We start from the raw sequence: 286,421 nt of genomic DNA, 5'->3' as shown, positions 1-286,421 counted from the left end.
ATTTGCCTATCACTTCTAATTTGTGTGTGGAAGATTGTACTGAGCGTTTAAAATGGTTTTACAAAAACTGCACCATCAATTTTGGTAAGATAGGTGTTGGTAGAATTACAAAGAATAGCCATTTCTTTTACCCTATAGCTGTGTGGACACATTTGTCACTGATCGTCTCCAGAGCTCATTTTTTATGAGCTTTTAGTTTAATGTTTCTATTCAGTTGACATGGTTGATGACAAGAACTTATTGAATCCATCGTTTGTTTCTTACCGTGTCAATTTCAAATTCTTGGTCATTAAGATTCATGTGCAACTGTGTACTTGGCTTTGCCTATTTTTAGTAAAATTATTATTTACTGATTAAAAAAAAAGATTAATGTGCAATACAAAATAATATTTAAGAATAGATATTATCTCTCCCTTTCTCCTCTCAAACAAATTGAAAGGATGAAGTTTTGCTATTTGGAATTGTCTTAGGTCTAATTCCTATTGCTTTGGCTGGATTATTTGCAACAACATATTTACAATATAGAAGATGAAGTTACCATAAACGTCATAAAATTTTTCGATTAAAATTAAATGAAATTATGTGGCAAGTGAGAGGCTTGTGGCAAATGTGACGACAGCGAAGTGGCGTAAGTATGAAGGTGTGGATAATTCATTTCACTTATCATAATTGGGTATCCATAGGATCTCCTTCATAATGTCCTAATGCATAAACTTTTGAGGCCTGAACCAAGAATTGTAACCTCTTAACATCGACATGGAGAGGACATTTTTGAGTTAAGTATGTGCTGCTAGTGGCATAATTCCAGCTTCTTCTTCGTTTTTATTTTTTTTCAAAAAGAAGCTGAAAACATTAGTTGATGTTCTATTCGGTGTTTTCTGAAGTGATGGGATTAAAATCACAAGTATGCCTGGGAAAAGCATAAAATGAAAATGATATTTTCACTAGCATTTTAGTTATATAGATTATTTTATTGCACAATTTATTGTCATGACTTATCCTCTCTAATGTATCTCTGTACCAAACATTCATGTATTTCATGGTTTTTGCATGTCCACTTGTTTTTCTAATTTGAGTACTAATATTTGTTACTCAAAAGTTAATATCCCATTGGTTTTCAGTCATTTTGATTCAAATAATTAGGATCTTTATATTTGATCTTATTTTGTTAGATAGAGTTGAAAAATCCAATGTTAGCTGAAGCTCATTATCAGGTGCTAATTGTGATTAATTATATTATAACTTTTACATGCATTTAGCTTCCGTAGCATGTGTGTGCTGCTATGCTGTATTTTTTTTACAATTGTTTCGCACGTTTCAACTAGTTAGTTCATTTTATTGTCATGTTATTTCGTTATCTTTTACCTTGGTTGTCTGCTAGAAGTTCTGGTATCACTCGTTTTTATTTTTTATTTTTATTTTAGTAAGGCATGGAACCGATTCCCCATCCCATTAGAAAGTTCACTCCATGATTATTTTGTTGTTTTAATTTTATTTCGCGTTTCTTCTTGTTAGTTGTTTATTTGTTGGTTGTTTATTTATTATAGATGGCATAATTCAGCCTTCTTCTTCTTCTTCTTCTTCTTCTTTTTTTTTTCAAAAAGAAGCTGAAAACATTAGTTGATGTTTTATTCGGTGTTTTCTGAAGTGAAGAGATTAAAATCACAAGTATGCCTGGAAAAAGCATAAAATGAAAGTCATCTTTTCAGCATTTTAGTTTACATAGTATTTTTTTGCACAATTTATTGTCATGACTTATCTTCTCTAATATATCTCACTACCAAACATTCATGTATTTCATGGTTTTTGCATGTTCACTTGTTTTTCTAATATATGTACTAATATTTGTTACTCAAAAGTTAATATCCCATTGGTTTTCAGTCATTTTGGTTTAAACAATTAGGATCTTTATATTTGAATCTTATGTTATTAGATAGAGTTGAAAAACCCAATGTTAGGTGAATCTCATTTTCAGGTGCTAATTGTGATTAATGATCTTATTATTTGACCTAGATTATAATTTTTACATGCATTTAGCTGCTGTAACATGTGTGTGTGCTGCTATGCACTTGTAAAAAAAAAAGCATGTGTGTGCTGCTATGTTGTGGTTTTTTTAAATTGTATCGCTCGTTTCACCTAGTTAATTGATTTTATTGTCTTCTGATTTGTTTTCCTTTACCCTGGTTGTCTGCTAGAAGTTTTGGTATTACTTTTTTTTTTTATCCTTATTTTAGTAACGCTGGAACCAATTCGCCATCCCATTAGAAAGTTCACTACATGATTATTTTGTTTTAATTTTATATCGCGTTTTTTCTTGTTAGTTGGTTTATTTATAATAGATGTCTTTCATCCATGAGTTCATTTTTGAAGCTCTTGTACTTTTGCTTGTAGTAAGCTGGACCCGCATCGCATTAGAAAGTTCAGTATTTGATCAGTTGATGCATAACAACACTATGCCGAGGACTTTGTGTTCGGATTTTTTATGTGTTGCAACTTGAGCTCTTGTTATAAAGGTTTCTTGTTGTAATTGGCCTGGTTCCCATATTTCCTTTACTTTTTTTAAAGAGGATTCAATTTTTTTGTAAACATATTATATGCATACATATATTTGTTTATTAAAATTTCATACTCGTGTACTTGGGCTAAGCCTTTTCTTATTAGTATACTGGAATCGTTTTCCTATAATAAAAAAAATCATAGTTTGTTTTAGAAAATATTGAGTTACCGTTCACCGACTTCATTGCATTTTTCTATTTTGCTTGAAAGTTTTGCAATATATTTATTCTTTTTTGTCCTGTCTGTGAAGTTAAGAGACGCATGAGGTTTTATTACACGTTTTCTGTAGTGATGATAATTAAATAAAAAGCATGCCCCAAAAAACCAAAAAAAGGAAATTGTGTTTTGGGTATTATTTGAGTATATATTAATTTATTTTGCAATTAATTTTCATACAACTTATTATCTCTGATATACCCTCTTATTAAACATTTACTTATGTAGTGGTCTCTTTTCTATATTCTTGATCCAACAGGTTTCTTGGAGTGTCTGTGGGGGTCATAATAATGTGTCGACATAGACAGATGTGAGAGGGCGTTAGATATTTGGTGACCAAATGGCTCTAGGATTGATGTTCACGCTCAGCTTTGTCCCAATTAGAAGTCGGTAAATAGGGTGGTATTTAATATTTGTTTGTTCCAATTCTCTTGTTCTATATTCTTGATCCATCAAGTTTCTTGGAGTGTCTGTGGGGGTCATAATAATGTGTTGACATAGACAGATGTGAGAGGGCGTTAGATATTTGATTAGATGAGTTGATTTGCGAGGTTTTACTTGTCCGTTCTTGCAAGCGTGGGATCGTAATCACAATATTCTCTAATTTTGACTCTATGCTTGAATATCGCTTTTAATTTTTATAGGGAAGATTCCACTGCGTTTTTAAAATGGGTTTCGAAAAGTGTTTCACTATCCAGTTTGGTAAGATAAGCATGACTATTAGTTATAGAGAATAACGCTTTCTTTTACCCTATTTGTGTCGTCCCTACCAGATCTACCAAATCCTCTCCTTTAATGGATGTTACAGTATCCTTCACCCAATATGTCCGTTAAAGTAAAAACATTTAGTGGCAAAAGGAAGGTATGTGACAGATTTGGAGATATCATATGGGAGTTAAGAGGAGGGTACATCTCTGTTGCTAGTACAATTGTGGTCTTGCTGAAATGAAAGTGGAATTTTATGGAATCTATTTTTTTAAACTCCGTGGAACTTCCACTTACATTTTGCGAGGTGGTTGACAAGCAAATTTTTTTTAATATAACATCTATTTCTTATATATGAAATCTACTTATTCTCTCTAGTATAACATCTTATAATAATTTTACGTAAGAAATGGTTTTCTTACGAATATTTCTTATCGAATGTCAATATGCAGTCCATCCTCTTGGATATTTTAGTTTAAATAATCATTACTATTATTTTTTCTCTATCGTAATTCTGATGAAGAATGTGTGATTAGGTAGCCTAAATAAAATATTATGCTAGATGTCAGTCATTTGACCCAATGGCTCTAGGATTGATGTTCACGCTCAGCTTTGTCCCAATTAGAAGTCGGCAAATATTGTGGTATTTAATATTTGTTTGTTCCAATTCTCTTGTTCTATATTCTTGATCCATCAAGTTTCTTGGAGTATTTGTGGGGGTCATAATAATGTGTTGACATAGACAGATGTGAGAGGGCGTTAGATATTTGATTAGATGAGTTGATTTGCGAGGTTTTACTTGTCCGTTCTTGCAAGCGTGGGATCGTAATCACAATATTCTCTAATTTTGACTCTATGCTTTAATATCGCTTTTAATTTTTATGGGGAAGAGTCCACTGCGTTTTTAAAATGGGTTTCGAAAAGTGTTTCACTATCCAGTTTGGTAAGATAAGCATGACTATTAGTTATAGAGAATAACGCTTTCTTTTACCCTATTTGTGTCGTCCCTACCAGATCTAACAAATCCTCTCCTTTAATGGATGTTACAGTATCCTTCACCCAATATGTCCGTTAAAGTAAAAACATTTAGTGGCAAAAGGGAGGTATGTGACAGATTTGGAGACATCATGTGGGAGTTAAGAGGAGGGTACATCTCTGTTGCTAGTACAATTGTGGTCTTGCCGATATGAAAGTGGAATTTTATGGAATCTATTTTTTTAAACTCCGTGGAACTTCCACTTACATTTTGCGAGGTGGTTGACATGCAATTTTTTTTAATATAACATCTATTTCTTATATATGAAATGTACTTATTCTCTCTAATATAACATCTTATAAAATTTTTACGTAAGAATGGTTTTCTCAAGCTGCGCTTATTTTACATATCTATGTTTCAATATTTCTTATTGAATGTCAATATTTAGTCCATCCTCTTGGCTATTTTAGTTTAAATAATCATGCCTATTATTTTTTTTCTATCGTAAATCTGATGAAGAATGTGTGACTAGGTAGCGTAAATAAAATATTATGCTAGATGTCAGTCATGTGACCCAATGGCTCTAGGATTGATGTGCACGCCAGCTTTTTCCCTATTAGAAGTTGGCAAATTGGGTGGTATTTAATATTTGTTTGTTCCAATTCTCTTGTTATATATTCTTGATCCAGTAAGTTTCTTGGAGTGTCTGTGGGGGTCATAATATTGTGTTGACATAGACAGATGTGAGAGGGCGTTAGATATTTGGTTAGATGAGTTGATTTGCGAAGTTTTACTTGTCCGTTCTTGCAAGCGTGCGATCGTAATCACAATATTCTCTAATTTTGACTCTATGCTTGAATATCGCTTTTAATTTTTAAGGGGAAGATTCCACTGCGTTTCTAAAATGGGTTTCGAAAAGTGTTTCACTATCCAGTTTGGTAAGATAAACATGACTATAAGTTATTGAGAATAACGCTTTCTTTTACCCTATTTGTTTCGTCCCTACCAGATCTAACAAATCCTCTCCTTTAATGGATGTTACAGTATCCTTCACCCAATATGTCCGTTAAAGTAAAAACATTTAGTGGCAAAAGGGAGGTATGTGACAGATTTGGAGACATCATATGGGAGTTAAGAGGAGGGTACATCTCTGTTGCTAGTACAATTGTGGTCTTGCTGAAATGAAAGTGGAATTTTATGGAATCTATTTTTTTAAACTCCGTGGAACTTCCACTTACATTTTGCGAGGTGGTTGACATGCAAATTTTTTAAATATAACATCTATTTCTTATATATGAAGTCTACTTATTCTCTGTAATCTAACATCTTATAAAAATTTTACGTAAGAAATGGTCTTCTCAAGCTGCGCTTATTTTACATATCTATGTTTCAATATTTATTCTCGAATGTCAATATGCAGTGCATCCTCTTGGCTATTTTAGTTTAAATAATCATTACTATTATTTTTTCTCTATCGTAATTCTGATGAAGAATGTGTGATTAGGTAGCGTAAATAAAATGTTATTTTAGATGTCAGTCATTTGACCCAATGGCTCTAGGATTGATGTTCACGCTCAGCTTTGTCCCAATTAGAAGTTGGCAAATAGGGTGGTATTTAATATTTGTTTGTTCCAATTCTCTTGTTCTATATTCTTGATCCATCAAGTTTCTTGGAGTGTCTGTGGGGGTCATAATAATGTGTTGACATAGACAGATGTGAGAGGGCATTAGATATTTGATTAGATGAGTTGATTTGCGAGGTTTTACTTGTCCATTCTTGCAAGCGTGCGATCGTAATCACAATATTCTCTAATTTTGACTCTATGCTTGAATATGGCTTTTAATTTTCATGGGGAAGATTCCACTGCGTTTTTAAAATGGGTTTCGAAAAGTGTTTCACTATCCAGTTTGGTAAGATAAGCATGCTTATTAGTTATAGAGAATAACGCTTTCTTTTACCCTATTTGTGTCGTCCCTACCAGATCTAACAAATCCTCTCCTTTAATGGATGTTACAGTATCCTTCACCCAATATGTCCGTTAAAGTAAAAACATTTAGCGGCAAAAGGGAGGTATGTGACAGATTTGGAGACATCATATGGGAGTTAAGAGGAGGGTACATCTTTGTTGCTAGTACAATTGTGGTCTTGCCGATATGAAAGTGGAATTTTATGGAATCTATTTTTTTAAACTCCGTGGAACTTCCACTTATATTTTGCGAGGTGGTTGACATGCAAATTTTTTTTAATATAACATCTATTTCTTATGTATGAAATCTACTTATTCTCTCTAATATAACATCTTATAAAAATTTTATGTAAGAAATGGTTTTCTCAAGCTGCGCTTATTTTACATATCTATGTTTCAATATTTCTTATTGAATGTCAATATGCAGTCCATCCTCTTGGATATTTTAGTTTAAATAATCATTACTATTATTTTTTCTCTATCGTAATTCTGATGAAGAATGTGTGATTAGGTAGCGTAAATAAAATATTATGCTAGATGTCAGTCATTTGACCCAATGGCTCTAGGATTGATGTTCACGCTCAGCTTTGTCCCAATTAGAAGTCGGCAAATATTGTGGTATTTAATATTTGTTTGTTCCAATTCTCTTGTTCTATATTCTTGATCCATCAAGTTTCTTGGAGTATCTGTGGGGGTCATAATAATGTGTTGACATAGACAGATGTGAGAGGGCGTTAGATATTTGATTAGATGAGTTGATTTGCGAGGTTTTACTTGTCCGTTCTTGCAAGCGTGGGATCGTAATCACAATATTCTCTAATTTTGACTGTATGCTTGAATATCGCTTTTAATTTTTATGGGGAAGAGTCCACTGCGTTTTTAAAATGGGTTTCGAAAAGTGTTTCACTATCCAGTTTGGTAAGATAAGCATGACTATTAGTTATAGAGAATAACGCTTTCTTTTACCCTATTTTTGTCGTCCCTACCAGATCTAACAAATCCTCTCCTTTAATGGATGTTACAGTATCCTTCACCCAATATATCCGTTAAAGTAAAAACATTTAGTGGCAAAAGGGAGGTATGTGACAGATTTGGAGACATCATATGGGAGTTAAGAGGAGGTTACATCTCTGTTGCTAGTACAATTGTGGTCTTGCTGAAAGGAAAGTGGAATTTTATGGAATCTATTTTTTTAAACTCTGTGGAACTTCCACTTACATTTTGCGAGGTTGTTCACATGCAAATTTTTTTTAATATAACATCTATTTCTTGTATATGAAATCTACTTATTCTCTCTAATATAACATCTTATAAAAATTTTACGTATGAAATGATTTTCTCAAGCTGCGCTTATTTTACATATCTATGTTTCAATATTTCTTATTGAATGTCAATATGCAGTCCATCCTCTTGGCTATTTTAGTTTAAATAATCATGCCTATTATTTTTTCTCTATCGTAATGCTGATGAAGAATGTGTGATTAGGTAGCGTAAATAAAATATTATGCTAGATGTCAGTCATGTTACCCAATGGCTCTAGGATTGATGTTCACGCTCAGCTTTGTCCCAATTAGTAGTCGGCAAATTGGGTGGTATTTAATATTTTTTTGTTCCAATTCTCTTGTTCTATATTCTTGATCCATCTAGTTTCTTGGAGTGTCTGTGGGGGTCATAATAATGTGTTGACATAGACAGATGTGAGAGGGCGTTAGATATTTGATTAGATGAGATGATTTGCGAGTTTTTACTTGTCCGTTCTTGCAAGCGTGGGATCGTAATATCAATATTCTCTAATTTTGACTCTATGCTTTAATATCGGTTTTAACTTTTATGGGGAAGATTCCACTGTGTTTTTAAAATGGGTTTCGAAAAGTGTTTCACTATGCAGTTTGGTAAGATAAGCATGGCTATTAGCTATAGAGAATAGCGCTTTCTTTTACCCTATTTGTGTCGTCCCTACCAAATCTCACAAATCCTCTCCTTTAATGGATGTTACAGTAACCATCACCCAATATGTCTGTTAAAGTAAAAATTTAGTGGCAAAAGAGAGGTATTTGAAAGATTTCGGGACCTCATATGGGAGCTAAGAGGAGGGTACATCTCTGTTGCTATTACAATTGTGGTCTTGCTGAAATGACAGTGGAATTTTATGAAATCTATTTTTTTAAACACGGTGAAACTTCCACTTACATTTTGCAAGGTGGTTGACATGCAATTATTATTTTTAATATAACATCTATTTCTTATTTATGAAATCTACTTATTCTCTCTACTTATTTTTCTTATCTACGTTTTAATATTTTACTGAAAGTTAATATGCAGTCCATCTTCATGCTATTTTAGTTTAAACAGTAATGCTTGTTATTTCTTAGTTGTATTATTTCTGATGAAGCTTGTGTAAGTAGATGGTAATTCTTTTGAAAATCAATTTCCAAGTTGACAGCTCTTAAAATCCAGATTGGAGGAGAGGACATGTTTGAGTTATGTGTGCTGCTAGTGGCATAAATCCAGCATCTTTTTTTTCCTAAAAGAAACTTAAAACATTACGGGAAGTTTTATTGTGTGTTTTCTTAATTGACTGACAAGGATTTTTTTTACAATTGTTTCGCACGTTTCAACTGGTTAGTTTATTTTATTGTCATGTTATTTCATTATCTTTTACCTTGGTTGTCTGCTAGAAGTTCTGGTATCACTCGTTTTTATTTTTATTTTAGTAAGGCTGGAACCAATTCCCCATCCCATTAGAAAGTTCACTCCATGATTATTTTGTTGTTTTAATTTTATTTCACATTTCTTCTTGTTAGTTGCTTATTTATTATAGATGTCTTTCATCCTTGAGTTCATTTTTGAAGCTCTTGTACTTTTGCTTGTAGTAAGGTGGACCCGCATCGCATTAGAAAGTTCAGTATTTGATTAGTTAATGCATAAGGATACTAAGCCGAGGACTTTGGGGTCGGATTTTTTATGTGTTGTGACTTGAGCTCTTGTTATAAAGGTTTCTTCTTGTAATTGACCTGGTTTCCATATTGCCTTTACTTTTTTTAAAGAGGATTCAATTTTTTGTAAACATATTATATGCATATACAATATGTTTATGAAAATTTCATACCTGTGTACTTGGGCTAATCCTTTTATTATTAATATACTATAATCGTTTTCCTACAAAAAAAAATCATAGTTTGTTTTAGAAAACATTTAGTTAACGTTCACCAATTTCATTGCATAGTTTGATTTGCGAGGTTTTACTTGTCCCTTCTTGCAACTGTGGGATCGTAATCTCAATATTCTCTAATTTTGACTCTCTGCTCGAATATCACTTTTAATTTGTATGAGGAAGATTCTCTTGTGTTTTTTAAATGGGTTTAAAAAATGTTTCACTATGCAATTCGGTAAGGTAAGCATGACTTTTAGTTATAGACAATGGCCCTTTCTTTTACCCTATTTGTGTGGTCCCTCCCAAATCTCACAAATCCTCTCCTTTAATGGATGTTACAGTAACCTTCACCCAATATGTCCGTTAAAGTAAAAACATTTAGTGGCAAAAGAGAGGTATGTGACAGATTGGAGACATCATATGGGAGTTAAGAGGAGGGTACATCTCTGTTTCTATTACAATTGTTGCCTTGCTGAAATGACCGTGGAATTTTATTAAATCTATTTTTTTTAAACTCATGGAACTTCCACTTACATTTTGCGAGGTGTTAGACATGCAATTTTTTTTTAATATAACATCTATTTCTTATATATGAAATCTACTTGTTCTCTCTAATATAACATCTTATAAAAATTTTACGTATGAAATGGTTTTCTCAAGTTGCGCTTATTTTACATATCTGTGTTTCAATATTCGTTATTGAATGTTAATATGCAGTCCATCCTCATGGTTATTTTAGTTTAAATAATCATGCCTATTATGTCTTCTATATCGTAATTCTGATGAAGAATGTGTGATTAGGTAGCATAAATAGAATATTATGCTTGATGCTAGTCATGTGATCCAATGGCTCTAAGATTGATGTTCACGCCTAGCTTTGTCCCAATTAGAAGTCGGCAAATAGGGTGGTATTTAATATTTTTGACATAGACAGATGTGAGAGGGCGTTAGATATTTGATTAGATGAGATGATTTGCGAGGTTTTACTTGTCCGTTCTTGCAAGCGTGGGATCGTAATATCAATATTCTCTAATTTTGACTCTATGCTTGAATATCACTTTTAATTTTTATGGGGAAGACTGCACTGTGTTTTTAAAATGGGTTTCAAAAAATGTTTCACTATGCGTTTTGGTAAGATAAGCATGACTATTAGTTATAGAGAATAGCGCTTTCTTTTACCCTATTTGTGTCGTCCCTACCAAATCTCACAAATCCTCTCCTTTAATGGATGTTACAGTTACCTTCACCCAATATGTCCGTTAAAGTAAAAATATTTAATGACAAAAGAGAGGTATGTGAATAATTTGGAGACATTATGGGAGCTAAGAAGAGGGTACATCTCTGTTGCTATTACAATTGTTGTTTTGCTGAAATGACAGTGGAATTTTATGAAATCTATTTTTTTAAACTCCGTGGAACTTCCACTTACATTTTGCAAAGTGGTTGACATGCAATTTTTTTAATATAACTTCTATTTCTTATATATGAAATCTACTTATTCTCTCTAATATAACATCTTATAAAAATTTTACGTATGAAATGGTTTTCTCAAGCTGCGCTTATTTTACATATCTATGTTTCAATATTTGTTACTGAATGTTAATATGCAGTCCATCCTCATGGCTATTTTTGTTTAAATAATCATGCCTATTATGTCTTCTATATCGTAATTCTGATGAAGAATGTGTGATTAGGTAGCATAAATAGAATATTATGCTTGGTGTCAGCCATATGACCCAATGGCTCTAGGATTGATGTTCACACCCAACTTTGTCCCAATTAGAAGTCGGCAAATAGGGTGGTATTTAATATTTGTTTGTTCCAATTCTCTTGTTCTATATTCTTTATCCATCAAGTTTCTTGGAGTGTCTGTGGGGGTCATAATAATGTGTTGATATAGACAGATGTGAGAGGGCGTTAGATATTTGATTAGATGAGATGATTTGCGAGGTTTTACTTGTCCGTTCTTGCTAGCGTGGGATCGTAATCACAATATTCTCTAATTTTGACTCTATGCTTGAATATTGCTTTTAATTTTTTATGGGGAAGATTCCTCTGTGTTTTAAAATGGGTTTCGAAAAGTGTTTTACTATGCAGTTTGGTAAGATAAGCATGACTATTAATTATAGAGAATAGTACTTTCTTTTACCCTATTTGTGTCGTCCCTACCAAATCTGACAAATCCTCTGCTTTAATGGATGTTACAGTAACCTTCACCCAATATGTCCGTTAAAGTAAAAACATTTAGTGGCAAAAGGGAGGTATGTGACTGATTTGGAGACATCATATGGGAGTTAAGAGGATGGTACATCTTTGTTGCTATTACAATTGTGGTCTTTCTGAAATGAAAGTGGAATTTTATGGAATCTATTTTTTTAAACTCCGTGGAACTTCCACTTACATTTTGCGAGGTGGTTGACATGCAATTATTTTTTTAATATAACATCTATTTCTTATATATGAAATCTACTTATTCTCTCTAATATAACATCTGATAAAAATTTTACGTATGAAATGGTTTTCTCAAGCAGCGTTTATTTTACTTATCCATGTTTCAAAATTTGTTACTGAATTTTAATATGCAGTCCATCCTCATGGGTATTTTAGTTTAAATAATCATGCCTATTATTTTTTTTCTATCGTAATTCTGATGAAGAATGTGTGATTAGGTAGCGTAAATAAAATATTATGCTAGATGCCAGTCATTTGACCCAATGGCTCTAGGATTGATGTTCACACTCAGCTTTATCCCAATTAGAAGTCGGCAAATAGGGTGGTATTTAATATTTGTTTGTTCCAACTCTCACAAATCCTCTCCTTTAATGGATTTTACAGTAATCGTCACCCAATATGTCCGGTAAAGCAAAAACATTTAGTTGCAAACGAGAGGTATATGACAGATTTGGAGACATCATATGGGAGTTAGAGCAGGGTACATCTTTGTTGCTATTACAATTGTTGCATTGCTGAAATGACCGTGGAATTTTATGAAATCTATTTTTTTAAACTCCGTGAAACTTCCACTTACATTTTGCGAGGTGGTTGACATGCAATTATTTTTAAACCCTAATTTTGGACGTATAAACAAATATAAAGATAATATAATAATAAATAAAAATAAAAATAAACAAATATAAAGACAATAAAATAATAATAAATAAATAAATAAATAAAATACTAGTTTTAAACCCTAATTTTGGACGTATGTTACATATTATCTCTGATATACCCTCTTATTAAACATTTACATATGTAGTGGTTTCTTCAAAGTTCACATGTTTTATTAAATCTATGTTCTATTAGTATTTGCTGCTCGAAGTTAATATGCAGTCTTTCTTCATGCGCATTTTAGTTTAAACAAAAATGCTTATTAATTTTTCTCGTTGTAATTTTGATGAAGCTTGTCTCTTATTCGCCGATAAGAAAAAGAAAGTGGCTTCATCTATTATGTAAGCTAATTTTAATCTCCGAGCTGTCATCATCCGTGTGTCCACGTTATTTATGTTCACAATAATTGTTGGTTCAGTTTTTACTTGGCAAATGCCATGAACAATTGTTGTCCCTCTCTGTTGTCTGCTTCTGAGGTGAGAGCAATGCGAAAGTCGTTGAGGTAATTATGTCTACTTCTGGTATAGAATTTCTTCTATGTTACGTCTTAAGATACATTTTGTAGTTTTTGTGAGATTTATTTTCATGACTATTCTCTCTCATATAACATCTTAGATAACTTGTGAAATGGTTTTCTCAAGATTCCCTTGTTTTTCTTATTAATGTTTCGATGTTTGTTACTCAAAGTTAGCATGCTGTCCATCTTCATGGCTATCTTAGTTTAAAAAATCATGCCTATTATTTGTTCTCTGTCGTAATTCTAATGAAGAATGTGTGATTAGGTAGTGTAAAAAAAATATTATGCTAGATGTCAGTCATGTGACCCAATGGCTCTAGGATTGATGTTCACGCCCTTTGTCCCAATTAGAAGTCGGTCAATAGGGTGGTATTTAATATTTGTTTGATCCGATTCTCAAGTTCTATATTCTTGATCCAACAAGTTTCTTGGAGTGTCTGTGAGGGTCATAATAATGTGTCGACATAGACAGATGTGAGAAGGTGTTAGATATTTGGGTAGATGAGATGATTTGCGAGGTTTTGCTTGTCCATTCTTGCAACTGTGGGATCGTAATCTCAATATTCTCTAATTTTGACTCTATGCTTGAATATCACTTTTAATTTGTATGCGGAAGATTCTACTGTGTTTTTAAAATGGGTTTCAAAAAATGTTTCACTATGTGTTTTGTTAAGGTAAACATGACTATTAGTTATAGAGAATAACCCTTGCTTTTACCCTATTTGTGTGGTCTCCCAGAAGAGAAGCTTGTGACTGATTTGGGGACATCATATGGGAGTTAAGAGGTGGGTACATCTTTGTTGCTATTACAATTGTTGCCTCACTGAAATGACAGTGGAATTTTATGAAATATATGTTTTTAAACTCTGGATCTTCTACTTACATTTTGCCAGGTGGTTGAAATGAATTTATTTATTTATTTAATTTTTGGCACCGGGTGTCCAAGAACAGCATCTCGACTAATTTTGGATGTGCACAGGCTCTCGGTAAGGAGTTTTCCGTAAGTGTACATCAGGTAATTCAATGGAAAAATCTCTCAATCTGATGGCTCTTAAAGATTGTTTGCACCTAAGGAGATTTGAACCATTTATTTTTTTAAAGGTGGGACGTTAGAGGTTTTGACAGCCAAATTGTGAGAATTTTGGAAAGCAGCTTCATCTATCATGTTAGCTAATTTTAATCGCAGTGCTGTCATCATCCATGTGTCCACGTTATTTATGTTCACAGCAATTGTTGGTTGAGTTTTCACTTGGGAAGCGCCATGAACATTTTGTTGTCCCATTCTGTTGTTTGCTTATGAGCCAAAATCTTGTGAGAGCAATGCAAAAGTTGTCGAGGTAATTATGTTTACTTCTGGTATAGGATTTATTCTATGTTACATCTTAAGATACATTTAGTATTTATTGTGAGATATTCATGACTTATTCTCTTAAAATCTTATGAAAATTTTACATTTGAATTGGTTTTCTCAAGGTTCGCTTATTTTTCTTATTTATGCTTCAATATTTGTTATTGAAAGTTAATATGCAGTCCATCTTCGTGGCTATTTTAGTTTAAACAATAATGCTTATTTTTTCTTCCTTGTCGTAATTCTAATGAAGCTTGTGTAATTTGGTAGCGTAAAAAACTATTTTGCAAGATCTTAGTAATGTGACCCGAAGGCTCTAGGATCGTTCTCACCCAACTTTGTCCCAGTTAGGAGTCAACAAATGGTGTGGCACTCAAATTAGGAGTCAGCCAATAGGGTTACTTATATTTGTTTGTTCTGATTCGTAGGTTCTGTGTTCTCGATCGAAGAAGTTTCTTAGAGTGTCTGTGTGAATCATAATAATGTGTTGACTTCGGTGGATATGAGAAGGGTTAGATACTTTATCCGATGATATGATTTATGAGGTTTGACTTGTCCCTTGCAAGTATGGGATCGTAATCCCTATATTTCTTAATTTTGACTATATTTGCATCACTTAATTTGCATAATCTCTATATTTTTTACAGAAGTTTTGGTAAGATAAACATGACTGTATTACAGACTTTTCCTTTCTTTTTCCCTAGTTGTGTGGTCTCAAATTTCACAAATCCTCTCCCATGATGGGTGTTACAGTAACCTTCACCAAATCTGTCCATTAATATAAAAAAGAAATATTCTTATCATCAGCCACTATTCCCTTCCTACACCGCACACCTTAGAGCATTCACATTGGCTTCTTCAAATTACATTTCATCTCTAAATTTAAATAACTTTATCAATAATTGACCTACATTGAATTAGCTAAATACTTTCCATCTTAAATACCAGCTACAGTAAATTCATCTTTTTCTTCAAATATAAAAAGTACTATTTCACCTCCAAATACATTGTTTATTAATATCTGCTCTCTCCCGCGTCTCCTTTCTCTTTCTTCTTCCCTCTTCCTCTCCCGCGTTTCTTCTTCTCTTCTTCGTTCTTTTCTTCCCTAATTCTCTCTCGTCTCTTCCTTTGTTCTTTTCATCTATTTTCTTTTTCTCTTCTTCTCTTCTTCCCTCTCCCGTAGCTCTTCTTTCGTTCTCTTCTTCTCATTTTTTTTTCTCTTCTTCCCCATTTCTCCTCTTCCCCATTTCTCTTCTCCTGCAACCATTCTCTCCCGCGACGGCACTCACCAGCATGGCACAGCTGCAGCTTTGATCCTGCACGACAAGCACATGGTAAGAGCTTCAAAACCCTAGCCGAAATTTCACTCTTGATTTTTATTGTTTGGGTTTGATTCGAAACCGTAGCCTTGATTCTACTTTTGATTTTGTTGATGTTTGGGTTTGATTTTGTTGATGGATTTGAGTTCCCCAAACTATCGATTGAATTATTTGGAGCCTGGGCTGAGCTTCTTGAATTCCCTTGAAGTTTGAAACATGATCTCGGGTAGTTTGAAATATGTTTGTAATTATGGTCTCGGGTACTGGGAGTGATCTCGCTTGTCTCCATGTTTGTAAAGAATAGGATACCAAAATGTGAGGAGTGTGTTAAAAGAAGCAAGCAGGCATTCCATCCAGAATTTCCCTTCTCTCCATTATGTATTGTCGGAACATTTGCTGGTCCTTTCTTAGGGAAACAAGTTTCTCTCTCTATGGCAGACAGTTTTAAATGGTATCAATATTGGTCCTCTATGGCAGGCAGTTTTAAAACTATGATTTAAAACTCATCCCACCTCTCTGTATATACAGTCTATATATATATATGAACTAAAAGTGAGTTCAAGACACCATGATGAGGTATTAGGAAGAGATTGGCACCATGCAGACTAGACATCAAGTAAATGGTATCAATATTGGTCCTCTATGGCAGACAGTTTTAAAACTATGATTTAAAACTCATCCCACCTCACTGCAATTTTAAAACTCTTCTCTGAAATCTCATGCTCCCACCTCACTGCAGTTTTAAACCCATTACACTTGTTTCAACAGTTGTAACTATATTTTATTAGGCTTCTCCTTTTCTTACATTTTACATATTTATATGTTCTTCCCATCTATATAAGCATGTATACCATTCAATATATAAAACAAAGCACTGTATCAATATTGATCCTCTATGAAACGGTTAGTATACCTGTTTTTTTGAAATCAAGTATTGTCTTTAAGCAATGGTTTGATTAGACCTTTAGTTCAATAGTTGGCTGCTATTGTACTAAAGGGAGAGAATGTTCACGAGTTCTTATTTTCTTTTCAGCTTTCTAGAATGTGATTAGGAGTCCATTTTGTATACTTCCTATGTACATGGGCGTTGACTAGTTTCTTCCAATCAATAAATTTCTTACTTATAAAAAAAAATGGTTTGATTAGACTTGCTTGCATGAGATTATGTGTGAATACTTGAGATTGTGGTTGTTGTTCAGTAGCAGTGTTTATGAGTCTAGTCCTGATTTTTTACAATTATACTTGAATCAAGGATGGACACCACATTTGATGAAGATTTTTTCTTTACCACTCTATTGCAAAGTGGTGAACAAGGGAGATCCACAACCGTAATGACTAGTAGCCATGATAATGTTGGACTCCAAGCAACACTATTGGAAGGTGAAAAAAGGCCACCTAGTAAGAAAACACAAGGAGGTGTCTTTCACCGTAGAGGAGGACAATCTCCTCGTGTCGGCTTGACTCAATATTAGTATGGATGCTATACGAGGGACGGATAAAAAATATTCTCAAATGTGAGAGAAAATTAGCAATTATTACAATGAACATAAAAATACTAGCATGGCAAATCGTTCTGAGGGGTGACCATTGACCAATAGATGGTCGGTGATCCAAAAATGCACAAATAAATTTTGTGCTACTGTGGCTCAAGTAGAATCTTTGCATCCAAGTGGTGCGACAGAGCAGGATAAGGTATGAGTTTCTAACTAAATTTCATTTTAAATTTTCTTGTTAAAATTCTATTCTCACATTTTTGGTACATTCGCATATTTAGATTAAAAAAGCTAAAATCATGTACAGAGAGACTGAGAATGTCACATACAATATGGAACATTGTTGGTGTCTATTGAGACACCAACCAAAATGGCAGCAACACGTGTCCATGTTGTCAACTAAAAGGAAACCACATGGGAAACGCCCTGCTATGGCAGAGTCAACTCCACTAGGAGACGACACGATAGATGATAACGTAGAGGTCATTTTTTAAAGGCCTCCAGGCAAGAAGGCTGAGAAAGAAAGGGAGAGAAAAAGGAAGGCTGCAGAATCTTACGATGCAGAATTTGTTGAGGCCTTCACTTACATGACAAATTATAGAGTTGTTTTCATGTCTGAAAGAAGACAAGCGACTAGTAAATTGGATGTTGATAGGGCTCAATTACTAGTGGAGAAAAAAATGAGAAATGATACGGAGAATAGGAAGATTGATATGGAGATAATGAAGATGAATGTTGCTGGCATGAATGGAATGCAACGAGAGTATTTCTTGCATCTTCAAAAAGAGGTTTTTGAGAAATTAAGGAAGCGATTTTCATCTCCATATCAATCTTCATCTTTTGAAGATGTGTAACCTTTTGTTGGTGGGGAGTTTTGGATTGTAGCCTATGCTATTTTGTGGTTTTTTGTTATTTTGGATCACAAATATGGGTGTGATGTTCATTGTTTTATATATTGGTTATCACTCTATTCATTACTCTTATTTTGCATTAGTTGGTGATGATGTTTGTAAGAATTGACTTGGTTGCATTGAAGATCGATGCAATTATTTTGATAATATTGATATCGTGTGATTAAATTTTGTTTATTGGATTGTAAAAATGAAAATGAATATAATTGTTAGAGATTATATGAGGTTATGAAAATATAATTAATTAAAATATAAAAATTAATTATAAAAATATAAAAATAAAAAATAATAATATTTTATTATTATAGAGAGTGTGATAGCCAATCCAATGTAGACTTTATGTTTTGAATGGTTAGCTAAAAGTGAAAAAGTTACATATTCTTCAAAATTTGAAGAATAAAATAGCCAATCCAATGACAATGCTCTTACGTGGACTTTTTTTTTCTCTATCTCTTCTTCCTATTAACAAAAATGAGGGAGAACTTGACAAAAATTAGATAGGGGTTTGATGAGATGAGAGAGAATTTAAGGAGAGACCTTGATGAGAGAGAGGGGGTCCAATGAGATGAGAGAGAGAGATAGAGAGCTTGATGAGAGGGGTCCGATGAGATTGAGGAGAGAATGAAATGATGGGTTGTTTTGTATGAGATGTGGGATGTCTACAGTGACTGGTCTGTAGAATTACTCTTACGTAGGGGAATTTAAGTGGTGGGTAATTCATTGTTGGTATTAGTACTGTTGTCTAATTGTAATGATTAGGATTGTTCACCCGAATTTCGAATCGAGTAACCGGGTATACCAGGCCCAAAACTCAGGACTTATTGTTAAGTCTCACATTACTTAACTATCACTATTGTATTGTCTTGGCCTCCTATATAATGGTTGGCCTAAAATGTTAAGGCAATCCATTAATTTGAAGTTGAATTCATATTTTTAACAAATTGTATATATTTATATACAATATATTTATATAAATTACTTATATAAATTTATAAATTATAAATTTTTACATTAAAAAGGGGAGGAGTGCGGAGCGGGGGCAGGGCCCCGCTGGGGTCAATCTGCCCTCGCCCCCGCATGGGCGGTGCGGGGTGTTGTACCAAAACCACCCAAAATCACACCCAAATACGAGATAGAGACAATATGTAAGTGGTTCGGCAACTTGCCTACGTCCACTGTAGCAGAAACAATATATTTCAAAGTGTTTGTACAAAATTTACAAACTCTGAACAAAACTATCTCTATCTCTGCAAATGGCCTCTACTTTAGATTTCCCACACTACCATTTCGTTTACAACTGATCTCCTTTTAAAGGAGAAGGCTCAGGAGATAAAACCGACTAACAGCCACTTTCATTGACTATTGAGTGACTGTTGGTAAACAAGTCTGATATTTTGGAGACAGACTTAAATGCCTGGAGACAAGCTTGTTTCTGGAGTAGCTATACAAGATATTTTCACATTCATATTCATACTTTGGTTGATATTTAACAATCATCTCATCCACCCATGTGTGTCATATTTAACAGACTTTAATGCCATGAGATATTTCCGCTATCAAATGCGCCATAAGGCAACAACGCATCTGAAGGTGCTCAGTAGTGTGAGATATTGATCAATTTTAAATAGTGTTGGAATTTGATCCCTGTGACGACTTTCGTCAACATATCTGTTTGATTGTCTTCAGTGCCAATCTTCCGAAGTAGAATGTCTCATTCATCTAATATCTCACCTATGAATTGAAAATGAATATCTATATGCTTTGTTCGAGAATGATACACTTGATTCTTGGCCAGATGAATTGCACTCTGACTATCACAGTAAACGGTAAACTCTTGCTGTTTAAAACCCAAATTTGTTACCAATCCCTATAACCAAATGGTTTCTTTCACGGCTTGTCACAGCCATGTATTCAGCCTCTGTTGAGGATAGTACAATTGTAGACTGCAAAATAGATCGCCAATTAATTGGTCCTCCAGCCCTACTGAACACATATCCAGTTATCGATCGTCGTTTGTTAGGATCACCAGCATAGTCTGAGTCAACTTATCTAATTACTAGACTATCTTCACTCTTCTTGAATTTCAAACCAAGATCTACAGTCCTTAGAATGTACCGTAGAATCCATTTAGCCGCATGCCAATGTGTCTTTCCAGGATTATGCATATATCGGCTGACTAAGCTGACGGCCTGGGATATATCAGGTTGTGTACACACCATGTCATACATTAAGCTTCCCACAACACTTGCATACGAAACATTTTTCATATAGTCTCGCTCTTCATCACTTTTAGGAGATTACAATGCATTGAGCTTGAAATATGGTGCCATTGGAGTACTTACTGGCTTCGTTTTCAAATTCATGTTGAAGCGTTGTAATACTCTCTCCAGATACTGCTTCTGAGTGAGGTGAATTGTGTTTTTAATCCTATCTCTGTTAATCTCCATCCCCAATATTCTTCGTGCTTCTCCTAGATCTTTCATTTCAAACTCTTGACTCAATCGAGCTTTCAATTTATCTATCTCTACCTTGATTTTACTTGCAATCAACATGCCATCTACATATAAAAGCAAATATATGAAAGATCCATCTGCAAGTTGTTTGAAATACACACAATGATCGTATTGGCAACGAGTGTATTTCAAGTCAATCATGAAGCGGTCGAAACGTTTGTACCACTGCCGAGGTGATTGCTTCAAACCATAGAGAGATTTCTTCAAATTGCAAACCAATTTTTCTTTACCAGTTTCTATAAAAACCTTCCGGTTGAGACATATAAATTTCTTCATCCAAACCACCATGTAAGAAAGTCGTGTTCACGTCAAGTTGGGCTAACTAAAGATCATATTATGCAACCAAAGTAGCAATATCCGAATGGATGAGTGTTTCACAACAGAAGAGAATACCTCAATATAGTCAATTCCCTCTGTTTGAGCATAGCCATTGGCTATCAATCTAGTTTTGAATTGCACCCTACCTTTAGCAGCTTGATCATCTTTATGATTAAAAACCCACTTACAACCAATTGACTTCTTTCCATTTGGAAGCGGCACAAGCTCCCATGTCTGGTTCTTATGAAGAGGCTGCATCTCCTCGCTCATTTTACTTTTTCATTCAGTCTGTTCACTAGACTGTATGGCTTCTTTGTAAGTGGTTGAGATCTGATCTCCTTCAGGAGGTAGTGCATACGTCACAAAGTCTGCATAACGTGCCGGTAAACGTGTCTCTTCTCGGCCTGTTTGTTGCAATTGATTTAGGTTGGCTTGGAGATTTCGTGACTGGACCAGCAACTTCAAGTTGCCCATGCTCTCCATTAGCGACTCCTGATTCTTTTGGCGTAATAAACTTCACCTTCTGCGACTCACAATGTACTTTACTATCATGGCTACCTTCATGGGAGTCTTTATGCTTATGTGACTTGAGCATCTCAGACTCGTTGAATGTAACATCTCTACTGACTATTACATTTTTTGACTCTGCACCAGAATCTATACCCTTTTACACCAATACTAAAGCCTAAGAATTTTGCTTTCTTAGCTCTAGGATTAAGCTTACTTTCTTTAGCATGACAGTAAGCTGGACATCCAAAAATGTGTAAAGAGTCATAATCAATAGCATGTGTACCTTTCCATATTTCAATGGGTGTCTTTCCGCCATTGGCAGCTATGGGTAATCGGTTGATGAGGTGGCAGACATACATCACAGCTTCAACCCAAAATTGTTTACTGATTCCAGCATCAAGTAACATACACCATACTTTCTCTAGCAAAGTACGATTCATCATTTATGCTACACCGTTTTGTTACGGTGTTCCTCGTACAGTGAAGTGTCTAACAATCCCTTCTTTTCGGCATACTTCTATGAAGGGGTCTAGAGTGTACTCACCTTCATTATCTGATCTGAGTCGCTTGATCTTCATGCCAATTTGAGTCTCGATCATCTCCTTCCAATCAAGAAAGATCTTCAATACTTCATCTTTATGCTTCATCGTGAACACCCATACACGACGAGAATAATCATCAACAAATGTTACAAACCAATGTTTACCTCCCAAAGATGCATTCTTGGTAGGTCTCCAAACATCAGAGTACACATAGTCAAGTATCCCTTGTGTACTATGAACTGCGGTTCCAAACTTGATTCGCGTCTGCTTCCCTAATACACAGTTTTCACAGAAAGACAGTTTGCCAATCTTGGCACCTTTGAGTAAGCCTTGCTTTATAAGTGTTTGCAAAGCTTTTTCGCCGGCATGTCCCATATGTGTGCGCCAAAGCCTGGTGGTGTCAGCATCAATCTCATCTAGCTTATCACAAACTGTGGAAGCTCTTCCACTAACAGTACTTCCTTGCAAGAAGTCTAGATTTCCTCGCTTTAAGCCCTTCATAGTCACTTGAATTCTCATTACCACCTTGAGAATTCCATCTTCTATGGTGATTCTGAATCCTTTTGAATCTAGAGATCCAAGTGAGATAAGATTCTTCTGCAAGTCTGGAACGTACCGAACTTCTGTCAATGTCCTGACGGTTCCATCATGCAGCTTCAGCCAAATGCTACCTATTCCCTGAGTCTTACAGGCATTATTGTTGCCCATAAGTACTGCTTCATCACTCTTTGTGAAGTCAGTAAACTAGTCCCGATTGGGACACATGTGATAGGTACACTCGGAATCCATTATCCATTCATCAGAATGACAAATAAATGATAAACCTATTAAGGCAAGATTTGCATCTTCATCTCTATTGGCGACATTGGTTGTGGAGGGTTGGTTCTTCTGTTGCCCCTTTAGCTTGTGATAATCCTTTTTTCAATGTCCTTTGTTGTGACAAAATGCACATTCATCTTTGGCAAGTCTTCTGCCGACTGATAACCACGTGATGTGACCCGTGTTCTCGATTGAGAATCCTTCTTCTTTCCTAGATACCTTGACTTCAGTCTCCCTCTTGCTGTAAAGACTTCATTTGATGTATTTAGTTGTACTTCATTATCTTTTCTGCAATATTCATTATTTATCAAAACACTAGATATATCGTTAAAACTAATATTTTCCTTCTCATACAAAAGTATAATAATCAAATGCTCATACGTATCAAGCAAGGAATTTAATAAAAATAAAGCTTATCTTCATCTTGGATTTCTACATCCAAATTTTACAAATCAGCAAGTATCTGATTGAAACTATTGAAATGTTTGGACATAGACAGACCTTCTCGCAATTGGAATTTGAAGAGCTTCTTCTTCAAGTATAAGTGACTTTCAATACTTTTTGTCAAGTATTTTTCTTCCAATCTTCGCCAAAGTTCACTTGCTTTTGTCTCTCTCATGACAAAATACTTCTGATCTTTGGCAAGGCACAAACGGATTATACTACAAGCTTGTCGGTTAAGCTTGTCCCAATCCCTCTCCGTCATGTCTTCTGATTTCTCCTCCAGCGTAATATCCAACTCTTGTTGGATCAAAATGTCCATGACTTCACATTGTCACATACCAAAGTTATTAGTTCCATCAAACTTCTCAACTTCAAATTTGGCATTTGACACCATAAATCTACTCCTAAAACTACTAGCACCTGCAATTTCTCCTTCTAATTCCATCTAAAAATTACTTAATTCTGAAAAATAAATTTCAAAATTTCAACCGTACGGATGAGTCCGGAATGATCCAAATAGTTGGAGAGCACTATTGGATCATTGAAATCAGACTCCGAATGGCTTAGATCAAGCCCAAAACAGATCTGAAATTTTGAACAGTCCAGATCAAACAAGAACAGCAGGCGGAGCGCGTGGCGAGAGTGGGCGAGCGTGAGCGAGTGTATCTCACGCGTCGTCTTCCTACTGGAGCGCGTGGGGGCGCGTGAGCGCGTGTATCTCACGCGTCTTCAACCTCTGGTGCAAGTGGGGGCGCGTGGGCACGTGTTCTGCATTTGTCTTCAACCTCTGGACGATCGTTGGCACGTGAAATGCACATTCCGACCTTCTAGGAGCGCGTGTGAGCTCCTCCGACGTCCATTTTTCGAATCCGTTTGCAGCAACGTGTTCCTCTTGTCGAGACGAACCTTCTGGTGTGGACAAAAGTTGATTTGGATCAACTTAAATTTTTTGGGTAGCTTAAAACCGAAGCTCTGACACTAATTGTTGTACCAAAACCACCCAAAATCACATTCACATACGAGATAGAGACAATATATAAGTGGTTCGGCAACTTGCCTACGTCCACTGTAGCGGAAGCAATATATTTCAAAGTGTTTGTACAAAATTTACAAACTCCAAACAAAACTATCTCTATCTTTGCAAATGGCCTCTACTTTAGATTTCCCGCACTACCATTTCATTTACAATTGATCTCCTTTTATAGGAGGAGGCTCAGGAGACAAAACTAACTAACAGCCACTTTCATTAACAATTGAGGGACTGTTGGTAGACAAGTCTGATATTTTGGAGACAGACTTAAATGCCTGGAGACAAGCTTGTTTCTATAGCAATTATACAAGATATTTTCACATTCATATTCACACTTGGATTAATATTTAACACGGGATAGCCCACCCATCCATGCAGGAGCGAGATGAACGAAGACAAAGTAGCAGGGGCGGGGCCTTACTGCCCACCCCTAGTACTAATTCCGAAGCTTATGTAATTTGATAGTGTTGGAAACTCTTGTGTAGATGTTAGTCAGTACAACTCATTTGTTTCGATTTTCGTGTTCAATATTCGAGATCCAACAAGTTTGTGTCACCTGATAAAGTCAAAGTTACTGATCATTGCGGCCCATCACACAAATCTGTTAAGTCATTGGCTTTTACTCATGAGATGTGGCTTTTACTCATGAGATGGATCCCTATAAATTGTTTACACCCAAATGTTAAAACCTTAAACTGGAAGAAGCATACCTCCAAGATTAAAATGTAATCTTTTTGTAGTTAACATTAATTTTATTTCTTTTCCTCTGCCATATTTTCCACCAGTGCCACAAGGTATCTAAAATCTATCAAGATTGTTGGGAAAATAATCTTGATCATTGAAATCGAGCGGAAACGTTTAGTGGTAAATTGCACTAATGCTAAGCTCTTGTTTGTTTATTTCATTCCTATTACGGTCTGAATAGAATTTGGCTATATACTGTCTTTTTTAATATTGTTTTTAATACAATAAAATGATTACAGGAGTGGGTAGGGTTGTGCAAAAATCCGACTTTCTGACTCCGCACTGTCGAATTTGGAGGTAGAGTTTTTTTTCTTACCAACTCCGACCTCCAACTCCGAATTATTAATTTACTAAAATAAAATATATACTTTCTTGCAATTATTTTATATTTTGCTCATATAAATATATAGTATGGTCTTATTATTAGTCTATAACTTATATTCAATACTATTTGTGCACTTATAATTGTCATGGAGAATGCAGTATCTACTAATACATATCTATAGCATGTAGCACATGTATTGTTAATGACTATAACTTATGAGTAATGCTATGTTGCCCAAATCCTATGCCTCCCAAAGCCAAAGTGAATTAATGACAATGGTCTCTCGATTTGCTCCCTGCCTCTCAATTTCTTTAGGTTATTATTCTCGACACTTCCTTAAGTTTTTCTTGGCACTTCATTCTCAAATGTATCGGAGGAGCAATGGCCTGTTTCAAAGGAGTTTCAAGCTTGAGTTCAATGTAAACATTATATCATTATTTTGCTTATTTGGATATTGATTTTAAAACCTTACAATTTTCGAAATTCCAAATTGAAAATTTGCTTGGTTTTTTCATTACCACTCAAATCCGACATCTACTTCGTTTTCACGGAGTTGGAACGAAGCAAATTCACTGCATATTAGAGGCGGAGTTGGAAGGTAGATTCAACCTCCAATTAAGTAGGAGTCATAGTCGGATTTTGAGATTCCAATTCTGACAAAGTTGGTGCACACCCCTTGGAGTGGGGAATGTTGTTTAGTTAAAATTAACCGCGTTATAAGCATCTATGGTGCCCCTAAGTTGTTTAAGATTTTAACACAAGTCAGGGCAACAAATATTGATTGAGGTAGCAATGAGACCTATTGTAGTTATAACCACACAATTTAGTATTGAGAGGCTCGTGGCAAATTTAGTGACAATATTGAGGCATTAAGATGAAAGATTGGGCAAATTTAAATTGTTTTGCTGTTGCACTTATTGTACTATTTTATTGTCTATTGGTCACGTTATTTGTTGCACTTATTGTACCATTCTGTTTTCATTGTCATCTATGTTGGTCACATTTTTTTTTGTTGCACTTAGTGGTTTGTTGACTTTTGACTCAAGAAGCCTTGTGAACAATTATTGTACTCTTCTATTCATGTCTGTGCATTGGTCAAAATCTTGTGAGAGCAACCCTAAATTCGTTGAGGTTATTTTGTCAAACGTGTTATAGGATCTCCTCGGCCTCTTGAAGTGGATAGATTGGTGGATGATACTATGTTTCTCTCTAAGTGTTGTAGTGCTCCTCAAAAACGTGATAAACATTGAACTCGGATTCAAGATCATGTACGAGAAGTATGCTCTGCTCTAAATCTATCTAACTATTTTAATAGCAGAGTAGTTCAGGAAGGGCCATGCCGCAAGAAAATGTTAAAAAACATTATTAAAACCAGTCAAGTGTAAAAGAATAGAAAACTGCTCAAATCACATTGCCTAAAAATGACTATTATATTATCTTGACATCTTATATAAATGTTGATATAAGAGGTTAAAATAATACAAAATACAACTCTAATGAGTTTAAATTTTTTTCATATTTAAAAATCTTAATATAATTTAGATCTAAAAATTTTTAAAAAGTAATTTTTGAACCCAATACAAAGATTACAAAACCCCTACCACCATACGGGTATCACCACCCCTACTCATATGGTACCATATTTACCCTTTCGACTCGTTGGCATGTAGTTCTCGTCGTTAAAACAAACGACTTGTAGTTTATGTCAACCAAAGAACATGTCGTGGAAGCCTCTCATTTGATTCTTACGACGGGGAGAAAAAGAAACCCCTCGAATCCGATGAGGTCCAAAACCCCTATCTTTCAGAAAATGGCAACAGCAATGGCCTCATTCTCCACCCTACACCATCTCTCGTTCTCGCTCTTCTCCAATCCCTCTCTCTCCCTCAGACCCTTCCGTTCATTTCCTCGCATCATAAACTGTTCACGCTCCTCGCTCTCCTCTTCCTCTTCTTCTTCTTCCCCTTCCACATCTTCCCTACAATTCAACATCTCCTTCGCGCCCCCTAAACCCAAGCCCAAGCCCCCCATGTCTGACCAGCTTTTGGACCCCGACGACCTCTCCAGCGATCAGCTGATCATTCCGTGGATTGTCCGCGGCGAGGATGGAAACCTCAAGCTCCAGATGCACCCTCCTGCCCGTCTTCTCCACGCCATGGCCAATGCCGAGACCGAAAAGAAGAAGAATAAGAAGAAGGATAAGAGCCTTGATAAAGTTAGCCCGGAGCCGAAGTATTCCAAGGCCGCCAGAAGGTTCTTTAACGAGAATTTCAAAAAGCCTGAGCAGCGCCTCAGCAAGGTTCTCGCCGCTACGGGAGGTAATTTGTTCATTTGCCGACCACTATTTGATTGTCATCTCAAATGTATACTTTTGCACAAGTTAAAAAATTATCAACAGCTTATTTGTTGTTCTTTTTTGTACGTGATAATTTCATCAGTGGCGTCGAGGCGGAATAGCGAAGAGCTTATATTTGAAGGAAAGGTTACTGTTAATGGTTCTGTGTGCAAGGCTCCTCAGGTTAGAATAACTTCCTGTTTCATACAACTTCGTGTTTCTAATTGTTGTTGAAATTACTGCACCGAGGGTATTTAATAATCTGAATCAGCTGGAACCACGGTTCAGCAATGCAAAGAGGATTCTAGTTCTAATCTCTCCTTCCTCCTCCCCTTGGGACTAAAACTCGCTCGTACGAAAACAAAAAAGACAACATTTGTGGTTGCTGTTGTTGTTCGTTTCAAAATGAGTCATTCCTTTGTATTTTTATTATATTTTGTTGCTCCTGTTCATTTGCAGACGCGAGTTGATCCTGCAAGGGATGTAATTTATGTCAATGGGAACCGCCTTCCTAAGAAGCAGCCTCCAAAGGTGTATTTTGCCCTGAACAAACCAAAAGGGTTTGTAACTGTTGCTGATGCACTACTTGAATGTTTGAGATCATTTTATAGCCTGAGCTCTTTCTGTGATGCGTATATGTAAAACTAATTTTAGTAACATAATGACAGGTACATCTGCTCATCTGGTGATGTAGAGTCTAAATCCGTGTTGTGTCTATTCGACGAATATTTGAAGAGTTGGGTATGGGCTGGTGGCCACTTTATACATAATGTTTTCTGGTTGTTGATTTTGTTTTCAGAAGTATGAAATTAAAGTGAAAACAGAACTAATGTGGGCAAGCTAACGGAAGGCTTCATAGTTTGCATTAATATAATTTACAAAATTAATGAAAAAATAGTCCTCATTTGCAGGGTAAAAAGTATCCAGGACCACCCAAACCACGATTATTCACCGTAGGTCGCCTTGATGTTGCCACTACTGGGTTGATTATTGTGACCAATGATGGTACGTAAATTTCTATGCCTGCAACTGCCTTAAAAAGATGTTTTCTTGGGTTTCTCAAAATATATATGGGAAGGAAAATGATAGGCTTACTACTCTCCTACTACTTATTTACTACTTTTTTTGTATTTTTTTGTTTATTTTTACTCAATGGTTAAGGAAGTGAATTTTAGTAAAATTATATATTTTTTAATGGATGCATCTAAAACCATATCCAATGTTGCTTGTTTTCAGGAGATTGTGCTCAGAGACTTTCACATCCTTCATCTAACTTAACGAAGGAGTAAGTGTTCGTACATGCTAATGTCCTTTATTCATTTTCTGCCGTCTCAACACTTTACTGTTGGATGTGAATAATGTAACTTTCTTTCATGCATATTCTGATGACATATAACATGACATCTTGCAGATATATTGCAGCAATAGATGGCATTGTCACTAAGAGGCACTTATTTGCGATCAGTGAGGGGACAGTGATTGAGGGTATCCATTGCACTCCAGATTCAGTTGAGTTACTACCGCGACAAACAGATATATCAAGGCCTCGTCTTCGCATCGTGGTACCCGTTATCGATTCCAATTTTTTTAGAACTTTCTAATATCCATAATCCAAGACAAGTTGCTACTTTCTTTGTGTTACTCTTGGTCAGTTAGGTTTGCGGCTGTATTTCTTGTAGTAGCGAACTTTCATTTGTTCATCTTGGAACCCTACAGGTTCATGATGGGAGGAAACATGAAGTTCGAGAGCTCGTGAAAAGTGCCGGACTTGAGGTCAACTTTGGTTTATTTATGAGAACATTTTCCTGTTCCAAAATTGACTTTGGTCGTAATTTTAATGATAATATCAATCTAAATGATACACTTTAAGGTCGCCTCTTTTTGTTCTTTCAATTGTTTAGCCTAAGAGCATAATTCTGTTGGGTTTTTTAGATTATATACATCTTTATAGCATGGTACAGCGGAGTTGTTCTTTCCTCATATGCATAAAATAGGGGAAAATATTTTATTTTTTCTTTCTTCAAGATGATGGGGCATTTTTGGTGGTTTGTGTTTCTGTTATTTTACCTTCTCTGCTTATATTTCTTGTTACAGATCCATTCATTAAAGCGGGTAAGAATAGGTGGCTTCAGACTTCCATCAGATCTCGGGTAATTTCTCAAAATGATAACTTCAACTAAATTAGATATGACTTTTTAAATTCTCATATCTATCACACTTTTAACTTCCGGTGGTTACCAAGCTAAACATTGTCTTGGTGTTTTCAGGTTAGGGAAGCACATTGAACTAAAACAAAGCGATCTGAAGTTACTGGGTGGGATAAGTTAAGGAACCAGCTGATTAAGAAAGCTTCAGCTTCAAAGTGTTGCCAGGAAATTCACCAATACCTTGTTGTTATGGGTGGGGGAACCATTGGGTTGTGATTCCAATCCCATGGGAGGACATAATTTGGATAACAGGAGTTGAACTGCATCTTGTGTATGCCACCATTGGTAGCAATGCAAGTGATCTTTATTGCAGAATTTAAAGATCAAATCGTACTGCGAAAGAGAGGTGTGGTTAGATCATCCATATAGATGTGGAAAATGCAGGTTACAACTGCTATCTTTACGTGGACAGTGCAGATGATAAAGGATGGTTATACTAAAAGTGTGTTGGCTTTTAATTAAAGATCCGAAGCTGTAATGATTTTACCTCAGAAGTCGAAGCATATACAAAAAGCAATATGTTGTCGCCTCCATGTAAGGAATTATGTTGTGTTCTGCCCTTTAAACCAAAAATTAATTTGAAATGATTTTACGTAATCATCAACTGTCTGAAATGTTTTGTTATCAGGTATATTGTTGCACTTTCTTTTAATTAAAATGTTTGTGAATTCACTCCATCTTCAGTTTTGGCCTGCACTCTGGAAATATCGTAATTACCAGAGGGTTTGTTTAGGAGACCGAGCAGATTGCGAGGCATGTTCTCCCTGTACGCATCTCTACTTACCTTACAGGTAGGGGATTTTGCTCAATGGGGCTTTGTGACGGAGGATTCCCACTGTTTGGATGAAACGATAGTGACAACTAAGGAAACCTGACATTCTGTGCTGTTCCCGACTTGATACGTTCAAACAAACAATTATTGCACATGGCAGGCTTTGTTTTGACCAGTAGATTAGACGGGCGGATGGTCTGGTCATCGGGCTAGCACTCAACGAAGGGGAAAAACAAGAAAGAAATTGCAAAAGATGAAGGAAATATGGGCTTAACAAATATTGGTTTACCCAGGCATCCATGGCCTGCCGAGCTGTTTGGTATATGTCATGTTCCATTGTACAAATTACGGGATCAGAATGTGCGCTTTCCCGCAGTCCAGCTTGCATATGATATAAAACGAACGTACAAAAGTGCCGGCCTAATAAACACAACCAACTACAGGGAAGCACTATATTTAATGGTTTGAAAAAATTGCACAAATAATATTGAGAATATTATATCACTTGATCTCAAGACTGACAGTTTGACATAGTCCAACTCCTTTGCTTTCAGTCACTTTCCATATTTGGATCCCCGGACACCAGATCCATGAAACCCTTGATACTTATCAAGTAAATGTTTTCTGGAGTTGTAAAAGATGAGAAAGAAAAAAATTAAATTATAATATAATTTTTATTTTGTGATTTGAAAAAATTAAATAATTTTTTATTTAAAAATTTAAAAATTTGTAATGATTAATTTAAAAAAATTGTAATAATTAATTTAAAAATATTTATATTTAATTAATATTTAAGAAATAAATAAAATAAGATGAGATGAAAAGTACTTCTAAATATCTCGTCTCCCTCTCATCTTTGCACATAAACAATGACTAAATGAAGAGAAATACACGGTTATCCTTGTTTCAATATAATGTTTCCTTTCTTGAAATGATAAAGAGTAGTGTTGCAACTATAACTACACAAATATTACATAAAATTAATCTCACAAACTGACAATTTAACAAAATACATTAAGTCATATTAGTTAGTGAGATTACTTTTAGGGTAAAGCTACTATGCCGTCCAGGTTTTTTTTTTTCTATTTTTTTCATATTTTGTTAATATTTTTAAATATTAAAAAAAAAAAAAAAAGAAGAAGACCAACGGTCAATTAGAACGGTCAAACATAAAGGGTATAAAAGATTTTTATTTTTATTTTTATATAACCACTTTATGACTAGAATAATCGTAAAATATTTTCCTCTTCTATTTTTTTTTCCCTTTTCCGACATGTCTTAATTCCTAAATTGTATATCTATTAAGGTTTGCCCTTTCTTCTTTTTTTATTTTTCTCTCTTAGTGGGTGACTATTTCAAAAGAGAGAGATTCTCGTGCGTGCATTAAAGTGGTCGGCTTTTTTGACATAACAAAAGGGTCGTGCCGATGTTTCACAACGCGTGTTGGACGGCACAAATGACAAACAACAAAAATTAAGCTATAGCCTATATTTACACCTTCTCCAGCTTCATCTCCCCCGTTATTTGTATGCACGTATAAACTTATAAGTAGAGTTCCACCCATCTTCAGCTTTGTATATTTATTTATGTTTGTCGGGAATCAATCAATTGATGCAAACAATCGAATTAGTTAACCACTATTTACTACCATCTTGATGTGAATTATATAGCCAAAAGATAAATATTTGGTTTATAAATAAATCTTATAAAAATAAAGTTATATATTGATTTAATTATTGTTATGCATTAAATTGTAAAATTTTTTAATAGTTTTAAAATATAATAAATATAAATAGAAGTCATTGTTGAGAGTAATCATTTTGTATATATGATGTGACATCATATAGACTATACATCCTCAAAGTCTAAAAAAAAAGAAATAGAGAACTAGAAGCAGCTATATAGTGAGTGTAAAGTATGCACTGTTACAGTGACTGTTCTTTGATATTATTTTTTAAAATAAATTTATGTTTCTAAAAAGACTACAGGATCTCCGTACCTTTATTGAGTTGCTACTTGCTGGTGTTTGACAGCTTCGATTGGTTAAAAAAGACAAAAGTTGTCCGAAAACACATTCTGGTGATCGGATTGCAGAACACCCGACGGTTGCGGTTGAAAAGATGTTATCAGAAGAGGGCCTACAGGCAAACATGTGTTGTCACGGGCACCAAACCAACCAATTGACGTCATGCATGTTTCGGATGAAATATGTACAATAAAGGAAGATCATGAACAGTTGGGAGGTTCGTTCGTGCTGTTATTTTAATGAATGAACATTAATGGAGGTTCTTGTAATTACCAAAGAGCTTTCTTTTTAACTTTTAAGTAGATCCGATTCTAAACATAATGAAGTAAACAGGGTAACCACGACTTAGATATAAATAATTTGGATGTTGAGCTAATTTCAGTTGAGTTAAATTCTTTATGAATATATTAAATAGTAATGAATTGAATAATATAATGAATTATGTAAGATTTATTTAAACTGAGTTTAAAGTGTATTTAAATATTAGGATGAGTTTAATATTTTTTATAAAAAATCAAAAAAGGTTATGGGTGTATAAGAAGATTTTGAATTAAGATGAATTTAATAATTTAAAAATTAAGTGTTTGGATGTTAGACTCAGCGTAAAATTAAATTGAATTCAGCTGAGCTTGGGAACAAACGTAGTAAGAAAAATTATATTTACAATTGTAAAATATGTAAACGCTATGTAATTTTTTTTAAAAAAAAAAAATAAATACGAAATTTACATAAAAAGAATTAATTTTTTAATAATAATTAATTTTTTTAAATGATTCCATGAAGATTTCAAATTTAAGTGTACGTAACATTTTCTAATACTAATATTTAACTGGACATTCAAAATGAAATATATAAACGTTACCGACTTCTAATAATAATAATAATAATTGCCGGCTCAGCACTACTCGCTAGTACTCGCAAACGTTACCGACGCGAAGGAAAAAAACTATGAAACTCAAGTAACTACGCGGGAAGGGAGCCGGTTTCACGGTTTCTATTCAATTATTATTCCAATCGTCCCTCTCTCACTCCCTCTCTCAGCGTCCATGAATCCATCGTGCCGGCCTCAACTCAACTCCCTCTGATTGTTTCTTTTGGATGATTTGTTTATAAAATCAGTCAATAGTTGCTGCCCAATCTCTCTTAGACTACTCTCTCTTTGGAAATCTTTGCTGGGTTTCCTATTTTATTTGTCTCTGTGTTGAAACTAGACTGGATGAATGCTGTGATCACTCTTCTTTTTAGATAACATAGGAAATGGCTTCCAGGTCTTCCTCTAATAGGTCCGACAGACAACCGCATCATCATGTTCCTCTTTCCGGTCGGACCAAGCCCACCTCCGCTTCCAGACGCTCTGTCACGCCAACTTCCCGAGCTCACTCTTTTCAAGCCGACGAAGGTCTCTCTCTCTCTCTCTCTCCCCAGTCCCTCTCCCCCTACCCCTGCCTCGCTCTGAATGTACTTAATATGAATTTTGAATTTCAAGTCCTTTAATTTTTTCACCATTTATATTGTGTTGTTTACATTGCACGACTGGGTTAAGCTGGCTTTTGGTTTTTTGCCTTTTGGGATGCGAGTTTACAGATATTCGTTCAGGCCTTTTCTTTTTCCCTGTACCTATGCGGCTGCTTGAAGATTTGGGAGACGTGTATCATTTGAATGGATATAATGCTGAAAAGCGAGTGGGAACAATTGCCCTTTGCTAAATTTCGAGCATCAGAGATACATCTAAATACTCGATGTGCAAGCGACAGAAAAAAGTTTTGAATTAAACTTATCAGTCTCATATTGAATTAAAGCACACAAAACATTACTTCCCACATAATTCTATGACCATCTTAGAATATTTGGCTCAATAGAAATAAATGAAGCCTGTTGTGAAGAACAGCCGAGTTCCTTCGTTTTTTCCCTGGACCATGGTCAAAGATATAAGGCTATTCTTGAGAAAACGGAAAAATTTTGAGTCAGTAGCAAGTTGTTCGTGAGTTAATAGCAAGTATAACCGTCCTGATTTAAATCGTTTTTAACCATGTGGGCGGAATATTTGATTGCTGTGCAAACTGTTTTCTAATATTAAACGTAACTCGGTTATATGTTATAAACCAATCGATGGAATATACATAGAAATCAAGAAGAACTAGCTTGTCATCATGGTTCGTAAGCTATTGAATGTTCAAAATGAGCTTATAAGCAAGTTTCTTAGATTGATTATAAGGCCAAAACAGTGATAGTTGCCTCTTTGTGCATACTTTTGCTTCCCTGAACAAAGCAAAAACTATTTCCCTGCTACATTTATGTGATTACTGGTTCAAAGATAGGTTGATAGTTGTATTTATGAACTTCTTGAGTTTAATCTTTACCACAGATCCTGGAAGGGTCAGAGTTGCTGTCAGACTTCGACCAAAAAATGACGAAGATGTACTTTCAGATGATGATTTTTCTGATTGTGTTGAGTTACAACCTGAGGTGATATATATGTTCCGCCTAATGTTGAATATTTCTATATCGCCCCCATCTCCCCAAGTTTCATCTTCTTAACCAACTTAGCCACCAGAACGTTTGGACTCATCGAAACTGTTCCTTGTGTCGTTGTAGCTGAAGCGGTTAAAGTTGAGGAAGAATAACTGGAGTTCTGAGTCTTACAGATTTGATGAAGTTTTTACAGAAACTGCCTCTCAAAAGCGTGTTTATGAAGTGGTTGCAAAACCAGTAGTTGAGGTAAATGAAAATTGAAAAGGATATTTCAAGTTGCAGTTTTTAGAACTATTTACTAATCATGCAGCCTCACAGGGGAGTTCTTGCGCTGAAAATTAAATTGCAAATTAGACTAGCAATTTAGAATTTGAAGTTGACTTTGTGAAAAATTTGAAATGTTCTTTGTGCGTGACTTCATGGATGTTTAATGTGTATGAGTATATTTAGTCTAATTATACCCTCCCCATCCCGATTGAGTGTCAGTAATTTTGTCCATCTAAGAGTTGGTGTCAATTTGTAAAAAGTCAGAGCATTAAAATCCTAAAGTTGGTCGCCCTTACTTTATATAAACTTAAATTCCCTAAAAGAAAGCAGTTTAATTTAGAAAGGGGGATTTGGAGACCATTTGTAATTATATGCATCAATTGAGCGAGACTAGACTTTGTGAATCTCCAACATAAGACACAGTTGGGGATGGAGTAGTAATTTTAATTGGTCAATTTAACCCAACTTTCTCTTCCCTTTTTCATTGTAACACAAGTAATAAGTTTTGAAATAGCTTGAATGGAATGGTAGGTTAATATTTGAAGTCAATTTTGATATACTTTTGCAGAGTGTCTTGAATGGATATAATGGGACAATTATGGCTTACGGTCAAACAGGTACCGGTAAAACTTACACACTCGGAAAACTGGGCAAGGGTGATGCAGCTGGGCGAGGTATTATGCTTAGAGCCCTTGAAGACATTATTGGCAATATATCCACTTCTTCTGATACTATCGAGGTATCCTATTTTCAGGTATGAAGTGCTGCGCTGAGATTTGTGTCTGTGTATTGTACAGGATTTTTGAGATGATGCTTTCAAGAAGGTGCTTTCATATTCTGTACTAGGCACCTATGTTTTCAAGTACTTCTATATTCTTCAATTGGCTCGCTTCAATTTTCGAAGGTCATGGACAAACCTGGAACACATTAAACAGAACTTTAGAAATGTAATGTGATGAATTTTCAATTGGATGAGGGCCTTGGAGGGGTTTCACTGAATCACTTCACACCCTTTCTCAGTGATTTTGGATCTTTACAATCTTAGATTCTTGGTCTTTGTTTAGTTTGTACTGTTTTGTATCTATTGTGGACTTCTTCCTGGGTTCTAGTCTACACCCTTTCCTCTTGAAAGATTTTTATTGTGCAGAAAAAATGTGTTGAATTGAGAAAATAAGGGCCTGATACATTCACCTCTACTGTTGAATTTCCAATGTGGTATAGTGAAGATGGATTTCATGCGCATCAGATGTAGCCATTTTCATAGGCACTTTTCACCATTTCCTTGTGGACTCTGGTCCTTTTTATCAGACTGCATAAACAATTGTGCATGTTTATTGTTGTGATTTTCAATGACTGGCTATTTTTTATTGTCTCTCCAGCTGTATAAGGAATCTATACAAGATTTGCTTGCACCAGAAAAGACTAATATTCCTATTAATGAGGACCCGAAGACTGGTGAAGTGTCATTGCCTGGTGCCACGGTTGTTAAAATTCAAGATCTTGATAATTTTCTACAGCTACTGCAAGTCGGTGAGGGAAACCGTCATGCAGCTAATACAAAGATGAATACGGAATCTTCTCGTAGTCATGCAATTTTAATGGTGGGTATTTTCCAGGATTTCGGACTTTCTCAATTACTATTGTATAATGAACATCTCAAACCTTTCTTTTTGTAGGTTCATATTCGAAGAGCTGTCAATGAAAAAGTAAATTTTGGGATAAATTCTCAAGAGAAGGGGAGTATAAGTGATTTATTTGATGGCAAAGACATACCTATTGTCCGGAAAAGCAAGTTGCTGATTGTGGATCTCGCTGGATCTGAAAGGATTGACAAATCTGGTTGGTCTTTGATTTCATTTAAATGTTACCATTTTGGTTTCATATTACCTCTGAATTTCATTTCAACCTGTTTTTAGGAACAGCTCTCAACCTTAACATATTTCTGAGATGTTTCCACCTATTTTGCCTTGTTGGTTCCTATAATTTATGTATTGTTTTATTATTGATGTTGTTACTGGGATATGGGTGAATGTTATGTGTGTGATACTAGTCTTCTGTAATTATACTTTTTTAAATGACATGGTTTTTGTAGGTAGTAAACGTGAAAATTGCAACCTTTTCATGATACTTGTTATCCTCCAAGAATTTACATATTATTTTCTCATGTTGCAGGAAGTGAAGGCGTACTGCTTGAAGAGGCTAAGTTTATTAATCTTTCTCTTAGTTCTCTTGGAAAATGTATAAATGCATTGGCTGAAAACAGCCCACATATACCTACTAGGGATTCAAAACTGACAAGATTGCTTCGTGACTCATTTGGAGGTAGCCTCTTTTTATATATTTGTTTGGTGCTGCTCTTAATATTTAGTATCTGATGACACCGAGAATTTATAGTTACCCTAAGCCCTTTCTTGAAATAGGCACAGCAAGGACTTCACTTATAATAACAATTGGGCCATCTGCACGACACCATGCAGAGACAGCTAGCACAATAATGTTTGGACAGCGGGTGTGTTGGATAAATCCTGTAAATCTATATAGCTGTTTCATGTGATTGATCTCTACTGACCTCTATCTCTCTCCCACTCTCTATTATTGCAGTGAATCCAAAATTTTCCGATACATGATGTATTGATCTGATTACAAAAAAGTCAATGCTCCAATAATATTTCTCCTGTGCATCTTTTCTTGGACTTGATCAGCATTATAATGGATAAAAAAATAAAATAAAGACTAAAGTTTGTGTTGATTTTATTTTTTTGCCTAATCAAATGCAGCATTTATTTTCCTTGTAAGCTTTATGTGGCTTGTAGAAACTAATAATTGGAAAGACTATATTGATATTGGCATCTGATTTTAGTGAAGTATGCATTCTGCTGTGTCCTTGATGGCCTAGCTTCCATTGAAGAGCAAGTAATTTGTGCTTAAATTAGGGAAGAATTTAGTCATTGCTGTAGTATCTGTGACGGTGATGCTCGGAAGGCAGTTGAAAAATCCTCCTAGAGCTGTTGCAACATATGAAAACAAAAGCAATCAAAGTTTACTTTTTTCCCTAGAGTATGCTTCAATTTGCTAATTCTTGGAACCTACAAACTTCATGCACAGTAAACATCGGCCTAAAGGATTAGCATGGGTTTGTTAGCACTAAACTCCAGTGCAATGCTTAACTTTCCCATTTCAGATTAATCATTGTTGCTATTAGTTTCTCTTCCTGTTGAAACCAGGTTCTCATACACAGATGTAAAACCTGGGGGCACCTCCTGGTTGTCTGACAACTATGGGGGTGCACCTAATTTGGCCCCCAGGGGGCCATGGCCAGTGGAGGACCAGGGGGGCCATGGACCCCTGCTCATACATCATGGCAATTGGAAGATGAGGGAAATGATGGTTTTCTTGTTCAAACCCTCATTTTGACTTGATATGTCATTTCTAGGGCTCGGTTTGGTTTCATTTTTTGATGGTTTTACTCTAAATGTGGATTATCAAGCTCACTCAACAGTAGTTGCATATCATGCAAGCTAATAACTTATTTCTTTTGTAGGCAATGAGAATAGTAAACACTGTAAAGGTCAAAGAAGAATTTGATTATGAAAGTTTATGCCGGAAGCTTGAGAACCAAGTAGACAATCTAACTGCTGAAATCGAAAGGCAACAAAAGTTGAGAGACGATGACAAGTACGAATTGGAAAAACAGCTCAGAGAGTGTCGGGAAAATTTTGCTGAAGCAAATAAAATTATAGTCACAAAGTCTGAGGTAGGTTGTCTTTCCTGCTCATATATAGTTGCAATCTTTTTGGCTGGAATCTTTTGCACTATTGGTTAGTCAAATACCGGTCTTTGATGTCTAGCAATATGCTTACTTTTTCTCACATTTTAATCATCTAACTTGTCTGTCGTATATATAGTTATAAGTGCTGCACTGAAATGCTTTTGCAGTAAAATCTCATAATTATTATTTTCTTACTAATATCTTGTACATGCTTTGCAGTTTTTGGAAAAGGAAAATATTCATTTGGAATCGGAGATGAAACGCAACATAAATGAATTGAACTATCAGAAAGATCTTAACAATTTGATGCAAGAAAAAGTTGCACACCTAGAAATGAATTTAAGAAATAGCAAGGTATTTTCCTTTTTTTTTTGAGTTAGTGTTTGTTTGCCTATTGGGTTCTCTCTTCCCCTGACAATCGATGTACTAGGTTTTATTTTCAATTAATTGATGCCATGCAATTTAATTTTTCTATTGATCGACTGAAAATGAACTTGGTTGTATATTCAAGTGCTCCTCTTATGAGACAATCGTATGTATGGTTTCTCTTATCATTACTTTTAAGATGCTAATATATAGCATAATTTGCTGTTTTGTTCACCATAAGCTTCTTTTCGTATCATTTATTAATGTTATCTACACAAAAATCTTATCATATGGGCACGAGCATTTACACTGCTGTTTGATTGTTAGTAGCAACAACAACTTGAAAAGGCTACGTATCAGAAAGTACTGGCTGATACCACTCAGATGTATGAGAAGAAGATATCAGAGTTGATTAAACAGATAGAAGATGAACGTGCACAGTCTGAAAGTGTGGAGGAACAATTAGACTTGATGAAGAAGCTCCTGAGTGAGAGTCAAAAGTCAATTCAGGTTTGTAATGTTTAGATTGACCATGAAAAAGGATGGTTCTTATGTTTTTGCCCTAACTTTGCTTTTAGGCTTAACTATTTCTGGTTTGTCGTTGGTGGGATTTTTAATTTTTGGAATGCTTCAAATGTGGCTTATGCATGTGTTGCTTGTTCTACTTGCAATGGACTAAAGTTATTGTTTTCTGATTTTCTTTGACACTTCTGTTCATGCCACACTGCATTGTATGGTAAAACATTGAAATCTTACCACCAATTTTTAGCAACAGGATCACAAATTCTTATGCTTCTTTTTGCCGCTAGCAGAATCATCACATGGAAAATTCTAGGCATCAGAAGGCCCTTGCGGACACCACTCAGATTTATGAAAAGAAAATAGCAGAGCTAGTTAAGCAGTTACAGGATGAGCATGCCCATTTTGAAGTTGCAGAGGAACAATTAGACTTGGCAAAGAGGCTCCTAAGTGATCATCAAAAGACAATACAGGTTATTTTATCTCTATTACAAATTAGTTCGTATTGAGTTCTATATCCTTAGTTTTAGGTTCAACTTTTCTCCCATATTGTTTTTGTTATAACAAGTCGTGATTTTTTTATAAAAAGAAAATCCTTTCCCCTACCCCTCAAGGAAAGGTTTTTTTGGGTCATATTGATAATGATACACACCATTTAAATGCGTTGTTGGCAACACAGATTTTTTTCATGCATTTAAATGTCTTTCTTAAAAAAACTGAAAGGAGGGTATTGATGATTTTAAAAAGTTTTATCTCTTTAAGGATTTCCTTTGGTCACGGCAATTTCCCCATACATTAAAACTCTCAGGAACTTATCACCCTGCATTGAATGTCCGAATTACCCTTATTAAAAAGTGCACAGGGTTTCTTAGAACTTCAGTTGTGGTCCTTTTTTTACATCTTCCATCTGCATGTCTCATTTTCTCATAATCACTCAGTAAAGTCTGTCACCATAAAGATCAAACTTAAGGTTTGGCAGGAGATTTGAGCAATTAAGAACTTGGATAAATTACTTTTGTTAAACTGTGCCATCCTTAATTTAAGGTGAGGGGATATGACAGGAGATTTGATCAATAAAGAACTTGGATACATGTGCGTGCACATAACAGAGCATGGTTGGCTAAATATGTCTACTCATGATAGTGAATTAACAGTTTTCTTTGTTAAAGGTTTTGGAGCAACATGCAAATTTCAGCTCTGTAATTGTTACTTCTTTTGACTTCTTATTGACAGATGTTAGTTTTTACTCCTTATTCATCGATGTTATTTCTTTAGTTCTTTTCATTAATTTAAACTCTAGTTAGGTACTTCTCATGTATACATCTTGTATACTTGGGCTATGCCTTCTTTTGTTATGAATAAAATTTCTTGATTACTGATAAAAAAATGCTAAGTAATTAGCATGCTCTTAAATTAGCAATTCTTCTCTATTTCTGTAAAGATCAATATGTCCATGCTGAAGACGTTGGCACCTCGGTCATGTATTGATTTTACTTTGAGATAACCCTATTGGGCACCTCTTACAAGTTCCAAACATCACAAACCCATGGCAGTGTTCCTCTTGAATCTCAGTGTTACTACAGTTATCTTGGAGTGGAAAACTCTTTCACAATGCGAGTAACTCTTCAGCTCTTCCTAGTGCTGATAATCCATTCTTCATCCTTCTTATTATTCTTATTTGTTTCAAAATCCAGGGGCAGAAAGAGATTGATGAACTCGAGTTGAAGTTTCAAGAAATGTATCAGCTACAAGAAAATACTTTACATGAGCTACAGTTATTGAAATCAGAGAATAAAGACCTATTGGAAGAGAAGGTATCACTGACATGCCAAGCCAGATGGGTTTGGTTTTAAGTTCTCTCTTTCCAAAGTGTAGATTCACTTAGTATGCTTATCTTGACTTTGGTAACGGAACATTTATTGTTTGTATTTACTTGAGACTTAAGCATTAATAATATTTTTGTTTTGTTTTGTGAAAAGGCAACTCTAAATGAAAAACTTGATTCTGTGAGTCAAAGACTTTCAGAGGAAGAGAAGCAGAGGAAGGCTATTGAAAATGAGATGGTTAAACTAAAGAGGGCTGTACCTGAAAATGATAATGATTTTGAGGTCAGTTGTTTCATGCTTTCTATATATCAAAATCTTTTATTAGTATTTTAGGTTCTCACTTCTGAAAAATATTTATAGGACAAGACATCTTATGCAAAGGAAGATATAAATAAACAATCTTCAGAATTTGGGAACCGAACAGGTTCATACAGGTCAAATCAATTAAGAGGGACTCTCTCTGGTCAGAGGGCCACAATTGCAAAGATATGTGAAGAAGGTAAGATTTTATCAGTAGTAGGGCCAGATAAACTTTGACAAGTTCTTTATTTTTTCTTCGTTTTGACTTCTATGATATTATGCTTTACAAGTGTTTGACTTCATAAATTCAGTTGGGCTTCAAAAGATTTTACAATTATTAGCATCTGAAGACTCAGACGTACAAATTCATGGTGTGAAGGTGGTTGCCAATCTGGCTGCTGAAGGTGCAGTTCAATTTCCTATAATTTCTCTGTGGATGAAATTATGTTGACATATTTGTCTTTCAAAGAATCCGATATTAGATTTATTGAGTCCTTGTGCAAGTTTTTCTCTTATCATCCCTGCTTCATTTGGGTATGAAATATTTCTTCTGTAGTGGCATTTTCCTTAAATTTTAGCTTTCCATTGTATAGATATTGAATATTTCTTTCACTTGATAAAAAATGATAATATAGAGGAAATTTTTAAGAGATTAGTTTCTATGTACTAACAGCTTTGAAATGCGTACCGAGAATATTCTTTCCTCACACACAAGGGTTAATATCTCTAAGTTGTGCAATAAGGAACACAACAAGGAAAGCCTTACAGTCATTTTTTTTTTTTTTATAGTTAAGAAGATAAATTTTTTTCCAAGTAAATAGGCACAAGTACACAGGATGTATACAAATGAGAACACCTACTTACAAGCTAAAGCAGAATACAACAAGCAAAACATTACAATCATTCCCATTCCTTACAAGATTCTTCACCCAAAAGCTTAAAGTACTAAGGAAAAACTCCCTAAGTTCCCCTATAGAACGTTCACGATAATCAAAGCATCTCCCGTTCCTTTCTAACCATAAATACCAAAGTAAGCACAGGGGATCATCTTCATCACAGCAGTGTTGTTACTTCTACCCTCAATACCTGGCCAGCATACAAAGAAATCCACCACATGCATAGGCATCACCCAGAAAATGCCAACCTTCGCAAAAATCTCATTCCACAATGATGTCGCCACCTCGCAACAAAGGAAAAGATGATCAATAGATTCACCATCCTTCTTACACATAAAACACCATTCAGCCACCTGAAAACCTCTCTTCCTCAAGTTGTCAATGGTAGCATTTTCCCAAGAGACACCAGCCAGCAGAAGAAAGCAACCTTACTAGGCACCTTGGCTCTCCAAATACATTTCCACGGATAATCTTTCACCCCATGACTGGTTAATGCCTTGTAAAAAGAACTCACAGAAAATCTGGAATTAACTGTTTGCACACACAGCAAACTGTCCTCCCTGTTCTGATCAAGCTTCATCTCATGTAATCTTCCTGATAATTCTGAAACTTCACATACTTCCCAATCCTGCACATCTCTAGTAAATTCCACAATCCAGCAAATCATATTGTTAGAAAAGTGATAGGACTCAGCCACTGCAGCCCCTTTTATCTCTAGCAATCCTGAAGAAATTAGGGAAAACAACCTTAAGAGGTGAATCCCCACACCAAGTGTCATGCCAAAAATAGATCTTTGCCCCATCCCCCCCCACCTTGAATTTAGTATTCTTGGCAAAGTCCCCCCCATCCCAGCCGAATAGACTTCCACAAACCCACCCCAAGCATCCCTCTTACTTCATCCGTACACCAACTCCCCCCATGTTTAACATCCACAATATTTCTCAAAAATGCATTACACTCTCATTATGATACCTCCAAAGCCATTTCCCAAGGAGAGCTTTATTGGAAAGTCTTAAAGCTCACATTCCCAACCCTCCACAGGAAACTGGAAGACAAACTTTATTCCAACTCACCAAATGAACCTTTCTTTCCTCCCCATTACCATTCCACAGGAAATTCCTATAAATCCTCTCAATTCTTTTAGCAACCCCAACTGGTAAAGGAAAGAGAGAGAGGAAATAAGTGGGGAGATTAGTCAATGTGCTCTTAATCAGGGTAACTCTTTCACCTTTAGACAAATATAATTTTTTCCAGCCAGCTAACCTCCTCCTAATCTTCTCAATCACTCCATCCCAAATAGAAACTGATTTGTGAGGAGCACCCAAAGGTAGTCCAAGGTATCTCATAGGTAACAAAGCTACCTTACAACCCAAAATATTGGCCAGATCCAGAATATTTCTGACCGTATCCACTGGAACAATTTCAGACTTGGAAAGATTAATTCTTAATCCAAAAACAGCTTCGAAACATAACAGTAAGGCTCTCAATACACAAAAGTGATCCCGATTGTTATCACATAGAATCAAAGTATCGTTTGAAAAAGGCAAATGTGATACTGAAATACTATCTTGAGTCACATCACCCACCACAAAACCCGACGGAAATCTTCCTTCAACAGCCGCTTCAAGCATACGACTCAATGCATCCATCACTATTACAAAAAGAAAAGGAGATAAGGGGTATCATTGCCTCAAACACCGAGAGCTGTTAAAAAAGCCAACCGGATTGCCCTTCACTAATATCGAAAATCTGGCTGTTGAAATACAATGTTTAATCCATGAACACCTCTTCTCGCCAAAACCAAATCTCCCAAGAATGTAAAGAAGAAATTCCCAATTGACATGATCAAAAGCCTTTTCCATGTCCAATTTAACTAAAACTCCAGATTTACCCATTCTTATTCTGCTATCCAAGCATTCGTTTGCAATTAGAATCGAGTCAAGAATTTGCCTTACAGTCATTAATATATATGTTCACATTTAATTTGTATCTCAAATATTCATTCAAGGTTAGGAACTGGTTAACTTGTTTCAATCTAGGATTTATTCTTCTGTTGGGTTCCAGTCCGGGCATTAGGGGTTTTCAGCTTACCATGACCCTTACATGTCGCTTTGGACTGTGCATAATGGTTAGCAACCTTCTATAGAATTTTAATTAAAGATGGAATTATTCATATGCCAACATTGAATTCGGGAATTCTATATTAACCTCACAGATACTAGTCAGGTTGGAAGAGAATGTATTTGTCAAAAGGGGGCAGGATCACGCTTATTAAAAGTACGCTTTCTAATCTACCCACTTATTTCTTATCCTTATTCCCTATACCAGCTAGTGTAGCGGGACGTCTTGAGAAGATACAAAGAGACTTTCTGTGGGGGGGCCTAGGTGAAGAGTTCAAATTCCATTTAGTCAAGTGGAAATTTGTATGTCGTCCTATCTCCAATGGTGGTTTGGGTATTAGAAATTTGAGGATGTTCAATCGGGCACTACTTGGCAAATGGTTGTGGCGGTATATCAAGGAACCGGATGCCTTATGGAAGATTGTGATTGAGAACAAATACGGTGGTCTCGAGGGGGGTTGGTGTACTAGAGATGTTCAAGGGGCCGCTGGAAAGGGACTATGGAAACACATTAGAAGAGGATGGGTGGTTTTCCATCAACATACAAGATTGCAATTGGGTACAGGTTCAAAGATCAGATTTTGGAAGGATGTTTGGTGTAACAATAGTACTCTACAAGACAGGTTTCCTACACTTTTCGTGATCGCAAATGCTAAAGATGCCATGGTGGCGGAGGTAATGGAAGTTCTAGGTAGAAACATCCATTGGAATATCAATTTCTTTAGGGCAGCACATGACTGGGAGATGGGGAGTTTTATAGATTTTTATAGTCTTTTATACTCTTGTAGCCCAAATACCCAGCATACAGATGATTTGTGGTGGTGTCCAACAAGGAAAGGGGTCTTCACTGTTAGCTCCTTTTACAAGGTACTCACACAAGTTCCTGACAGACAATTTCCATGGAGAAAGCTCTGGTACAATAAGGCTCCTCTCAAAGCTTCTTTCTTTGTGTGGACAGCTGCTCTGGGGAAGATTCTTACTACGGATAATCTGAGAAAAAGAAGCATAATTATAGCAGACTGGTGTTGTATGTGTAAAAGAGGGGGTGAATCGGTGGATCATTTACTTTTACATTGCGAGGTAGCCAGGACTATTTGGGATGCGGTGTTTAACAGAATAGATCTAGCATGGGTTATGCCAGAAACTGTGATGGATGCTTTGGCCTGTTGGACCTCAATTCGAGGAGTGAGACAGATTAAAGCGGTTTGGAAGATGATTCCAAACTGTATTATGCGGTGCTTATGGCAGGAGCGCAATGAGAGGATTTTTGAAGACAAAGAGAGATCAATAACGGAGCTAAAAATGTTATTTTTTAGGACCCTTTGTACTTGGGCTCATGCTGTGGACTTTAATGGCATGGAATTTCATGAGTTTCTAGTTTCTAATGTTCCCACCTAGTTAGGATGGGAGCAGTAGAACTTTTCTTTGTAATTGACACTTGTTTGGATGAATATATACTTATTTTACTTATCAAAAAAAAAAAAGATACTAGTCAGGAATTAAACTAGGTTATGCTGCCTCAACTTAGGTGCCAGATTTTAGTTGCCTCCAGTTTGAATTTGGAATGAAGTTTTGAAAATATGAGCATCCACAAGAACACTCATATCGATGGATTAGATTCTGACAATTTGTAGGATTTCAATGCTATCTCAATTTGACATGAAATCTTAAAAAAATTTGGAAAACTTCTTTAATAAGATTCCAAATACCAATGTACATAGATAAATAAATTTTTGCACATAAAGAACTCAATAGAATAAACTTTTGCATATCTCCTTTGGCATAAAGAAAGTTGAAGCCATTTTGTACACATTTGCAAGTTTGTTTCTTTTTCAACTGCAACTTGCCTCATTTGTTTTTAGAGATGAGATGAGATGAGTTGAGATAAAAGTTGAAAGTTGAATAAAATATTGTTAGAATATATTTTTTAATATTATTTTTGTTTTGGAATTTGAAAAAGTTGAATTTTTTATTTTATTTTGTATGAGAATTTGGGAAAGTTGTAATGATTAGATGAGATGAGATGATTTGAGATGAGTTGTGAAAACAAACGAGGCTATAATCTCTTTGTATTTTGTTGTTACTTGTTAGACTTGGTCATTTTTCATCTTTTAGGGGGCCTCTCTTCCAATAGCAAAGCACTTTATTCCTTCCGTCTCCTAGTATGTTTCTGCGTTTAAATTGAAGGCTGAATATGCATTGGTCATTCGTATGTTTCTTTTCTCTCAGTTGAGAGTCAATAATATGAGGATTTCTGTCGTGCATAATAACTAATGTATCTGTATGTGTTCTGTTCAGACATTAATCAGAAGAGGATTGTAGACGAAGGAGGTTTAGATGCTTTGCTTATGCTGTTGCGCTCATCAGAAAATACAACTATTCTTAGAGTGGCTTCTGGGGCCATAGCCAATTTGGCAATGAATGGTGAGCAGCTTTCTCCGGTTTTATCATTGTGCAGATGTACATGAATAGTTAAGGTTCTTAAATGAAAAAGTTTTTTATCTCATCTCATCTCATCCCATTTCATTTCCTTGAAAGACAAATATGGGATGAGATGGAATGATATTAGTTTTCCATCTCATCTCATCCCATCTCATTTCCTTTCCAAATATCATTCAAACACAAACACTTTCAAACTAATCATTACAACTTTCAACTTTCAAATAAAAAACAAAAAATAATTCAACTTTTTCAAATCCCAAAACAAAAATAATATTAAAACATTATATGCTAACAATATTTTAACTTTATAATATTTTTTATTCAACTTTTTCTCTCTTTTTCCAATACCCAATAAATATTTAACTCAAACTATCTAACTACTATTCACAAAATTCTCATATCATCTCATTCCCCAAGCATCCCCTCAGTTAGCATACCTTGAGTTGCCATGCAACAAGAGACCACTAATGTTAACACCTTGATCTCCAAATTTTGGTTGAGCACATTGGTCTTTTGTCCCATTACTCTCCTTGTGTTTGTTTGAGAAACACAAGGAGAGTAACTCTACCCATGAAGAGTCATAGTTTTTAAGCTTTTTAACTTCCTCTAAAAGACATCATATTGTAAGTTGATTTGTGAGTTGGGAGAGGATGAAGTGGCTTCATACTCCATGTTTAAATTAAATATTGGAATAGATGATAAAATTTGCTTATGAAAATCTTGATAAGATAGGTTGCTTGTTAATAACACAAAATAATCTAATGTTTTAGCATTGAGAACACAGCATATCATTTGTAGAAAAACTTTCATCTCTTTTTTTTTTCTTTCTTCGAATCTTCTCAGAACAGAATCAAGGCTTGGTAATTGACAAAGGAGGTGCTCAGCTACTTGCAAAGACAGCATCTAAAACAGATGATCCACAAACTTTACGAATGGTTGCTGGTGCACTTGCCAATTTATGTGGAAATGGTAAGCTGATGGTGATTTCACATCACTCAGCCACGAATTTATAGAGTGGTAATTTTCTGTATGGATGGTGTATAATGAAAAAGTTTTTACTAAATTTATCTTATGCCGTCTTCAGTTTCAATACTGGTAAGCATCAATATCTTGTCGATCCACTAATTTTCCTGACATATCTTCCGTCAAATCAATTAAATCACTTCTTGCTGAGGGTTTAGCGAGCACCAGAGATCATACAAGGGATGGAAGATCTACTAGTGTTTTGATGCAGTAGTTCTTTTCTTACAGAAAAGCTACTCTTGTTGCTGAAAGAAGATGGAGGCGTCAAGGCACTTCTGGGAATGGTTAGATCTGGGAGCAGTGATGTCATTGCACAGGTTGCTAGAGGACTTGCTAACTTTGCAAAATGTGAATCACGAGGAATTATTCAAGGTTTGCGGGTGTTATTCTTTAATAGCATACCTGATAAAAAAAATTCTTTAATAGCATACCAAATTAAGCAGTGGTAGTCTCTTCTTAAAATGAACGTGAATAAGTTTTCTTTAGCAGGACATAGAACAGGCCGTTCGCTTCTAATGGATGATGGCGCACTTGCATGGTTAATTGCCAACTCCAATACAGCTTCAGCTTCAACCCGACGCCATATCGAGCTTGCTCTTTGCCATTTAGCCCAAAATGGTAAGTTGCTGACTGTGCTTCCTCATTTAGAAAAGATACAAAGAGACAGGACAGCTACTTTTACAATGAGTCTGGCACATCGATAACAAAACCAGAAACTTTTATCTATTCTGAAAGTTAATTATAATCTGTATAAGTGAGAATATACGACTCTCTTCAAATCCCTGTACACTTGCTGGGTCAAAACCCTTGACATGCTGGTTTCCTCTAAAGGCCCGTTTGGATATAGAGGTGAGATGACTCACCTCATCTCATCTATTTATAATGTGTTGAATGATGGTATTACATCGCAGCCACCTCTCCGAGGACCCTGTTTAGCTGAGATCAATACTATGATAATTACCCTTCATAGAATTGTAAGAATTATTAAGAATTGACCTTACCTGCAAAATAATTTTGAATTGTCTCTTGAAGTACCAATGTGGTTCTGTGGACATCTTTAATTCCTTCATGGTTAACACTGTAATCAACTGGTGTTTGCAGAGGACAACGCCAAGGACTTTATATCCGGTGGAGGGGTGAAAGTGCTTTTTGGAATATCGGAGTCGTCCAGTAGAGAAGATATCCGCAACCTTGCAAAGAAGTCACTCAGGCTGAATTCGTCGCTTCAAGCTGAGATGCATATGCAATGGTAGCACAATGTATAGAAAATCCAGTATTATAATCTCGCATTCCTTTTATCTTGACTATGTATATACAGAACGCAGTGTAAAAAACTGCAGCTCGATCGTATGGTATCCTGTTTTTCCATAATTTGTTTGCGCTTGCTACTCGCGAGAGCTAATCGATTGGCCAATATAGAAAATTTTTCTATAGCAACAAATATTAAATACTCTTAGAATAAAGATGATTTGGTGCTCCCATCTTATTATAAAATGTCATGTAATTAAAATTGTTTATGTAGACATAAATTGTAACAAACATGACAAACCTATAACTTGATGAGTACCACATAGCCGTACTCTAAGAATACCTAGTCATAGGGGCACGATTTGATATGATCATGGCTCATGATCCATAGTCACCAAAGCATGCCACTGCCCATCTCACACCAGATCGAACTACGAAAGCGAAAGGTCGATACCCAGTACAAGTAATATATGGTAAGAGGAGCCCGTCTGGAATCCCACATGCCAAGAACGTTACAAATTTGAAACGTGCTGATTTTGAACTCGTGAAAACAAGTTCGTTTATGCATCTCTGTATTTCTAAGCTGAAATGATGAGATTATAATTATCTACGGGGAACAGGGTTGTTTAGTTTGGAAGTACTGATAAACAGGGATCTGGAAGTCTTTTGTGAAAATTATTTTGAATGATTTACAAATAATAATACTCAGCATCGCAAATATACATCGAGTTTTCTGTTTGTTCTCAGGATTTGCTGAATTGAAACTTCGTAAAGCCCAAAAGGAAAACATAAAACGCCCAAAATTGATACTACCCATGAACAAATTACAATGACAAAAGCAACGGTAACAGTCTCACCAGAATAATATGTCACAAACTAAACCACGGTATGGCACATGCTGAGTGGTGACTTCCATGGAAGTGGCATCTACATCCGATTGCAGCATCAGCCTTTCCTAAGAAAAAACAATCTCACACGCATTCGAGCAACACACTACGTCTAGAAGACTAGAACAAAGAACCTTACAACTTGATATGCGACAATTCAATCTAAATCCAGAACTGGTAAAGCTAATGGGATAAAATCTCTGACACACGATCCTGTGCATCAGCAGGAATATCTCTTCCAGGGACCTGGACCTTTAGAAGATTCATGTACCTGTCAAAGTTACGTGTTACGTTATTCGCCAACTACAAAATGTATTCAAACTAAGAGAAATCACTAAGACAGTCATATTAACTCACTCTGCATCTGTAAAAATGTTCTCATGCTCCACAATGAAGGCTAACAAGGCCTGTAAACAAGAATAGCAACACTGATCACTGGTGCCAACACAAGTTTAAACAACAAACTCTAAAGTTCATGACTTGCCTCAAATGGCATGTTTAGAAGTTCGTAGTAAGTACGGACACGGTCCAATCTCTGTTGTACAGCTTCGCTGTTAATCAATGGGATAGCTGCCAGGGCCTGTAGTGCCAATAAACACAATGTAGAAGGCAGTATTGTATCATAAAATCAAAATAAAAACCAGCAAGCCCCATTTCCACGATTGGGGGGTTGGTCTTAATGGATCGAAGTATATGACCACCCTAGTTCTAAAGATATTTGCCATTTGCTCTCAGCTTAATGTCGACCTTTTATATAATGACACCCAAATGTAGGAAGGCCAACCCCTAAGAGCCTTTGCCCTCTGCAATTGGGAGGTAAGAACCTGTCCCATTTGTTATGCAGTTCAACTCAATACAACCATTTTGACATAGGAAATTGCATTGCCCATGCATTAGTCCACTGGAGAGGATCAAATCTTATTCATCATACTGCTAAAATCTAAACATGAATGAAAACTAGCATAAACAAGAAAGGAGAATAGTTGACACCTTCACATGTCACATGTTGGACATCAAGACACATATTCCATTTTTTTTTTTTTTTTACATCAAGCACATGGAGGATGATATAACTTTATAGGTAATTCAATCATTTAGGGACAACTATAGTCACTCAAAAAAGCTTCATTTCCACCTGAAAAAAAAAAAGGAAATATGAAGCCTGAGGGTAAAACCTTTGAATTTGCTAGGAATGCAAATCACATTCCCTTTAGTGAATTTGCATCTGCAAGGACAAGGACGTTTTAATGAGGGATTGACAGATTAAGGCTCAACTGAAGGATTGAGGAAGAGCTAGCTTAAGATAACGGCTGAACTAAAATCACTCATTGTATAAGAGCATTTATTCTTATTTTACTGGAACAAATAAAAATCTGATAAATGCTTGCTTCCATCACTCAAATCAATTTGAAGGAATGGAGACAATTAGTGTGAACAAAGATCATACCTGTTCTAGTGCTATTGAATTCCGGCATATCTGTTGAACCCCAAAAAGGTTGATGGATTTCATATCAGCCAAAGCCTAATCAGACATTGCAGTTTCTCGTTAGCAGTGAATGAGTGACCTAAAAATTGCTTGGGACTGCAACTTGAAATATTAACATATTGAATTCAGAGAGAACACTAAAATATAACCCAAAACCACGGAGAGGTGAACCTTGATAGATGAATTCGTCGCAACACTACAAATTCCACCAAATATGTAATTCCGCTTTGGACTCGCAATAAAAGGTGCCATCGCCTCGTCCCTACGTGTTATCTATGGGTACAAAAGAGGAAAGACAACTAAGATTTATCTCCAAGAGGATATGATACACACGGCGATTTCAAATGAAGGAGGCTTAGATTTCTATTGTACACATCGATAAAAGCTAAAAATACTGACCTGAGCAGTGAGTGAAATAATAAAGTCATCTGGCTCTTCAGCATCTAGGTCCTCCAAATATTCCCTATTTGTCATTTCCTGTTTAAATCATAATGTTCAGTGAGCTGAAGTATTTTTCATTGCTCTATGTTTCACTTTCAACACCTTTATCTTGTCTGTATTCCACTTGAGATAAAGGATATATAAATTGCAAGATTTTTACAAACCTGCATATGGAAAATCGTCTCCAACTGCATCTCCACACGTAATACCTTGAGGCAATCTATTGCTAATTTCCTGTACTCATCAGCAAATGATGCCAGATCCCTAGTAGGTGCACTGCTTGTTCGAGTATGACGGTGCTTGGGATTATCCTCTCCTTTATTGGATACTCTTGAGTTTAATTGTCCAAGCCTACACATAGCATGAAAATTGTGTTTCATTAAGAACTTCCAGAAAGCAAAAAGATTAGAGAAGAAAATTCCCTATTTTCCTATATGCAATCATTTTCATGCCAGTGAGGCATCATAATTTAGGACCGTGACAATATGAGAAAACTTGCCTTTCAATTGAGTCTGCAACATACTCCAATGAATCACTAAGGGATGCTAGCAAAATGAGTTTGTTATCATCACGAATTAGATTCTCCTGCACAATAGAAAATGAAAGAACAAACATCAACACATAATCCTCATATCTATGATCATCTCTTCAATGCAGTGAGGACCCATAATCAGCAAGATTATGGGCCGCTATAATATTTTAACAGAAATAATCTAACAGCACTTTATTGGCGGGAAATTAATAGCCCCAAAAGGAAGAACATTAGTAGTTGTAATGGAGGGACCTGCTTAATGGGCCGCAAAGCCAACAATGAATCGCTCAGTTCTAGTTCAACCTCAACACTTTCAGCATCAGAGGCATTGTTGTCAATCTTTGACAACCCAAGTTGATTTGGTAAACAAGAACTTGCTGGATCAAGTCGCATCAATTTCTCAATATCATACCTCCCAATGAGCATATAACTCTGCTTCTCAAGCACTGCCTGAAATATTATGAAAAAAAGCTTTTGATAAGAAACAAAGTTATTTTTTAACATTCCCAAATGGAGTGCTCAGTGGGCGTACCTAGGGTCCTAGAAGTTAAAATTATAATGACTGGAAATGTGATTCCAGGACAAGTAATCATGGCAACATTTGCTGTGCAGCAGATACAAGCCATCTCTTCAAAAGGTTTTATTACAGAAACTAATTAAAGATCAATAACTTATGTTGATTTTCCAACGTAATATAGCAGAAGTAATGAATTTGGGCAGGTGTATGGTTACCTAAATGTGTATTTGTTTCCTTATGTGGTAGTGTACTTGCATTACTGGCAAGCAAAAAAAATATAGGGGATAGAAAAAGGATAAAATGTGAATATTGAAGCAATGGGAACTTGCAATGAAAAATGATCTAAAGTTAAATCAAATTCATATAATGGAACCAATCAGCTAATCACAAATACTAAATAGAAATCAGATTGGTTTGGTGATTAGAAGATCTGGTGGTGGAATAATAAGCTTTATTAAAGGAAATTATAAAATTGCTTTGGAATCTCATATCATAAGGCAAAATTACAAAGATGTAAAAAAGGTTTTGCAGGAGATTTGTAAAAAAGAAAAAAGAAAGGATACAAACGATGGTTAATGCTAAATATTTTCAAATATTACTATCTACTACAGTTAAAATCATGAGGCATAAAGCCCCGAGAATTTAACTAATTATGAGCTGGCAAAAAAAAATCAAGGATGCACAAGGAAAAAACTAGCGGAGAAAGAAAAATATAACAGAAAAATGATGATAGCAATTATGTGCCAAGTCAAAAGGAGTGAAGAGAAAACTCCTTGCCTCCATGTATGAAGTACGACATCTTTCATATGCACGCTCAAGGAAAGTCTGCACATACTTCACAAGGTCACCGGCAAATTTAGGCATTGCTTGAGCCCATCCAAGCACCTAGAGTAAGTTATATGAGTGTCAATTAGGCAGTTAAAATACCACAATAAATACCCTCAAAATAATTGACAGGAACTGTTTATTTTATAAGTGATTTATAGAAACCGTTAAGACATATATTCAGACTAGAGGCTCTACAGCGTCCAAACCCTGTGAATCCAGTGGGATTGTTTGCAAAGTTTTTTTTTTTTTTTTTTTTTGGGGGGGGGGGGGGGTGGTCTTGTAATGTGGGAAAAACAAGTTTACTTGCCTCTTTTGCCAAGAAATCGATAGCCAAAAGCCCTTGTAAGACCGGTCTACCCTTCTCAACCAATGGAGTATAAGTAGCAGCAGTATGTGCCCTCGGCCGAAATGCAGCTGGACCTATAAGATTACTCACAGAAATAAGGTCACTTTTTTGTGCAGAACAAAGACAACCAAGAGACTAATATGCACGGGTCCCAGGTACATAGGCATCATCAAACAATATCTCAATGAGTCATCCAACTATCCTGTGTACTTTGCATGCGGCACGGATGTAAGTGAAAGGGAAAAAAATCTTCTTTGTACGATCAAATAATGTGAAGTTGTTTCATTCCTTCCCCAAGTTCTGTGCCTTCAAATATTAAAAACAACGTGAACATGCTGTGTTGCATTATAGCCTTTTACGGCTGTAGGCTATCTCCAGAAAGCATTTTTTATTAGTTTTTTTAATAAGTTAGACTTTATTGATGATCGATAGAGGTAGTGACGAGTACATGTGGCATATACACGAGAAACACCTACCAAGAATAAGAAAAAAGAGCAAAGAAACCTTAAAACTAGAAAATAGAATAGCTAAAATGAGCAATTATCAAATGGCAAAGGGTTTTGAAAAAGAGATCTTTAAGGTCCGGCCACTGTCATAAAAAAGGAAATTTATTAATGATAGAAAATAGCATCCTAACACAGGAGACTATAAAATAGACTTTTTACTGACAGCAGAATCTCAATAGGTGAGGAGTCTATAGGTCACCTACTTCTTCAATGTTATACAGCCAACAGATTGTAGTCTTCAGAAATTGGTTTATGTCTACATCTGTGCTTTTGTTTAATCAAGAGAGAAGTGGCAACAAAGAGTAGTGCTACATATACGGACACCATTATTCGTATTGAGTAACGGCCCCATTTTATCAGTTTTTTTCTTTTTTAGCTCTAATTTCGAATTCCAACTTTCAAAATTTTCACCATTTCAATAGCTGACACGTCGGCACGTATGGTTATGTGAGTAAAGTTGCAAGTATAGATAGCATTTTCGTTCTTGTAAAACATGCGTTACTTTTCCCTTTTTAAAAATAAATAATTTGCTTATAAAAAGAAAATTCTTTCAAGGTCAAAGTGGCAACTTATTTCTGTATGTAGCACACACACACGAGTGCAAGTATGAGAAGAATTAGCAGCACTTAGATGAACCTTGGAAATTGATATCATGACCTCATAACGCATTTTGAATAGATGAAGTTAGAGCCTTGAGGTACAATGAGTTAAAAAAATTTGGTGCGTAGTTTCAGGAACTCAACCCACCAAAAAATAAAAGAAGAGCCAATGCATTTTATCAGCTCTCAACCATAGGGTTAAAAAAAGACAATTAAGATAGTTCAGAGAACTTGCTTGATATAGCTTGCTGTACGCTTTTTCGGTAGTCTACAAACATAGTTGGTAAAAAGTGGTCCTTCACGAAGTTTTCCACAAATGAAAGCAATCCATCATTCCTGCAGTTTTTAGAAAGATTGGAATTCAATGCATATTGATACCAGGTGAATAAAGAGGAATCACAACACTGAATTTACAGTGTTTACTAGGGATGGCAATTCGTGTTTGTAGCTCGTGTCAATTCATGGACATTCGACTATATGGGTCAACCGAACATGACCCATTAAGCTAAACGGGTCAGACCTTCAAACCCTAACACGACCCATTTATATAACGGGTCGTGTCGTGTCACCCGTTTTGACCCATTTAATAATTAATTAAAAATTGGTCAACACAATACGACTCATTCAACCTGTTTCACGTAAATGGATTGAACTAACCGCATAACCCATTTGATATGATTAACATAATTTCACATAAACTTTAAAATCTATATTTATTAGTTGCCACAGTATCTATAAAAAAAATAAGACTACCTACTAACAAAAAATATCAATACTTTTCAGATTTTAACTTCTAATAAAATCAATATTACAAACCAAACGATAAATATGAGCACAGACCTAGAATTACAATCTCAACAATAAAAACATAAGCATATTGAGAAATATTAATATTACAACCCAACCATAATAAAATTGTAATTTTGAGGTGATGATGGAAAACCTCTTATTTTCTCCGCTGTATTTGGGTGGTCTGTGATGGCGCGTCTTGAGTTTTCTGGGTGCTGGTGTGTTTTCAAAATGGTGCTTTCAAAAGATATTGTAATAGAATCAAAACCTTTTTCATTTGTGAAGGAGGGGGATCAACTGGTTATTACAGAAAGAAGCTAGAGGGTGGTGTCAAGGGTGGCTCTGGGCCCTCCAATAGTGCAATGGTTGGCTATGGCCATGGAAGCTTGCATGAAGGATGAAAAAAGAGACTATTTCACCACAGTCAGGGAAGGTAGCCGCAGCTTTATTGCGCAACGTTGTTCGAATGCTCAAGGTCGTTACATTGCAGTGGTGGAATACGGTGGTGGTGGTAGGAGGAACTTTATTTTTGTTCTTGAGGAGGACGGCAGAGGGTGGAAGAGGATGGGGGAGGCTCTGTGGGAATTTATTCATGATGGGAAGTCCACTCACAATGAAGGAACTCTGAAGAGATCAAAGGAGTTAAAGGCTCAACCGCAGCATCGCTTCTATAGGGAGGCAATGATGGTGGAGCAACCCCGTGATCTGTGTATAAGGGACATCAACATGGTAGGGCAAAGTGGTATTGTTGCAAAGCAAGGTATGGGACACGGCTCTGATAGAGAGCCTCACCCAGTACAATGCAGGGTGGTGGTGGCAGACCCTTGGGTGTCGTGGCAGGAGGAGAGGTACTCACCTCTCTTCTGGACGTAAAGTCTCAACTGAATTCACTACAATCCAAAGTGGATTGGCTTATAAGCGTGGAGATGGGCTCGGCAAGAAATGGGCCTAGCATGGGTCTGTCTGTGGGAGCTGACCCACTTAACAAGGGTCTTGGCCCGTTACCTCAAGGCTCCAGCCATTTGGGCAACTCAAGGCCCCAACCAACTGGGCTTGAGCCCGATTGCGTTACCCAGTATCACGCGGGCTTCAGTAACAACTGTGGGGCAAGGCCTCACACAATTGGGCCCAAGCCCAAGCCCCCTAACCCAAAATCTCAGCCCATTTGAAGGATACATAATGGAGGTCCTCGCCGGCCCACCAACAACGGCAATCTCGCACCCTTGCCAGAGAAACCTGCGGATGCATGGTGGCTTGAGGTGGGACCATCGATGGTGGCCCAGAAAACGCCGTCGATGGTGGTGGATATGCTGGCGTTGCTGCAAAACGAGGAAACGAAGGAGATCTTGCCTTCGAAAGCCCCATCCCCAATCCAGTGTGGCCAGAACTGCCAATAGGCACACTGGAACCTCTACATTCTCCAGCGGAGGCCTTATTTCATCCTGAGGAGCATCTCAAGATGCTGTCGGAAGGAGAAGGCGAGATAAGCATGGAGCTCAATGAGGAAGGTAACGTGGGGCTATCTCAGATGCTTTACCATGGTGGAAGCGAAGTGGTGATGGTTCTTGATACACTATTAACAACTCCATTCTCTGGCAATGATGTGGAGATCAATGAGGGTATTGAGGTCAAATGGGAGGGAAAAAATCTGTTTGGTGGGGAGGAGAAGGGGATGTCTTCAAATGCACAGTGGGCTTCGAGAGATGGGGAGCCTTTTCCTCTGAACTGTGAGTTATCATATGAGTTCAATGTGTCTGACTGGGTGCTTCGAAAGGTAAAGGAAACTCAACATTGTGTGAGAATGGAGTGTGCGGAGTTTGTGGAATAGTTTATGGATCTTCTCACCGCCATTGAGGTGTCACTCTCAGTCTAAAAAATCTGAGACCAAGAAACAAAAGGAGCTTAAGAGACTCAAATGGTCCTTGAACTATGAGGGCAACTCAAGCCGCGATAGATCCAAAAGGAAGGGGATTATATATCCTTTATGAAGCCGAAAATCGTCTACAATCGTGGGTTGAATGAGGCAAATAAGCGTCTTCGCATAAAAAACTTGCTTAGGGTATGGAGGGCTAACATAGTTTGTTTACAAGAAACAAAGCTGAAATAAGTGTCTAGAAAAGTAGTGCGAAGTGTTTGGAGCTGTCCTTATGCACATTAGGTTTATTTGCCTTTGAATGGGGCTTCGGGTGGAATCTTAGTGATGTGGGATAGAAGGGTGGTGGATAAAATGGAGGATTTTGTATGGGAGTACACAGTGGCCTGTTCTTTTAAAGTTGTGGAAGATAATTTTTTGTGGGCCTTTGCAAGTGTATACAGGCCGAATGTTGACAATATCATAAGATTATTATGGGAAGAACTTATTGCATTACATAGTAGGTGGGACCTCCCTTGGTGCATAGGAAGAGATTTTAACGTCATAAGGTTCCCTAGTGAAAGATTCGGAGACAGCCGGTTGCGCCCAGCAATGACAGATTTGTCAGCATGTATTTTTTACTTGAACCTGGCGGATCTTCCCCTCATAGGGGGCTCATTCACTTGGTCCAATAATCAGACGTGATATCGACTAGACAAATTCCTAATCTCGCTGGATTGGGAAATCCATTACCCGAATGTGTGTCAGAAGAGGTTGTCTCGCCTTTGCTAGGATCACTTTCCCATCATGTTGGATGGTGGTGGTATTCGAGGCGGGCGTCAATATTTTAAGTTTGAAAATATGTGGCTTAAGAGTGAAGGCTTTGTGGATAGGGTAAGAAATTGGTCGTCATCTTATCAGTTTCATGGTACTCTCTCCTATATACTTGCAGGTAAACTAAAAGCTTTAAAGAATGATTTAAAACTTTGGAACTTCCAATCATTTGGTGACATAAGGGAGCGCAAAAATCATTAGTGGAGGAATTACAAGGTTTTGAGAGGATACTTAAGGATAGATCTCTCGCCCCTGAAGAAATAGTGCGAAAGACAGAGTTGGCATCAAAGTTGGAGAAAGTTTTTTCTCTAGAAGAGATCTCTTAGCGTCAAAAATCAAGAGCATTATGGTTAAAGAAAGGAGACCGATTTACAAAATTTTTCCACAAGGTGGCCAATTCTCATAGGAGATACAATACCATTGAGATGCTGAATATTAATAGTATAGACTGCAGGGAGGCTCCTATGATCCGGGACCACGTGGTGGATTTCTATAAACAGTTGTTTACAAAACGAGAGGGGTGGAGGCCAAAACCTGATGGACTTGCTTTCGACTCTATTGAACCACAGACAACGTATTGGTTGGAGAGATCTTTCGAGGAGGGGGAGATCTTTGATGTGATAAGAGGAATGGCTTATGACAAAGCACCAAGTCCAGACGGTTTCTCGATGGGTTTCTTCCAAACATGTTGGGAAGTAGTGAATGAGGATATAATGAACGTGTTTCAGGAATTGTTTTCAACTGGGAAGTTTGAGAAAAGCCTAAATACTACTTTTATTGCTTTGATCCCAAAGAAAAGCGGAGCTTCGGAGGTGAAAGATTATTAGCCTCATAAATGGGATATAAAAAATTATTTCAAAGGTGCTTGCAAACAGGTTAGGGGAGGCTTTAGGCAAGATAATCACAAAGCCGCAAAATGCATTTGTAAGGGGTCGTCAAATTATGGATTCAGTCCTTATAGCCAATGAATGTCTAGATAGAAAAGATTAAAGTCTGGGACTGTAGAGAGTATTTGTAAGCTAGACATGGAAAAGGCATACAATCATGTAAATTTTTTTTTTATGTCGGGGAACCTCTCCAATATAAATCCCGGTCCCACCCCTACAGAGTAAACCCCAGCCCGTGCCCGGTGCCCTGCACCCTCAGAAGTTTCCCTACACGGAACTGGTTAAATCGCTGGCTTTTCATCAGGGGGTGTGGCCCCAAATGATTGTTTGCACCCATAAGGTGTTGAACCTTGGACCTTGAAGGGAGTGATACCCCCAAGACCAGGGTCTTCACCACTTGGGCCAACCCCTTGGAGTTCATACGATCATGTAAAGTGAGACTTCCTTCTCTTTTTGTTGGAAAGATGTGGATTTTGGGAGAGATGGTGTACGTGGATTAGATGGTGCATCTCAATAGCAAAGTTCTCAGTTCTGATTAATGGCAGCTCAGCTGGTTTCTTCTGCGTTGGATGCTATTGGCCATGGTTAGAAATGGTTTTGTGGCTGGATTTTCAGTAGGTGACCCCAATAGGGGTTGTATATCTATTTCTCATATTTTATTTGCAGATCACACGTTAATTTTCTGCGAGGCAAATCAAAACTAACTCAGGGCACTGAAGGCACTCTTATTATGCTTCGAAGCAGTGTCAGGCTTGAGAGTGAACTTTGATAAATCAGAGTTAGTGTCGGTTGGGAATGTCAGCAACACTCGACATTTGGCTAGTACACTTGGGATTGCCACTGGGGGCAGCCTCACGGGCTTTTTCTATTTGGGATTCAATTATCGAGAAGATAGAACGAAGATTGATAGGGTGGAAGAGATGTTACTCGCTGGAAGGAGGACGGGTGACTCTAATCAAGAGTACTCTTTCTAACTTACCAACTTATTTTCTGTCTAAATTTCCAATTCCAGCTTATGTGGCAAAAAGGATTGAAAAACTCCATTGTGATTTCTTATGGAGCGGGATGGGGGACAAAGTCAAGTTCCATTTAGTCAGTTGGGACAAGGTGTGCAGGCCAATTTCTTCTGGTGGATTGGGGATAAAAAAAATATGAGAACTTTCAATAGGGCCTTACTTGGAAAGTGGCTATGGAGATATAGTATGGAACCAGAAGTCCTATGAAAATTGGTGGTTGATTGCAAACATGGAAGTATGTGGAGGGGATGGTGTATTAGAGAGGTGAACGGGGCCTATGGAGTGGGGATTTGGAAGCACATTAGACGTGGGTGGGGGGTGTTTACTCGCCATGCCAAATTTGTGTTGGGTGCGGGCACTCGGATAAAATTTTGGAGGGACCTATGGTGTGGGGAGGAGGCTCTAAAAGACTCATTTCCATCCGTCTTCTGGTTGGCACTTGACCAAGAAGTTTCAATGGCGGACCTCATGGATCGATCAGAGGACCAAGTCCAATGGAACGTCACCTTCAATAAAGCAGCCCAAGAATGGGAAGTAGACAGCTTTAAGGCTTTCTTCAGCCTAGTGCATTCCGTGAAGCTGAATGGAATGCGAGACGATAAGTTGTGGTGGACATCTGCAGGTAGAGAGCATTCTCGGTTCAATCCTATTATAAATCCCTTACTCATTTAACGAATACTCTTCCCATGGAGGAATGAGCCCCAAAAAAAAAAAAAAATACTTTTCTTCACTTGGACAGCTACTCTAGCCAAGATTCTGACAAATGATAATCTGAAGAAGCATCGGGTCATTATCTTAGATTAGTGTTATATGTGCAAGAAAGCCAGCGAGTCAGTGGATCATCTCTTGCTACATTGTGAGGTAGCTAGAGCATTGTAGATCGAAGTGTTCAGCCGAATAGAGTTAAATTGGGTAATGTCTGCCACAGTGGTTGAGTTATTGGCCAGCTAGACATTTTTGTGAGGTGCTATACAAATCAAAGCCGTGTGGAAAATGGTCCCTATCTGCATTATGTGGTGCATATGGCAAGAGCGTAACAATCAAACATTTGAAGAAAAGGAGCGGACTCTAGAGGAGCTTCGATCTTTATTTTTCCGTACTCTATTTCTTTGGGCCATAGCTATACATTTTAATGGCCTTAATTTACATGATTTTCTTGTTTTCACTTATGCAACCTAGATAGGCCTTTGTCTCTTGTATAACATCTTGTGTACTTGGGCTTTGCCTATTCTTATCAATAATATTGTTTACTTATAAAAAAAAATTGTAATTTTGAATTAAGATTTAAACGGATTATTGCGGGTTGATCTGTTATTAACCTGTTTATTAATCGTGTTCTAACGGGTCAACCCGTTTTGACCCGAACCCGTTTATATCAAACACAAACCCATTAATTTTGTGTTGGGTCCATGAGTCGTGTCACATATTGTCAACCTTAGTGTTTACCCAGCATTGGCTAATTATCAAAACATGCCAACAGACTAAAATGACATAGGTTGATAATTTAGCAGTACGAGAAAGAATAATGATATATATAAGCCCAAAATGCCTCATGCAGGCCTTTTATAAAATTTAAAAAAAAAAAGTTGACCCCACCAAAAGAGTGAAAAATTCAGTTTTTTATGATGGAGCCCACTTTTTTACAAAAGGCTTGTGCATTTGGGGCTTGTCCCTAGCATTACTCTATCCAATTTCAGTTAGGCAAGAAATGAGAAAACAGCATGTAACATGAAAAGTGTACCAAAAAACTTATAGGCTTCATAACTACTTGACAGCTCATACAACATGGTGATTCTTTGTATAAGATATAGAACTAAACATGGAAAGATTACAAGAGTTTTGAGCTTTACCCAAGCTGGGCATACTTTGTCGGCAGCATTGAGGCAATCTTATCTGTAAACTGCAGAGACCAAGTGATCAGAAAAGGCCAACTAGAGAACCCACTATGCAAATACATATTTCACAGTGATAGCACATATGTGCAGCCAAAAACCTGAAGCACAGGTCGATATATAGATGCGGCTAGATATATGCCTTGCTCAGGTAAGACTGTTGCAGATCCATAACCTTCTTGCAATACATTCGGACCCCTCCTACTCCATCCTTGGCGAATGAGGTCAACTCCTGGTTAGGAATCACGGATAAGATAAAGGAGATAAGTTTATGGTAATTAAGGACCCACACAAATCAATCCAATCAACTAAAATAGAAACTAAAGCCATATATGCAATGAGAGAATCAACAAAATGCGAGCAATGTATCTTCAGCATACCCTGGTTAGGAATTGATATTGTAGCATCAGTGAAACGAAAAGCAAATGTAAGACCCTCCCCAGGTCGGTCCCTGCAACCCATTAAAACAAAATATACATGATTGTGTGACAAAAAGTGAGAATTGAATGTCTTAAAAGAAAGCGAGAACTCAATGAAACTGATATAATTATATTGAACAAAAGGAACCCAGAATGTAGGAAGCTACTATGAAGTCTATATGAAAAATAATAACATGCAAACATACAAAAACTTTCCTAGATGACAGAAGAATCAAAGGGGAAAAAACTTATATATAGAGCGTACTTGTTCAATACAATCTACCAGCGGATGGCAACCACCTTATGTCTCTCTAGCTTTAATTTACAGGACTTTCTTTCTCTTCTCTTTCGCACATTAGGTGTATTTGTTGTATACCCAGTGTACCTCAATTATTATGCCTTCCCAACTTTTTTTGCTCATTAATAAACTCATCTTACGCATCCCAAAAATAATATATTTCCTAAACTTAGAAATAAACTAAAGTATATTTAGAAATATATAATATAATCAATTGATTGTCCTATAACCACTGTTGTACTCTAGTTTTTCCAAGTATGACTGTATCGTCATATTTGTATTGTCTCACACCAGTGTCCTGTGGTCAGTATCAATGCTTCCAAATACCACAGACAATTCGTATTTTCCTTGAGGAAAATTTTGCTGCCAAGAAGTATCAAAATTTGGAAAGCTACTCCACCATGTCTAATGTGGATGATTTGAAGGGAAAGGAATAGATGAAGCTTAATTTTGTTTTGACCAAGTCCCTTTTCCTTAGATCTTTGAATGATTGGACGAGTGCCTTAGTGTCAATAAACTCCAAAATTATAATCAGGTTTCCTTGAATTGTTATATTTAGATTGTAACTTTGATGAAGTTGTTCTTGTAGACAACAAGTATAGTTGAAATCATCTTCTTCTTTTTTGATAAGTAAAATTGAAATCATCTTCTTATTAATAAACTGATTCCTTATTCCTCAAAAAAAGGGTTGGGTGGTGAATGGCTGTTACCACAACCACAACCACAAACAAACCCAACACCTGTCATTATCTGTACATCACCAAAATGCAGCCTCCAACACCATGACCTGCTCCTCCACCTTTGACATGGTGCTCCTCCCATGCCAGAACAACCCCTCCCAACTCTGGCCTCTTCTAAAAACTTCACACTACCACGAGCCCTGCCCACAATTACCATCACCTCTGACCCCTCTTCCACCAGCACTATTTCGACTAGGAAAGCATGACTACCACATCACTACTATTCCACAAATTTCATAGCAGATCACAAGCACCATTTAGAGCATCTCATTGCAGGAACCAGACAACCACCATCTCAACCATCAGATCACTGTCGTAGCCATCACAACAACCATTGTGTCAACTCTTTCAAATAGATGTTGCACTACTCACTGCGATTGAGGTGGGCCACTCGCTTGAAACCAAATCAAGATTTAAGAAAAGCAGAGAGTTAAAGCGTCTTTCTTGGGTAATCAACTACTACGCTAAGGGAGGTAGTTCAAGTCAAGGGAAGACTAAAGGGAGGGCATTATGAAGCCGTCCTTGTAGAGGGAGTTTAGGGTTAGGGTTGGGGTTGGGGTTGGGGAGGTGTGTTTTGTTCCCATTCGGCCTTGGTGTATTTTGGGCTAGGTGTTTCTTGTATACGCCTAATGTACTTGTTTACTCCTATTGATATTAACATATATAATATTTTTACTTATTAAAAAAAAGGATGTTCACCATCACCAACTACAGCTCCATCCTCACCACCAAGGCTTCAACATCATGCCAATGACATTTCAGGCCTCAGTCTCAGGTACTAAGATATATCATGTCTCACTTGAAACAGTCATTCTCAGTTCCTTTGTATGTTATCCATTTTATTATAAGGCACTTTTTAAATACTTTCTGGCATATCTTTGATACTTCATAGATAGTTTCAAGAACTAAAAACAAAATATCTAATACTTCTTGGAGCACATCAGATGCACCTTGAACGGTAGGATTTGGCCTCTCCCAGTGTACTTCTAAGGCTAGCTTTATCATACTCAGCAAGTACTCAAGGAAGGAGAAATGTTGTGGGGGGGTGTGAGGGAAGTAGCATAAACTAAAACAAATAAACTGAGTTTGATAAAAGTTGAAAAATGATGCAAGGAATGGTAGATATTTGAATATAAATTTAAGGGTACTTGCCTCTTTTCCTTGGAAGGGGCCTTGCTTGCAAGTCTAGCTGTTTGTACTGCAGCATCTGCAGATGCGGCTTCGGGAGTTGCTCGCAGAATCTCACAAATGAGTTGTTGACATTCACTCTTTGGCACATTAAAGAATTAAAAATTAAAAGAATAAGTTGGGAAAGGATCATGCCTGTTTATTACCTTTTTTTTTTTTTTGTGGTTAAATAATCTTCAGACTTACAACCAGCCATTAAAATTTTCAAAAATTTTGAGCAGATAGGTTACCTGCAAAACTGTCAAGGAAAAGATAATGTTGTAGCCCCCAGTAACTTGAGATACTTCAGAATCGGAGTTCCAATCTGTTGGTGTTGACCTTGATGTGTTTGCTTCAATTTGATGAGTGGATTTTGATTCTAGAATCTCTCCAACAATGACATGATTCTCTGAACAAGTAAAATTGAGAAACTTTGTTTCAGCGTTAAAAGGGAAAGTAAAAGATAAGAAAGTACCCACCTATCAAAAAGATAAGAAAGTAGCCATCTCACCAAATATCCGAACAACAGTGTCCAATATTGAATCCAGAAGCTCCCTTGCAGCAGCCTGTGCTTTTCCTGTGGGAGCCATCACGGGTGACACAGGGCTCACTGCCAAAAGAGTCCCAGACAGAGATATCCCGTTCTGACGCTTATGTTTGGGAAACTGGAAGCTTTTTAATTGCCCTTTCATAAAATGAAGACCTGCAGTAGCAGTGCGGTCACCCTGTACAATGCCATACCTTGAAGAATTAACAAGTTCTGCGTGAGCTTTAATCTTGAATGTGATAATCTCATGAATTGTTGGTCGCAATCTTTGGCTGTTTCAAAACAAAATAAGAAAATCTGTCATCATAATGAACATATTGGGAAAAAAAATTAACATAACTTCCAAGAATTTGAAAAGACAAATACACATGGTCAAGGTATTCAGAACTAGTTTTCTATGTATCCAGGACAATTAAAAATCCAAGAAATTTAATCAGCAAATGAATTTGTCCCTATATTCCATGCACATTTAATACAAAGGGTTCCATAAACACAAGGATATTGGCATTAGTAAGTCTCAAGCAATCTATTTATAATATAACTCATATGGTGGGTGATTGTTATTTAGTTGCATATACCACGTTAATGCTTTATAAGATGGAACATTAGATACCAATAAAACATAAACATAAATAGAAAAGTTTGTAAGAATACCAAGAACGAGAAATACCAAGGTCAGAACCAGATCCATTCACCAAAGTAAAGGGGGAGAAAGAAAGATCCAAGAAAATCCTATGTTCTAGAGTGATAAACGAAATAAACAAAAATATTTATGGGGATTCTGTCCAAAACATCTCTGGAGGAAACTAAATTCTTTCAAAACCACGCTTCAACAGAATCAAGGATAACAAACCATATTATAGCACCAGCAGCGGCAACTTTGCCAAGCATGTAGAGGCACTCAACCATAGTTTGCAAATATTTCACATGAAGTGGAGCATCACTCTTCTTTATTGTTTCCTGCAGACAATATAACACCCCAAACTTCAGTCAAGAATATGAGAATGGCAACACAATAAATTGAGAAGCAACTATGGTTTGGGCATTAGAAATTTAAGAATCTTTAATCAGGCGTTACTTGGAAAATGGCTGTGGAGATACCATAAGGAACCTGAGGCTTTATGGAAAATGGTGATTGAGAGTAAGGCCTCGTTTGTTTTCAGAAAACATCTCATCTCATCTCATCTAATCTAATCATTATAACTTTTCCAACTTCTAATACAAAATAAAATAAACAATTCAACTTTTTCAAATCCCAAAACAAAAATAATATTAAAAAATATATTCTAACAATATTTTATTCAACTTTTTAACTTTAATCTCAACTCATCTCATCTCATCTGCGAAAACAAACGAGCCCTAAATATAGAGAATTATGGGGGGATGGTGTACTAATGAAGTGAGTGGGGCATATGGTGTGGGTTTATGGAAACATATAAGAAAAAGGATGGCGGGTCTTTTCCCGGCACACAAGATTTTGTCTTGGAGATGGGACCAGGATCAAATTCTGGTACGATACTTGGAGCGGTAATGGTGCTTTAAAGGATCTATTTCCTGTTCTTTTTAGGGTGGCAAGTGCCAATGATGTCTCTGTGGCGGAAGTTATGGTGATAGTGGGGGAACAAATTCAATGGAACATCAATTTTAGCTCGGAGGCACATGATTGGGAACTGGACAGTTTTGCAGCTTTTTTCAGCTTCTTGTATTCACTCAAACGCAGCAGCCATCAAGCTGATTTATTGTGGTGGATACCTACGGGTAAAGGTTTATTCTCGGTCCGCTCATATTATAAATCTATGTCACAAGACCTTCCAACTCAGTTCCCTTGGAAAAGGATTTGGAGACACAAGGCGCCTCTCAAAGCAGCGTTTTTCGTGTGGACCGCTTCTTTGGGTAAGATCCTCACAACGGATAATTTGAGAAGACAAGGGGTGATCATCAAAGATTGGTGCTGCATGTGTAGGAATGAGGGTGAATCAGTGGACCACCTTCTATTACACTGTGAAGTAGCTCGAGGGATATGGAATGAAGTATTTAGAAGACTAGGCTTGGGTTGGGCTATGCCCGAGTCTGTAGTGGAGATGTTGGCTAGTTGGACAAATCTTAGAGGTAACCAGCAGATCAAGGCTGTATGGAAGATATTGCCTATTTGCGTCATGTGATGTTTATGGCAGGAGCGCAATAAACGGACATTTGAGGACAAAGAAAGAACAATGGAGGAACTAAATGCTTTCTTTTTTAGAACTCTTTGTACTTGGGCCATTGCCGTTAACTTTAATGGCCAAGTTTTCCATGATTTCCTTGTTTCAAATGCTCCTACTTAGCTAGGACATTCTTTGTACTAAACATGGCTTTTGCCTATTCTTTTATTAATATGCTTACACCAATAAATAAATAAATAAATTGAGAAGCAACTATGAGATATTCTTACAAGAAACTCATCTGGAGTGGAATTTGAAAGCCACGGTGGCATTTCACGAGGAAGGGTTTTGGCATCCTTTAGATTACCATCAACACCATTAACCCTAGTTGATGCCATATGCCCATCTGAGGTGGCATCATCGCGTGATTCCAGAGCACCCTCCTCATCATGGCCATCAAAAGATGAACTGAAAGCACATTCAGATGTATACTTACTGGGTAAAATTTGCACACGATTATCATATCAAACATTGCAAAACAAAAAGTATAGATTAAGAAAAAGGAGTACTTCATATGGATTAAGAAAAAGGATGTTAAGGAATTAGCTGAAAAAAGCAGCAGCACAGATAGTTAAACAGTTTAAATAGTAACATCCAATCTTACCCTCCATCAACAGAACCCGACCTATATGATCCATCCACATGAAAACCAATTTGGTTGTCACCTTTCAGTAACCTAGTTCTTCGAGATAGAGGTTGCGAATTATACACAGATAATGCGACTGCTGTGGTCGTTGGCACTTCGTCATCCTTTTCATACATGCTTGAGGCAGCTGAGCTGAAGAATATAATTTTGTTTAGAAGTTAAAGATTTTATTCATAATGGAAACGTAGGCATGGCCAAGTACGCAAGAAGTATACAAGAGGAAACACCCAATTAAAAGAGGAATAAATAGATACCAGGAAATATATTCATTGAAAAAAAAAAGAAGCTTTTAAGAAATAGCTGACATTGTAATTCAGGAAAATTGTGGTCCTAATGATAAAGAATTTTTTTTGGTGATAAGTGTGGTCCTAATGATAAAGAATCAGACTACAAAACCTGAAAACTTCTTCCATTGAAAAAGCCTCCCATCCCAATTACCAACAAAAAAAAAGGGGGAAAATGGAAAAATAAAATGATCAAATATATATACACATTCATCAAACCAGCTTCATGCCCAAATGCTAAAACACCACTCATAAGGTACATGATGATATGAAGTTGGAGCTAAGAAGAAAGGTCAATACCTGTATTCACCTTTGTTGTACAGGTGTGCATGCAAATCCTCCAAAACTTTATAAAAAAGAACTCCTCGCAACTTCGTCAGCTCTGACCGGACATCTTGAAGAGCACCAACCTAAGCCACATAAAACTAAATAATTAAAATGCATACATAACACTTCAAAAGTCCAATCCTTACATTTTCCACTCAATAAGGCACTTGGGAGTATTAGGGGGAGCTATCACCGGGATGGGGAGGCTTTGTGGAGAGTAGTTATCGATTCTAAATTGGGGAGTATTAGAGAGGGCTGGTGTTCCAAGTTAGGGGGGCATATGGTGTGGGGTTGTGGAAAAATATCCGTTCAAGATGGGAGAGGCTTTCCAACTTTTTCAGATTTGAGGTTGGGTGCGTATTTTTGCATGATGTTTCCTGTGGTGCAAGGGCTATTACATGTATCTTTCCCACTCTCTACCGGATTGCAAGTAACAAAGAGGGTTTGGTGGCTGACTTGTTGGTTTGCTCCAATGGCTCTATCCACTGGAATGTTAGTTTTTCGAGAGTGGCTCAAGATTGGGAACTTGGAACTTTTTCTGATTTCTTCGGTTCATTGTATGTTAGGACTTTTAGTAATGTTGTGGAGGACAGGATGATTTGGACTCCTAGTGGGAGTAAAACATTCTCAGTGTGATCCTATTATAAGGCCCTTTCGGGATTTTATAATGATCATTGCTTTCCTTGGAAGAGTATATGGAAATGTAAAGTTTCTCCCAAGATTGCTTTCTTTGCTTGGATTGCGTCCCTTGGGAGAATCCTCACCACCAACAATTTGAGGAAATGAGGTCTCATCATTATGGATCGGTGTTTCTTGTGTAAGAAAAATGAGGAATTTGTGATCATCTAATGTTACATTATGACGTGGCTAGGTTTTTGTGGGATGAGATCTTTAACTGGATTGGTGTGGCATGGGTTATGCCTGGAAATGTAGTGGATATTTTCAAGTGTTGGACAAGTCTTAGGGGTAATGTTTACATCACCAATGCGTGGAATTTGATCCCTCACTGTATTATATGGTGTTTGTGGATGGAGAGAAATGATAGCTGCTTTGAAGACCAAGAATGTTCCTTGGAAGAGTTGAAGACATTCTTTTTTGACACTATTTTCTTTGGCTTCGGTCATTATTTGTAATGAGGATAGCTTTCATAATTTGCTTGTATCCATCACTAATGCTTAGTGATTATTAGGTGTTAGGTGTATTTATGTGTATATTTCCTGTGTAATTGGGCTATGCCTTTTTCTATTAATAAGGTTTTACTTTTTCTTAAAAAAAAGTAATAGAGTAGCATCTACGTGAACAAACAAAACTAAGGGTACGTTTGGGTAGTGAGAAGTGTTGAGAATGTTTGTGAATAGTAGTAAAAAAATAATGAAAAAGTAATAATAAAATATTGAAGAGTAGTAAAAAGTAAGTAAAAAGTAATGAATAGCAGAAAAGAAGGTAAAAAGTAATAATAAAGTAAAGAATAGTAGTGAGTACTTGAGGTACTCTCACTTGCCAAATATACCCTAAGTATTTGGAAGCATTAAAATTTTCAGAGCCCCTAGATAATTCTCTGGGTGATTGGCTTTAAAGACGGGAATAAAATGAGAGGTTTCAGTGTGTGTGAACAATGGGAGAGAATGCAATCTTTGTGGTCGAGATAGTGTTGCCAGATCTTGTAAACATCAAAGCAGCCAGCAGTAAAATCATTAAAAAATATCCTAAAGGTAGAATGAGATACGACAAGATGAATAAAATACTGGATTACAAATATAGTATTGACCTTAACCCCTTAAGTAGTGAGCCGATGACTTGAGGCTTTATTGAAACTTGAAAGACACAATGACTATACTTAATTAGATCACTAGACATCAGATCAGGTATTTAGATGTAACTTAAGAAAAATAAAGTTCCACAAACCCAACCCACCCACCCACCCCAAAACAAATAAAAGATACAATGACCTTACAGAAGGGGGATTACAGGAAAAAAGGCTAGAAAACATACAGTTTGAAGCCCCTCTCGCTCAAGCATCAGAGTTGACTGAACATGCAATTGAACTGCAGCATAAAACTGCTTGTCGGCAATTAGCTTTTCAATACGAGCTGGAACCTGAGCCAAAGTTTCAAGTACAGAACATGGAAATTTTTCAGAATCACCAAAACTGTGAAGTCCAGAAAAATTAAAAGAGAATAATTGTAGTGCTAGTTTATAAATGACAAAGTCATAGTAGAAGAACTTTTTTTCCATTTTCTAAGAAAAGGTTGGAACAACTGAGTAAGGGCACATTATAGCATGCAAAAATGTGTGCATACCAATACATCTACTTATATATACATGTCTAAATCTAGATATGAATAAGAAAGGCAACTATAACTCAAGTGCAAAAAGATCCAAGCACAAAGGTGTAGGCATAGCATTTTAAAGCGTGGGATGGAAATTAGGTGATTGAAAATTTATAAGAATGTGGTATTATCTGAAAGCTGAAAATAGGTATAGACAAACCTTGGCTATGCTCTCAATTTGATCTAAGAGGGAAATTATATGACGCAACGTTACTGACCGATACCATAACTGATGCAATTGCTTATTGCGGGCACTAAGACGCTTCTTTGCCTCGGCTAAATCAGCCTTTAAGACACCTATACTTTCTGTGGATTCGCTGAACAACCTCAGGATCTGCCAAAAGATAAACAAATAGATAAATAACTATTCAGGATGCGAATGAAAATCTAAATTTTATCCTTCCCCAAGGTGCCAGAGGGAATGTGGGATTAAAAATAATCAATTGAAGGGCTCCATCACAATAATACTTCAATAATAAATCTTTACTGTGCCAATTAAATTAGGTTAACAGAATATTCAGAGACCACTAGAAGCCTAAATAAAATTAGATAATACTCCTGAATTATCTATCTGTTCATCACATGAAATCCACAATATGAACAGAAACAGCATCACAAAAAACATGCACAAACACATAGGCAAAATGAAGAAGAACATCAAGAAAAGCGAGCATAAATAACAGTCCAAGATAAAAGCTGTTTGGAAACCTGGGAATAATTTTGAATCGCTTTATTGAAGCCACCATGATAAGCATGCACTACTTCATCCACGACCTCCTCAATCACGTCACTTTGCTCCTTCAAAAGCTCAATTTCACTTTCACGATCTTTCGATGTCAAAATATGGACAACATGAGGTAATGAATCAAAGCGTGCTGCAGCCCAACTCTCGTCTATTCTTGCAAGGTCTTCCCTCAGATACTGCATTTTACCATAACAGAAAACAGGGACAATGAGAAGAAGAAGCAAGCAAATATGCACAGCACAGCTTATATAAATAAGGTTCAACATCACACTTGGTCAGACAGTATCTAGCACATGATCCCTGAATTTCAAAAGAGGACTGCCATGCCAGTTGCTACAACTGTTAAAACGGGACTACTATGCACCATAATCATAGGGATAGTATTAACTTAAATCAAAACTAAAATTATGTCTGTGAAACGTTCACCACTTGACATTAGTGTTCCCAACATCAGTGTTCCCCATAAAAAAGGTTACAGCAATAATCATTTTAATTATTTACTATGTAAGAACAAATTTCACTCAAGTAATTTAATATAGAAGTATGCTGTATGTTCCTGATAAAAACGTTAAACAAAGTAAGCTAACTTACTGATTTTGCAGGAGACACGGGCAAACCATCAAAGATCCCCATCTTAAGTCTTGTGCCTCACAGATGCCGTATAAATGAAGCACAACTCAATTCATCCTGGCAAAGCTTTAATCCCAGGAGGAAGGATAACACTTTCAGACACTTTTTAAGAGAGATGAATATAACATCAATACGCGAAGTTTGTTGCCCTGGTACGCCTGAAGCGCTCAAGAGAGACAACTGAAAACTAGAGTATTGCACATAGAAACACAAACCTGAAACAACCGATAAAGCTACGATTGCGGCTGTATATGTTCGTGTGCGTATACAAGTGTATGTTTGAAGTGGAGAAGTTCCGGTCAGATGAGCTCAACACGGCTGTAGGGAAAATTTGAGTTTAATTTTTTGCATTGTAGAGATTAAATGCTACAGGGAGAATAATACATTTCCCTGTCCTGTCTTTTCTCAAATGTAACCGAACTGAGTGTACAAATTGAGAGAAGTACGGGTACCTCCAGATCTAGTGGGGATAGGACCGAAAACGGATCAATTCCGCGCAATCTTGACGCCTAGAACTTCAAAAGATTAATAGGGCCAGTAGCAAGAGAAAAATATAGAAAGAAAATCTCAAAGCTACTGAAATTTATGTTTCGATTGCGAGACTAATTGACTGGGTTTCAGATTTTTTCGGTTCGTAGATAGATTGAATTGAATCATGATTTAGGGAACGGACAATTATAAAATGAATTAAATAAATAAAGGGAGAGAGATAGCTGGGACCATGAGCCTGGTGGGGTTTTGGATTACCTATGGGTGGGTGGGTTCCGGAGAGGGAGGTGTAGCGAAGGCTGAACTCGGGGGGATGGATCGCTTTTGCTGATCGAACGGAGAAGAAGAAAGTGGAAAACCCGTGGGCCGTGGCTGGAGCTCTCGGCAGATGTGGCTGATGCACTTTTTTATTTTCTGAGCGATGTTCTTTCTTGTTTTCTATTTTATCTTCTGTCTTCTTTTCGCAGAAACATGCTACTCGGTTTTGACGTGTATTTTTCATTCAAATGGTTGTGAATCTTGTCATATAAATTATTTAAAATATACAATATCAACTGCAGTCTCATAGTAATTCCGACGAAATTTCTAGCCGCAACGTCTTTAAATTTTTTTTTTTTTATTTTCATTTAATTAATAAGACAGCGGATATATTAATATCTACCGTATCAATAATATTAATTGATATATACTAGCTATTATTAAATTTAAAATATTAAGATTTATGAATAACAAGATTTTGAGTTAGCCATGGCTATTTATTGTATAAAATAATTTAGAGCATTGGCATCCGATGGAGTAATTTCTAATTGAATTTTTTATAGGAGAAATTATAGTTATAATTATAAGTATGTAAGTATCGCGTAATCATTTTATAAAAAATGAATAGATAATGAACTTACAAGAAAAATTAATTAATTTTTTAATAGTAAACTCTACTATTTTCAAAACGATTATACGACGCTTACATACTTCACGATTATATATAGCATTACTCTTGTTATTAATTTAATTTTTATATTTTCTTAATTTTTGTGTTGTGATCAAATGATTGATAGATAAAGAAAAATATCAAGTAGTTTTTCAATTTTTTCAAACCATTCAATAAAGTGATAAAAATAGTGATAAAGAGAAGACAGTTGTAATAACAGATGAGTAGTGTTATATATATTTACAATTTTATTTACAATACTCATTTTGTTATTTTTTTTATTTAATTTAGATTTTAAATTTTAAATTTTATAATTTTTAACATATCAATAATTAACATATAAAGAATTAAGTTTTTTTTAAATATATTTAACATTTTTCATAAAAAAAATAATGGTTCACATATTTATCTGCAAGCAGTTCCACAGGTTGGCCAACACCCAACATTTGTAGCACAAACACGATAATTTTGGACAACCTTACACTGCAAATATGATTTTTACGTACACAGTGTGAATGATAATTATCCTTTTTTTTTTATAAGTTGGAAAATCTCTTCAAGATAAGGTCCTTCAGACTCATTCATACAGAGTAAATTCCGATTTCATGCACTGTATCCTTAGAAATTTTTTTTATATAAAATTAATTAAATCGCTGATTTTTTATCAAGAAATGTGGCTCCTAGAAATTATTTACACTCAAAAAAATTTTAATCTTGGACCTGGAAGAATATACCCCAAAACTCAAGACTTTTATCACTTGAGCCAACCTTTTGTTGGAGTATAGCCTCTCATATTGACAGCATGGAATTAAAGTCCAAGGAAGAAAAGCTAAAGGTAGAAGAGAAGACTTAGAAGCCGTTATTTCTGTTATAGAGTTATTATGTAGTATAAATAATAAAGACCTTCATGTATTAAACCATCAAGTATTTTTCATTTTGTTCAGTTCAGATAACACATGCTCTCGAGTTCTTCCAACTTTCTTCTCTGTTTTCAGTTTTCTTCTTCTATTCATTGAGTTCTCAACATGGTATCAGATTGAAAATCATACTTACTTCCGCATATTTTCATTTTTCTAATCTTGCAATCTATATTGCAAATTCTGCTTGAGAATTTTTCTCAAAAATCCTATGTTTCTTGCATTTTCTTGGTAAAATGACAGAAGCAAACTCTCTAAATTCTTCAAATTCTTCTCGTTCCTCTAATCCTTCCGATCATTCTTCTAGCCCATATTATCTTCATCCTAGTGATAATCCGGGTTCTCTCTTGGTCTCAGAAATCTTTGTAGGGGACAATTATATTGCTTGGAGTCGATCGATTACTATTGCTCTGACTGTCAAGAATAAGGTATCTTTTATTGATGGTTCAATTACTACTCCTCCTACTAGTCAGCGTGTTAATCATACTGCCTGGTTTCGTGCCAATAATTTGGTACTTTCTTGGCTCATGAATTCTATTTCTAAAGATATTATAAATAGCTTGCTTTATGTTGCATCTGCTGTAGATCTCTGGAATGAGCTAAAAACAAGATATTTGAGAAGTGATGTCCCAAGAGTTTTTCATCTTGAAAAATCTTTAAGTTGTATAAATCAGGGTTCATCTTCAATTACAAAGTATTTAAGTGCTTTCAAGACTCTTTGGGATGAATATGTCAGTTATAGACCCTTCCCAACCTGTACATGTGGCAAGATGGCTTTATAGAAATACTTTAAATTTAAAATACGGTTTTATAAAAAAAATATACTATATGTATTCGTAATTTTTTATATATATACGCACCGACATATGAAGACACATTTGAAATTTAAATGTTAAATAAAAAATAATCGATAAAATGAAGTTACAATTCAATACATGTATAATTATACAATAGATCGGTAGCTTAGTTGGGTGAAACCGCTTTTTATAAAAATAATTTATTTATTTTTTAGTAAAAATTGATTAATGAATAGTTTAATGCATAGAAAAAAAAAAGATAAATTTTAGCAAATATCTTTGGATAATATATCTCATATTAATAAACACTTCAAATCATAAATTGTTTATAAATGATTCATCAGAACATTGAAATTAAATTTTAGATAATGATTTATAGTAGACAGGATTTTTTTGAATATTGAAATTAAATTTTAGATAATAATGTATAGTTGCATAAATAAAAAGGCAATTTTTTATTGGAATTTTTTGTGAAGTTCTACAAATTATCAAAAATCCAATATTTTAAATCTTAAAACTTCCTATTTTTCAGAAAATATTTATTTGAATATTGAAATCAAATTTTAGATAATAATGCATAGTTGTAGTATTGAAAATAATTGTTGTTCTAATTTCAAAAGAGAAGACCTTCTAATTATGCAGTATTTTAATTTGATTTTTGAACAATTTTCTAAGATTAAAAAAAAAGTGAAACGATTAGAAAAAAAAAAAAATGCAAGAGACCCAAATTATAAAATAGGAAAATTGAATATAATTCAGGAACAATATAAAATTGCATCAGAACCTCGCAGTTAACAATATTCCCACCATGCCTTTTTCTTAGTTAAAATGATGTTTAACTAAGAAATTAGGTTTCGTTTGGTTACTAAACATCTCTCAACTCATCTCAACTCATCATTACAATTTTTTCAATTCCCAACATAAAAATATAATAAACAATTCAACTTTTTCAAATCCCAAAATAATAATAATATTAAAAAATAATATTCTAACAATATTTTATCATCTCAACTCAACTCAACTCAACTCACTTCAACATCCAAACGCAACCTAATAGTTGCAGTCAACTAATATCTATTACCAGATATTTACGAAGAAAGTGATCAGATAACCTAAAACTTATTAAGTAAATTAAAGAAAATTCACAAGTTTTATCACAAGAGATACAAAATGCATTTGGCTCAAAGCTTTTATCTGGAGATTGAATAGTGATTGATGAGAAAAATTTGAATAATTTTTCATTAAAAAACGTTTGTTGCAAGCGCCTGGTGCAAACGGCGTGTAAACGTGGCTGACGTGGAGATACTTGATGAGAGAGACCGAACTGATAAAAGAGAGATGATAAGAGTTGCGAAGAGAGAGGGAGACCGAGCTGATAGATCTGATGAGAGAGAAAGACCGAGCTTATGAGAGAGGAATAATTCATTTTAAATCTGATATGATATGAACGACTGCACGATGGTTGTATCTACCGACTGTATAGAAAAAACCTATTTTTCATTTGATAAGCATGGAAACCAAGAAACTCTAATCAACAACCAGAACGCTGGAAAATCACGAACAGCACAATGTTCCTGCAATCCGACTATCATGTAGGTTACAAATCCTTCAAAAGATTAAACCTTTGGCACCTCGATAAGGAAAAAATGAACCCAAACATTCAATGACCAAGATGTAACATCTTCCAAAAATACGAATCCGTAGGAATTTGATATCAATGCTTAAAATTAAAATCAATTGCAAAAACATTCTTTGTATGATATAGTGCTTTTGTGAAACATGATATTGCAAGGTGTTTTCCATATTCTACATTTTTAGTAACAAAATGAAAACCAATTGGAACTCAAATTCACACTTTGTTCTCTCATAATTTCAAAGTATGAATCTACTAATTTTACTGCATACTTGTTTGAAAATGATATTATCAGTCAAATCTCTTGCATTCACACCCCACAATGGAATGATGTGGTGGAGTGTAGAAATCATCACACCACAATAAAATTGGCTTATTGTCGTGACGACTTTTGCCGTGATCGTCATAAAAAATTGTTGAGAAAGAACAATACTGATAAAACACCACGACCGCATGTTTGTAGATTAAAAAAAAAAAAAAACCCCAACTTCGTTATAAAATTTGGCAAAAGTTCAATTTGTCGCAAATATACACTTATTACAGTAATGCCAATCGTTGCTAATAACAAGAAAGTTTGTTAGAAATACCTCTATCAGGTCATTCAACATCGCACCAGAAACTAAATGCATGCGCTGATATGTTGCTGCAAAATATGTTTTGCATCAATAGTTTTTCTCGCTATTTCCTTTATACTATAATTGCTAATTGCTGGAATAGATTATAGTGGCAGCTTATGTCGCCACAAAAACTCAATCTCCCACAAATGAACAACGTCAAAACGAGAGGCTAACGATAACTTATTTCGTGGTAAATTGGTAGTATTAACGAGCAGCTATCGCTGACGAAACACAATTACTGCAACTAGACATCATAAAAAAAAAATATATATATATATCGATAAAATATTTTGTTGAAAATATTATTTGATCTTCTCATGAAATCGAATTTACGGCCAAGATATATTATCAATGTTGTGATTTAACGATGAGAATATTCGTTAAAAATACTATTATTGACGATTATCTGTTGTTGATAAAGGTCAATTTTCAAACAGATACATCATCAAAGAAAAGTTCAACAGATTGCATGTTTCGTAAAAAATAGTGTAGTTTAAGGATGAATTCCTGTTACTAAAATTCAATTTCCGCAAATCGTCAACATAAGAAAAAGTCTGTGGATCAAATGATGTTTATTTTTCACAATTAGATGGCGTAGGAAAACAGACTTTGTTACTATAATATTCTTTATACATCTATTGCGTGCATTGCCAGCCTACAGTTAATCTCGCCACTGTAACTTATTTTTCTTTAAAGATACACTGTAGGTAATAGACCACTCCAGCTCACATACAAAATGATTGTTGGGTTACATTGTCCTCAACAATATTATTTATAATTATATATTAGTTACCTTTAATTGCCCATATTTACTATTCTATTTATTGTTTTTTATTTTTACTTAGTAATTAAAGAAGTAATTATTAGTGAAGTTGTATATTTTTTTAATTTTTTTTAATAATTAAAGATGCTAAAAAAATACTTAAAAATAATAATAAAAAAATAAAAATTTTAAATACATTATAGGATAATAAAATAATAATACGAGAATAGAAAACCAATCATTATCCATAAAATTATATGGATAAAATTATAAAAGTATAAAATCTGTTTTTCGAACCGGACAACCAAGTTTCGAAACCCAATCCCTTGTTAAAAAAAAAAAACTCAGTAAACTGCAAAGATTATTCAACACAAAAGATTGTAGCTGATTGCCTATTCATTCCAAAACAAAAAAATTGCCTCTGTAGCAGTTCTCATTGAGTATTGAGTGCTACCTCTGTTAGCTCGAAAAAGTCGGGCGTCTCTTCGTGCATACCGACAAACGGCGAATCGGCGCTATCAGAGCTGTCCAGCAGAACTAACGCACCGATTCCGAATTAACTCTGACGTAGCCAAGTACTTGAACGGTTAAGCCATCGCCGTCCAAATCTTCTCCGGAACCAGACAGTCAATTCCCTTCTCATCCATCGCCATCAGACCTCCCTCCAAAAGAAGGCCAAAGATGAATAATCCACTAGATCAATCCGCTGACCCGTTCTCTGCATTCCCTCCTCTCCAGTTCATTCCATGCCCACCCCCAGTAAACCCTAACTTCGGTCCTAATCCTAATCCTAATCCTAATCCTGATTCGAGTCTCCATAATCCAACCAACACTCGAATCCCAAACCCTTTCCCTGCATCAACGAACAACCTTCTATCCTTCACAGTTCCCAAGAAGCGAAGGCGAGGCCGGCCTCAACGCAAAGCGACGTCGTTTCTTATTCCTCCCATCCCCAACCTTACTCTCAACGGCAATAATGGTCCTATTTCTTCTACTACTTCAATTTTAGCTTCTTCTTTCAGACCCAATGTAGAAACACCTAGTTCGTTACCACAAAGGGCACCCGATACCTCTGACGAGATAATTGTGATAAATAAAGAATCTACGGGCGAGGCCTTGATCGCGCTGTCAGCTGGGTTTCCCGCAGATTCTCTCACCGAGGAGGAAATTGACGCCGGGGTTGTCCCCGTTATCGGAGGGATTGAACAGGTCAATTACATTCTTATTCGGAACCACATAATCGCGAAATGGCGGGAGAATGTGTCAAATTGGGTCACTAAAGAGATGGTTGGTGATGATATACCCAAACATTACCATGCACTGTTGGATTCTACTTATAATTATCTAGTATCACATGGTTATATTAATTTTGGCGTTGCCACTGCAATCAAGGAGAAGGTCCCGGCTGAACCCAGTAAGACAAGTGTCGTTGTGATTGGTGCCGGGCTTGCAGGCCTTGCCGCCGCTCGGCAATTGCTGAGATTTGGGTTCAAGGTGACTGTTTTGGAGGGTAGGAAGCGGGCGGGCGGGCGGGTTTACACAAAGAAAATGGAAGGAGGGAATAGGCTGTGCGCGGCAGCAGATTTAGGGGGTAGTGTTTTGACTGGTACTTTAGGGAACCCACTCGGGATTTTGGCTCGACAATTGGGTTCTCCGCTTCATAAGGTGAGAGATAAGTGCCCACTATATAGTTTGGATGGAAAGCCTGTTGACCCTGATATGGATATGAAGGTGGAAACTGCTTTTAACCGTCTTTTGGACAAGGCAGGTAGGCTTAGGCAGTTAATGGGGGAGGTCTCAGTAGATGTATCTCTTGGTGCAGCATTGGAAACGTTCCGGCAGGTTTATGGGGACGCAGTGAATACTGAAGAGATGAATTTGTTCAATTGGCATCTTGCAAATTTGGAATATGCAAATGCCGGTCTGATTTCAAAGCTCTCCCTTGCATTTTGGGACCAAGATGATCCATATGATATGGGCGGGGACCATTGCTTCTTGCCCGGAGGGAATGGAAGGCTGGTTCAGGCTTTGGCTGAGAATGTGCCAATTTTATATGAGAAAACTGTACACACCATTAGATATGGTAGTGATGGTGTGCAGATCGTTGCAGGGAGTCAGGTCTTTGAAGGTGACATGGCTCTGTGCACCGTTCCGCTTGGGGTTCTAAAGAGTGGATCCATAAAGTTTATTCCAGAGCTGCCTCAGAGGAAGCTCGATGGGATAAAGAGGCTGGGATTTGGATTGTTGAATAAGGTTGCAATGCTATTTCCTCATGTATTTTGGGGTACGGATCTTGATACCTTTGGGCATCTTACTGATGATCCAAGCCGTCGAGGGGAGTTCTTTCTCTTTTACAGCTATGCAAATGTTGCTGGTGGTCCTCTCTTGATTGCTTTGGTAGCAGGAGAAGCGGCTCACAAGTTTGAGAGCATGCCCCCCACGGATGCTGTGATTCGCGTTCTTCAAATTCTCAAGGGTAACCTATTCTTGTTTTTCAGTTTATTTTATTTGCGCTATACTTTTTACATTTCAAATTGTCCAGTTTCTGAAAATTCAAATTACAAACTTAAGCAGCAAAAAACAGGCCACTATGCATTTTCCAGTTATTGTTTGTGTCCGTTATGCCTACTATTTACAGAGTTAATTGTTAACCTCCTTATGTTTTCAAGTTATTCTAAACAAATTCTTGGTGATGCTATTTACTTTTCCGTACATGGCAAGATTGTTTTTTGTACTGCAGAAATAGAGTATTACAACAACAATACTTTCTTGGATGAGGAGGTTTTTTCATCCTAATCACAAAAGTTTCAGCTAAAATATCTGAATATTAATTGTAAAAAATAAAATAAAATACTTATAAAAAATATTAATTGTGAGATATATTTTCCAAATTGAGCGTAAATGCATGCAGGTATCTATGAACCACAAGGAATCAATGTCCCGGAGCCTATCCAAACAGTTTGTACCAGGTGGGGTGGTGATCCTTTCAGTCTGGGTTCGTACTCTAATGTTGCAGTTGGCGCATCAGGAGATGATTATGATATTTTAGCAGAAAGTGTGGGAGATGGAAGGCTTTTCTTTGCAGGGGAAGCCACCACTAGGCGATACCCTGCAACTATGCACGGAGCTTTTCTCAGTGGGTTAAGAGAAGCTGCAAATATGGTTCACTATGCTAATGCTCGGATTGTGAGAAAAAAGGTTGATAGGAGCCGATCAAAAAATGCCCATTCTTGTGCTTCCCTTCTTGCAGATTTATTTAGGGAACCTGATTTAGAATTTGGTAGCTTTTCTGTTATTTTTGATCGGAAGAATGCTGATCCCAAGTCAGCAGCAATTTTGAGGGTGACATTTAGTGAACCTTGTAAGAAGAGTCACGATGGCTCAAAACCAGATCAACAGCATTCAAATAAGTTACTTTTTCAGCAGCTTCAGTCACATTTTAATCAGCAACAGCAGCTTCATGTCTACACTTTGTTATCAAGGCAACAGGTGCTTGAACTGAGAGAGGTGCGAGGTGGTGATGAAATGAGGTTGAATTACCTCTGTGAAAAGTTGGGAGTGAAGCTGGTAGGAAGAAAGGGTCTGGGACCTACTGCTGATTCTGTGATTGCTTCAATTAAAGTGGAGAGGGGTAGTCGAAAACCTGCTTCAACTGCTTTGGCTCTCAAATCAGGTGTGTGGTTGGAACTTTGCTTTTGTAAACCGTACTACTGTATTTAGTTGTTTTGGATGTTAAAATATTTATTTCGTGATCATGGAAAAGGGACATCGAAGCTGAAAACAGGCATTTTGAAGCGAAAAATGGTGAGGTATGACTGATCATCTTGAAAACTTCCAATTGCCTATTTTTTTTGACAAGTTTAAGTTACAATCATAGCATGCCAATTGCTTAAAAATATCAAATGTGTTTTTAACATAAATAATTTTAAAATAATATATTGTCTCTGGTAATTTTGTCCAGAAAGGCTAAAATAGTGCGCAGCAGCAATGGAATGGCAAGCCCTGCTAATTCAAATGTTGCAAATGGAAATTTTTCTGGGGAGACTAGGACGTCAGAGGGAACTAGGAGCACTGATAAAATGCATATTGACACTCTTGGTTCAGGTAAAATGTAGAGGGTGCATTTCTTTTCTTTAAAAAGAAAAGAAAGTCTCAACATTTTTCTCTCTCTTTGTATGTTCGTTCTACCATTTTCTAATAAAATATGGTTACATGCTTATGTCATCGACTGTGGTAGTGACTTTATTTTCATGTTGTTTTAGAGGGGACCCTGGTTGATCTGAGTCTCCATTCTTTCTTTTCCCTTTCCTAAAGCATTTAGTCTTTGTCCCCGATCTCTCATCTGTGATTAGTTTTTCAGAATGTAGTGCGGGTACAAGCTTATATTTTTCACTGCAGCAGTGGCTTCACGTCCTTCCATTTTTGAAATACTGGTGGCAGCCATAAACCGCAGAAAACGATGTTATAAGAGTTTTACTATGTTTATTTTGGCTTTTCTTTCTTCAATTTCAGAGAAGACACTAGTCCATGTGAAAAGTGAAAACCATGGAAGACAAAACAGAATGATGTCTGTTATTGACAGAATCAAATGTGACTGTTTAGTTGCATTTTTTTTTGGTAGATAATCTTACATCAATTTTAATTTTTTGTTAGGGCAAAATCAAGGTGACATGTATAAGCAGTGAGTAGAGTGCCTTGAGAGGTGAGATGTGATAAACTATTATTGACTTAGTTGGTTATATTAGATCCGTGCTTTCTTTTCTGCTCTTCTTCTTCTTTTTGATAAGTAAGCTTTCTGTTCTTTTCTTATGGAGAACTAATCTTTTTGTCCGTGAATGCTTAGCCAAAAATTTATCAAAGGTTTTGCTCCTCTTCCCCTGTGGATCCGTGATCAAGTATTTTTCCAGCCTCGCAATAGTTTACTCAAAATCTTTGGGCTGTATGGCCAGTGTTTTTGTGAGCTGGATGAATATGTCACTGCCAATTGAGGAGGACAGCACTGCTGTTGGTTGGCTTCTCTGCCGAGAAGTGACAAATGCAAAATGAAAGTGAAAATTGAGCAAGAGTATACGTTGGACAGGATTTCAAGCCACCTTCTCAAGATGCATGTGAAGTGATGGGAGCTTGTGATCAAATCAGAGTGTTTGGCTAGGCCAATGGTGAAGCCGATGAAAGCAATGCATTGCTGCTCCAGTAATACCAACCGGCCAAGAAGTTTGTTGCCAAGATGATTGTGCAGCGGATAAACGATGCCGATGGATGAGCCTTTATCAGAGTTTTTATTTACAGGTGGAATGAGAGAGGAGCCATGATTGGCTTTACAATGGGGACAGCTGCCTTCGTGTCGAGAAGCATTATGTTTGTACAAAATTTATTGAATTTCGGTCTCGTGCCTTATTATAATTATTATTTATATTTTTAATGCTCTTACTTTCAAGTCTTGTTTAAAAAAAAAGTCTTCTTTCAAGCTATTGTCAGGTTTAATAGTGGTTTGAATTTAGAGATGAGTTGAGATGATTTGTGAATAGTAGAATAAAAATTGAATTATTTATTATATTTTGTGTAAAAATTTAACAAATTTGTTTTGAAATTTGAAAATGTTGAATTGTTTATTATATTTTATGTGAGAATTTGAAAAAATTGTAATAATGAGATGAGTTAAATTAAATTGAGGTGGGTTATAAATACAATCGAGGCCTTAATGTGAGTTGTCAATCAAACCTTACTTTCATAATTTCAGAAAAAAAAAAAAAAAAAAGAAAGAAAGTTGCCTAGAAGAATTAAACACTCAACGTTATTTTTACCAATTTCTTTTCCACCCTGAATTATAATGTCTGACGACTATATTTTATGAGGAGAAAGTCTACCATGCCGCCCAAAGTTGACCGCTTAATAAACACGTACATTTTTTCTCGAGCTAATCAGGTTAAGACTATTGCTGTGACAAAGATTTCAAGGAGGATTTGGGGGAGAGGGTAGAAGGAATGAGACGAAGCCACCAAAGACATAGCAATCGCTGCTTATTACAACTTTAAAAATGTTTGGACACCAAAAGAACCAAATGCACGTCAAAGCTAAGCATCAACTTTCGCGAGCCAATTCCAATATGGTCATATATAGTCGCCATCTTTCTTGACAAAACTCGATCTCTGAACAAGGAAAAGCACTCTATATCTGTACAATTGGTGGTGCACTGCAGACAGCATGTGCCACCTATTATCTCATCATTCAACATTGTGCCAAAAACAAGTTCGAGTAATGGAATCTTATGGTTAAGGGCAGCAGCATCAAATACATTGCAGCACTTTTGCAGAAATCGTTGTTAACCTTCCGAAGCCCTCCTTGGCCCTTGTTACACAAAGGCATAATTCTGCAGTTAGTTCCAAGCAGAGATCGCAGATTCGTGGTACTGAAAATCCACATTATCTTCCAATGGTACACTGGTAAAATCACCATCCCACCACATTCTTGTTCTATAACAAGCTTATGAGAAGGGATTTTTATTTTCACCCTTAATATCACCCAAAATGAGTTTCTCATAGCACCATAAACCTTTTGTATGTAATCTTCATCCAGAGATAATTATAGAGTAATAAACAGCAGTATACACAAGTAAAGCTGTTCAGTAGCCGAGTGTGGCCTAACTAAAGCACTTCTGCATTGTACACGTCTCTACGATTGTCCAGATTATCAGCCCCTTGCAACCACTCTTTCAATTTGGCTTCTTTATCGGCTTTGAAGTCGTCAAAATTTTCTGCACCAGACAATAAATTATGATTTATTAAGCTGATATCACTCTCTTCTTCTTCTTGTAGTGGCTCATCTTCAATCCGACTTGACAAGGGTAGCTCATCTACTTCCACATCTGGCAAAGATGAGCTAGTACTAGCAGATGCCACTGACAGTGTTGGAGTAGGATACGGCAGCAGCTTCTCACCCTCATTCTGTATTGATTCTTTGGGATCAAGCTGTGGCCACTTGAAATTGCTAGCCTTTTTTTTGGCTGACTTAAATACGGATGAAAAATAACTACCCTTCATTTCGTTATCTTCTTGGGAATAAACTGCACTACTACCCCAAGTGGTTGGTCCCCGAGAGATGGTTCTTCCCATCTGAAAACCTGAAGCTGGATTATGGATTAACCCTCTTCTAGGTTGTTTTGTTGATATGATCACTAGAGATTTTTTGATGTCTCTAATCATCTCATCGGCAATGGGGAATCCGCATTCTTTCATCGACCTCACTGTGGTGATAGAATCCTCTGAATCTTCGGTGTGCAAAGTCATTTCTCGAGACTTCTCCACAACATTATTCTTGAGAGTAATGACGTTGGGCACCGCATTTTGAGTATGCTGCTGAACGTAGAAAAGCCCAACTGACGGTTCATTTGCAATGTGTTTAATCATATCTGCCAAGCATTCAGTTATCTCCACAAAGCCATCAACAGTAGAGAACCCATGCATCTTTTCCAAGGTAATGGCAGTTCATCACTGGCTTTACCAAAAAAAAACAAGTTACACAAAGCAAATGTATTTCGAAGAGGGACAAACAGGAGAGTGAAATGAAAGTGATAGGGAGTCCTTAGTTGTAATCACGGCATTCCTCCACCATAAGCGAGGGTTCAGTAGTAAATTACGGGGTGCCGTCCTCTTCGCCAAAAAAAAAAAATGAAAGTAATAGGGGCATATATATTATTTAAGTATCTTCATCCATCTTTACTAATGATTGAAATAATTAGCTATTGGCCCCTGTAGAATTAAAATGAAAAAAAAATTGTAATCATATCCAATAGTGGCCCCCATTCAGGTGCCTCACATGTTTTGCCAAATGAAGGATTTGACGACTTGATCCAAAAATTAAAGTCATATGGAAATGATAAGTGGTTTCACTTTAACATTGAACTTTACTATGGAGAAATCTATGAATGCGAATGTATCAGCTTGTATCATATAGAGGTTTTATCATGTATCTAGGAAAAAAATGGAAGTAGCGTTACAATATGACAGACTCCATTTTGGATGGGACTTACCACACACCTGTCTAGAGTAGCATTACTTCATACATGGAGCTTTTTCACTATGCAGTATGTAATCATTGTATACATATCCTGTAGAAAATTATTCTCACTTTCAGATAAAAAATCTAGCACCTATGAGAATTTATAAAGATCACTTCTTACATTCAAATCCGGTGGTCAAATGTCTTATTTGTAGGGGTATTAAGCATTGTAGGGGCATTAAGCGAGCCGTTCTCGGAAAATAATATGTTTTAACCCTTTATAACAGGTTTGGCACCATCGAGAAATTTGAGGCTGGAAATTCAAATTTAGTGAAATCTTGATTTTCTTTTATTTAGTTATATAATGTGTGTGTGTGTGTGAACTACGAAAATCTCTTTTCCTTTTTTCTTTCAACAGAACAATTCCCCTCTCGGTTTAGATCCTATAGTTTATATTTATCTGTCCTCAGTGATTTTTCACTTTCCCTGAAAGGAAAATAAAATATTAGTATATCATTCCTTTTTTTTTTGTAAGTATATCATACTAATCTCATTTACCCAAAATCTCACCTTTTTGCAACTTTTTGTTTCGTTTGAATTAGTAGTTTGTATGCGTTCAAGAAAACTATCAAAACAAATTCACGGCTAGAAATTTTCAAGTATTACAGGTGGGTTTGATCTTGGAACTTAAGAAGATCCATTGCTGTTGATATTTGGGTGGAATAACTTGGTCCTAAATACAACCTGGGTCCTATATTCATATACTATACTGATCTTCTTAAGTTCCAATATCAAACACCTCGATTTCTCTTTCCCACAAAGACTCGACTCATCTCAACAGGTATTTTGCAATAATTCAAGGAAAATATCTTATCTTTATGATGTAAACTTCAATATAACAAAAAAACTTTAGTTCTAGACTTCTCCCGTAGGGAAAAAAAGGGCCTGAGCATGAAGATGATGCATTTAAATCAATACCCACCTGTAAATTATACACAATACTAACAAATCAGGTCTCAAATTTGTGTTTCTTATCCAATAGAATATTGGAGTGTAGAAGCAGAGAGATTAGAGAGCGAATCCAACAAAATTTATAATGGGAAAGAGAGGGCAATAATGACTCACAGGAAACCCTAGAAGGCCAGTTGTTTCCGCGGAAGCATCATCGAGTTCTTTTTTTTGCTCTCTTTTTCTTTTTCATGTATGGCACTTTGTTTTTAAGCTTTCCTGAAGGCCAAGCAGACGGATTCAGGATTGCAACTGGAGGAAGCTTCTTCGTTCTTTCTCATCTATATCCACGTCTCTTTCCCTGTCTGTTGTACAAGTTACATCAGCTCAACTAACACACCAAATAGGAACTTGTTCAATTTATTAATCATTGGTTGGGCTGTGCTGCGCATCACACTACAGTTAAATTCTTTTTTTTTTTTTTTTTGAAAAATGATATATAGAAGCCACTGTTTATAGAAATTAATTTTGCACACATTAGGTGTCAAAATATACACCACATGTTAAAGAGGGAAAACGAGAGAGAGTAGAGAGGAGAGAGAGAGCGCAGATGAGAGATGAGAGAGAGAGAGCAAATGAGAGATGTGAGAGAGAGAGCGCAGATGAGAGATGAGAACATGAGAGAGAGAGAGCAGATGAGAGATGAGAGAGAGAGAGCAGAGATGAGAGAGAGCGAGCGATGAGAGAGAGAGCGAGCGAGAGAGAGAGCGAGACGAGAAATGAGAGAGAGAGCGAGATGTCGAGAGAGAGCGAGACGACGAGAGAGAGAGAGACCGAGAGCAGAGATGAGAGAGAGAGCGAGACAAGAAATGAGAGAGAGAGCGAGATGTCGAGAGAGAGCGAGACGACGAGAGAGAGAGACCGAGAGCAGAGATGAGAGAGAGAGAGTGGAAATGAGAGAGAGAGCGAGCCGAGAGAGAGCGAGACGAAGAGAGAGAGAGACCGAGAGCAGAGATGAGAGAGAGAGAGTGGAGATGAGAGAGAGAGCGAGACGAGAGAGAGGAGCAGAGATGAGAGAGAGAGAGCGAGACGAGAGAGAGAGCAGAGATGAGAGAGAGCGGAGACGATGAGAGAGAGAGACGCTAGTGAGAGAGACAAGCCGAAGGAAAAAAAAAAAAGACAATTGGATGAGAGGTATCTACGTAGTGTGTGCATTGTGTGCACCATTACAGTGGATGTCGTATAGCGCTTATCTTTTTTTTTTTACTCAATAGAAAGAGTGTGCGGTGGCTGATATGTACAGTAAATTGATATTTATATTTTTTGTCATTGATTTGATTGTGCAATTTAGATTAGACTCGATGTTTTTGTTAAAAATTAAATAAAATATTATTTTTATTTTAATATGTGTAAAAAAATTTTATTTTATTATATATAATAATTAAAAATAATTATAGTAATTATATAAAATGAGATAATAAAATTCTGTAAACCAATCCTAAGTTGTAATACTACCAACAGTTTATAGTTAAGTTTTACGCATATTTTTAAAATAGAACGGAATTTATTGTTGACAAATATTTTTTTTTTATGAAAATTTTATATTTATCTATTTTTTAAATAAAATATGCATATTTATCTAATTTATTTTTACAAATAATTTGTGATTAATTATTTTAACTTTCGAGTCGACATTTTCGAACACTTCACAAACTCTGCACCCAAATCCTCAGCGTGTCACCGAGAAATAGCAGTGCCCTCGTCAACATCTAACTCGTTTTTATAACGAGTCTGTACAGACAAATCATTTTCTTTCAAAATATATCTTAAAAAAATTACATTTGTCGGCCTTCAACTTTGATGAGATTTCTATTTCCTCTCTATACTCTCTCACTTTAAGAACCACTCATAGGCTGTTAATGGATTTCTGTCCTAGTTTTATTGTCCATATTTTAATTATAGATGAATAGATTTTGCAAGTATAAAAGATATATATAAATTATAATAGGTGCTCGCTAAATATTATCAATTATATATTAAACATATTTCTGAAATATTAACTTTATAAACAGGAATAATTTATAGTTAATGAAGCATATTCTTCATTACTATAAATGTCATATTCTATTAATTCCGTGCAAGTTGTTTCATTTGAGTAAGTCAGTTTTATAAAAATAATTACAGAGTTTTATAGCGCATTATGCTTGCTTAGATTTAGGTGTTATATAAATATTTTTGTGACTGTTTCAAGAAATGGGCTGAGCTGAAAGGGGTAAAAATAGCCTCTAATATGGCATTTCAAGACCGGTCCACTACAAGAGAGAAGCAATCGGTAAAAAGGAGATGAATGGACAAAAGCCGAAAAGAACAAATAAAGGTGTCAGAGGTAGTACTGTATTTGAGTCGAGCTGAGCCAGTTTTTTGTTTGTCGAACTTGGCTCGATTTAAAATATGGATCGTGCTACAGCCCCCGCTGGGGGCTCCCGCTGGGGCTGTAGTGTATTTTTGTATGTGTTTTTTTTAAGTTGTTTTTTATATAATTTTTTTTAATATTTTTAAATATTTTTTAAAAAATAAAATAAATTTAGAACATTATTAAAAACACTTTCTTAATCAAGAAGTAAAAAAAAAATTATTAAATTTTACTTTCTTAATCACGAAGTAAAATAAAAAATTATATAAAAATATTTTATATTTTACTTCGTGATTAAGCAAGTATTATTTAATAATATTATAAATTTTTTTATTTTTTAAAAATATTTAAAATCATTAAAAACATCTACATAAAAAAAAGAATTAAAAAATACACATAAAAAAATACACTAGAGCTCCAGCGGGAGCTCTAGCATTTTCCTTAAAATATTCGAGTTTGAGTTTGAACTGTTTATTTTTTTTATTTTTTAAATAATATTTAATATTTAATAAAATAAATAAATAAAAATTTAATATTAAATTTATATAACTAACAAGTATAATTTCTATTGTATTATAAAATTTTAAAAAATTTATAAATAATTAATATCTAACTAGTTGATATTTATCCAAAATAACAATATATTATATACCTACATATATTATTAATACATACACTTAATATGATAGCATATATATATATTTCATATATGGTTCTCGCATACTAGTATATGAAATTATTAAATTTTATCGACTAATTATTATACAAATTATAAAATATACTTAATAAAATATATTCACTATATAGACATAAGCAATTAGATTACGTATTATATATTTAATTATAAAAGTGGTATGCTTATATTATTAGTTACTACATATGTGTGTGTATATATACATAGGTGTATGTATGTATATTTATCAATATATGAATGAGTTTTAAGAGTTAACAAGTCGACTCGAGCATAGACGAGCGAACCTTAACTAAGTTGTGTCGAGTATGTATCATTTACAATTCGAGCGAGTATCTGATTTCATGAACGAGTTTTATTTTTTTTCGCGAGTCGAGTTCGATTCGAATTTAACCGAACGAGCTATTAAACATACTGGTTGATTTACAGTCCTAGTCGAAAGGAATTGGGAAGGGGATGTGAGATCATATAAGAGAAAATAGTTTATTTAACCTCTAAATGTCTAAAGGTTCAGGGAGATTATTTTCTCTAGGCAGTAGAAATCATTGAGTCTATTGGTACAATGAGATATGATAAATTATAAAATATTCGCATTATAGTGAATTTACACTTTAAATAACTCATGAATGTAAGTTAAATGTCGAACTACGTAAATTTCTATTTCTTTATTTATTTATATTTACTATTTATATTTTATATTTATTAAGATAGATGTACGTACAAATAAAATATGAACTAGGGGTGTAAACTTAAACTGGAAAACCGGTCTGGACCGGACCGAAACCAGTCCGGTCCGAAACCGGTTTTTAAAATGTAAAAACTGGCCGGTTCCGAGATTTTTTGGCCCGGACCGGACCCGTTGATTAAAAAAAATAAAAAATAAAAGTTATATATATAAGTTTTATACAAAATATTTTATATATGTTAAATATTAATATATATAAATTTTATATATAATGTATAATTATAAATTTTTATGTGAAATTTTATATATAATATGTATATATTCATATATGAAATAATTTCTTATTATAATTTATAAATTATTACATAAAATGTTAATACTAAATCACTAAAAGTTTATAACTAATACTAATATATAATTTATAACTATACCAATAGTCTAATATTAATACTATTATATAGTCTAATATATTAATAAAAGTATAAAACAGTTTTTTTTAAATCAAATCTTTTTATTTTTTATAAATAAATTTTTAATACAAATTGTGAAACTTAAATGTTAAAAAAATTGAAAAATCGGACCAGAAACTGGTAAAACCGGAAGTACCGATTTATGAGGGTAACCGGTGCGTAATCGATTTTGAAAAATATAAAACTGATACATACCGATTCGGTCTTAAATTTTATCCAAAACTGAATCGGACCGGATTGATTACACCCTACTCTGAACCACAATAAGAACTCCAAACGACACTAACGGATAATGACTTCTACTCCCTTTCCAACGTGTACCTACAAAACAGGTTTTTACATGGGACTCAAAACTTCCTAAAGTTCCGATAAATTGTACCAACTACCTCGTTGTTAATATTTCACAAGAAAAATACTGAGCATCCCGCTCTCAGCTCCCGTTGAGAGCTATTGTTTATATTAATGTATATTTTTTTATGTATATTTTTTTAATTTATATATATATATATTTTAATAATTTTAAATATTTTTAAAAATTAAAAAATTCATAATATCATTAAAAAATAATTCTTTAATTACAAAGTAATTTACTTCATAATTAAGGAAGCATTTTTTAATAATTTTTTTTACTTTATAATTAAGGAAATATTTTTTTAATAATATTCTAAATTTATTTTTTTAATATTTAAAAGTATTAAAAAAATTTATAAAAAATAATTGAAAAAAATATATTAAAAAACACATGTTAGAGCTAGCAGTAGCTCCCAACGGTGGCTCTAACAGTACTCATTTCACAAACGACAAATCAAAGTCTTTATTGGGAATAAATAATTAAGCGACGCCAATGATTTTCCATGTAAATAAAGTGTGACCCGACTGGGTTTGGATAGACAAATCTATATCTCATATTATCTTATCATTATAAATTTTTTTAAGTTTTCATATAAAAATATAATAAATAATTCAACTTTTTCAAATTTTAAAATAAAAATAAAAATAAAAAATTATATTTAATAATATTTTATTCAACTATTATTCAAAATATTTTATCTTATTTTATCTGAACTGTCTATCAAAATCCAACCTGAATGATAATAAAATCAAAGATAAATAATTACACTACTTTAATTTATTTTCTGCAAATAAAGTATTTTATTCCAAATCAACAATTTCAAAGAGTATAAGAGCATTACTCAATCCATAAAGATAAATCAAAGAGAATTAAGAGCACTCTTATTGGATTAGTTAAAATTAAAGTATATTTTTAATGAATATAAGATGGATTTAGCATTTAACTATTATATTCACATAAGTTTCTATATTGGAATAACCATTTTTTTATTATATGATAATAAAATAATATAAGATGAATTTAACTTTGACTATTCTTATCAAATCTCTACATTAGATTATCCATTTATTCATTATATAGTAATGAGTAATTAATAATTCTAAAATTTTTTTAATTTTTTTAATTATAAATTTATTTTATTTTATCATATTTTACTATTTATAATATTATATATTAATTAGTAATTGTATTCTAATTATATTTTTTCAAATGTCATTTAAAATGAAGAAATAAATAATTGATATTAAAAAAAAAGAGCAAAAAAGAATATAAAATAGATTTAATGAATGAATAATTCCTTTCAAATTTAAAAATTATTTTAGATATTACTATAGTTATATTTTAAATATTTGAAATATAGCTATTTCAATGTGAGCTATTTTATGACTTAATAATTAAATTTTCATTAAATTTTAACTTTTAACTAATGAGAATACTCTAACATCCTAAAATACTTTTAAAACTGATCTAATATCGTGCAGCAAGTGCCAATTGCCAAAGAAAAAATTGTAGTTGAGAGAGAGAGCGCAACAGAGAGAAAAAGGCTATGGTGCGGAAGAGTAACAGCAGCGACGACGACGACGACACCTTCTACCACCGCTACCCTTCTTCCTCTTCTTCTTATACAAATCCCACGGCCACCACCCCCTCGAAACGTCACAATAACAAACCCAAAGGCGGTGGCTCCGGCGGCCTCGCCCCCTCCAAGTCGACTGTCTACGTATCGAACCTCGACTACTCCCTCACCAACTCCGACCTCCACCAGCTCTTCTCCAACTTTGGCAAAGTCGCGCGCGTGACCGTTCTCAAGGACCGCGCAACCCGCCTCAGCCGCGGCGTCGCCTTTATCCAATTCGTCTCCCCGGGAGACGCGGTCTCCGCGGAGCGTCAGATGCAAGGGAAGATCCTCAATGGGAGGACCATCTCGGCTTCCATCGCGGCCGACAACGGCCGAGCCCCGGAATTCATCAGGAAGCGGGTATACAAGGATAAGTCCCGCTGCTACGAGTGCGGCGATCTGGGCCACCTCTCCTACGAGTGCCCTAAGAACCAGCTGGGCCCCAGGGAGCGCCCCATTCCCAAAAGATCTCGTGGCGGCGGGGCACAGAAGGAGGAGGAGGAAGAAGAGGAAACGGGTTTTGACAATGGTGGGGACGATGAGGAGCGATTTGACGATGATAATTGGGCGTCGGTAGTGGACGATGGTGCCGGCCAGAGGTTATTGACGGGGGAAGAGCGCGAGGGGTTGGCTAGGGATAAGAAGAAGAAGAAGGCCAAGAAAGCTAGCTATTTTAGCGACGAGAGCGATCATGAGGATGATTGAAACACTGGGTTTGAGCTCCTGCAATTGGATCATGTATGCATGTATGAACGTGATATGAATTTTCTGGGTTCTACTTAAAAAAAAATGAAATTTCTGGGTTCTATTGAGGAGCTAAGTTATTATGTCCAAAGCATTTGCTTTTAATTAAGTTGGTAGTACAGGTAGGTTCTATTTTATTTTCGACCATAATTCTTTCTTGCTTTCTTTATTTAATAAGTAATCATCTTTTTCTCTTTTGCCTTTCTTATTGGTTGGTAATGGAGGTTTGAACGGAAGAATGATGCAATAATAAACAATCAGTCTCATGAAGAGAAGCAGTACTTGTGCAAGCCATCTAATTTTCATATACCTAAGGTTGTCATTACCAGCATTTCATGGTTACCCATAGTCTCTTCTATCAACTCCTCCAGTGGTTTATCGGCACCGTTGGGAACAACAGCTGCTGCATATATAGCCGGTTCTAGTCCCGTGTAAAAAGACAAAAGCAGCTGCAAGCCAGTAAATCTCCAACCCAAAAATGCACAAATTAACACCCCTAAGATCTTTGACATCATGCTTAACACAAACCCATTTTCTAAAATGCCTATTTTAGGACAAACAGACAGACAAAAAAACTACAGAAGGTTCTGCCGGCCTTCGGAAGAAGAAGATGCTCGTGATCGTGGATATTGCCTACCGCACGGAGTGCCATCCAAGGCAAAATGGTCGACGAACAGGAGGTGATGAAAGACCGTTTAGGGGGGCAATCCACAATTGACCATGAATGAAGAAAAGCTAGATTAACAAAAGCATTGGACTAGATAATTTTACAATCTTATTTATATCCACTATCCAGTCCCCTCGAGGTTACCCCATTATGTAATAGGTGAAATCACAACGCAAAAACAATAGACAAACTGCAGAAGAGACAACCTACAGGAGCAACATATCAACCATACAAACATCTGCATATTCTTATTGTTGATATATATCCAAAAACAGTCAGGTTACCACATTATATGGAGTTCTTTTAAACTCGGTGCTGGTCTACATATACATTCACAAGCTTAGTGAGGAACCAAGGAAACCATAAGAGCGGTTGCTCTGATATTGATGCCAAATTCTGCAACCTACGATAAAAAAGGATGGGCAGAAAAGGAGGTAATCACATCTCAGCAATTGATTTTCCAGAATCAGATGGCACTTCAGAAAGTTTTCCCTGAGTCCACCTCCTCAGCATCTCTAATGAAGCCTTGGGCTGGTCCATGGGAACCATGTGACCCGCATCGTGGACCTGTTTGTTACATATGTCGTGCAACTATGTCAGTACTGGCAACCAGCCATTAGGCAATGGGCGTTAGAAATGCAGATGTATCTGTGGGTGGGAATGGGTGTAGATGTGAATAAGAGATAAAGACTGAGACCTTGAGGAAACTGAGAGCCCCGTGGCTTTTCAGTACTCCAGCTTCTGAACCATCAACTTCAAAAGGAACTTCGGGTGATGCTACAAACTGTTGCTGACCAGACCATTCCATAGCATGAACCCATCTTGAATTACCTAGTCGAAGGAAATTATACCCCCATATTGGGATCATATATGGTACGATTGTTACACACAAGTCTTCCTTAACATATCAGATTTCTAACTAAGAAGATGCCGATTGTCTATTAGGCCAAGAAGCTTACCAAGCCAGTTGCAAATGAGATCATATTCTCCAGCATACACTAGCAAGTTGACTCCATCCTCCAGAAGTGCAGGAATGCCAACTTCCAGATTCCTCATCCAATCCACCAGCATGGCCTGATAAACTGTGGGGCTACATGACACAAAGTCCATGTCCCCAACTCCTAGGGCATTCCTTACAGATTTCTCGTTTAGGAATTTCTCCATGTTTGAGAAGTCATAACAGAGGCTCCCCTCACACTTCTTTCTAATGTCATAATACTGCAATATAGAAATATCAATGCACGTCAAATTTAAGATCTACTGAGGTGTTAGGATAAACATAGTTGTGAAATTCAAAGAAAGATGCATATTTCACAGGTTGTCCATATTTTCAGTCACTGTTCAAAGATCTATTTTTTTCACTGCTGCTAGGAATTCTGCTGTTTGAAAAAATTCATTCTTTTTTTCATTATAAGGAAATTTTCACATGCTTTTTGTGCAGCAAACATGTTCTATTAAGAAATGATAAATTGCAGCACCAGTGTCCCACTTAAACACTAAATGAAGAGTAGAAAAAAGAACATGTGGTTTCTTACATTGGTATCACCAGCAAGGGCCATGATGCTGCTGAATATGGTATTGCAAACAAAATATGAAGCAACACAAGAGATTGTACCATCAGTGCCTGGAGAAAAAGTACAAAAATAAATTTAACAAGAGAAGCCGCCCTTAGATAATCAACAATATTGGCCCAAATGCAAAAGGATTGGATTAAAGATCAACATGGTATCAATTTTCACCATGGATATCCCATGGGAAACAACTGTAAGCTATAGGTGCATTCACACAGAAAAGAGTTTTTTTTTTTTTTGGGGGGGGGGGGGATATAACAGTAGGACAGAAACCTTTGGGAACAAGCAGCCAATCTCACCCACAAACTTACCACAAAGCTTGATTGCTGTTTCACAGACTGGAACCACCTTTTTAATTCGATTGTATGCAGATTTTGTAATTATGCCCATGTCCAGCGCATAATCAGTGTATGCTTTGTATTGGATTGCAGGATCAGTAAGTCCATTGCCGATGGCAAATCCCTGTTGAACATTTAATCTCAGCTCAGAAAAAGGTAAAGTGACCAAATATAACTTTAAATTATGTTATACCAGCGATGTACCTTAAGGTTTATATGGATTCCTTCATTAGCTTTGTTTCCTCGGTGGACACGAGCAGCAAAAGCAGGGATATAATGCCCAGCATATGATTCCCCAGTTATGTAAAAGTCGTTCTCTGCAAACTCAGGATGCTCTGCAAAAAAGGCCTGACACCATAGAAAAAGCCAACCAGTCAAAATAATACTGGTGGAGTTAAAAATCTTAATCATTTAGTAACACAGCTCTCCTCCTCCCTCTATCAATACATAAAATTTTTTCTTTCCCAAAAACTTGGTATGCTCTTTATTTTACAAATTCTGGCCACACAATATTATAATCAGCAAATCATTCAACTGAGGAAAATCTTGCTGAATTGAAATTCTGTTTTAATAAAATTTAGAACAGAAATATAACTATCACCTGTAAAAAGTCATAAAGGTCATTGCTAACACCCTCTTCATTGTGCCGAATGTCACGTCTATCAGAAGTATAACTAAAGCCGGTCCCAGTAGGTTGGTCAACATAGAGAAGGTTTGATGCCTACAAAATCACAAAAAAATCTATTACTTCACTTGTAAACATCAAAACAGAAGGAAAGAAACACCCAACTATGCCATACTAAGCATAAGATACTAGCTTGAACTAATACAATCCAACCACATAGGGGAATTGAAAGATCAAACATACTTGGTCCCAACCGTACTCGTTCCACGCAAGGGTCAAATTGTCTGCAATGGTGAAAGGACCATTTTCGTAGAACATGGCCAATTCACTACTACACCCAGGCCCTCCGGTCAACCAGATAACAATGGGGTCTTTCTTGCTGTTGCGTGATTCAAAGAAAAAGTAGAACATCCTGCAAAACAACAAACGGAGTACTAAGAACAGTAACGAGGGAGCAAGAAACTGACATGCACACGAACAAAACGTCAGTACCAACACGCTACTTACAGACAAACTACAAAAGCTAGTGATGTTTGATTATCAACCAAGACCAGCGACTTCGCTATCTAGTTATAGGAGCATTTTTCAAATCATACACCTGGGACTTGCCGCTCATTTTGTTTTAATAAAAGATGAGCAGCACGTTTACACCTATCGGCTAAAACGTAAAGCTAGTTGTCGCCTACAATAGGAAACAAGCACACGCCAGATAAACACGGCATTCCAGAATAAAAAATAAAACCAACCTACAATATATTAGGCACGATGATTTGGAATTTGCAAATCGGGTCCACTTGCACGGAACAAGAAACTCATTTTTGGGAGGGAAAAAACCCCAAATATCCGTATGAGTCGGTCATAAAGAACACATAAAAAAAAACAATTAATTACTAAAAGTGTTTTCAATACGATGAGATAAAGGGGGACAGACTTCTACAGTTTCAATTAGAGAACCACATGCGAAAAAAAAAAAATGATAATCAAAATAAAATCTAGGGCTTGGATTTAGCCAACCGCATGAAGGTACCAATTGGGGAAGATTGAAATTCCTAGATTACACCAAAAATTGGTAGAAAATAAAGAAGGAATACTAGAGGATTTGAGAGAGTTGACCTAGCAGCGTGTGAATGCTCGATGTTGTAGTACCCAGCGTGGTGGCCCAAATCCTCCACGGGGACTCCCGAGCCCAGGAGGTTCGGGAACCTGAGTGGCTTCTCGACGAGCTTCTTGGGTTGGGGAGCATAATCTCGACCGTTGATGACGTTGAGGTCATGTTTGGGAAACAAATTCAGTTCTCTGATAAGCTTCTCGGCCTGAACGGAGGGGAGATTCGACCGCGCGAGCCCGATATCGTCCGCGAATTCTGCGGAAGAGAAAGAGAGGAGAGAAAGGAAAGCAAATAGAACATACACAGAGAAGGGGTGCTCCATTTTTTTCTCAGATAGAGAAACTGGTTGGTAAGGAATAATACATTACATATATATACAGGAGAGAAAAGGGTGGGGTTACAGGTGGGGACAACTAACGGTCTACGGGATTAAAGCGGCCGTTAGTTGGAGGGGAGGGATGAGCTGGCATTTATAGAGAATAAACTAGATAGAAGTCAAAAAAAAAAAAAAAAACTATATAGAAGTCTAGAAGTAATACAAAACGGAGGTAGATGGAGGCGGTTGAGAAATGGGCCTTGGTGTCAATTAGAGGGTGCTTGCGCACAAGAAGAAAAGAGAGAATGAAAAGGAAGAGAGAGAGCAGAGCAGAGCTCGAGTATTACGTGTAGCGTTTGCTTTCAATTGCCAGTAGCAGTAGCAGCAGTGTTAAAAGTTGCATTTGCGTTGGGGTCACACTAATCACACACTCCCAAACGCATCATCGTCATCTCTCTCCTTTATGGTGGTACTGGTACATGCATCTCTGTGCATGTTCATTGTTCAACATGAAGTGTGAAGCCTTATCCTTTGTTAAAAGAAAAATGTTACTTTATCCCATTTTATTTTTTTCTCATTTTGGATATTTTATATATATATATATATTTTATTTAATAATTAAGAAAATAATTATTAATATTTTTTTATTTTTTAAAAATATTTAAAAATAATAAAAAAATATGAATAAAAATAATAAAAATAATATTCTAAACTAGCGATTAAAATAAACAATACTACTCAGACAACAGAGCAGTACTGCTCTTGTTAAAAAATGGGTGAGATAATTTTTTTTTTATTTTTTATTTTATAAAAAGTGCTCAAATATATAACCATTAAAAAACATGGGACCTTTAATTTCTTAAAAGATAAGAAAAGAGTAGCGTTACTCTTTGTTCAATTTGTTAACAAGAGTTGTCGCTGGGAGTGGGGAAGGAATATTTTAAATGTCATTGATTACGAGTCCTGAAAGATTGGCTTAGAGCATACTTATACATTTTCATATTTATTTTTATATTTGTATAATATTTCTTTAAATTGATTTGCATTGAATTATATATTTTCAAAATTTTACATAAGTATAAACAGTATTTCTTCAAATTTTGAAAAAATACTATTCACTCTATAAATATTATTTTATTATTTTTTCTCTCCTACCATTTATCTCTCTCTCAACAGCAACACAAACAAAGAAATCAAAGAAGACCGAAAACGATTCATAATTGCTTATTTGAAGCATATCAAGAAAAAAAAATTTTAGGAAAAATTTTTTTTATTATTATTTGATTTAAAGATGCATAATTCAATATGAGAATTTTTCTTAATATGTAAAATCAATCTCTAAAAGATGTGATTTTGCATATACATGTAGAGAAATCAATACTAGTGCTCTTATTTCTCCATCAGGCAAAAGTTTTCCTCAGATATATATAGTAGAAGAGAAATGTTATTTCAGAAACTCGTTTTGATTAGAACAAAGATGAAAGTTAATAATATTTATTTAAGGACACGACAAATTACATACATAATGACGTTTGCTAAGAAGCTATCGTTTGAGTCTTAATTAGGTAAGCTGGGTTTCAAGCCCTACAATCTCAATTATCAAATAGGACAATTGGCTCCAACACTAATTTACTTACACATAACTCTTTTTTTTTTTTTTTAATATCACTGACACTGAGTGAATAAGGAATGTTAACATTGTGAAAAACTATGATCTCACTTTCGCAAGTCGAGCCCTTAACTCTTCCAGCTCTTCCTCATCGTCTGCACCTTCTGCTATAGCTTCTTCCTGTTAAAATTCAGAAGAAAGAATCAGTCCCCTTCATTTCTTGAAGAAACACATGATGTAAGGGTATAAAGGGAGTGGAGTTCTACATACTTCTTGAGAAGTGCTAGCTCTCTCGGCAGGTAACTTTACCCTTTCCTTCCTCACAGCTTCGGGAAGCTGTGCAGCTGTCTCACCAGCTATTTCAGTCAGAACTTTATCAACTTCTTCTTCAGTTTCTTCCTCTATATCTTCCGAATCCAATGCGGAGTCAACGGCATCGGTAACAAATTCTTCAATAACCCCTGCCTGAATTAAAAATAAAGTGTTACAACTAGAGAGCCCAAGAAGGCAAATAACCTATAACATAAGTTATTGCTCTTTCTGCCACAGATGTCTAAAATGAATATTCCTAAACCTTAGTTCGCAAAATGGATCTATTTCTGCCACAGAATATCGGGCATGCCTCTTAACAACGGGAACCAAATTAAAGGGTGGCATGACTCCTCTTTTCTGTAATATTTGAGAAAAACCAGGCAACAGTTCACTTGGGCTGGTTTAGATACATAGTGAAGTGAGATGAGATGAGATGAGATGGTTTTAGATAAGTTGAATAAAATATTGTTAGAATATTACTTTTTAATATTATTATTGTTTTGGAATTTGAAAAAGATGAATTGTTTATTATATTTTATATGAGAATTTGGAAAAGTTGTAATGATGAAATGAAATGAGACGAGACGAGACAAGACGAAACAATCTCTAAATCCAAACAGGTTACTCTTACAGGTTTCCAGATTAACAATCAATTTTTTACGAGGAAAAGTGAAAATAATCAATTTTTGCGGTATAAATAACTGCCACACTATTGACAAAAAGAACTTCCAGTTTCTCAGCCAGCATCTGTAATGGACAAAGCATAGAAGAGTTCAATCACATGATGTGAAATCATATCCACAAGAATGGTAACTCCAAGCAACATTTGTTGAACCCCATTGGGGACTAAACAGTAAACAGATGAGACGCAAAAAGACATGCTAAGTTGCTAACATGACATATCCAAACCACTCATATACGGAAGGAAAATGGTGGCATGCAGAAGTTTTCACACAAAAAGAATTTAACAAAATACAAAAACTCGAGTCATTTTCTAATCGGTAAAGAAAATGAAGAGTACTTGTTCATAGGTGAAGTGAAAAAAAATCACCTTGGTCATTTCTTTGCTAAATTCTTGCATTGTGGTTGCCATTTCTGGTGCTTTCATGAGGTTATTGACAAGCTTCATGACCTCCGCACTCTTGGACAAATGACCCACAGTACGGGCAATTGCTGCAAGTTTCAGAACATAATAATTTTCATCCAGTAGAAATTTTTTTTTTGATAAGTAAATTTTCATCCAGTAGAAATTATCAAACCTACAGTACAAGTCTTTCACTGCTAGCATTACACCTATAGACCCAAATAAAATTTTGATAGAAGATGGTGAGGTCTTGAATAACAATTTTTCCTTATAAATTAAGTTCATAAAACGCCTTGAGAAAAAAACATTATGGTGAAAATATTGCTTCACACTAGTAAGACATCGCATATTGTCGGTTCTAAAGCCACATCAACTTAAAAAAAGCCTCATCAAACTTTAACCATAAGGCAGTAGCAAACACAATTTGTTGCAGCTATTAGATGGACTCAACAGCACACTTTCCGGCCATATTTGATATGTCAGTCTGCCAACCACAAAACAATTGAGAAAAGCTACTTTGCCTCCCTCATTTGACCGCTCAAGTTGACCGCTGGTCAAAATTTATTTATTTTTTTTACCTAGTGATTAAGAAAGTGATTTTAAGTGTATTGGTGCATATTTTTTATTTTTTAAAAATATTTAAATGTATTAAAATATTAAAAAAATGTGAAAAGAAAAAAGGAAAAAAAATAATGATCGGCGGTACGCCCAGTGGTAAAGGTGGGGCGGCATAGTAGCCCCACTCAAAACAATTATACTTGTAAAATTATCTCTGTATTTATTTATTTCTTTCTTCTATCTTTCTTATTTGCTCTTGAAAATCTCCTTTGCCGATAAACACCAAATAATTAAATTAGTGCTATCAGCTTGCAATATGCTAGAAGTGAACTTTATCCTAAACCACACTTCACTATCAAAATTTGATGCCATTAAAAGTTTTACTTTCCTACACTCATATTCAAGTTTGGTACTTTTGCTTAAACAAACTATCAAAAATATTTTTAATGGACATAGTTTGCCATTTCTTTTGGACTGATTAAAAAATTATATCACCAACGCATAAAAAAAAAAAAAAAGATCCTTCCCATTCTTAACATTGAGGCCTACAATTAACTGAAGCACAACACATGAATTTGTAAGTTAAATCACATTATTTCTGAAAAATAGGGGACCAATATGGAAACAATTTCATTGAGTTGATAGTCAAAAACAAGGATCATTAAGTTGATAGTGAAAATAGGGTCATGTTACTTTTCTCGAGATATAACATATGTCTTTGCTTGAGAGTTAAAAGAAATGTTTAGATATGTGAAGCATTATACCAACACTTTCTCCAAGGTGCATTGATATTGAGTTCAGTTGGGCTTTATTCTCGTGAAGACGATTCACAGTCTTTCTTGACAAAACAATTTCCTTCGCAAGTGCCTGAAATTAAATTCACAAAAGGATTAGACCATAGAATACTTGGAAGCAATCGTAGCTTAATAACAAGAAGGTAACAGTTGGAGACATTCAATGTAAGAACCAGATCCAAGTATCCTATATGTCTAAACCTATGCTCAAATACAGATGCGCATATGATGGTTTACCTTAGACAAGCATGCAGGAGGACTGTGATACTCTCTTGGTCGGTCAAATCACTCTTGGAAGCGAATCAGTATTTTATATTGAAGATGTTATTTGCGATTACTCTTGGAATGAAGCCAAGTTTCCCAACTGAGACTTAAATACCCAGGCCATAATAGCACAGGTTACTCATTTCCAAACTCAAAAGGGAACAAAATGATTCCAAAAACGAAAATACATGGTAACTTTCTGAACCGCGCAGGTGTCCCAAGCCACACAATACACATAAATAAGATACCCCTTAGGCTGATTAATTAACTGCCTTTCCTTTAATATCATAACTTGTTCATGACTGAATACAGTTCAAGTAATGTGACTCTAGGAACTTTATAAACTAAGGATCAACTTAAAAAGCCACAAAATCACCAATGTTTGAAAGCACATTACGAACATGAAATCCATGAGTATTATGATAAGGGAAGTGTTATAGCCACAAAGAGATCCCATAAAAGTAAACTCACAAACTAACATGGTTTTATACGATACATTAGATCTACGTTACAATAAAAGTAGTTTTACAATCTAATGTACCACATCAAGCCATGTTAGTTTGTGAGTTTACTTTTAGGAGATCTTTTTGTGGCTAAAAAGCATTTCTCTTCCGACAAATCCTTGATCATTTTAACACCCATAATTTCCCAAGTCCCCTCTTTCCATGAATGATCTTAGGTATGAAATAAAAATATAAACAATACTAATACAAAAACTCAATTTTTAACCATACACGAATTATTGAACCAACTTAACAAAAGTGAAAATACGATTAGCAATACCTTTGCTGATCCCATATCATTTCTCTTGGCAGCCTCTCTAATTGCTTTTTGCACGCTCTTTTCCTCCCTCTGTACATCTAATAAGCAAAGCCATGATTTTTTTAAGATAAATCCATCAGAAGAAGAAAAAAATAGAAAACCCCACCACTTCAAACCTTAAATCCTGAACCCATTAAACGAACTATTTTTCAGAGACAATTCATAAATAAAAACACAATCAGATTACTCCATCGATCTATAATTTCCTTGAAAGCCCGTGACAAAAAATCACAATATATATTACCTAATAAAAATCATGCCCAGTAAAAAAAAAAAATAGAGATAAAAAGAGAACTTACCCCTGATTTGGCGCTCGATGTTGCGGCATTCTTGGCGGAGCCGTCGCTGCCAATCTCTCAATTGCTCTTGTGGGTTCTGTTTGGCCTTCAACATGCTCTTAATTTTGTCCATTTCTTCTGTCTCTCAAACCCAGAAAAGAAGGGAATAAAATTCTGAGGAGACCAAGGAAAAACTTGAGTTGACGATTGTTTGCGTAGGATCAAAACACCTTTTTCTTACTTCCAAGTTTGCTGCTCTCCAGGAAAAGTAGCTCTCTCTTTTGTGGGGGTTTATTAAAAAAACAAAGAAAAAAAAATATGAGTTTAGACGTTTTGGGGTGGCTGCGCTAATACGATGCCGTTGTAGTTTGACTCAAACTATGAAAGAAACTTCGCAAAAATTACAACGGCATCTTTTGTTGCTTTTGTCGTCACAAAAGAGGTTGCCTTGACAAATTCATTTTATTTGGGAAACTGAAAACTTAGGCCACTTTGTGGTTTCATAATCGTCTTAATTCATCTTATTTCTTTTTATTTTATCTTATCTTAATATTTAAATATCATTCAAGTATAAATATTTTTTAATTTTAATTTTTTAACTTTTTAATCTAATGATTACAACTTTTTCAAATTTCTAAACAAAATACAAAAAATATTTTAACTTTTTCATATCTCAAAACATAAATTCTATTAAAAAATTATATTCTCACAATATTTTAACTATATAATATTTTTATTTAATTTTTTTCTTTTATTTCCAAAATCTCATAAAACGTCTTAACTTAAATTATTTCACTACTATTTACAAACTTTTCATAACATTTCATCTATGTAACCTAACTATTCCTAATTGAATTGTATATTTCAACTAGGGCCAAAAATGAAACCGCACCGATAGTTTTTTAAAAGGATGGTGCCAACCAAAACCGGCCGATAGGGAGAGAGAGAGAACCAACCAAAATCTTACGGTTAATATCGATAAGTTCGACAATAGCAATCCACACCAATAAATAATAATAGGAGAAGCGTATGCTTGCTTTACAAGAAGCATTCAATTCAATCAGAAAATTACACTTCTTGTTTAGATGATTGCAAGATTTAGATTATATTTGAATGTTGAAATGATTTGTGAATAATAATAAAAAATCAATTAATAGTATTAAAGTAATATGAGACTGCTTTACTTACCAAACACAACCTTAAATGCCCCGTTAAAACCAGAGTATTTTTATATTAGCCTATAAATATATTTTGAATTGCATTAGGGGCTTACAATTTCAGTTGCTTGAGTCCATTATATAATTAAGAATACTGCTATTATGTCGCTCTATTTTGCCCTCTTATTTTGATTGCTCATATATTTATTTTTTACATTTTTTTCTTTTATTTACTAATTAAGAAAGTAACTATTAGTGTTGGTATTTTTTTAAAAAAATGTTTAAAAATATTAAAAAAATATGAATATGAATATGAAAAATGAAGAAAATTGAAAAAGGAAATTTTGCCTAAAGGCACTATAATTAATACACATGCTTTCGAGTATAAGATCGCGAAAGAATCAGGACCATTCGTCTCTTTGTCACATCCTCTGTGTGAGAGAGAGGAGAAATTCTATTTGCAGTCTTTAAGTGGAGACTGCATGTGCAGACACATTATTAAATGAGAGAAAACATCATTTTAGGAAGGATAATTTTGTAATTTTAAAAAAATTTAAAGTTAAAATAGCCTAGGCTTGCATTACAGTCACCATTTGGAGACTGTACCTAGCATTGCTCGAGAGAGAGAGAGAGCAGGCAGTCATAGCAACAAATAAGACCACAACACCTTCAAGGGTTTTCATAAATTAAAGCTGCTGAATGAGATACATCAATATCTTACTACAAATGAGAGCCCAAAAAAATGGGGCAATGGTGAATTGTGATAATCTGACTATTTCAGTCATTAAAGGCTTTTCATCCTTCAACAAAAGGAAGAATTAGAAGCAAGAAATTAGACCAAGTAAACTGTACCGTCCACTTTCCATCAGTCTTCATCCAACTACTCCAACATTATCATTAGCCATCTAATCGTAAAGGCCTTCATCATGCCAAATATCAACTAAAAAATCTACCATCTCCTGCACAAGCCAGCAATCAACCAGATCCTCATCATCAGCATTCAGCACCTCCAAAATCATAGGTGCAGAATTTAAAAGTGGCAGTTATGGAACAATCTAAGCATACCCTTTCTCAAACTCTAACTGTAATTTATGATTCCCGAAATTTACTTAAACTACTTTGGGCGTTGCTTCAAGAAAGCAGGGTGACACTAACTCGTTTTCCACGGCATTAAAAATGAAGATTCTGAATAGCATAGATGCCATTCCTTTTCTTTCTTTCTTTTTCTCTTCAGTTTATAGCATTACAATGACAAATAACAGATAAAATCATACTCTAGTATACAGCCATCACCACAAACAGAGAACTTTTTCAATGAAGTTGTAAAACATTATAGGATATTGGAATTACTGAACAGAGAACCTACACTGGCAACACAGAAAAGCTATTCCCTCTCCCTCTTTTTCTCACGCACATGCACGTGATTAGACGAGCAACACAAAATCATTTTGAAGTTACGGAAAGTGAGGGTCTATACACTAGTAGAACAAGTTACATAAAAATGATGTGAACAGTTATGTTCTTCTACTCTTATCCTCAAGCTTCATATCCCTCATTCTCTCTCTCAGAGACACACATGCAGAAGTGCGTGCAAAAACCGTTTGCTACTTCCATAAGTAATTAAATGTTTGGTACAAGAACATAACATGCAGGCGTTAAGAGCAGATAACTAAATGTTTGTTAGTTAAGAAGCTTACAGGTAGAGGAATTGGTTCAGAAAAAGGCTCATTAGTCGAGAGCAGATCTTCATACCCCATGGACCAGCTGCAACAAGAAATTTTGCAGTTATCTTCCAACCATCATCTAACTAGTTACAACAAACCACAGTGAACAAAACCTGTGATAGCCAAGAATACTATGACACAGTCACAAACCCATTATATATTTACATCAGTATATACGTACATATATATGTTTTCTTGAAGGTATTTCAGCAATCTATTATTTTTATTTTCTAATCTGCAACAATATCCTAAGTTTATGACAATAGATCAGATGATGAAGCTGTATCACAACTTTTTTTTTGTAACTTATCAACATAAGACCAACTAAGTTCTTTTGGGTTTGCAAGTCCTTAAAGATTTTAGTCAGAATTATGCAGTTAGTCTTGATAAATGCAGCTCCCAGAACCCACATGCCACCACTTAAGTTAACTGACATGGGTCAAATCCAAGTAGGATCTCCCATGATTGTCTCAATAACCATTACCTTCAAAAGTAAACTGTTTCCAAGCACATAGATGGCATAAAATCTTTGGCATTGACAAGAACAACTGACCCCATTGGATCTAAGAATCTTTGGGAGAAGTAGATACCTTATAATTGGTTCCTTTCCCTTTCTCTTTGTTCGCCGAGATTGATCCCCCACCCACCTTTTTCTACTCTCATGCCAAGCTATTGCAGCTGCATAATACCTTCATCCCAGTCATTGTTCAGAAATTACAATAATTGCCGAAAAGAAGAAAGGAAAAGAATTAGGGAAATAAGATACCACCTTTTGTTCTGTTTTACTAGTATTATAAAACAATTATTTCGCACAAGATCACCTAAATCAAGAGACTTACCATGATTGACAAATATAGAAGTGCTCAAATCTTTTTCCATGGGCTGTTTTTCTTTATCAGTAGATGTAGAATGCTCTAAAGGCTGCTTCCCGTTGCAACAGAAGCCTCCTGTATTGAGCTCCATTGTTTCTGGATTGAATGACCATTCCATTCTGCAATGACACAATGACTGTTGGCAAGAGTTTCTTTCCAGAAGTCCTCCTAAGGTTCTATTAACAGACATGGTCTCATGGAATACAGCAAGGTGGCCAAAACAGCTACTGCTTGGCATAAAGTAGCCCTTCAGTGCAAGGGTAAAGGAAATATGTAATGAAGGAAAACAAAATCAAGAATCATAACACAAAAGCATTACATTTTTTTATACTTCACCACTCCCGGATGCAATTTTTTAAACTATTTCATGTACTTGAGAAACTAAGGAACCGTGCAATTACTTTACAGATTTGGCATAATTTGCTTAATAATCACCCATCTAAAATTTCATTTTTTCACAGAATGTGGAACTTAATTGCAAACACCAAAGAATTTCAACCCACTACACCCTAGAAAAGACAGATAACAAGAGCTCCAATTTATGAACTGCATTATCTGCAACCAAAAACACTCCACATTCATTGCTTATTTTCTTTTCAAGGTTATTTGTAGATAGACAATACAGCGCAAGAGTGCATGTAATTTTTAAGGGAAAGAGCCAAAAAAAAAAAAAAAAAAAAATCGGATGGACCCTATCCAAACTTGTAATGAAGCTTAATGATTTATAAGCCTCAAAAGAAACATGATAACACAACTAGTTTTTTCTTTTAAGTAAACATGATAACATGACTAGTTCCCCCAAAAAACAGGAGAAAAAAAAATGCTAATGCAAACAATTGTTACAATTTCATTGGCCACGGGAAACATCACTGGTACCCTACTCCTTTGGAGATATATTCTTTCAACAAAAGGCTTTGTTGTTCTCCCCGTCTCAATTATTCCCCTTTATTCACTTCCATTGAAATTCGTTTGTCCTTTTGATAAGAACTCCTGCTGAAACTAGTATCAGTTTTAACTGCAACTCATAACCAGATCTTCATATAAATTTAATGAGATGAAATGACTCCAAAGGCCAGACTATATCCCAAATTTCAAAGCATGTCTTGAATGTTTAGATAGGTAACAAATTTCTTGAGATAAAGCCAGAGTTATAAGGTACTAGAACTACTGCTCAATACAATAAGCTACATGATCTGTTCCCTCACCACAAGGCCATGTGCAAGGCTTAAATCTTTAAACAATATTTCTGATATTGCATACCAATGCAACTTCACGATGCAATCTAGATATGACTTCAGTTTTTTTAAGAAACATATTCCAGTTAATTCCAAAGGTACCATGTCCTCCATTCTCTTCACTTCGAAGTATGTGAGCATTAATTTAAATGCGTAAACTACTATCAACTCTCACCACATTCAACTGCAAGAACCAATTTCCTTGTTTTGCATACATAAAATTTATTCTGAAGATACCTTTCACAACTCCCCCAATAAACCCTTTAGAAAATCAGAAAAAAACACAGGCAGCCTTTCACAACTCCCCCAATAAACCCTTTAGAAAATCAGAAAAAAACACAGGCAGCCCACCGGGTTCACAGGTGGCTAGAAAGACATTCGTTAACCCCAAGAATACCCAAGCAAAGGCTGTCTCTATATGGAATAGCCCATGTATTTTAACACGATCCGCTGCCATAGACAGATCAAAAGGAACATAAAACACCCAACTTTGACAAGCATCAAAGCTTGAAAATCATCTCTTGTTCAACACAGACCGCTCAATAAATGGTGAAAATTTCACCCCCACACGCCTACAATTTCCACAGTAAATGCATACATGCATAGATCAGGTGAAACCAAATATATAGATGAAGAACTGCATGCTATCCATACAACATACCCTCACCCCAAAAAAAAAAAAAAAAAAAAAAAAAAAAAAAAAGAAAATGAAAAGGCAGTTATACACCACAAATCTCTGAGCTAAAGATTCTGCATAAACCACTCACGCTCCTACGAGATTCCATTCAAAATGTCAGGAAATTTATTACATAACGGATTGAAGAATATTATGAGTCGAAGCCCGTCGAAAGAAAAGTACAACGGTTCCCCACTGCAGATTCAGCCCCCCATCCCCCAAAAGAAAAGGTAAGCTCCCAAATTTCGCAATGCATTAGACCTTAATAGCAAAAGTAAAATGAACCCATATCCAATTTATTATACAGAAGCCGTTTACTGGTGAAGCAACAAATGAAAAATAAATAAATAAATAAGAAAAAATAATGAAACAGTAAGGTCATACCTCGTTGTACACATGGTACAGAATCACTTGATAATTCCAGAGATTGATATACAGAGGGAGAGAAGAGGAAGGGAGAGAAGAGGACGCAAATAGCAGATATTTAACAAACGTATGTGGGTGATAATAGGCAACACAGGATTTAGAAGTTAGAACAACTGGTTTTTTCTCTGCAAGTTTATTGTTTTCTTCGCGTCCCGTTTCTTTACATTTCTGTGTTCCCCACAGTTAATGTCTTTGCTCCTGACGTGGATGTCCATTTGGATAGATAGGTCCGTAGGCTTTATAAGAGCGGAATGACAGAAATACCTCAACCTACCACCACCAAATGCAAATTGAAAAAAATGTAAGAGGGTAATTTGGTCACTTGAGAGTTACCCGCCGACAAGAGACATCCTATAATGCATTACTTGGAGATTTCATTAAAATGGGTAAATTTTTATGGTTCTAAAAAGAAGGAAAATTTATCTCAAAAAAATAAAAAATAAAAAGAAGGTAAATTTTATCTCTGCGTTTCCGTTTCGTGATACGTGACTCGTTTGATTACTCAAGTTTAGATGTGATGTTTTATTAAAATTAAATAAAATATTATTATAATATTATTTTTTATTTTAATATTTAAAAAAATTAAATTATTTATTATATTTTATGTATGAATTTAAAAAAATTATAATAATTATATGAGATGAAATAAAGAAAAATTTTGCGTAAGAACAAAACCAAACTAGCTATTTGCTCTGAAACATCTGTAAGAACACAGAAGCTGCTACAACATCGTCAAACTCGGGCCATAAACTATATAATGCATGTGGTGTTATTTTCATGTGGCCAATTAGAAAAAGGTCAACAAATTTATCATCACAATTCAGCTTTTTTATATATTTTTTTAATAATTCCATTTTCCTTTTATAGATAAGAGAATTGTTTTTACTAATCAAAGGGGAGATCAGTGGGTCTAGACAGGAAAAATAGATAGTTATCTATGATGGGCAATACATTGAAGAATGATATTATAAAAAATAATTGCATTTGTTTGCAAACCGACCTTAGCTCAGTTGGTAGAGCGGAGGACTGTAGTGGGTCTAAACCTGAAAGACATCCTTAGGTCGCTGGTTCGAATCCGGCAGGTCGGACTCTCTTTTGTTTATTGTTTTTTTTTAATCTATGGACTGCCAAGTGCCATGCATGGACATGTTGCAGCGTTGCTACGTCATCTCATGAGATGCAGATCATGCGTTGTAAACTGAACGAATATATAGGTAATCGTCTGTTATGAGTACTTAGTTTATTCAATCCTAAAATTCGTTTTGTTTCATCTAAAAATTAATATGTCCCCATCGTAATACAAATCGAGCTGTTGGTTCTTTCCCCACTTGTTCAGAAGTTGATAAAAAGTAAGGAAAATGATTTACACGTGATATTTTTCACAATATTTTACACAACTATGTTTTAAATGATGAGTATTTTTATAAAATATCTTATAAAAATAACCTCATTTTACAAAAATACATTTATTTTATAATATTCTTGTACATACTCAAAAAGTAATATACACAAATTCATGCATTTGCAGAACATGACTTCTAAGCAGTACATATAATTATTTATACTTATTCTTAACCTTTCCAATAAGGAGCAAGCAGGCCGGGAGTACGCGCGTACTAGTGTATATATAGAAAGCTTCTTTTAGGAAACTTGAGTGGCCACTGCTGAGACCATTGTGTTCATTCCACACATACCATGGCCCCGGCAAAGGCGATAATAGCCATTTTCGCCCCATTTCTTGCCCCAAGAATTCTTGATGATCCAATATGGCCTGTTGCCGAATCTGAGAATGGAGAATCCCTTTGCACCATACCCCACGAGTAATACACCGTGATTCACCCATTTCTTTCCACAAATAAGTGGGCATGAAACACCACCAATGTACGTTTGCATGAACACCGCATTCAACCCAACTGCATAATTAATTCAGGGATCAAGTTTTGATCAGTATTTTAGGATTAACATACGCCTATCTTCCATGAGAGATGATTAACCTTTAATTTGTCTGAGCTAGCTCATGAAAGATTACCTGCAAGAGGACCGTGGTTGACTAGGTATGCTGCAATTTGATTCTCATCAACAGGGATGGTGGTGAAATTGACAACTTTGACGGCTATTTTCTCTGACTTAAACATGCATTCACCCCGTTTCCCGGTATAGGGGTATGAAGTCTCCTCCTCTAACCCTCCTGCCTCCATCAAATATTTGTACGCATTCGTCATCAGGCCTCCTCTGCATCCATTGTCACATGCAGTCTTCTCCGTTGCATCGCACTTCAAAAACATTCATTTGAAATAAAATATATATATAAGTTTGCGCTTTTGTATGCAACATACATATATATATATATATATATATATATATATATATATATATATATATGATGCTTCTGAATCCATGCAATATTATTTAGGAGTATTGGTCAATAAAAAAACAAGGAGAAACATGAACTCCTGTGTGCTTCATATTCCAAGCACAATAAGAATAATTATGGGTGAGAGATGGAGTAGCTAACCGTGTGGTCGCAATCAACAAGCTGCTGTTCACTGAGATTGAGAAGCTTCCCGGTTGCTATGAAATTGGCTCCTTCCACAGCTCCTGTTGTGCTGAAAGCCCAGCATGATCCACACAAACCCTGCAGTAAGGGGAGATGTATACAATCAAGCTTCAATTTTGTTCGAATACGAAAAATAAAGCTCATCCGTCAGTTGGAGGTTAACTTCGAGTTTATCACCATGCAAGTAACAAGCAAACATAATAATAACAACGACGACGTTGATATTGTAATAGTCACACTACAATTACTAATTTAATTTACCTGCATCTTGACCTCAGTAACAGCTCCCTTCGCTCTCCAATCAAAGCTCTCCGGCAAACCGCGAACCTCGGCCTCCTCCGGCAAAGATACACTCTCCCTAACCACGTTAATGTGGGGCCCGCCTCTAACTCCGGTGTACAACCGCTCGAACTCCTCCTCGGATAGGTCGGAGAACGGCGTGACCCCATGGACAGCAGTGGGATCGAGCACCTGGTGCTGGGCGGCCTTGATCATGTTCTTGCCGAATATCCCAAGGCGGTGCAGATACTCCTCCCTCGTAGCATACCTCTTCCCGTACGTCTCCATGAAAACCTTGAAGTTCCTCTCGTTGCCCAGCAAATCGTTATCCAAGAATTTTCTGGCCGTGACTTGGAATATGTTTGAGTTTTGTGGGGTATCGGGAAGAGCTACAGAGAGTGTCAGCGCACAGGTTAGAACTGCTACACACACCGTGCACGTTAGAGTTGAACCTTGCCCGTTCATCTTCCTCGGCTACCTAGCTAGCTAGTTGATTAGCTAGCGCTCTTGCTCGTAGAGTTCTCAAAGATCTTCGAGAGGGTATGAACAGTTTCTGCCGACAAGACGGCGGCGGTTCCATGCAGACCAAGTCTTAGCTATTTAACACGTGGAACTCAGCTTAGCAAGAGAAGAACACGTGGAGCTCTACTTTATATATAAAGCGCGGCATCAACCCGTCATAGGAGTCATAGACTCATAGGCAATCAATTACGTGGGATTGTGCTCATTTCTGGGCTTTCTGGGTGGCGACTGTACGGATGCTCAGAGGCTTGAGAGTACTTCGAATTGATCGACCGACCGTGGCAGTTGATGGTGGGCTTTGTATGAAGAAAAAGGAAAGGTCTATTATGCCGCCCAAATCATACCGCTCGGTTTGACCGCTCGAATTTTTTTTTTTTTCGATTGATGAAGAAAATAATTTTAAATATATTACTGTATTTTTTTATTTTTTAAAAATATTAAAAAAATATAAATTAAAAAATTAAAAATTAATTTTACAACTAGCAGTAACATCGAATATTGCTATTCGGACTGCAGACCGATAAAAAAAAAATGACGAACACACAATTATATAAAAATAATATCATTTTATAAATATATCTTTATTTTATATGTATTGTAAATAATATTGTATATATATCATTAGGACGCTGCTATTTCTGCAGAGGGCCGGTGCTATTTCCACACGGGAGTCTACCGAAATAAGCAAAAAAAAAAAAAAAATTGTATTTCTTCTTTTTTTAAACATTTTTTAAAATTCATTAATTTTTTTTAAAAATAAAAATAAAATTTCATTTTAAAATAATTTCTTGACAATTAAGTAAAAAAAAAATGAAAATAAAAAAATAAAAAAAATGCAATCGGTGACCTTTTGTGGGAGAAGCATTTCCCATATCATTAAGGAGACGTTTGGATTCGAAAATGACTTGAGATGAGTTGAGATGGATTGTGAATAGTAATGAGATGAGTTGGTAGTGAGATTTGTGAGTTAAAGTTGCTGAATAGTAATGAATAGTAGTGATATGAATTGAGATAAGCTGAGATGAGCTGCGAATCCAAACGTCTTTTAAGTCTTTGGGTCATGCAGTAGGAGAGGGACGTTGGTATGAATATGAACTTGTACAGTTACGCATATGGACTTCGTAAATTTGAAACATATTACGTAAACAGAAATAAAAATAAATTTATAACTTGACGTAGTTTTATAAAATCTATTATATCTATTTTATAATTTGATATACATATCAATTTAAATTAATTTATAAATTTATTTTTATATAATTAGTTTGTGAAAAAAATATTTATATGTAAATTTTACCTCCATAGTTCAAATGCAATCCATAGAGATCATAAATTTGGTACCTATGCGGAGTTGTACGTAGCATCATTGACAGTGCACATTTTTATAAGAAAATTGAAATATTTATTCTAATAGGTAATTTGATTTAATTTCTCATATAAAGGTTTCATTGGAATACAGCCATCTAACAAGTCTTAAACCCCAATTTAAAAAAAAACAAAAACAAATCAAAATCTTGTAGTAACCTTCTATCCAATTGTCTACACCATTCATCACTGTTGTTTTTTTTTATTATTATTAAATTAATTGAATTTTTCTATTCATCATTCTTATATCATATATTTTTTAAAGAAAATAAATAAAATAAAATATACAATATGAAGATGATGAACATAATTATTCAATCTTTTGACGTTAAAGAGAAAACCTTTTACTTGCTAGTTGCTACCCTAACAAAAGTAGTAGGATGATCGGGATCTCAGTATTCCCGAAAAAAAAAAAAAATAGAGGCACTGTGGCTACTTCAAATTTACGGAATGAAGTGTTTTACCTTTCTACAATTTTTTATTTTATTTTTTCTTGACATCGGGTATCATCAAATAATCAAACTAAGTTATAAAAAAAATTATTTAACCAAAGTTATTTTTCACAAACTATCTTATAATACGACGAACATTGTAACTAATATTAAGAATAGCCTAAAATATCATTTGAAAGGGGTAGGAAAATCACATTCCTAAGTCCAGTTCAATTAGGAGGGAATAGAGAGATGAATAAATGAGAGGGTTGGAAAAAAAATTGTATCAGGAGAACAAGAAAAGATGTGACATAAAAAAGAGATGGAGGTAACACAAATGATTCATTGGTCGGAAAAATGAGACTTCAGGAGTTTTTCCGGATCAGGGGCTTCTTCTTCTGGACTTCGAGGCAATTAGAGTCATGAGAGATCTTTTTCAAACAAAATACGGAAATCTCATATTTATTATTTATACGATAAATTGTCAGAGATTATGAGAAATTGTAAAATACTCTCATTTATAGTGGGCTTATTTTTCAAATGATTTGTAGACGTAAACCTTGTGTCGAACTACATAAATATGCGTATCTTGCTCTCTATTTATATTCATTGTATTTAACTTATATTTATTGCGATTGATGAACGTGTGGATATTGTACCGTCAACGTGGTCTCAAACTACTCTGATTGAGGCCCGAACTATTGTCGTAGGCCGAATATGACTCCTCTTCACAAATAGGCGTCAACTTCATTATTGAGATTTGGTTGAGCCATGTGGTGCATGTGTATGTGATTATAAGATGCTATAGAATACTGCAGCACTAAATACTTCAAGAGCATTCATAATGGTTACTTTTAAAGACAATTAAACACAATATGTTTGACACAATGTCTCACAAACCGTGAGTGCATATTGGAGAGCCTTTCATTATATATATTTACCATACAGATGTGTGAATTGAAAAATATAAATTATAGTCTAACGTTACAATTGAGGAAGAATTGGAAAGTAGATGAGATTCGGCCCTCTGTTACCATATTTGTATTTTAGCCGTTGGATATGTTTGTTTCCATGTATGGCTTTATAGCCATTGGGTGACTTGGGTCTATGTATGACTGGGTTTCCACAAAAGGCTTAGTAGCCATTGGGATGATTTCTTGAGTATCTTCAATAGTCCCCCGCAAATCGTGTCGAGATAAAAGGCCAAGTTTGGTTCATAAAAAATAAAGCGCAAGACGTCCAAGAGGCTTGGTGAAATTATTGACAAGTTGAGAATAGGTTGGAATGTGCCAGGTATGGAGAAGACCAAGAGAAATACGTTCTCTCACATAGTGATAATCAATCTTGATATGCTTGCTTCGAGCATGAAAAATGGGACTGCCAATCATATGTAGGGCATTGAGATTATCATAGAACAAAATTGGTGTCGATTGAAGAGTAACACCAAGATCACGTAGTAGAAATGAAATCCAAGTAATTTATACATTGGTGCTCTCTACGGCTCGATATTCTGCTTCAAAGCTAGATTGGGATACGGTATTTTGTTTCTTGGCAGACTAGGAAATGTAGTTACTGCCTAGGAAAATACAGTACCATGTGGTAGAGCGATGAGTACGAGGACAACCTACCCAGTTTGTGTCAGAAAATGCATAGAAATTAAGTGTAAAATGTGAACTAAAATGAATACCGATATCAAGAGTACCGTGCAAATAGCGAAGGATACGTTTTACCATTTTGTAATGAGCCATAGTGGGAGAGTGCAAAAATCAGGATACAAAATTAACACTAAAGGCTAAGTCAGGGCGAGCAAGGGTGAAATATTGAAGTGCTCCAACAATACTCCGATAGTGACTCGGATCCGAAAAAAGGACATCACTTGTGAGTCCTTTAGTTTTTGGCCTCATAAGTGTGCCCATAGATTTACAATATTTCATTTGAGCACTATCCAAAATTTTAAGTACATACTTAGCCTGAGATAGTGCAAGGCCATCTGAGTTGCATGTTACCTGAATTCTCAAAAAATAATGCAAATGACCAAGATCTTTCATTACAAATTGTTCCCCAAGAGCATGAATGAAAGTAGTGAGGTGTGTGGGGTTGGAATCCGTGAGAATTATATCATCAACATAAAGTAATAAATAAATGATACTTATAGAGGAATTATAAATAAATAGTGAAGGGTCAACGAAACTACAAGTAAAACCATAGGTAGTTAAAAAATTACTAAATTTATCAAACCAAGCACGAAGTGTTTGTTTTAACCCATATAATGCTTTATTTAGTTTGCACACATGAGAGGAAATAGTTTGATGGATAAAACCTGGAGGTTGTTCCGTAAATACGTCATCTTGAAGGTCACCATGGAGAAAAGCATTCTTGATATCGAGTTGGCTAGGGGTGTCAAATCTTATTAACGGGTCGTGTTCGTGTCGTGTCAAGGTATATATATTACACTTAATGAGTCAACACGAACACGACTCGTTAAGAATTTTGTGTCAAAATTTCAAACCCGAACACGACACGGTAAGATAACAAGTTGACACGACAAGACCCGTTATGACCCGTTAATGAATAAGAAATAAATTGACATGACATGACACGACACGATCCGTTCCGTTTCAACCCGTTTACGTTAATGGGTTGAACAGACACGATACGACACGACACAACACGACGTTACCCGTTTGACTTAATTGATTTTATATAAATATGTAAATATAAATAATATCTATAAAAAATAAAAAACTAACTACAAGTCTAAAATTACAATCCAAACAAATATGATCCACACAATTTGTAATAATATTCATTATTAAAATTACATCTCAAATATAATAAACAAAACATACAATGTAAATATATTAATATTACAATCTCAAATGTAATAAAAAATTAAAAACACAAATCTAAACAAATTTAGAACTTAAAGAAGGAAGTGAAGCGTTTTCATTACCCTTTAGGTCTAAGGGTATAAAGGTAAATATAATTTTTTTAACGGGTCATAACGGATTATAATGGGTCATAACGGGTTAACCTGACCCGTTAAGCAATCGTGTTTTAATGGGTCAACCCGTTTTGACCCCAACCTGTTAAGGCTAAACCCTGACCCGTTTTTATCGTGATGTGTTCGTATTGGGTTAACGGGTCGTGTCATATATTGCCACCCTAGAGTTGGCGAATGTTCCAATTATGGACAAGAGCAAGATTAAGGACGATCTGTATGGTGCATGGTTTTATGACTGGAGAGAAAGTCTCTGTGTAGTTGACACCATCAATTTGATGGAATCCCTTGGCAACAAGACGAGCTTTAAGTCGATCTAGGGTAGCTGCCTTGATTTTTGTTTTGAATACCCACTTGCATCCAATAACATCCATTTGAGGTTGATGAGGTACAAGTGTCCATATTTTGTTCTCACGAAGAGCTTGAATTCTTCTTGCATTGCTTTGGTCCAACCTGCATGATTAAGAGCGGAGCAAATTGTCTTGGGTTCCTTGGAGAGCTTGATTAGGGAATGATAGTGAGCATACTTATGATTAGGTTTGCAGATCCCAAGTTGAGATCGAGTTACCATGGTGTGATGATGAGTTGGTGAGGTGGGTGGATCATTATTTGGTGGAGTAGGGTTGGTTGTTTGAATAAGGGGTGATTCTTGCATAAGTGGCAAATGTGGCAAAGGAATGTGGTCAATCTCATGTAGTGTGGGATAGGCGGTGAAGGAGGTGCTTGCATAGAGGAAACACTGGAACCATCAAAAGGATTAGAAGGTAAATTGTTAGTGGAACGCCAGTCAATAAAGGTAGATAAAATTTGATCAACAGGGGAGGTGAGGTGAAGATTTCCAGGTTGTTTATAAGGAAATGAGGACTCGTAAAAAATAACAAATCGAGAAATGAATGTTCAATGAAATGTAGGATGATAGCATTTACAACTTTGATATTTGTCACTATAACCTTGATGTTTCTCTCCATAAGGGATAATTTCCTAGGTTCAAACGTAGAGTGACAAAATTGGTCACTGAGAGGGAAAAGGCTGCCAAGGGAGTAAGATTCTCTTGCTCTCAAAAGGCTCTATATACCGTAAAGACAATTAAACACAAGCTGGTTGACACAATATCTCACAAAGCGTGAGTGCATATTGGATAGCCTTTCACTATATATATATATATATATATATATATTACCGTACATATGTGTGAATTGAAAAATAGAAATTATAGTTTAACATTACAATTGAGGAATAATTGGAAAATATATGAGATTCAGCCCTTTGTTTCCATATTTGTATTTAAGCCGTTGGGTATCTTTGTTTCCATGTATGACTTTGTAGCCGTTGGATGACTTGAGTCTGTGTTTGGCTGGGTTTCCATGTAAGGCTTGGTAGCCGTTGAGGTGATTTCCTGAGTATCTTCAATAACTTAATCTTGTCCTTTAAAATATATTACTAAGCTTCACTTTTTATATTTTATATACTGACTTTTACAATATATCATATATCAGTTTATCTATTTTTTTTTCCGTATCATTTAAATAATATTTCTTATTCTTTTTAAACATTTATTTTCTATCAATAAATTTGTAATATCCATATATTTTTTTACTTGCAACATATTATTATATACAATTTAATATAATTCAGTCTTATACACACAAAATAAAAATATATAAGCAAAATAAAAAATAAAAATAAAAATAAAATCAAAATGTGAAAAAAATTGGATAAATAATATTTCCAATATATTTTTTAGAAAAAAATAAAACTGAGGTGTTTAAAATGATGAACAATAAAAATAATTTGTATTGAAATTTAAAAGTAAAAGGAAATGAAAGAATATATGAAGTATAAATAATTTAAAAATTGTTTGAAGGATGAATAGTACCCATTATATGTAGTGATTATTATAGTAATTTGTATTTTACATGTTCTTTTACGTAATCGAATGTAAGTCATTTTATGAACATTTCTTTAAATAATTTACATTTTTTATAATATCCATAGGTCATTGAAGGCATTCTCAATAGGTTATGTAAAACCCATATTTTTGTAAAATTTGAAGAAAATAGTTCAACATAGCCCATCCAATGGATTATGTATTTTATAGGTAATATATGGTTTGCCATAGTACCATTTTCTCTCCATCTATTCACACTTTTATAAATATTTAATTCATTTATCTCTCTACTTTTTACTTTTTATTCATTTATATATTTATTTTCTACTTTTTATTTTATTTGAAATGAATAAAATAATTTAAAAAATATAATATTTAAATGATATAAAGAAAAAATAGATAAATTGAGGTATAGTATATTGTAAAAGTAAGTATATAAAACAAAACAAAAAATGAATTTTAATAATATTATTTAAAAAATAAGATGAAAAATTCATGGGTTAATTATACTTTGCCCTATCGAACTTTTACTCAATTCACAATGTGCATCCGAAATTAATAATTGCATCAAAGTGGACCCTAAAGCTTTCATAATTTCTCAATCCCCCATTCCGTCTACCAGCATCGTTAAATCGAACAGAAATTCACTGCACATGCTGCTCATTTATATAACATTAACTGTAAAAATGTAATTTTCATCTAATTTATTATCATTGACCATATAAAATATAAAATAATATATGTTATCAATTAATAATAAATAATAAATTATTAAATAATTTTTTTATTAATTAATATATGGTTAATGAATATCAAATAATTTCATTGTATATATAAATTATTTATACTTACTTGTAACTTAGGTATAAAATAATTTTATATATGGTTAATGATTAATGATTTATTATTAATTGATAGCATATATTAAATTAATATTTTATATGGTTAATGTTAATAAATTAAATAAAAATTATATTTTTACAGTGAATTTTCATTAGATTTGACAATGATGTAGATGGAAGGGAGAGATTTGGTAGTTTTGAAAGTTCAAGGATTTACTTTGATGCAATTTTTACTTTCGGAAGCACATTATAAATTAAGTAAAACTTCGAAGAGTAAGATGTAAGAATAATGATAAGATTATTATCCTACTACTATCTATTTACTATTTATTTTATATTTAATTTTTTTAATTTTTTAATTTTACTTAATGATTAAGGAATTAATAAATTTATATATCTGGGTGGGTTCTGATGTCATGGATGATGCTGTTTTATGGCTTCAAATACTTTATCACATTTCCTGGAAGTTTCTGGCCAGCATATACAAATGCCCCTCATCTTTGATTAAAATTAATATCACCCCCTATCATTTTTGCTTTCTATATTTATATATAATATATATAAATGTTATAACAGCGTGATTAGAATTTAAAAAATAAAAAAATCTAAGCTATAGTCAAGAGGTGGGACAAGATCGTATGTAAAATTTATTTAAAGTCTTATTTTTTATTTACTCAATATATTAGGTAGAATCTGTCCACATCAACTATACTAAAAAATTATTATAATTTTTTTAAAATTATATCGACTTTTCATTATAAATTAAATTCACTGAGTTGTAGAAAAACTCGCTCAATATTTTTGTTTTCATTTATTTGTCGGACATGAATATGCATCAAAACCACGGCTTACAAAATCTGGTTCTTTCCTGGAAAGTAGATCTCTTATATCCCATAATAACTCTAATTTATATTTATCCTAAATTTATATATTAACCGATGGTAGGTATGTGTATGTCGTATGTTAGGCATTATTTATTTTCACAAATTTTCGTAATTTTTTTCGTTTAATTATTATAATTTTTTTTTAAATTTTTATATAAAATAAAATAAATAATTTAATTTTTTTAAATTTTAAAATAAAAATAAAAATAATATTTTATTCAACTTTTAACTTTAATCTCAACTCATCTCATTTGTAAAAATAAACAACACCTGATCTCACTTATGGGTGAATTAAAATATTATCATATGTAATTATAGGTTTGGGTAGTAAGAAGTGTTGAGAATAATTATGAAAAAAAGTAAAAAAATATTATATGATAATGAAAAATAATAAAAAAATAATAAATAATAACAAAGTATTATCATAATAACTGATGTACTTATTTGACTGACAGTACACGCTTAAACAATATGGAGCAGCACAGCCGATACTTTTGTCGAGCAAACGTGGGGCAAAAGTTTGGAACAGAGAAGTGGTAGAATAATTAATGGATAAGATACACAATTTATCATCTTCCATATTATCCGGAAACGTTTATTTCGTGATATTTTGGGGTTAGTTGAATTGTAGGTATTAGCTTTTTTGCGAGTGTAAACTGGATGATGGAACCGGTTAGTTGAATTTTGGGGTTAGTTGAATTGTCAGTTGTGTCTTGGCCATAGCGAGCAGAATGCGGACGCGAACACGTGCTTTATGTGAGCTGTTATCTTCGTTTTCCGACACGCGTTTTTCTTTTGCATACTCGGATTACACCGACTTCTTCTACTATGATGATGATGATCAAACTCCACAAAATTTCGAGAGCTTGATCAAGATAATCCAAACATGACTTATCAATGTTGATTTTTGTAAGATCAATGTCACTATCGATTTGAATAAACACGCGAACGAAAACTACCATTCAGCTACAAAAAATATCTTCGGCCCTTGGGCTCCACTTCCACAGTAAATAATGTCACTATCTGCTCCAAGGCGATATAATTACTTAGTCGTATTTTGCATTTTTTTATTTTTAATTTACGTACCAATCCTATTTTGTTGCCTTTAATGTCTTTCCAAACTTTCAATTCTGTCAATATTTCATTTTATTATTATAATTTTATTAAATTATTATATAAAATATAATAAATAATTTAATTTTTTAAAATTTTAAAATAATAATAATATTTTATTTAATTAATTTAAAATCATTTCATCTCATCTCATTATTAAAATAAATCCTGTTTGATGATATTGTTGTCAAAATAGTTCGATTAAAATTCTCAATCCCATAATGAAAGCTTGAATATTTAAATATAATTGATTTGACAGCTTGTTTCATATCTCAAACAGAAACAATAGCCTACAAGGGGACATGATCTCTTTTAGGAATAGGGGATAAAATGTTGTGACCAATGTTGTACAAAAGACAACATGTCATGATTTTCGATATTTCTTTCTATTTCTGCAAACTAGGAAAAAAAATAAAGACATCATTTGGGCCGAAATTGGTATACAGAATAGGAAACAGATCAGCAAGAGTTTCCAACATTATATCACAGTCGATTTTTTTTTGCATAAACGCATGACCAGGACCAGTTTTCAATGAAATTATATATATATATATATATATATATATACTTTGTTATAATAAGTAGCTATTTAGTTGTGAATAATAATTTTTATTTTTTTTTCGTTAACTTTTTTTATTTTTCCGTTAAGTCCGTTAAGTATTGTTTATCGAAAGGCCCTTAAAACCCTTAATCATTTGACGTATAGCTCTCTTGTATAATTTAATGAATGATCATATTTTATCAAAAAATTCTTAAGATTCTTGACCATTTGATGTGTAGCTCATTTGTAGAATTTAATGAAGGATTATGTTTTATCAAAAGACTATTAAGATAATATAATTATTATTAATATTTTAATTAGTAGAACTATAAAATATGATAAAAATTAAAATTAATACAATTGTTTAATTAATACAATTTTGTTATTATATAAAGAGTAAATAGATAATCCAATATGGATGTAGACCAATGTTCATACTTTGTTGAAGTTTAGATTTTTTTTAATCTTTATTTTTTGTCTTTCTTTAACCTTATATTTTATTTTCATAGACAAAAAAACTATTGACTTTTTTATTTTATTTTTATTATTTAAATCATTATATCAAGTGTATCCTAGAACTAACACACCCGAAACCGTTTTTTAGTGTGTATATATATATATATATATATATATATATATATAAAGGATCATCAAATAATTATAGAAGAATCATTATGCAAACGATCCTTTCCAACATAAGCATTTGAATAATTCCTTTTATTATTTATAAATCCATTTGTAAATATATTTATAAATGATGTATAAAAATTTATTATATTTACTATGGGATAATTTCTTATAAATGATGTATCTAGTGTGACAATAAATATATTTATAACTAATATATATTTTTAATTAAGGTCTCGTTTGTTTTTACAATCATTTTCATCTCATTTCATCTATTATTATAATTTTTTTAAATGTTTACATAAAATAAAATAAAAAATTTAATTTTTTAAATTTTTTTAAAAATAATATTAAAAAAATATATTTTAATAATATTTTATACAATTTTAAATTTTTATTTCAATTTGAAAACAAACGGAATCTTACTTTTTGGGCCAATGACTCGAATCCAATTTCACCAACGTTCAAAACAAAAAGCTCATCGATCACATTTAATAACTTAAAAGAATTGTTATACATATAAAGAAATTACATAACAATAAATTTATAATTTGATATGTCTTTACGATTTGTTAAATCTATTTTATATTAAAATTAATTTTACAATCTAATACTGAATCATAATATATCAATTTATAATTTTTTTTTATATAATTCATTTATGGTAAAGTATTTCTCATAACTTAATATCGAATCCACCAGATCACAGTGTCAGGACTTTCAATTCCCATAATCTCCTCCTTCAGCGAAAAGGTAACCCGAGAAATTCTCGAAATACCGGAAAAAGGAAAAGAGAACGAAAAAGATAGAGGAAAAAAGCACCAATAAAACGGGTGGGGCAAAACCCTCTAATCTGTTCTGGCGTTTCCGTGTTTGTCTTTTTGTTTCCTTGTTTCCTCGGGCCTCTCTTGGCGGAATCTACAACAATATCCGAAAGTGAGAGAGAGGGTTAACAACAGCCCCACCTGGGTCTGAATCGAAATAAGACTAAAGGAATCGAGGGCAGGAAGAGAAAGGAATAAAGCGAAATCGGAGGAGGAGGAGTTGGAATGGGCGTTCTGTACGAGGACGTGGTGGAGATTAGGCCGGCGGAGAAGGCGGGAGATCCCACTGTCATTACTGTGAATTGTCCGGACAAGACTGGATTGGGGTGTGATTTGTGTAGGATTATATTGCTTTTCGGCCTTAGCATTTCTCGAGGAGGTAAGGGTTATAGGCTGTGTGTGTGTGTGTGTGTGTGATCTGTAGCCAAATAAATGACGGATCATCGTGATTTAATCGTTTTTTCCCTACCGTCTTCCTCGAAATTCTGCTCTGGGTTCTGATTTTCTCGACAAGCGTCGATGGGCGATTGTGATTCTTCTTCTTTATTTATTTTTTGTTATTTTCCTTGAGATCCCGGGTTGAAATCTAAGATTCGAGGTGGAACAATTCAACAAAAAGTGTAATTGTCCGCGCGTTCTCTTTGGATATTAGATTCTAAAAGTCGTTTCGATTTCTAAATGTCTTCTTTAATTTTGTCGACGAATATATTGGTGATTGTGCATCTATTTTTGCTTGCTGTTGTTGCGGAGAAGATGCTTCGACGGATGGAAAATGGTGCTACATTGTGTTCTGGGTGATGGGGAGACCAACAACAAGGTGGGCCTTGTTGAAGAAGAGACTGTTGGAGGTGTGTCCTTCATATTTGTCGACATCAGGGATATCCTATTTCCGGCCGGAAAACCAGCAACCCAAGCAACCAGACGTGTTCCTCTTGAAATTCTGGTGTTGCTATGATAGGAAGGGTCTATTGCATGGTATGTTTGTTATTGTGGAAACTTTAGTGCCTGCTTTGAAACTCCCCATTGGAAAAAGGATATGTAGCACATATTGAATTAATTGAAAAAATTAATGGTGATGATCATTGCTTAAGAGGGATGTTTTTTTTTTTTTGCAATGATAAACAAAAGTGATGGCTTCATCATTGTCTAAACTTGTTGATATGTATAGCGCTACATAGGCATTAATTGAATGAAATTGCCGGAATTCGTTTGGTTTGGGTTTGGAAAACTGCAGGAGGAAATGGAGAAAAATCGTTGTTAAATTTACCTGCTCACTTGTTTGGATTAATAGAAATTACGTTAGGGAAACAAAAGTGGTAGGATTTGAAGGTAAATAAAATTATTAGTATGTAGTGCATCACTTGTTACTTTAACATTAAAATTAGCATAAAGGGAAAAATGTCTGCTTTTTGTTTTCATTCTGAAGAAGAAAAAAATAGATCCTTTCCTTCCCCTGTTTGACTTTGAACTTTTTATACCTTTCCTCTATAGATGTAACTGAGGTTCTCTGCGAACTGGAACTAACTATAAAGAGAGTGAAGGTATCCACTACTCCGGATGGGAGAGTTATGGACCTCTTTTTTGTGACAGATACCAGGTTTGTCATCCTTGCTTTTGCCTTAATGATGATGCTGCATCTCTCCTTCAATTTTTCCCATTACCTCCATTTGTATTTCTGCTTCCATCTGCATTGCTTCTCCATTTTGCATCTTGCAATATATACATATATATATATTTTTTTTTTACCTTTTTTTTTTTATATATTTTTTTAAACTTTTGACAACCATGTTCGGAGATTCCATATTCTTGTGCTTGCTTCTATAGCACCGTCATATCTGACACACTTGATACTGTCCTGCGATTTCTGCGAATAATCTTTCCTTTGGATAGCAGAAATTTGTATAGAAGAAGTTTAATTCGTTCTCTCATATTTCATTACTTAAAACCCTATTGATTTGACTGGTATGAATTCACAGGTATTGACCCATGCTATTTGAAAATCGAAAAGAATCCATGTTTTTCCGTACTAATGACATTTATATTTAGTAAAATTTTCTTTTATAAATAGGTCAAAAATTGATTTTTGGCTAATTATGGTTCATACTGATGGAGCTCTATGGTCGGTAGCCTTTTTTAACTGGATAATCCTTTAGTTTCTTTTCAGTTCTTCCATGTTTTTTGAAAATTCCACGAACATTTTTATTTTAGAGAGAAGGTGCCTGTGCTGGTTTCAAGTGATATGCAGAATCTGGGTATAAGTCTCTGTATGTGGCAGCAACTGATGTGTGTCTCTCTCTGTGAGGCATTGATTATTGTCTGTGAGAGTAGGAGGTTTTTATTCAAAACATTTATGCCTTTTTTTTCCTTGAAAGTAGTTTATCCGATTGTTCTTTTTCATCAGGGAACTTCTTCATACCAAAAAGAGGCAGGAGGAAACAATCCATCATTTGAGAGTTGCATTAAGGGATACCATTATGAGTTGCGAGATTGAATTAGTTGGCCCAGAAGTTACGGCATGCTCACAGGGTTCTCCATTTCTTCCCTCTGCAATCACTGGGGATATGTTCAGTTTAGAGCTTCCCAACGGACGCTCAAGTGGATCTATTGCCGCCAACCCTATATCTGTGACAATGGATAACACCCTCAGTCCCTCCCACACACTTGTTCAAATCCACTGTCAGGATCACAAAGGTCTTGTTTATGATATCATGAGAACCCTAAAGGATTACAACATTCAGGTAAATTAGAAGCAAATACTATGAAGAACTTTATATCATTTATGTTCTTTGTGCTTTGTGAAGCATTTTTTTTTTTATTGGTGGGACAACCCGGAAGGAACAACTTAGGAACTTTTGTTATTTCTCAATTCTCATATAATTCGAATGAGGATTTAATGTAAAATTTGTGCCAGGTTTCTTATGGACGATTCTTTGCAAACTCAAAACGAAGTTGTGAAGTAGAATTATTCGTAAGGCAAGCAGACGAGAAAAAGATTATTGATCCCAACAAGCAAAATTCATTGTGCTCTCGCCTAAGAATGGAGCTCTTGCGTCCTCTTAGAGTGTCTGTGGTGAGCCGGGGCCCTGACACCGAGCTGGTGGTAGCTAACCCTGTAGAATTGTCTGGCAGGGGTCGTCCACTTGTATTTTATGATGTCACTCTTGCTCTCGAGATGCTCAACACAAGCATCTTTTCGGTACTAGCTCTAACCCATTCTTATACTGTTTCATAGGGTACGATATCCTAAAAAATACAAAATGTGATGCTGAATTCCATTTTTCGCCTTGTTCTTCTCACAGGTGGAGATAGGGAGACACATGATTAGCGGTCGGGAGTGGGAAGTTTATAGAATTCTTCTTGACGAAGGGGATGGTTGTTCCTTGCCCAGGAAAAAGCTCGAGGAGGGTGTCAGAAATAGATTGATGGGGTGGGAATAGGAGTTATATAAGAAATCTAACTAATGTTTTCTATCACAGTTAAGCATATTTTTACAGCCTTTTAAGTCTGTTGGAGTTTGGTGCTGACCAGCTCCTGATTGTAAATGATCAAGTGCATTATGCAAAGGGCGAGCTGTTTTGTACAGACTTGGCAGATCTGCTCTAGTTGCATAATTTCCTTAACGATGCTATCAAGTAGTTGACATGCCTTTCCACTATGTACGTTGTGAGTCACTGTTCACAAAATATCCTTTCTAGCCGCTAAGAAGTGTTAGCAATGGATACCATTCATCGGATTTAGATCATTTAAAATTTCTTATCGGAGTTATGAGCTATAAAGTGGGTGAGAAATATGCCCATAAAGCCTATATTTTTTATAAGAATTTGATGCATATGGGTGGTAACGAATATTGTGAAAACTTCTATCTATATTTCACTCTACACTAGGGCTGAGCAAAAATCCGACTCCGCACCGATCTGACTCCGACCCTCCGCCTCTGACGTGGCCCTCCGACTCTGCTTCCGCCTCTGATTTTATACATATTTTATAAAAAGATGTGTTTTCTATATATTAATTATTTAAATTTATACAACTATATCTTATATAGTTAGTTAAACTCAATAATATACTAGTTAAATAATATATTTATAATATAATATATAGACTAAATTGACTAATAATAGTTTAATATATGACTATATGTAAATATCATACTATTACAAATTTACAATTTTACTACCATATAACACTAAATTACTAATGTATAAATATAATAGCATATAATACTAATGTATATATAATATACTATAAACACTAAGATGAATAATAACATCGACATGTAATATTGTAATACTAATGTATAAACACTAATCTATAAATTTATGATAACATATAATACTAATGTGTAATTAAAGTATTATTCATATAAATTACTAATAGTATTAATTACTATATATAAATTAGTAAACCACTTTAAGCCTATATATAAATTACTATATAAATTACTGTAGTATCAATTACTAATGCTATATTACTATATGATACTATTAACTATAGTGATATACTAGTATTAGACATTGGTGTACTAATACAATCAGTGATATAGTCAGTATAATGTTTATACTAATACTATGATTAATTATATAGTTATACTAAATTAAAATCACTATAACAAATACTAATATATAGTTATTCTAATCACTATAACTAATTCTAATACTAATATAGACTATAGTTATAACTTGTAGTATTATAACTATACTAAATCACTATAACTTGTACTAATATATTATATAGTTATACTACATCACTATAAGTTATACTATTATAGTTATACTAAATGACTATAACTAATACTAATATAGTTATACTAATCACTATAACTATATATAGTATTAATATCACTATTAGTATAATATATAGTATTAATAATAACTAATACTAGTATAACTATTAGTAAAACTAATATCACTACTAGTATAACTAATATTAATACTAATACTAATATAATAATACTATTAGTGTATTACATATATTTATATATATTAATATATATATATATATCAAGTATAAGATATTAGAGATTTAATATATATATATATATATATTATATATATATCAAGTATATTAGTGTATTACTAATATTTGGTGCCCTTTTTTTAATAGTCACATATAATAATATATATCATATATTTTTTTTATGAATCTTCATATATATATATATATATAATATAAAATAGATTCATATTAATTAGTAACTATACTATTATACAATACATAATTGATAATACGGTCCGTTGGGGACCTGGGATACTGAACTACTTAGGTCAGGTGCGGGTTCACAGTTCCCGAATGAATCTTGAATCATCTTCATAGTTCAAACTCGTGCAACCCTCTCTCTCGCGCAGCCCTCCTCTCACGCAGATCCTGTTGCGCAACTCTTCCCTCGCACGGCCCTCTCGCGAAGCCCCTCCCTCTCGCAGAGCCCCTCTCTTGCGCAGCCCTCCTCTCACGCAAATCCTCTCGGGCAGCTCCTCCCTCGCGCGACCCTCTCGTGAAGCCCCTCCCTCGCGCAGCCCTCTCGTAGAGCCCCTCCTTCGCGCAAGAAAAAATCGGACTCCGCTCCGACAAGTCGGAGTCGGAGCGGATTATGTACATTGCGGAGTCGGAGTCGGAGTCGGAGGTCGGATTTGACCTCTGACAAAGTCAGAGCCGAAGTCGGAAGTTGGGCCTTTCGACTCCGAAACAGTCGGTGCTCAACCCTACTCTATACGTCTAGATGTTAAAGTTTGGATTAGGGTTTTAAAGGAATTTTGATTCTGTCTATCTTAAAATACATTGACTTGGTAAATCTTGCTTAACAAAAAGTTATCTAAAATAGTTGAATTAAAAAAATATGACTTGCTTATTAGAATATGTAAAATCACTCTATAGATAAAAGAGTTCACGTCCGGCCTATGATGCAACGAAGAAATGCTCCTGGATTCAGTTATGTAAAAAGAAAAGGCTAAAATTAGTTGCTTTTAATGTTGGATTGAGTCGAGCATGTTACAATAACAACAGTCATTTGTATACTAATTGAGATTCACAATATAATGTCATCGACAATGCAGATTGAAATTCATGTATATACATTATTGTTACATCACCTTATAAAATTGAAAAAGAAAAATTAAAAAAATCTAATGTAAAAAATGAAAAGGCCTAGAGGTCTCTTCCGTTGACCTCAAGGTCTGTGCCCCTCATGCCTCTCTTCGCTCAGTCTTGGATAGCTTTTTATTGTAGATAAATAATATTTATAATAATAGAGTGGGTAAGTATTACATAATTTTTTTTATATTTAAATAAAATAATAAAAATTAAATGGTAATGTTATGTATAGTCTTTAAATAGAGACTGTATTATAAGTTTAATTAATTTTATTTTTAATTTTTTTTTTAAATTATAATAATCTCTTTATTAAAATGATATTTTTTTTTATTTAACGAAAGAGTTGTATATGTTACCGGATGCAAATAGAATTTTTTAAAGTTAAAAAAGGAAAAAAAAAAAGGGAAAATAGAAAACATATATCGGCAATTTGCAAATGCCAAGACAGAGAAGTTGCGGACACAACTCTTCCTCTCGAAACATGAGTGGTCCGCAGCACCCACGTGGTACAACGTCCTTACCTTCAACGGTCTTTACTCTTCAGCAGTTGCTTGTTTGGCCTCTTCGTGGCCCCCGCCTATCCTCCTACCCCAGAGGAGATCCCTTCGAATCTTCTCCTTCTTCTTCTTCATAATCTCAATCCTCTCTCTTCTCTTTATTGCGGACCAAAAAACCAGAAAGAAAAACGAGAGTCAAGGGAAAAAAAGGGAACGACACAAAGCATGAGAGCTTTGAATTCGCATTTCGTGCTGATTGATCTGCACTCCTCATGGCACTCGGCACACCAAATCCCTACCTCTACCCTCACGTACCTCAAGAACTCCAACTTCATTTCCACAATCTCTTCGTCATTTCGTCGAACACGTCGCCCCCGTACAGGAATCTCGTCGTCGTCCAAATCGGCGGCCCCGGAAATCCGGAGGCCGTCCGATCGTTTCGTTCCTGGAAACGCGTTCTCTCCGTCGATTTCTCCGAATTCGGCTTCGACTTCTCCGAATTCGGCTTCGACTTCGAGGTCGGAGGCCGCTTCGGGGCTCGAGCTGTTCCTTGAACTGCTGCCCCTGAGGATGAGTAGGGAGCTGTATCGGCACGAGGAGCTCGGGCAGTTGATTGAGGTTGTGATGGATTTGGGAAGGAAGCCTCTCGCGAGGTTTCCTTCGGGTGATTGGGTGATCTCGGATCAGCCCGTGAAGCATGAAGATTTACGGCACGCGATATCCAAGGTGATCAAAGTTATCCGTCTTGTTTACTTGGAACATTTCTCTGGACATTGAGCGCGATTGGTGTTCTCGCATGAAAATGCATAATTTTTAATACTTTTCGTTGGGTGCTTCTGCACTAGTCTTTAAGTAGTTTGACTCGAGTAGTTTAGAAAGATAGCGACTCAACTATTTTAATATTACTGAGGCACTTTTATAAGCTATATTTAATTGAATGGCCAACTTTGCCTGTGCTGATTATTGAAGAATGCTGGAATAAGTTTGCATGATAACAATGATTGAAAAAATATTCAGATCACATTATTATGGTATACTAGTTGGATATTAGAGATTTTAATGTGGAGTTATTTGATTCTTTTAGGTTGGTGATTTTTCGGACGACAATCGTTCGGGCATCAATAACTCTTTACATCGTATAAGCGCAATTCGCAACCGCAAAATGCAAATCATTGGCCTCACTTGCCGGGTTGGTCGAGCTGTATCTGGAAGTGCAGAGATTGTACGAGACTTGGTTGAGGGGGGAGGTTCCATCTTAGTCATAGGACCTCCTGGGGTCGGCAAGACTACGTTAATCAGGTCCTCACGTTTCCCATTTTTGTAAAATCAAGCTACTGAATTGATGGTCATCTTGGTAACTGCTTAAATAATTGCCTTTACCTGAGCTTCTCGTATGCAATTTTGGATGATCCTTTCTTCATCCTCATAAAAATGCATCTGTTTTATATCTGAAGAGGGTTTGCTTATGCAGAGAAATTGCTAGAATGTTGGCAGATGAATTAAGGAAGCGTGTTGTCATCGTGGACACATCTAACGAGATTGGAGGTGATGGAGATGTCCCGCACACAGGAATAGGTCGTGCAAGAAGGATGCAAGTTCCAAACGTTCATATGCAGCATAATGTAAGCATCGTGTCCTATCATATGGCTTTTGCTGTTTCCAAAATTGTAAAGCGTTGACAAACTTTAATTTTAGTGATCCTATATTTCCTGTTCGGCTTCCTTTCAGGTTATGATTGAAGCAGTTGAAAATCATATGCCTGAAACCATTATAATCGATGAAATTGGAACTGAGCTTGAAGCACTGGCAGCCAGTACTATTGCTCAAAGAGGAGTTCAACTTGTTGGAACAGCGCATGGAATGACAATAGACAACATAATAAAGAATCCCTCTCTGCAGATCCTTGTTGGTGGCATAGAGGTGCAAAGTGATTCCTTCTATTTCAGTCTTCATTCACTCGTATGGATTTATATTTTCTTTTCTTATTTAAGGTTAATTGTCTGTTGATCTTGCAAAGTTGAAGTTGATGACTGTGATATCATATTCCACTGGGATCCATACTAAACGTAAAAGATTCCATTGAGTGGGGATCTCACTAACTGTAGTCCTTGGCCAAGAAAGGAAATTTTATTGATCAAAATTAGTTATTTATCTAAACAGAGTGTAACTCTTGGAGATGAGGAGGCGAGAAGAAGGAAAGTGCAGAAGACAATACTTGAAAGGAAAGGGCCTCCTACATTTACATGTGCTGTTGAGATGATATCTAAAACTGAGTGTCGTGTTCATCACAGTTTAGATGCTACAGTAGATGCCATATTAGCAGGTATTGTGCTCCTTGTTCCATGGAATATTTGAATTGATTCTTATGTAATGTTATACTCACGTTTTTGGCTGAAGATTGAACTTTTTGGTCGATAGTTAAACTGACAACGATGAATTTTTATTGGGTATAGGAAAATCTTCTCTGTTTGAGGTTCGTCAAATGGATGTTGATGCTATTGATTCTTTGAAGTCTACTCTGATCCTTGAAAGTAGCCCTCTAGAAAAATCTGCAATGGCTGATTATAAAAGTATAAGCGCTGAGATTGATTCTGATGAGGATGATTTAGGCCATTCTTCTATTCAGTCTAAGAAACAAAGCACTGGTAGATTTCTGAAGAAGAGGAACTCACCAGTGTCAGTCTATACTTACAAGGTAGTTTCCTCAAGTTTACGTTTTTATTCATTCATGTTTAGTATTCTCTTACTTTAAACTCTCTTGTATGTGTCCCCATATACTCGGGCCTTTGTCTACTTTATGCTCGATAAAATTTTGCTTATCAATAAAAAAAGTATTCTCTTACTTTAAATATTTGTCGAGAGTAATTTACTTTTGATGAAAACTTAAATTTTACAAATAATTCATTCTTTCGAAATCATAGGATTACACCTTATTTCAGAAGCCGTTAAAATTTTATACTTAAGTCAGAGGGAAAAGCCTTATATTTTTGTTTGTGATGGATGTCTTCAGATCCTTGAAGCCGATCTACTACAAGTAGCAAAAGTAATGGGGCTTGAAGATGAAATAGACGTAACTGATGACATTGGAACAGCAGATGCAATTCTAGCATCCAGTTCAGAGATGAAGCAGAACTCATGGATCCGCGGTGTAGCAAAATTCCATCAGTTGCCGATATTTGTTATCAAGGTGACTTCTATTGCTTCACTGTTTTTTATTTTTTATTTTTATTAAATATACTTCAAAGCTCCACCAATCACACATTTAACTTCTCTACAGCAGTCAAATACCATGGCACAGCTGGTCAAGGCAGTTCGCATGATTCTTGAAATGGAACCAGTAGGCTCAGTATCAAAGCCACTGCCGAGGAATTCTTTTAACATTGAAATTGAAGATGATGCCCCAAAAAGAAAACCATCGCTGGAAGAGATTGACGCCTTGGAGGTGCGAATCATTTCCCATTTAACTATTTTGCATTATAAATTCATTCCATCATTTGGTTCAGCTCAACCATAAGATATCTTTTGATGATTACTGGTCTAGATACTTGCATGATCACTTCAAGCAACAATTCCCGTTTTTCACTTTTGTAGCAAGTTAGTAACCTTATTATTTGAAAAATGTAATCATTTATGACTGTTTTATTATATGTAATCTTTCTTTTCTCATAGGAGGTTCGACTTGCAATTGAATATATTGTGATTCCCGGTGGAGAGCCGGTGGAGCTTCTCCCTAGATGCTCCGAAATAATAGCCCGGCAGCTTGAATTGGTGGAAAGCTATCAGCTTGCTGCTGAGAACTCGGGTACAGAGCAGAATCCCAGGCTGCAGATTCTCCCGCAAAGGTTGAGCGGGAAAAACATTTCTAAGTCTGCTAAATCTAGTTCAAGCTCTCGAAAGGAAACAGACTCTGCATCCCTAACTGGCAGTGGTGGGGGTACAAGTGTTACTAGGCTGCCCCTTCTGCCCGAATAAGATAAGCTAAGTCTGCAATTGTAACACGATTCAATCTTTGGTTGACAAGTACGCCATTTCATGTACATTCTGTTTCTCATATGACGTAATTATTTAACTGTGCCAAGTACGTGATGCATTTTGAATTCATTTCTCAAAGATGTACGAGTGTTGCTTCAATTCAGCACCCAAATACGAGATGTTTCTTAATTTACCTATTGTTCATCTTCCTTTCCATGGTTATTCAAAAATCAGGTTGCAAACTGTAGTCTATAAGCTTAAATATGAAATTCCCGAGTATTTATGTCTGGCCCCAAAAAAGTTTGTGAATTGATTGTTTGCTTTTGTGAGAGTGATTTTTGAAAAATTCTATTTATAAGTTAATATGGATTTTTAATATACAAAACTGAATAATTAAAGATATTATTTTTAATTCTGTTTTTAAAAAAAATCAATTTCTACGATATTAACAATGTGGATTTATAAATAAAAAAGACTAAGCAATTTTTTATTTCCCAAATCTCATCTAAGAATTATGTAAAAAAAAAAAAAAAATTCTTCAGGTATATAGAGATTACTTAAAAGTAAACTCACAAACTGATGTAATTTGATATGATATATTAAATTGTAAAATTATTTTTATTATAAAATAAATTTAATAGATTTTATAAAATTATATCAATTTATGAATTTATTTTATATAATCTTTTGTCATAAAAATAATTTTAAAAAAAAAAATCTCATATAAGAAAGCCCTGATTAATAGGCCCTGTTAATCGAGGCCTAAACAACTCTGCAGGCCCTATTAACTCCCATTCGTTTCTCCAATCCCACTTTCTGCAATTCCTGCGGCTCTCTTACGAACTATTGTACCTCAGTACCTGTAGATAACGTTGAAGTTCCAAAGGTACAACCGGAAAAGCAGACCCGATCCAGTTAAGTTGGGTTTCGAAAACTGAAAACTGAAAGCTAACAAAATTGCTCTATTTAACCACCGTTGGTCGGTTACGTACAGAGCAACACTTCGATCTATCTGCAGTGGAGTCTCGAGGACTGAGGTCAGCACTATTTCCTTTCAATTCTAATTTTTTCCGGGAAACCGACAGTATTTAGGGTTTCTGTTTGTGGGTCTCTTTTGAATGCTCGTCAAATTTTATTATTCTTTCAGACTTTCAGTAATTCTTTTTGGTGAGAGAGAGAGAGAGATTGATGGCTGGTAAGGAAGAGAACCGAATATTTGTCGGGGGGTTGTCGTGGAACGTCACCGAGCGACAGCTACACCATGCTTTCGGCCGCTTCGGCAAAGTTCTAGAATGTCAGGTACGATTTTCTCTCTCTCTCCTTTTTTTTCGTTCTTGTCCTCTGGTTGTTTCCTGAGAAAATGAAGGAAACGACATGATTCGTTTTTGAATTTCTATTTGCTGTGCTCTTACAACAGCAATGCGGAGAACTTACCTCGACTTCATTCGAGTTATTGTGTTGGAACTTGGAAAAGCAAGATAGAGTGGAAGTCGAAACTTAGACAATTTATTCGCATTATTTCTCTCGTTTTAATGTAAATGTAGTTTATTTATTTTCGCTTCCTCATATACTTAAACATTAAACATCAAAAATAAAAAGACAGAAGTCGCCTATTAAACATGGCAATCTCTGATTTTCTCTGTTGGCTGATTAGAGGTTGATTAAAATTGCATTACAGTTTTGATGCCTTCATGTCTTTAATAGCCTTTCTTTGGATTTGCAAGTAACGGTTTTTGTTCGAAGTTGAAGTCAAACAGTCCATTGGACAGATTCATGAGTGCCAGAACTCAAATTCCTCTGGCACTATTTATTTTTTGTCTGTTTTTGTGTTGTAGATGAAACTGCAAAATCTTTTTTCTTAAATGTTTTGCAAAGCTTTTCGGTTTTGAAAATAAACTTTTTATGAATTCATTACATATATGTTGCTCATCATCCACCCTCTTCTTGTTCTCTGTTTTCTTGGTCATCCATTTATCCAGCTCACCATGGTTGATCTGTTGAATTGTATATGGATGTGTCAAATGATTCTCTTTGTGCAAATGTTGTGATCGGTGAATAGTTTCCTTATCCTCTTATGAAAATCTTTTGCAAATCCATTTATCCTCTTCCCCTTCAAAGAACGAGTTGAGAGAAGTTTTGTAAGGAAATATTGTATTTATTGTTTGAAATTTAAGATGTTGGGTTGCTTATTCCTTCCCATGCTAAATTTAAACAAAACTCAGATGCGTCTGCCTCCAATTTCCACCAAGTTATTAGCATTTTTCTGGCTTTTAATATTGTTTTTGTTTTCTTTAGTAAATAAATTATCTTCATTCTTCTGTAACTTTATAATATTAATTTCCTTGTCTTTCTTTTACGGAAACGGTGGTCACCATCTTTTGATATTTTGTAGATGGATCTTTTTATAGAAGCTTTGGTCAGAGTGCTTGCATACAAGTTGCTGAAACTGAATGTTATTCTTGTGATTAGATTAAGCAGATTGTTACTTATAAAGTTTTCAAGCCAGGATCTACTCAAATGAAAGATGGTTTTTGTATGTGGTTGGGATCCATAAGAGAATCTCATAAATTTTGAATGGATATATAATGATGTGAGAGCTGGCGGACAAAACAATTCACGTGATGTGGCTGATTTTGAGAAGTACCATGGCAGAGCCTACTGATGTTCTACCTGACTTTTGTGGCTGAGGAACTGAAGAATAATAAAATGATTGTTGTTTGGGAAAGTGATATGTTCACTCATTTGCTTGAAGATTTTTATTTGGTTTAGCCAAATGAAAGGATATGGGTCTTGTTTATTAATTGGCTCTCCCAAGTTTTACACTAGTAAGACTGAATTGTGAATATCCAAGCGTATGTGAGGAAAGGAAAGGTTTTGCAACTGGATAGGTTGTCCATACCTTTGACTTATGGATTCGAAGCAATGGTGCTTCATGTCAGTTTGGTTTCCGTATCGGAGGATCAAAGAGATATATATGATTTTAATCATAATTTGATTGAGGTCTTATCTATGATGGTCTTAAGATTTAGTCAATAAGCCCGTTTAGATGGCAATGAGATACTCTCGTCTGCTAGTGCAGCGGGCTCATGGTGTCCAAGGTTCCTGCTTTTGAGCCTTGTCCAAGTTAGTATCTGTGCTTTTAGTAAGTAAATTCATCTCTACTGTTTGAGCATGGCTTGGGTTGTGTGGATGGGCCTTACCTTTGTCTTTACTCTGTATGTAAGCTATACAGTTCTTTCCTAGAGCCCTCAATTTATGGACGGATTACTGACTTCTTTGTCTAAAAACAATTGTTTGGAGCGTATTGCATCTTGGTTTGGCTGCCTAAGATGCTGAATCTATTCAAATTTGGAGTCTTGGTGCTCGCATCTGCTTTCTGCTTTGTGTCGTCTACTTACTCCACTCTACTCTTTGACAGTATTATTATAGATAAATGCTTTAGCCATAAAGAGATCTTACAAAAGTAAACTCACAAACCGATGTGGCTTGATGCGGTAAGTTAGATGGTAAAACTACTTTTATGTAAAGTAGATCTAACGTATCATATAAAGTAATGTCAGTTTATGGGTTAATTTTTGTGTGATCTCCGTGTCTATAGCACATCTCTTATAGTATCCAAGGTTACAGAGATCTAGTACATATCACCCATTGTCATGCCAAATTTTTTTTTTTTTTTGATCGGTAAACAAATTTTTTATTGATCAAAAGAGAGACAGAGAATGCCCAAGTATACGGGACATATGCATGAACAAGTTTATGTCTAGCTTAGGGATACAAGGAAATCATGAAAAGACCTGCCCTGAAAATCAATTACAATTGACCAATGGAGTAAAGTATTGAAAAACAAAATTCTAAGCTCTTCCATTGATCTCTCTTGATCTTCAAACCATCTTGCGTTCCACTCCCATTGTCATGCCAATTGAAAGTTATCCTTCTTAATTGTAATGCCTAGGCTCTATTTTCTACGGTTATCTTTGCTCCATGTCAGTTATCTTCTTCAGCTCAAACAGGTTCTTAGTTTCTGTCATCTTTCAACGGTGTATCTGACTGATTCTTGCAATCATTTTGCTTTTTCTGGTTGATGAACTGCTGAAGAGGGCAGCAGCACAGTGGGAAAAGTTTGGATGTATTTTCCAAAATGAAGACCGAATCTGATTGGTTATATTGATGGTATATATTGATTATACTGGATCCAGAAAAGATTAATGATTGAAAGAAATGTTTGTTTCTTGTGAATATTGCTGCTTGATGTCCACCATATGCTTATTTCTGGGGGAGTTTGATTTTGACAGACAGATGGGTACCTCCAATATTTTCGTTTTTAAATGCTTGTCGTTGAATAGATGGCCTCTTGATTGGAAGATACCGAATCTGATTGTTTGTCGCTGTTGAACAGAGTAAGTGAGATTTTGTAATCATTTTAGGCCTGATTGTGTGGTGGGTTAAGGCCTTTTATACTCCGAACGTGTACCATCTTGCCGACTCTTCTGGTTTGTTTAAGAACTCTTTGCAATGTGAAACACATTGCATTCCCATATCCATAGTGGCAAAGAAACGTAAGTAATCTGCTTCAGTATTGAGCTCTACATCATTTTTCATCTAAATTAACCTTTTCCAAGCTAATACGTTTAGAAGTTGCAGTCATATTAGAAGTTACTTCTCTCAAGTCAATTTCCTTTGTAGAATCACCATTTTATGGACAATATCATTTTCCTTAATTTTAAGAATTGGCTCAAGCTTTAGAAGTTAATTGCTGGAGTACTGAAAGATGGTTGCCTGAAATGCTAGTTAACGCGGATTTTTGGATCTTGTTTATTCATCATAGATTGTCTGCTTGTTATTGATCATCGTGAAATTTTGTCATTCATTTGATTTTTCCTGGGTATTGTACATCGGTTTTAGTTGGTTAGCATTTACAAATTAAGAAGTCATGCGCATGCACACCATGTTTGGATAGAGATATGTTAATACCTCTTATTTACTTCCCTTTCATAGAAATGTTTTTATCCCTTTTAATTTTGATACTTACATGAAGTGCCAATTCTTTTTTAATTATTTGTTTAAGGATCTGTTTGTGTTGGTTGATATGAACTTCCAGTTCTCTTTTGGAGTGAGTAGTACTTCAATGTATTTCTTAAACACACCAACTTTTAGCTGTAGCCAGAGCATGCATAAGTCATGTTATGCTATCTATATATTAGTTGCATTTATATTCTATCTTATTGCTTGGCATGATGCCTTTACTCTGGTGTTTATGTAGATCATGATGGAAAGAGATACAGGCCGACCACGTGGATTTGGGTTCATTACTTATTCTGATCGTCGGGGAATGGAAGATGCTATCCGGGAGATGCATGGACAGGAGTTTGGTGATCGGGTAATCTCAGTGAACAAGGCCGAACCCAAAATGGGAGAAGATTTAGACCATGGTTATAGGGGAGGAGGCTACTCATCTGGTGGCAGAGGAAGCTATGGAGGAGGAGACAGGTCTGCTGGGCAAGATGACTGTTTCAAGTGTGGGCGCCCAGGGCATTGGGCTAGGGACTGCCCTTTAGCAGGTGGTGATCGAGGTCGGGGTGGTGGATCATTTTCTTCACGGTCTAGATTCGGAGGGTCTGGTGGCCGTGGGGATCGCTATTTGGATGATCGATATGATGGAGGTAGGGACCGGTTTGACAGCAGAGACAACAAATATGGGAGCCGTGATCATCGCTCTGTTGGTGACAGGTATCCAACGTCTGGTATTATTTTCAAAACAGTAACAGAAGTAATGCTTTCTGCATTTTGTTTGGGTCTGACTCCTTGTTGTGATGATGGTGGCCATCTGTAATGTTTTGTGAAATATGGTTGGATAGTAAAGAAGATATGTTACAAGGGCAGGTACCCTCATGGTGTCATGGATCCTGTTATCTGTGGTCTGACTTATTTGTAAACAATGCAGGTACCCTCCTGGTGGAGATCGTTTTGCAAGTGATAGGTATGGTGGCTCAGATCGTTATGCTCAAAATGGTTATGGCAAAGACAGAGGCTACGAGAAGGATGGTAGCTCACGCGGGGCCAATGACAGGTATGGAAGTGGAGGAGGATCAGCAAGGACTGAGGGAAGAGGTTACAGGAACAAACCAGGACCTTATGAACGCCCCGATAGGGCAGGGCGCCTGTCTTCCTTTGATCGATACTAAATGTTTCGCAGTTGCGTTATTTCAGTGCTTTTGGGTGTAAACGCTTTGTTACGTTTTGGTTATTTCTAATGTCAGGATGTTACAATTGGAATGAGCGGTAGGTTTGGTGAATTTACTTTGTCTGGTAATTACCCTTGTTCTCCGTACAAAACCAAACGAGTGTATAATGATGATCATTCAATTATTAATGTCCAAAAAACAAAAAGGTACGCAATTGCTGGGCAAAGTAAACTTCTGGGGAGCTTCTCAGACCAGCTCTCCCGTCGTGCACCAATAATAAGAGGTAAAGCTCAGCCGAATTCCAGGTGGGCGTGCGCAAACAGTTGGATATAAATGGGGACCAAAAATAGAAGAAGAAGAAAAAAGTCCCATCTTTTATTTCAAGGAATCGACATTAAATTTAACAATATGTTCACATATTTCACCAACCCACAATCGTCGGTCTAGGACGCCAGCCCTGAAATTGATGTCTCAAAATAATTGTCAAATACCATATTTATAATCCAAAGAAAATCCCATTTTTCTTATAATACTATCCGCCATATATAGCATAAACTACAAATGAGAAAAAATCTTAATTTCCATTTCAGAAAAAAAAGCTAGAAGAAGATAAAAGCAGATAATTATAAAGAATTTAGGACGTATTTGTTGCACTCTTTTAAAGGGCCGGGCAACAATTTCTGGATTAAGTGACTATTTATTATAAAAATCATGTGTCAGCGATCTATGATTCTATCTTAACAAAAGTAATTATTAATATGAAAAGCTGTTGTTACACTACGCCATGCTTTCATCATGCAGCTCATGATAGATTTACAGAATATTAAGTCGGTTTGTATTCCGAAATCCATCTCTTTTTATTATTATAATTTTTTTAAATATTAAAATAATAATAATATTAAAAATAATATTTTATTTCATTTCATTTCATCTCATCTTACTGTACAAAAGTCTAAACTGTATATGAATAGAATACTCCTAATTATAATGTCATTATAAGCAGCAATAGAACGAGTTTTTCTACGCCGTAGATGTCACTCATGTTGAACGTCAAAGCTGTGTTCCTACAATTTGAAACACTCAAATGAGCCAAGAGAAAATTCAAAACATGTGTGCAGAATGCAAGGGAGACTTCTTCTGATCGATCGGCCTCAGTTTCATTTGATTAAAGTACACATTATTTGCACATATTATATATCTAAGTCGTTGACTGGAAAGGTCAAAAATCATTCGTAGTGATCAGCTCTCTGAATATTATTCGATTCTTCAACATATAAACTTTTATATTTTATTTAAATTGGAAGATGCACGTGGGGTGTTTTTTTTCCCTTACTACTTTTTCTTTTTCCTTGAATTGGAAACCGGGCATATCGAAATCATTTGTGCTTGCTTTGGTTATTGCTTTATCACCCTTTGATTTTTCTCTGTCACACTTCATGCCAAAAAGAAAGAAAAAACTATGACATTGACAATTCGATCCTTTCCATTTTCTAAAGCAAACTTTAGAATTAATTGAAGGTGGATACCGTAGATGTTGGGGTTTTGACTCGTTAGAGTTCTGCAGGCAAAACGATAAATTAAGACCAATGCAGTGGAGAGAAAGGCTTGGCAATGCAGTACTGAGAATAACTTGTTGGAAACAATAACATGAAACTAAAAATAAATTGGTTAACGGGAGAAAAAGGGAACATGAAGATGATCTCGAGATTGACATTTGGGAACCATGAAATTAAAGGATTTTTCAGGTTAATTTATTTCGTCTAAATTAAATAAATTAAGCTGATTGATGTGAAATCAGGACCCTTATAAGCTTAAATATTCTTGCTCTCTACATCAGTAGAAAATTCAAAAGACGTACTTGTAGTTTGAAAGATCAGAATGCTAGTACTCGGAGTCTTGTGCAAGTGGGCATTAATGTATGGCTCTAGACTAAAGTTCTTACAATGGTCCCCCTTGAACCGCAAAGTATGCACATATTATAATCAACAGTGACACTTGAACCGCAAAGTATGCACGTGGAGTCGTAATTAGAAAATATAGTCATTGACTCATTACCAATGAGTTTGACATTTACTCGATTTCATGATTTTTTTGGTTTATTTCAGTTTCTTACAACATGATTAATAATAACCGACTACACATTTCATAATATAATCTTATTGACGACGTAGTAGTAGTACAATTGGAAGTGATCATGAACATGAATCTAGGGTGGTTGATTATCTCATGATCATCTTCTTGATATAATAAAATTAGTAACATTAATTAGTTTGATATTATACAGGTTAATATATATATATATATATAACTTGTCTTATAACGAAAAGATATTACCAATGAAATAGCTAATTGGCAAGAAAATACTAAAAAATAAAAAATAAAATAAAAGAGACATGAATTATTGAGCCATCCACGTTGGCCTACAAATTACAAGGCTCCAACACATTAGTCACAGCTCCAGAATCTTCAGAAATCACATAGCTAGGTTGGTGTGTGTCCTCTCGACACTGCTGTAATGGTCTTGACAGAGGAATTCAACAAACTCTATTGTAATGCAATGTATTTGACAGTGCACAATTTCTGTTTGTAAAATGTCTAGGAAAAGATTCATTTTGTATCTCTATATATATCACCAGTTGTATTCATCTGTTTAATTATTATCAATGAGAATTCAGAAATACATTTGTTTCAAAAGTCTTTATATCATGCTATACTAGTCTATCATGAATTTAAAACTCTCCAATGAAAGAGGAATTTTAAAAAGGTGGGAGGAGATTGAACGAGATGACATAATTAATTAACCACTTAAACCCTCTTTTATATATGGGTGTCGCTGTCAAATTAGTCTTTGATTTCCAAGTCCAACTTGGCACCTATAATGTTGGAATTAGTCACACACAAACACACACACACACACACACATATATATATATATATATATATATATATATATATATATATATACTCTATTATAATAAGTGATTATCTAATTATGAATAGTAATTTTTATTATTTTTTCGTCAAGTTGTCTTCTTTTTCTGTACAGTTCGTTAAGTCCTATTTAATTTATCAAAATACTATTAAAACTTTTGATCATTTGACGTGTAACCCCCTTATAGAATTTAATAAATAATCCTGTTTTATCAAAAGGTCCTTAAGACCATTAACCATTTGACGTATAGCTTATTTGTAGAATTTAATGAATGCTCATATTTTACCAAAAGGTCCTTAATAACCTTACAGTTAGATACTTTGTTGAAGTTTAGATTTTTTTTTTAATTTGATTTTTTGTTTTTTTTTTTAACTTTATATTTTCTTTTCCTAGACAAATAAGTTATTGACTTTTTCACTTCTTTTTATTTAAATTATTATGTCAAGTGCACCCCGAGACTAACGCACCCGAGATCGTTTTCTAGTATATATAAATGTATAGATTATCTAAATCTCTACTAATTTCTTGCTTAACGGTAACCGGTTTGATTATTCAGAAAGTACTGCAACTGATCGAATGTATAATATTTCTTCTTTAACAAAAGAGGCTGGTCCATTCGCCATATATATAGCTGCGGGCGTTTGACTTTGTCCATCGGCAAGATCACTGCAACATGATTAACGTAAGTTACTGAGAATTAAGAAATTAAGAAAGTACAGACATATTACATGTTGGTCGTGTCTGATACCGATCATGTTGATGGCTAGTACTTCTACAAGCTGAAACATGACCCGCAAATTAGAGTGGTCATGTCTTTTTTGAGTGATAAGTAGTTAACTTAATATTTTCACGTAAATTTTATGATCTAACTGATAAGTTAATGCCATGGATCGAAAACAAAAGGGCCTCAAGCCATGGACCATGTACGTACTACTCGTCTATATAAAGATAAAGAGAAAGTGGAAGGTATATAGGGAATCATTTCTTATGACTGACATTTATATATATTAATTGCATATGATCGTTATTTTGGTGAGCTTATTATCATGAATATTATTCCATTAATTATTAATTTCTGCATATAGCTTAAATATATAATATATAAGTAATATTATACAGTCGTTAGAGTCTTATATGAGTCTTATAGTTTTTTTTTATATGAGTCTTATAGTTATTCTATTTTTTTTATAATAATTATTCGTCATTTGCATATTCATAACTTTAATTATTATTTCTCATATAATATATTTATATATATATAATGCCGAAGAAACGTCTTAAGGATTTGTGAACACTTGCGTACGAGAGGCTAGCTAGCTAGCTAGCGTAGATCGATGTTAACCAAATATTATAAAAAAAATTATTTATTTGTGATTAATTATTTTTAATGAAATAATTATTTTTTATTAAAATAAGTATATTTTTGTACAAATAATTGAACACAAATATATATTTTTCTTGTAATAAACAGGACACTAGTGGTGGGGATACTACAACAGATATTTTCAATGGGTCCATCTCAAATATGACGGAAAGCTGGTTGGCCGCGTGCTGCTTAATTTGCATTCTCATCTATACAATTTGATAGCGAAAGAGACAGCATATATAAAGTCGTAAGCTTATACGATACTCTCTAGATCGATGATCATCAACTTTTCAATTCATCTTGTACATGAATATCATTGTGATCTCATACATATTTTTTACACGTACACATATATAATTATATATATTTGTTCGTTTGACGTTTAATTTCACATAATTAAAATGAGTACTTTTATTAGCTGCATGCATGCATGCATGCCGTGTAGCATGTAATTATAGTATGCAAATTTGTGACGCACTTTGCTTTTTAAAAAGTCGTGACCAAATTTTCGTACTTGATTCCCATTAGAAATTGAAATTCTATACGATTATAAACCCTATCCCCTAAATAAGATTTTTCCAACTTCATCAGCAGCTAGGATTCACAAAACGTTGGAATACACGCACGTACACGTACATGAGTCATGAGTACTCCAAAGTCCGAGACTAGCTGTACTCATGATGAAATGGTTCCTAGCTAGTTATATTTTGTTTTTAATTTTCGTATCATGTCGATCGATCTTTGGGTCTGACGGTCGGTGAATAATAGTCAATGTTTAAGAAAACTGACTCACTGGCCTTGTATATTGTCTGGACTCTCAACTTGTAGTACTACCGTCTGTGATCTCCTGATCTAGCTACCAGATAACGTCTAACATTTCAAACAAAACAACCCATTAAACGCTGGCTAATTCCTTATTAAGTTGATAAATATATATATATAAGTAATCTTTCGATAATTGTTTATATTCATATTTCTTATATATCAGCCGCATACTTTATAACTGTGATCGAGTCAACCCGGTCTTTGACTCAAAATACTTGAACTAGATTATTTTTTAATTCTTTATTCGAGCTTGAGTTAATATAATAAGTTAAATTTTCAACTCGAGCTCATCTTACAAATGAGTTCGACTCAAGTCTAAGCTCGAATTGTTTATTTTTTTATTTTTTAAATAAGATTTAATAATTAATAAATTAAATAAAAAAAAATAAAAAATCTAATATTGAATTTATACAACGAACAAATAGAACTTCTATTGAATTAAAAAAATTAAAAAATCTTATATTTATCCAAAATAACAATATATTATATGCTTACATATGTTATTAATACATACACTTAATATAATAGCATATATCCATTTCATATACAGTTCCTACATACTAATATATGAAATTATTAAATTTTATTGACTAATTATTATACAAATGATAAAATATACCTATAAAGTATATTCACTATATAGACATAAGTAATTAGATTCCATATTATATATTTAATTATAAAAGTGGTATGCTTATATTATTAGCTAATACATTATGTAACCCTATTTATAACGTGACTTAATTACTCAAAGAAATATTGTTTAATGTCTTTTTATTTTAAAAAACTTTATAATTGCTATAAACCATCTCAGGGAAAGAGTTCCACCAAACCATTATGTTAGAATGCACAGCGGAAAAATACCTCAAGCTCAGTTTAAAGAATTGCTCCACAAGTTTTTCCAGATTGATAAACTTCAAACGTTTCCTCTTAGTGGCAAAAGTGTACTACGTAGTATGGAACTAGAGTAACACTTAACAAATCCACAGCTTAAGTATTTTATCAAGAGAGAACAAAAAAGAGAGAGAGTTTTTTTCTATTTTTCAGATGGTGCCAAAAACACAATTGAGGAGGACTATATATAGTCCTCATATGCATGGCTGGCCTTAAAGGCCAGCCTTCAATTGTATTGAGAAACGGCAGTAACGCATGGCTTCATGCGTTACATGCGTTACAAGTAACGCATGGCTTATAGCCATGTGTTACAAGCAGACATTTGGAGGGGGTCAGCCCCACGTGGGCGCCCCTCCATCTAATACATTAAGTCATGTAGATGCTATGAATACTTTGCCAAACAATCATCTGCAGCATTGACCATACGGCCTCTATGCTGTATTACAATTTTAGGAAATCTTTTTAACAGATTTCTTATCTCAACAACTAGATTTCTCCAAATAGACATGGACGACTCCTCTTTTGTAAGCTCTTGAACAACCAACAAAACATCACTTTCTACTTGAAAATCATCAATTTCCAATGGCAAACATAATTGAAGATCCCTTAGCAAAACCAGAAGTTCTACTTCCATAGAATCAATGATCTGATGCTCGGGTTTGCTAGCTGTAAAGAGCAGTACCTTACCAAGTTTCATCTCTGGTTTGCTAATTATTATTCCGTAATTGGTTTTAATTAATTTGAATAATTGCCTTTTCTTTTGATAACATGAAAAGAACACGTGGGGAAGTAACATTTACTCAGAACTAGAACTAGCATTTTTTTAATTAGTAATTAATTAAGATCCTCTAGAATTTTTATAAAGATGAATTTCTTTCGTTATCCATGATCATTGTTTTCAATTTAACAATAAAATCTTTCTACAATATTCCCAATATTCATATATCACTTTCAAATCCGAATATTTAATATTTATGATCACCTTTTCTTTAGCCAAATCATTTTGGAAGTAATGATCAGCATTATTCATTAATTTTTTCTCCTGCTGCTCGATTGGTCGTAAATTAATTATAAGAATCAAATAAATAGTAGTAGTACTACTTCTCGATCTGTATTTCAAATGGCTGTGCTTTCCCAAATACGTTTTCAAATGAAATAGCACATTAAGTAAAGGATCGGAGTCAACATATGAACATACACGCAATTAAGAAAGGCAATGGATTTTTCGATCTGTACGTACTTTTATTTCTCTTCTTTTTATTTTTTTACACGTATATATATCAGTTAATTATTTGTTGGTATTTCAGATATGTAAGACTAGTAGTAGTACTAGACTACTAGTCCTTCGACGGCATGTCCAAATCGGTGGCTTGATTTTTTCATATATGAAGGCGTGTTGATAATATTGATCGCCGTTCCAGAAAGGAAACTTGCGGGCCTGCGGTTGCGGCTAATGAGTCCACCCACCCTCCCACATGCATATAATATATATATATATATATATATATATATATATAACAATTAATAATTGAAAGATATATATGGATAGGATTTATGTGAAAAAAATATCAGTTTCTAGAAAAGATCTCTAGAATATAGAAACTTTTTATTTTTTTTGGCATATTTTTATATCAGTTTCTACTCTAATAAACAGAGTACTTCAAGTCAACTATGAAGTCTAAAGAAGAATATTTTAATTGCCCCCACACTCTCTCTCTCTCTCTCTCACTCACGCACGCGCAATATCACGATCCTCTTTTGTCTATATATTCACTACCAGGCTTCCACACCTCTTGGGTGATTGCATCTCCATAACAAACTTATACCTGTTGCTAAAAGACAGAGAAAGATCAGAACATGGTAGTTGCCGGACCAGGTACCGGTGGTGGCGGTTCTGCTCTTCGGTGGACCGACATGAAGGGCCTGAGCCTCCAAGTTATCACCGGTCGGTGGTTCATGGTGTTTGCCTCATTTCTGATCATGTCCGCCGCAGGTGCCACCTACATGTTCGGTGCCTACTCCAACGACATCAAATCCGTTCTCGGCTATGACCAAACCACCCTCAATTTGCTCAGCTTCTTCAAGGATGTGGGCGCTAATGTTGGCGTCCTCTCTGGCCTGATCAACGAGGTCACGCCCCCGTGGGTGGTTCTGTCCATTGGTGCGGTCCTCAACTTTTTCGGGTACTTCATGATATGGCTTGCTGTGACGAAAAGAATCGCAACGCCCCATGTTTGGCACATGTGCTTCTACATTTGCATTGGGGCAAACTCGCAGTCTTTTGCCAACACTGGCTCCCTTGTCCCCTGCGTAAAGAACTTCCCGGAAAGTCGAGGCGTTGTGTTGGGGATTTTAAAGGGATACGTGGGTCTCAGTGGCGCTATAATCACACAAATATATCATGCTATCTATGGGGATGACGCGAAGTCTTTGATTTTGCTTATAGGGTGGCTTCCTTCTGCTGTATCTTTAGCTTTTCTTCGAACTATTCGGTACATGAAGGTCATTCGGCAGCCGAACGAACTCAAAGTTTTCTACAATTTCCTCTATATTTCACTTGGTCTTGCAGGTTTTTTGATGATTATGATCATAGTACAGAACCAAGTGACGTTCACGCAGGGTGCGTATGGTGGCAGCGCCATCGCAGTGATTATCTTACTCTTTCTCCCACTCGCTGTTGTTATTTTGGAAGAGTATAAAGTTTGGAACACCAAGAAACTAGAGATGGATAATGCGGCACCCTTGAAAATAATCACTGAGAAGCTGAACCCAGATCAGGCCGCCCCATCTGCACCAGCAGCGTCTTCCGGTGCCACAACAAATTCACTCCCCGATCAACCGAGCTCCGAAAAGCAAGTTTCTTGTTGGAAAAATGTATTCAGGCCGCCAGACAGAGGGGAGGATTACACCATACTCCAAGCACTTTTCAGCGCTGACATGCTAATTCTTTTCATGACAGCAATTTGTGGTGTTGGGGGAACGTTAACGGCCATAGACAACTTGGGACAGATTGGGAAATCATACAAGTACCCAAAGCAAAGCATAAGCACTTTCGTGTCGCTCGTGAGCATCTGGAATTATCTTGGACGGGTAGCCTCGGGATTTGGCTCAGAAATTGTTCTCAAAAAGTATAACTTCCCCCGGCCCCTCATGCTCACTCTGACCCTCGTATTATCATGTGCTGGTCATCTTATAATCGCGTTCAACATCCCTAACGGACTTTACGTAGCATCGGTTATCATTGGGTTTTGTTTTGGTGCACAATGGCCATTACTTTTCGCAATAATTTCTGAACTTTTTGGCCTCAAGTATTACTCTACTTTGTACAATTTTGGGTCGGTGGCCAGCCCTATCGGACTATATTTGCTCAATGTGAAAGTCACCGGGAATTTATACGACAAGGAGGCTGAGAAGCAAATGGCAGCACTGGGGCTGAGAAGGGAATCTGGGAAGGAGTTAGATTGTACTGGGGTCGAATGCTTCAAGTTGTCTTTCATTATAATTACGGCGGTGACTGTATTCGGTGCAATTGTATCGCTCCTTTTGGTGCTCCGGACAAGGAAGTTCTATAAGAGTGACATTTATAAGAAGTTCCGGGAACAGGCCGCTAAGGAGGCTGAGACGGAGATGGCGATGACCACAAATGGTGTTGGACCATCGTAGGCCAAATTATGGTGCATGCCTAGATAATATCGTCCTTGCCGATAACAACCAAGTAGTTATATATATATATATTAGGGAAAAAAATTGCAAAAGGATAATCATATGTTTTTATAGGTATACATAATAAACGTAACGAAGATGTAAAATGGGGAATTAAGTAGTAGTCCCATTGGATTGTATGTAATGTAAGACACATGTATAAATATGTATTAATCGATCGGTGTGATAGTGGGATCTTTTTCTCTAGTTTAATTTCTTGTTATTTCATGTTTTTAATTTTTTTTTCTTTATCTATGCGAGGCAATACATGTTATGATCTCTAGATCAGGTACGCAAGGCATTTTTTTTTAATTGTGTTTGGAATTTAATGATGAAAATTATTTTGCCCCTTCTTGATTTTAATAATTATTATCGTTTTATAAATAATGATAGCGCGCGATTAATTAGGTTATTTGGACGTTGCGGTCAATTAATTGGCTATTGCCATTAATTTCTTTCAAGCTAGCTAGGTTCATTATATATATCATTGATGTTCAGATAACGTAATTAAAGATTTATATATATATATATAAATATAATATCCAGAAGAAGTGTATATACTGATATTTATAACTTGATATTCAGACGTAATTAAAGATAATATCTTCTCTCGGGTGCGCTTTTAATAATTAAATGAGCCAACTTGACATGCAGCATCTGAAAATGAGAGGCCGGGGATGCAAGACAAATTAAATCTAGTATAGTCGTACTACAGATAGACCGGAGCTAGGCTAGCTAGCAGCTAGTCAAGTATGCATGTCAGCTAGTCTAAAACTATATATATCTAATATTAAATTAACGTAAAGTCTTGATCTATTAATTATGTGATCTACGAAGTTCGTATTTATCCATGGTTGTCCAATGAATGGATTCTCTGACCTTCACTCAAAACTGTATATAAATTCTTCTTTTAATCTAAGACCATATTACCCAGTCAAGAAAATTGTGATGAAGTGGATAACTGGGTACGTGCAATTAAGAGTTGAACGGATGAGGCCGTCTGCCCTCATATATATATTAATTTATAGTCAAGGTGACGGATTGTGTTGGACCTATCTAGCTTATATAGGAGGAAAATCACATGCATGTACATTCACAAATATAAAGTATATTTAGTTTTGTTTTATTTTTCCGCTAAAGACCTAGCCGCATGCATGGCCGCTTCCTACACGTTATATATACTTGCTTTTAGATTAAAGAAATTTGCATTGATCTAATTCTTTGCTGACTTTTAGATTATGAACAAGGTCAGCAGTAGTATTTGACGTCGACCAAGACTCAATTAAGCAGCCTAATTAGAACCATATTGCAGGAAGTTCCAACATGTTCTACTCCTTTAACTCCTTCGGAAGAGGCCGGGTTTTCCAGCGGCTTATATATACTTGTCGATCTCGATCTGTGACCTGACCTGCATGCATATGGTCTGGTCTGTACTTTTATTGTTACTTTTGGGTCATATGATCATTCCTTGGTTCATCCATTCATTAATATAATATAGTACTACTGGAAATTCACGAGTGCACAAACTCCGGCTAGTTCTCGTGAAACCACAATATATATTTGAAAGTTGCCTCTTAACATTTTTATATTCCGAGGCCTCGTTAAGCTATATATGATGAAAGAATGAAAGAAGAAAAGATGAAATAGTCCAAAAACACACCTAATAAATAAGTTTACAAGTAAATTATTGATCGTTAAAAATTACAATATATGACGAAGCAAGCTGAGAAGCAATCAAGTTGAAGTATTGTTCGATCAATCCAAACTCTACTTGTTTTATTCTTTTTAAAAGCGATAATGCTGCAATCTCTGTCAAAAATGTCAGAGTCTCTCACGCGCGCATACGTATTTTGTGTCTATATGACTATTCTAGAGTTTTTTCTTCAAGAAAAAACTCGCAAAGTATAGTACTGTTTGGTGCGACTGACAGAGTACTGAAAGAAATGGACGCTGCCAGACCCAGTGGAGGTGGAGGGAGCTTGGCTAGCAAGAAGCGATTTATTACCCAAGTGCTCACAGGGCCATGGTTCTCGGTACGTTTTCGCATCATTGCTAATCATGTCCACCGCCGAAACACCCTACGCGTTTGGACTGTACTCCAACGTCCTCAAATCCGTCCTCGGATATGACCAGAGCACCCTCAACTTGGTCAGCTTCTTCAAGGACGTTGGTACCAACGTCGGCGTCCCAGCCGGCCTCATAGCCGAGGTCACACCCACGTGGTTTGTTTTATCACAGGGTGCAGTCATGAACTTTTTTGGGTACTTAATGATATGGCTGGCAGTGACCGAGAGAATGGCAAAGCCCCACGTATGGATGATGTGCTTGTACATATGTCTTGGGGCAAATTCAACGGCTTTTGGCAAGACTGGAGCACTCGTCACCTGCGTGAAGAACTTCCCAGAAAGCTGCGGGATCGTGTTAGGGCTTCTAAAGGGATACGTGGGCCTTAGTGGTGCTATACTCACCCAACTCTACCATGCTATCCAGTGGCGGACCTACACAGGGGCCGCCGCGGGTGGCCCTTAAAGTTTGAAAAAAAAAAATGTATTAATCTTTTTATGATTTAATAGAATTATATTATTTCATATTGTGTTGGTTTTTTTTCTAAAATATTATCTTAATCTTTTTTATAAAATTATTTTGATCTTATAAATTATTTTAATTTAAAAATAGAATAAAAAATATTTTATTATAATTTTAACTTTGCTCAGTCCTATAATAAATTTCTGATTCCGCCACTGATGCTATCTATGGTAACGACTCAAATTCATCGATTTTGCTAATAGGATGGCTTCCGGCCGCGATATCTTTCGCTTTTCTACGAACTATAAGAACCATGAAGTTCAATCGGCTACAGAACGAGCTCCAAGTTTTCTATAATTTCTTATATATATCACTTGGCCTCGCTGGGTTTCTGACGATCATGATTGTAGTACAGCAACAGGCTACATTAACGAAGAGCGAGTACAGTGGCAGTGCAGCTACGGCACTTTTCTTGCTCTTTCTTCCGCTTGCTGTCGTTATCATGGAGGAGCGTAATCTTTGGAAGGGCAAGAAATTATCAGTCAATAACTCTTCCAAGGTGCTGAAAATAATCACCGAGAAGGCGATTGAGTACGGAAACTAGTACTGAACTCTCCATTCCCCAAGCCAACAGTAGTACTCCAGAGACTATCAATTTGGCCCCTGAACGAGATGCAAGAAAGCAAGTTTCATGTTGGGGAGCCATATTTACGCCGCCGGATAGAGGGGAGGACTATACCATACTCCAAACACTCTTCAACATCGACATGTTGATACTATTCTTTTCGACAATTTGTGGCGTTGGAGGCACCTTAACGGCCACAGACAATCTGGGACAGATGGGAACGTCGCTCGGATACCCAGCTCACAGCATAAGCACCTTTGTCTCTCTTGTAAGCATATGGAATTATCTTGGGCGGGTGGTGGCGGGTTTGGTCTCCGAATTTCTTTTGAAAAAATACAAATTCCTACGCCCTCTCCTGCTCACTCTAGTCCTCCTATTCCCATGTGCTGGTCACCTTCTGATTGCTTTTAATCCTCCTGGCGGTCTCTATGTGGCATCCATAATAATCGGGTTTACCTTCGGGGCACAATGGCCGTTAATTTTCGCAATAATTTCTGAAATTTTTGGCCTTAAATACTACTCGACTCTGTACAATTTTGGGTCAGTGGCAAGCCCAATTGGATTATATATACTCAATGTTAGGGTAACTGGACATTTATACGACAGGGAAGCTGAGAAGCAGCTGGCCGTTTTGGGACTCGAGAGGAAGCGAGGGGAGGCTTTAAACTGTACTGGGGTCGATTGCTTCAAGCTGTCTTTCGTTATAATTACGACAGTGACGTTGTTTGGCTCGCTTGTTTCCCTCGTATTGGTGCTCAGGACTAGGAAGTTTTACAAGAGTGACATTTACAAGATGTTCCGGGAGGAGGCGTTAGCAACCGAGGAGGTGGCGATGGCTGGAAAATCCTTGGATACCAATGGTACTGGCCAGAACCGTTGACTTTAGACAACGTACGAAAGTAAAAAGATCTTACAAGGAAGAGACAGATCATGCGCACGCATATCATGTTTATTTGATAAGGATCGGAACAAAAACTTGGTTTATTTTAAAAGAAGAATAATGCTACTCTCACCGCTCCCGGTCCCGTTACATTTTTTTTTATTTTTTTAATATATTTTTTTTTACTTAATGATTAAGTAAGTATTTTTTAATGATATTATAATTTTTTTATTTTTTTTAAAAATATTTTATAGTGTTAAAAAAATACATGTATAAAAAAGTAAAATAAAAAAACACTACATTTTACACTGAGCGGGAGAGGGAGCGGGGGTTGTAGCACGGTTCTTAAAAGAAATGCTACTACTTTGCCGACTAATTTATCCCCTTCATTTTTTATACTTTATGTATTTTAATTTTTTTTGTTTTTTTTTCTTTATTTAATAATTAAGAAATTAATTATTAATGTTTTGATATTTTTTTATTTTTTAAAAATATTTTAAAATGATAAATAAATAAATTGAAAAAAATAAAAAGGTCAATTTGACCTAACGGTCAAATAGAGTGCTACTCAGACGATAGAGTAGCACTGCTCTTATTTTTAATACAAAATGGGTTTAATATTGTTTTCCTTTTAGTTTTTTGCTTTTCCTATACGAATTACTCCAACTATCCCCCGCAAATTAAAGGAAAAAAAGATCAGTGACATATCAAGAATTATCTCTTAATTGTCTTATAAATTCCTTTATTTCTAGATTTTTCTCTACATATATATATAAATATATATATATATATTTTTCTTCGGATGAGAATTTAATTTGGAAAACGAGAGACATGTTATCTCTTAATTTGTTATATTATTCAGCCTTTATTTCGTAAATTTCCTTCCATATGGAATAAAAGCTGTCTCATAGTACTATTTTATAAGTTTAGTCGGAATAAAATATATAGCGGCTGGTGGATGATGATCAATGATCATACACAATTGGCCGAACAAGTATTTTTTTTTTTTTAACTGAAAATGAAACAAATAAGAGAGAGATGTTTGTTTGGGACCTGTCCAAGATTCATAAAGATTTAAGACCTGAGTCAAGTTTCTCATGGATCTATTATTGGTTTTTTTAAAGGATCTTTTCCTTTTAAGTATTTGAGTGTCCTTATTGTGATTGGGAGATTAAAAATTAGTGATTTTGGTGAGTTGCTTGGAAAAATAAACAATAAAATTACGGGTTGGAAGATGAAACTACTTTCTATTTGTGGTCGGACTATCCTTCTTCGCCATGTTCTTTCGAGTATGGCTACTCATCTTATGATTGTTTTACATATTCCTCAGAATGTGATCAGGGCTTTGAATTGGATTCTGAATTCTTTCTTTTGGAGGGAGTCTGAAGGGAAAGATAAGAGAAAATGGATTTCTTGGAATAACATCTGCAAGCCTACTGAAGAAGGTGGTTTGGGTATTCAGGATTTTGAGGACATTTAAAAGGCTTTACATATGAAACTTGCTTGATGTCTAATTAAGGGTCAGTCTTAATGGACGGATTTTTTTAGAGCAAAGTATGTCCAAAGTAATCACTTATCTCTTTTGGTGCCTAATAAGGGCACTTAGTTTTGGAAATCTGTTGTCTACTGTATCCCGGAGGTTTTAAATAGTTCAAAGTGGACTGTGCACGAGGGGAATATTTCTTTTTGGTTTTATAATTGAGAATAGGGAGGGTCCTCTTAGGCTCTTAGCTCCCAATATCCTGTTCTTGAACAACCTCTCTTAAAGATTAAAGATTGTCGTATTGATAATGGTTGAAATATTCCCTTACTGGACAGGCTAGTGAGTTTTCAAAAAGCTTATGAGTTGTGTCAGTTTTTGGCTAGGAGGAAGGATGGGCATGATGTTTTAATCTGGCTAAAAGATAGTGATGGAAATTTCTCTACCAAAAGTGCTTAGAATAGTATTTGGGTTAGGGCTCCTTCTTTACATTGGGCTCAGTGGATTTGGCATAATTCCCTTTATAAGAAGATTTCTATTATGATGTGGAAGGCCTATAACAATTGTTTGAGTGTTGATGAAAAGATCAGATCTGTTGGTATTCCTATTGTTTCTAAGTGTAATTGTTGCTCTTTGGGTCATATTGAGAATCTGAATCATGTGTTTTGTATTGGGGATGTCGCTAGACATATTTGGCGTATGACTGCTATCCAGTTAGGGGTGCACATGGGTGTTTTCCATACTTGGAATGAGAAAGTTAATTTTTGGTTCCGACATGCCGGGAAGTCTTCTCAACTTCGGATTATTTTTGGTATTCTACCTTCCATTGTTTCTTGGCAGCTTTGGAATTGGTGCTGTAAAACTTGTTTTGAGGATAGAACTGATATGGTTGATTCTGTTTGGCATGTCATTAAAAGTTGGATTCGAAAGATCATGCAATTGACTATGAAAATTTCTCGTGTTTCTAATCAGGTGTCGCTATATTGAATAGACTGGATATTCCTGTGGTTTTTCCAAAGGCTAGAATAGTCCATGTGGTGAGGTGGTCACGACCTTCTCAGGGCTAGGTGAAGCTGAATATGTATGGTAGTAGTTTGGGTAATCCTGGCTCGGCCAGTGCTGGAGGTGTTATTCGTGATAACTTTGGCCGGTTAAAAGTGGCTTATTCTATTTTTTTGAGTCAGGGACAAGGAACCAATTTGGGAGCCATTTATGACCCATAGATCTAATTTATGTCCATAAGCGACATTTTTGGATCACTTTATTTATACTTCTTGTGATGTTTGTAATTTAGCCTTTTTTTTTGCTCTTTTATCCTGTAAAATTAGATCTTGTGTACTTGTTTTATACGTTTATAAGAATATTTCGGGGTTCTGTCCGATTGTCGTACTCGATTTACGATTAATGATGAAGGAACAACATGATGAAGAAGGCAAGGCGGCGAAGGTATGGAGGAAAATTTGGGAAGACAAGGAGATCTCTGGAAAGGAAAGGCAAGGATATTCGTAGTAGAAATGTTAAAGAGGAGACAACCAGCTCTGATGATGCATGACGGTTGCTCCTAAAAAAGTAATGCTTTGTCTGGATAAATGATTTGTACAAATTTTAAATAGATTAATTCTTGTAAAAAATAAATTTTATTATAAAAAAATATAATTTTTTTTTTTAGTGAATTGACTCACTTTTTTACAAAATACTTATATAAAATTTATTTATTTAAAACTTATATCTAAGGTTACTCATATTTTATATCCGTCAGCCTATATATATTCTAGTACTTGACTTGCAACGATATGCATATATCGGTTTTTACACAAATGGAATACCTGTTGGCTGTTGATTCCAAAGGCCAAGTACTTGCTGCCATGTATTTGTCATCGTTGCCATAGAGAACGGAAAGGTTATGGGGGAAAAACTGCAAGAGATCGATTTGGATCCCTATAGTGTAACCCTATGATTAGGTAATCAACGCCCAATAACGTCCTGAATCTCCTGATCATGAGACGTACTGTTGTCATTGTCAAATGACCCGACCACATTAATATAGAGGAAAATGCTACATGCCCCGCTGGGCTCTGACTGGGCATTTTTTTTTTGAAAAACTCTGGGCGCAGTCGAGTCATGCAGTCGCGATGCAAACGGGCTGACGTGGAAAATTGAAAACGACGTCGTTTTCAATTTTCCACGTTTTCGTTGTTTAACTTTTCCCCATTCCCTCCCGTGACCCCTTTTCTCCCTCCTTCTCTGTGTTTCGAGTCACCCCGATTCCCTCATTCCTCACGAAATTCCTTCCTCTCCTTCCTCTCTTGGTGTGGCGTTCTGTTTCTCACCCTAGCTCCACTGCCCCTTCCGTCATTCGTCTCTGCGTCCCGAGCTCCAGCTCCAGCTCTGGAAGCCCCTTCCTTCCTCTCTGTTTGTCGTCGCGGCGAAGCTCCAGTTGCCCCTTCCGTCATTCGTCTCACTCGAAGCCCCCTTCCATTTCCCACAATCCCGAGTTCTCACATCCGAAGATGACCCAAACGACGCTCCCTCCCTCCTAACCCTAACCCTAACCCAGCCCATTTCCCTTTTATCCCGAAACCAAACCCTAACCCTAACCCTAACCCTAACCCTAACTTGCCTCTTTCCCTCATCCCGAAACCCTAGCACTAACCAACTAATTTCCCTTCATCCCGAAACCCTAATCCTAGCAGAAATTAAGGAACAAGGAAGAGACTCGCCCCTGTCCGATCCAGGTTGAAGGCAAGTACACATCCTTTTCAATTCCTTCCGTCATTGTGTTTTTTTATGGAGTTTTTAGTTTAGAAAAATTATATTTGGCAATAGGAGTTGACACTCACACAACATCACAATATCAACACAAGAAAACGCCATATGAATGCAAAACTGAAACTCTGATAATGTCTTTGATGTGCTAAGCCGTACGTTTCCACTCATTTTAAGAACCCAATTTTGTTGCTGTACTGTTACCACAGTCAACATTCTTAATTGTTCCCTGGATTTGAGTTGTGAAAAAAGAAAAAAGAAAAAAAAAAGAGGGAAAGAGCAATTAAAGTTTGATATGAATCTGACTTATTCATTTCTTGTGCAATGTCTTTTGGTAATTTTGCAAAATATATAGATATTTTTTTTATAAGTAAGAAATTTATCTTTAAACGTAATTAGGCATAGCCCAAATACTTTTGCTGGGGTTACACTCAAATTCAAAAGACATAAACCAAGCCTCCCTTTTTACTTTAATTTAATTAAAATCCATTCTTTGGTTTAGCTAGAAAGATCTCTTTATCTTCCCTTCTTAATTTGATGATGTTCTTATTGATAATAGTAGTTAAGGTATAATCCTACATGTCAATGAAAAATACGTTAATCCTTTCCAGGCTACAGGAGTACGCGCAATTGCCTTTCATCCTGATGGGAGGACTCTGTTTTCAGGGGTGGAAGACAGTTTGAAGGTTTGGGTTGTCCACATCCTGAACTTTTGTGGGATCATATGAAGATGGTTCATGATAATTATATATCCATGTTTGTATATTGTAGGTTTACTCATGGGAACCTGTAATATGTCATGATGCTGTTGATATGGAATGGTCAACACTTGGTGACTTATGCATTCATGATGGAAAACTTCTAGCTTGCTCATACTATCAGAATTCTGTTGGAGTTTGGGCAGCAGATATATCAATTTTCACCTTTATATTTTCTTGTAACTGACTTTTTTCTAACTTCTGCTTTTGAAAATTTGATCTTTATAATTTTCTACAAATCTTGAAGTTAATTTGGACTATATTCTCTGTGACAGCTTATTGAACCATATTCCACTAATTCAATACCTGAACAAAATGACTCTACACAGAAAATTAACCTTAATTTCCATGGAAGTCATTCTTCAGAGAAAGTAGGAAGTGGTATCAGGTCAACTTCAACTCCGCTGTGCATATCTCCTGATTATGAGACACAAGGGATAAAGAACATATATATGGATTGTAAGTTGTTATTTATTGTTTTTGAAGCTATATATATATATATATATATATATTTTTTTTTTTTTAACATGTATCTTATTTATACTGATGTTGATGATTCACTATAATCATCAGTTTTTAATACTCTTCTTAATTTCTGCTTGTGCATCAATTGTAAAAATTGTTCATATCCAAGCATGTGGTATCTTTGATTTGTCCAACGTCTTATAAATGCAGATTTCTGACTTCAGTTTTATTAGAAGCTGCATGGCAGGGTTATATATTTTGGTTTGGTTTTCTTACCCCCTCAATCAAGTATATAGAAGAGAGAGGAAACAATAAAAAGAAAGAAAAGTTGAGTCAAAGAAAACTTCTCTCCTAGTTATGACTTCAATGACTTTGTTAGTTTTTTTTTTTTTTTTTTTTGGTGTTAGGTATGTCTTTTATGACAGATATTGGAGTATTCCTCTAAAAACTTGTCTTCCTCTATAGTTAGATAGGCAAATTATATAGTTATTTATTTGAACTAATAAATAAATAGACTAAATATCTACTTTATTGAGAGACTTTCAAAAAGCAAGTCTAATTCATTTCTGCCTTCTTCACTTAGAATGTCGTCATCATCATTGTCTTCTGTATCCTTTGGCAAACGTACTTTGGCATCTCCCTTGTGCTTCTGTGACGTTGAAGCTATATTGAGATACTCAAGTACTAAGGCAAATCCTGGACGACCCTTCTTAGGGTGTCCAAACTACAACAGGAAGGTAGCTACATGACTTGTAATATAACGTGTTTAATGATATGATTAATATTACGTACGTCTAACATTTGAATTGTTTTTGTGTGCAAATATCAGGGATTACTATATTATAAATATTTCAAGTGGGCAGATAGTGATCAAGACATAGAGCTAGAAGAAAGAAAAAATGAACTGTCAATGAAGGAGGAAGAGCTCGAGAAGAGACTCAGCGATGTCGAAAATAAAGTAAATGAGCTCCTTAAGATAGTGGATGACATCAAGAAGATAGAGATGGTGTTATACAGTATATCTGAGGAAGTTCAGAAAAAGGAGTTGGTGCTTCTTGAGAGAGAAGCTGTCGTAAGGCGTTCACGCACGTTATCCCGGATGTACCTTGGTCTTTTTGTAGTTATTTTTTGTTATTTATACTCTCAGTAGTGATTTATGTTGCATTTGTAGGTTAAGTGTTATTAGTTATTTAGTGCTGTAAATATTTAGTTTAAGTGTTATTAGTTATTAAGTGTTATTACTTATTTAGTGCTGTAAATATTTAGTTTAAGTGTTATTAGTTATTAAGTGTTATTAGTTATTTAGAGCCTTTCCATTGTAGTTAAAGTGTTATAAGTTACTTTATGTTTTTATTATATTTGTATAAGTTACTTTAGCTTTTGTGTTGAACGGACAATTAAAGGATTGTGTTGTTATTTCAAGCTTGTGTATGTAAGTTAAGGAATTAATACATTATGTTGTTATTTCAAGCTTGTGTATGTAAGTTAAGGAATTAATACAGGTACTATTTCCAACCACAGAAACTAATTCTTCTTGCTGGAACTCGGCTAGTTGGCCAAATGCAAACATGAACCCAGCTTTAACACACAACACAAAAAGTCCTCCTACTCAAACCTGTTTACGCATACCATTTGTGTTTCAAAAGACCCAAGACAATTGACCATTTCATAATTGACCATTTCTTTCGATTGACCTAGGCAATTGAGCATTTATTCCACTTGTCTTTCTATTGAACCGAGGCATTCATACAATTTCTCTCATTTGTGTTAAAACATTTACCCAGGCAATTGACCCAATAATTCCATTTGTCTTTCTGCAATAGACCATTTCTATCATTTGTGTTTCTATTGACCCAGGCAATGTATTAGCAATCAATATTCAATACTGCTATGCACTGCGCCTAGAGCTTTTCATGTATTAGTTATTCCATTTGTCTTTCTATTCGGGCATACTAATTGCATTTTACTCAAATCTGTTGCATCACTAGTACCTGGAATTAATTATGTTGTTATTTCACCCTTCCAAAAATAATTGGAAATAGTATCACTTTCCAAGCTTTGTGAATATAAAATAATTACAAAACATTAACCACCAACCTTTCTTGTTACGAAATAATTACAAAAACTCTTCAATTCCACCAACCAACCTTTCTTCTTAAAAAATAATTACAAGATAATTACAATATGTCAAGAACTTCTTACAAAATAGTTACAAAATAGTTACAAAACCTCCTCAATGCCACCAACAAAATAGTTATAAAAACTACTCAATGCCACCAACCAACATTTCTACTTACAAAATAATTACAAAACCTCCTCAATGCCACCAACAAAATAGTTACAAAAACTACTCAATGCCACCAACCAACATTTCTACTTACAAAATAGTTACAAAACCTCCTCAATGCCACCAACAAAATAGTTACAAAAACTACTCAATGCCACCAACCAACATTTCTAGTTACAAAATAGTTACAAAACCTCCTCAATGCCACCAACAAAATAGTTACAAAAACTACTCAATGCCACCAACCAACATTTATACTTACAAAATAGTTACAAAACCTCCTCAATGCCATGCATATAAAATGATATGGGATCAATACTAGGACCCGAACCTCATGATCATCGATCCCCTATTATGACAGTTCTACAATAATAAATCATAGGAGGAATGAAACCCAATCAGTTGGTGCCAAGGGCAGATGGAGGGCATCAATGGTAAGATGTACATTGTTAATTCATAAGTAACACAATGGATGTTATTATTTCAAAATTGAATTATTCAATTTAATTCAAAACTCTGATAATGTCTTTATGCTATTATTATTGTTTCCATTTTCGTACATGTTCCTGGAATGAAGTTATTAAAATTCATTTGAATAACTAGTTAAGTACGTGAAGAACAATCCAGAATATGTAACAATCATATGGCACAAAAATAACATAATATCACCTTGGGTATCTTGCAAATCTTGCAAAAATTTCATTTCAACTTTTTTGCACCGGTTGTGATCTATCACAATCCAGGGACGTCCGGTCGTGCGCCATTGAATCCAAAAAAATCTGTTACCATTAATAGACTAAATATTAATGTTATCTAAATATTACAATTAAATTGTGTAAAATTTAGAAATATTACACTTTCTTGGCTACCAATTACTGTTTCTCGGTGTTGGATTCCACTAGTGTCAATTATTGAGCTGTCTATAACAGGCTGTTTATAAATAACAAAATTCTTAGTAAATAGTAAAGGCAGGACAAGTGGACATCTCAACTAAGGCGAAATTATGGTTTAGCTTATAAATAGATCTATTTTTGATACCTACACTTGTCCAGGATTGATGAAACCCACTTTTGATGGCCCAAATAAATTCCTACGCATGCCCATGGCTGGTGTATCACCGAGATTGGAACTCTCATCTCGCTAATAATAACGTAACAAAACTCAAATACTTTTTTTTCAAAGTTTACATTATAAAGCTAACACACATTCACACGTTAAAGGAATCACCTGTTTGAGTTTCCCTCTTACTTGAGCTTTTTTCTATTTGGCTTTAACCTTTCGCATATCTGTCTCCATCCTGGATGCTCTCCTCAGAGATGGGGGTCTTCCTTTCCCTCTGACAACAAGTGGACTCTTGACTTGTTGTGAATCAGCAATTGCAGTTGTGTCCACTGTCATAAAACCAGCATTCGAATCTGTTATGGGCAAATAATTGTTAAATACGACATCATTAAATAATAGAAATTAAGTACTCAGAAAGAATTCAACCAGATTAATAGACAATTTGAAATCGTCGCCTTCAAACCTGTTTGAGTCAAAGATCTGTTGCGTGTTTGCTCGCGATAACATTCAGTCATATCATGTATCCTCTTCTTTGCATCTTCGAATTGCTCATTAGAATCCGCCGCATATGTAATCATCACATAACACATATTCAACAGAATTGAATATCTATTACCATTTGGCTTCTAATCCCATGCATCATAGCTAGTGCGGATTAACGTGTATCTTCTCTTGATGTCCTTCCTCCATCGGTCTAGAATGTACAGGTGTGGCAATGATTTTATACCGTTAGATTTGAATACGACCAAAATATGCCTACACAGAATCCCCCTCATCTGAAATAACCCACATGAACACTTAGTATTGCAGTATTCTTCATTAAAATCCACTGAATATATAACCATTTTAGTGAACTCCTCAATACGAACTTCATTTTCTACCAAATAATTCTTCTTTAAACCATCTGATGTAAGTAGAGATAGATCCAAATCGAGCACACCTATTACTTACTACTGAACTTCCCTGAATTTTGCGTTAGTGTACAACTCTTAGAATTTCTTTTCAATTGGAGATCTAGATATGCAGGGAATGACCTGGCTAAATGACTGGAATTCTGCATGATTTTCATTCTCAATTTTCTTCTTCAGCGCGCTGTCAAATTGGTTGATAAATTCCTTTAAGTTTGTCTTTGAATGAACATAACCGTAAAAAAAAGCATTCATACTCTCGCTGCGCTGGGTTGTACTCATTCCAGCCCAAAAATGCTCTTTCAGGAAAACTGGTACCCAATTCTCACGCTCTGCATATAAACTGTTCAACCATGCATTGTCATTTAAGTCGTATGTATTAATAAACTCGGCCTAACATTTCTCAAAATCCTCAATAGTTTGTGTGTCGTACACACATTTCATCAGTTGAGTTTTCAGTCCACTTTTATATGCAGCATAAGACCCAAACTTCTAAGAGACTTTCTTCAGTATATGCCATAGGCATAACCTATGTCGAGTTTCTGGAAAGACAATAGCAATTGCATTTTTCATTGCTCTGTCTTGATCAGTAATAATAGTCTTTGGAGCTATACCGTCCATACACTGCAACCAGGTTTGGAATAACCATGTAAATGTCTCCGTGTCCTCACTGGAAATCAACCCAGCTCTCAAAAGAATCGACTGGCCGTGGTGGTTTACACCAACAAATGGTGCAAATGGCATCCCATACATATTCGTCAGGTATGTGGTGTCGAATGTAACTACATCTCCAAAATACTGGTAGGTTGCCCGACTACGTGGATCTGCCCAAAAAATATTTTTTAACCTCCCATCATCGTCTAAATCCATCAATGCAAAAAATCCGTTATTCTTGTACTGCATCCTCATAAAATAATCTTGAAGTGCTCCAGCACTACCTGCCCCAAGTCGTAGATGTCGTGCTTTGTCGATGTAATTGCGACAATCCTTTTCCAAAAATGGGAGGTTCTCAAAGCCACCCGCTCCAACGACAAGAGATCCGTAACTCTTATTCAATCGGATGCCAGCTAAGTCATTTGTGTCTAGGACTCTTTTAACGGACTCACTCACTTCTCTGTTACATCGAAAGAAGCAGGATTTCATTGGGCTGAGGCCATGATTATGTGTATTGTGCACTGTTGTCAACCGCATCTTTCCCTCGACTCTTAAGGCATTAATTCTTGCCTTACAGTCCGTTTTTCCCGTCAGACGTGAGTTGGCGAGATTGGAACTCTTAATTCGGGCCTTCCCTCCCCGTGCACAACCGAGGGTGACATATCTCACACTCTAATCCTCTGACCTTTCACTCATTTGTGTCATCACCCCAAATCCACATTTTTTACCATAAAAGTTATAATAGCTGAACAAATCTTCAAACGAATTGAACTCCATCCCCGATTTTGGTTCCTCAATGATATCATCACCATCTGACGATGGCACTACCTGTGGTGTACCGGTAGTGCCATCGTCAGTTTCCCGTTCATCTGATCTATCCAACAAAATTTCTTCATCTACTCTAGCAGAAGTACATGGCGCTTCAGTTTGTAGACAATCAGGTCTATCTTCTTGACCAACTTTTGCGCTCGTTGTAGAGCTTCTAGCGATAAATGGCCTCGGAGGTCCCATCCCAAATTGAAATGGGTAACCAACGTTTTGCTTAAAACAAAAAAATTAAAACATTTAATTTGTTTCAAAAATAATTATCTTATAACTAAAAATTAAGAAGGAAGTTGAAAAACCACCTGAATGTTGCTTGGATTATTGGTTCCATCTGGATATGGCAAGAAAGCTGGTGACCATGCAGGCACTGGTCCAAAGTAACCGTGCATGTAATGTTGATAGTTTAGTAGACCACTTTGAGGGATGTCCTAACATAATAATAATAATAATAATAATAATAATAATAATAATTAGGATTTTAAACATTGAGCTGCAATTAAGAATTTTAATTATGAAATAGCATACTGAGTTTGACGGATTTGAGCTAGATGGTGTTAGCGGAGATGAGTGTTCTTCTCCTTTTCCCATACCCTGTACAAGTTGTTCAATATCCAAAGTCAGTCTTTGATAAGTTATCAGGAAAATTACTTTAATCAACCAAGAGTGAAGACTAATATTGTACATACTTCTCAGAAGAAAAAAAAAAAACTAATCAAAATTTGCTTAGCATCACATAAGATTTACACATGCCAGACATGATTTCATTGGGCCTAATTGATTAACGTCCATGCATACAGAGTAAATTATATATCTTTGATGCTTGCAACTACAAATATATTAATCAATTCAAACTCTTCTAATTTCTTCAGTCAATAGGTAATGGGAATTTGTCAACTTTTATATGAATGCACTTAAATGTCGTTTGATGCAAGTTAAGTATGCATTAAATTAACTAATTAACAACCAAATTTATTTATTTATTTATTTATTTTAAATGTAAGCTTTAGGTCAAGTACATTCTATGAACATATCACATTACCATACACGTTTTATGAAGTATGCACCAAGGATTATGATTTTAGAGACTATGAATATCTTGAAAAAAAATCGAGTTGTTTGATTGAAAAGATTGATGTCATGTGAAAAAATTTATGAGTTTGGAGTATGGCTTAGTCAATGCATTTTGTAGTGGTGTGTTTCAACCTAGGTTGTAACACAGAAGAATCGCGCCTCGTTTGTTTTAATCATCTCATTTTATCTGTAAAAACAAACTAGACTAATTTAATTTGTTAATTTAACAAATTAGCAGCTAGAACTAATCTTCCACGAAAAACACACAATATTTCATTGGGCCTTTGTTCTCATAATAATTAAACCACAATATTTAACAAGGAAATTAATTTTTCAGCTAATAAATTTTCACATATCTAACTCTATGCAATGCAAAAATCTTGTATTTAACAATATCAAATCTAAATCACAACATGAAAAAAAAAACTAACTAAATCACTATATGTTGTGGAAGAAAAAAATCAAGCTGTGGAAGAAAAAACAGCTAAATCACCAGCAACGGAAGAAAAAAATGAAACTGTGGAAGAAAAAAACAGCTAAATAAATCACAACAACAATGAAAAAAAAAATCAGCTAAATCACAACAACAATGGAAGAAAAAAAACAACTAAAACATAACATGTTTCATTGTTTATCAGAAAACCAAAACATTTAATCAAAATGCAAAGTGAAAATTTCAGATTCACAGATGAAGATGACCCACGGTGCGACGGTTTGGGGACGAAGATGACCCACGAAGCTGGCCCAGTTATCTGATCCGGGATGATGGCCCACGAACTTGACCCAAACGAAACCCACCAAGTTAGCCCAAACGGCGCTCCGCCTTGACCCAGCCCAACGCAGACCGGCCTTGCTTTGGGCACCCAACGACGCTCGATCCAGGATCTATCGATTTCAACTACAGACCAAAACGACGAAGAAGGCTGAAGCAGGATCTATCTTCTGGTCTCCTTCTGGTCTCGCACGGCTCACGGACGAACACGAAGCGGGAAAATGATTTCTAATCCCTTTCCGCTTTTCATCTTCGTTTTGCATTTTTTTTTTAAATCAGCTGACGTGGCGTTATGCCACGTCAGCCGACTACACACCGTCTGTATGAGGCGACTGTGCATAGCAGTATTGTTTTTTTTAATGTATTTTTTGAGTTTTTTTTATATAGATATTTTTAATAATTTTAAATATTTTAAAAAATAAAATAAAAAATTATAATATTATTAAAAAATATTTTTTTAATTACGAAGTAGAATAAAAAATAATATTTAATGATTTTTTTTATTAAGGAAGTGTTTTTTAATGATATTTTAAATTTATTTTATTTTTAAAAAATATTATTAAAAAATATTTTTTTATAATTTTTTATTTTACTTCGTGATTAAGAAAATATTTTTTAATATGTATTTTTTTACTTTCTCATTAAGAAAATATTTTTTTAATGATATTTTAAATATATTTTATTTTTTAAAATATTAAAAAATCTATATAAAAAATTATTTAAATAAAATAAATATAAAATAATACTACAGCTCCTACGGGAGCCCTCAATGAGAGCTGTAGCAACACCCTAATATAAATTTTTATTTGCATGCCATTGAAGATTTTCTTATATTAATATATATATAAATATATATATATATATATATTTATAATTATCTTGATAACTGTTTGTAATAAATTTGATTGATTTTAGTGTTGTACGTTTTCATTTAGTAGGCATGTATGGGCTATTGAGGTGCTAGTTTTCCAGCTATGACTTTTACCCTAAAGTCAATCACGTACACACATTATGATCTCAACAAAACACAAGCGATCGAGAGGAATAAATATGAGTTTATTGCTAATGGTTTTCAATGAGTTTTGCTCCATATAATATTACTTGTGTCTTTTAGAATGGTGCCTAATGAGTTTGTTACTTTACTAAAAGAAAATTTATGGCATGAAAAATATGACTATCTCTGAAGGGCAGAGAAGAGAAATCAACATTTAAGTCCGGTTTGGGTACACAATACATATTCATCTCATCTGTACCGTACAGTAATTTTTTATTATCTAAATATATTATATTTCATCTCTAAATTTTAAAAACATCTACATAAATAAATAGTAATGAACCGTAATAAACAGTGAATATTGATAGTGAACAGTGCATAAATAGTACACTTTTCGGCTCTCTAATCAACAGTGGGACCCACACATTTTTCAAATTCAAAAATAAAATATTATCTCATCTAATCTCACTATCCAAACGTATATTTTTTTTACAAATTATTTCATCTGATCTTAACTCAAAAATTTTACTACTGTTCAAAATATTATAGTGGCAAAGGAACGTAAGCAATATGCTTCAGTATTGAGCTCTACATCATTTTTCATCTAAATTAACCTTTTTCCAAGCTAATAAGTTTAGAAATTGCAGTCGTATTAAGTTACTACTCTCTAATCAATTTCCTTTATAGAATCACCATTTTATGGACAATATCATTTTCCTTAATTTTAAGAATTGGCTCAAGCTTTAGAGGTTAATTACTGGAGTACTGAAACATGGTTGCCTGAAATGCTAGTTAACGCGGATTTTTGGAGCTTGTTTATACATCATAGATTGTCTGCTTGTTATTGATCATCGTGAAATTCTGTCATTTGTTTGATTTTTCCTGGGTATTGTACATCGGTTTTAGTTGGTTAGCATTTACAAATTAAGAAGTCATGCGCATGCACACCATGTTTGGATAGAGATATGTTAATACCTCTTATTTACTTCCCTTTCATAGAAATGCTTTTATCCCTTTTAATTTTGATACTTACATGAAGTGCCATTTCTTTTTTAATTATTTGTTTAAGGATCTGTTTGTGTTGGGTCCTATGAACTTCCAGTTCTCTTTTGGAGTGACTAGCTAGTAGTACTTCAATTGTATTTCTTAAACACACCAACTTTTAGCTGTAGCCAGAGCATGCATAAGTCATGTTATGCTATCTATATATTAGTTGCATTTATATTCTATATTATTGCTTGGCATGATGCCTTTACTGATCTGGTGTTTATGTAGATCATGATGGAAAGAGATACAGGCCGACCATGTGGATTTGGGTTCATTACTTATTCTGATCGTCGGGGAATGGAAGATGCTATCCGGGAGATGCATGGACAGGAGTTTGGTGATCGGGTAATCTCAGTGAACAAGGCCGAACCCAAAATGGGAGAAGATTTAGACCATGGTTATAGGGGAGAAGGCTACTCATCTGGTGGCAGAGGAGGCTATGGAGGAGGAGACAGGTCTGCTGGGCAAGATGACAGTTACAAGTGTGGGCGCCCAGGGCATTGGGCAAGGGACTGCCCTTTAGCAGGTGGTGATCGAGGTCGGGGTGGTGGTTCATTTTCTTCACGGTCTAGATTCGGAGGGTCTGGTGGCCGTGGGGATCGCTATTTGGATGATCGATATGATGGAGGTAGGGACCGGTTTGACAGCAGAGACAACAAATATGGGAGCCGTGATCATCGCTCTGTTGGTGACAGGTAATGCTTCCTGCATTTTGTTTGGGTCTGACTCCTTGTTGTGATGATGGTGGCCATCTGTAATGTTTTGTGAAATATGGTTGGATAGTAAAGAAGATATGTTACAAGGGCAGGTACCCTCATGGTGTCATGGATCCTGTTATCTGTGGTCTGACTTATTTGTAAACAATGCAGGTACCCTCCTGGTGGAGATCGTTTTGCAAGTGATAGGTATGGTGGCTCAGATCGTTACGCTCAAAATGGTAGCTCACGCGGGGCCAATGAAGGTATGGAAGTGGAGGAGGATCAGCAAGGACGAGGGAAGAAGTTACAGGAACAGACCAGGACCTTATGAACGCCCCGATACGCCAGCCCTGAAATTGATGTCTCAAAATAATTGTCAAATACCATATATATAATCCAAAGAAAATCCCATTTTTCTTATAATAATCTCTGCCATATATAGCATAAACTGCAAATGTGATATTCCATAATTTAGTGTATTTTAGTTGAATGATTATTTTAATTAATTTTAATATTGGTTCTCTTATTTTAAATTTATCGGATTTTTTTGTTGGATTTATTTTATGATTTTTAAGTTGTGAAATTTATTATGATGTGATTTCTTGGTATTAATTATTGTTTTGCATTTAAATTACTATTTTCTTAATTAATTTAATATTGGATTTTAAAATTATTGCATTGTTAGATTTTTATTATTATTTTATTTTAACTAATCAATGCATTTCAATTATTTTATTTTACAGGAACAAACCAGGACCTTATGAACGCCCCGATAGGGCAGGGCGCCTGTCTTCCTTTGATCGATACTAAATGTTTCGCAGTTGCGTTATTTCAGTGCTTTTGGGTGTAAACGCTTTGTTACGTTTTGGTTATTTCTAATGTCAGGATGTTACAATTGGAATGAGCGGTAGGTTTGGTGAATTTACTTTGTCTGGTAATTACCCTTGTTCTCCGTACAAAACCAAACGAGTGTATAATGATGATCATTCAATTATTAATGTCCAAAAAACAAAAAGGTACGCAATTGCTGGGCAAAGTAAACTTCTGGGGAGCTTCTCAGACCAGCTCTCCCGTCGCGCACCAATAATAAGAGGTAAAGCTCAGCCGAATTCCAGGTGGGCGTGCGCAAACAGTTGGATATAAATGGGGACCAAAAATAGAAGAAGAAGAAAAAAGTCCCATCTTTTATTTCAAGGAATCGACATTAAATTTAACAATATGTTCACATATTTGACCAACCCACAATCGTCGGTTGTAGTTTGAAAGGCTTGGCAATGCAGTACTGAGAATAACTTGTTGGAAACAATAACATGAAACTAAAAATAAATTGGTTAACGGGAGAAAAAGGGAACATGAAGATGATCTCGAGATTGACATTTGGGAACCATGAAATTAAAGGATTTTTCAGGTTAATTTATTTCGTCTAAATTAAATAAATTAAGTTGATTGATGTGAAATCAGGACCCTTATAAGCTTAAATATTCTTGCTCTCTACATCAGTAGAAAATTCAAAAGACGTACTTGTAGTTTGAAAGATCAGAACGCTAGTACTCGGAGTCTTGTGCAAGTGGGCATTAATGTATGGCTCTAGACTAAAGTACTTACAATGGTCCCCCTTGAACCGCAAAGTATGCACATATTATAATCAACAGTGACACTTGAACCGCAAAGTATGCACATATTATAATCAACAGTGACACTTGAACCGCAAAGTATGCACGTGGAGTCGTAATTAGAAAATATAGTCATTGACTCATTACCAATGAGTTTGACATTTACTCGATTTCATGATTTTTTTGGTTTATTTCAGTTTCTTACAACATGATTAATAATAACCGACTACACATTTCATAATATAATCTTATTGACGACGTAGTAGTAGTACAATTGGAAGTGATCATGAACATGAATCTAGGGTGGTTGATTATCTCATGATCATCTTCTTGATATAATAAAATTAGTAACATTAATTAGTTTGATATTATACAGGTTAATATATATATATATATATAACTTGTCTTATAACGAAAAGATATTACCAATGAAATAGCTAATTGGCAAGAAAATACTAAAAAATAAAAAATAAAATAAAAGAGACATGAATTATTGAGCCATCCACGTTGGCCTACAAATTACAAGGCTCCAACACATTAGTCACAGCTCCAGAATCTTCAGAAATCACATAGCTAGGTTGGTGTGTTTCCTCTCGACACTGCTGTAATGGTCTTGACAGAGGAATTCAACAAACTCTATTGTAATGCAATGTATTTGACAGTGCACAATTTCTGTTTGTAAAATGTCTAGGAAAAGATTCATTTTGTATCTCTATATATATCACCAGTTGTATTCATCTGTTTAATTATTATCAATGAGAATTCAGAAATACATTTGTTTCAAAAGTCTATATATCATGCTATACTAGTCTATCATGAATTTAAAACTCTCCAATGAAAGAGGAATTTTAAAAAGGTGGGAGGAGATTGAACGAGATGACATAATTAATTAACCACTTAAACCCTCTTTTATATATGGGTGTCGCTGTCAAATTAGTCTTTGATTTCCAAGTCCAACTTGGCACCTATAATGTTGGAATTAGTCACACACAAACACACACACACACACATATATATATATATATATATATACTCTATTATAATAAGTGATTATCTAATTATGAATAGTAGTTTTTATTATTTTTCCGTCAAGTTGTCTTCTTTTTCTGTACAGTTCGTTAAGTCCTATTTAATTTATCAAAATACTATTAAAACTTTTGATCATTTGACGTGTAACCCCCTTATAGAATTTAATAAATAATCCTGTTTTATCAAAAGGTCCTTAAGACCATTAACCATTTGACGTGTAGCTCATTTATAGAATTTAATGAATGCTCATATTTTACCAAAAGGTCCTTAATAGCCTTACAGTTAGATACTTCGTTGAAGTTTAGATTTTTTTTTAATTTGATTTTTTGTTTTTTTTTTTAACTTTATATTTTCTTTTCCTAGACAAATAAGTTATTGACTTTTTCACTTCTTTTTATTTAAATTATTATGTCAAGTGCACCCCGAGACTAACGCACCCAAGATCGTTTTCTAGTATATATAAATGTATAGATTATCTAAATCTCTACTAATTTCTTGCTTAACGGTAACCGGTTTGATTATTCAGAAAGTACTGCAACTGATCGAATGTATAATATTTCTTATAATTTTTTTTTATATGAGTCTTATAGTTATTCAATTTTTTTTATAATAATTATTCGTCATTTGCATATTCATAACTTTAATTATTATTTTTTGTATAATATATTTATATATATATATAATGCCGAAGAAACGTCTTAAGGATTTGTGAACACTTGCGTACGAGAGGCTAGCTAGCTAGCTAGCGTAGATCGATGTTAACCAAATATTATAAAAAAAATTATTTATTTGTGATTAATTATTTTTAATGAAATAATTATTTTTTATTAAAATAAGTATATTTTTGTACAAATAATTGAACACAAATATATATTTTTCTTGTAATAAACAGGACACTAGTGGTGGGGATACTACAACAGATATTTTCAATGGGTCCATCTCAAATATGACGGAAAGCTGGTTGGCCGCGTGCTGCTTAATTTGCATTCTCATCTATACAATTTGATAGCGAAAGAGACAGCATATATAAAGTCGTAAGCTTATACGATACTCTCTAGATCGATGATCATCAACTTTTCAATTCATCTTGTACATGAATATCATTGTGATCTCATACATATTTTTTACACGTACACATATATAATTATATATATTTGTTCGTTTGACGTTTAATTTCACATAATTAAAATGAGTACTTTTATTAGCTGCATGCATGCATGCATGCCGTGTAGCATGTAATTATAGTATGCAAATTTGTGACGCACTTTGCTTTTTAAAAAGTCGTGACCAAATTTTCGTACTTGATTCCCATTAGAAATTGAAATTCTATACGATTATAAACCCTATCCCCTAAATAAGATTTTTCCAACTTCATCAGCAGCTAGGATTCACAAAACGTTGGAATACACGCACGTACACGTACATGAGTCATGAGTACTCCAAAGTCCGAGACTAGCTGTACTCATGATGAAATGGTTCCTAGCTAGTTATATTTTGTTTTTAATTTTCGTATCATGTCGATCGATCTTTGGGTCTGACGGTCGGTGAATAATAGTCAATGTTTAAGAAAACTGACTCACTGGCCTTGTATATTGTCTGGACTCTCAACTTGTAGTACTACCGTCTGTGATCTCCTGATCTAGCTACCAGATAACGTCTAACATTTCAAACAAAACAACCCATTAAACGCTGGCTAATTCCTTATTAAGTTGATAAATATATATATATAAGTAATCTTTCGATAATTGTTTATATTCATATTTCTTATATATCAGCCGCATACTTTATAACTGTGATCGAGTCAACCCGGTCTTTGACTCAAAATACTTGAACTAGATTATTTTTTAATTCTTTATTCGAGCTTGAGTTAATATAATAAGTTAAATTCTCAACTCGAGCTCATCCTACAAATGAGTTCGACTCAAGTCTAAGCTTGAATTGTTTATTTTTTTATTTTTTAAATAAGATTTAATAATTAATAAATTAAATAAAAAAAATAAAAGATCTAATATTGAATTTATACAACGAACAAATAGAACTTTTATTGAATTAAAAAAATTAAAAAATCTTATATTTATCCAAAATAACAATATATTATATGCTTACATATGTTATTAATACATACACTTAATATAATAGCATATATCCATTTCATATACAGTTCCTACATACTAATATATGAAATTATTAAATTTTATTGACTAATTATTATACAAATGATAAAATATACCTATAAAGTATATTCACTATATAGACATAAGTAATTAGATTCCATATTATATATTTAATTATAAAAGTGGTATGCTTATATTATTAGCTAATACATTATGTAACCCTATTTATAACGTGACTTAATTACTCAAAGAAATATTGTTTAATGTCTTTTTATTTTAAAAAACTTTATAATTGCTATAAACCATCTCAGGGAAAGAGTTCCACCAAACCATTATGTTAGAATGCACAGCGGAAAAATACCTCAAGCTCAGCTTAAAGAATTGCTCCACAAGTTTTTTCAGATTGATAAACTTTAAACGTTTCCTCTTAGTGGCAAAAGTGTATTACGTAGTATGGAACTAGAGTAACACTTAACAAATCCACAGCTTAAGTATTTTATCAAGAAAGAACAAAAAAGAGAGAGAGTTTTTTTCTATTTTTCAGATGGTGCCAAAAACACAATTGAGGAGGACTATATATAGTCCTCATATGCACGGCTGGCCTTAAAGGCCAGCCTTCAATTGTATTGAGAAACAGCAGTAACGCATGGCTTCATGCGTTACAAGTAACGCATGGCTTATAGCCATGTGTTACAAGCAGACATTTGGAGGGGGTCAGCCCCACGTGGGCGCCCCTCCATCTAATACATTAAGTCATGTAGATGCTATGAATACTTTGCCAAACAATCATCTGCAGCATTGACCATACGGCCTCTATGCTGTATTACAATTTTAGGAAATCTTTTTAATAGATTTCTTATCTCAACAACTAGATTTCTCCAAATAGACATGGACGACTCCTCTTTTGTAAGCTCTTGAACAACCAACAAAACATCACTTTCTACTTGAAAATCATCAATTTCCAATGGCAAACATAATTGAAGATCCCTTAGCAAAACCAGAAGTTCTACTTCCATAGAATCAATGATCTGATGCTCGGGTTTGCTAGCTGTAAAGAGCAGTACCTTACCAAGTTTCATCTCTGGTTTGCTAATTATTATTCCGTAATTGGTTTTAATTAATTTGAATAATTGCCTTTTCTTTTGATAACATGAAAAGAACACGTGGGGAAGTAACATTTACTCAGAACTAGAACTAGCATTTTTTTAATTAGTAATTAATTAAGATCCTCTAGAATTTTTATAAAGATGAATTTCTTTCGTTATCCATGATCATTGTTTTCAATTTAACAATAAAATCTTTCTACAATATTCCCAATATTCATATATCACTTTCAAATCCGAATATTTAATATTTATGATCACCTTTTCTTTAGCCAAATCATTTTGGAAGTAATGATCAGCATTATTCATTAATTTTTTCTCCTGCTGCTCGATTGGTCGTAAATTAATTATAAGAATCAAATAAATAGTAGTAGTACTACTTCTCGATCTGTATTTCAAATGGCTGTGCTTTCCCAAATACGTTTTCTAATGAAATAGCACATTAAGTAAAGGATCGGAGTCAACATATGAACATACACGCAATTAAGAAAGGCAATGGAAACATACACGCAATTAAGAAAGGCAATGGATTTTTCGATCTGTACGTACTTTTATTTCTCTTCTTTTTATTTTTTTACACGTATATATATCAGTTAATTATTTGTTGGTATTTCAGATATGTAAGACTAGTAGTAGTACTAGTCCTTCGACGGCATGTCCAAATCGGTGGCTTGATTTTTTCATATATGAAGGCGTGTTGATAATATTGATCGCCGTTCCAGAAAGGAAACTTGCGGGCCTGCGGTTGCGGCTAATGAGTCCACCCACCCTCCCACATGCATATAATATATATATATATATATATATAACAATTAATAATTGAAAGATATATATGGATAGGATTTATGTGAAAAAATATCAGTTTCTAGAAAAGATCTCTAGAATATAGAAACTTTTTATTTTTTTTGGCATATTTTTATATCAGTTTCTACTCTAATAAACAGAGTACTTCAAGTCAACTATGAAGTCGCCCGCTGGGGCTGTAGTGTATTTTTATATGTGTTTTTTTTTAAGTTGTTTTTTATATAATTTTTTTTAATATTTTTTAATATTTTTTAAAAAATAAAATAAATTTAGAATATTATTAAAAACACTTTCTTAATCAAGAAGTAAAAAAAAAATTATTAAAAAATACTTCATTAATCACGAAGTAAAATAAAAAATCATATAAAAATATTTTATATTTTACTTCGTGATTAAGCAAGTATTATTTAATAATATTATAAATTTTTTTATTTTTTAAAAATATTTAAAATCATTAAAAATATCTACATAAAAAAAGAATTAAAAAATACACATAAAAAAATACACTAAAGCTCCAGCGGGAGCTCCCAGGGAGCTCTAGCATTTTCCATTTCTTATTGGTTTAATTATTTAGATCGTATCCCACTCGAAACATGCCGTGGAAATTTGCGTAGTTGTACGTGTTCGGATTTGATTGATCTGTTTGACGGATTTTGTGGCACCGGATCCTACAAAATAATCATCCTAAAAGCTGACTGAATGATGTAAATGCTTGTAGCATGACTTGAACGTGCATCTAATCTAATGCATATACAATAGTTCAAGAATCACAATATCCTATAAAAACGTGACCACTGTAAACTAACGTGATGAAATGGTTTAAAAGTTATCTTTATTGTAAAATAAATTTAATGAATTACATGAAAATATGTTAATTTATGTAATTCTTTTATAACTATATCACTCCTCTCGTTCGAAATCCGCTGTATTTTTCAGCTTTTATATATATATATATATACACGATTCAAAAACAAGTATCTCCACCCTCCCTTGTCTTCGGAGGTATATTGATAGAACAGCTAAAGCCTCCCTGCATGTAGTCCAGCCTTTTGAAGGTTTGACCCTGCAATCTCGGAACTAATTCACATCGAAATTAAGATCAAATAGATCAGTAAATAATTGCATGCATTATATGTTTTTTAAATAAAAAATCAAGAGCAAACTGTCATGTCTCTTTTCTTATACCAGCTACATGTATTATCCTGATTAATTTATGGGAAGAAAGCTGGACTAATGGTATGGTGCGTACGTAAGAGTTGAAATTTTCTCAACTTCATAAATATATTGCTGCTTTGATTCCAGTCTATATATATCGCCGAAGGAAGAAGATATATATTAATTTGAAAAACATAATTAAATTATAAAATACGTAAACCGGCCCGTAGATGATAATTGAACTGATAGATCATCATGAAAGTTGAACCTCTCCTCTCTTCTCATCACTTGCCCTATATATATGTATTGTTAGTAGTAGCTCACATCTCTTCCAACTGATCCATGACAAGCTCGTAAAGAGTCTTACTACGACTCAGAGAGCTAGAGAGATCTATCACATCCAATCAGTGGAGGGGCCATATGGCTGGTAAGAAGAGCTTCATCCTCCAAGTCCTCCATGGGCCATGGCTCATGGTGTTCGCTTCTCTCATCATTATGTCCACCGCCGGCACACCCTATGCATTCGGACTGTATTCCAGTGTCGTAAAGTCGGTGCTCGGCTACGACCAGACTACACTCAATTTGATCAGCTTCTTTAAGGACGTTGGTACCAACGTCGGCGTCCCCTCCGGCCTCCTTGCCGAGGTCACTCCTCCGTGGTTTGTTTTGTCAGCCGGAGCATTCATGAACTTGTTCGGGTACTTAATGATATGGCTGGCCGTGACCCAAAAAATGGCGAAGCCCAAAGTATGGATGATGTGCTTGTACATCTGCATCGGTGCTAATTCAACGGCTTTTGCTAACACCGGAGCAATGGTCACCTGCATCAAGAACTTCCCTGAAAGCCGAGGTGTCGTGCTAGGGCTTCTAAAGGGATATGTCGGCCTTAGTGGTGCTATACTAACACAGCTATATCATGCTTTCTACTATAAGGACTCCAAGTCTTTGATTTTGCTGGTAGGGTGGCTTCCGGCAGCCGTAAATTTGGCTTTTGCACCTTTTATTCGGCTCATGAAGGTCACTCGTCAGCCAAACGAGCTCCAAGTGTTCTATAATTTCCTTTATATTACATTTGGCCTTTCTGGGTTTCTGTTGGTTATGATTGTAGTAGAGCAAAAGGTTGCGTTCACGAAAAGCGAGTATGGAGGTAGCGCAGCTGCAGTGCTTTGCCTGCTCTTTCTACCACTTGCTGTATCTATCAGGGAAGAGTATAGGCATTGGAAGAGCAAACAATTGGCATTAAAAGATGGTTCGCAGCTGAATGTAATCACTGATCAGACGCCGAACGTGCAAACTCCTTCATCTCTTCCACAAGTATCTCCTGCCTCACCAAATTTGCTCCTCGAACCAAGCACAGAAAAGCAAGTTTCCTGTTGGACAAAGATATTTAGTCCCCCAGAACGAGGAGAGGACTATACTATACTCCAAGCGATCTTCAGCGTTGACATGTTGATACTTTTCTTCGCAGTAATTACCGGCGTTGGTGGCTCACTAACGGCGATAGACAATTTGGGACAGATGGGAACTTCTCTCGGATACTCGCGTCAAAGCATAAGCACTTTCGTGTCACTCGTAAGCATATGGAATTATCTTGGACGAGTGATGGCGGGTTTGGTCTCTGAAATTCTCTTAAAGAAGTACAAGTTCCCTCGCCCTCTCATGCTCACTCTAATCCTTCTAATTCTCTGTGTTGGTCACCTTCTAGTGGCATTTCATCACTCTGGAGGTCTCTACGTAGCATCAGTAATAATCGGGTTTGGTTTTGGTGCACAATGGTCAATAGTTTTTACAACAATTTCTGAGATTTTCGGCCTAAAGTACTACTCCACTTTGTATAATGTTGGGTCGGCGGCTAGCCCGATTGGGCTGTATGTACTCAACGTGATTGTGACGGGTCATCTATACGATAAGGAGGCTAAAGAGCAACTGGCTGCTTTGCGACTCACAAGGAAGCCTGGGCAGGCTTTGAATTGTACTGGGGTTGAGTGCTTCAAATTGTCTTTCCTTATAATCACTGCCGTGACATTCTTGGGCGCCCTTGTTTCCATCGCTCTGGTGATTAGGACCAGGAAATTTTACAAGAGTGACATTTACAGAAAGTTCCGGGAGGAGGCTAAGCTGGCAGAGAAAGAGATGGCGTTTGCTGGACACTAAACGTGTCTGGCCCGTAGCCCGATCACTTTATTATAATATGGCAACTTGGAAAGTGGCATATTATATATATATATATATATATATATATATATATATATATAGTTTTAGTCTTTTAGACCTTGATGATCATGATAATCAACAATATATGGATTTTAAAAGAAAGGGAAAGATAATGGTGGAGGCCAGCTTGTTTATTTCAGGAAGAAATAAAATGGGCATACCGCATACTTATAAATTACAGCTTCCATTGCTGTGCTTGTAATGCAAATTTGCGTAAAATAATTTGGATATATTCTTCATTGTTTTTGCTTGTTGACCCACGTTCTATTCTCTATTAATTTTGTAATATTCCTAATTCCCCATGCATGGCGAACCAATCTGTCTTGAATCTTTACGTGTTTTTCAAGGTTACAGGATTTTCTTAATTAATTATTAACCACTTAATTTGAATAGAGTAAAGATGCATGTCATGTGGACGTTACAGATGATTTGACTACAGAACTTTTAATTTTTTTCCTTAATGATTCACCAATATCTTTTCAAAGGAATGCAAACAATGGTCCCTGTTTAATATAAAAATGTTTCATTTCATCTTATTTAATTGTTATAAATTTTTTTAATTTTTATATAAAATATAATAAATAATTTAAATTTTAAAATTTTAAAATAATAATAACATTAAAAAATAATTTTTTAATAATATTTTATTCAACCTTTAACTTTCATTTCATTTTATCAATTCACTATTCAAATCCTAACTTATAAATAGTCAGAATCATGATCAGGTTATAAATTAGAGTTCTTTACAGCAATATTTCGAGTCGTCGACTGTTCATTAGAGTATCTAGATCTAGTTCGTGGGTGTACACCGGCGCCCCGACCATATTGCCAACGGTCCTGACTTCCAGTTCATGAGATTCTTTTATAAGATACTAATTAATAAACTTCCGCAAGACTTTATTTTCCTTACGAATTGGAAGTCCCATGCATGCATGCATGCACTTTGATGAGGAACCCCGATCGAGGTCGTCTCATCAAGCTGGATTTCTTTGATATATTCAAAAATAATTGTTACCGACTGATTTATTAAATATGAATTAATTAAGACGATTCCAATTAATTGACTGTTCGATCCATGGAAATTCAAAGATATTAATTAGAAAAAAAAAAAAAAATCTACACTCATTCTCTCTTTCTCTTTCTTCTTCTCTTTCTCTTTTAAATTCACAAGCCAACTTTCCTCTCGTTTTCACTAGGTGGAGGGTGTTTAGAGTTTAGGTTTTGACCACCTCCTTCCCTAGCCAATCCCAGAGGCTTTTTTTCTACTTTTTTCCTAATTTTTTCCTTTGTTCTCTCTCCGTAACGCCAATCCTAGTCGATCTACTACTTTCCAGCAACCTCCGACCAACACGTGACGTCGATTCAGCCTCTCTGGTCGTCGATCTTCATGATCGCAGAAGAAAAACGCATTTTTGCTCCACGAGTTCGACTCACGCATGGCCCCACCGACTTCAGAGGCCTCAGGTCCTTTAGATTTGCCCGTTCGTTCACCTCCTTAGGTGGCGCGTGTCTTGCACGCGCCGCCATTGCTTGTGTTGGCCCGTTGCTGTCGACTCGACTTAGATTCAGACTGCTACCCTATATTACCGATTTTCCTAACCAATGATTTTGTAAGAGGGATCGTAGACCTCTCTAAAAATCATCTCTAGGCAATATGTGACAGTGTATCCGCCACCTTCACCGCTTCCAGCAGAGGCTCCACCTTCACCAACGATAGTTCCATTGTTCACTTTTTTGCGAACATATTTCCGTCTTTCTATAAGATGATGTACTATCGTAGGACAATAGTAGGGACCAAGAAATTGGTCCCAAATAAATATGTTCACCACTTTACACTGTTTTCTATTGCTTTGAGGCATTTGTTGGGAAACCTCACCCCCTACTCATATATCATCTTTATAGTTTAATGAAATTAACTTGCTTCAAAAAAAAAAAAAGAAACTCAAATTAGTTGCCCGGCCTATTGTTTAAGTTGCGTAACTAATGCTGCTAAGGCCATTTAAATTAAGAGAAATGATACTTGCAGTCGTGAGTGTGCAAGCGCCGTGCAGTCGTTTTGAAAAAAATGAATAAATATGAGATCCAAATGAAAAGAAATTAATTTTTTAATAGTGGACCCTACTCTTTTTAAAGCGACTGTACGAAATTTGTACATTCCACGACTATATGTAGTATTGATATTAAATTAAAGACTGACATTTATTTTGTTGGCTCTCAAACGAATAGACATTTGTTACATGCTGCGATCAGTCCGGGCATTATATATATACATGTAATATATATATAGTCTTGAAATGTGTTGTTCCCGTAATTTTTTTTTTTTTTAAATGGAGTCACAATTAAAAATATAATTTTTTTCATATTTATTCATTTTTAATTTGTTTTTGAGAGAATATGCAGAGATTGCAAATTTTAAGACTGTAAATACATTCATCTATATATGCAGAGGTGGTTAATGGATTAATCTGATCAAGGTTGGCTAGAGAACTAAAATTGCTAAATGAGCTTGAATATTTAGGAATTAATTATCATCTCATGAGAGGTTGTGAGTAGGCAAAAGTACAGTATTCTAATGTACTTTGATCGTTTGATATATATATTGGTGCTTAATGATATCTCCCATCATTTGAAAACAAGTTATCGTTTATAATATTGCTTAATTAGTAAGAAATCCGGTACCAGTCTTGTAAAATTTTTGCGCTTTCATTTTTATAAATAAGCAATGTTAGGTACAGTCTCTAAATGAGGACTGCAATATAAGTTTAGGCTATTTTATTTTTTAAAATTACAAAAGTATCCCTTCTAAAATGATATTTTCTCTCATTTAATAATGTGCCTGCACATGCAGTCCCCACTTGAAGACTGCAAATAGAATTTCTCTTTATAAATTACGGCATCTCATTTCGAAGAGAAAACCCATAAAAAAAAAAATACGAGGATTTAAACTTTAGAGTTTAGAGTCTCTTTTATGAAAGAGTAATGCAGGATATATATGTTAGATCAGTACTGGCATTGGACTCATCAAATGAGTCAAATCTTCAAAATTTGATGATTTTAGTTTTAAAATCCTAACATTGGATTAACCATATGCCCAAATGTCAAGCTTTTAGCTATAATACATTTTTCTTCATCTTTAAATTTGAAGACTCACTATTCACACTCTATAACCATTATTTTATTTACTTAAATTATTGTTTTCCAATTTTGAGCCACAATATATTTGAGTTGGGAAACAATAATTTAAGTATCAAATTAAATTATTAATTAACATATAGTTAGTGTAATTAATTATAAAATATGAAAAAAATAAATTAAAAATATTATTATTAACAAAATAATATTATATTATTATTTTGATGAATCCAATAGCTAATCCAACGTGAAGTTATAGATAGGGAGGTTTTAGATTTATGAAAAATATATACTTTTTATCAAATTTTAAAGATAAAAATGATGTATTCAATGCTAATGCTCCTAGGAATACTAGCTAGACTTCTCCAAGTTCTTTGTAAAAAGTTAGTCTACAAAAATAATTATTTTTTATACTTGTTTTATTCAATTTTTATGAAGACCTGCACAATACAGCTTGTATATTTAGAATTTGTAAAGATTATTAATCTTTACCAAACTACGCACCGCATGAGCAGCTTACGAGTCATCAATCAAATTCATTGTTCTTACAAATTAAACTTAACGTTGGCAGAAATTAAAAACACTAACGCAGAACATGCATACAACACGCGACCGGGAGGTAACGAAACAGCTAGCTAATTGATATTTGAATTTTGCTAATGAGACATGGTACTGATCATGTAGTATATATGTATCAGCTGAAATCTGAATTATCTTAATTTAAAACAGAATTGTATATCGAAAATGAGGCAATATAGAGAGTACTTCATTTAGATTAATTAGCTACAACTTAAAAATTTTTAAGTTTAAAAGAATATTGCCCACATAAAAAATAAAATAAAAGCAGATTGTACAGATCAGTGATAATGATTATTCTGAACTTTATAATAGTATCTAAGTACATTGAGAGCGCAACAAATTTTTAGTTAAAAACAGAAATTATTTCATCTCATTATTATAATTTTTTTAAATTTTTACATAAAATATAATAAATAATTTAACTTTTTTAAATTTCAAAACAATAATAATCTTAAAAATAATATTTTAATAATATTTTATTTAACTTATTTAAAATTATTTCATCTCTTTTCAAAACAACCAACAGGTATTCCATTTGTGTAAAAACCGACATATGCATATCGTTATAAGTCAAGTACTAGAATATATATCGGCTGATGGATATAAAATATGAATAATGCTAAATATAAGTTTTAAATAGATAAATTTCGTATAAATATTTTATAAAAAAATGAATTGATCCACTAATTAAAAATAATTTTTTATATTTTTTTACGATAGAATTTATTTTTTTACAAGAATTTATTTATTTAAAACTTCTATAAATAATTTATTGTGAAGTATTTGATAAGAAAGTTACTTTTTTAGGAGCAACCGTCATGCATCATCATTAATCGTAAAATGGAGTACGACAATCAGACAGAACCCTGAAATCTTCTTATAAACGTATAAAACAAGTACACAAGATCTAATTTTACAGGATAAAAGGGCATTAAAAAAAAAAAAAAAGGCTAAATTACAACATCATCACAAATAAATAAAGTGATCCAAAACTGTCGCTTGTGGACATAAATTAGATCGATGGGTCATAAATGGCTCCCAAATTGGTTCCTTGTCCCTATCCGGCCTTCATTATTGTTAGTTACGCTGTGCTAATTCTGTCCGTCTGTTAAAGAGAGAAATTCATCACAAACACAAGCTGCCATATCAAAAGGAGGACATACCAATTACAATGCATGCACCAGCAGTGAATCAATCCTACCTCAGAATAATCTAGAAGATACACAATGCTGAGAGAATATTCTGTAATATATACATGTGTCACTCATTGTATGGAATAGGTTGTTATTTGATGGTGTATTACCGTGTATATAAAAGAATGTAAAGGCACGATTAGTCGACACTCAGAATACAAAAAAATTGTTCTTTCTGCTGAGGCATTCTGCCAAGCACGTTCTGTGCATACCACTTTTTCCTTGTTTTATCACTGTCGAACATGACCATTTGCAGCCATCGTGGTTTCAGTCTCGATCACATGATTCGCGTCCTCTCGGAACTTCTTGTAAATGTCGCTCTTGTAGAACTTCCTGGTCCTAATCACCAAGATGAGCGAAACAAGTGTGCCAAAGAAGGTCACGGCGGCTATGATGATGAAAGACAATTTGAAGCAGTCAACCCCAGTGCAGTTGAAGTCCTCCCCGGGCTTCCTTTTGAGCCCCAACGCTGCCATCTGCTTCTCTGCCTCCCTATCGTATAGATGCCCAGCGACCCTCACATTGAGCAAGTATGACCCAATTGGGCTAGCCACCGCTGCAAAATTGAACAGCGTAGAGTAGTACTTAAGCCCAAAAAGTTCAGAGATTATCGAGAAGAGTAGTGGCAATTGTGCACCAAAACAAAACCCAATAATCACTGATGCCACATAGATGCCGTTCGGGACGTTAAAAGCAATAAGGAGGTGACCCGCGCAGGATAAAAGGAGGACCAATGTGAGGATGAGAGGGCGAGGAAATTTGTACTTTGTTATAAACATTTCCGAGGCAATACCAGCGACGACACGTCCGAGATAGTTCCAAATGCTTACCAGAGACACAAAAGTACTTATGCTTCTCTTCGGGTATCCTAAGGAACTTCCTATCTGATTCAAATTGTCTATCACCGTTAACGAGCCCCCAAGACCACAAATTGTTGCAATGAATATCACCAACATGTCGATGCTGAAAAGTGCTTGTAGTATGGTATAGTCCTCCCCTCAATTCGGTGGCTGAAACATGGTCTTCCAACAAGAAACTTGTTCTTTTTCAGCACCTGGTTCCGCAAGCGAAATTGTGGAAGTGCCAGTTTGTGGTGGATGGACAGGGCTCTTCGTCGGGGTTGCCTCCTCGGTAGTTATTTTCAGTGATCCGGGATCGTTCAGAGCTTCTTTCTTGCTCTTCCAAACCTTATACTCGTCCATAATAACGACGGCAAGTGGGAGGAACAGCAAGAAAAGCACCACGGCTGCGCTTCCTCCATACTCACTTTGTGTGAAGTCGACCCTTTTCTCTACTATAATCACGACCATCAAAAACCCCGCAAGACAAAGCGAGATATAGAGGAAATTATAGAAAAGTCTGATCTCGTTTGGCTGCCGAGTAGCCTTGATGACCCGAATGGTTCGAAGGAAAGCCAGACATATAGCAGAAGGAAGCCACGCTATGAGCAAAATCAAAGACTTGGCGTCATCGACGTAGAGAGCATGGTAAACCTGAGTGATAATTGCGCCACTAAGACCCGTGTAACCCTTTAAAACACCAATGACGAGTCCACGGCTTTCAGGGATGCTCTTTATGGCGGTGGCAAGCGCTCCAGTGTTGACGAAAGGTTGTGAATTGGAGCCAATGCATATATACAAACACATTTGCCAGACATGGGGCTTGGCGATTCTTCCGGTGACGCTGAGCCAGATCATGAAGTAGCCAAAAAAGCTGAAAGACGCGCCCATAGCTAAGACCACCCACGGGGGTGTGATCTCGTTGATAAGGCCGGAGATGACGCCGATGTTTGCCCCCAAGTCCTGGTAGAAGCTGATCAAATTGAGAGTGGTTTGGTCATAACCGAGCTTGGACTTTATCTCGCCGGAGTAGAGGCCGAAGATGTAGCTCAAGCCAGCAGTGTTCATGATTAAAAGAGACGCGAACATCATGAATCTCCGCCCCAGGAGCACTTGGAGGGTGAGGCCCTTCATGTCCGCAAACCGGCCTCCACCACCACCCCGACTTCCACAGCATCCGGGAACCACCATATTTATTTCCCTCTCTCTTTCTTTCTTTCTCACTCGCTTCTTGATTATTGCCAAGTCTTTTGCTCACTTCTCTGGAGATTGTACTGCCATTTTAACTACAAAGTCACGAGTCACTTCGAGCAGCGTTTTTGCCTCTTGCGGAGAAATACGGGTAATTAATCAATTAAAAAGACATTATCCAGTTGATACATCATTGATATTGATGCATCAAACGCAATATTATAACGAAACTCTGGCATTAGCATGCAGTACGTAATAAGTAGTAGTACTAGTGGTGATTTTACACGTGATGATGAAACAAAATTTATCAACAAATTATACTCGTCTAGTCAACGTTCGGATTATATATTTGTTGTGTGTGCAAGGAAGAAAATTAAACATATCCTTTCAAGTTGGACTTTGGATGGGCATACTACTTGAAACTTTGTAATCTTGGAAAAATCCAGTTTCGTGTATTCTCTAATTGTTCTTATTTAATATTGAATGATTTCGTGGATGCCCATCAATTTTGACCGACAACTACTAGAGCCATCTCTAATTGTTCCCAATTCCGTCCTATGTTTTTTCAAGAAATTCCATTCCTTTTTTTTTTCACCAACTTATCTCTTTGCTTTCCAATATTATCCCTCATGTAGTGTCACCTCTTTAACGGATTAGTCTAAAATTTCTCTCTCTCTCTCGCTCTCCGAAAATATTTATTTGTAATTTTTGGTTCTGGTCTGTTTACATCAACCTCCATCTTTTTTTATAATAACTTTCATAGTAGAAATGTAGGCAACGCCAACGTATACAGGTTGTATATAAATAAGATAATCAACTCCCAAACAAATGAAATGGCACTTAAACCTAGTATCGAATTAATCCAAAAAAACACAAAATTCTATCTCACTAAAAAGTTGTAGAACAAACAAGAGGGTGGGATGATTTGAGAGATCAACAGCAAAAATCATGTTGGTGGGCTATAACCGTAGACATCTTATGTCATTTCTATTGAGAGTATACATTGTTTTGTGTGATTTCTAGATGAGACAGAAAAAGATGTCATTTGTTTGATTTTTAGATGAACCAGAAAACCATTAAAGATTAAAGACTAATAGAAAAATGTAAACGTTTTTAGAAATGGTAAATAAATGCAAACTATCCAAACTTCTCATTTTTTGTGTTTGATCCGGAATGCTTCCTCCCAAACATCCAATCTAAGACCAGAAATTTCTTGGAAATTTTTTCACATAGCTTAGATCAAAAAATATAGAGAGAGAAAGAGAAGAAAATGGATGGAATTTTGTGGATAAAAAAGTGAGAGACTAGATAAAAGAAAATGCTTATTTTAGATTATTGCGAAGTTGTCGGCGACGGTGGAGGCTGCAATGGGTTTTCATGATAGGGAAGAAGGGGAAGGAGAGAGAGAGACAAAGAGAGAGAGCGAGACAATCAACAATATTATATAGAAAAATGCTAGTTGCACCCGGGATGGGGGACACGCCGCGTACCCGGTTCCAACTCAGCATAATTGAAACGGTGCGTTTGCACCTTAAGTCAAACGGTGCGTTTGCACCTTAGTCTGTTTCACTGCAAAATGCTTTCTATATTAAGTAAGAACCCGCAATCTCAGACCAGGAGTTAAAGAAATGCCAATAAGATGTTCCATCTGCAATTAAATGGTTCATGGAACAGCCTATAAAAATGCCATCTTTGACCTCTGTCATTTGAATGGAAAGCAGAGCCATTGTATGCCCATCATGATTGATCGCTCTGTCATGATCAAATAACAACTGAACAACAGATGGGACATCAATCGGTGAAAGGATGTCCGCTATTTCCATGTCTAGTGCTGCGTGGATAAATTTAGCTCCATGACTGTTATTGCAGTCGACGAAAACCAAGCAGGAAGGTGGGTTTTCATTCTTTTGTGTCACAAGGCGGCTGGAAAGTGGATAGAAATGGACAAGGGCGAGGGCGAGGGAGCTCTTCAACCGGTCCAAGAGAGTCTTGACGAAGGCCTGATCTTGGTCTTGCGACATATAACCACGGGAAAATTTGAGTTTGGGAACTGCAGCCACCGCTCCCAGAGCTGTTGCGCAAAATGGTTTATGGGGCTTTTCTTCTCAGCGCAAACTTGTTTCTGGTGCTTTTGTCTTCAGCTCAATCGGACCACGATGAAGAACGGCTATCGCGCAGAATGGTTGCACCGCAAAATGCTTTCTGGTTTCAAGCTTTCAGAAATAATTTTGGCGCTCATTTCTCCCCTTTCCGTCTTCTTCTTTCTACTTTTTTTTTTTTTTTTTTTTCATACAAAAATAAAACTGATGTGGCTAACGCCACCTCAGTGATTCCGCAATGGGTACCCGAAATACGGGTACCTGTAGCAGAACTGTATTATATATTGTCCCTCGTTCCTAGCTAATACCATTAACTTGAGACGACTCTGGCTTCAGATTTGCTTGAATTTATGTTTCGTTTGATCCAACCGACAATAATAGATATGTGGTATTAGAAAAAAATAAAAAAAGAATTCTAATCCAAATCCTTCTGCTTTATCAAAGCAGACTCGTGGAATCAACGAAAAGCAGACTTCATTTTCACGTGTGGGCTCAGCTTTGTTGGATCGACAGGTACGTTTTTGTAGTCAAACCGTCCAATGTTCCCGCTGCATGCCATTTTCTTTATTGAACATTAATGCTATTTATAATTAAATTGATGTAAACATAGCCTCTGTTATTAGTTATATGATCTATTATAATCTTATAAATAATCAAAATTATAAAATTAATGCTAATAAATGTGACAAACTTTCACATCAATAATATATTTGGTGTATCAAAAATTTATAAATAAATTTTCTTTCTTAATATGAAGAAATAAAATAAAGAGCATATCAACTCTATAAAATATTGACAGACAACCTTTTAAACTCTTATATGAATTAAAATTATCGTAGACAATAGAATTTTATACCTGAAAGCGAGTTGATGCAATTTCTTTTATTTTTTTCCTTAAAAAAAACGGAAACTACAAATGACTAAACAATAAAAACTACAAAAAGGTTTAAAGTCTCGTTTGGTTATACAACTCAAGCGAGATAAAATGAGATATTTTATTAAAAATTAAATAAAATATTATTATAATATTATTTTTTATTTTAAAATTTTAAAAATTTTAAATTATTTATTATATTTTATATTAAAATTTTTAAAAAAATTATAATAATTAGATAAGATTATCTAATTTTATATAACAAAATCTAAATTAACCAAACCGGCCTAAGAGTGGATGACTCTGGCCAGCTCACCATCTGCCTCCTCGTAATTGCCTCTCGATTAATTGAATAATTCAAATGTAGGTTGACAGGGGTCTAGTCATCCATCTGGATTAATTATTCTTTTATTGTCGATAATAGTTCTTAATATTCAAAAGCATCTTTTATCTGTCTAAAAAAACAAACATCATTCTCTCTCTTATTTGTTTCCTTTTCAGTAAAAATAAAAAATAAAATACATGCCCGGCCAACTTCCTTTGAGGACGCCGACGTTGGTGCCGACGTCCTTTGAAGAAGCTGACCAAGTTGAGGGTGCTCTGGTCATATTCGAGGACGGATTTGAGGACGTTGGAGTAAAACCGAGAACCATTGCCCTGTGAGCACTTGGGTAATGAACTGCTTCTTGCTAGCCAGGCCCCCTCCACCTCTACTGGGTCTGGCAGTGTGAGACCCAACCACTAACACTCATGCACGTGGTTCACGGCTTCATAAACTGTCGCATGGGTTCACGCCTTACGTCGTTTATGTTCACGTTCTCATTTTCATTTCCATGCAGGTCCGTTCCTCCCTTTTTCCTCTAGGTTTTATTTCCTTACTTTTTATAGCATATATATATTTGTGTTGAGCATCCTTGACCTAACTTCAGTGCCGCTACTATCTCTTCATGTTCTTCAGCCACTTTGAGATCACCACCGTGCCCACTGCCCAGCCACCCGAAGCTGCTGCCCAACGTGCCGTAACCTCTATTGCAAGTCTCGGTTTCTTCTGTTTTAGATATCTTAAAACAGAGCATTTCAGCCACCTTCAAGCCATTGCAACCGCCCTCCATCGAGAGCTCCATCGCGTTTTGTCCCCACAAAAACTGCCGGGGAAGACATCCCATCGCCCAGTCCGTTGCACGCTGCCTCGAGTCCCCTGGTAAGATCACGCAAATTCTATTGGTTTCTCTTCCCTCTTGGTTTCTCCCTCATCCTCTCACCGTGTGCCTATTTGCTCGTCGCTCTCTCTCTTTTTCTCTCAGCCAGTGACCAAGCGCCACCCCCCATCCGCCGTAGCCAACCGCCAGCTCCACGCCGTCGTGCTTTCCCCCATTTCCGTAAGTGCTGCCGCTGCACTATTGTTGAGTTTCTTTTTTTTTTTTTTCTTCTGGTGTGTACATGTATATATATTGTAACTTACGTTAATATAATAGTAGAAATATTATTACCTTTTACCCATAAAGTATGCTTCCAGATTTATTGTTTTTGGGTGTTTAGTTTAATAAGCTTATATTATTGTACTACGGGTTGAAATCATGAGTATATTACGTGAGTTACAAAGTATGTTTTATTTGAACGTCGACGTGTGGTTTATTTTGTTAAGTTGGTATTTTCTTAGAGACTGATATTTTTATCGAAAAATAATTATTAAGTAAATACTGATGAATTTTTTTTTGGAATAATTAGTAAGTGCAAAATCTTATTTATGAATCCTTTTAAAAGAATATTTTTATTTAAACAAAAGTATGATTATCTATTTATAATGATTTCGATATAATTATGTTATTTTAGTTTTATAAATTATAGTAAGATCTTAATGGTGAATAAGTCAAAATTTAATATTTTAGTCGGAGTTATTATTGTTGGATATTGGTGAGTTAGAAAGTGATGTTGGTATTTAGGAACAACGAGAATTTTTGGGTTTAAGTAATTAAAAATGGATTATTTTAGAAGTTTTAGGCTTGAATATCGAAATACGAGATTGATTGAAAATTTATGGAAATTTACGTGATTATTTTATAGGTGACGATTAATTTTGTTTGGCATTGTTGAGAAAATTTTTGAAAAAGCCAAGAAGTCCAAGTAAGCGGGGTTCCTATGCTAGATTTGCATAAAAAAAAAAAAAAAGAAATGAACTGAGGTTGGTTTGTAAAAAAAAAAAATGTGCATGTTGTTTTAAAAAGAAAAAGTGAAAAACAACTTCAGTATATGTTTCGCATTCCATCATGAGATACATATGAAAGAGAAAAGAAATGTTTTTGACATGAAATGTATAGACATGAGCAATTTTTGACATGTTTCTGAAATATGCAAAAGAACGAATATGATATCGTTGAGATTTTTATGCATGTGATATGAAATGATTTGGATCTGTTTTTGATCAAATGGAAATGATATGAATATGTTTCGCACGTGTTTTGATATGATATGGATATGATAAAACTCTGGCATATTTATCTGTTCTGAATATAGTTCTGATATGATGATAGTGGTTCACGTGAGATGGTTGGTACCACCATGATATGATATGATATGAGTGCACCCACTTTGGAAACAAAATTGTCTTTTTACGTGTTCTTTCCTGTGTGCATACTCGGGGTTCCGATATTGAAAAAGGGAAAGTTCACCACATGATACTGCCTGGTTTGGCCATCGGGGATAGCATAACCCTACCACGAGGGTTAAACATGGTATATGATAAGATGAAGATGTTCAGTTATGTTATGTCAAAACGTTTCTGAATGTGAAATGGATCCTTAAATATGAATTATTGATTTTGAGTATGAAAAGATTGAAAACTCGCTCTGATTTTCTGATAACACGTTTTTCTGAGATTTGCATATAAAAATAAAATGTTTTTGTTTCTGCATACTGAATTTTTCTGAAAAGGCTCATGTTTACATACTAGTATATATTCTCTGCTTACTGAATTGTTGATAACTCACCCCTAATTCTATAATCTATTTCAGATAATCTTGATGCAACAGCTGAGAGTCAGGAATAGAGGATACTTGCAAGTTTTGTGGATCATAGAAGACCAAGTGCTTTAGGGTACAATGATTTTTTAAGGGTCTTTTGGTAGCGTTGATATTTTATGTGACTTTTGTATGTTGAGTAATGAGTATTTCTAGTCTTTATGAAAAAAATTTATGCATATCCATGACACACCACGGATGTGCCCTTAAGTAGGAACATGAATATTTGTATTGAACAAATAGGTTAATATGTTATGAAGACTCTGGTTTATTTAAAAATATTATTAGAGTTGATTATCAGATAATATGAACTAACTCTCCGAACCCTTGGAATCGGGGCGTTACAGGCAGCCTTCATTTCTTTCAGTACTCTGTTAGTCACGCCAAACAGTACTACTTGCGAGTTTTTTCTTGAAGAAAAAAGCTATCGTTATAGACACAAAATACATACGTGTGCGTATGCGTGATAGAGTCTGAGACATATATATATATAGCAGCATTATATATATATATATATATCGCTTTTAAAAAGAATAAAACAAGTACTAGAGTTTGGATTGATCATACGTGTCCCCATTTTACATCTTCGTTACGTTTATAATACATATATATGCATATGATTATCCTTTTGCAATTTTTTTCCCTAAAATATATATATTTATATATATATATATATCTTATATATAATAAGAGCCAATGTAAACGAATTTCGTTCATCTTTTTTTTCCAATTTTATCCTTCGTTTGGCATTCGTTTCCCCTTTCTGTCTCTGTTGTCATTCTTAGGGCAGGTTTGGGGCCAAAAACAAAACATAAAATTTTCATCTCATCTCATCTCATCATTACATATTTTTCAAATTCTCATACAAAATATAATAAACAATTCAACTTTTTCAAATCTCAATACACATTTTTCAAATCCCAAAACAATAATAATACTAAAACTTAATATTTTAAACTTCAAAACAAAACACAAAATTCTCATCTCACCCCCCAAACCTACCCTTAGTCAATTTACAATTTCGTCCCTTTTGTCCTTACTTAATTCCTATATTTTTTTTTAGCTTCTAAATTTTCTCTTCTTCCGTTTTCTACAATCTTCTCGAATTTTTTTTTTCCATATTTGTGTCCTTCAATTGGTATTTGTGCCATTTCTGTCAGATTCTACATTTTCATCCGTTTCTCGCCGTCTCGACTGTTTCTCTTATTAAATTCTAATATTTTCATTTTAATTTTCTCCTTTTGTCTTTATTCTCGAATTTATGTGTTCTCATTTTTATCAGATTTTAAATTTTTCTTCTACCATCTTCCGTCGGCTTGATTTCTTCCATTTTTTGTTTCTTCTCAGATTCTAAATTGCTTACCATCTCTCTTTTTAACTTCCTAAAATCTGAATCTGTTTCTTTAGACTCTGGGTTCTAAATTTGTCTTCCATCTTTCGAATCTTGCAGGTCAGTTTTTTTATGTCCGTTTCCTGATTATTTGCTTCGATTATTTATATGTATGCAATGACTAAGAAATAAAAAAATTTACATCACTGTTTGGATTTAAAAAACTAAATTTACTTCAGAAAGATGACTGAATCTCCATTTTTTATTGTGCTGCTGTTCTTGCCCTCCATTATTTTCTGAATCTTCATTTCTTTCTGCTCTCTTTAAATTCCATTCTCTACAGTATCTGAAAAATTTCTTTCTACTCCTTTTACATTTCATTCTCTGTTTATGTATACAGTATCTAGAAAAAAAATACAAGAAAAAAAAATACAAGTAAGAAATAAAATGAGCGAGAAATAAAATTATAAACTTCAAAACATGTAGTACATCTATACATATACAAATATTCATTAAATTCAAAGGAAAACTGATACTAAACAAAAAAAATATCACAACAAATATCAAACATCTCAAATTATGCTAAGAGAACACATAAGCATATATAAAAAAATAAATCAGAGGATGCATCTACAGATATTCATTAAACTCAAAATAAAAATGATATTGACAAAAAAAACTATCAATATAGATCAGGAAAAAAGAAATTTAGCAACACATGAACTACACATATTTAGATGACAAGTAAACAAATATGAGACATAGAAAAGTATGCTAAAACAACACAAAAACATAAATAAGAAATAAATCAGAAGATAGCAAATAAAAGCTTCAAAAGATGTAGTACATGTGTCCATCTACAGATATTCACTAAGCGGGCAGGTTTGGGGAGTGAGATGAAAATTTTATGTATTGTTTTGAAATTTAAAATATTATGTTTTAATATTATTATTGTTTTGGGATTTGAAAAAAGTGTATTAAGATTTGAAAAAATTGAATTATTTATTATATTTTGTATGGAGATTTGAAAAATGTGTAATGATGAGATGAGATGAGAATTTTGTGTTTTGTTTTGGTTACCAAACCTGCCCTAAGAAAACTGATGCTACGAAAAAAAAATTCATCACACATGTTCAGATCACATCTAATCAAATATCAGATACAGTAAAATATGCTAAAACAATATAAAATCATATATAAAAGAAAAATCAGGAGATGAAAAATAGAGAGGTAAAGATTTATAAACATTAAAGAAAAAACTTTCAATCAATATATTCATCACAACAGCCCAACACATAAAATAAAATGGCAAAACAAATAAATAAATCAGAATCTCATCAATGTAATCTTAGATCTGTAGTGTTGCGAAGAACAATTTAAATATCAGCACAGACATAGTGAGAAAATATATCAGGAAGAGTAAACCTCAGAAGACGGTAACTGTTAAAATAAAATTAGAATGTCATTAATGCAATCTTCGATCTCTATGTGTTGCCAAAAATAACTTAGATATGAGCACAGATATAAGAAGGAAATATATCAGGAACAATAAACTTCAGAAGATAGTAACTGTTAGCGTATAGAGTATCTGAAAAAAACAATACATCTAAGATAGTCAGATAAGAAACAATATTGCAGTGACATGCGAGAAACAATATTAGAGAAATTTCTTTAACTCAAAAGAAAACTAAAAAACTACGACTTACAAATGTTCAACCCACATCCAAAGAATTATCAAATATAGTACAGTATGCTGGAACCAGTGGAAAATATATATAAAAAATAAATCAGAAGATAAGAAAGACAAAAAGATTTCTAGCCATTTGAAAGTTAAAAATTTCCAAAGAAAATATTAATTCCAACATCCCAACATATAAATAAAATGACAAAATGAAAAAACATGAAAAAAGATCAGAAGATGAGAAACATAAAGGTAGGGATTTATAAGCATTCAAAAAAAAAAACCAATATATTCATTACAACAGCCCAACGCATAAAATAAAGTGAAAAAATATGGAAGAAACAAAAACTTCGCAAATATAACCTCATATTTGTATGTGTTGACAACAACAATTTAAATATTAGCACAGACATAGGGAGAAGCTGGATTAGAAAGAGTAAACCTCGAACGATAGTAACTGTTAAATTTGAGCATAAAAAAAAAGGCCCATTTCGAGTTTTTGCAACCCAGATCCTTCGAAGAGGATGATAGTTTTCGAATAAATTTGAAGATTTTGACCAGATCGACGCTAGTTTTTCCAGGGGTGTACCAAAACTGAGAGATATGGAAAAGTTTTTTTTGAAGTTAGATTTACATGAATAAATCCAAACATTCTATAAAACCTCAAAACATACGGGAAAAGTTAAAAAATATTGCACCTTTGGGGAGATCCATCACTGTTCTTGTTTTAGAGACACCTATATTTGTCGTTCAGGTGTAGCGTGGGGGTTTCTTGGCGTTTGTCTTCTTGGTCTTCCTCGAGCTGAGACTAGAAGCAGGTGGGGCTGAGAATAAAATGAAGGCAAACCGAGAAACGACAAAATGGAAACAAAAAATAAGAGAAATTGAGACCAAAAAGGAGAGAAACGGAGAGCAAAAATGAGAGAAACGGAGAGAAACGTTGAAGATGAAGTATGGGAGAGAGAGTTTCCTGATGAAGTTATAAACAACCAGGAAGAGAACAAAGGAAATTATAAAATGCGAGGAGGGAGAAGAAGAAGAAGATAAAAAAAATTGAACATTAGATCTTATTACAAAAAGGTTTAAAGATAAAAAAAAAAATTGAAATGATTATGTTATGTCTTATAATATATTCTTTTTGCAGCAGACTTCCTGCTTCTCTACTTATCTTCATGTTCTTCAATTTGCTGGTTCTTGATCTGCTCTATTCCCACTAATCTTTTATTTATTCCCTATCTCCGGGTATGTTTTATTATTATCCATAGAAATATAGATGTTATTGTTTTTATTTTATAATATTTTATACTTTTATTTGTGTTAGACATTTTACAAATATATGAAATTGTGATTATTATTTAGAATTAGTCAATATTTGTTGTATGTCTCTTTAGATTTTTAATTGTAAATAGTTTATTTGATTTGAATATTAGACATGTCTTGTTGATTGGATGGTATTTCTTTATGTTTTAAAAATACAAAAATGTTTATTTTCATGCTTTATATATACGTATGTACTCATATCTTTCATATGTTGTCAAATGTTTTTTAGGTTACATTATGAAATTGACGCATGATTTATAACCTTCTACAACTTTATGTTGATCGGTAAAACGATAATGTTAAAAATAAAAATACATTTAAACATTATTAACACCATTTATTTTTATTTTTATCTAAATACTTCTACAAATAAACCTTGAAGAACGTGGAAAAGATCCAGTAAGAAAAAGTTAGTTTGCTGCCCAATCAAAAGAGAAAAAAGAAGAGGTTCGTCGAAAAAAAAGAAAGAGATATGCTGAGTTGAAAAAAAATCGAAATAATAAAATTCAAACACAAATACAGTCTCAGCATATTCTCTCTTCTCGTTCAAACGACAATGAAGTCATTTGTATAGGAGAGGTTGATTCGCCTTCGAATGTTAATTCTTCTGGAACTTCAACTCTTTGCCAAAGAGATTTATGTTTTGACAACATAATAATATCTATCCCAATATTGAGCGACTAGGTTTATTCATAACTATCTCTTATTCAAAAATATTTCCTTCATTTTTTTGCCATTTTTACCAATAAATACTAAAAAAGATCTTTTCTACAGGTTAATTCTCTATATGAAGAGGGATTCAGTTTCGAGAAAATGTTAGAATTTCATTCAGGACTTCGGGTAAACTACAAATTATCAACTTCTTGCATTTCTTTCTACATCTATTTAATACGTCATCCTCAATTATTTTATTATTAATTTTTTTTATATATATAGGAAAACAACAAGACAAATATGCCCCTCGATGTGCCTGAAGGAACAAAATAACTGTTTTAAAACTTCTTTCCAAAAGTTTAAATCATTGTAATATATAGGTATAAAGTATTTCTGTGTAGTTATAAATGTGTTTGTGAAAATTTCTATCTTATAGTTATGAATGTTTTCTAGATAACATATATGATCTTTTTTTTTATGATCAGAGAAAAAATGTTAAAATATAAATGTAATTGCCTATTCATAGTTAAATTCGGAAATTTTGATATATTTATACTCTCATTTTTTTTGTTCATTGTGAATTGACAGGTAGCCAAGTAAAATTTAATTTATTATCATATATGTAAATTTGTCGGATATTACCATCTATTACATTTTATAACTACATTTTTTAATTTGTTCTTTCTTATTACTTGTTTTTACAAGAAAATTCTATTTTTAGAATATTTTCTATATTTTTGCAATTGGGCATACTTGGAACTTGACTTTTGTTATCTTATTTTTCCCTTTTTACAATTTTATTCATATTTTCTATCTTTTTATTTCTTGCTGCAAGCCTTTACTATATTTTCTTTTGTATTTAACAAAATTGTGTCTGAAGCCTAAAATCTTAAAATATGTGATTTTATAGATAACATATTTGATTTTTTTATGACTAGAAATAAAATCTTAAAATATAGAAGAAATTCTATCCATTGATATTTAAAATTAAGAAATTATATGAATTTAAATTATCATTTTATTGTATTTTTTCAATTGGGCACACGTGCAATGCACGTATCTGCCCTTACTAGTGTATATATATATATAACTACTTGGTGGTTTTTGGTAAGGACGATATTATCTAGGCCTTCAGTACCATAATTTGGCCTACGATGATCCAGCACCATTTGTGGCCATTGCCATCTCCGTCTCGGCCTCCTTAGCTGCCTGTTCCCGGAACTTCTTATAAATGTCACTCTTATAGAACTTCCTTGTCCGGAGCACCAAAAGGAGCGATACAATTGCACCGAATAAAGTCACCGCCGTAATTATAATGAAAGACAACTTGAAGCATTCGACCCCACTACAATCTAACTCCTTCCCAGCTTCCCTTTTCAGCCCCAATGCTGCCATTTGCTTCTCAGCCTCCTTGTCGTATAAATTCCCGGTGACTCTCACATTGAGCAAATATAGTCCGATAGGGCTGGCCACCGACCCAAAATTGTACAAAGTAGAGTAATACTTGAGGCCAAAAAGTTCAGAAATTATTGCGAAAATTAATGGCCATTGTGCACCAAAACAAAACCCAATGATAACCGATGCTGCGTAAAGTCCGTTTGGGACGTTGAACGCGATTATAAGATGACCAGCACATGATAATACGAGGGTCAGAGTGAGCATGAGGGGCCGAGGGAAGTTGTACTTTTTTAGAACAATTTCTGAGCCAAATCCCGAGGCTACCCGTCCAAGATAATTCCAGATGCTCACGAGCGACACGAAAGTGCTTATGCTTTGCTTTGGGTACTTGTATGATTTCCCAATCTGTCCCAAGTTGTCTATGGCCGTTAACGTTCCCCCAACACCACAAATTGCTGTCATGAAAAGAATTAGCATGTCAACGCTGAAAAGTGCTTGGAGTATGGTGTAATCCTCCCCTCTGTCTGGCGGCCTGAATACATTTTTCCAACAAGAAACTTGCTTTTCAGAGCTCGGTTGATCGGGGAGTGAATTTGTTGTGGCACCGTAAAACGCTGCTGGTGCAGATGGGGCGGCCTGATCTGGGTTCAGCTTCTCAGTGATTATTTTCAAGGGTGCTGCATTATTCATCTCTAGTTTCTTGGTGTTCCAAACTTTATACTCTTCCAAAATAACAACAGCAAGTGGGAGAAAGAGTAAGATAACCACTGCCGTGGCGCTGCCACCATACGCACCCTGCGTGAACGTCACTTGTTTCTGTAGTATGATCATAATCATCAAAAAACCTGCAAGACTGAGTGAAATATAGAGGAAATTGTAGAACACTTTGAGTTCGTTCGGCTGCCGAATGACCTTCATGTACCGAATAGTTCTAAGAAAAGCTAAAGATATAGCAGCAGGAAGCCACCCTATAAGCAAAATCAAAGACTTTGCGTCATCCCCATAGATAGCAAGATATATTTGTGTGATTATAGCGCCACTGAGACCCGCGTATCCCTTTAAAATCCCCAACACAACGCCTCGACTTTCCGGGAAGTTCTTTACGCAGGGGACAAGGGAGCCAGTGTTGGCAAAAGACTGCGAGTTTGCCCCAATGCAAATGTAGAAGCACATGTGCCAAACATGGGGCGTTGCGATTCTTTTGGTCACAGCAAGCCATATCATAAAGTACCCGAAAAAGTTGAGGACTGCACCAATGGACAGAACCACCCATGGGGGCGTGACCTCGTTGATCAGGCCAGAGAGGACACCAACATTAGTGCCCACGTCCTTGAAGAAGCTGAGCAAATTGAGGGTGGTTTGGTCATAGCCGAGAACGGATTTGATGTCGTTGGAGTAGGTACCGAACATGTAGGTGGCACCTGCGGCGGACATGATGAGAAATGAGGCAAACACCATGAACCACCGACCGGTGATAAATTGGAGGCTCAGGCCCTTCATGTCGGTCAACCGAAGAGCAGAACCGCCACCACCGACACCTGGTCCGGCAACTACCATGTTCTGATCTTTCTCTGTCTTTTAGCAACAGGTACAAATTTGTTATGGAGATGCAATCATGCAAGGGGTGTGGCAGCCTGAATCCCTGATAGTGAATATATAGACAAGAGGAGAGTGATATCGCGCGTGCGTGAGAGAGAGAAAGAGAGAGAGAGAGAGAGAGAGAGAGTGTGGGGGCAATTAAAATATTCTTCTTTAGACTTCATAGTTGACTTGAAGTACTCTGTTTATTAGAATAGAAACTGATGTAAAAATATGCCAAAAATAAATAAAAACTTTTCTATATTCTAGAGATCTTTTCCAGGAACTGATATTTTTTCGCATAAATCCTATCCATATATATCTTTCAATTATTAATTGTTATATATATATTAGTAAAGGACAAACACGTGCATTGCACGTGTGCCCAATTGTAAAAATATAAAAAATATTTTTAAAAATAACATTTATGAAATCTAAAAATATGTAATAATAAAAGATAGGTTAATATATATAATTATAAAATGTAATAGTTTTGTCTATATTTTAAAATTTTCATTGATTATAAAAATAATCACATATAAAAAAATAAACGTACTTAGAGATTTACTTTTTTTTAAACGTGACTTATAAAATAAAAGTGACTTATTTTTACTACAGGTGTATTTATATAAATTAAAAAAAATTTGAATAACATCTATTTGTATAAATAATAATAAAACGTACCTGAATATAGGGGCAAATAAAAGATCAGTAAAAATAGAGCCAAACAACGATCAGGAAAACAAGCACAAATGACAAAACCAAAACACCTGTTGTAAAGAAATATATTATACAAGATCATGTAATCATTTTAATAATATGTCATTTCATTTCAATAATTATTTCAAGTGGGTAGCTAAAAGAGCAATGAGAATAGGAGAAATTGACAATATGATATTGAACTCTTTACAATTAAAAATCTTAATACAGATACAACATATATTGAGCAATTCTAATTAATAATCACAATTGCATATATTTGCAAGATGCCTTGTAGAAATAAATGCATTAAATATTATAAAATATAAATAACAACATCTATTTGTATAAATAATAATAATACATACCTGATGATAGGGATAAATAAAAGATTAGTAGAATTAGAGCCAATCAGCGAACAGGAAGACAAGCACGTACAAAGTGACAAAACCAAAATGCCTATTATAAAGAAATATATTATATAAGATCATATGATTATTCCAATAATATATTGTCATTTGTTAAATAAAGCTACACTAACATATTAAAATATAATTTGTTAATATTTTTTATTTAAATTCAATTATAATAAGTGGCTATCTATCTGTCAAAAACAAAAATAACTATATAATAAGAATAAAATTTGTGAGATTGCAAATAAAAGTTACGTAATATCCTTTTTTTTTTGTTTCTATACATATATATATATATATATTTCTATAGTTTTCAATCGTATAACAATATTCGATAAATAAGTGTTAAATAATTTAATTATATAATTATTTAACACATGAAAACATATGAAAAATTGATTACTTGCCAACCCACAATAAACAACAAAACGATAATTTAGATTTATAAAATATTTTAATTTTAAATATTAATGGATAGAGTTTCATCTATATTTTAAGTTTTTATTTTTTATTATAAAAAAATCACATTTGTTATGTGTAAAATATTGATAACCATAACATAGAAATCTTAACTACAAAAGGAGCACATATTTATGTCTATGTTTTCAGAATTTATTTTCTTGTTTACAATACATATTATACACATGATTTGCATAATGTTTATAACTATAATATAACAGTAATAAAGAATAATAAAAGAAGAACAGGAACAATAAACCTGTGAAAAAAATTGTAATAGAATATATATTTTTACATCATGAAATTTTATAATTATATTAGTGAAATTAATATTGTTAATTTTATTAATAGTCTTAATTTTATTAGGTTTTTTTTTTTTTTTTTTGTCTCACTTGAAGCCCAAAAGAAAACAAAGAAGGAAAATCAATGACATTTCAAAAACGGCGACGTTTTTGCTAAAAGAAAACCCTAGTTTTATACCTACCACTATAAATACATCATTATACCCCTCCATGCATTTGTTTCTCCTCTAATCCTCCGCCTCTCCTCTTTGTTTTTGTTTTTTTTCACCTTTCTTCTTCTGGCCTTTTCTTCTTCTCCCTTTTCGTGTATTTCTGTTTTTTTTTTCCTACTCTATTTGTTTCTTTCATCTGTAGGTTTTATTTTTTCTTAAGTGGTTTTATTTCTCTGTTTCTATCTTCCCCTCTAATTTTTTTTTTTTTCGTTTTGTTTGTGCTTCTGACATGCAAATCGGAATGGATAGAAATTTCTTTTAGTTGGCTTATATCTGGAGTTTTTTTGTTTAAAGATCTAAACAGATCCTTGTATATTTGAATATATTTTCTTGAGATCTGAACGATGTTTTTTTTTTTTTTAATTTCTCTACAGATCTAGAAATCTTCAGATCTGTTATGGTTTAAGGAATTTGATGAAGTTTACAATGTAAACTCTGTAGGCACTTCGACGGGCCTAGCCTCCAGTTTGTAATGTACTTGAGAAATCTGAATACCTCTTTCATTACTTTTCAATACCTCTTTCATTACTTTTCAACATATAAATAATGCTAACAATGAGACTAAAGTCCAACTAACCCCGAACTCCACAACCTAAGACCCACTAACTTATAACTGACTCAATTGACTCAATAAAAGGACTTAACTGGCACGTAAAATACTGACTCACGTGGCCCATTTAACTACAATTTGGAACCACTCAAACGGATTCGTTCAATAACTTAAATATTGGACTCAACTCAAAATAAAATATATCCATGGACTTGTGGCCCATTCATGCCCACACTTGACACAATCCAATCCACTCAAGTTTTTAGACATTAATCCTAAGGATTAGAGTTCCTCTTTGTTGGCTCATAACATACTTCCCTTCTTTAGAAGACCCTGCCCTCAAGGTCTGGGAAACGGCGCTGCAACTCTTCTCGATCCACCCACGTAGCATCTTCTCCTGCCATGCCTTTCCATTGTACCAGCATCTCAATCCCTGCCTTCCTTCCTTTCTTGAGTAGACATCGATTGAGGATCATTTCAGGTTCGGGTTCTAATGCTCCTTCTGTCGTAACTCTTGGTAACTTTGCTAATGGTTGAATCTGTTCTCCGAGTGTCTTTTTGAGACATGAAACGTGAAATATCGGGTAGATCTGCGATTCTTTGGGTAGATCTAACGGGTACGTCACCTTGCCTATTTTTTTCACCACTGTGTAAGGCCCATAGTATCTCGGAGATAACTTGAGATTTCTTCTTACAGCGACTGACATCTGTCGGTAAGGCTTTAGCCGAAGGTAAACTCTGTCTCCTTGATGGAATTCTCGATCTGTTCTCTTTCGATCTGCATAAAGTTTCATTTTTTCTTGAGTTTCCTTCAAGTTTTCTCGGACTAACTTGTTAATGAGCTCCCGATTTCTTAGTTCTTCGTCTACTACTTGAACTTTTGTTGACCCCAGTTCGTATGGCATCATCCTTGGGGGTGGTTGACCATATACGACTTCATATGGCGAGATCTTGGTAGAGGTATGTTTCGAGGTGTTGTATGCATATTCTGCGAGAGCCAACCACCGTGCCCAGTCACGGGGTCTGTCTCCCGAAAACTCCTCAGGTAGCCTTCAAGTCCTTTGTTTACTATCTTTGTTTGGCCGTCTATTTGGGAGTGGTAGGCTGAACTGAGTAGTAACTCAGTACCACTGATCTTGAATAGTTCTCTCCAGAACTGACTAGTAAACATTGGATCCCTGTCACTCACAATTGTTAGTGGAAAACCATGTAATTTGAAGATATTATCAAGAAATACCCTTGCCACCGTGGCTGCTGTGTAAGGGTGAGAGAGAGCTATGAAGTGAGCATATTTGCTCAACCTGTCCACTACCACCATTATCACTGTACGCCCTCCTGATGGTGGTAGACCTTCAATGAAGTCCATACTTATATCATTTCAATTCCTTGTAGGTATTGGTAAAGGCTGGAGCAGGCCTGCTGGGTGAATGTTTTCTACTTTGTTTCTCTGGCATACATCACATTCACGGATGAAAGTCCTGACATCCTTTCTTAATCCAGGCCAGAAAAACTATTTTTTGACTCTTGCATATGTTTTATACACTCCCGTGTAGCCCCCTAATGGACTACTGTGGAACTGTTGCAGGATCTCACATTGGAAGGCCACCAAATTTCCAAGGTGTAACCTGCCTTTGTAGAAAAGCAGGTCATCTTTGATTTGGTACTAGGATTGGTCCAAGAGACCTTGATGGCAGTTGCTTAAAAGCTCCTGCAACTGGGAATCTTGGGGGTAAGCTTTCCTTAACTCGTCTATCCAGTGAGTTTGTAGAAGACTTATGGCTTGGATGTTGGCTTGTTGGGTTTGTGTTTGGTGGTTGGTGGATTCTGATTTTTGTGGATGGTTATGGGAGGTTGGGTTGGTGTTTGGTTTGGTGGATTGAGTTTCTGTTTCTGGTTTTTCTATGATGGGTAACCTAGAAAGAGCATCAGCTACTTTATTGGTCTTACCACTCCTGTATTCGACTGAAAAATCATACCCCAACAGTTTTGAAACCTATTTTTGCTGAGCTGGAGTGCCTACTCTTTGCTCGAGTAGATACTTTAGTGCTTGTTGATCTATTCTGACTTTGAAGTGGTGCCCTAATAAGTAATGTCTCCATTTTCTGATTGCCATCACTAATGCCAGAAGCTCCTTTTCATAAGTGGACAACATTAGGGTTCTTCCCTTTAACCCTTGACTTAAGAAAGCTATGGGTTTTCCTTCCTGCATAAGCACAGCTCCCAACTCTTCTCCTGAAGCATCACATTCAATCACAAATTCTTTAGTGAAATCTGGTAAACGTAGTACAGGGGGCTTACCATCGTTGTTTTAAGCTTCTCAAAGGCCTCTTTTGCTTTGTTTGTCCATATGAAAGCATTTTTTTTCAATAGGGCAGTTAATGGAGATGCAATGGCTCCATAGTCTTTTACAAACTTCCTGTAATACCCTGTTTACCCTAGGAATCCTCTTAGGGCCTTCAAACTTTTGGGTGGGGCCATTCTTGCATGGCTGAAATTTTATGGGGTTCGGCTTTCACTCCTTCTTTGGAGATTAAGTGACCTAAATACTCCACCTCATGACAACCAAACACACATTTGGACTTCTTTGCATAAAATTGATGGGATCTCAAAGTTTCTAAGACCATAAGCAAATGTTGTAAGTGTTCCTCTAAAGATTTGCTGTAAATCAGAATATTATCAAAAAAGACCAAAACAAACTTTCTTAAGTAAGGTCTGAAGACCTCATTCATCAGCCCTTGGAAAGTTGATGGGGCATTAGTAAGCCCAAAAGGCATCACCATAAATTCATAGTGACCCTCATGGGTTCTAAATGCTGTTTTATGTATGTCATCTTCATGCATTCTAATTTGATGATAACCTGAATGCAAATCCAGTTTAGAAAAGATTTCTGCCCCATAAAGTTCATCAAGTAACTCATCAACATTTGGGATAGGGTACTTATCTTTCACTGTATTTTTGTTTAATGGACGGTAGTCCACACACATCCTCCAACTTCCATCTGCCTTCCTGACCAACAACACCGGTGATGAGTAGGGGCTTTGGCTTCCTCTGATTATCCCACTTTTCTGCATCTCAGCCACCAACTTTTCTATCTCTATTTTCTGATAGTATGGATACTTGTATGGGCGTACACAAGCTAGTTTTGATCCCTCCAACAGCTCAATCTTATGGTCATGACTCCGAGGTGGAGGCAGGCCACAAGGTTCAACAAATACATCTTCAAAATTGTTAATAACCTGCTTAAGAACAGGTTCCTTTTCCCCTTCAACCTTCGTCTTTTCTCCACCAATCAAGTGCAGCCATAGTCCTTTCACAGACCCTTTATTTAAATTTGGAACATGTTCCTCCTCCTCCAATGCATTAATTGGTGGTTGTAATCCCTGTAATTTAACCTTAGCACCCCTGAAATCAAATTGCATAGTAAGATCAGAAAAATTCCATAAAATTGATCCCAAATTCCTCAACCAATCCACTCCCAAAACAACATCACAACCTCCTAAGGTTAATAAATAAAGATTAGCCATAATCCTCAAATTCTGTAGGTTTATAGGAACTGCCCTACAGTAACCTTGGCAAGGTAGGCTATCTTCATTAGCCACTTTAACTGTCAGCTGCTTTCTCCCACTGGTAGTTTTGACTTCCTTGCTACATATGGATCCACAAAGCTATGCGTGCTACCTGTATCAATAAGAATCAAAACTTTTTTATGATTAATATTGCCTTCAACCCTTATGGTTTTAGGGGATAATGAGCCTGCCATAGCATGTAATGATATACTTAACAATTCACCCAACTCTTCTTCTTCTTCTTCAACTCCTTGATATTCTACAGCTGTTAACTTCCCTTCATTAGATTCGGTTTCCTCTTTTTCCTCTCCTTCTATCCCTTCCAACAGGAACAGCTTGGGTCTACTACATTTGTGGCCAAGGTGAAACTTCTCATCACAATAATAACAAAGTCCCTTTTGGGCTGGGGTGATTTTTTTTTATGGGAATGGTGGGCTTTCTATTTGGATTGTAAGTATTGATAGGAATTTTGTTTTCAGGCCTTGGTGGTGTTGGAGGTAATCTGAGTATGGAGGGTGGTCTCGGTAGCTTGGGAATATATAGGTGATTGGTTAAATTCTGGTTTTGGTTTCTGTTTGACATCCTTTTGTTTCTCCTAGTCACTTCTTCCTCCTGTAACTTAGCCAAACCAAAAGCAGTTGAGATTGTATCAAGTTTAAGCATGGTTACCATATTTTTAAATCATCCCTCAGGCCACTGATAAATGTACTAATGCGAAATGCTTCTGTCAGCCCTTTAATCTTATTAGATAGAGTCTCAAACTCAGTTTGATACTCTTCTACTGTGGTTGTTTGTCTTAGTTTGCTGAATGCTCCAATTGGATCCTCATAAGTGGAGGGTCCAAAGCGCACCCTAAGTGCTGCAATTAAATCCTCCCATCCTCTTATAGGACTAGAATCCCTTAAGTAAGAATACCAAGACAATGCATTCCCTTCCATATGGAAGTAGGCAATCTGTAATTTTTGCTCATTAGGTGTCTCAAAATACTCAAAAAATTGTTCAGCCTTAAGAATCCATTCCATGGGTTCTGACCCATCAAACTAGGGGAAATCCAATCTAAGAGTTCTAGCATGTATACCCCCATTCCCTTCAAACAATGGATTATTTTTTAACTGACCTTTTGGATTGGATGATCCTTCTCCCTTGTGTGTATTACCAGACTGCACTGCTAATCGTTCATAGCTGGCTGCTAAGTTGTTGAGTTGCTACAACACAGCTTCCAGCATTTGTTTCTGTTTGCTTTGTTCTTCATGCAAGTGCACCGTCTCCTCTTTTAATGCGACGACAACTTCTGCCAATTGAGCGTGGCGTGTACCTTCAGCCATGGCGCAGGAACGCGGCTCTGAGACCACTGTTATGGTTTAAGGAATTTGATGAAGTTTACAATGTAAACTCTGTAGGCGCTTCGAGGGGCCTAGCCTCCAGTTTGTACTCGTAATGTACTTGAGAAATCTGAATACCTCTTTCATTACTCTTCAACATATAAATAATGCTAACAATGAGACTAAGTCTAACTAACCCACGAACTCCACAACCTGAGACCCACTAACTCATAACTGACCCACGTAATAACAGACTCAATAAAGGGACTTAACTGGCATGTAAAATACTGACTCTCGTGGCCCATTTAACTACAATCTGGAACCACTCAAACGGACTCGTTCAATAACTTAAATACTGGACTCAACTCAAAATAAAATATACCCATGGACTTGTGGCCATTCAGGCCCACACTTGACACAACCCGATCCATTCAAGTTTTCAGACATTAACCCTAAGGATTAGGGTTCCTCTTTGTCGGCTCATAACAAGATCGTAGTCAATGTTTATAGCTTTTTCATATATTTCTTTGTATTAAATTACTTTCCTACAGATCCGATTCCATGTATATGTTTTTAGGTCGCTATGTTTGTTTTTTTCTCTCTCTATAGATCTAAACAGATATTCATATATTTGAAGCTATCATGTTCAGATCTAAACTTTATTTTTATTTATTTTTACTTTTTCATTCGTCTGCGATTTTTTACTCTATCGTCTTCTGTTTTCTCATTTTGTTTGTTAATTTTTTCTTCTATTAAGTAAATGAAGATGTGATGTTCATTTTTTGCAGATCTGAGTTGGCGTATTTTTTTTATGTGGGTTTATTTCTGGAGACATTCATATATTTGAAGCAATCATGTCCAGATGTGCGTTCGTAAGTTTCTTTATTTTTTTGTTTTGTTTTGTAAATTCCTGCATCTCTTCTTTATTTGTTACTTTTGTTATCATTTTAAGCCTGAAATCTCAGATGTTTGATGGCTGAAATGTTTGTATCATTTCTTTGTTAGATGTGAAAATTTAATATCGTTTCTGTTATTTTACTTTCACTCTATTGTTCTGTTATCTTAAATCTCAATAAATTTTCATATCTTCGATGTTCCTGTTTTATACATTTATTTATTTTTTCTTCTATTGTGAATCTGTAGATAAATGAATGCATGTGTTCGTTTCTGTTGGGGTTTTTTTTTTTCCTGTACGTATACCAACCTTTTTCATATTTGAAAATTTATATGTTTGACACATATATAACATATCTATTACATGTTATGAGTTTTGGATTCAATTTTTGGAATTTTAAGTACCAAGTCTTCAAATACTTAAAAAAAAAATGGTCTAGGATATTCAACCAAGAAATTCTTGACATGTCTTTTACGTATATGTCTTTTATGTTATGAATGTAAAAGTAATTCTATCATGATGTTGTAAGTCTACAATATAATTTTGCTAAGCTGTAATTAATGGTTTCTGTAATCATAAAAAACATAAAATTGTTTTCACATCTATAAATATTTACTATTTTTTGAAAGCAAAGGAAATTTCATAATTAATAGAGCACAAAACCAAACAGAAAGCATACCGAATTTAATCTGAAATTCGAAAGCCAAGCAGCAAAATCTAACAGCAAATTTTAAACACGGAAGCAAGGAAATAGATTTGGAAAATTTAGAGCAACGACAATGGTAGAAAATGAGACGGTGACAATTGCTTTTATAGTAAATCCCAAGCGGTGGGAAAAAATTAAAAATAGAATCTGGTAACAGCTGCGAAAGCGGTGGGAAACTTAACTGATATATATATATACGTGTAAAAAAAAAAAACAGAAGAGAAATAAAGTACGTACAGATCGAAAGATCCATTGCCTTTCTTAATTGCCTGTATATGTTGTCATGTTGACTCCTTTACTTAATGTGCTATTTAATTCATTTCGAAACCTATATGGGAAAGCACAGCCATTTGAAATACAGATCGAGAAGTACTACTATTTGATTCTTATAATTAATTTACGACCGATCGAGCAGGAGAAAAAAATTAATGAATAATAATTTACGACCGATCGAGCAGGAGAAGTACTACCGTATATTATAAAAATTCTAGAGTATCTTAATTAATTACTAATTAAAAAAAGTAAATGTTACTTCCCCACGTGTTCTTTTCATGTTATCAAAAGAAATTAAGGCAATAAATCAAATTAATTAGAACCAATTATGGAATAATAATTAGAAAACCCGATATGAAACTGGTAAGGTACTGCTCTTTACAGCTAGCAAACCCGACTATGAGATCATTGATCATGTGGAAGTAGAACTTCTGGCTTTGCTAAGGGATCTTCAGTTATGTTTGACATTGAGAATTGATGATTTTCAAGTGGAAAGTGATGTTTTGCTGGTTGTTCAAGAGCTTACAAAAGAGGAGTGTCGATGTCCATTTGGAGAAATCTAGTTCTTGAGATCAGAAATCTATTAAAAAGATTTCCTAAAGTTGTAATACAACATAGAGGCCGTATGGCCAATGCTGCAGCCTATTGTTTGATAAAGTATTCATGGCATCTTCATGACTTAATGGTTTGGTGAAACTCTTTCCTTGGTTTCATAGCAATTTATAATTTTTTTTAAAATAAAAAGACATTAAACAATATTTCTTTGAGTAATTAAGTCACGTTATAAATAGGGTTGTAAATGAACTAGTCTGTTCGATAGCCCGCTCAGTACTCGCTCCGTTAAAAAAAAACTCGTTCGTGAAAGCAGATACCCGCTCAATTTGTAAATGACACATGCATACCCAACAAAACTCGACTTGACTGAGCTTTGTATAATAATTAGTCGATAAAATTTAATAATTTTATATACTAGCATGTGAGAACCATATATGAAATAGATATATACTATCATATTACAATCATCCTTAGACGTTTCTTCGGCGTTATATATAAATATATATATATTAAGAGAAATTATAGTTACAGTTGTGAGTGCGCAAATACCGTGTAATCATTTTGAAAAAAATGAATAAATACGGGATCCATATGAAATAATAATTTTTTAATAGTGGACTTCACTCTTTTTCAAAACGACTGCACGGCGCTTACGCATTTCACGATTGCATGCAACATTACTCATATATTATATATCTAAGCTAGCTGCAGAAATTAATAATTAATGGAATAATAATATTCATGATAATCGGTCTTACCAAAATAATGATCATATGCAATTACTATGTATAAACGTCAGTCATAAGAAATGATTCTCTATATACCTTCCACTCTCTCTTTATCTTTATATAATCCCTTACATATAACGATCATCCTTTCACTTTCTCTTTATCTTTAATGCCACTCATGATCCCTGCTAGTATCGACGAAAATCTCTCTAAAATCGCAGATGGAATCTTGAATGCATGTATAGTCATATAATGATCTCTAATTCAGGGGGACCACAGCAAGTACTTGAGTCTTGAGCCATACATTAATGCCGGCCACTTGCACAAGACTCCCAGTACTAGTGTTCTGATCTTTCAATCTGCGAGTACGTCTTTTGAATATTCTACTGATGTAGAGAGCAAGAATATTTAAGCTTATAAGGGTCCTGATTTCGTAGCAATCAGCTTAATTTAATTTAGACGAAATGAATTAACCTGAAAAATCCTTTAATTTCATGGTTCCCAAATGTCAATATCGAGATCATCTTCATGTTTCCTTTTTCTCCCGTTAACCAATTTATTTTTAGTTTCATATTATTGTTTCCAAGTCATTCTCAGTACTGCATATCCAAGCTTTTCTCTCCACGCATTGGTCTTAATTTCTCGTTTTGCCTGCAGAACTCAAACGAGTCAAAACCCCAACATCTACGGCATCCATGCCCTTCAATTAATTCTAAAGTTTGCTTTAGAAAAGAAAGAAATGTTGGGCGAAGAAAATGGAAACGAAAGTGTCACTGTCATTGTTTTTCTTCTTTTTGGCATGAAGTACTGTGACAGAGAAAAATCAAAGAGCTTATCACTGCGGATCGAGATTAAATAAATTGAGATTAAAATTAAAAAATTAAATAAAATATTATTAGAATATATTTTTTAATATTATTTTTATTTTAAAATTTGAAAAAATTAAATTATTTATTTTATTTTATATTAAAAATTAAAAAAATTATAATAATTAAATGAAATGAGATGTTTTCTAAAATAAAAATTAGGCGTAGATAATATGAACAAATAATGTCTACTTTAATCAACTGAAACTGAGGATCGATCGATCGGAAGAAGTCCCTTCCATGCTGCGCACAAGAGTGACGTCTTCGGCGTTGAAAAACTCGTCCTATTGTTGCTCGTCCTATTGCTGCTTATAATGACATTATATATAGTTTGGAGTAATATTCTATTTATACGCAGTTTAATATTCTATATATCTATCAAGAGCTGCATGATGAAAGCATGGCTTACTGTAACAACGGCTTTTCATATTAATAATTACTTTTGTTACGATAGATCGCTGACACATGATTTTCTAATAAATACTCACTTAATACTTCAATTGTTGCCCGGCCCTATAAAGAGTGAAACAAATACGTCCTAAATTATTAATAATTATCTGCTTTTATCTTCTTCTTGCTTTTTTTCTGATATGGTAATTAAGATGTTTCTCCTTTGCAGTAACGCTCCTATCCTAAAAGTCTAGAAAGTTAATTCATGTTACTTAATAAACAATTCCAACATTATTAATATACTTCTAAAAATTTTAAATTAAACGTAAACACTTCCGATTTAAATAATCACACAAACTCATTTATCAAATCCTCGATATAATTAATTCTTCAAAATGTCACGTCATCAGAATACTTTGAAATTTCTTAACAAACATCGCCAATACTCATCGAAACCTTATATTCTTAATCTACTATTCTTAAGACATCTCATATAATGCTTCATAATCTTGATCATCAGCTAAATTATCCAAAATTATCTGAAAATATTGGAGATAAGGGGTGAGTTATTAACAACTCAGTAAGCAGAGAACATATACTAGTATGTAAACATGAGCATTTATCAGACTTTGAAATCTTAAACAAAATATTTATCTCATAATGCAGAATCAGAAAACTTGTTTTCAGAATGCAAAATCGAAACATGTTACCAAAAATATAAGAGCGAAATTTTCAGAAAAACATTTTTATTCAAAATTTCCTTGGCATAACATAACTGAATCATCATATCAGAACAAAATTTCATATTTAACCCCCGTGGTAGAGTTGTGCATTCTGCAGAAAGCCAAGCAGAACATAAATCACCATGAATATCAAAACGATTGCACTCAAAACAGAAAACCACTATTATATCCCGTGACGGGCCAGAGGTCACTATTGTATCCCGTGACAGAGTCAGAGGTCACTATTATATCCCGTGACAGGGCCACATATCGGAGTAAAATATAATCAGAATCAAAGCCAGAATATAATCAGAATTAGAATCAGAATCAGAGTCAGAACATAATCAGAAATCAGAGTCATAACAGAATCAGAATCAGAGTCAGTACAAAATCATAACGTTGTGCCAAAGGTTTTTCATATGCCAAATCATTCCAAAGCAGAGTATTGAACAAAATCAGATCATTTCACATTTTTCAAAACAGATTTAGAATATCTTCATGCCACATGCAAAAATTATCAATTTTCATATTCGCTCATATTTTTGAGTTCAATAACAGAATGTCAAAACTAAGTTCATGTCTACACCAGTCATGCAAGAAAATATTTTATTCTTATATAGAATCTCATGAGCAATGCAGAAAAAATAATTGAGATCGTTTAACATTTCTTTTCATAACACAACATGTACATTTTCAAAATTGACCTCAGTCTATTTTATTTTTCTGCAAAGTCTAGCATAGGAACCCCATTTACTTAGATTTCTTAGATTTTTTAGAATTTTTCTAAAAAATGTCGAGTCAACTATAAATCATCACATATAAAAATAATCACATAATTTCCGTAAGTTTCCAATCAATCACGTATTTTAATATTTAAGTCAAAACTTTTAAAATAACCTATTTTAATTCCTCAAAACCTAAAATCCTCATAATCCTAAAATATATCATCACTTTCTAAAATCATCAATATCTACCATAACCAACGTCAAATTCAAAACACCAATATTAAAACCCGAAACACCCAACAAATCTTAGCATTAACCAATCACACAAACAACTTCATTATCCAATCCAACCGACCCGCTTACTTCTCGGACTCAGTCCGGCACAACTAACAAATTCACAGTAAATATGAGTTAACGAAAAAATACATTTAAATCTCAAAGTTCTTTGAGAAAAATACTTACAGTGCTACAATATAATTTTTGAATGATCACAGAGGTGCTAGAAGTGGCGGCATAGCCACGCAACAGTGTATTTTGGACTAAAACCGTGGGTCTCAAAAACTCAACTTTTGAACGAGGACAAACGAAGAGTAAGGATGGCTAGGGAAGGGCTTATGGGTGTTAATGAAACTACTAGCGGTGGCGGTTGGCCGTGGGTGGTGGCGAGGGCGGCGATTGTAGACTAAAACACCCAAATCGAAAATGGGGATGGAAGGGCTTCAAGGGTGGCAAATCGGAGTCGAGGAAGAATGGTTTAGGTAGCTGAAGGGTCAACGATGGTGTGGGGAAGAGCTGGTGGCGAACGGCGAAGGCACAACGACACGGGAGCAAAATGAAGTAGCGGCTTGAAGCCATGCGTGGGGGAGATTGGTGGCAAAGGAGGGGCTGAAAACAGAGGGGGGTGGTCGCCGGCTGGTGAGAAGGAGAATGGGAGGGACGGTGACGGTGACAGCAATGGGCGGCACACGACAGTGCACTGGGCGGACGAAGAAATGGACGGGAGAGAGGGGAGGGGGGTGTCACGTGCCAGAGGAAAGAAATAGACGAAAAAGGCAGAAAAAAAAAAAGAAAAGAAAAAGTGAGGGAAAGAAATGAAGTCAAATCTTTATAATTTGGGTCATAAAAATTATCCAACGAAAAGAATTTGAAAACAATAAGTTGAATAAAATAATTGAAATGCATTGATTAGTTAAAATAAAATAATAATAAAAATCTAACAATGCAATAATTTTAAAATCCAATATTAAATTAATTAAGAAAATAGTAATTTAAATGCAAAACAATAATTAATACCAAGAAATCACATCATAATAAATTTCACAACTTAAAAATCATAAAATAAATCCAACAAAAAAATCCGATAAATTTAAAATAAGAGAACCAATATTAAAATTAATTAAAATAATCATTCAACTAAAATACACTAAATTATGGAATATCACATTTGCAGTTTATGCTATATATGGCAGAGATTATTATAAGAAAAATGGGATTTTCTTTGGATTATATATATGGTATTTGACGATTATTTTGAGACATCAATTTCAGGGCTGGCGTATCGGGGCGTTCATAAGGTCCTGGTCTGTTCCTGTAACTTCTTCCCTTCGTCCTTGCTGATCCTCCTCCAGTACTTCCATACCTTTCATTGGCCCCGCGTGAGCTACCATCCCTCTCGTAGCCTGTCTTTGACATAACCATTTTGAGCATAACGATCTGAGCCACCATACCTATCACTTGCAAAACGATCTCCACCAGGAGGGTACCTGCATTGTTTACAAATAAGTCAGACCACAGATAACAGGATCCATGACACCATGAGGGTACCTGCCCTTGTAACATATCTTCTTTACTATCCAACCATATTTCACAAAACATTACAGATGGCCACCATCATCACAAGAAGGAGTCAGACCCAAACAAAATGCAGAAAGCATTACTTCTGTTACTGTTTTGAAAATAATACCAGACGTTGGAATTTGGATACCTGTCACCAACAGAGCGATGATCACGGCTCCCATATTTGTTGTCTCTGCTGTCAAACCGGTCCCTACCTCCATCATATCGATCATCCAAATAGCGATCCCCACGGCCACCAGACCCTCCGAATCTAGACCGTGAAGAAAATGAACCACCACCCCGACCTCGATCACCACCTGCTAAAGGGCAGTCCCTTGGCCAATGCCCTGGGCGCCCACACTTGAAACTGTCATCTTGCCCAGCAGACCTGTCTCCTCCTCCATAGCTTCCTCTGCCACCAGATGAGTGGCCTCCTCCCCTATATATAACCATGGTCTAAATCTTCTCCCATTTTGGGTTCGGCCTTGTTCACTGAGATTACCCGATCACCAAACTCCTGTCCATGCATCTCCCGGATAGCATCTTCCATTCCCCGACGATCAGAATAAGTAATGAACCCAAATCCACATGGTCGGCCTGTATCTCTTTCCATCATGATCTACATAAACACCAGAGTAAAGGCATCATGCCAAGCAATAATATAGAATATAAATGCAACTAATATATAGATAGCATAACATGACTTATGCATGCTCTGGCTACAGCTAAAAGTTGGTGTGTTTAAGAAATACAATTGAAGTACAACTCACTCCAAAAGAGAACTGGAAGTTCATAGCAACCAACACAAACAGATCCTTAAACAAATAATTAAAAAAGAATTGGCACTTCTTGCAAGTATCAAAATTAAAAGGGATAAAAACATTTCTATGAAAGGGAAGTAAATAAGAGGTATTAACATATCTCTATCCAAACATGGTGTGCATGCGCATGACTTCTTAATTTGTAACTGCTAACCAACTAAAACCGATGTACAATACCCAGGAAAAATCAAACAAATGACAGAATTTCACGATGATCAATAACAAGCAGACAATCTATGATGTATAAACAAGCTCCAAAAATCCGCGTTAACTAGCATTTCAGGCAACCATGTTTCAGTACTCCAGTAATTAACCTCTAAAGCTTGAGCCAATTCTTAAAATTAAGGAAAATGATATTGTCCATAAAATGGTGATTCTATAAAGGAAATTGACTAGAGAGTAGTAACTTAATACGACTGCAATTTCTAAACTTATTAGCTTGGAAAAAGGTTAATTTAGATGAAAAATGATGTAGAGCTCAATACTGAAGCATATTGCTTACGTTCCTTTGCCACTATAATATTTTGAACAGTAGTAAAATTTTTGAGTTAAGATCAGATGAAATAATTTGTAAAAAAAATATACGTTTGGATTGTGAGATTAGATGAGATAATATTTTATTTTTGAATTTGAAAAATGTGTGGGTCCCACTGTTGATTAGAGAGCCGAAAAGTGTATTATTTATGCATTGTTCACTATCAGTATTCACTGTTTATTACGGTTCATTACTGTTTATTTAAGTAGATATTTTTAAAATTTAGAGATGAAATATAGTATATTTAGATAATAAAAAATTACTGTACGGTACAGATGAGATGAATATGTATTGTGTACCCAAACCGGACTTAAATGTTGATTTCTCTTCTCTGCCCTGCAGAGATAGTCATATTTTTCATGCCATAAATTTTCTTTAAGTAAAGTAACAAACTCATTAGGCACCATTCTAAAAGACACAAGTAATATTATATGGAGCAAAACTCATTGAAAACCATTAGCAATAAACTCATATTTATTCCTCTCGATCGCTTGTGTTTTGTTGAGATCATAATGTGTGTACGTGATTGACTTTAGGGTAAAAGTCATAGCTGGAAAACTAGCACCTCAATAGCCAATACATGCCTACTAAATGAAAACGTACAACACTAAATCAATCAAATTTATTACAAACAGTTATCAAGATAATTATAAAAAATATATATATGTATTAATATAAGAAAATCTGAAATGGCATGCAAATAAAAATCTATATTAATGTGGCCGGGTCATTTGACAATGACAACAGTACGTCTCATGATCAGGAGATTCAGGACGTTATTGGGCATTGATTACCTAATCATAGGGTTACACTACAGGGATCCAAATCGATCTCTTGCAGTTTTTCCCCCGTAACCTTTCCGTTCTCTATGGCAACGATGACAAATACAGGGCAGCAAGTACTTGGCCTTTGGAATCAACAGCCAACAGGTATTCCATTTGTGTAAAAACCGATATATGCATATCGTTGCAAGTCGAGTACTAGAATATATATATCGGCTGCCGGATATAAAATATAAGTAATGTTAGATAAAACTTTCAAATAGGTAAGTTTTATACGAATCTTTTATAAAAATGTGAATTGACCCACTAATTAAAAATAATTTTTTATATTTTTTTATGGTAGAATTTATATTTTTACAAGAATTTATCTATTTAAAACTTGTACAAGTAATTTATTGTGAAATATTTGATAAGAACGTTACTTTTTTAGGAGCAACAGTCATGCATCATCATTAATCGTAAAATCGAGTACGACAATCAGACAGAACCCTGAAATCTTCTTATAAACGTATAAAACAAGTACACAAGATCTAATTTTACAGGATAAAAGGGCATAAAAAAAAAGGCTAAATTACAAACATCATCACAAGAAGTATAAATAAAGTGATCCAAAACTGTCGCTTATGGACATAAATTAGATCGATGGGTCATAAATGGCTCCCAAATTGGTTCCTTGTCCCTATCCGGCCTTCATTATTGTTAGTTACGCTGTGCTAATTCTGTCTGTCGAACACGACCATTTGCAACCATCGTGGTTTCATTCTCGATCACATGATTCGCGTCCTCTTGGAACTTCTTGTAAATGTCGCTCTTGTAGAACTTCCTGGTCCTAATCACCAAGATGAGCGAAACAAGTGTGCCAAAGAAGGTCACGGCGGCTATGATAATGAAAGACAATTTGAAGCAGTCAACCCCAGTGCAGTTCAAGTCCTCCCCGGGCTTCCTTTCGAGCCCCAACGCTGCCATCTGCTTCTCTGCCTCCCTATCGTATAGATGCCCAGCGACCCTCACATTGAGCAAGTATGACCCAATTGGGCTAGCCACCGCTGCAAAATTGAACAGCGTAGAGTAGTACTTAAGCCCAAAAAGTTCAGAGATTATCGAGAAGAGTAGTGGCCATTGTGCACCAAAACAAAACCCAATAATCACTGATGCCACATAGATGCCGTTCGGGACGTTAAAGGCAATTAGGAGGTGACCCACGCAGGATAAGAGGAGGACCAGTGTGAGGATGAGAGGGCGAGGAAATTTGTACTTTGTTATGAACATTTCCGAGGCAATACCTGCGACGACACGTCCGAGATAGTTCCAAATGCTTACCAGAGACACAAAAGTACTTATGCTTCTCTTCGGGTATCCTAAGGAACTTCCTATTTGATTCAAGTTGTCTATCACCGTTAACGAGCCCCCAAGACCACAAATTGTTGCAATGAATATCACTAACATGTCGATGCTGAAAAGTGCTTGTAGTATGGTATAGTCCTCCCCTCTATTCGGTGGCTGAAACATGGTCTTCCAACAAGAAACTTGTTCTTTCTCAGCACCTGGTTCCGCAAGCGAAATTGTGGAAGTGCCAGTTTGTGGTGGATGGACAGGGCTCTTCGTCTGGGTTGCCTCCTCGGTAGTTATTTTCAATGATCCGGGATCGTTCAGAGCTTCTTTCTTGCTCTTCCAAACCTTATACTCGTCCATAATAACGACGGCAAGTGGGAGGAACAGCAAGAAAAGCACCACGGCTGCGCTTCCTCCATACTCACTTTGTGTGAAGTCGACCCTTTTCTCTACTATAATCACGACCATCAAAAACCCCGCAAGACAAAGCGAGATATAGAGGAAATTATAGAAAAGCGTGATCTCGTTTGGCTGTCGAGTAGCCTTGATGACCCTAATGGTTCGAAGGAAAGCCAGACATATAGCAGAAGGAAGCCACGCTATGAGCAAAATCAAAGACTTGGCGTCTTCGACGTAGAGAGCATGGTAAACCTGAGTGATAACTGCGCCACTAAGACCCGTGTAACCCTTCAAAACACCAATGACGATTCCACGGCTTTCAGGGATGCTCTTTATGGCGGTGACAAGCGCTCCAGTGTTGACGAAAGGTTGTGAATTGGAGCCAATGCATATATACAAACACATTTGCCAGACATGGGGCTTGGCGATTCTTCCGGTGACGCTGAGCCAGATCATGAAGTAGCCAAAAAAGCTGAAAGACGCGCCCATAGCTAAGACCACCCACGGGGGTGTGATCTCGTTGATAAGGCCGGAGATGACGCCGATGTTTGCGCCTAAGTCCTTGTAGAAGCTGATCAAATTGAGAGTGGTTTGGTCATAACCGAGCTTGGACTTGATCTCGCCGGAGTAGAGGCCGAAGATGTAGCTCAAGCCAGCAGTGTTCATGATTAAAAGAGACGCGAACATCATGAATCTCCGCCCCAGGAGCACTTGGAGGGTGAGGCCCTTTATGTCCGCAAACCGGCCTCCACCACCACCCCCACTTCCAGTACAGCATCCGGGAACCACCATATTTATTTCCCTTTCTCTTTCTTTCTTTCTCACTCGCTACTTGATTATTGCCAAGTCTTTTGCTCACTTCTGCAGCGTTTTTGCCTCTTGCGGAGAAATACGGGTAATTAATCAACTAAAAAAAGACATTATCCAGTTGATTCGTCATTGATATTGATGCATCAAACGCAATATTAATATAACGAAACTCTGGCATTAACATGCAGTGCTAAATGTATTGATAGTTTATAATATAACGTCACACAGTACGTACTAAGTAGCAGTACTAGTGCTGATTTTACAGATAATGATGAAACAAAATTTATCAAACAAATTATACTCGTCTAGTCAACGTTCGGATTATATATTTTTTGTGTGTGAAAGGAAGAAAATTAAACATATCCTTTCAATTAAGTTGGACTTTGGATGGGCAGTACTACTTGAAACTTTGTAATCTTAGAAAAATCCAGTTTTGTGTATTCTCTAATTGTTCTTATTTAATATTGAATGATTTCGTGGATGCCCATCAATTTTGACCGACAACAGCTAGAGCCATCTGAATTATATGTATACTATTCGGTACCTATTCGGTACCGAATTTTCGGTGGGCGTAGCAGCTGATCTCTTCATCCCGAATATATATATACATACTAGCAGAAGTGTAACGTGCAAGATACGTTTTACTAGTTAGAAAGGAAAAAAAAATATGGAAATAAATTGTCATTGGATGTTAGCCGTGAGCTTTCCTTGAAAGAAACATAGAAACAATATTTAAACACTATTTTCTATGTTTGGTTGGGAAAATAGCGTGATTCAAATCAGGTATATATAAACTCAAACACATCGATCGAAGTACTAATTGATTATCTAGCAAAGTCAATGGAACTGCAATGTTTTTCTTTAGTCATATCTACCAATACGCAAGATTGTTATTTTCATTTGAAGCCTTCATTGTTTAAAGCCATCACGAGTACTTGTCACAAAATAATGATCATGCATGAAATTGGTTGAAGGACTCGTGTAAGAATTCAGGAACGGTGTAAACAAACGACTTTAAACAAAAAAAACAGAGATTTTCAAAACTTCATTGTTTAAACCTTGCGTTCCTTCTGATTGATCTCTTCTAAATCTGCCCAATTATTTCTTGAGCAACTGATTATATATTCGATATATTCACCTTTAATAATAAACATAAGCATAGCGTAGAAAAGAACCATTTTCTATGTTTGGTTGGGAAAATAGCGTGATTCAAGTATACAAGTACCAAACGCGCGTATATTCAAAAATCAAGAAGTGACAGAATTGACAGTTTCTCACATTGCTTAATTAACCAATAGCTTCCATTGGGAAGCCATTTAACAGTAAAAGAAGTTACACAAATAGAATAGAAATGATGCTCTTTTTTCCATGCCTAGAAATTTATTTTAAGAGACTATGAAACTAAAGTCCCGTTTAGATAGGAAAAATTACTGTATGGTACAGAAGAGATGAATCTGTATTGTGTAACCAAACCATGCTTAAATGTTGATTTCTCTTCTCTGCCCTTCAGAGATAGTCATATTTTTCATGCCAGAAATTTTCTCTGAGTAAAGTAAACAAACTCATTAGGCACCATTCTAGAAGACTTTAGATTGGTGTACATTTTCTTGAGATCATAATGTGTGTACATGATTGACTTTAGATTGATAGGTATCCTGCACCTCTGACTTTTTAATTTGGCATAAGAAATGGAATATATTTACGTAAGGATGAAGTTGTTTTTTTGGATGTTATGAAATATTTGATGACAGGCCGGTATGTTGGGGTTGTATGTATATCATGATCGAGTTTGGTTAGCTAAAAGGGCTCATATATGAGTAATGCTAGGTACAGTCCCCACTTGGGGACTGCATATGCAGGCCTAGGCTATTTCAATTTTAAAATTTTTTAAAATTATAAAATTATCCCTTCTAAAATAATATTTTCTCTCATTTAATAATGTACCTGCACATGCAGTCTCCACTTGAGGACTGCAAATAGAATTTCTCCTCATATATACCTTCGTCAAGCTAGCTAGAGACCACAAACAAACTCCTCCATCTTTGTAAAGACGACCTTATTTTCTTGTGACTCTCCAGTAGTGGGGTTTTGATCTTTAGCAGTTTCGCTGCTGGTGATCATCTTGGTGGTGGCTAGAAGTGCAATTGCTTGAGGACCATATGCATGCCACCTCCTCCTCTTGCTTTTTAAGCATCACTTTCCTTACTCTTTCTAAAGATTTATAGAGATCCTCATCGTCATCTGTAAAAATTGGATTTTCATCTTCCTCTACTGCAACGATTCTAATGCCTAGAGGTTTCTTATATTCCCTAAATCTCTAAATTTTAGGGAGTCAACTTAACTTTTTGACAAAATAAGCACTTCATCCGGTTTCTTATTTTAAGGTATATTTTTAGGATTTGAACATTGATTCTCTATATTTGGAGAGTCACTATATATTCATCCCCTAAATCAATTTTTATATATATTTTATAGGAAATAGTTAAAGATGTAGAAATAAAGTAGTAGAAATAATAATAAAGAAATAATAAAAAATATTATTTTAATAGAATAGAAAAAATATAGGGAATGAGATGTAGGGAATTTTTTAAATATGAATAAAATTTAAGAAAAAATTATTAGAAGTATTGTGATTTCTAGCTAAAATTTAAGAAAAATTATAAAAAATGGAATGTGAATGCTCTAATCCTTCAGCAGTAGGAGAATTTTTATCCGAGCTTCCAGAGTTAGATATCCATGTTGACGCATGGCTCCATGGTGCGCGCCACTGCTCTAAGTTACCAATAACCCGACGAGAAATGAATTCAATATATGTGAACTTAGCGCCAAAAGCTATATATCTTGCTCTCACGTGTGCACAGGGTGCGCACACACTCATAACCAAAGATTATAAACATAAACGACATTCTGGATGTTCATTCACAATAAATGCACACGATCCGTTTCTTCTTCTTAGATAGGCGTTACCTCTTGTATATATATAATCTTTTGTAATTGTATTATGCCTATTCTTATTAATATAATCGTTTACTTAAGAAAAAATTGCACACAATGGATATATCAATATAAAATATGCGATTTAATTTCCTTTGTTACCCTGTCAACGATCTGGCAGAACTATAAATTTGTTACGGGAGGGAGGGAGGCCGAGCAAAACTAAAACTATAATAAAATATTTTTTGTTCTATTTCTAGGTTAAAATAATCTATAAGATCAAAATAATTGTGTAGAGAGGGACTAATATGATTTTTAGATCAGAGAGCATACACAAGATGAGATTAATATAATCCTATTAAATCATAAAAAATAATATATATATTTTTTTCAAACTTTGGGGGGGCCATGGCCGCCCTGCCCCTTCATAAGTCTACTGCTGTCAACGATATTCTTGAGGAAAATATCCTTCATGCCATTTTATTTTTAAATGAAGAGAACATTGATCAATAGTTAGCTATACTAAATGAACATTGAGAGAAGACATAAAATTCATTATGACAATTCATTCATGAATATTTGTTACAAAACAAAGTTGTGAACCTAAAAGATTATTATTTGTGCCTAGAAACCAAGATGGAGTATAATGATTAGATATCATACTTTTCAGTTCCTTCAATGCAATACCCTAAAAGACGAACTAAGTTCTTATGCCGCCGAAGGTGACCTATAGCATCAACTTCCACTCTAAATTCTTTCTCAGCTTGTCCTCTGTAAGATAATTATGTAAAGACTAAAAGTATAAAAAAAACAATAAAAGCTATAGAAAACTGCTAAGGATTGGAACCTATGATTAAAAAACTGCACATGTAAAAGGAGAACGAGTACTCAGTCTATCTGATTTTTTATCATGTAAAAGGAGTATAAGCCTATGAAATGAAAAGGCTAAACAACATCCGGACCCCTCTACAACTACAAGTGACTTCCCTGTAATATTCTCGAAAGGGTTTAAAGCAGAAAAAGTCCCTCCAAGAGAGATCAAACATCTTTCGCTTACTTGTGCTAGTCTTTGAGCATCTAATTTGCTTACAAAAAAAAAAAAAAAACAACAACAACAGAGAGACTAGCTATGAGAACAAGAACTCAAATCACCATGCTCGGTCCTCAAAGGACAAAATAACCCATACTGATGAACCAGAAAGAATTGAACTGATAATCGGTCAGGGACAAAATGAAAGAGACAAAAACTCAAATCACTACATTCGGTCAAACATGGGCAAAATTTGGCGCCCCAAGAAAACCAAAATATTAGTAAACCTCAGATGTAAAGTCAAAGATTAAAAAAGTCAAAGAAATTAAACCCAAAAACCCTAAAATGCAAAACGCCAAAACCATCTAGATGAACCCAAATGCATGAAACACTAGTTTAGAAGAATCTGCGAAAATCCATACCCAATGATTGCTGATAACAATAACGCAAAACAAGATCAAATTCGAAAAAACGAGACGCCAAAAAACGCCTTCACGAAATCCAACTAGCAAAGTTTTCGTCGAGCTGGCTGTCACCGAGCGTGAAGAGGTGGTTTCCATCGAACCCTAGGAATACATTCGGAAGCCTCACATTCTCTCTCTCTATGGGCTTTGGTTTTTGTTGGAGAAAGAAGCATCAAATAATGAGGGACGACAAAACCCTCCTGTCCGGTGTGCTCCGCGGCTGCTGACGGCAGCAAGGGTAATGTGGTGGAAAGAGAGAGAGAGAGAGAGAGAGAGAGAGAGAGAAAATAGGGAGTCTGAGATGAGAGAGAACTTGGGAGAGAGAGCAAGCCAAGAGTGAGAGATAGGGAATTTTGTGGGTCTGGAGATAATCATAATATCACTACACTCGATAGGGAGGAAACATCCCCTCACGCTGACAACGTAAGAAAGTAAACCAGTCATTGAAAACCAAATGAAAAAATAATTGATGATCAAGAAGGACAAATACCACAACTGAACCGATACCTAGTCACAAACCAACGAAATTGAGGAACCTAAATATAATCATAGTCGATGAAATTAAGCAACAAAAATGTAAAAATACGAATAAAACAAAAGGGAATCGAGGGACAAAATTGGAAAATAAATTAAAAAGAGGGACAACAACGTAAATATGTGAATAAAATATAGGGACATAAATGGAAAGGAAAAGTGGTTGAAAAATTACTATCATGAGACCGGCGGACACAACCATAAATTTATATAAAACAAAAGCAAATTGAGGGATAAAAACGGGAAAGAAGCAAAAAGGATGGTCTAAAAGATAAATATGGGAACGGATCAAAGCAATGTATGCAGAGGGATAAAAAGGAAAAACCACTAAAATAGAGGGGCAAAATGAAAAAAAAAATGTAGTGAAAAATTCACTATTTATCAAGGACATGAGTACTTGATCAGGCCCAAACCTAGCTATGTGGTATTAAGAACGAATAACACCAAAAAATAAATGGAAAAGTAGCAAGGGTCGAAACGTAAAGCGCATGCATGAATCCCTTTCCCATGGGAAACAAAACAAAGTTAAAAAGTAATGCTAAATATATCACAGCAAGAGACGTATATTTTTTTTTAAAAAAGAGTGTAATTTATTATTTAAAAATTAAAAAATTTCATATATCTCATATTTATTTATTTATTAAGAATAAGTGAGCGATACTTATATATTTTATAATTGTAAATATCACTTCTTGAAATCAAAACGGGTGAATCGGTGATAATGTAATTTAAAGGGGTAATTTATTTAATTGAAGATTAAATTCATCCTCCAGCTTTAGATGGCAAACGTAGCTAGAAGAGGTTATTACAAGTTGTGAAATTAGCTAGAATATTATTAATTTTATTTCCCTCGAGGAGCTAGCTACTAGCTATAGTTATATAATAATATTATTATTATAAAAATAAATAATAGCCCCCGGCCTTGCTGTATCGATGATCACACTTCACGCCGATTTCTGTGGGGATCCAAATATTCCAGCGATTCCACATGGTTGAGAGTTGATCAGCAATTGACAATTAACTACGTACCCTTGATCTCTACCTACCACTCATATTTTATATCTCACAACTCGGAATATATCTATGCATGCATGCATGCTGCAATAATTTGCGTGTGATCTCTAGCTCGTCCACACCAAATCAGTATTAAAATAAGTATACTTACTATTTAAAATTATCTAGCTAGCGAGATATACATATATATATATATATAGTTTTTATGGACACAATCGATGTGTCTAATTGTCAAGTTCGCCCTAATTAAACTTTGTAGAACTTTCGCAATCTCATCATGCATATATATATATATATATATATATATATATATATATTGAACTTAATTTATATGAATTTCAATGCGTGATCAAAACCATTATTTCAAAGGAATGAAATTAAATTATAATTGAAAGACCTATCCCGAGCCAATTAACGTGTCCTAAATTGTCATATTTTGTGTGTGTATCTATATATATATATATATATTCACCCCAGAGACAATCAACAATATTATTGTCCCTCTTTCCTAGCTAATACCATTAACTTAAGACGACTCTGACTTCAGATTAATTGCTTTGAATTTATATTTTGTTTGGTCCAACCGACAAGAATAGATATGTGGTATTATAAAAAAAAAAAAAGAATTCTAATCCAAATCCTTGTGCTTTATCAAAGAAGACTCGTGGCATCAACGAAAATGGCCTGCCCAAGTTGTTACCGATCGAATGGCCTAGAAGCCTACTTCATTACGTAGCAAAGAGTAATTCTATATATAATTTTAAAATAAATAAATGATGCGTAATTATTTTAAATAAAAATTAATTTTTTTATTAAAAAATTAATTTTTTTATATAAATTTTATATTTAATTAATTTTTTTAAAATTATTATGTGACAGTTACGTAATTTATAATTATAAATATCCTTTTTCTTTAGCGAAAGATCAACTTTATAGAGTGCCTGCGTGCCGTGGCCTATGGAAAACTTCATTTTCACTTGTGGGCTCAGCTTTGTTGGATCGACAAGTACGTTTTTGTAGTCAAACCGTCCAATGTTCCCGCTGCCATTTTCTTTATTGAACATTAATGCTATTTATAATTAAATTGATGTAAACATACCCTCTGTTATTAGTTATATGATCTATTATAATCCTAAAAATATTCAAAATCATAAAATTAATGCTAATAAATGTGACAAGCTTTCACATCAATAATATATTTGGTGTATCAAAAATTTATAAATAAATTTTCTTTCTTAATATGAAGAAATAAAATAAAGAGCATATCAACTCTATAAAATATTGACAGACCACCTTTTCAACTCTTATATGATTTAAAATTATGGTAGACAATAGAATTTTATACCTGAAAGCGAGTTGATGCAATTTCTTTTATTTTTTTCCTTAAAAAAAACGGAAACTACAAATGATCAAACCGCAAAAAGGTTTAAAGTCTTGTTTGATTATATAATTTAGATGAGATATTTTGGTAAAAATTTAATAAATATTATTTTTTAATTTAAAATTTAAAAATTTTTATTTTAAAAAATTATAATAATTAAATTAAATGAAATAAAATAATTTAATTTTATATAAATTAACCAAACCGGCCTAGGAGTTGATGACTCTGGCCAGCTCACCATCTGTCTCCTCGTAATTGCAATTGAATAATTCAAATGTACGTTGAATCGTTGACCGGGCTCTAGTCATCCTTCTGAATCAATTATTCTTTTATTGCTAATAATAGTTCTGAATATTTTTTTTTTAAAAAGGACGGATCTCTAATTTGATTGATAGCCTCATTTTTTATAGAGAAAATCCGTAGTTACAAAATTTTGATGCTGAGATGTACAATTAAAAATAAATAAAAGATCAAATCTCAAACATCAAGAGAAACACCAAACAACAGAACTACAAGTCTAAACATTTATAAAAAAAAAAAAAAAAAAAGACCAATACAAAATCAAAACAAAAAACCAAGCCTAAACCAAAACTTGGGAAATAATCTATAAAATATGCAAATAAGGAAAATCAATTCTATCCATTTTGAGAAGACACCGTAACTGGCTAGGCATATGATCACTATCATTATACAAATCCATATCAGAACCCCATATACCTCTCTTAACAAGAAAATCAGCCACATCATTTCCTTCATGATAAATATGACTCACACGATACTTCATGCACTCTAAATAAGCAAGTAGATCATCCCAATAATCCTCTAGATACCAAATACGACAAACACCTTTATTAAGCCAATTAACAAGAAGCTGAGTATCCATCTCAATCTCCACTCGGAAGAAACCAAGCTAATAGCACCTCCTAACCCCTTCCCACAAACTTCTCAATTCAGCAAAATTATTAAATCCCTGACCCAAAAAATAGAATAAGCCACTTTTAACCGGCCAAAGTTATCACGAATAACACCATTAGCACCGGTCAGGTAAGGATTACCCAAACTACTACCATACATATTTAGCTTCACCCAATCCTGAGGAGGTCTAGACCACCTCACCACATGGACTATTCTAGGCTTTGGAAAAACCACAGGAATCAGTCTATTCAATATAGCGACATCCTAATTAGAAACACGAGAAATTTTCATAGTCAATTGCATGATCTTTCGAATCTAGCTTTTAATGACATGCCAAATAGAATAAACTGTATCAGTTCTATCCTCAGTTATGAGCTTTACAGTGCCTGTTCCAAAGCTACCAAGAAATAATAGAAGGCAGAATACCAAAAATAATACGAAGCTGAAAAGACTTCCCGGCATGTCGGAACCAAAAATTAACTTGCTCATTCCAAGTATGGAAAACACCCATGTGCACCCCTAACTGGATAGCGGTCATACGCCAAATATGTCTAACGACATCTCCAGTACAAAGCACATGATTTAGATTCTCAATATGACCCAAAGAGCAACAATTACACTTAGAAACAATAGGAATACCAACAGATCTAATCTTTCCATCAACACTCAAACAGTTGTTATAGACATTCCACATCATAATATAAATATTTTTAAAAAGGGAATTATGCCAAATCCACTGAGCCCAATGTAAGGAATGAGCCCTAACTCGAATACAATTCCAAGTACTTTTGGTAGAAAAATTTTCATCACTATCTTTTAGCGAGATTAAAACATCATGCCCATCATTCCTCCTAGCCAAAAACTTACACAACTCAGAAGCTTCTTGAAAACCCACTAGCCTTGCCAGTAAGGGAATATCTCAACCAGTATCAATACGACAATCTTTAAACTTTAAGAGAGGTTGTTCAAGAACAGGATATTGGGAGCTAAGAGCCTAAGAGGACCCCCCTCTTCCCAATTATCAAACTAAAAAGATATATTCCCCTCGCGCATAGTCCACTTTGAATTATTTAAAACTTTCAGGATACAGTAGACAATAGATTTCCAAAATCGAGTGCCCTTATTAGGCACCAAAAGAGATGAGTGATTATTTTGGGCATACTTTGCTCTAAGAAAATCTGCCTATAAAGACTAACCCTTAATTAGACACCAATCAAGTTTCATATGTAAAGCCTTTTGAATGTCCTCAAAATCCTGAATACCCAAACCACCTTCCTTAGTAAGCTTGCAGATGTTATTTTAAAAAATCTATTTTCTCTTACATTTCCCTTCAGACTCCCCCAAAAGAAAGAACTCATAATCCTATTCAAAATTCTGATCACATTCTAAGGAACATGTAAAATGGTCATAAGATGAATAGCCATACTCGAAAGAACATGGCAAAGAAGGATAGTCCGACCATTAATAGAAAGTAGTTTCATCTTCCAATCCGCAATTTTATTTTTTATTTTTTCAAGCAACTGACCAAAATCATTAACTTTCAATCTCCCAACCACAATAGAGACACTCAAATATTTAAAAGGAAAATACCTTTTAGAGAAACCAGTAATAGATGCATGACAAACTTGACCCAGGTCTTAAATCTTTATGAATCTTGGACAGGTCGAAAATAAACATCTCTCTCTTATTTGTTTCCTTCAGTAAAAAAAAAAATACTTGTTCGGCCAACTGTGTATGATCATTGATCATCATCCACCAGCCGCTATATATTTTATTCCGACTAAACTTATTAAATAGTACGTGACAGCTTTTATTCCATATGGAAGGAAATTTATGAAATAAAGGCATGAATAATATAACAAATTAAGAGATAACATGTCTCTCGTTTTCCAAATTAAATTCTCATCCGAAGAAAAATATATATATTTATATATATAAATATTTATAGAAAAAAGATACTTACAACCGTGAATTGCGTAACCGTCGTGTAATCGCTTTGAAAAAAATGAATAAAACATGGGACTCACATGAAAAAAATTAATTTTTTAATAGTAGATCCCACTCTTTTTCAAAGTAATTACGCGGCGGTTACGCACTTTACGGTTGTATGTAGAATTACTCATATTTATATATGTAGAGAAAAATCTAGAAAAAAAGGAATTTATAAGACAATTAAGAGATAATTCTTGATATGTCACTGATCTTTTGTTTTTTCCTTTAATTTGCGGGGGATAGTTGGAGTAATTCGTATAGGAAAAGCAAAAAACTGAAAGGAAAACAATATTAAACCCATTTTGTATTAAAAATAAGAGCGATATTACACTGCCGTTTGAGTAGTATTTCATTTGACCGTTAGGTCAAATTGACCTTTTAATTTTTGTTCAATTTATTTATTTATCATTTTAAAATATTTTTAAAAAATATCGAAAATATCAATACATTAATAATTAATTTCTTAACTATTAAATAAAAAAAACAAAAAATTAAAATACATAAAGTATAAAAAATGAAGGAGATAAATTAGTCGGCAAAGTGGTAGCATTTTTTTAAAAATAAACCAAGTTTTTGTTCCGATCGATCCTTATCAAATAAACATGATATGCGTGCCCATGATCTGTCTCTTCTTTCTAAGATCTTTTTTACTTTCGTATGTTGTCTAAAGTCAACGGTTCTGGCCAGTACCATTGGTATCCAAGGATTTTCCAGCCATCGCCACCTCCTCGGTTGCTCGCACCTCCTCCCGGAACTTCTTGTAAATGTCACTCTTGTAAAACTTCCTAGTCCTGAGCACCAATACGAGGGAAACAAGCGAGCCAAACAACGTCACTGCCGTAATTATAACGAAAGACAGCTTGAAGCAATCGACCCCAGTACAGTTTAAAGCCTCCCCTCGCTTCCTCTCGAGTCCCAAAACGGCCAGCTGCTTCTCAGCTTCCCTGTCGTATAAATGTCCAGTTACCCTAACGTTGAGTATATATAATCCAATTGGGCTTGCCACTGACCCAAAATTGTACAGAGTCGAGTAGTATTTAAGGCCAAAAATTTCAGAAATTATTGCGAAAATTAACGGCCATTGTGCCCCGAAAGTAAACCCGATTATTATGGATGCCACATAGAGACCGCCGGGAGGATTAAAAGCAATCAGAAGGTGACCAGCACATGCGAATAGGAGGACTATAGTGAGCAGGAGAGGGCGTGGGAATTTGTATTTTTTCAAAAGAATTTCGGAGACCAAACCCGCCACCACCCGCCCAAGATAATTCCATATGCTTACAAGAGAGACAAAGGTGCTTATGCTGCGAGCTGGGTATCCGAGCGACGTTCCCATCTGTCCCAGATTGTCTATGGCCGTTAAGGTGCCTCCAACGCCACAAATTGCCGAAAAGAATAGTATCAACATGTCGATGCTGCAGAGTGTTTGGAGTATGGTATAGTCCTCCCCTCTATCCGGCGGCGTAAATATGGTTCCCCAACATGAAACTTGCTTTCTTGCATCTCGTTCAGGGGCCAAATTGATTGTCTCTGGAGTACTAAAGCAGGCTCGGGGAACGGAGAGTTCAGTACTAGTTTCCATGCTCGGCTTCTCGGTGATTATTTTCAGCGCCTTGGAAGAGTTATTGACCGATAATTTCTTGCCCTTCCAAAGATTACGCTCCTCCATGATAACGACAGCAAGCGGAAGAAAGAGCAAGAAAAGTGCCGTAGCTGCACTGCCACTGTACTCGCTCTTCGTTAATGTAGCCTTTTGCTGTACTACAATCATGATCGTCAGAAACCCAGCGAGGCCAAGTGATATATATAAGAAATTATAGAAAACTTGGAGCTCGTTCTGTAGCCGATTGAACTTCATGGTTCTTATAGTTCGTAGAAAAGCGAAAGATATCGCGGCCGGAAGCCATCCTACTAGCAAAATCAATGATTTTGAGTCGTTACCATAGATAGCATGGTAGAGTTGGGTGAGTATAGCACCACTAAGGCCCACGTATCCCTTTAGAAGCCCTAACACGATCCCGCGGCTTTCTGGGAAGTTCTTCACGCAGGTGACGAGTGCTCCAGTGTTGGCAAAAGCCGTTGAATTTGCCCCAAGACATATGTACAAGCACATCATCCATACGTGGGGCTTTGCCATTCTCTCGGTCACTGCCAGCCATATCATTAAGTACCCAAAAAAGTTCATGACTGCACCCAGTGATAAAACAAACCACGTGGGTGTGACCTCGGCGATGAGGCCGGCTGGGACGCCGACGTTGGTACCAACGTCCTTGAAGAAGCTGACCAAGTTGAGGGTGCTCTGGTCATATCCGAGGACGGATTTGAGGACGTTGGAGTACAGTCCAAACGCGTAGGGTGTTCCGGCGGTGGACATGATTAGCAATGATGCGAAAACCGAGAACCATGGCCCTGTGAGCACTTGGGTAATAAACCGCTTCTTGCTAGCCAAGCTCCCTCCACCTCCACTGGGTCTGGCAGCCTCCATTTCTTTCAGTACTCTGTTAGTCGCACCAAACAGTACTATACTTGCGAGTTTTTTCTTGAAGAAAAAACTATAGTTATAGACAAAAAATACGTATGTGTGCGTATGCGTGAGAGACTGATCTGAGACATATATAGACAGAGATTGCAGCATTATCGCTTTTAAAAAGAATAAAACAAGTAGAGTTTGGATTGGTCGAACAATACTTCAACTTGATTGCTGCTCAGCTTGCTTCGTCATATATTGTAATTTTTAACGATCAATAATTTACTTGTAAACTTATTTATTAGGTGTGTTTTTGGACTATTTCATCTTTTCTTCTTTCATTCTTTCATCATATATAGCTTAACGAGGCCTCGGAATATAAAAATGTTAAGAGGCAACTTTCAAATATATATTGTGGTTTCACGAGAACTAGCTGGAGTTTGTGCACTCGTGAATTTCCAGTACTATATTATATTAATGAATGGATGAACCAAGGAATGATCATATGACCCAAAAGTAAGAATAAAAGTACAGACCAGACCATATGCATGCAGGTCAGGTCACAGATCGAGATCGACAAGCTGTATATATAAGCTGGAAAACCCGGCCCATTCCGAAGGAGTTAAAGGAGTAGAACATGTTGGAACTTCATGCAATATGGTTCTAATTAGGCTGCTTAATTGAGTCTTGGTCGACGTCAAATACTACTGCTGACCTTGTACATAATCTAAAAGTCAGCAAAGAATTAGATCAATGCAAATTTCTTTAATTTGTCCTATATATAACGATTTTCTTGCACCCCAGTTATCCACTTCATCACAATTTTCTTGACTGGGTAATGGTGATTTTAGATTAAAAGAAGAATTTATATACAGGTTTGAGTGAAGGTCAGAGAATCCATTCATTGGACAACCATGGATAAATACGAACTTCGTAGATCACATAATTAATAGATCAAGACTTTACGTTAATTTAATATTAGATATAGTTTTAGACTAAATAAATTATGTGCACTCGTTTTAAAAAATAATAAATCTATTATTGAAAAGTAAATTTTTTCACGAACCTAAATATAAATTTATCTAAATTAAAAAAAAAAAACATATACGCCAAACTTATACGTACATGATCTACGACTTTATATTATTAATAGATCATATTAAAATTAACCAGTGCCACAAGAAATGGGTTCTCTTTTCTCTCTCTCTCACCATAAACTGAGCTGTTCGTGCTAGAGCTTTCTGGAATTTAATGGGAGGGTAGGGAAGGTGACATGCTCCGGTCTATCTGTAGTACGACTATACTAGATTTAATTTGTCTTGCTCCCCCGGCCTCTCATTTTCAGATGCTGCATGTCAAGTTGGCTCATTTAATTATTAAAAGCGCACCCGAGAGAAGATATTATCTTTAATTACGTCTGAATATCAAGTTATAAATATCAGTATATACACTTCTTCTGGATATTATATTTATATATATATAAATCTTTAATTACGTTATCTGAACATCAATGATATATATAATATATGAACCTAGCTAGCTTGAAAGAAATTAATGGCAATAGCCAATTAATTGTCCGCAACGTCCAAATAACCTAATTAATCGCGCGCTATCATTATTTATAAAACGATAATAATTATTAAAATCAAGAAGGGGCAAAATAATTTTCATCATTAAATTCAAAACACAATTAAAAAAAAATGCCTTGCGTACCTGATCTAGAGATCATAACATGTATTGCCTCGCATAGATAAAGAAGAAAAAATTAAAAACATGAAATAACAAGAAATTAAACTAGAGAAAAAGATCCCACTATCACACCGATCGATTAATACATATTTATACATGTGTCTTACATTACATACAATCCAATGGGACTACTACTTAATTCCCCATTTTACATCTTCGTTACGTTTATTATGTATACCTATAAATGCATATGATTATCCTTTTGCAATTTTTTTCCCTAATATATATATATATATAACTACTTGGTTGTTATCGGCAAGGACGATATTATCTAGGCATGCACCATAATTTGGCCTACGATGGTCCAACACCATTTGTGGTCATCGCCATCTCCGTCTCAGCCTCCTTAGCGGCCTGTTCCCGGAACTTCTTATAAATGTCACTCTTATAGAACTTCCTTGTCCGGAGCACCAAAAGGAGCGATACAATTGCACCGAATACAGTCACCGCCGTAATTATAATGAAAGACAACTTGAAGCATTCGACCCCAGTACAATCTAACTCCTTCCCAGATTCCCTTCTCAGCCCCAGTGCTGCCATTTGCTTCTCAGCCTCCTTGTCGTATAAATTCCCGGTGACTTTCACATTGAGCAAATATAGTCCGATAGGGCTGGCCACCGACCCAAAATTGTACAAAGTAGAGTAATACTTGAGGCCAAAAAGTTCAGAAATTATTGCGAAAAGTAATGGCCATTGTGCACCAAAACAAAACCCAATGATAACCGATGCTACGTAAAGTCCGTTGGGGACGTTGAACGCGATTATAAGATGACCAGCACATGATAATACGAGGGTCAGAGTGAGCATGAGGGGCCGAGGGAAGTTATACTTTTTGAGAACAATTTCTGAGCCAAATCCCGAGGCTACCCGTCCAAGATAATTCCAGATGCTCACGAGCGACACGAAAGTGCTTATGCTTTGCTTTGGGTACTTGTATGATTTCCCAATCTGTCCCAAGTTGTCTATGGCCGTTAACGTTCCCCCAACACCACAAATTGCTGTCATGAAAAGAATTAGCATGTCAGCGCTGAAAAGTGCTTGGAGTATGGTGTAATCCTCCCCTCTGTCTGGCGGCCTGAATACATTTTTCCAACAAGAAACTTGCTTTTCGGAGCTCGGTTGATCGGGGAGTGAATTTGTTGTGGCACCGGAAGACGCTGCTGGTGCAGATGGGGCGGCCTGATCTGGGTTCAGCTTCTCAGTGATTATTTTCAAGGGTGCCGCATTATCCATCTCTAGTTTCTTGGTGTTCCAAACTTTATACTCTTCCAAAATAACAACAGCGAGTGGGAGAAAGAGTAAGATAATCACTGCGATGGCGCTGCCACCATACGCACCCTGCGTGAACGTCACTTGGTTCTGTACTATGATCATAATCATCAAAAAACCTGCAAGACCAAGTGAAATATAGAGGAAATTGTAGAAAACTTTGAGTTCGTTCGGCTGCCGAATGACCTTCATGTACCGAATAGTTCGAAGAAAAGCTAAAGATACAGCAGAAGGAAGCCACCCTATAAGCAAAATCAAAGACTTCGCGTCATCCCCATAGATAGCATGATATATTTGTGTGATTATAGCGCCACTGAGACCCACGTATCCCTTTAAAATCCCCAACACAACGCCTCGACTTTCCGGGAAGTTCTTTACGCAGGGGACAAGGGAGCCAGTGTTGGCAAAAGACTGCGAGTTTGCCCCAATGCAAATGTAGAAGCACATGTGCCAAACATGGGGCGTTGCGATTCTTTTCGTCACAGCAAGCCATATCATGAAGTACCCGAAAAAGTTGAGGACCGCACCAATGGACAGAACCACCCACGGGGGCGTGACCTCGTTGATCAGGCCAGAGAGGACGCCAACATTAGCGCCCACATCCTTGAAGAAGCTGAGCAAATTGAGGGTGGTTTGGTCATAGCCGAGAACGGATTTGATGTCGTTGGAGTAGGCACCGAACATGTAGGTGGCACCTGCGGCGGACATGATCAGAAATGAGGCAAACACCATGAACCACCGACCGGTGATAACTTGGAGGCTCAGGCCCTTCATGTCGGTCCACCGAAGAGCAGAACCGCCACCACCGGTACCTGGTCCGGCAACTACCATGTTCTGATCTTTCTCTGTCTTTTAGCAACAGGTATAAGTTTGTTATGGAGATGCAATCACGCAAGAGGTGTGGAAGCCTGGTAGTGAATATATAGACAAAAGAGGATCGTGATATTGCGCGTGCGTGAGTGAGAGAGAGAGAGAGAGAGAGAGTGTGGGGGCAATTAAAATATGGAAAATGCTAGAGCTCCCGCTGGGGCTCCCGCTGGGAGCTGGAGCTCTAGTGTATTTTTTTATGTGTATTTTTTAATTTTTTTGTTATGTAAATATTTTTAATGATTTTAAATATTTTTAAAAAATAAAAAAATTTATAATATTATTAAATAATACTTGCTTAATCACGAAGTAAAATATAAAATATTTTTATATGATTTTTTATTTTATTTTGTGATTAAGGAAGTATTTTTTAATAATTTTTTTTTTACTTCTTGATTAAGAAAGTGTTTTTAATAATATTCTAAATTTATTTTATTTTTTAAAAAATATTAAAAAATATTAAAAAAAATTATATAAAAAACAACTTAAAAAAAAACACATACAAAAATACACTACAGCCCCAGCGGGAGCTCCCAGCGGGAGCCCCCAGCGGGGGCTGTAGCACGATCCATAAGAAATATCCATTGTGATTGCACGAGACACGTATTAATTAATATTGTTTTAAAATGTCATCTAAAGTTCCTAAATTGCTTTTAATTAATCAACATCCACGGATTCGTATGATCTGATGGAGGGTGTGCACTGGGCCGGGTTCTCTAGCTAATCATTAGGAAAAAAGAACTACAGTGACTAATAATTACCGTGAGAATAAAACAGATATATAGATGCTTTCATTTTAAACTTCTATGATATTTTGAGACTTTCCTTAAAAAAATCTGCGAAGTCTTGAAGCATGCATGCATGAACCTTCCATTTTTAGACCATCGCATGCAGCTGGCAGATTCTCGAATAAATGGGGGATCCGGATCGAAAAAGTCATCTGCCACCCTAGCTCGAATCTGTACATGATCATAGTAAAAGAATCAGAATCAGTACATAAAAATTTGTTAAAAATTAATAAAATTTTCAGAAAAAGAAAAACGTACCCGTAGTTTAGTACGCTCAATTTGTTGTTCTCATAGCTCCAGAGCCACTTGATTAATTTCATTCGAGAGTTGATATGATTTTATATCAAGAATTTCTACACTACTTTCAGTACCCTTATGTTAAATCTGCTGCACGTGAACGTTAGTCAATTGTGATCAATGCAAACGAAGATGCAGCATATATATTAATTTCCCAATTCCAGCCGGTGTACGTACGTGTTGATGACAAGTGATGATCTGCAACATAGAGAGAGTCAGAAAGGGTTCATTGGAGCGGAACCCCCTCCTATTTTATATGATGAAGACACCAAGTCAGTGATCTTGCTAATGGGATCTCTTCTGATGGCCATATCTTTCATTTTTCGTTCAGAAAGACGTGCTGATCAGAAACAAAACCCCGAGAATTCTCCATCTGTAATAGCATCACTTTTAATTTAGAAACATTTTCGCTTCCCAAGTGCAGAAAATCAACCTTCCTGCGGAAAACCCACGTCTCAGCAGACAGATATAGTGGGGAACCAATGGATCATACCATAATCCAAGCGGTTTTTAGCACTGACATGTTACTGCTGTTCTTGGCCACAATTTGCAGCCTGGGGGCCGGGACACTTTAGCGGTGATGGACAACTTGGGTAAGCTTGGAATTTCATTATATATAAGGCCAGATATTCTTCTTGAAATTGAAGCTTTTTCGTCGTCCGATTAGCGTCTGGCCGATGTATCTCGGATCCTGGTCGTCGCAGGTTTGGTGTCAGAGTCTTTTCTTTTCTAACCAAGTGCAGGTTCCCTTGTCTTCTATTGGTCATAATTCCAATCCTCCTATTATTGCAGAACGCCCTTAGTTTGCATTGCATCAATCATCACGGGAGTACGTAAGTACTTATGTTTTTAGCACATGAATGGTAACTAATATTCGCCTAATATATCTCAGAACATTTTGGCCTTAAACACGATCGGTACGTACAATATCGAGGAAGTGGCTAGCCCAGAGAGGGTGAGGGTGACACCGTGACTGGGGACGTATTTGTCTGGTAGGGAGGCTGAGAATTGGGGCTCAAGATCAGGGAGCCTGGGGAGGAACTCTCGACCGGGGCGGACTGCTTTAAACGCTAGTTCTTTCGTTATCAGTATTTCTACCGTGAACAAGCTACTGCTGCCATGACAGTACTATTCAGCTTGCTCTTTTCGCCTATTTTAGTGCTCATGATCAGGACTGGAAATTCTATACGAAGTACTTCCGAGAGGAGGTATATAAATCCGGTCAATATATACCTGAAAGGCTATTAATACAGACGACGGAGCTAGCTAGATTGTCGAAGTACGTACGTACGTGATCCGATGCAAAGATTACCGTTTAATTTGAACCAACTTTAGTTAATGGAGGAGATCAGGGATTGATAGATCTTGCATATATATGAATATAAGAAAGTGAGAGAGACACAAGTTCCAGTGTCGTAGTACTCATGCATGCATAATATTTGATGTTACTGGGATTTTCTTGATTTTTCTTATAATTTTTTTTTTTTAATTTCCATATGGATTGGAGAATATGGAGACTCGATTTCCTATTACTATATCTTGTTAAAAAAGACAAATGTGCAAGATGCTCAATTTCAACGTATCCATCATGCATGCTAGTACTCTTTATTTCATATATATATTATCATCCTTAATTATAATTACTAAAGTAATATATTTTAATTGATTTTATACATCAGTTATAATATTCTAATTCCTTATATATTGAGTTTAATTATGAACGTGGTGTATTAAATATCATATTATTTAAAAACGAGAGACTTTTGCTCTTTATAAAAATGATTTTTAGGAGTAGTTCTAATTATAATATTGACTAAGATCCAGATTTGCACTTGAACTTTTCTTAGATTTGAACTTGTAGTAATTCCTCTCTCGAGTTTTTCTTAGCCTTTAAGATGATAAACTTCTATGATTTTTATTTTTATTATTATTATTTTGGAACAAGGCTTTTTTTTTTAATTATAATGGAATTGTATGAAAAAATTATTATGGAATAATATCCACTATCAATATAAAGGTTGAAGTACGTTATTCATTCATCCATTCTTTTGTATTAAGATTCTAAGAACATTTTCAAAATTTCTCATCCTCTCGTGAAAAAAACCTTTCCCATCTTGTGATATATGCTATTGGACTTTTCAACTTTTCTTCTCATTCTTATGAGTAGAACCTTTGACCTCCAGATAAATGAAAAAGGACCATCATATTTCCACCTTAGACAATTTACTAAATATTACTTACAATGTTACAATTTATTCTAATTTGTTAGTTATAAGTTCTTTATTTGCAGGATGGTGCTTAGAATAGGTATCCTTAATAGTTATTTTATTTCTAATATTTAAAATTTAAAATTTATCTTCTAAATTAAATCATATCACATAAAATTTAAAATTTACAAAAATAATATTTACGTTTATAGAGTGTACAAACGTTTATGCACTCATTTTAAAAAAATAAATAACAAATAATACTAAAAATATAGTTTAAGAGTCGTATATTTTTTTTAAAAAATAATTTTTTTTTTGTGAATCTTATATTTATTAATCTTTTTTAAAAAAATGTGCGATATTACACAATTTATTAATACAAATATCATTTATCATAAATAAATATATAATTTTATAAAAAATTAATTTTTTAATAATAAATTATATTTTTTTAAAAAAGAGTTCACGAAAAACTCATAAGTTTATTTACCATCTATAGTGTCCTTTCGGCTTTCACATGCTGACTCGGGAAGCACAGTACGGGGGATACTGCCGTAAAATCATATTGTTTTCTACCAATAAATAGAGCCCTGTGAGTGTGCCCCCGTCACTCTCATCCCAGTAAGCGGTAAAATGGCTAGGAAGGGCAAGGAGGTGGCCGGAAAGGCTCCCGCCGGCAAGAGAAAGTGTGGCGGAAACGATGACAAGTCTGGATCCATTCGGAAGAAGAGGAATCGCGAGGTCCTCCAGTTCTTCGAGGACGTTGCTGCCGACGCCAACGATACCGATGATAGCGACGACAGTGACATAGATAATTGTGCTCTCTCTCTCTCTCTCTCTATCTACTCCCTCTCTGTCTGTCACTCTCTATCTATTATGTTTTCTTGTGGTGCATTGTATTTGTTCTAGGGTTTCCTCGGGGATTTACTGGATTTGATGAATTTTGGCGATCAATTTGTGGAAATGGACATACTTTCTCATTTTCTCCGTGTCTTTGATTTTTTTCTAGGTGGAATTTATGGGTGCTTTTGTTTTTTCTACGATGGGGACTTTTAGGGAATTGGATGTTAATTTCGGAGCTTGTATTGTAAAATGGTGCTTGTTGATGGTTTTTTTAATTATTTTGTGGGGTTTAGTTTAGGGTTTGTGGAGTCAGTTTTGATCTTTCGGCTCTAAGGGGTTTTCCGTCAAATATTTTATTTTGTTTCAATTTTGGGTTATGTTGCATGAAATGGTGTATATGTTTGTGTTTTCAGGTTTTGTGCGTGTTTGGTGGAAAATATATAGGTGGATAGGATTGTGCATGAGTAGGGTTTTCTTTTTTTATCGCTAACTCGCGCATGCACCCTATGGATCTTTATGCCACAGCTACGCCCTCCACCCTGTCTTATGGGGAGGAGGTAGTAGGTACCAATGGAGCTAGAGAGCTTATTGGCAAATAAAATCACTAAGTGGTTTTTGTTGAAATGACTTTGGGTATGGTGGACAATGGATTGAGTTATAGGTCCAAACTGCACGTTTTGGTCGCAATGCTGCTGAATTTCCACTGCATTGACATTGTTTTATGTTGTATGTGTCTCAGTTTTGCTGTTTATGGGAAAGGATAAAAATGGGAAATTTGTGTTTCACTACAAGCACAGGCATTTCTATTGTATAAAAGTAATCTATAGATTATATCAATCTATATATTATATAAGTATCAGGACCTCAAAAAATAAAAAAATTCTCTTTTCGTCTTATCTTATGAACTTTAAGGTGTATGAAGTTTCATATTTGATTTTTTAAATAGAAGTAGGTCGATAGAGACTCCATTTAACTTAAGTTGATCTAGGCCAAAAGCAGACCAATGTCAGGATAATCCTTCTTTGAAACACTTTGGTAGTGCTCCTTTATTTTGATTGGAATCCAAATAATGAATCAGAGCACACGGAGCCATCTCCTTATCTTTTTGTCAAGAAAAAATATGGTAGACTAGCCGATATTTATATCAGTTAATGAAAGAGCCCAATGCAAAAAAATGCATGTTGGGTCTTTGAAACAGTTCAAATCATTTTTATAATAATCAGTTTGATTTGTTTTACCGAGAAGGTCTACGGTTCGAGTCTGTATAGTCCTATATTATTAATATAACTATAATTAATATTAATATAACTATAATATAATGAAAATAAAATGTATTTTATTGATATCGATTTCTAATAAAAATTTCTAATAATACTTATAAAAATTTCTAATAATAAATAATAATAGAATAGAATTGGGAATAGAATTTAAAATTCTAAACAAAAAAATTATAATGCTATTTCAAATTCCTTTTCTTTAGCTTGTTATATACTTTAGTTCTTTATAAGTTTCTTATAGAAAATCTTTTTATATAAAATTAAAACCAGAAGTGAAGTGAAGCCGTGAGAGTTTTATTTGTATTGTATATTTGATTTGTATCGTATAAAAGTAATCTATAGATTATATTAATCTATATATTATATATATTTGAATATATTAGAAAATATGCGAATTTCCTAGTTTTTGCCAAGATTTTCTTATGGCAGTCTAAACATTGTTAGATTGTTGTAGTAATGTCAGTAAATTGTGCTTCAAGTATTTACACTAATATGTACAATGTGCATGAAGGGTTCATTAAGCCATTTTTTAACAATTGTTGAAGTCCGAGGAACATATTGAAATGATTGTGTCTACGCTTCCACTATGTTGCAGAAAATTTTCATATATTCAACCTCTTGACTTTCTTACTGTTTTTCTGTCGAACTTTGGGTTCCATACTTCAATTACATGAGTTTTTGCATTTCTGGTGTGTGGATGTTGGTCACTTGTCTGGCCAACAGTGCTGATGGTACAATGCAATTCTCAATTATCTTAGATCTATTTTCATTATTTATCCAAAAGAAAAAAAATGGTTTGATCTGCCAGCATACACAATTTGATCAATGCAAGTGTTTTAAACTAATCTTCCTTTACCAATAATTGGTAACAGATTTTATGGAGGAAGAATTTTTTTCAGAGCCGAATATCAAGAGTGAAACAGGAAATGCCCAGGACGTTCCTCTTGTGCCGAAAGAGGAGATAAATGAAGATGATTTCGATAAGATAATGGAGGAACGATATAAGACTGGTTCTGATTTCTCTACATTTGCTGGGGACGATTATGATAACAAAAGATCAATTGAAAGAAATTCTCTCATACCTACTGCTAAGGATCCAACCATCTGGAAAGTTAAATGCATGGTATGGTACCTGGAATATTGTTTTGGTAATTGTTGAAGCCTGTCCTCCCCTCTGGTTCTCCTTTACCTTGTGTCTTGCTGAAATTTGTTTTCTGTAGGTTGGACGCGAGAGGCAGTCAGCTTTTTGTCTCATGCAGAAATATGTTGACTTGAAATTATTAGGTTCCAAACTCCAGATACTTTCTGCATTTGCTCTTGATCAGATGAAGGGTTTTATTTGTATCGAAGCCGAGAAGCAATGTGACATCAATGAGGTAATGTGTTGGATTAACTTTGATGATATTGTGATTAACTGTACTCATAAAGTTTTTTGTTACTGCAGGCAATTTTATTATTAGTAGACTAATATCTGTACCATGCTTTTGTGAGCTTAGGCATGCAAAGGCATTTCTAGTATATATCCTACCCGGGTAATGCCAGTACCGAAAAATGAAGTTTCTCATTTGTTCTCTGCCCGAAGTAAGTGCAATGAAGTTTCTGAGGGCATGTGGGCTCGTGTGAAGAATGGAAAGTACAAAGGAGACCTAGCACAGGTGTGGTCTCAACTTGATATAGTTGTCCACCAGTTGCTTTTAATATTTATTTCTTATTTTTTTTTAATTTTTTCTTCCTGTAGATTGTAGCTGTGAACAATGCACGGAAAAAAGCAACAGTGAAGCTTATTCCAAGAATTGATTTACAATCATTGGCTGCGAAATATGTAATGCAATTTATTTCTACATTGGTTCCCTTTTCTTTTTCTTGGTGATAGTTAATTTTTTACACGTATGATTTTTTATATAATACATAATTTTGTTATATACAGTTCTCAAAGTTGATTTCGATTTTGCTGGAAAAAATTGCATTTTCTGTGTAATTGCTTTTCAGATTTACTATCTTTCATGAACATATTAAACAAGACGCCAAAATGATAGTTTATTGCATTTTCTGTTGTGGAGTTCATATTTGTTATATTTCATCAGATTGAATTAACTATTAATTGACGTATTTTTCAAAGAAAAAACTGAAAGTTTCTTGATTCTCTTCATAATCTTAAAGACAACAGTCTCTTGCTTTGTTAATCTATGGTGTCCCACCTTAACGCCTAGGAATTGGCTCAAGTGGTAAGGGCTTTGGTTTTTGGGGCATGCTCCCTTGTCTAAGATTTGAACCCTTGGGTGCAAGTAATTTCCAAAGGCCATGTTGCATTGGTAAAAAGCCAATAATCTACCTAATCTGTGTGATGTGGGCACTTATAGTGGGTGTGTTATATGTGTTTGGGGTCTAACTGGATAAAAGACATGTTGCTTTTTTAGCCTTTTAAAGGAAAATAGGGTTAATTATGGGAGAAAGGAAATTGGGTTTATAATTTTAATTGTTGACAAGTTTATGTGCTTTGTTCACTGCAGTCAGAACATTGTCTATTTTTTTTTTTTCCTTTGGGATTAATTAACTTGGTATGTGTAACATTAATAATCTATTTAGCATATCATTCTTACAGGGTGGGGGAGTTAAGCTCAAGAAAAATTCAATTCCGGCACCACGATTAATGAGCACAAGTGAACTTGAGTAATATGCATAATCTTTTCTTTTTTAATTTATCTTTTCGTAGTCTCAGCTTCTCTTACATATATGTTTGTATTCAAACTTTGTAGGGAGTTTCGGCCTCTCATTAAATTCAAGCGTGATCGTGACACTGATACAGTTTTCGAGATGTTAGATGGTTTGATGTTCAAGGGTGGATATTTATTTAAGAAAATACCAATAGATTCTTTAAGTTGCTGGGGAGTTGAGCCATCAGAAGAGGAGCTCCTGAAGTTTAAACCTTCTGTGAATACTGAATCTGATAATTTGGAGTGGCTTTCACAGCTTTATGGTGAACAAAAGAAAAAGCGGATCATAAGAAGTGGTGATAAAGGGGGTGGAAAAGGAGAGGGCTCTTCAGGATCTGGTGATGTGAACGGTTTTGAACTGTATGATTTTGTTTGTTTTGGGTGAGTCCTCTACAAACTCATGCAGCATTCATGATCCTGTGCATATCACTGATATTTATCCAACTGCTTTGCATTTATTTTGTTTGCTACTTCAGGCGTAAAGATTTTGGTGTTATTGTAGGCATGGAGAAAGGTGATACTTTCAAGGTAGATAATTTGTTGATGTGGTTTATATCTTTATACACATTTTTAAATTGGTCACTTACCCTGTATTTATTGTTATAGATTCTGAAAGAGGGGTTGGTAGGACCTGATGTGGTGACTATTCAGCTGCCTGAGTTAAAGAGTGGGCCTTTTGATACAAAATTCACTGCTTTGGATCAGCGCATGAAGCCCATATCTGTCACTGATACTATAAAGGTTTTGGAAGGACCAATAAAGGTTTGACACTAATATAAATGGAAAGGTGTCTTATACGTAGTTTGCTTGATTATACTTGGCTTTAGAGGTTTAAGATTAATACACTAGTTTTTGACTTTGCAGGGTAGGCAAGGGATTGTTAGGAAAATCTACAGAGGCATAACCTTTTTCTATGATGAGAATGAGACAGAAAATGGTGGTTATCTCTGTGCTAAATCCCACTTGTGTGAGAAAATCAAGTTATTCACTGATATGTGTAATGAAAAGGTTGTGAGTATTAAAAAGCAGCCGTAGTTTCCTTTCTTACATTTCCCTTCTTGTTTTTGTTTGGAAGAGGGTGTTTGCCTCCTAACATTCTTTTAAATGATCTTTGTTCTCCCTTGTTCAGGGTGGTGAATCGGGTCCATCGGGTTTTGAGGACTTCACATCATCTCCTAAATCACCTCTTTCTCCTAAAATGCCATGGCAAGCTAGAGAAAATAGTCGTGAATGTATGTGTTGGTGTTCAGTTTTTTAAGTCCTGAGCTATAGAAACCAACGTTTTATGTCTTGGCAATTAATAAATGTTTTCTATGCAGTTAATCGTGGGGATAAAGATGGAATGTTCTCTATTGGTCAAACCTTGAGAATCCGTATTGGTCCTCTAAAGGGATACCTCTGCCGTGTTTTAGCTTTACGTCATTCTGATGTTACAGTCAAGCTTGATTCGCAGCATAAGGTTCTTACAGGTTTGTTAATGGTGGTCTGCTCTTATTCTATCGCATGAGATATGTGACTGTTATGATGTTTTTATTCTTTTTTATAAATTTGTCACTGTTATGATGTATCTCCATGTTTCGGTATTTTTTTGGTATTCCTGCAGTTAAAAGCGAGCATCTTTCTGAGGTTCGAGGGAAGAGCTGTACCATATCTCTGAGGTACTCATTTACAACTGTAATGATGCATTTCAGCGTGTTCTTTTTTTTTTTTTTTTTTGCAATAATCGTTCTGACATGCTTCGTCCTAACTTTAAAAGTGAGAATCCGGAGTCCAGTTCTTTAGAGCCATTTAATCTGCTTGGAACCGAAGGCTGCTCCAGAGGTGGGAACCTATTATACTCCAAGTTTGAATATATTTTTATAGGTATTAAATGATTTTATCAACGAAAACAGAAGGTATAGCCCAAGTTTGAATATTGATGCTGGAACAGCATATTATTAGATCATTGAATTTGCACGTGGTAGAAGAATCTGTATGTGTAGCGTGGAGGTTAAGTTGTTAGATTATGCACACAAATTTATATTATGGTTTCTTTCACCTATCATTTTCTGTTTCATATTAAGATATATGTTTTCTTTGTATCTTAATTTTGTTCTTCAAGTTAATTTTTTTATTTTATTTGTAAAAATTATTATTCAAATTGTTGCCTTTTGTTTATGGAGATTGCCTTCATGTTAATTAGACATTTGTTTTTTGAAGATTGGATGCAGGGAGCGGGAACATCAGCAGGGAGTGATGTGTGGAATTCTGGAGGGCTGTCTGCTGAAAGGTACAATTATGGTGATATCAATGATACTCGTTCACTTTCTATGCCATAAAAATTTTGAAATAGAGGAAGTATATATTGGGGATGGGCCGATGGCTACCTGATCTCATGGAACAATGCTGTTGTGAATTATCTGTAAATTTTAAATGCTTGTCTTTCTGTCCCATGAATTTGAATGCGTCCATTTATATGTTTTGTAATGATTTAATATGTAAATCCATCGTCTAGAATCAGAGCTCCAAAGAAAGTTGGAGCTCCTAGGGATAGGTCATATCATAACATTTCTTGAAAATTTATTGTTTCAAATACTACCAAGTGCTAGATGTTGGATGGAAACTGTCTGATTTCACTTTGGTCTAAAATGTTTCTAGACGTTCTTTTAGTTGGATCTTTACCATTCTTTATTTGCTTTTGGCTGTATTATAATAAAGAAAGTTAAAGTAATTGCTGCTTTTTACTTCTGGCTTATATCTTATTGTTCTAACTGCTTAAGTCACTCTCTTAACTACATCAGTGCTTGTTGGAAATAAAAATGCTCGAATTGATGGGCAGAAGCTAGAAATAACAAGAGGAAGACTGAAAGGGAAGGATTATGGTATCTGTACAACTTTTCTCTCCGTACAACTTCCCTACGTAAACTTTCTGCTTCATTTCAATGGAGTTGGTGGGTGTTTGATTCGTTCAAAGGGAAGGATTATGGATCATCGGAGAGTAATAAACATAGAACTAAAGTCTTTTGAGGTGTTAAGGGATGGGTGTAGGATTCTCATTACCGAAAAGGGGTGGAAGCTGGTGAAGAAAATGAGTCTGGAGCTGGTTACAGTGCACTGGTTCACTAAAGCTTTGGAAGATTGTTTAATGGCTGGAAGAAAGGAGTTTTATACAGGGCATAGAGAAGGTGACAGGGGCTACATAGCACAGAGATGTTCTAATCTCCAGGGAGTTTTCATGGCTTTGGTGGAGTATGGGAGAGGCGGCCGGCGAAACTGCATCTTTATTCCGGAAGATAAGGATGGTAGGGGTTGGAGGAAGATGGTGGAGGTCTTGAAGGAGGCTGGGCGTGGTGGTTGCAAAGGGCTGTCTACGACGGGAAGGATGGCAGCTCAGCCTTTGTACTTGGAGGCTTTCAAAAATCCGAGGGTTTTGAACCCATCACGTCAACCTGCTGGGGTGGGTGGAGCAGTGCCGTTGCAAATGGTATGCGACGTTGTTCCTGTAGGGGAGCAGAGTAGTGAGGGTGGTTGCAGAGATTGTGTCGGGCTAAAGAAGGAAGAAATTATACGGGCTGTGATGGATATGCAGAGACAAGTGGATGTTTTACAGCTTAATATTAACGTTCTAAAACGATGCGTTCAAGAGGATCAAGAGGAGGGGGGCTCGGGTCTGGGTGTGGGGGGCGTGGGTCAAGGGGATGATGGGTTTAGAAATAAGTTGAAAAAGGCCTCTGGGCTAATGGGCCAGTAGCTGTCGAGGCCCAGTCACACTAAGCAGGCTGAGAATGCTTCAGAAGGGATGGGCCGAGCTGCTGGGCCTCGGGGTCAAACGTAGCCCACGGGCCCTTACGTGTGGAGCAGAGTCTCGGTCATGCCGTCGGATCCTCCCTTGCCGATAACGAATCAGATGGCTCCGGCGAACACGGTGATGGTGTCGGCGGTGGTGACACCATCGGCAGATGGTGCCGGCGAACACGGAGACACTATTGTCATGTTACAGCCTACGGTGAAACTGGGTCTCTCTCAACCCTTTGCCACCGTACACGGTGAAACTGGGTCTCTCTCAGCCTACGGCGTACACGGCGACACCTTTGTTTCGCCGGCGTCCCCTCTGCAACAGGCAGAGGTTTCGAACCTGGAGGCCCATCTTGGTCCTGCGACGGGAGGGTTACCAGGTATCACACGGGGCGTAAATCAGCCACCGTGCGTAGCTGCTGAAGTCCTACACAGCCAGACAGTGCCGAGGAACCTAGGGGAAGGCGGCTCCTCCTTGCCGGAGCTTCAGACCCATCCCGAGGACCACATAGAGCTTATAATGCAAGATGACAGTACTGAAGCTAGAGTTCTCGGGGCAGAGGGGATAGGTTTGGAGATGGTGAACGTTGAGCTCCTTGGGAGCTTAGTCCCTGAGACCCAATTTCCATCTAGTGACGCTGTGGTTGAATGGGAGGGGAGAAATTTATTTGGGGAGGAAGAAAAGAGGGAGATACATTCTACACAGTGGGCTTATAGTGTTGGGGAGCCTATCCCATTGAAACGTTTACTTCCAAATGAATCAACCACACCAGATTGGATGCTAAAAAAGGTGAAAGAATTGCAACATTTGATAGGTATGGACTGTGTGGGTTATAAAGAGCAGTTTTTTGCACTACTTACTGCCATTGAAGTGGGCCACTCGCAAGCTAAGAAATCAGGGTCGAAAAAATAGCGGGAGCTTAAGCGCCTTACTTGGTCATTAAATTATGAAGGAAATTCAAGCCGAGAAAGATTAAAAGGGAAGGGGCCTGCTTCTCCGTTATGAAGCCAAAAATCATATCTTGGAACGTCCGGGGGCTAAATGAGGCAAATAAGAGGCTTCAAATAAAAAATCTGCTGAGAGAATGGAGGGCGGACATAGTATGTTTGCAAGAAACTAAATTGAAAACTATTTCTAGAAGACTAGTTCGAAGTGTTTGGGGTTGTACTTGTGCAGATTGGGTGTATCTTGCTTCAAACGGGGCTTCAGGAGGTATTTTAGTAATGTGGGACAAAAGAGTTGTTGACAAAATGGAGGAGTTTGTGGGGGAATATACAGTGGCATGCTCTTTTAAGAGTGTGGTAGATAATTTTGTGTGGGCCTTTGCTGGGGTTTATGGTCCAAATGTGGACAATGACAGAAGATTTTTATGGGAGGAACTTGCTGGGCTACACAGTTGGTGGGAACTTTCGTGGTGTATAGGAGGGGATTTTAACGTCATTAGATCAACAAGTGAACGGTCGGGTGAGAGGAGGATGCGACCTGCAATGATAGAGTTCTCTGATTGTATTTTTGAGTTAAACTTGTTGGATATACCTCTCTCGGGAGGTGCTTTTACTTGGTCGAATAATTAGACATGGTCCAGGCTGGACAGATTTCTTATCTCATCGGACTGGGAGGTACACTATCCGGAAGTGTGCCAAAAGAGAATGCCTCGTCTTTGCTCAGATCATTTTTCTATCTTATTGGATTGCGGGGACATTCGAAGTGGGCGCCGTTATTTTAAGTTTGAAAACATGTGGCTGAAAAGTGAAGGTTTTGTGGATAAGGTGAGGCAATGGTGGTCTTCTTATCAGTTTTATGGTAACCCCTCTTTCATTTTAGCCAGTAAACTGAAAGCTTTGAAAAATGACCTTCAGCTTTGGAACATACACTCCTTTGGAGATTTAGGGGAGCGTAAGAAATGCATGGTGGATGAATTACAACAGCTCGAGTGTATACTTGAAGTTAGAGCTCTAGTACCGCAGGAAATATTGAGGAAGACTGAGTTGGTTTCAGAATTAGAGAGAGTACTATCATTAGAAGAGATTTTTTGGCGCCAGAAGTTGAGAGCATTGTGGCTGAAAGAAGGGGATCGGAGTACTAAGTTCTTCCATAGAGTTGCCAACTCCCATAGAAGAACTAATACCATTGAAATGTTGAATATAAATGGTATGGTGTGTAAGGAGGCCCCTTTGATTAGTGAACATGTGGTGGATTTCTATGAACAACTACTTACAGAAAGAGAGGGATGGAGGCCAAATGTGGATGGCCTTGGTTTTGACACGATCAAGCCTCAAGAAGCGGCGTGGTTAGAGAGGCCCTTTGAAGAAGGGGAAGTTTATGAGGTAGTAAGACGTATGGTCAAATATAAAGCTCCCGGTCCAGATGGTTTCTCGATGAGCTTTTTCCACTCTTGTTGGGAAGTGGTGAAAGTAGATTTAATGAATGTGTTTCAGGAAGTTTCATTGGTTGGGAAGTTTGAGAAAAGCATAAATGCCACTTTTATTGCGTTGATCCCTAAGAAGATGGGGGCGGTGGAGATTAAGGATTTTCGACCCATCAGCCTGGTGAATGGAGTGTATAAAATTATTTCAAAGGTTCTGGCTAACAGATTGGGGGCGGTTTTGGGGAAGATTATCACGAAAACACAAAATGCTTTTGTTAAGGGGCGACAAATCTTGGATTCAGTTCTTATTGCAAATGAGGGACTAGATAGCAGATTGAAGGCTGGATCTACAGGGATTCTGTGCAAATTAGATATGGAGAAGGCATATGACCATGTAAACTGGGATTTCCTTTTGTATGTGCTGGGTAGATGTGGCTTTGGGGTGAGATGGTGTAGGTGGATCAGGTGGTGTATCTCTACGGCCAAATTTTCAGTCTTGATAAATGGCTGTCCGACTGGCTTCTTTAGTAGCTCTCGAGGTCTCAGACAAGGAGATCCTCTGTCCCCACTCCTTTTTGTTATCGTTATGGAGGCATTGAGTAGGATGATATCGGCGGTGGTCACGCATGGGTTGGTGACTGGTTTTCCGATTGGTGACCCCAATAGGGGTACTATTACTTTGTCTCACTTACTATTTGCAGATGACACCCTTTTATTTTGTGATGCTGATCACAACCAGTTGAGGACATTGAAGGCTCTGTTATTATGCTTTGAAGCAGCATCAGGCCTGAAAATTAATTTTGACAAGTCAGAGTTAGTACCAGTGGGGAATGTGAGCAATACTAGGCAGTTAGCTAGCATTCTTGGATGTAAGATAGCTTCTCTTCCCATTACCTATTTGGGATTACCTTTGGGGGCTGCTGCTAGGGCCTCATCCATTTGGGATTCTGTTATTGAAAAGATAGAAATAAAATTGGCAGGATGGAAGAGATTGTATTTGTCGAAAGGTGGCCGGGTTACTCTCATAAAGAGTACCCTTTCTAACTTACCTACGTACTTTCTATCTTTGTTTCAATTGTCTGTCAGTGTAGCGGCTCGGATTGAGAAACTGTATCGTGATTTCCTATGGAGTGGGATAGGGGATGAATTCAAATTTCATTTAGTTAGTTGGGACAAGGTGTGTAGACCAATCTCGTCAGGTGGGTTGGGCATAAAGAATTTGAGAACATTCAATCGGGCTTTGCTTGGGAAGTGGTTATGGCGGTATAATTTGGAAACCGGAGCTCTATGGAAACTGGTGATTGATTATAAACATGGAAGCTTATGGGGGGGCTGGTGCACAAAAGAGGTAATTGGGGCAAGTGGAGTGGGGATATGGAAACACATTAGGCGAGGGTGGGGGGACTTTATTACTCATTCTAAATTGGTGTTGGGGAGGGGATCCCGTATTAAGTTTTGGGAGGACACTTGGTGCGGGAGTGAGGCCCTAAAGGAGGCATTTCCAGCTGTTTTCCGCGTGGCTCGCAACCAGGAAGCATCCATTGAGGACCTCATAAGTATATCAGGGGATCATGTGCAGTGGAACGTGACATTTAGTAGAGCGGCACAAGATTTGGAAGTAGACATTTTTGAAGCCTTTTTCAGCCTCATATATTCTGTGAAGCCGAATAGACAGCAAGCTGACAGCTTATGGTGGAACCCGACGGGTAAGGGCATCTTCTCTGTTAGATCGTTCTATAAGTCCCTTTCCCACACCACAACCATTCAGTTCCCATGGAAGAGACTTTGGAGAAATAAGGCGCCTCCGAAAGCGGTTTTCTTTACATGGACAGCAGCATGGGGGAAGATTCTGACCATTGACAACCTGAGGAAGCGACGGTTAGTTATATTAGACTGGTGTTGCTTGTGTAAGAGATCAGGTGAGACAGTGGATCATCTATTGTTACATTGCGAGATAACGAGAGCCTTGTGGGTGGAAGTTTTCAGTCGAGTAGAGTTACCCTTCGTGATGCCAGAAACTGTGGTTGATCTGTTGGCCAGTTGGACACTCCCGAGAGGCGTTCAACAAATTAAGGAGGTGTGGAAAATGATCCCGATCTGTATCATGTGGTGTATTTGGCAAGAGCGCAATGATCGGACTTTTGAAAACAAGGAGCGGTCGCCGGGGGAACTTAGAGCTTTTTTTTTCCGTACTTTAATGTTATGGGCCATTGCTATAGATTTTAATGGCCTGAATGTACATGACTTTTTAGCTTCCCTTTCGTTGACCTAGATAGGTTTTATCTCATGTATCCATCTTGTGTACTTGGGTTTTTGCCTATCTCTATTTATAATATTATCGATTACTTATAAAAAAAAAAAAGACTGAAAAAAGGGACTGCAACTGGATTTCCTATATTCTTGTGGGTTGTTCTACATATAGGTTTAATATAAATTTTGTAGCAAACAATCTAGGTCTGATTACTTTTTATATTAGCGGTACTGTTGCTTCTACCTTTTCTTTTTACTATGAAAGTATATTTCAACCCTCTCTTTGCCATATTCTGACACTGGTAATCACTTTCTTGCAGGAGCTCTTGGCCTAGTTTCCCTGCCTCAGGGTCATCGGTTGGTTTTGAACTTGCTCTAAATATTTCAGCTCATTTGTGTGTGTGTGTGTTGCCTATATGAGTATGTTTGCAGGAATATCTAATTCTCCATTCATCTGTGACCATTTCTTATTTAATGGATTTGCTGATGATTTCAGCTTCAGCCGGAGTCCAGTTCTGCGAATCCTTTAGAGGGTAATGATGCTGAAAAAGGTATTTATCAATACACCGTGCATCTCAGCAATGAATTTTATGTTAAGCTAATCAATCGTGTGAATCCTTGTTATAATGTGTAGGTGTGGAAAATGCTGCTTGGGAGAGCAAAGTAATTCCTAATCAAAGTTCATCCTGGGGTGTTGTGGCAACTCATGAAAAGTCATCTTGGGGTGCTTCAGCATCCAATGGAGATCCATCCTTGGCTACTGCAGTTATTAATGAAAAGTCATCCTGGGGTGCTTCCACAGCTAATGAAAATTCATCATGGGGTGCTGCAGCTGCTAATGAAAAATCATCCTGGGGTGCTTCCACATCTAATGAAAAATCTTCTTGGGGTACTGCAGCTTCCAATGACAGGGCTGTTGATCAAATTGCAGGCTGGGTAGAGGGCAAAGATGCTTGGAACAAAACTATTTCAAAAACTGGATTTGGGGGCAGTTCATCTAACAGCTGGGATAAATCAGTAGCACCTGACAGAGATCTGCCAGGCTCTCCAAAAGTTTCTGGAGACAATTGGGGCAAAGGAAACCTCAAAATTGGAACTCCGGCTGATTCTTCAAATGATGCTGGTGTCACCTGGGAGAAAAAAACTGTATCTGATAATCAGGGTGGCGAGAGAACATCAGGGGAACCCTGGAATAAAGGTAAGAGTATTGCTGCAAATCTGACCAGCAATTGGGGTGATTCGACTGCTGGAAAGACTCAACAGGATTCTTGGGGCAAAAGTAAAGATGCAGCTGAAGCTGGATTGTGGGAAAGGGAAAAGAACGGAAACTCTGCTGTTGATTGGGATGGCAGGAAAAATATGGGTTCTGGCTGGGATCAACAGAAATCATGGGACCAAGGCAAAGGTGCAGTTGCTGGTGAGGGATCTACTTGGGGAAAAGCTGTGGACAGTGCAGATAAAGGCACCGCTTCTGGATTTCAAGAAGATTCTTGGGGCAAGGCTATTAAAAACTGGAGCACTAAGGATGGATCAAGTGGAAGCAAGACTGACTGGAAAATCTCGACTCCTGTGGCTGAGAATCAGGCTGGGGATTGGGGTAATGCTGGTGGGAATCAGACCCAAGCCGGAGGTTCTTGGAGTAAACCAGGCAGAGGGTCAACGTGGAGTAAACACGCTGATGCAACTTTGGAAGATGAATCTAAAGGCAAGAGGGATCAAGATGACTGTTGGAATAGATCCAAAAGTTCTGGTGGGGATCAAGGTTCTTCTTGGAATAAACAAGATGCAGGTTCCTGGGGTAAACCAGCTGGGGGGTCGACATGGAGTAAACAAGCTGCTGCAAGTTTGGAAGATGAATCTAAAGGCAAGAGGGATCAAGATGACTGTTGGAATAGATCCAAAAATTCCAGTGGGGATCAAGGTTCTGGTGGTTGGAACAAAGGGTGGGTGGAAAATAAAGAGGATACAAATGGGCGAGATAGCTGGGCAAGGCCAAAAGCATTCGATAAGGATAGTGGGTTTGGTGGGAGAAGGGGGAGAGGAGGTGGCCGGGGAGGTAGAGATCAATTTGGCAGGGGAAGATCATTCAGTCAGCGACTTTCTGGTTGGAACGGAGTTCAGGAAAATACAAGTACAAATGATGGGACATCCCCAGGGAATTCGTCTGGGTGGACCAATGACCAAGCATGGGGCAGTGGGGATACTCGCCAAAGGTATGGAGGTAAGTCCTCTGGCTGGAATAATATTACTACTGGAAACAATGAAGAGGATGACCATAAAGATCAGGGGGGTGATTGGAACAAGGGGAAAACATCATATGATGGTTCGGCAAGTGGATGGAATCAAAGTTCTGGTTGGAAAAGTGGATCAAAGGATGGAAAAAATGATGATTCTAGTTGGGGCAGAAGTAGTTGGAACTCTGGATCAAGTGATGCCACTAGAAACCAGGATTCAAGCTGGGGTAGAAAAAGTGATGCGAATGAAGATGGGAACCAAGATTCTAATTGGGGCAAAAGAAGTAACTGGAACTCTGAATCTGGTGATGCAAACAAGGACTCAGGCTGGGGCAAGAAAAGCAATTGGGCAAGTGGCAATGAGTCGGTAGCTGGTGGAAGTGGAGACCAAACTGAGAGTTTCAGTGAAAGGGCAAGTGATGGGAATTACAGAGGAGGTTTTGGAGGTAGAGGCAGTTCAGACAGGGGAGGCTTTAGAGGTAGAGGGGGTTTTGGAGGCAGAGGTGGAGACAGGGGGGGTTTTGGTGGCAGAGGCAGAGAACAGGGGGGTTTTGGTGGTAGAGGTAGATCAGACAGAGGAGGTTTTGGTGGTAGATCAGACCGAGGAGGATTTGGAGGCAGAGGCCGTGGAAGGTGGGATCAAAGTGGTGGTTGGAATAACAGAAATGACAGTAGTGAGGATAAGCCCTCTGACTGGAACCAAGAGGCAGGCGAGGGATGGAAGAAAAATGACGGTGTAGAAACTTGGAATGGAGCTGGTGATAAGAATAAGTCGCAGAGTTGGAACGCAGGAAGCTGTGGAACTAGCAATCAAACCAGTGGGTGGAATAGCAAGGGTTGGAACCAGCCAACAGCAGCTAAAGATGCGGCTGGTAGTGGCTGGAACAAAGGATCCGGTTCAAGTAATGAAGCTGGTGGAGGTAAGGGAAACAATGGAGGATCAACAGAAGCCACTGGCGGGAACCAGTCGTCTAGCTGGGGCAAATCGACCATAGCCACTGAGATTAAAGAAAATAATCAACAAGGGGGTGGCTGGAACGGTGGAACCAAATCCAGCACTCACTCTGGGGGCTGGAACAACCAGGACTCAGGTAGTAGTGCTCTCAGTGGTGGCTGGAACAAGGGAACAGTATCAAGGAATGAAGCTGGTGGAAGTAGGGGAAACAATTGGGGATCAACAGATGCTTCTGGTGGGAACCAGTGGGGCAAATTGACCATAACCGCGGAAATTAAAGAAACTAATCAGCAAGGGGGTGGCTGGAACAACCAGGATTCAGGTTGTGATCGAGGAATGGGTACAGAGATTAGAGGTGATGGTGGAGATAAGGCAGTTCCATGGGGTCAATCAAATGCTTCTGATAGGGGTCAGACAACTAGCTGGAATCAGTCAAAAGATGTAAAAGGAGAATCTAATAGGGATGAGAAACCAACTGATTCGTGGGATAAAGCAACAGCAAGCTCTTGGGGTAAGGGAAATGACAGGGATGGCAAAGGAGGGTGGTAAAAACGCTTTAAAGCATTAGCTTGACCTATGTTCAGAGTTCTTTTGCCTGTAGATATCGGTACTACTTTCTGGTGTACGGGAAGGGTCTAAGTGAACTGTATGGAACCCGATATTATACTTGAAATAACTGTATGTCTTTACATTTTGAACCATGTTGCTGGTGTAGGCAGAGTCGTTGGACTGGCAAATCATGCACAGCTCCTCGATTTAGCAAGAGATGTTCATGTTTTTCATGGCATTGGATGCTGAATCGCAAGCATTAAAAATTTTGTGAGTGCTTGATCTTTTAGCTTCAACGACACAATCTCAACATGTTTTTACCGTATTTTTAAATTTCAACAATTTCATTAGTCTTCTTTTTTATTGTGATTCATTTCTTTGTTTTAGTAGATTTTTGAACCCACTGCTAATGTAATTATTTCTTGTAGAGGCGCATGTGGGGTTCTTTCTTAATTTTGTATTTCTTTAAACCTCCTTACCCTTGGGTAAGAGAAATTTGAATCTCCTCCTTTTTCCTTCATTGTATGTTCAAGGGAAAACTATAAGAGAGCTTAATTGATATCCATGCCGTATAAGCAGATGATGATGATGATGGTGAATAAGAGTACAAATAGCATTTTTTTTTCCCAAATTCGCATATGATAACTAGATGAGTATTGATATAAGATGGATTATATTTTAGTTTTTTCCATATTAATATTCTTAAAATATTGAACTGACATAGGAAAGAAGATGGTAGATTTAATTTTGGTCTTGCGTGGAGAGTTATAAAATGAAACAGATCACCAGAAAAACCAGAGAACATATACCTTAAATGTTGCACATCAATGGTCAGACTTTTAAGACAAGAACATAATGGGGCTCATGAGTCACAAGTGATTCTTTAATGCAACAACTTGGGTTTCTTTTTTTTTTTTTGTTTGGAGCTGCTTGTCTAGTGTCTACAAGCTAGTCTCCAATTGGCCATATGTATAAGGCAAATTCACCACCAAAAGAGCCACTGCTTACACCCACATATTTAATATGATCAGTCTCGGTCTTTCTAAGATTACTTTCTCACTTTAAAGGTGAATGGTCATTTAATTAGGATGCACCTTAATTTCAACTAATATGGATGGATAATGAAAGGACAGAAGGTGGGGGAGAGATCAGGTCATATTATATTATTGTGGGAATTATAGATTCTTAGAGCTCACTATTAATAATCATGAAACCCTTATTATTGGACGGTTTGGCAATTTTCTCCGCCATGGAGACATGCCATGTTAAATCCTCTATTATTACTAGGAGACTAGTTATGGAAATTGACTTGGCGTCCGAATGCCACCTCATCCACCCATATCCTATCCCGAAAAGATCCTCTTTTTTCTTTTTTCTTAAATGGGGTCTACCTTTGTCCATCATCAAACTGCAATAGTGAATAAAAAAAAAGGAAAAATTTGTCTACAACGTATTTTATGCAAATTCAAAACTAACAAAAACAAAGCTGCGCATATGGCGGAGAAAGCCAAGAAAGCAATGTGCGATGAAAGCTCCACAAATTAATTGGCCAGCTCGTAATATATATATATAATTGGTGATATCAAGCAACTAGATCGATTTGTTGATGCTCTTTATATGAATAATAATATGCATGCATGGGAGCGAGAAGTCAAATTGATGGGGAATTTTTTTTTTTTTTCCTTTATGTCTTTATCTAATAATTACGAAACCTATACATATAATATATATATATATACATATATATATTCGATCTAGCTTTTGCCTTCAACTTTTAAAATTATAATATTAAGGGCAACAATAATAGGAGATGGAGATTGGTGGTAGTCATGTGCAAAGTTAAAATAAAAATTAAAAGGGACGAAAGGACTGAAGTAGTAGAAGATAACGTGAGAGGTGGTGCTGCTGCGCTCCCGAATATCATTCCAAAGTAGTCACTAGTACCGTCGCCGGACCCAGTATTGTCACTGTATGTGGTGCTACCATTACTGAATCCTGGATATGATGTCGACGCTGTCTCGCTGCTCTCCCTGCGCGTAATGGGTCATGATCATGTACAAGCCATGAAATACATAACACATTAATTAAAACTCATGATATATAGCAGCATATAATATATTATAGATATATAAAGATGAGTCATAAACAAATCAAATAAAATATATACAAATATAGTTCTTTTATTATTATTATTATTTTCTTCATAATTTAAGCATTATTAATTAAGTATATAGGAGTACTATTGATCAATATTAAAAATAATTGATATTAAAGGCTTGTTGAGTATATAATAATAATAATAATTTTAATCCCCGCATGTCCTAAAACCTCAATTAATGCATGGGACCGGGCTATCAAAACAAAACAAGCTCGCTGTCGTCATTAGTATATTATTGGTAGGCATTTTTAGTAGGCCAGAAATTAGGGCCGGTGTGATCCACACATGGACTAAGATGGCTGACCTACTTCTTATTCCAAAACTTCTCCAACAACTCTTACAATTGGCCGGGTACCATTTTTTAATGTAATCATTAACTTGGAAATTAAAATGAGTGATCACGAACAAGTTATATATAACAAAAAATATGCAAGTAATTAATTAGAGATCATAAAACAATCAGTGCATGAATATATATATATATATATATATATTGGCTGGCCAATAAATAATTTTATAATATGAAGCCGATTCATGATCAAATGAGTACTGAAGAGATCAAGAACCAAGTCTAGGCATGCAATTAGCATCAATCAAAACAAGTAGTACGTGCCCTTTGTGCCAACTAGATATATATATACATGATTAATACAAATAATATACCTATACATGCATGCATGCATGCATACATCATGTATGTAGGTAAAGATAACTTGATGAAGTAGTAGTTCTAGCACACGACAGTACGTACGAGACCAACTAGCTAGCTGTTACGTACCAAGTGGCTGCTAAAGATCAGATGATCAGTAAAAAAAAGATCAATAGAAACTGATGAGTTAGTTTTTTCTTTCAATAAGAGAGGCGCCGCGCGAATGCTACTCATCATGAAATTCCGTGGAAGATATATACATCAAGGGAAATGATAGGATACAGCAATTACAAAAAGTCATGGGAAAAGACGGGCCCCATGAATTTTCATTACTAGTGATACAGCATCTACCTGGTTGTCCCGTCCGTGACTTGATTTATAACAAATCAGAAGAGGGAGGGCTCCAAAAGTCCTAATAATCTATGCGTGCCTACACAAATTTTTATCTAACCAGTACAGTTTTTTGGTGCATTCTCCTAAAAGCTCGTAGAAATCACTAGCAGTTTTGGCTGTAATTCTGGGTAGCAGCTATTCAAACGAAATTATATATTCTAATAATATAAGAAAGAGTTGGGTGCATTTGTGCCATGCATTCAGCCGATAAGGATAAAAAGGAGCCTCGGAAAAAAAAAATGAACCATTCATCATGTCCCTCGTGGAAAATGACCTTTATTTGTTTTCACTTTCCGCCCTCTTTTTTATTGCATTCAATTCATGTTTAGCGAAAGAAAAATAAGTCTCATACATCACATACTATATATTTTATAATTTTTTTAATTTATTTTTTTTATTAAATATATGATATATGAATTATGAGTAAAAAAAATTTAATTATTTTAAAAAAGATAAAACCAAAAAAATTTTAAAAAAAAACTTTAAAAACCGGGAAAAAAAAAAAGGGGGTGCTCAAAATAGCGCAAGTTGACATAAAACGATGATAAATATTCCCACCCAGAACAAGTTGGCAACGCCCCCGAATTGCGATGGTTGTTTCAAAGCCAAAAAGTCCCTCAACGAGACAGGTACTTCAGTTTTTTATTGTTTAATTTTTTTACTTTTGAGATATATGAGAAACAGAGCAAAAGGTACACACACAGAGTGAGTGACGTAGAGAGGAGTGGTCAGGATAAAAGATAATAGTACCTGCGCCCACCAAGGACACCGGCGTTCATGGTGAGCTGATCAATTAGCCCAGCGGCCTTGGGCTCCACACTTGAGGCCTTGGCGTATTGGACGCTTGCTCCCGCCCCCGACGGCACAAAGAATGCTCCATTTACCATTATGTCCCCCTCCGTCCTCCAGTTCCAGTCCGTCCACTCACTCTCGTCCGTCTCCACCCGCTTTGTCACCTGTCAACCATGTTTTATTTACAATATTATTATCAACATGTACCCCTCCGCCATAAACGGTAAACCTCATCTAAACCGTAGCGAGTAAAACAGACGCGCCGCTGCTTAAAGTGGGATAACGTGTTACACATTTCAGATTCAGACAGACAGACAGGCGGTAACAAAGATCACTAAAGTGGGGTCTTCGCAAACATAATTAAGCAATCATAAGCAAACAAAGATGTGAATGAAAAAGAGTAACTAACGCATAATTAAAACAAAAAAAGTTACCTCCTTGGCGTTTGGGTCCCCCGGTGCTGTGTAACGATTACCCTGACTATTAATGGTCGGGTTCGCGCTACCGCCAATGGCGTACATCTCCCACTGCGTGAAATCGTTGTTGACCACGTGTATATACCCGCGTCTGCACCGTGGCATGCGCTGCACAAGCGCCTCACCGAAGTGATTGAACGCTATCGTTACCTGCATGCCCGAGTCCAAGGCGTAACGATCGTTGTGACCCAGCAGCATCACCTCGTCGTGATGCGAGAAGTAACTGTTGGATATGGTGATCCCCGTGGACCCCATTATGGCGTCGATTAATCCGTCCGTGCAGTAAGACAAGGAGCAGTGGTCTATCCATATCTGTCGCGCACTGAAGATGGAGATTCCGTCGCCGTCCGATCTTCCCCTCCATCCGGCGTGTGTCGGTGACGACCGTATGTTGGCGTTCCCCGACGGCTTGCAGTGGTGGATGTGAACGTTGTGGATAATGACGTTGGACACGTACTGCAGTGTGATGCACCCGTTGCCCACAATGTGGACGATCACGCCTCGACCGTCGATGGTCTTGTAGCTGTTGACGATCAGCTCGTGCTTCAGTTTTATGCCCATGTCCGCCGCGAATACAATCCTGTCGACGCATTAGCTTGTGTTTCATGAGCTGCATGGTGAAATATGTTTGAACTACATTTTAATTAAACTTTACCAGAGGGGTTCTTCTTGGATCACGGCGTGGCGGAGGGTACCCGGGACCGGGTTTGCCGGGTCGCTGTCGGACGAGTCAGTTACAACGTAGAACTGACCACCTTTGCCACCGAGGGCATTGTGACCGAACCCGATGGCGCAGTCGGCGAGCCTTTGGCGGTTGTTCTGCCAGTCAGCGTCGCAGCGCCAGCAATCGTCGATGGGATTTCCGGTGAGGCATGGGGAAATTTGGTCCTTTGCTTGGAGAGAGAGCATTTGTCTCTGCGAGAGAGAGGCATTGACGCGCCTGCAAAGAAAAGAGGAAGGGTGAGATGGTTGGAAAGGAGTACTCTGTTTGCTTCTTGAGAAATGCAGGGGAAAGTGGAGAAAATGAGGGAACCTCGATCGGATGGGGGGGCTCTGTTTGCTCTGGAATAAAATGGATGAAAATAAAAGTAAAAATAAATTCTCTAACGATTGAAGATGGGATTTTTTTTAAATGTTCGAGACTAAAATCTTGGAAAGTGAGGCCATCTCCGGGATGAAAACACTGGGTTGGGGTGAGTATTACCTTTGGACTTCTTGGACAACAGCTTCAGGATCGGGGTGTTGGTGAGGGAGCGTCCGATTGAGTGTCGCGTTGGCGAGGAAGGACAGAGAGGTGGAGAGAAAACATATTAAGAGAATGCAGGTGGTAGGAAGCAGCATCCTTGAACGAAGAATAATAATTACAATTTGGGGATATATACCGTTGGATTTTCTTTTTTCTTTTTATCTTAGCTTCTGCAACTTGAGACCCTCTTTGAGCCTCTTGAATACATTATGCACAGCAGCAACCAATTACAAACTCAGGAAGCTGCAAATTTTACAAAAATGTGATGTATTTATATAATAAAGCAAGAATATTATAATGATTGTATTGTTAATAATGCAAAATGCGGATGCTTTTCTCCTCTGCTCAGGGTTTTGAATAGGGTTCAGTTTATTTGAAGGGGAAGAAAAGAAGATACAGGCCTTGTTTTGGCCGTGATTATGGAGGTGATGGAAGATGATCGAGGAAGCTGGAGGAATTGGAAAGGACACTCTCTCAGTCACTCACATTCTTACCTTGCTGGATAATCATTCTAGGTGGAGTATTTATCATTAGGGAAAAACTATTCTGCCCACCAAGGTGTACCGCCCTAGTTCACTCTTATCATGAAATGGCTGACTCTCCTCACACCCCGCCCGGGCCCCCCCCACCCCCCTCCCCCCGGCGGTTCTCTTTGCTTTCTCACCTCACCTGAACAAAACTAGATCATCTTTTTTGCCTTTGTCTACCGATAAAGATTCTTTGCCTTAAGGATCCACGCGTTCTTATTACGACAATCCCCGCACGTGAAATACCCTTTTTGATTTGTAAAATGCTAGTTTGTACTTTGGGTTTCATGGCTAATTTATTTTATTTTTTAAATATTTTTTTAAAAAAATTACTAGTAATGATTTTATGTTTTTTTTTTTAAATATTTAAAAATAAAAGAGAATGAATTAGCGGCCACGCTTTTAAGAGTTGGGCTGCAAAGTAGCATATCCTTTATTTGTATATTATGACTCGGTGAGAAATAGATTGAGGGTTTTGATGGATATATGGATTCCTCAGTAAAGATTGCAGGTAGCAGTTAAAAGCTTCTTTTGGTCAAGGGAATATGGAGGCGCCCTTAATTTAATAGAGCTTTTTTTATTTTTTTTTCCCTTGAGCTAGGCCAAACAATTAGATTATGATAAGTGTTACAAGTATAAAGAGATCCTATAAAAATAAATTCACAAACTAAAATAGTTACATACAATACGTTATGTTTACTTTACACTAAAAATAATTTTATAATCCAATATTATATACCATCTCGAGTTATGCAAGTTTGTAGACGTTTTTTTGTGAGCTTTGAGATTCTTGGAGTTACCTTTTGGAAATCTTTATCGTTTTCAATGCTAGGGCTCGCCCATGGCGGCGCACCCACCCCTATCGATGTCCTTTACGCCGTCGGGGGACTTTGATAATGGAGATGTTGGTAAGAAGTCGTTTGCACAAGTGGTCATGAGGTAGGCAACGTTTTCTTTCAAACTTCCTATGCGATATCCAGTGGACGTGAATGGTGAACTAGGGTTCGTCTTTACGGATTATGAAATGACAAAAGCAGCAAACGATTTCCGGTTTGCACTTGTGGTAAAGTTCTCGCATTATAGGCCATCCATTGATAAGATTCGTCTGAATGTGGTTAAGTCATGGGGTTTATTGGAGGTGCCAATTATAAGCTTTATGGATGAATTTCATGTGCTCATCCAAATGCAGTCCGAGTGTGATTTCGTGCATGCCTGGGCGAGAGAGGGTTGTATGATTGACGGGTGTATTTTCAGGTTATTCAGATGGACAAAGGAGTTTGATCTCCAGGTTGAATCCTCTCTAGCGCCCCAATGGATATTCTTACTAGGTTTGCCTTTGCATATGTACATAACTGACTGTTTACAAATCTTAGCCACGAGATTTGGCCGCTACTTGGGCACAGACAATGCAACATTGAATAAAACGAGGGCTACGGGTGCACGTATGTGTGTAGAAGTGGATCTAAAGGAGGAACCAATTAAAGGATTCCTGATTGTCGTTTCGGCAAACAGAACAATATGGTAGGAAGCACGGTATGAAAAACTTGGTTTTTACTGCACTAAGTGTTGTAGAGAAGGGCATATGAAAGTGGTTTGTCGTATGGGAGAGACTCGGCGTAAGGTTGGGGGGGACAAGTTACCGAGCTCCGATCAAGAACTAGCAGTATGGAAAGGAAAAACAAGTGAGAAGGAGGGGGAGAAAGAGCAAGTGGTGGAAGGTTTGGTTTCGACAACTCTGGTGCAGTTTATGGAAGAATTACCAGTGATTAAACAAATGCTGGCCTTGGTTGAGGATGGGGATGCGGAGAAACAGGGCAAGGATTTGTCGATGATACAACAGCAAGAACCAATGTGCATGGCGATTATCCTTGGGCAAACAGACTCTGCCACGAAGGAACACTATGTTGAAGAGAATCTGATGAACCCGTGACACTACAAGACTCTTTTCTTACACATGGAAAAGACAGAGGGAGTAGTGCAGTGCAGGTTGAAGTTGGGAGTCCTACTGTTGAATTGTTATTTGTGGAAGACGTCCCGATTAGAGGTTTCTTCGAGGGGGGCCAAACAGTTCTGGTTTCTAAAATTCTAGAGTTGGAATGCAGGACTCAAATAGCATCTGAAAATGTTGTTGTAGTGGGGGAGGACCAAATAGCTTCACTTTCAGATCCTGAGGAGAAGGGTGCTCCTGGAGCTTTAGCTCAACAAAAGTATTACAACTATGATTGATAATATTTAGGTTTGGAATTTGCGAGGGTTAGGCAGTTCTAGAAATCGATTAAAAAGTTTAGTTAAGAAGCATGGTGTGCATATTGTTGGGATTTTGGAACCTTTTGTTGCGGTTGATAAAATGACTCGTTTGGCTTGTTAAATGGGGTTACCGAATTTTAGTAGTAATGCGGAAGTTGATGGTAAAATATGGATTTTCTGGAGTGACGATTACGATTGGAAGGTGTTGTCTATGACTAATCAGTTAATTTCTGGGAGGTTTCTGTTTGGTGAAGAGAAGTTGCGGAAGTTGATAGTAAAATATGGATTTTCTAGAGTGACGATTGCGATTGGAAGGTGTTGTCTATGACTAATCAGTTAATTTATGGGAGGTTTCGGTTTGGTGAAGAGAAGCTCCTCATTTCATTTATCTATGCGAAGTGTAATAGCATGGAACGTAGAGAGTTATGACAAAGTTTAGAGGTGGTAGATTCCAATGATTAGTCTCCATGGCTTGTTGTAGGAGACTTCAATATCATTCGGGAAGATAGTGAAAGAGTTGGTGGTCAGCCAAGGCCTATTGCTTCGATGGAAGATTTTAATAATTGTATTGATCACTGTGGTTTATTGGACTTCCAGGTTGTGGCACACCGACTTTCGTGGTGTAACGGCCATGAATGACATACTAGAAGCTGGGCACGACTTGATAGAACGCTGATTAATATTCATTTTGCAAATAGGTTTCCTTTAGCTTTCTTTGAATATCTTAAAAGGAAGACATCAGATCATTATCCTATGCTCATTCACTTTCAAAAATCGATGGTAAGCTACGGCCCTCATCCTTTTCGCTTTCAAAATATGTGGGTTTCTCATGCAGATTTTACAAGATGTGTGGAGGAAGTTTGGAAGGAACCTACTACATCTATGGGTCTTTTACGGTTGGCGGAAAAATTGAAGAAAACTATGCTCACGCTACGAGCTTGGAATAAACAGGTCTATGGGCATGTTGGGCAGACTATTAAAGAATTAGAAGAGAGATTGGAGGTATTAGAAAGTTGGTTACAAGGCGGCTATGATCATGAAGTCCAATGTGATTTCTTGGTTACAAAACTTGAACTGGATACATGGGAACAATGTGAAGAATCCAGACTTTCTCAATTGGCAAAAAAGAAATGGCTTTTAGAAGACGATCAGAATGCAAAATTCTTCCATGCAGTTGTTAACCAACGGAGAAAAAATAAAGTTATATCTAACATGCGGCTAGAGAATGGAGCAATTTTGAATTCGCCGGAACAGGTTCATCAAGGCACTTTAAATTATTTTCAGAACTATCTTTCACATCCTTCTATTGGTGAAGAGGTGGATCTCTCACATCTTATATAGTGCTCTATATCTGAGGAAAATAATTTGGCTCTTGCTATAGCTCCATTTGAGGCCGAGATTTTTGCTGCTTTGAAATCAATACCGAAAGATAGCTCACTTGGACCAGATGGTTTTGGTTCGGGTATCTATTTAAGCTGTTGGGATTTGATCAAAGAGGATGTCGTTGAGGCAGCCAAAGATTTCTTTTTGTGTTTTCCTTTACCTAGATTTTATACGGCATCTTATCTGGTGTTGATTCCGAAGGTAGAGGATTCCAAGAGTTTTGACAAGTTCCGTCCTATCAGCCTTTGTTCAGTTGCTTATAAAAAATTTTCAAAGGTTCTCGTGCAATGGATGTCCTTTTTTTTTTTTTTTTATCTCAGTTGATTTCTCATGAACAATGAGCTTTTATTCTAGGCTGCAGCATCTTTGAAAATATTATCTTGGCACAGGAATTGGTTCATTCTCTGAATAAGAAAACAAAGGGCGGCAACATTATGGTGAAGATTGATATGGCCAAAGCCTATGATCGCATAGACTGGCAATTTTTGTTAAATGTGTTAACATCCTTTGGCTTTTCTTCTCAGGTTTGTAATCTTGTGAGAGAATGTGTTCAGTCACATTGGTTCTCCATTATGATGAATGGAACTTTCAAGGGTTTCTTTCAACTGGCTCGAGCCTAAGACAAGGAGATCCGCTATTTCCATATTTATTTATTATTATGGAGGAGGTGTTGTCAAGATTACTTCGCAAGAATTTTGAAGAGGGTCGAATTAAATGTTTTTCACATCCAGTAGGTACGCCTCTTGTCTCTCATTTACTTTATACCGATGATCTTGTAGTTTTTGTGAATGATGGCAAGCGTTCGGTTCATAAAATAATAAAAACTTTGGAGGTATATGAAAAGTGGTCAGGGCAATTAATCAATAAGGAAAAATCGGCCTTCTTCTTCTTAAACTCAATTACATTTGCACGACGTTGAAGTCTCATGAGATCAACGGGTTTTGTGGAAAGCAAGTTCCCAGTCACCTACTTAGGAGTCCCTCTGGTTTCAGGACGTCTTACATCAAGAGACTTGGAACCTCTTATTGAGAAGATTAAGAGAAAAGTTGATGGTTGGAAATTGAATTTACTATCTCAAGGCAGTAGGCTTACGCTCCTTAAACATGTTTTAACATGTATAGCAACACACCTTTTGGCAGTTTTAAATGTGCCATTGATGGTGTTTAAAAAACTCAACTCTTTGCTTTCTACATTTTTTTTGGGAGAATTGAATGGGAAACCGAGGATGAAATGGTGTGCTTGGGATAGAATATGCAAACCTTACAAGGAAGGGGGACTTGGCCTGAGAAATTTTAGTGAAGTTCAGAAGTCCCTCTATATGAAATTTGCATGGGGATTGTTAACAGTTGAAAACCTATGGACCAAGTTCTTCCGAGCTAAATACGTGAAACACGATCACATTTTCCTTGCTGAGACTAGACAAAATGCATCCTGATTCTGGAAGTCAATTATGAAGGCTCTTCCTGATGTGGCAGAGAACGTTATAGTGAAGGTGAAAGATGGCAGCTCTTCTTTTTGGTTTGATCGTTGATTGGCGAGTGGGCCTTTATGTGCCAGTAAGGACGTTATGCATTCTGAGATCAAAATACAAGAGGTTTGGGTTGATGGATCTTGGGATGAGAATTATCTTGTGGAACTGATCGGGTTAGATAAAATAGAGGAGATCATGCACATAATCGTGGCTGGAAAGGTTGGCAATGATATTACCATTTGGAAACCAGCAAGAAAGGGAGAGTTTACATTGACCTCGGCTTGAGAATTAATTCATGTAAAAGGAACTAAACATCTGGGCATGGACTGGATTTGGCATCACCTCTTCCCAAAGAAGATATTTGTGTGTATGTGGAAAGCTCAATTCAACGGGCTGTTGTTGGATTCTCGAGTGCAAACTCTAGGAATCCCGTTGGCATCTCGGTGTAACTGCTGCTCTCAAGGCCATTCAGAAAATATAAATAATGTGTTATTTAATGGGAGTATCGCTGCGGAAGTATGGAAGACGATAACCATTGCTTTGCTTTGGGAATTAGTCATGGTTTTGGTATGTCGTGGTGGGCAACAGTGATGAAATGGTTTAGTGTATCAAAGAAGTCGAGTCACAGGGGGATTCTTCTCGGCATCATCCCGTCTATTATTTCGTGGCGCCTCTAGGTGCGTCGATGCAAGGCTCGAATGGAAATTTCCTTTGAATTAGCGTCGAGTGTTTGGTTGGCAGTTAAAGTATGGATAAGGAAGCTTTCATCTATTATGGTGAAACAATGGCCTATTTCTGCTAGAGATGAGGCTATTCTTCTGGCTCTTGAAGTTCCTTATGTTAATCGTGCCCGACCTATGCCGAAACTAGTTTATAGGTGGAAACCGGCTGAAGGGTGGATTAAACTGAATGAAGATGGGTGTTGCCGTGGCAAACCAAGTAGTTGTGTTGGAGGAGACATCATTCGTGATGAGAGAGGTAATTTCAAAGGAGCTTTCTCTTCTTCTTTTGGACATGGTATGAATAATGTGACTGATTTGAGGGCGTTAATTGCTAGTATATCTTTGTATAAAGAGTTGGGTTTTAATTAGATAATTATTGAGAGCGACTCCAATTTAATTGTCTCTTGGTTGAGTAGTCGCAAGTGCACGGCTTGGTACTTATGAGATTATTGGGATGATCTTTTGATTTTATTAAGAGATGTGCATTTCACCATTAATCATTAGTTTCGTGAAGGGAATAATGCGGCGAATTTCCTAGCTAGACGGGGCGAGGAAGGTTATAATAGCACTTTTGTTGATTTTATTTTTTTGCCACGTAAGTTGAAAGGCATGCTTCGGTGGGATAAGGCTGGCCTGCCTCATGTTAGATTGTAACATTGTAATGTTTGGTTTTTTTGGGTGGTTTATTTGGTTGCGTTGTTACTTTAATTTTCTGGTGTAAAAGGTATTCATCCGCCATAAATGAGACCGTTATTTAATAAAATGTCGGAGGTGCCGCCCTCTTTTATTTTGTAGGATTTATTTGTAGCTAAATCATTTCGTCTATATTATTTGCTGGTGTTGCGTACTTAGGACTACCACATTGAGTACTGAGCGCATCTGTTTGAATTATTCTCAAACTAAATAATTGAATGTTACTTTATATGCATCCACAAACATTGACAATGGATGAAAACAGTTGGGAAAAGAATGCTTGGCCGCCCTAATCATAACTGAAAGAGAGTTTAAACAATCAGTGTGGAAGAATGATAGCTAAGAGACATGAGTAGTAGGCCGAAATGAAAAGAGATCGAGCGTGATATTGAATATTGATGATCATGATATAAATAATAATACAAGAGTTGAATAATAGAGTTTGTGAATTTAATATTTTTAAGTTGTAATATTATTAATTCCCTAATTGAAATAATAAACAAATTAAGAAGCTGGTTGGTTAAAATGGACAAAAGGTCGCCACGATAACTAATTATGCACTCAAAATTGTCGTCACTCCCGTTTCCAATGGATGCACCGACATTAATCAACTTGTCACTTGACTTACGATGACTGATATATATCATACAATGCGTTGGCATCTGCGTTTGGTGCCTGAAGCTTCATTTGCTTTTTTGTAGATTTCTTTCATAACAAGTATACTTCCATGATTGCAAGATCCATGCTCATCGTGCAGCCCATAATAATAATAATAATAATAATAACTCAAAAATGTTTTACTCGTTTGTTTTCGTAATCCATCTCTATCCACCTCAATTCATCTCATCTTATCATTACAATTTTTTTAAATTTTCACACAAAATATAATAAACAATTCAACTTTTTCAAATTTCAAAACAACTTTTCTAAATTTTTATACAAAATATAATAAATAATTTAACTTTTATTCTACTATTCACAAATTATTTTAATTCATCTCTGAATTCAAATTACTCATTCGAGAAAAATCCAATATATGATGAACATGATGACGGCGATAAGATTCTTGTACACTTTTCCAAAAAATCGGCCGTGAGAGAAGAAAGAAATATCTACATGAATAAAACGATTCTTTTATTTTTTATATTGAAACAATAATAATAATAATAGTAATAATAATAATAATAAGAGAAATAATATTTGGAGTTATACAAGAATCGTATAATTATTTTTAAAAAAATAAATAAATATAAGATCCACATGAAAAATAATAATTTTGTAATTATAGATTCCATTATTTTTCAAAACGACTGTATAATATTTATACACTCTACAATTGTATGTAATATTATTGATCTTAAAGATCAGGTAAAAAAGTTTGATACTGATTACCAAAAGAACTATATGATCATCGTAAAGGGGGCACTGATTTTAATGGGGGATCGATTCAAACTCCTAAATTCGATTGTTTTTCAAAGTGTAATTGCTTTCCGTGATTAATGGATTGGATATAAATCATGTTTTGGAAGCATAGCACAGAAATTAAAGCATATGTTTTTCGAACAATTACTGCCTACTGTTCAAAAACCAACCAATTAAAGGAGATTTTTCTTGTCTGCTTCTCCCTTAGTGGCTTCAAACGTGTAATCTAAGGGTCTTTCGTCCCTTCATATCTCATCTGTAATGTTTTCTTTCCTCTACTGTACTGTTAATAAAGTGAAAAGGCAAAAAAAAAAAAAAAAGTGAAAAAGCAGCCGGTGAATTAAATAGAAAAATTAAAAAAAATAATCAAGTACTCCAGCTTATATATTTTAGCTTTTTAATTAGCTGATCATGATGAACGAGTGAGTCTGATCTTCTCTCACTTTTGTTACGAAGTGCATGCTGTTGTGGTGGTTTGGAAATATTGGATTCAAAATACCATAATAATTTGTCTATAGTCGATCTATCATCTCTAGTCGTTGCAACCTGGCCTACACCTTTGATCACATGCACTACACGACTTTGAGTGTTGATGGCTTTGTTTTCACCGTCGACGTTGCAATAAGATACTTTGACGAACTCCTCGTGAACCTAATTGATTCAGCAATTAATGACTTCACATTCAAGATGTCATCAAAGAAACTTGTCATCTACTTAGTCCCAGTGGTCAAGGTAGCGGCCGCCTAGCTAGAATACGTAGTACTTGATCCATATACATTCAGATTGAAAATTTTCTTCTTTTTTGGTGGGTTTTGTGTCAATATCCGATCGAGAAGATATAGAATTAATTAAAAAGTTAACCATGCTGTTTCCTTAAATCATGTAACTGATCGTGAATTTGGAATCCCTGGATATTCCAATTATTAGTGCTGCTTTTCTAAGTTATTCTGTTAATTATCAATCCAGTACTTTTTCTTTCATAACAAACTAACCCCATTTTAGAGATCCGGCCGATAAGGATGCCGGCCCTATATAAGAATGGGTGGCCGGATCGGTGCCAACAACCGGCCTATATAGCTAGACACCTTTGGCATGCAATGTAATTTGGTTAAATTTACGTACTCAGATACGATTCCTTCATATATATATATAGTTCGATATTTGTTCGAATTGGAGCTAGCTAGGGAGAATTAATTCGAAGAGAAAGTGGACTGATCCAGGGCCGGCAAGCCCCAGAATATTTCCCAGGTTTTAATTACATGGAAAGTGATCTTTATAACGTGTTTCCTGATCTGATATATGCATGCTCGGTAGATCAGACCGAAAGCTAGCTAGCAAAGATCTATGACACTTTTTCCGATCAACATTAATTTCATGCTTTGCTCATGTACGTAATAGTATCCGATAAGGTGAATAATTCGAATGCTTTATCAACTTGCAAGACTATGACATTGATACCGACCTATTCTTATACTTTTCTAGTTCTTCGTATGGAAAAACTTCGAGCTCATTGACCATTAAGGCCGAAAAACAAATTATATTTAAAAAAAAAAAACGGCAGTTTTGTTTTGATAAGGAAATTATATGGGGTGGGGAAGCTTGCGGTGCTTAATCTACGTGGATTTTGTCTTGGTTGGAGGAAAAAGCTGATCCGATTCATTGCCTCGATGAGGAGAAAGTTCTAGAGCATGAAAACGGGCGGCTAAAGTATGCATCATGCATGCATGGGTCGACGAAAGTACCAAACTTGTTGAACTTATAAGAGATCGAGAGAAGAGATCAATTTGGCGTATGTATTTAATTCTATGATTCCCAGTCTTGCATGAGTCATAAAGTCGGATATATGAAAAGGGGACGACAGACTGCTTTTTGAGCAAAATACAATTAGGGAAATGCAAATTGAGGCTTGGCGGAGGAAAAGAAGTTTTGATGATCAATATTGCAGATAATAGCAACATGATTTTAACCCAAAGCAACGCACAATTTAGATAGAAAGATACGAAAGCGTATCGAGGAAAAAGAGGCCGGGGAAAAGCCTTAGCTTTCCTAGTAGATTGATGCTAAACCAGCAATGAAGGAAAGGGTGGGGTTTGCTTGAGATGACTAGGACGACCCATGCACGCGCGACAACGAGTTGATTATATATATATATTGACAATCCATGCAGATTTGATTCAATAGAAGTCAGGATCGATGATGTTATAATCACCAATTAATGTGCGTGGGTCTCACACATCTAATTAATTGGTTAATAGGCGAAGTACCTCATCCTTTGGTCATATCCGTACGTCTCAAAAATATTCAGAAAGAGGAAAAGGGATAAAAGAAACACCCTTTGCTTAATTGATTGGTATTAATCGGAAGTAAGTTTGTTTTGCATGTGAGCAATGTTATTGTAATATCTTTTATTGGATGATTTACTTATAGGATGGTAGTGAATGAATTCTTATATTCCTTGGGAGGGATCGGAAGTTTAAGCCCTTCCGTATATCATAATTTCAAAGAGCTCGAATTATAACTATTGACTAGTCCTTTTAAATTATAAGTTTATATTTGTCTTTGACATTTTTTAGATCATTACAAATAGTATTAGAGATACACATAACTAAAAGTATTAAATCATTTGAGTCATGGCACCTATAATGGACTTGACCTAATTAAGAGGATGTTGGAGATTGGCCCCGTTTGGATTGAGAAGTGATTTCAATTTATCTTATCTCATCATTATAACTTTTCAAAATTTCCACATAAAATATAATAAGCAATTCAATTTTTTCAAATCTCAAAACAATAATAATATTAAAAAATAATATTATAATATTATTTTATTCAACTTTTAACTTAACTCATCTTATCTCAACTTTCAATCCAAATTGTTATATCCCAAATTGTTTGGAAGAGATAAGTTTAAGCCTTTTATAACGAGTTCAAAGTGCTCCAATTGCAATAATCGTTAGTCCCTTAAGATTATAGGCCCAAATGTACTTCGAACTTTCTCTAGGTTGTTAAAAATGGCATTACTTTGATCATAAATAAATTTCTCAAACAATATGTTTTAATTAAACACATTATCCATGACCACGCAATCATAGGAAATTATCAATATACCACAAAAACACCATGCCACAAAGGGCATCAATATACTACAAAAATATCATAAAGCGAAAACATCGTCATAATGAGGTGTCAAACATGAACTTCTCCTTCCCAATTGGAGGCCCTTGTAGTCATTATAGAAGACTTTGAATTTATTACTTCTAAGTAATTAAGGTAGGATCTCATTCACCACGTTTCTACACACAAGTAATTTAGGATATTATAATTGTTTTTCATCCTTAATTTTATAATTTTCAATCACATCTATTGATGTATTACATTTTAAATAGTTTTGTAAGTTAAATACTTCAATAAAAAGTAAAAATATGATCTATTAACTAAGAAAATTCATGATAAAGATAAAGGAAAATGCCAAGTAGTCTTTTAATTTTGTCCCCTCAGTTTTATCGCTTGTGTGTTTTAAATTTTTTTATGTTTTATTTTTTTTTTAAATTAAGAAAGTAACTATTAGTAAATGCGTATATTTAAAAAATAAATAAATATATTAAAAATGTTTGAAAAGAATTTAGAAAAGCACTATAGACACTGCCCCTAGCACTGTCCAAAGATAAAATATGATCTATATACCTTAGAAGATGCCCGAAGAGAGTTGGGGAGAGTGATGATTTCTCTCCCAGTGTTCATGGGCCACTCAGCCCAATAACTTCTCCTAATGGGCAGCTAGTCCATGTTCGGTGACCTCTATAATCTTTGCACGCGTTCTTCTTCTGTTTTTCCTATTCCTAAAACATTCCTCCATTCTGATTTGCCCTTTCACGAATTTATGTGACAGGCTGTAATTCTATCACGGTTGTCCACTCGGGTCCATGCCGACGTTAGTTTGAACTTTGAAAACAGGTTCGGACTCACCGAACCTCGCTTCGGGAAGCCGTTGGGTTCTCCAAACCATCCATCTCATTGACGGTTTTACCCTTCCTTTTGGTTCTTCTCTTTCCCTCCACAGATTCAATTCCTATTTCCTAGGCGAACAGGCTATGCTACTAGTTTCGGGAGAGAGAGAGAGAGAGAGAATTAGGGTTTTAAGCTTGCACACCACAATGGACGGTGACATCATACTTGATTTAGAAAATTGTGTTGCTGGTGGTAAGCAAAACGCTCTTGACCTAATTTTTCCTTTACTTCTTGATCTTTATAAACACTAAAATGGCCGTACTATTAGTTGAACTTCATGATTTGAATCTTATTTTTGTGTTTGATGTTCATTTCTTGATTACCTATTAGGTCTCTAGGGTTAGAGTCTATTTTATCATGATTGCGAAATGTGGTGCCGGGTGGGTTTTTTGGATTAGGGTTTGCTTGATCTTATGAAGGGCTTTGCCTGCGCATGATGTTGTTACGGATAGGCTTCGGTAGAATTACAGTTTGGCTGGGAATTGAGTTAAGAACCCTTTTTTTTTTATGAGCAAGATGAAGATTTTATTAATGATGAAAGAGGATGTTACCTCAGTACACAGGAAGGGCGACTTATTGACCATTCACGAGATTCAATATAGTTTTATGGTTCTTTTTCTTCAGTTTTCTAATTTTCTTGGCACCCAATTAGGGGTTCATGTTTTTTAGTTGTGATTAGATTGTTCAATTAGTGATAAAAAGTGAGTGGCAGATGGTAACGCAAAAGGAATGGTAAAGGGACCCAAAATTGGAAGTGCTCCAAGGAAAAGGCTTGCTGACATAACCAACTTGCAGCAGCAGCAGCTAAAAGCAGTAAACCAAGATGTGAAGCAGCTGCCCATTTGTCTTACAACTAAAGAGTATATTGAAAAGCTACGGAAGGTATGTTTATATTGATTCAATATTTTGTCGAATATATGTTTATATTGATTCCATATTTTGTCTACTATATGTCACTGGATATTCATGATCTTTAAATATGTGTTCTCAGTTTAATTTACTGAGGTAATCCTGAATATGATTTTCAGGAAAACATGACACTTATGAAGCTTCTTGTAGAAAGAAAGTATCCTTCATGAACAATCTGGCTTACCGATTTATTCATTTTCTCACATTAGTTTTTGCAATATGGTTGTGGCCTTTCTCCTTTCCTTGACTTTGGTTGGCAGTAAAATTATTGAACTGAGCGTAATTGAGTTACAGAAACTGAGAATCAATTTTCTGAAAGTGCAGCAACAGAATTTGCAACTTGCCCAAGCAAACAGCCAGATGTTGGCGGTACCTTCACATCTATTAATTCTCAGTTGTTCAATTTTCTTAAAACTTTCAGTTAACTATTTTTGGGACTTCTGAATCAGAGTGTTGATGCCTTGATGAAACTGACATATCATTTTCATCCTGCAGGAGCTTAATTCAGGTAAAGACAGGGTAAGTTAAATTCTGTTGCAAGAAAGTGGTACAACTTGATTTCGTTCTCTTATTAGGTGTTTCTCATGTAGGTACTTGGGCAATACCTATCTTTTCATCAATAAAAGAGAGTGTTACAGTGTTACTACTTGATGCGTTGATCCCTTTTTTAGTAATCCATAATAACTGTGTTTTGTTCCTTTTCAGCTAAAAGCACTTCAGCATGAGCTTGGATGCAAAAATGGCTTGCTCAAAGCACGAAAACTAGACTTGGAGGTTAGTTTAACTAGTATCCCATTTAATCAATTCCATGTTCCGGATTGGAATCGTGACATGTACTGCTTGATCATTTCTACTAACCTAAAGCCCCAATTAGTATTCTCATTATATTATGGTTAAATTTCCTACTTATCAAAAAAAAAAAAGGGTAAATTTCCTTTGGAATAAATTACCCAATTTCTATTACTATTACTGATACTTTGTGTGAGGTTATTAGAATAGAATGTTGTTGACCTAGAATTTTTTACTTGTATTATAAAGAACTTGGTTTTTTTTTTCCCCAATATCAAAGTGAAAAGACTAACACATCAAAATACAGAAAATGAGGTATGTGGTTCTTCAATCTTTTGCTGTCTCCTGAATTACTTTTTTCGTTCACTGCTTTAAGGTAGGTACAACTAAGCATGATGAAGCAGGGGAACTGTCTCAAGCTGATAGGAGGGACGCTAAACCATGCCACACCAACAGAAGACGGCAATCCAAACGTCAATGTAATCATCATAGTAGACATTCATTTGAGAATTTGAATCTGTTTATGGTACCAACTTTTTTCTTTTATGTTTTGGATGCAGCTTTGGCTCCTACCACTGTTAACCAAGTCCATGCCACAGAGACGGTTGAAATTAAGAGGTTTGTCTATGCCTGTTTAATTGCTTCGTGTTAAATTGTAGTCAGTGTTCCTGTTGACAATGATCCAAAGAATGAAATGCTCCTTACGTGCATTGATGTTCCATCAGCCGTAATTTGAGAAGGCGATCTACAAGGCTTAAACCTGAAGAGCCAGAGCCAACGGAAGACATGTTTGAGATAGTTGACGCTTCTGGTCCTACCTCTCTTAAACCAGTCCATCCTAAAGAGAATATTGGAAATAAGAGGTTTGTCCGTGCATGTTTCATAGCTCTCTGTAGGTTAATGTTTCCAATGGATTTTTAAAAATTATCCAGAGAATTAAAGGATCCTTAGATGTACTTAATCATTTTCTATCAGGCGTTGTCTGAGAAGGCAATCTGCAAGGTTTAAATCTGAAGAGCCAGAACAAGCTGAAGATTTGTTTGAGATAGAGGATGCTAAATTTCCTGTCTCTCCTGTAGTTGATGATCTGGTGCATGACATTGGTCGAACATCATCAGGATTGTCAGCCAAAAAAGAAGATGAAGGAAATACCTCCCTTAGATTTGAAGCACAACAAATGCGAAGATCATCTGTTGGAAGGCCATTGCGCCGAGCAGCTGAGAAGATTCAGTCCTACAAGGAAACTCCTATCAATGTGAAGATGCGACGGCAGGAGTGAGTCCATTCTATCCAATCCCCAATTTTGGTTGTGTGCCTGGTGCCATTTTTTTTGCATAGTGTTGTTCTTGGTTCTTGCACGGTTTGCACCTTCTGTTTAAACAACTTATATCTTTCTGGATACATGCTCCTAACTCCGCTATATTTTTTTTCCTTTTATTATCGTTTGCAGATGATACTAAGGATGCAACAAAAAAATTAACTCAATTTAGTTCATTGAGTTGCACTTGAATAGACTAAACTCTCTCAAATCTGTGTGTGTGTGTGTGTGTTAGGGGTTTCTCTTTGAACCTAGGTAATAAGTTGTTAAGAGTAGAACTTAGTAGTATATACATTAAAGGAGGATTTGTTCCAAATCTAAGGTATGTCGCATCTTTTATAAGATATATTTATTGCTAACCAAATCTCTAATGTTGACCTAACCACTAAAGAGACATTATCACAATGATTAATTGATCACTAGCATGATTGACCGGAAAAAAGAAAAATTAAAAGATTTAAAAATAATATTTTTTGGATAAGTAATCGAAGTTCTTACAAAAAAAATAAAAAAATATTTAAAAAAAAATAAAACAAAGATCAGAAAAAACCTAAGGAAATAATATCAGACGATTATAAAAATGTTTGTTTACATTGGATGCATGGGATGCAGGCCTTTACCTGACACGCATGGTATATGTATAGGATAAAAGATAACATATATTGTGGGGTTCGCTTGTCGGAAAATTCGGTGTATTTGCATTAGGCCTAGGCATGTTAAAAATAAGACTTTTTTTTATCAGAATTAATTTTTGTCGGATAATTCCCCTAAAGTCTTGCAATTTCAAAGGTTTTCTCACTGTTGAGTTGACAATAAGTACAAGGTTTGCGAAATCATATTTTGGGCATTGAAAAAGATAGATTTTCTCACATTTGCATTCCTTTTCCTTTTTGTATTTCTCAGCAAAAAGTGTTAAGGAGAGGGTAATATGTTCGTATCTACCACCTATGAACCTACTACCTGGTTGTCTGTTGGGTGTTTTACGTACTCACCGTTGATTTTTCATCGGCTGTCTCTTCCAAAGACTTGCAATTTCCACTGAATCGGGAATTATATACAAATTCTAGAATATCATGTTATAATTTTGACATATTGAACATTAATGGAAAAAAAAATATTTAACAAAAATGACAGAGGAGAGAGATCATCCAAGATCGATATCTTCTAGATAGATATCATCGAATTAAGAGATGTACGTGATCATATATATATAGCATTAATTCCACATGATCTGTGGATGAGTCTCGCAATGACAAGGAGTTACGATCATTCTTTCAAAATGAACTTTAATCGTAATTCGACTACTCCAACCCCACAAAAGATAAATTAGAGGATTTATGTTTATAAAGACTCAAATCCATCGAAACCAAATCGGTACAAGTATAGTTATAGTTGCCTTCAATTTTCAAACTGGCTCGTTCTAATCATTGACAATATATGATAATCCATTACTAAAGTCAATAACGCCTTTGTCCCTTCACATGCAGTAGTAAATCTTGTTCGTTTTTCTTGCTTACTATCCAATCAACATTCTTCCCTCCTAGCTCTTTGACGTGTGGGTCCAGCATCTTTAATTCACCCCTCGCACGTGTAAAAGTGAAAGAAACTAAAGCTGAAAAGATTGAATCCAATATCGTGTCATACTCCTACAACTCGAAACCGCGTTAGCGCACGAAAAAAGCAAAGCAGTAAAAGTTGAAACTGATGCGCTAGTAAAGTTGTTAAATTTTTGAGGTATTTATTTATATGCTTCTTTGTATGAAATACTAAAATTTATACAATGATTTGATTCGAAGGATCGAATTAATGATGGCATGCTGCATGAATCGTGATGGCTATATATGCATGCGGGTCTGCATGCATGCATGCAGTGATTATTATTTGGACAATAACATGCATGGTGATTGCATCGCACAAGCTGCATAGATCCAGGAGGAGGCCGTCCGGGTTTTTTTCAACCGAAACTCGAAGCCTAATAATTAAACATGTTGGTGTGGAATATTGCACCATAATACATGTTGATCATGGACGTTGGAAAGAGGAAATTAATGGAGGACCCACACGCGGCAAGGCATGGCTTGTCCGAGTTTCCCAAAACAGTGAGTTTTGAACGGGTCAAGTTGGACAGCCGTTATTCTTTTTCTTTTTTTCACCTCACGTAAAGGATAACATGACCTGTTGTCCTAAAGGGCTCCATAAGGACCCTACCCAGCATCTGCTTTGCCATATTTTTTTTTATGGAAGATTTTCGGTTCCGCTCCCTTTTCTGACTGAATATATAATGTGAAAGAGGAAGAGACAAATTAAGGTTCATGCAGCAGTCTCGAAGGATCGGGGGCAGTGATGTTTTATTTACAGTCTTTGGCTCACTTTATGTTTCACTCCAAACATAGTCTGAATCTGGTTTAGTAGTAAATATATATGAAACAAATTTCGATTGTACCATGTTTTTCACAGTTTGTCTCGATAAAATGATATCTGTAGACAGTAGACTCCTGGTCGTTTCCCAGCTTGCTATCCGGTTTCTCTTCTTAAACAATATGCAAAACGACAGTTGTGAGCAGGGATATTGTTTCCGATTGTACCATGTTTTTTCTCAATTTGTCCCAATACATGTGATAGCTTAGACAGTAAACTCCAGGTCGTTTCTGGTCGTTTCCCTTGCTACCCGGGCTCTCTTCTTAAATAATGCAAAACAGCAGTCACTTCTGATTTTTTGTTTACATAAACGAGTCAACATAAGAGATGAATCGATGCTAAGACTCTAGTTTTCATTGATTTCCTTTCACTTAGTATTTTAGCAAAAGGAATGGCAGACTTCAACATCAGCAATGTGTTTATCGTGTGAAAATTTGTCCCATCAACTTAACTACATGAAAGAGTATTGGTACTTTTATTTTTTTATGAAAATAACGAGTCCTATAATAAACACCCGATTTATAAATAGCATATATAATCCAAGAAAGAATACTCATTTTGAGATGCACTTAGGAGTTACGCTCGTGGGTTACATCCATTCATCTCCTTTACCTCTTTATCACAGAGAGAGAGAGAGAGAGAGAGTATGTTGCATATATGACAAATGCATGCTGTAGTACAACGATCTTGTCCATTGTATGAGTCAAAAGAAGAACCTCTGCATACGAGCTCCAAGGAAAAAAGGGTGTTTGGATCAGATCATAGCTTTAATCATTCATCAAATTGCACTCTCTTTTAGTCTGATAGTGGAGAGATATTTCCAACACTATACTAATAATACTAGGATTGGTTTAATTTGCTGTGTTCTTTCCTTTTTTCTTTCTTAAAAAAAAAAAAAAACAAAGAGAATTATAGTAAACATATATAGCTTAAAATAGTACTGATGTGTGTTAAAACAAGCAACGTGTATTGTAAACTTGAATGATTTCCGTCAGTTTTTGATATGCTAATTAAGGGGACACACATCAAACATTAACGTTTTCGAATTTACTTTTTAGCATTCGCACGTGCCCGCCGCAGGTAGTTACACAAAAAGTGGTAATATGAAAAGGAAGTGGCTCTCACTTTTTACTGCAGATTTATTTCCACATTCCTTCCCTCCTTGTTTCAAGTCGTGCGCACAGCATCCAAATGCATAAAGATAAACGCACTCCGCAATTTGGCCTGTGCTTATACTTTTTGGCCTTTTGTATTTTTGTCCAAACTCATGTCCCGTGAAAAGAAAAGAATTAAAATTGTGAGAATAAAAGGAAAGTAAACAGCAACGAAGTGCTTCAATTCTATAAAAAGTTCCTAGAAACCACACCTAAATAACCCCCCATCCCTTCCACCTCTACTTTGGGCTCAGACAACTGCAAGAAATGGAGGTTCAATGCAGTCTTCTTGGCTGGGAATTGTGCCACCACGAAGAGGTGAGACATTCTGTAAGCATGTTTAAGTCCTGTGCTTGCTGTCTTTTGTTTGGCTAGGCATTTTTCTGTTTCTTGTGATTGCAGTTTGTTTTTTAGGGGTTGTAATAGTTGTTACGACTATGAAATTGGCAGGGAGTGGAAGA

General features: G+C 35.7%; 28 protein-coding genes, 1 non-coding gene and 2 pseudogenes across 56 annotated transcripts in view; 16 read left to right on the top strand and 15 right to left on the bottom strand.

The window, feature by feature from the left end:
• Nucleotides 1-14,629, top strand: part of LOC108992759 — a 15,657-nt gene extending 1,028 nt beyond the window's left edge. For 3 of the 10 annotated variants that reach the window (XM_035692665.1, XM_035692668.1, XM_018967392.2), the window contains one exon: nt 2,392-2,636. In XM_035692665.1, the coding sequence (XP_035548558.1) occupies nt 2,392-2,498 (107 nt within the window). In that variant the 3' untranslated portion in view covers nt 2,499-2,636. Of the gene's footprint in view, nt 1,209-2,391; nt 2,637-3,031; nt 3,810-12,974; nt 13,024-13,100; nt 13,185-13,937; nt 13,985-14,092 lie in introns of those variants that run through there. The other 7 variants (XM_035692667.1, XM_035692666.1, XM_035692663.1 and 4 more) reach the window with 6 other exon arrangements.
• Nucleotides 14,630-27,265: 12,636 nt separating this feature from the next.
• LOC108992758 (putative ribosomal large subunit pseudouridine synthase SVR1, chloroplastic) lies at nt 27,266-30,655 on the top strand. 2 transcript variants are annotated; one of them, XM_018967389.2, is made up of 10 exons: nt 27,267-27,833; nt 27,954-28,033; nt 28,310-28,410; nt 28,519-28,591; nt 28,762-28,855; nt 29,087-29,135; nt 29,262-29,412; nt 29,567-29,623; nt 29,945-30,000; nt 30,118-30,655. In XM_018967389.2, exons 1-10 carry the CDS (start codon nt 27,296-27,298, stop codon nt 30,176-30,178), a joined length of 1,260 nt encoding a protein of 419 aa, XP_018822934.2. In that variant the 5' UTR covers nt 27,267-27,295; the 3' UTR covers nt 30,179-30,655. The 2 variants fall into 2 exon arrangements, with proteins under 2 accessions (XP_018822935.2, XP_018822934.2); XM_018967390.2 differs by lacking the exon at nt 30,118-30,655 and having other exon boundaries at nt 27,266-27,833; nt 29,945-30,004.
• Nucleotides 30,656-33,831: 3,176 nt separating this feature from the next.
• Nucleotides 33,832-50,324, top strand: LOC108992762 (kinesin-like protein KIN-UC). Of its 3 annotated transcripts, none has more exons than XM_018967400.2 (21): nt 33,832-34,254; nt 35,221-35,321; nt 35,451-35,573; nt 36,163-36,348; nt 36,974-37,195; nt 37,271-37,433; nt 37,767-37,916; nt 38,015-38,103; nt 39,136-39,348; nt 39,583-39,717; nt 40,060-40,239; nt 40,542-40,721; nt 41,943-42,062; nt 42,228-42,356; nt 42,435-42,573; nt 42,686-42,778; nt 47,689-47,814; nt 48,676-48,801; nt 49,084-49,227; nt 49,345-49,473; nt 49,957-50,324. In XM_018967400.2, the coding sequence occupies exons 1-21, from the start codon at nt 34,113-34,115 to the stop codon at nt 50,106-50,108; spliced, it is 3,042 nt and encodes a 1,013-aa protein (XP_018822945.2). In that variant the 5' UTR covers nt 33,832-34,112; the 3' UTR covers nt 50,109-50,324. The 3 variants fall into 3 exon arrangements, with proteins under 3 accessions (XP_018822945.2, XP_018822944.2, XP_018822946.2); XM_018967399.2 differs by having other exon boundaries at nt 49,342-49,473; XM_018967401.2 differs by lacking the exons at nt 33,832-34,254; nt 35,221-35,321 and having other exon boundaries at nt 35,471-35,573; nt 36,212-36,348; nt 49,342-49,473.
• A 433-nt stretch (nt 50,325-50,757) lies between these two features.
• On the bottom strand, nt 50,758-74,781 carry LOC108992760 (exocyst complex component SEC8-like). Of its 4 annotated transcripts, none has more exons than XM_018967394.2 (28): nt 74,302-74,781; nt 74,065-74,167; nt 73,811-73,951; nt 73,183-73,395; nt 72,635-72,808; nt 72,137-72,241; nt 70,118-70,227; nt 69,492-69,665; nt 69,118-69,295; nt 67,540-67,646; nt 66,651-66,958; nt 66,391-66,548; nt 66,125-66,240; nt 63,896-63,966; nt 63,617-63,747; nt 63,474-63,523; nt 56,481-56,581; nt 55,102-55,214; nt 54,744-54,851; nt 53,702-53,899; nt 53,417-53,502; nt 53,082-53,268; nt 52,876-52,953; nt 52,648-52,749; nt 52,438-52,512; nt 51,475-51,570; nt 51,348-51,397; nt 50,758-51,261 (listed from the first exon to the last, which is right to left on the bottom strand). In XM_018967394.2, the coding sequence occupies exons 3-28, from the start codon at nt 73,850-73,852 to the stop codon at nt 51,174-51,176; spliced, it is 3,219 nt and encodes a 1,072-aa protein (XP_018822939.2). In that variant the 5' UTR covers nt 73,853-73,951; nt 74,065-74,167; nt 74,302-74,781; the 3' UTR covers nt 50,758-51,173. The 4 variants fall into 4 exon arrangements, with proteins under 4 accessions (XP_018822939.2, XP_035547635.1, XP_035547636.1 ...); XM_035691742.1 differs by having other exon boundaries at nt 73,811-73,915; XM_035691743.1 differs by having other exon boundaries at nt 73,811-74,167; nt 74,302-74,358; nt 74,597-74,781.
• A 5,595-nt stretch (nt 74,782-80,376) lies between these two features.
• Nucleotides 80,377-85,547, top strand: LOC109013856 (protein FLOWERING LOCUS D-like). 3 transcript variants are annotated; one of them, XM_035692112.1, is made up of 5 exons: nt 80,378-82,469; nt 82,905-83,666; nt 83,757-83,802; nt 83,955-84,097; nt 84,837-85,547. In XM_035692112.1, exons 1-5 carry the CDS (start codon nt 80,675-80,677, stop codon nt 85,037-85,039), a joined length of 2,949 nt encoding a protein of 982 aa, XP_035548005.1. In that variant the 5' UTR covers nt 80,378-80,674; the 3' UTR covers nt 85,040-85,547. The 3 variants fall into 3 exon arrangements, with proteins under 3 accessions (XP_018851627.1, XP_035548005.1, XP_035548006.1); XM_035692113.1 differs by lacking the exon at nt 84,837-85,547 and adding an exon at nt 84,647-84,695; XM_018996082.2 differs by lacking the exon at nt 84,837-85,547 and having other exon boundaries at nt 80,377-82,469; nt 83,959-84,076.
• A 449-nt stretch (nt 85,548-85,996) lies between these two features.
• LOC109013858 lies at nt 85,997-89,332 on the bottom strand. 5 transcript variants are annotated; one of them, XM_035692447.1, is made up of 3 exons: nt 89,117-89,315; nt 88,023-88,100; nt 85,997-87,487 (listed from the first exon to the last, which is right to left on the bottom strand). In XM_035692447.1, the coding sequence occupies exon 3, from the start codon at nt 87,454-87,456 to the stop codon at nt 86,638-86,640; it is 819 nt and encodes a 272-aa protein (XP_035548340.1). In that variant the 5' UTR covers nt 87,457-87,487; nt 88,023-88,100; nt 89,117-89,315; the 3' UTR covers nt 85,997-86,637. The 5 variants fall into 5 exon arrangements, with proteins under 5 accessions (XP_035548340.1, XP_018851630.1, XP_018851631.1 ...); XM_018996085.2 differs by having other exon boundaries at nt 85,997-87,483; XM_018996086.2 differs by having other exon boundaries at nt 85,997-87,483; nt 88,030-88,100.
• A 5,704-nt stretch (nt 89,333-95,036) lies between these two features.
• LOC109003285 (U11/U12 small nuclear ribonucleoprotein 31 kDa protein) lies at nt 95,037-95,988 on the top strand. Its single transcript, XM_018981369.2, has one exon. The coding sequence runs from the start codon at nt 95,097-95,099 to the stop codon at nt 95,871-95,873; it is 777 nt and encodes a 258-aa protein (XP_018836914.1). The 5' UTR covers nt 95,037-95,096; the 3' UTR covers nt 95,874-95,988.
• An 811-nt stretch (nt 95,989-96,799) lies between these two features.
• Nucleotides 96,800-100,586, bottom strand: LOC109003284 (serine carboxypeptidase-like). Its single transcript, XM_018981368.2, has 9 exons — nt 100,227-100,586; nt 99,357-99,525; nt 99,090-99,209; nt 98,693-98,836; nt 98,462-98,612; nt 98,115-98,203; nt 97,539-97,797; nt 97,277-97,410; nt 96,800-97,146 (listed from the first exon to the last, which is right to left on the bottom strand). The coding sequence occupies exons 1-9, from the start codon at nt 100,541-100,543 to the stop codon at nt 97,018-97,020; spliced, it is 1,512 nt and encodes a 503-aa protein (XP_018836913.2). The 5' UTR covers nt 100,544-100,586; the 3' UTR covers nt 96,800-97,017.
• Nucleotides 100,587-101,979: 1,393 nt separating this feature from the next.
• LOC109003283 (vacuolar protein sorting-associated protein 24 homolog 1-like) lies at nt 101,980-106,579 on the bottom strand. Its single transcript, XM_018981367.2, has 6 exons — nt 106,280-106,579; nt 105,942-106,018; nt 104,865-104,967; nt 103,510-103,631; nt 102,417-102,611; nt 101,980-102,326 (listed from the first exon to the last, which is right to left on the bottom strand). The coding sequence occupies exons 1-6, from the start codon at nt 106,389-106,391 to the stop codon at nt 102,246-102,248; spliced, it is 690 nt and encodes a 229-aa protein (XP_018836912.1). The 5' UTR covers nt 106,392-106,579; the 3' UTR covers nt 101,980-102,245.
• Nucleotides 106,580-108,068: 1,489 nt separating this feature from the next.
• Nucleotides 108,069-112,537, bottom strand: LOC109003281. Its single transcript, XM_018981366.1, has 5 exons — nt 112,307-112,537; nt 109,979-110,130; nt 109,730-109,817; nt 109,113-109,179; nt 108,069-108,374 (listed from the first exon to the last, which is right to left on the bottom strand). The coding sequence occupies exons 1-5, from the start codon at nt 112,318-112,320 to the stop codon at nt 108,321-108,323; spliced, it is 375 nt and encodes a 124-aa protein (XP_018836911.1). The 5' UTR covers nt 112,321-112,537; the 3' UTR covers nt 108,069-108,320.
• Nucleotides 112,538-113,343: 806 nt separating this feature from the next.
• On the top strand, nt 113,344-113,436 carry TRNAY-GUA. The gene is made up of 2 exons: nt 113,344-113,380; nt 113,401-113,436. It is a non-coding gene; the product is annotated as a tRNA-Tyr (tRNA).
• Nucleotides 113,437-113,723: 287 nt separating this feature from the next.
• Nucleotides 113,724-115,744, bottom strand: LOC109003280 (probable cysteine protease RD19D). Its single transcript, XM_018981365.2, has 4 exons — nt 115,167-115,744; nt 114,864-114,983; nt 114,378-114,621; nt 113,724-114,261 (listed from the first exon to the last, which is right to left on the bottom strand). The coding sequence occupies exons 1-4, from the start codon at nt 115,647-115,649 to the stop codon at nt 113,990-113,992; spliced, it is 1,119 nt and encodes a 372-aa protein (XP_018836910.1). The 5' UTR covers nt 115,650-115,744; the 3' UTR covers nt 113,724-113,989.
• An 11,370-nt stretch (nt 115,745-127,114) lies between these two features.
• LOC108983461 (ACT domain-containing protein ACR10-like) lies at nt 127,115-130,924 on the top strand. Its single transcript, XM_018955096.2, has 6 exons — nt 127,115-127,601; nt 127,976-128,197; nt 128,714-128,819; nt 129,624-129,960; nt 130,134-130,418; nt 130,522-130,924. Exons 1-6 carry the CDS (start codon nt 127,448-127,450, stop codon nt 130,657-130,659), a joined length of 1,242 nt encoding a protein of 413 aa, XP_018810641.1. The 5' UTR covers nt 127,115-127,447; the 3' UTR covers nt 130,660-130,924.
• A 2,831-nt stretch (nt 130,925-133,755) lies between these two features.
• LOC108983460 (protein SEEDLING PLASTID DEVELOPMENT 1) lies at nt 133,756-137,987 on the top strand. Of its 2 annotated transcripts, none has more exons than XM_018955094.2 (9): nt 133,756-134,532; nt 134,891-135,105; nt 135,278-135,428; nt 135,535-135,726; nt 135,967-136,129; nt 136,260-136,501; nt 136,817-136,993; nt 137,084-137,248; nt 137,476-137,987. In XM_018955094.2, the coding sequence occupies exons 1-9, from the start codon at nt 134,032-134,034 to the stop codon at nt 137,776-137,778; spliced, it is 2,109 nt and encodes a 702-aa protein (XP_018810639.1). In that variant the 5' UTR covers nt 133,756-134,031; the 3' UTR covers nt 137,779-137,987. The 2 variants fall into 2 exon arrangements, with proteins under 2 accessions (XP_018810639.1, XP_018810640.1); XM_018955095.2 differs by having other exon boundaries at nt 133,875-134,532; nt 137,087-137,248.
• A 561-nt stretch (nt 137,988-138,548) lies between these two features.
• Nucleotides 138,549-144,088, top strand: LOC108983459 (glycine-rich RNA-binding protein RZ1C-like). Of its 2 annotated transcripts, XM_035692296.1 has the most exons (4): nt 138,549-138,815; nt 138,926-139,077; nt 143,039-143,505; nt 143,720-144,088. In XM_035692296.1, exons 2-4 carry the CDS (start codon nt 138,967-138,969, stop codon nt 143,958-143,960), a joined length of 819 nt encoding a protein of 272 aa, XP_035548189.1. In that variant the 5' UTR covers nt 138,549-138,815; nt 138,926-138,966; the 3' UTR covers nt 143,961-144,088. The 2 variants fall into 2 exon arrangements, with proteins under 2 accessions (XP_035548189.1, XP_035548190.1); XM_035692297.1 differs by lacking the exons at nt 138,549-138,815; nt 138,926-139,077 and adding an exon at nt 141,482-142,334.
• Nucleotides 144,089-151,763: 7,675 nt separating this feature from the next.
• On the top strand, nt 151,764-153,988 carry LOC118348978 (protein NUCLEAR FUSION DEFECTIVE 4-like). The gene has a single exon (XM_035691675.1). It carries the CDS (start codon nt 151,835-151,837, stop codon nt 153,638-153,640), a length of 1,806 nt encoding a protein of 601 aa, XP_035547568.1. The 5' UTR covers nt 151,764-151,834; the 3' UTR covers nt 153,641-153,988.
• A 1,634-nt stretch (nt 153,989-155,622) lies between these two features.
• Nucleotides 155,623-157,710, top strand: LOC109022295 (annotated as a pseudogene).
• A 9,807-nt stretch (nt 157,711-167,517) lies between these two features.
• LOC109021975 (protein FAR-RED IMPAIRED RESPONSE 1-like) lies at nt 167,518-169,101 on the bottom strand. The gene is made up of 3 exons (XM_019004734.1): nt 168,776-169,101; nt 167,966-168,550; nt 167,518-167,779 (listed from the first exon to the last, which is right to left on the bottom strand). The coding sequence occupies exons 1-3, from the start codon at nt 169,099-169,101 to the stop codon at nt 167,518-167,520; spliced, it is 1,173 nt and encodes a 390-aa protein (XP_018860279.1).
• Nucleotides 169,102-173,030: 3,929 nt separating this feature from the next.
• On the top strand, nt 173,031-173,839 carry LOC109015833 (glycine-rich RNA-binding protein RZ1C-like). Its single transcript, XM_035692416.1, has 2 exons — nt 173,031-173,494; nt 173,669-173,839. The coding sequence occupies exons 1-2, from the start codon at nt 173,031-173,033 to the stop codon at nt 173,826-173,828; spliced, it is 624 nt and encodes a 207-aa protein (XP_035548309.1). The 3' UTR covers nt 173,829-173,839.
• A 7,734-nt stretch (nt 173,840-181,573) lies between these two features.
• On the top strand, nt 181,574-183,780 carry LOC108984543. The gene has a single exon (XM_018956532.2). It carries the CDS (start codon nt 181,736-181,738, stop codon nt 183,467-183,469), a length of 1,734 nt encoding a protein of 577 aa, XP_018812077.1. The 5' UTR covers nt 181,574-181,735; the 3' UTR covers nt 183,470-183,780.
• A 4,680-nt stretch (nt 183,781-188,460) lies between these two features.
• On the bottom strand, nt 188,461-190,607 carry LOC108984538. Its single transcript, XM_018956527.2, has one exon. The coding sequence runs from the start codon at nt 190,461-190,463 to the stop codon at nt 189,432-189,434; it is 1,032 nt and encodes a 343-aa protein (XP_018812072.2). The 5' UTR covers nt 190,464-190,607; the 3' UTR covers nt 188,461-189,431.
• Nucleotides 188,664-189,389, bottom strand: LOC118348964. The gene has a single exon (XM_035691583.1). It carries the CDS (start codon nt 189,387-189,389, stop codon nt 188,664-188,666), a length of 726 nt encoding a protein of 241 aa, XP_035547476.1.
• An 11,980-nt stretch (nt 190,608-202,587) lies between the features above and the next one.
• LOC108984541 (protein NUCLEAR FUSION DEFECTIVE 4-like) lies at nt 202,588-204,393 on the bottom strand. The gene has a single exon (XM_018956529.2). It carries the CDS (start codon nt 204,391-204,393, stop codon nt 202,588-202,590), a length of 1,806 nt encoding a protein of 601 aa, XP_018812074.1.
• Nucleotides 204,394-219,300: 14,907 nt separating this feature from the next.
• On the bottom strand, nt 219,301-220,252 carry LOC109020024 (annotated as a pseudogene).
• Nucleotides 220,253-222,251: 1,999 nt separating this feature from the next.
• LOC109020022 lies at nt 222,252-224,493 on the bottom strand. The gene has a single exon (XM_019002414.2). It carries the CDS (start codon nt 224,292-224,294, stop codon nt 222,471-222,473), a length of 1,824 nt encoding a protein of 607 aa, XP_018857959.2. The 5' UTR covers nt 224,295-224,493; the 3' UTR covers nt 222,252-222,470.
• Nucleotides 224,494-235,197: 10,704 nt separating this feature from the next.
• LOC109020023 (protein NUCLEAR FUSION DEFECTIVE 4-like) lies at nt 235,198-237,061 on the bottom strand. The gene has a single exon (XM_019002415.2). The coding sequence runs from the start codon at nt 237,059-237,061 to the stop codon at nt 235,247-235,249; it is 1,815 nt and encodes a 604-aa protein (XP_018857960.2). The 3' UTR covers nt 235,198-235,246.
• A 1,760-nt stretch (nt 237,062-238,821) lies between these two features.
• LOC109019859 (protein NUCLEAR FUSION DEFECTIVE 4-like) lies at nt 238,822-240,943 on the bottom strand. The gene has a single exon (XM_035691712.1). It carries the CDS (start codon nt 240,890-240,892, stop codon nt 239,087-239,089), a length of 1,806 nt encoding a protein of 601 aa, XP_035547605.1. The 5' UTR covers nt 240,893-240,943; the 3' UTR covers nt 238,822-239,086.
• A 3,880-nt stretch (nt 240,944-244,823) lies between these two features.
• On the top strand, nt 244,824-261,548 carry LOC108991166 (protein RNA-directed DNA methylation 3-like). Of its 2 annotated transcripts, none has more exons than XM_035692369.1 (18): nt 244,824-245,037; nt 247,213-247,463; nt 247,561-247,716; nt 247,837-247,995; nt 248,079-248,162; nt 248,943-249,010; nt 249,097-249,435; nt 249,531-249,582; nt 249,661-249,816; nt 249,919-250,062; nt 250,184-250,286; nt 250,374-250,523; nt 250,658-250,712; nt 250,811-250,875; nt 251,254-251,323; nt 257,768-257,804; nt 257,944-257,998; nt 258,082-261,548. In XM_035692369.1, the coding sequence occupies exons 1-18, from the start codon at nt 244,854-244,856 to the stop codon at nt 261,183-261,185; spliced, it is 5,232 nt and encodes a 1,743-aa protein (XP_035548262.1). In that variant the 5' UTR covers nt 244,824-244,853; the 3' UTR covers nt 261,186-261,548. The 2 variants fall into 2 exon arrangements, with proteins under 2 accessions (XP_035548262.1, XP_035548261.1); XM_035692368.1 differs by having other exon boundaries at nt 249,919-250,065.
• A 1,402-nt stretch (nt 261,549-262,950) lies between these two features.
• On the bottom strand, nt 262,951-267,449 carry LOC108991494 (probable pectate lyase 18). Its single transcript, XM_018965757.2, has 5 exons — nt 266,858-267,449; nt 266,309-266,593; nt 265,612-266,233; nt 265,136-265,341; nt 262,951-263,215 (listed from the first exon to the last, which is right to left on the bottom strand). The coding sequence occupies exons 1-5, from the start codon at nt 266,992-266,994 to the stop codon at nt 262,966-262,968; spliced, it is 1,500 nt and encodes a 499-aa protein (XP_018821302.1). The 5' UTR covers nt 266,995-267,449; the 3' UTR covers nt 262,951-262,965.
• An 11,986-nt stretch (nt 267,450-279,435) lies between these two features.
• On the top strand, nt 279,436-283,319 carry LOC108991491 (SHUGOSHIN 2-like). 4 transcript variants are annotated; one of them, XM_035691766.1, is made up of 11 exons: nt 279,436-279,564; nt 280,085-280,254; nt 280,401-280,438; nt 280,542-280,650; nt 280,777-280,800; nt 280,987-281,055; nt 281,447-281,549; nt 281,631-281,688; nt 281,796-281,933; nt 282,046-282,345; nt 283,292-283,319. In XM_035691766.1, exons 1-11 carry the CDS (start codon nt 279,456-279,458, stop codon nt 283,302-283,304), a joined length of 1,131 nt encoding a protein of 376 aa, XP_035547659.1. In that variant the 5' UTR covers nt 279,436-279,455; the 3' UTR covers nt 283,305-283,319. The 4 variants fall into 4 exon arrangements, with proteins under 4 accessions (XP_035547659.1, XP_035547660.1, XP_035547661.1 ...); XM_035691767.1 differs by having other exon boundaries at nt 280,052-280,254; XM_035691768.1 differs by having other exon boundaries at nt 280,025-280,254.
• A 2,814-nt stretch (nt 283,320-286,133) lies between these two features.
• Nucleotides 286,134-286,421, top strand: part of LOC108999684 — a 1,151-nt gene continuing 863 nt past the window's right edge. Inside the window, exons 1-2 of the mRNA XM_018976596.2 lie at nt 286,134-286,278; nt 286,411-286,421. The exon at nt 286,411-286,421 is cut by the window's right edge and continues 863 nt beyond it. Coding sequence (XP_018832141.1) covers nt 286,228-286,278; nt 286,411-286,421 — 62 coding nt within the window. The 5' untranslated portion in view covers nt 286,134-286,227. The remainder of the gene's footprint in view (nt 286,279-286,410) is intronic.

The sequence above is a fragment of the Juglans regia genome, chromosome 7, assembly GCF_001411555.2.
Source record: "Juglans regia cultivar Chandler chromosome 7, Walnut 2.0, whole genome shotgun sequence".
Lineage (NCBI taxonomy): Eukaryota > Viridiplantae > Streptophyta > Magnoliopsida > Fagales > Juglandaceae > Juglans > Juglans regia.
The sequence above is the reverse complement of the archived record's forward strand: the minus strand, read 5'-3'. Positions and strand labels throughout refer to the sequence as shown.

Coding starts and splice junctions, on each gene's coding strand:
- LOC109013858 (XM_018996084.2), bottom strand. CDS start 87,456: ATGCATGGGTTCTCTACTGTTGATGGCTTTGTGGAGATAACTGAATGC.
- LOC108991166 (XM_035692368.1), top strand. CDS start 244,854: ATGGCTAGGAAGGGCAAGGAGGTGGCCGGAAAGGCTCCCGCCGGCAAG. Junction 247,717..247,836: donor AGCAATGTGACATCAATGAG/GTAATGTGTTGG, acceptor TTGTGAGCTTAG/GCATGCAAAGGCATTTCTAG. Junction 247,996..248,078: donor ACAAAGGAGACCTAGCACAG/GTGTGGTCTCAA, acceptor TTCTTCCTGTAG/ATTGTAGCTGTGAACAATGC.
- LOC109020022 (XM_019002414.2), bottom strand. CDS start 224,294: ATGGTGGTTCCCGGATGCTGTACTGGAAGTGGGGGTGGTGGTGGAGGC.
- LOC109013856 (XM_035692112.1), top strand. CDS start 80,675: ATGAATAATCCACTAGATCAATCCGCTGACCCGTTCTCTGCATTCCCT. Junction 83,667..83,756: donor TGCTTTGGCTCTCAAATCAG/GTGTGTGGTTGG, acceptor ATCATGGAAAAG/GGACATCGAAGCTGAAAACA. Junction 84,098..84,836: donor TATTGACACTCTTGGTTCAG/GTAAAATGTAGA, acceptor GTGAATGCTTAG/CCAAAAATTTATCAAAGGTT.
- LOC109003280 (XM_018981365.2), bottom strand. CDS start 115,649: ATGAACGGGCAAGGTTCAACTCTAACGTGCACGGTGTGTGTAGCAGTT. Junction 114,622..114,863: donor TTGTTGATTGCGACCACACG/GTTAGCTACTCC, acceptor ATGTTTTTGAAG/TGCGATGCAACGGAGAAGAC. Junction 114,262..114,377: donor CAACCACGGTCCTCTTGCAG/GTAATCTTTCAT, acceptor TTAATTATGCAG/TTGGGTTGAATGCGGTGTTC.
- LOC108984543 (XM_018956532.2), top strand. CDS start 181,736: ATGGCTGGTAAGAAGAGCTTCATCCTCCAAGTCCTCCATGGGCCATGG.
- LOC108983459 (XM_035692296.1), top strand. CDS start 138,967: ATGGCTGGTAAGGAAGAGAACCGAATATTTGTCGGGGGGTTGTCGTGG. Junction 139,078..143,038: donor GCAAAGTTCTAGAATGTCAG/GTACGATTTTCT, acceptor GTGTTTATGTAG/ATCATGATGGAAAGAGATAC. Junction 143,506..143,719: donor CATCGCTCTGTTGGTGACAG/GTATCCAACGTC, acceptor TAAACAATGCAG/GTACCCTCCTGGTGGAGATC.
- LOC109003284 (XM_018981368.2), bottom strand. CDS start 100,543: ATGGAGCACCCCTTCTCTGTGTATGTTCTATTTGCTTTCCTTTCTCTC. Junction 98,613..98,692: donor GAATCCATATAAACCTTAAG/GTACATCGCTGG, acceptor AATGTTCAACAG/GGATTTGCCATCGGCAATGG. Junction 97,798..98,114: donor CCCTTGCTGGTGATACCAAT/GTAAGAAACCAC, acceptor TCTATATTGCAG/TATTATGACATTAGAAAGAA.
- LOC108992762 (XM_018967399.2), top strand. CDS start 34,113: ATGGCTTCCAGGTCTTCCTCTAATAGGTCCGACAGACAACCGCATCAT. Junction 37,917..38,014: donor GCTTCGTGACTCATTTGGAG/GTAGCCTCTTTT, acceptor TTCTTGAAATAG/GCACAGCAAGGACTTCACTT. Junction 39,349..39,582: donor TTATAGTCACAAAGTCTGAG/GTAGGTTGTCTT, acceptor CATGCTTTGCAG/TTTTTGGAAAAGGAAAATAT.
- LOC109019859 (XM_035691712.1), bottom strand. CDS start 240,892: ATGGTAGTTGCCGGACCAGGTACCGGTGGTGGCGGTTCTGCTCTTCGG.
- LOC109003285 (XM_018981369.2), top strand. CDS start 95,097: ATGGTGCGGAAGAGTAACAGCAGCGACGACGACGACGACACCTTCTAC.
- LOC108991494 (XM_018965757.2), bottom strand. CDS start 266,994: ATGCTGCTTCCTACCACCTGCATTCTCTTAATATGTTTTCTCTCCACC. Junction 266,594..266,857: donor GTTGTCCAAGAAGTCCAAAG/GTAATACTCACC, acceptor TTTTCTTTGCAG/GCGCGTCAATGCCTCTCTCT. Junction 265,342..265,611: donor GGGACCCAAACGCCAAGGAG/GTAACTTTTTTT, acceptor CATGGTTGACAG/GTGACAAAGCGGGTGGAGAC.
- LOC108983461 (XM_018955096.2), top strand. CDS start 127,448: ATGGGCGTTCTGTACGAGGACGTGGTGGAGATTAGGCCGGCGGAGAAG. Junction 127,602..127,975: donor CCTTAGCATTTCTCGAGGAG/GTAAGGGTTATA, acceptor GTTGCGGAGAAG/ATGCTTCGACGGATGGAAAA. Junction 128,820..129,623: donor TTTTTTGTGACAGATACCAG/GTTTGTCATCCT, acceptor CTTTTTCATCAG/GGAACTTCTTCATACCAAAA.
- LOC109015833 (XM_035692416.1), top strand. CDS start 173,031: ATGATGGAAAGAGATACAGGCCGACCATGTGGATTTGGGTTCATTACT. Junction 173,495..173,668: donor CATCGCTCTGTTGGTGACAG/GTAATGCTTCCT, acceptor TAAACAATGCAG/GTACCCTCCTGGTGGAGATC.
- LOC109003283 (XM_018981367.2), bottom strand. CDS start 106,391: ATGGACAAAATTAAGAGCATGTTGAAGGCCAAACAGAACCCACAAGAG. Junction 106,019..106,279: donor CATCGAGCGCCAAATCAGGG/GTAAGTTCTCTT, acceptor TTTGCTTATTAG/ATGTACAGAGGGAGGAAAAG. Junction 102,327..102,416: donor GAGCTAGCACTTCTCAAGAA/GTATGTAGAACT, acceptor GAATTTTAACAG/GAAGAAGCTATAGCAGAAGG.
- LOC108983460 (XM_018955094.2), top strand. CDS start 134,032: ATGAGAGCTTTGAATTCGCATTTCGTGCTGATTGATCTGCACTCCTCA. Junction 135,106..135,277: donor GGCAAGACTACGTTAATCAG/GTCCTCACGTTT, acceptor TTGCTTATGCAG/AGAAATTGCTAGAATGTTGG. Junction 136,130..136,259: donor AGTAGATGCCATATTAGCAG/GTATTGTGCTCC, acceptor TATTGGGTATAG/GAAAATCTTCTCTGTTTGAG.
- LOC108991491 (XM_035691766.1), top strand. CDS start 279,456: ATGCTACTAGTTTCGGGAGAGAGAGAGAGAGAGAGAATTAGGGTTTTA. Junction 280,439..280,541: donor AAGCTTCTTGTAGAAAGAAA/GTATCCTTCATG, acceptor TTTGGTTGGCAG/TAAAATTATTGAACTGAGCG. Junction 280,651..280,776: donor CAAACAGCCAGATGTTGGCG/GTACCTTCACAT, acceptor TTCATCCTGCAG/GAGCTTAATTCAGGTAAAGA.
- LOC118348978 (XM_035691675.1), top strand. CDS start 151,835: ATGGTAGTTGCCGGACCAGGTACCGGTGGTGGCGGTTCTGCTCTTCGG.
- LOC109003281 (XM_018981366.1), bottom strand. Junction 109,818..109,978: donor TTCTATATTTGTCAATCATG/GTAAGTCTCTTG, acceptor GGTATTATGCAG/CTGCAATAGCTTGGCATGAG. Junction 108,375..109,112: donor CTGAACCAATTCCTCTACCT/GTAAGCTTCTTA, acceptor TGGCTTGTGCAG/GAGATGGTAGATTTTTTAGT.
- LOC108992758 (XM_018967389.2), top strand. CDS start 27,296: ATGAGGTCCAAAACCCCTATCTTTCAGAAAATGGCAACAGCAATGGCC. Junction 28,034..28,309: donor CTGTGTGCAAGGCTCCTCAG/GTTAGAATAACT, acceptor GTTCATTTGCAG/ACGCGAGTTGATCCTGCAAG. Junction 29,624..29,944: donor TGAAAAGTGCCGGACTTGAG/GTCAACTTTGGT, acceptor TTCTTGTTACAG/ATCCATTCATTAAAGCGGGT.
- LOC108984538 (XM_018956527.2), bottom strand. CDS start 190,463: ATGGTGGTTCCCGGATGCTGTGGAAGTCGGGGTGGTGGTGGAGGCCGG.
- LOC109020023 (XM_019002415.2), bottom strand. CDS start 237,061: ATGGAGGCTGCCAGACCCAGTGGAGGTGGAGGGAGCTTGGCTAGCAAG.
- LOC108992760 (XM_018967394.2), bottom strand. CDS start 73,852: ATGGGGATCTTTGATGGTTTGCCCGTGTCTCCTGCAAAATCA. Junction 72,809..73,182: donor CGATTCAAAATTATTCCCAG/GTTTCCAAACAG, acceptor ATCTTTTGGCAG/ATCCTGAGGTTGTTCAGCGA. Junction 52,954..53,081: donor AGACGATTTTCCATATGCAG/GTTTGTAAAAAT, acceptor TGATTTAAACAG/GAAATGACAAATAGGGAATA.
- LOC118348964 (XM_035691583.1), bottom strand. CDS start 189,389: ATGTTGGTGATATTCATTGCAACAATTTGTGGTCTTGGGGGCTCGTTA.
- LOC108984541 (XM_018956529.2), bottom strand. CDS start 204,393: ATGGTAGTTGCCGGACCAGGTGTCGGTGGTGGCGGTTCTGCTCTTCGG.
- LOC109021975 (XM_019004734.1), bottom strand. CDS start 169,101: ATGGGACCTCCGAGGCCATTTATCGCTAGAAGCTCTACAACGAGCGCA. Junction 168,551..168,775: donor ATGACACAAATGAGTGAAAG/GTCAGAGGATTA, acceptor TCGATGTAACAG/AGAAGTGAGTGAGTCCGTTA. Junction 167,780..167,965: donor TTTCCAGAAACTCGACATAG/GTTATGCCTATG, acceptor ATGGTTGAACAG/TTTATATGCAGAGCGTGAGA.